At 43.5% G+C, this 288,358-nt stretch overlaps 2 protein-coding genes across 5 annotated transcripts; both read left to right on the forward strand.

Annotated features, from left to right (window-relative positions):
- Positions 1–23,574: 23,574 nt before the first annotated feature.
- TEAD1 (TEA domain transcription factor 1) lies at positions 23,575–176,803 on the forward strand. 4 transcript variants are annotated; one of them, XM_066320591.1, is made up of 13 exons: positions 74,190–74,371; positions 76,157–76,410; positions 133,619–133,683; positions 136,414–136,476; positions 144,864–144,875; positions 146,092–146,226; positions 146,420–146,466; positions 146,915–146,976; positions 148,903–149,027; positions 158,314–158,487; positions 169,011–169,151; positions 170,069–170,221; positions 170,864–176,803. In XM_066320591.1, the coding sequence occupies exons 2-13, from the start codon at positions 76,263–76,265 to the stop codon at positions 170,975–170,977; spliced, it is 1,239 nt and encodes a 412-aa protein (XP_066176688.1). In that variant the 5' UTR covers positions 74,190–74,371; positions 76,157–76,262; the 3' UTR covers positions 170,978–176,803. The 4 variants fall into 4 exon arrangements, with proteins under 4 accessions (XP_066176687.1, XP_066176688.1, XP_066176686.1 ...); XM_066320590.1 differs by lacking the exons at positions 74,190–74,371; positions 136,414–136,476; positions 144,864–144,875 and adding exons at positions 23,575–23,679; positions 136,565–136,627; XM_066320589.1 differs by lacking the exons at positions 136,414–136,476; positions 144,864–144,875 and adding an exon at positions 136,565–136,627.
- Positions 176,804–215,550: 38,747 nt separating this feature from the next.
- Positions 215,551–216,899, forward strand: RASSF10 (Ras association domain family member 10). The gene has a single exon (XM_066322237.1). The coding sequence runs from the start codon at positions 215,555–215,557 to the stop codon at positions 216,890–216,892; it is 1,338 nt and encodes a 445-aa protein (XP_066178334.1). The 5' UTR covers positions 215,551–215,554; the 3' UTR covers positions 216,893–216,899.
- Positions 216,900–288,358: the final 71,459 nt, after the last annotated feature.

The following is a 288,358-nucleotide window of genomic DNA, read 5'->3' on the forward strand; positions in this document are numbered from 1 at the left end:
TTTAGCATGTCATGTGTGCTTTGAAAGCTTTGCAGACTTTCCAAGATTCTTCCTCCTTACTGCAAAGCCAGCAATTGTCTTTTCTCAACACCACTGGGCAGGGGTCAGACGAGATTTCTGGAAAACAGAAATGATATTTTCTGTTAAATTATCCTTTGAAGTAAGTAGATTATATGGTATGATCTGAATTATTCAAAGAAGTCAGAGAGATTTGTGTAATGTAATGAACTAAAACTGTATCTAAATATGTACTTTGCTAAGTTTCAGTTAGATCTTAACATTTGAGAGTGATTTGGCATCTAGGATAGCATGAAAATTAATTCCAGAAACGAGATGTAATCAGTTCACCTTTCTTGGCACTGTATCTTGCTAAACGTAAAAAACCCTCTTTTCATTTACTCTATAATTATCCTCGTGTATTCTTGAATGAAAGCATAGCAAAGATCACATTTCTGGCACATTTGGGAGCAAAACAGTTAAATTGCTAACAAATAATGTTTTGTAGTTTGTATGAGAGCCAAGAAGATTAATGAAATGTTCATGAGAGAGTCTGGCAAGTGGCCACATTCCTATGGGAACATTGCTGTAGTGAGGTTTAACGGAGCATGAGGGACATTAAGAAACAAATGTGTGGGAGTTCTAGGGTGAACTGTAAATGATAAGAATCTAGTAAAACTAGATATCATGTATTTTCCCTCTGAGGCTTTCCAGCGGGGTCTGTGTAACATTTCTCATCCTTATCTAAAGGCTGGGAGGAAGATGAGCAAAGTGCACCCTCCGTGGGTTTTTTAGCAGCAGCTGTCAAGCACTTGAGCTCTGCTGACTTCTTTGAATGTTACAGCAGATGTAAACTCATTAAACAAATGGCTACAAGAAATAAGTCCTCCAGCCTGACTGGAGTTTTTGTATAGAAGCTCCTCAATTTACTGCTTAAGCTGCCAGCCTTCCCAAAACTTCCGTACGCTTTTAATGGCAAAAAAAGCGGCGTTAATTTCATTCTTTTAGACAAGCCAAGGAGAAACTGCATTACTGCAGTGTTATTTCTATTTCTGCTGCTCCACCCCCTCCCTTGTCATAGCAGTTGTCTCTGAAATACATCCTCATCGACCCTGGGTATCCACTATCATGCTGTATTTCTGTTATTTAATGTCACTTTTAATCAAAGGTAAGAAAACAAGCTAAGTTTCCTGTGTTTTAGGAAAAAAAAAAAAAAAAAAAAAAAAAAAAAAAAAACAAAAAAAAAAAAAAAAACAAAAAACCCAACCAAAACTAAACCCTCTTTTCAGTAGATTGCTAACAGCAATCCAACACTTCTCTTTATCATACCAAAAGATAAGAAAAATGGGAAGGTATCGATTTCCCTGGGAGCAGGGCAGGCACTGGGCCATGTGTGGACTCCAACAATACACTTCCTAGAGGTTTTCCAAATTAGCTAAAATAATCCTGGGAGAGATCATCACGGAGAGCTGTTCAAGAAAACCTGTGTCCTTACTTACCTTTCCACTAGATGGCAATGGTACATGGTAGTTACGTGTACTTTAGGAGAGGAAACCTTTAAAAAGGAACATTTTATTAGAGGTCCGAATGCCTCTTTAAACGAGGGCAGTTGGACTGTTAACATATGCTGGAACTCAGCTGTCTCAGCACTCCCCGTTTCGAGCAGTTAAACTAATTCTCTTTTTTTTTTGCGTAACAAATGCAATATCCAGATTTAGAAGTAACGGATGTGAATAATAAAACCCATTCAAAAGCAAATAGAGAGCTGTGGTGACCAAGCTAGTGTCTAACACACCGAAATTGCTGTCAAGTTTCTACTTTCTTGCCGGATGAGGCACTTTTCTGGTATTAAAATCAACAGCCCAACCAGTTCTTGAAGTCATTTCACTCACTTCAGAAGAGCTGTATTAGGGATGTATGTGGATTGGGAATTTTGTATTGCAAAATTAAGAGTGCACACTACTGTGTGAGGAGGAGAAAAGATTTTTTTTTTTTTTTAAATTTTTTTTTACTGTGGTGAGTCAGAACAGCATCCAAAGTGGGACTCCTTTGCAAAAGCTGCTCCCAAAGCAGCTTGGAGGCTTAACATGCTAAAGGAGGTGATGTTGGAGGAGGGCGAGAAGGAAAAGAGAGGCACCAAAAAAAAAAGCTTTTTTTCATGTGCCCAAATTTCTGAAGAAATGCAATAGGCATCGGGACAGATGGGATATCTGAACTGGTGACTTGGCATCTGGAGACCATTTGAGGGCTGCCTGTAATTCAGAACACACCATGGCAGAGCTGCTTCTTCCTAAAGCGTGACAGTTTGTTGTGATGCACATTTACCATTTTCCTAAGAAAACTGCCCAGAGTGCTCTACCTGACCACAGGACCTGCTTCCCAATGGGCAGATAGAGAATGTGTGCTTATTAAAGTGTTCTGATTTAAGGAAAATCTTTCAAGGAAAATCTTTCACGCATATCAATGTAGAACATTTGTCCTATGCTAACCATGTGCTTCAGACTGGAAGTTTTTTAATAGATACCACCTACAGAATTTTCAAATTCATTTCATGACAACACAAGATTGAATTCAAAATACAAAAGCTGCCTCCTAGCCAGAATGTTCTCCCAGCAAGATTAATAATCAAATGTACATTGCTATATAGAGATTTGGGTTTAATTACTGTTTTAGCTTCATTTTGTGCTAACAACTCATCATATTACTCTTCTTATTTACATCTGTTTCTGGTTGTAGCAAGGAACCAGACAGTTACATTGTTATCAGTGAAACATTTTGAAAAGGTTTTGATTGGTTTAGTTCTTCTGTTATGACTGCTTATGACTTCTGAAATGAAGTACATACTGAAGTTTAGGCATTGCAGAGTGTCTCTAGCAGTAAAATGATTTCTTTCATTACTCTGCCACCATGTTTCCATCCAGGCCATGGCTAATTTACTTGGACTTTTGAGATATGCCCACTTCACTGCCAGTGTCAAGCATTCCTTAATGTCTGGCTTCAATGCAGAGTCCAGCAAGAGCTTGAAGCACTTGGGCTGTGGTGGTCACTGGTCTAACTAAATATCAACTACTGTCCTACATCCTTAAAGGCCTAATGCCTGCCTATACAGATAGGAATTAGGTGCCGAAATATAACTGAAGAACGAGGCTTTTGTTTGTTCCCAGCCCTCTAGATTGGTACTCCAGCATGTTTGGAGGCCAAGGCCTATGAGCTTCCACATCTAACATTTAACTCCTCATGTGAGTTTCACAGGATGTTCAGCTAAAATCTTTCCTCCTGTTAGCCTGGTTCACCCACACACAGAGACCCAGGGGCTGCCAGCAGCCTGCAAAACACCCCAGCAGCCTGTGACAATGGGGTGTTTGCCAGGAGAAGGGGCTGCCCCCTTCCTTGGTACAGAGCTCAGCAGAGGCTCCAGATGCCAGCTGTGATTCCACAGCAGCCAACCTGTAGCCACCCGCATGGCCCATGGTGAGAGTGCCACCAGGCAGAGCCAAAGGGGCCAATTCCCACTGCTGGTGGCTCCTGTAGGGACATCACACATCCTGAGCTGTGGCATTTCCTGCACTGGCCCTGGTGGGTGTCCGTTTGCTTTGTGCAGTTGTGTCTGTGAAGGGTTTTCACAGCACCCTCTTCAGACTCCCTCTGATATCTTGGGAGGAGGTGAAATGCCATACAGCAATCCTCCAGCTCTTCACAGATTCTTTGCTTCCTGATGCTGTGGTTTTAGTCCTGAGTGAGCAATGTGGCCATAGAGCCCCTCTCTGGAAGTGTCAGGGAGGCTTGCAGTGTCCCAGAGGTCCTGTTGTGCTTCCCAGAAGCTTCATGGTTCCAGCAGTATTACATCAATCCCTGGAGCTGCTGAAAAACAGGTCTGCAGTTGGTGGACATGGCAACACATCACGTTCTGCTACATTTAGAAAAAAAGAGGATTTTTTTACAGCTCAGTTCTAATTGAGGGGTCTTTGCAAAAGTCCCAAAATACTGTCAGAAGGAATTAACATTACCAATGTTGTCAAGCTCAGAGACCATTTTTTTAGAACAGAACCTCAAGAAAGAGAAACCAAGCAGTTAAATCCTATGCTCAGGTCCCATTTTGTCAAGTGAAGAGAAATGGATTTCATCATCTGCTGTAATAGACCCAACTGCTCTTGTCTAGGTGGAAGCTCTGACAGTACTTTAAGAATGAGGTTCCTGGATTCTTTTAGTTTCTGTTGTTGTTGGTTGCTTGGGGTGGGGTTTTTTTGGGTTTTGGGGGTTTTTTTTGTATCTATTGACCTCTGCCAGCAAGTGAAAAATGCTTTTGGGCATGAGGCAGTGACAATTCCCAGTATGTTATCCCGTCATTACCCAGACTTTGTGTAGTGCATATGGCTCTACACAAGAAAGACCACTTGTCAGTGTGTTTCTATTGACCAGACACGTAAGGCAAAGGAAGAAATCCTTTCTTCAGAAATTCAGAGTGAAAGTGTGCCACAAAGTGTGGGAATTTTGTTCTAGAATACTTTTCTCTCTCATAAAAAAAAAAAGAAAGAAAGAAAAAAAAGAAAAAAAGAAGGAAGAATAATGCCTCTTGCTGGATCTGTGTTGTATTCTTCATTCTGAGCATCTGGCATGCACAGTTTCCACAGTTAAACCAGAGAGCCAGAGAATATATTTTAGAGCTACAGCCTTCTAAAGAAGTCAAGGGACCTTCTGCAGTCCTGTGGCTCCACCAAACATCTGAGGTGGCTGTTTGTAGGGAGGCTGTCCCAGCTCAGCTGGTGGGCTGTGGTGCTGAGGAACAGGAAAATCCCCTTTCTCCTCGTGCAGGGAAGTTTATTTCAGCTTTGTCTCATGCTTTTTTCCTAAAGCCTGTTTTTCTGCCTCACACCCTGACAGTTTTATCCACTGGATTAAAAAAAACACTCCAACAAATCAACTGTAGGAAATGCAGTGCCCGGGTCTTATTCTTGTATAGAGCTCTAAATACAGTTGGCTATATAAAATAAAAAAGTCACAAATGTAAGTCAACATCATAGATTTTTAAGGTCTGAGTCATTATTTAGCATAAATGTCAACCACAATCCTGCTTTTGATTTAATGAGAACTGTAGACTCAGATGCCTGGGCCTGACTTTTTCTTTTCTCGGCTTTATCAGAAATGATTTCAAGTGTCAATACCTTGATGTGTTGATGGTGTAATACACAGTGAAAACCCGGCACCACACAAATGGAGAGTCCTTGTTTGCTTCTTAGACTTCATACTGAACTAACTCAGGCACATTCTTTTTATTTACTTTGTGTGTGTATGTGTGTGTACAAATCCACTGAGTTTCAGGAAAAACACTTGGTTAAGGAAGGAAACTTGGAGGAATATAATTAATTCTCACAAACGAGGCATGTCCAGCCATAGCAGAGAGAAGAAAGGACGTGGAACTGATTCTGTTTCCAGCTCATCTTCCTGTCACTTTACTTCCAGAGCTGTGGTCACAGGGATATTCCCTACCCTCAGCTGGTGCATGAGATGAGAATTCACTCAGCTCTCCCTGAAGACTGGTTGGAGGCAGGACTCCAGAGGGGTTATGCTTGGTTTGCCCCCCTTTGTGGTTGCCACGGGGAGACTGCAGACACAGCACTGCTCCACCAGGCTCTGGTGTCACAGCACTGCCTGCCACTGCTCTTGGGCAAGAACCCACCGCTTGCTAATCCCCACTGTGAAGAGGAGGTGAGTGATACATCCACAGCTAAGGTTTCCCAAAGTAATCTTTACTAATTAGTCAAGAAAATGAATAAGAAATATGTTCTTTTCCTCAGAAGGCTCTAATCCCACTTGACTGAGCAGTATTAAGCAATCCTATCAAAGAGTATGTATTTTTGAAGCAGTCCTTGGGGCAAAATTAGACCTTCAAGAATAAGAAATAATGAGAGTTGTAAGGGGGAGAGGCTTTTTTATTTTTAGAACCAATATTAAAGAAGAGCCTTTGCTTCTGAGTCAAGTTCCCATGCTTTTTCATTATGTTCTTTGGCTGAAGTGGTCTTTAGATAACAAATGTGTCAAGCTGTTCTGTCTCACTGAGTTAGAATTAGGTTATGTCTGTGCAGAAGAAAGTTTTGGAATAGCTGCAAAAACAATTACAACGCTGCTTGATTCACTGATGATGTTAATTGTAAATCCATATTAATCTAGGGCTGGGCAGGAGTTGCCAGAAGGATTCATTTTCCATGTAGCATGACAGATGCTTGTCTCCTTTTCCTTTTTTCTGGTGCCTTAGACCTTGGATATCTCCAGTATTTTCTGAAAGCATAAACAGTAGCCTTAAGCAAAGTTGCAGTTGATAGGGAGGTTGCAATAGCCTGTATAAATCTCCTTACATGACTTCAGCTCTCATAAAAGCAGCTCATAATATTTTAATCATAATCTGGAAGTACTTGAATACTAACACATAGGAAATACTGTACCAACAGCTAAGTTTCTTACTTAGGAAACTTTAGGATGAATTTTTTTTTTTTGGTGTGATCCTTAATAAGGAACAGATAAAAATGGAAGACTTTTTTTTTTTAATCCCATTTTAAATCCAAGATAGAAAGTTGTTCTTTCCAGTCAGATGCCACGTCTCTTTCTGTTTGCAGGAGCTTTCAAACTCTGTGTGTGCTGCTGAGCTGTGGCAGGCTATTTGTGTGGGAATTATTTCTGTTTGGAGCTGTGTGTTTGCAAAAGCTTGTCGATGCTTGTGTTTCACTGTGCAACTGTTAAAAGCTGCTTGGATTCTGACAAGCTGTTCTGGGGATGAGGAGAGCATGGAAAAAATACAGCTTACTGGCTGGTTTTGCCTCCTGCAGAGAGATGGGCTGGCAGGTTGTCACAGGGGAATACCCATTTATAAGCAGTCTTGGGGGTCCAGAGACATGGTGTCATACAGCCAGGAGCTGTAACTTTGGTGTGGGCCCCTGGTGTCACCTCGGTGTGGCCACACCACCAGCGGCTGAGCCAGAGGTGAGTTCTGCAGCTGCCTGACTGAATGGAGGGAGTGGGAGTGATGGATCACAATCCCACAGAATCCTGCTTCCAGGAAAACCACGGAAACAGGAACTGCTGCTGGGAGATTGCAGCAGGGTACAGAAACAACGTGTAAAGTCCTGTGTCTCTGGCAAAGCCCACATGAAAAATTCAATCAGTTGCTGAGAAATCAGCAATTCTGTGGTTGTGAGACCAGTGAAGGTACTGATCAATGTGAACAGGGCAGTTTATATTCACAAGCATCTTGTTAGGCTCTCTGCAGACTCAGGGAGATCTTGCTGTTCCAAAATATCTTTGAGTCACATTTTCTCCCCAGGCATAAGAGCTAAAAAGTCGCGGGGAGGGGAGGGAAGTGGTTAATGAATAGCAAAGATGGGTGCAAATTCATGTCAGAGAAGCTGAATAGAGATCACAGATCCTCCAAGCCCTTCTGTGGCTGGCACAGACAAAGGAACCACTAAATTGTTCCTGTGACAGAGACTGCACAGCCCGTGAAAGGGTCCCTATTAAGTGTGCTTTTACCCAGAACATTTAGGACTCTAATTGCTGATGCAAGCTCCTTGGCACAGCAACTGACAGTTCATTCATAACTCGGTGGTTTCTCCGTTAATAACTTACCCCCTAATTAGTTCCTGTGAAGGTACTTTATGAAATCATGAAGTCATATTCTTGTAACTTCTCCAGTATCACATCTGCCCCGTGCTAGCCACAACGGACTGGAGCTCACCAGTCTGCTGAGCTGGGCTTGGGGAGCTGTCTGGGGATCGGAGAAGAAGATGTCAACTGCTCTGTGTTCCTCTCAGTCCTAAAATGAAAGGTTGGGCCAGGAACTGCATCAGCCAGGGCACTCAGCCCCCTCGAGCACACAGGTGGTTGCTGGGGAAGTGGAATGCATCCCTGCAATGAAACACAGCGTGGAGAGTATTCATTATGGTGATGCTGTGTCCTCTGTGGTTCCCCACACCCAGGTGAGGTCTGCACCTGTCAGTCCAAGGATCTGACCAGGATTTCTTTTGGTGGCTTATGATTCCCTCGAGCTCTTATTAAGGAAGTCAAATACATTTTCTGCAGCTAATCTAAGGATAAACTGGCTTTCATTTTCTGCTGTGCTTCCTCAACCCGCTTTTCAACATTCAGAGATAATAATGGACTGTCGCTACCATTGCCTTGCTTTTGTTTTGGATTGTTTAAATGAATTTCCAAGTCTCTGACCTTCTGCATCAGCAGCACCATCTGCTTGAGAGTGACATTTTCCTTATCCTGGCAACCAAAGACCTGAAGTTACAGCTCTTTACACTTCTTTTTACCGTGCAGCAAAAAGAGCCTTTTGAAGCAGAAACAAACCCAAACCACACTTTTACTTTATAGTTTCATGCTTACCTGTGCGAGGTTACCCACTGCAACCACCCAGAGCTAGCTCACCTTTCAGAACAAATTTAGAGCTGACTGAGACCACTTCAGCAGGATATTGTCCTGCAGGGGCTGCATCATTTGAGATTAATTTAATGGTGCTCTTTAACTCATATATTTTGCAAAGGCTTTTTTTCTTTCTCTAGAGTTAGAGCCTGAACTCCAAATCCAGCTGGGTCTGAAGTTTGCCTAAGAGTCATCTCTGGCCCACCAAGATCATAGGAGAAGTTTATGGAGCTTGGGTGAGTAAATGGTTACTAAATATCTCTCATCTCTCTCAAATATATCCAAGTGTCAACACAAACCTGAAAATCTTTTTGCCAGGTCTTTTTTTTTAATGTCTCAGTCACAAGCTTCCAGGAAATGCAGTTTTTTAATGCTCTTTAGTTAATGTCCCATTTGGCCAAGTACTTTGTACCTAAATATTTCTGTAATGAGTAACTCAAACAGATGCACTACTACTACAGCTAGGTCTCCATCAGTTAACCCAAGTTTCTTGCTGTTACGTTATTTATTAAAATGTTTATTTCTTGAATTGAAATTTGAGATACTATTAACACATCTTATGAGCTGAACAGATGGCTATATATTTCTAACACTTAAAAATACCTTATGCAGCCAATACAGCTGTCCTGCCATCCAGAGGAGTCATAAAAATAAAATAAACTAAACATTACCTTTTTTTTCATAAATATTCATCATAGATTTTCTGAAAGGTAGATCTTATTGCCCTAAAAAAATGCTAACTTTCATAATCCTTCACATGCTGTGACGGAACATTCCAAGATGAGACATAACTGCAGATCAAATTTAATGATGACCTGCAGAGCAGCAGTTTAAAAAGTAGGAGCTTGGCTTCCATGAAATGATCAGATATGGTCATTACAAGGGCAGAGGGTGCAGAGCAGGAGGTGTTGACAAAGTCTCTTTTGCCTCATCAAGTGCAATTTCTGAACTGGAGTTGAGCAGCACAGCCCCTTGCCCAGCTGCTGAAGCAGCGTGATTTGGGTGGAGGAAGGGTTGGTTGGGGAATTCTCTGGGAAAAGGGGTGAGCTCAGGGGTCTGTGCAGAGTGACCCAAGCTGCTCCATGAGTGCAGGGAGCAGGAGCAGTGTTGGTGTTTGTGATGGGTCACTTCTGGCTGTGCCAACTCGGCACTCAGCATCCAAGCAACTTTTTTGCGACTTTTTTTGAAACGTTTTTATGGGTTTTTACAACCTCGGGCTTTATGGGATTTCTGTCAACCAGCTGCAGCCATAACAACACTAAAAATCCGTGCTCATTTGGTGGATCAGGGTGCTGGTAAAGGTCTTGTCCTGGCTGCCACTGGAGCTGAAGCTGCCCAGCTCTCCAGGGAACAGCGTGGGAGGCCACAGCAGGCTTGGCCAGCCTTGCTCCCAGCAGGAGCTCAGCCCATGATGGCATGGAAGTAGCACAGGGCAGGTGAATGTCCCTCTGCTACAGCCCAGGGGAACTGGAGCACAAATGGGTTAAAAGATTCCTTTGCATTTAACCCTCCACCTGGTCCCACAGCCAGGAACAAAACCCACATTTCTGCAGGTTCCACCAGAGCATTTCACAGTTATCTGAGGGCTTTTTTTTTTTTTTTTTTTTTTTTTTTTTTTTTTTTTTTTTTTTTTTTTTTTTTTTTCCCTCTAATATCTACCGCCAAGAAATGCACTGAGACCTATTTGTGTGTGATTTCAATAAACCAGCCTGTGACTCCTTGGGGAGGAAATGCACAGTGAAAAGTTATAGACTGCAGAACCTCATTACTCCAGTCACCCAGAGTGCAACTCTGACCAAGGGCTGCTCCACTTCCCTTCCAGGGCAGGGAAATGCCAGCTCTAGTCTGATTCCCTTGGGACTGATGCCTCTAGCATGAATAAGACACCACAAAAGGCCAGCAGTAATGTCTACACAAGCTGAAGTTTCTTTCTCATCGTGGAAATTTGGCAGCTGGGCTACACTGGCACTGAAGAGGTCCCTGATATTGCAACCCAGACCACAGCATGGGCTAGTTACCCTGCAGAACAGCTCTGTGGGATGACAGTGAAGGAGATCCTAGGCCAGATTGCTCCCCTGGCTCTCTACTGCTCTGTAGCTTCCAGCAAGGGTATTCTCATGGCTCTTCCATGGGGCAGCATGAGGACACTTGAAGAGCTTTGGTTTAAAACTGGCCACTCCCATGGGCAAGGGACAGGAGAGCTGTGGGTTAACACTCAACCTGAACACTGATTTTGGTTCTAGATGTTAAAGCTGTTACATCTGGGGTTTCACTAAGAAGCTTTGTGAAGGTGCCTTCCCAACAGATGTTACTGTGAAACAAATAGGGGCTACTGCGCTCAGAACCAAAAGTGTCAGCCTCCTTTTAAATATCTTCTGAGACAAAAAACAGCCTGCCATGTAGACAGAACAGGACTTCAAACAGTTTTGGGGGATCTATAGATGAAAGGAGGAATCTTTAATTACATTTTTTAAAAGCACAATAGTGGGGTGTCTTTAGGATCACAGCTCACAATTCAGCTGGGCTGGACAGTTTGGAGGAGCAACACAAAAGGCCCACTAATGCAAGTGAAAGCAGGGTTCTGGTTTCTGCAGACATTTCTACGGCTATAGACTGGAAAAACTCACAAGTATAACAATGTTATTGTCTGCATAAAGAGAAGTAGATCATATACTTCATCTTTTCTCTGAGAGTGTTGTACAATGGCTACATTTGTATAGTCTGGAAATAATAAAAAAGAACTGCCTTGATAACAAGAGAGGGTACAATATTCTGAAACCATCTGACATATTTTAACACATATACAAGAGACTTCTGATGTAATTTAATTTTCTGTCCCCATGCTCTGTATGTTGCATTTTCCTCAGTTTAACCCTGAAGGGGTTCAGGGTTTCAGGCACACCAACTGTGCAGTACATCCCACATCCAGTGAAGCTGTACTGCTAAAAACAGCCTGACAACTCTCACCTCCTGCCCTTCTGCCTGCCCTCTCAACAAGAACAGAACCCCGCAGGAGACAACAGGCTGCAGTCCTTCCCAGATTTTGCTAGAGAAAGGAGGACTCTTCTCCATTTCTTTCTCCACCTGGATCATTACCTGTGGGTCTCTGGAGGCATTAGCAGTGTGGATGCTCTCCCTTGGAGAGAGAACAATTCTTGGATTTCAAATCTGTGGTGGCTCTCTCACAGAACTACCACAGGGAGAAACCTTGGGAGATGCTGTCGCCGTCAGGGTGAGTGAATGTGTTCCCCCCATGAGGCTTTGTGGTTGATATGTCCATCAGTTATACCTCATTGGTTCTTTCCCTACTTACTCCTTTTTACTCTACCTGATTGGTCTGGTTTTGTTCCTTCCCTGATTGGTCCATTTCTCCTTTTTACCCTACCTGGTTGGTCTGTTTTTGTTCCTTCCCTGATTGGTCCATTTCTCCTTTTTACCCTACCTGGTTGGTCTGTTTTTGTTCCTTCCCTGATTGGTCCATTTCTCCTTTTTACCCTACCTGATTGGTCCATTTTCAATCCTTCCCCTGATTGGTTCATTTCTCAATCCTCCACCCATTGGCCAAGCTGTGTAACCCCGCCCCCTCACTTCCCTATATAACTCCCTGCTCTCACAGGTTCTTTGACCGTAGACTCTTTGGAAGAAGCAGCGGAGCAAAGGCTCTGAAGAACCTGCAGATGAAGACCCATTTCTCGTTTCACATTGCACTGAAGGCTCAGCTCACAACTGAGCTGCAATCACGGGGCTGAGCTGAAATCACTCAGGCAGCTGCAGACATGCCTGTGTGACCAGGTGTGTCCTTTTCAGGACACTCCTCTGGGGACGTCATGGCACTGACCACCACGGCAGGTCTCAGGTAGCTCCAGACCCACACCCCACACTCCCCTGCTCCGTGTGCGGGGCAGTGGCCGGGGTGATGTGATGGGAGATTGATGTGTGATGTATTAACCAGCTGCCCTGGCAGGGGAGGCTGCAGGTGAGGGTGTGCCCTAGCACAGGGCCGCAGGCAGGGCAGCTCTGCAGCTGCAGAGGTGCAGGCAGCGCCTCCACCAGCAAAGCGCCCAGCCTGAGGGGGCCTCAGAATCTGTTTCCTTGCATGACATGCCGTAATTGACAGCGAGGTATCTGCTCTTCTAGAATGCCTATTTTTAAGGATGTTTTCTCGCTCTGTGGATCGAATAAACCAGTTTTGCAATCTGCCGCAGGCCCCACCCTGCCGAACCCCGGCTAGTTAACCTGTAACTGATTGCAAAACTGGTTTGAGTCACACGCTGAAGAAAGAGGCATAAGTTAGGTTTTTAACAGCTCAACTCTCCTCCTCACCAAAAACATAAGCCATCAGTTGTCAATGGCGGTGCCATAGAGGAGCACTGCACGTGTCGTCCATTTGCCACAATTTAATGGATCTTTTCATGCTTTTAGAGATTAAAAATTAGGCAGAAATAGAAGTCCCTCCCCAGTGCTGCAGCCTGGGTGCCAGATTCATTCCTTGTTTGCAGGATTCACATGGATGCCATGGAAAGCTCTGACATAACTGAGCAGCTGATGTGCACTGCCTTGCTAAGCCACTGCTACTGGCTCACATTTCTGAGCCAGTGCTCATGAGATGTTGGTAAAATGAGCCCATGTCTCAAACAAACTGTTCTTACTTACTGGTTTCCACTGGCCTGAGTTAATGAGGCAGGTTAGACAACAGTCACCCAGGGAAGAGAAAACAGAACAAGGAGGTATGGGCAAGGTATGTAAACATGTAGGATGTTAATGTGGATGTGTTACTAAAATAACTCGATCCCATGCAAGTTTCTTTTCCCCATTGTTTTGCCATAACGCCTGGTCAGAAGGAGCCCAGCCCAGGGACTAAAAATGTCAAGTCAGTGAGTGCTCCTTGTGAGCATTTGTTCTTTCCAACTGGCTTTAGATTTCCCATTACCCTTTTTCAACCTTTAATTCTTTTATTGCAAAAGGGAGCAGAGTGAGCAGGAGTTAGAATGCAGAGTTACATCAATGCTTAATTCCAGTGCAGATGAAGCCAACAGGTACATTTTTTCCAGGCTACATTGAGGCCACACAACTGATGGAGCCCCCTTACCTCTCTGAAAGTCCACTGGTGGCCATGCTCCTGGTCTCATGGAAAGGAAGGGAAATATATCCCATTTCAGTTCCCAGTCTGGAGGGGAATATCCACTGGTGGATATAATACCCACTGATCTTGCCCAGAAATGCTGGGAGAAACCCACTGCTTTCTTCTGCCAGGAGCACAGTAAAATGCAATTAATATCTCTGAAGGAGAAGCTGCTATTCTGCCCCAGAGCAGCCTCCTGCTAGGCAGAGCTCCCTCCATGGGGCTTCGAGGAGTGCACTTCTCTCAGGCAAAGGAGCACATCAAACTTGAGTTTCCTTCACAGCTGAGTGGACTGAAGCTTAACTACCTTGCTGCAAGGGAGTGGATGGCAATGTCCCCTTCTTCTTCTCTGTAAAGCACAGAGACCATCTATCACTTTAAAAAACAGAGCAGAGACACCCACCCTCAGCAGAGGCCACTGGGGCCCAAGTCACAGCAGGAGAACACTTCCTATTGTTGTGAGGTGCCAAACAATGTCTTTATGCCGACAGAAGGCAGGCTTCCAGCTGTTTTCCTTGGGATTTCCCTTTCAACTGGCAGCCTGCACCTCTGATTTACCTGTGCTGAGTCTCAGTGTGGGGCAGCTGCCTTTCCCCAAGCACTGCCAAACACAAAGCAAAGGTGGAGTCAGGCAGGGTTGTAACACCCAGGGCCAGGGACGTTTATCCCTAAGGGCATCATCTCTGGGGTCATCCAGGCCAGTGCAGGGAAAGCATTTTAAAAAGGAATGAAGGAAAAGATATTCTAAAAAAAAAAAAAAAAAAAAAAAAAAAAAAAGGGTGCTGTTGTCAAGGTCTTATTCAGGTAATTTTTTGTGCGAATGACTCACATGAGCAGAGGGGTCACAGACCTTTTTGTGCTGTGGGGTGGCAGGGGGTGATGTTCTGGCAGAGTTCAGCCAGGTGCCACTGCCCTCTGCTAGTATGGACAAAATCAGAGGAGGAAACACTGCCCAAGGAAGGGGTTACAGACTTCAAATTATGTCTGACTACTACCCAGGGTTTCTTCTTTACTTGCCTTTGGCTGCTAGAAGTGACTCAAAAGCCTTCACCTGCCTACAACTGTGTATGTAAGGCCATTATTATTAATAAATCAAACTAGTCCCCATTGCATGTGCTTGGAAGGAGTTCCACATTGCTGAACGCTCTACTGCAGCTGAGAACACAGCCCCTCTGAGTTTCAGCTCTTTCCAAGAGTAACTGATGTCAGCTTGGAAATACCTCTCTTTTACAAGCCATTTAATTGCTTACTTTAAAAATTCACCAAAGCTCAGCTGGGGCCTGATTTTCACTGAACCTCACCTTCTGTGCCCACAAGGAATTTAGATGACTCTGTGACCTCGTAGTAAGCAAATAAATTAGAAAGATGACTTTTTAAAACTATTGATTGTACCTGGAATACATTTGGGATAAAATATCTTAAGGCACAAAAAGGTTGTACTCAATTAGAGCATTTTGGAAGCTGACTTGTGGACAAGCTGGGAGCTTGGCTCTTCAACTCTACCAGAGACCAGAAAGTTGGAAGAACTACCAGAGTTGAGGAGGGGATTTTTATATGCAAATAAGAAAGAAAAACTACTTGAGGGCAATTTGGTGTGTGTGCTTGCATTAGGAGAATCTCATGTGCTACGGGTGTATTTAGATGGTACTGAATTTTGCTGTTACTTTAGCTACTGTTAGGATTGCTCTGACTTCCCATTACAATTTCCAGTTGATAAAAAGGAAATACTAATGCTTGGGGCACAGGGGTGGTGTGAGGAGGAACTGCTTTGTGTGTATAAAGTGCTTTGAAAATGATAAATGTTAAGCAATTGGAAAATGCTGACAGTTATCATCTATCAACGGCTGATTATGAAGGAAACCCAAATTAACTAATTTCCCCAGGATCTCGAGGGTAAAAGAAGCATAAAACAGACAAGGCTGTGGAGGTGGTGGAGTAACTGGGCTTGTGAGGTCACCTCAGATGAAATCACATGTGAAATGAGGTCAGGATTCTCTATGTTTGTGATAAACACTTGTCCATTACATCATCTTATTGTTTGACACTCTTCTGCCCAGCTCTTTAATGACCACTTGGAGAGCCTGTGACTCCCAGGTGTGAGTGTGACCCACTTCCCTGTGGGCAGAGCACACAGCCCTGGGCTGGGAGTGTCCCACTCTGCCCACGGGGACTCGTGCCTGTCCCTGTCCCCTGCTTGACAGAGCCTGGCCATTCCCACTGGACAGCTCTTTCCCCACTTTTGGGAGGCATTGCTCTTCCTGCAGGACACTGGTTTGGGGTGGTCCTGCACTTCCATGGACCACTCCAAGCCCTGGCAGAGTGTCCTGCCTGGCTCCCAATGGGATGTAACACATCATGAGCATAGGAGCAGAAAAGCCAGAACAAAGAGAGCATTTGCAATCAGGATTGAACTTCATAGCAGCCACTCCATCCACTGGAGCTCACAAAGCTGCAAACCCCTGCATTTTAAATGCATTAAACAGTCGTTTTAATTTCAAGTAGCGCTGTCAGTGCAGTTACTGTTTGCCATTTCTGGGACACGACAGAAAAAGCAGTGAGAGAAGAGACAGCCTGAGGCTGAGATGAAAAGTGGGGATCCTGTTCTGATGGGATAGAGCACCAGCCAGCCCCAGTGGCTTCTACATCTTCAGCTGACTCTTTTTTCACCCTTGTTTCTAAACTGTCTTCCTAAATACCGGCTAGATGAAAAGCATTTGTGGTTCCCCCCTGGGAGGGATGAGGAAAGGTCGGGATTTACATGGTGATATTTACTACTACAGATTCTGTAATAGCCATTCCAGAAACTTGCTTCAGAGGTTCTCATCCCCATGAACTGAGCCCATGGAACTGCATACCCATGCACCATTAGGATTTCCCAGCAGCTTTAGGTAATTTTTTCTTCTTTCATTACCAATCAACTGCAAATTACTCTTTGTAATTTTCCAACCAAAAAGCCATGTAAAACCTGGCCTTCAAGGATTAGTTGCAGTAGGGAATGGATTACCTCTCTTTAGATTTCCTTTTATTCTCATTTGAACATCTAAAAAGTCGAGTTCAACAGGAAATGGGAACATATTCCTGTGAGAGTCCCTTTCCTTTGCCTCTTCTCTCCCTCTTTCCCCCTTCAAAAGTGGAAAGACTGAATGCTGCTAGTTTTGTACTGCCCGAGGATCAGTGCCGTGCTCTCTGAGCTCCCCTGCTCTGTTCTGAACAAACCCTGAGCTTTGCAGGGGTCTGGAACAGGTTTGTATTTCATTAGAGCAGAAGAAAACACACTGAGAAAATAATGAAGCATGAGGAGCTCGGGTACTTTTTGCAAGTCTCATTATGCAGGTGGCACAGAAGACTGTGTGACAAGAGGACAGATATCTTCTGGCTTCTTACTTCATAACAACACTGCCCTTAACACCTCTGCAGTGTTCAGACCTTCTCACTTCAGTGTTCTCTAAATTTTATTTACCGTGTGTGATTTTACCTGCATCATGAGTGGAGAAATGGAAAAATCAGTGTAAAATAAGGATGACAGTATTCTAGTTGTGCCTTCAGTGTGCAGTTGATCATAAATTGGATACCCCTGCCACCCACATGAACTTTGGGTTTGTATTTATCAGAACTAGCAGTGATACTTTGGGGTTTGTATGGATAAGGACTGTTAAACAATTCTTTCATGTCTGGGACAGTCTGTTTCCACTTTGGACACTGTCACTTGTGGCCCACTGGTTTTGGTAGCATTTCTAAACATATGGCAACTTCTCCCTTAGCACATGTGGCTTTCCAGGGATTAGGTGAAGCAGCAGCCAGGGGAGTCTGTGTCTGCTGCCCTTGGTGTGATCACAGCATGTCCCTGGTGAAGCTGCCTGGCACTTTCTCTAGTGAAATATCCTCTGTTTCTCACGTTGAGATGGCAGAATGCCCCTGCCTGCAGAAGTCACCTGTGGAGTCATTTTGGTGAGATAAGTGGATGCTTGGGAACAACCTCGTGCAACAGATCTTGCAGCAGATGGTGCTTTTAAGTGCTCAGAAATATTCCTTGGATGTAGATTTCAACCATGAGCCAAAGGAAGCCTTCAGTGGTTATGATCAGCATTAAGGTATCTTTCATTATTATTGTTACTGTTATTGTTATTATTATTGTTATTGTTACTATTAATGTGTCTAGATAAGCATCAAGAATTCCCAGAATAGAATTTCCACCTAAAACCCTTTGAAACGAGAATAAATTAAGTATTTACATACTGAAGAGGATTAAAAATACCTCTACCTAACATCAAACATCTGAACACCATTCGAACTCTGGGCAAAAGTGAAGGGAGAGGACAAAATAAGCCATTTGCATATTAAGCAGGCTGAGAAATGCTCAGGAACCTGGAATTTTTATGAATCAAAGAGATACTTTGGGAATTTGAATGGGAGTTCTTTTCTCCTTTTTTTTTTTTTTTTTTTTTTTTTTTTTTTTTTTTTTTTTTTCCCCTCTCCCAGCACAAAAGGACAGTAACACCACGAAATTTGTAGTGCAAAATATATTTTTAAAAGCCCAACCACACAAGTGGTTTTGACAGCAATTCATTGCAATCAGTGGCACTGGGAATTATTGCTATCAGGAGAAGGAACGGGCTGCTGTGCCTACATTGTTTGCTCTAAAGCAGGACAAGAGCCTCACCATTTTGGTGTTAGTGATTTCATCAGTGGGAGAAACAAACAGCCCTGCACTCTGGTCGTGTCATTTTAAAAAGCTCTCAGTTCACCTTTGGAAATAAGCACCCAGGATTGTCTGAAATTATATATTTCCATTCTCTGTACTATTTGAACTCAGTTGGGCTCTGAGGCTGTGGTTCATGTCCTGGCTTCCTCTCGACTCAATTATTGTAATTCATTATTAAATTGTTATTTGTTTTCATTCTTTACGCTGTCTGCTGCTTTGCAAAGCTCAGCAGCTAGATTTGTAATATAGAGAGCTCTGTTCCATCACATTACAGCCTCCCCACAGCATTTTTTTGTTGGCATGTTCAGCAGCACATCGATTTGGATATTTAATTCTTTGCACACTACAGATTAACCCTAATCTATGCAGTGCTTTAAGCAGTTCCTGGGATTTGCAGTTTTCCTAATCTGAACTGCAATCCAAACACAAAGTTTTAAAATTCTTTCAGTGTTTGTAACCGAAACACTGAGTCCAAGTGTTGTTGAGCTTTGAGGTTCATTCCAAGTCCAAAATGGGCTCTGGATCTAGAATTTGCAAAGTCCATCTTGTTTTCATCTGCCAGTGCTCTCTAGGCAGATGAGGGTTTGCTCATTCCTAGAGCAAGAAGGAATTCTGTTAACCCTGTGTGTTTGGGTGCTGTTCCACCTCTCAGAGAATTAGAAGCACCATCTGTTTTTGGGTGGCTGGGCTGAAATGTGTCAGTCGTGTTCCCTGTACCCAGTGCCCCCCACTATCAGCAGTCTCATTCATAGAGACAGAAGTGGTTCCTGTATGTAAAGCCAGTCCAGCCCCCACCTTATCTCTAAGCATGTTCACACTTGCCTCTGCCCCAGACTCAATAGGACTTGCACTCAAAACAGTAATTCACTGACAAATGCAAGACTTGATAGTGCTGCAGACCTTTATTCCCTAATTTTTTTTTGCTTGCTCTTTCTGTCCTTCCTTTCCTTACGCCTTTCATAGTGAAGCTAATTCCCTTTCCTCACTGTTGTCTCCTGTTTCTACCACTTCCTATTTTTTCTTCTCCTAAACTACAGTCTCCCTTGCTCTCCCAGCTGGTTTCCTTTCAGCTGTTCTTTCTGCCCCATCAATTCCCTTTCATTTTCAGCTTTTCCTTTCTCCACTTTTATCACCCTTTTAAAACTTCTTTTCATTTTTCCTGTCTTCTGTCTTAGTCTCAAAAACTTCTCTCACTTTCTCCTCTCTTTTCTCTGTCTTTTCTCTTTCCCCTGTCTCTCTCCCAGAAGTCCTTTTATTGGCAGTCTGTCTCTTGAAGCTCATTCTTTCCCTTTCTTACCACATTTTCACATATTCCCCACTTGTACGCTCCTTTCTAGCTGAGATAAGCATTTGTCCCCAGGAAATGCCCCTGCCTGGGCTTGTCCCAATGTCCCTTTGTTTTCTCCAGCTTTTGTAATTCTCAGCGCACCTGTGTGCCTGGAGAAGCCATTCATCAATAAACAGAGGGCAGGCGATTCATCAAAGTTCTGTCTATGAATGTGTTGCCAGTGTACTTTGGTTTTTTATCCATCAGGCCTCCAAAGCCTCCCCTGGCACGGAGAGTGGCTGGACTAACAGGCTGGCTGATCCTGATCTTGTTTTACCTCATCTTTACCATCTGTCAAAAGGGACAGACCTCTCTCTCCCCTTTTCTCCCTGTCAGAGAGTCCTGGCCATTCCAGGTATGTGTTTTTTGAGGTGACAGCCAGTGTGGTGTGGCATGACAGGACAGTCTCCAGGGTCTATGAGCCAGGAGGCAAGAGGCATCCATACTTGACAGAGTTTTCCTCCCTCAGTGCTCAGAGGACATTGGCTTTGTCAGGAGCTTGCTGGCTGTCCTTGGCAAAGGCCGTGGTTTGGTCACCACACTTGCTTTGCTCTTCATCCTGCCCTCAGGTTTGGCGGCTTCATTGGCATGCACAGTTGCCTGGGAGCAAGATATTGCCAGGACCCAGCCTTGAGCTGAAAACTGTGGATTGTGAATGAACCTCTACATTATGCCAGTGGAAGGCATCCAGACTTCCCCAAGCATTTGGTTTTGCCTTTCTTCCACAGGAGCATTTCTTCCTCTGAAAGGTGCTAACAGAAAACTTCAGAACCTGGGAAATGGATAGAATTGCACAAGCCTTCCCTGCTCCTTGCAGGTAATGGGAAAATATGCAGGTAAATTTGATTATTCTTCCACAATTCTTCTGAATTCTGAATTGCAAAAGAGCTAGTGAACTGTGTCTGCAGATACAGCAAACAGCTACAGCCTTGTTTGCGTCTGATCTGTGTTCATCCACAATGATGGCTGCAGAAACAATCTTATTTTTATTTTTGCTTTTCCAAGGAGAGCATGATCCTGCAAAATCTGCATCACTTTCATTTATGAGCACTGCTATAGGTAAGAAGTTTCCAAACTCTACTTATCCATTGTCCAATGATTTGCTGTTCTCCCTCCACATGAACCGAGCTGTGATACCTTTTGGGCCCTGCACATACATAGAATTTAAGAGTCAGTATTCTTGGTGCTTCTTCTGCAAGCCTTATGGGGAAAAAATCTCTTTTATTTAAAGACATGTCACATTTCTGTGCATGCAGCAAGGATAGCAGGGGGACTTTAAAGCCTAGTGGCTAAAAAAAAATCTGTTATAGGTGTTAGGGGGCAATGTTTTGTCCCATTTTTCTGTTCCAGCTTTGGAAAAGAGTTGGTAATCTTTAAGTGCACTCAGGAGACTATGGCTTTTGTGCAGACATCTGCAAAGTGATTGAATTTTACCAATTGTGCAGGCACTCAGACACTTATTAGACTATATTACCAGAGCTATTTGGAAAGAAGGAATTGGAGAGAAAAGAAATTCTGTAATGTGTGGAGGGGTTTCTTGTAGCCTGTTTTGGGGAAGAAATTTTTCAGCCACTGTGGAATGGTGTGGGGTAAAAAAATATCCTAAAATACGTTTGTTTTTGCATTCTCACAGTCCTTTGACCAAGACCTGCTCAGACTTTGGCTTGGCTTGATACTGTTACTTGTTGCACACTCTTCTGCAGGGCTCTTTCAGCAGGTTTCAGTCAGTGTCATGTGTGTGAGCAGTGGGAACCCTGCACCTCCTGCCTGTCACACACACTCCGTGCCTGCTCTGCAAAGGTAAAAAACAGCTGCAGCCTCCTTGTAAACTGCAACATGAGCTTCAAGTGGCTCCTTCTCAAGAGGCTCTGGGGTCAGCCACAGGCTGCAAGGATGTCTGTTAACAGCATGGCTGTCTCACAGGATGGGCACCGGGAAGAGCCTGCTCCTGGTATTCCCAGAATGACACATCAAGGTTCCAAAAAATTAATATGCAGGGCATTTACTGGAGATTCCACTAGCATGTCATGAACTTAGGTGTGATGTGAGCATGTAAGTGCTGCCTGCTGACGCCGACACATTGTTCTTCGGAGGCTCTAACGTGATTTTTGTGATCGCTCCAAGCGCGATGGCCCTGCTGGGCAAACTTTCAAAGGTGGGTAGAAATGTGTGTTTGCACATCAAAGTAGGCAATTTATTTCACAAACACCAAGGTGTCCAGTTATCCGTTTTGCTTATGCAAATACAAATTTTCACGAGCACAACAGCTGTGCCTTCCCTGCAATTATTTCCATAAGGTAGCGGATTGTTAACTGAAGGAGACGTGCCTGTGATGCTGCTTGGGGAGCGTTTCTGGGGCTTGGGTTGCACAAGACAAGAAGGGTACAGATAGTCCAGTGGCACTCAGGCTCAGTGGTGCAAAACTGGCATTGTGAAATCTGGATCTGGGGTCAGTTTTGTGAGAAAGGTCAGGATCCGGACTGAGGGTGAAGACTGGACCCCTGGGCCATGCTGTGTCCGTGTCGATTTGGGGTGTGATGTCTTCTCATCCCATGCTGTGTGGGTTGTTCTGTGGTGCCTTTTGGACACGGACACGCGTTTCTTAGCGATCGGTTTGCACCGGGCTTGGCAGGGCACCCAGGGGTTGGATGTGAGCGTGTGTAGCCCGAGCTTCCCCGGCGAGCCGTTCCCCAGCCGGACCCCAGGGCGGACCCCCACCCAGCGCATCCTTCGGAACTCCGGCTCACAGCACCGCACGCCGTGTCGCGGAGCCGGCCGGCGCTCCACGGCGGGGCGTGCGGGACGGCATCTCCCCGCGGTGCCCCCGAGGCCGGCGCCGCGATCCCGCCGGTGCCCCCGAGGCCGGCGCGGCGGTCCCGGTGCGGCGGAGCCCCCGCCGGCCTGCGGGCCCCCTCCCGCGGGCTCCCCTATGAGGTCAGCGCTGCGCGGAGGCTCCGCCCGCGGCCCCGCCCGCCCGCCCGCGGCCGCAGGGGGCGGCGGGCCGCGCTCCGCCCCGCGGCCGCCCCGCTCCCGCGTTCATTTCATTCCTCCCCTCATTCCGCGCATTCCTCGCATCGCTGGCGCCGCGCAGCCCGGCCGGGAGCCCGGCCCGCCCCGCCGCCGGCCGGGCAGCAACTCATCCTCCGAGGGCTCCGTCCGCCGGCCCGCGGCAACCTACGGCCGCGGTATAAATAGCCAAGCGGCGGATTAAAAATAGGCGCGGGGCCATAAATAGCCGGGGCGGCCCGGGGGCGGCGGGCGAAGTTTTGCCGTCGGAGCGCGGCGCGCTGGCGGTGCGCGGAGGGGCCCGCGGCGCGGAGGTAAGGGCGGCCGGGGCGCGCACGCCGCTTTGTGCGGCGGGGCGGGGGGCCCGTCCCGGCCGGGGGCGGCCCGGGGGAGGCCGGAGCCCCCGCAGGTGCCGGGGCAGGCGGGCCGGGGGCCGCGCCTGGGGGGAGAAGTTGCTCGGCGCGGAGTTGTGGCGCTGCGGGGCCGCGGCCGGAGCTGCAACAGGCGCTGCCGCCCGCCCCGCTCCGCTCCGCTCCGCTCCCCCGCTCGCACTCAGTGGCCTGAGTCACCGCCCGGCACCGGGCGCGCTCACACGCCGCTAGCACTCACTCACACACACACACACTCGCACAGAGGCTCTCCCCCCTCGCACACGCGCGCACCGATCCTTGGCATTTTTCACATTTTTTTGTTGGGGCTTTTTTTTTCTGTTTTGTTTTGGGTTTTTTTTTTTTTTTTTTTTTTTTTTTTTTCCGCGGGGAAGCCAGCGAGCGAGCCGGGAGCAGCCCCGGGCTGGGCGCGGAGGCTCGCAGCTCTCAGCAGCCATCCCCCGGCGGCCCGGCCTGGCGCGGAGCTCCGCTCGCCGCGCTGCCCCCAGCTTCGCCTCCCTCCCCTCGGTTGTTTTCCTCTAAAAGATGAAAGAAGGAATGTCTTTTTTCGCTGCTTCTCCTCCTTCTCCAGAGCTGCTGCTGCTGCTGCTGCCGCCGCTGCTGGTTAATTGCACATTCAAGTGGAAAATTTTCGGGAGTCAGCAGAAACATTGTATCCAAAAAAGACAAAGTCGCAGTTACAGCAACACCGAGGAGATTGTCCCTGGAAAACTTCCTTTCGGTAGGAACCGCAGGGTTTTGTTTTCGGTGGTTTTTTTCCCCCCCCGTCTCTCGGCGAGGTTTTGAAGAGCTCCATCGCACAGCTGTCCCCGGCGCTGGTGCGGAGGGCCGGTGGCAGCCTTTGTTCGCGGAGGAGCGCTTTCAAAGGAAGTACACTTCCAAGGGGGAGGGAAAACTTATACAGTGCGCCTTTTGTACCCAAATTAAAACAAAGCGGCCCCCTCCACACAACCAAACAAAAACAGCGAGGCGAAATAAAGCGAGAGGAGGGGGGAAATATCTCTGTTTTCACCAAGGAAAAAAAGTTTGCGCTCCTGCCTCTGTTGAGCACGGTCCTAGTCGTGATTTTTTTTTTTTTTTCTCCTCTTGAAATCTGTTTTAAGTTGAACGGTGTTACCAGTGTAAAAATATTTATGAAACAATGAAATACCAGCCACCCACGTTTCTCGGGAGAGTTGTTAACTTATTAGAAACAAGTGCCTGCCTTTGATATGAAGAAATGAAAAGTGACCTCCAGAAGTGCTGGAAAGTTAGGGAGCAGTTCTGCCCTGCGCTCTCTGAATGTAAATGGCTCCCAGCATTTTTTAACTGCTCCTTTCTAGGCAAGGAAGGCCAAGAAACATCAGATTGTACTGGTATTTTCTGACTTAAAACAGCGTTTATAAGAGATGTAAGTCGAAATGGCAGAGCCTCAGGGAGAAAAAAAGTACATATGCAGCTGTATTAGCAGGAGCATGTTTGCTTTCTCTTCGTGCTGATAAAGTTTGGAAATGCAATATTGCCAGTTAGCGGTTTCACAGAGCTGGGTAGTGGCAAAGTTGGGAGCTGTGTGGATAACGTGCTGCTCTGCCTGGCTGCATGCTCAGTTATTCTGCAGCACATCCAGTATGGAAATCTCTGTGGGAATGCCTCGAAGAGGAAAATTCATGTAAATAACTAAGTGCTACCTGCAATTGAATATGAAAACAAAAATGATTATAATTACATTAGGACTTAATTTAAAATTATGTAGGGTTCTTCTTACAACCCTAGATTGGGAATGCGTGTCTGTAATGTATGATGTATTCTATCTCTATAAATAGTTGGGGAATACCATTACAGAATATTAGATTGTACTGATGGTAAGATGGTGCTATTAAAAATGACACAGACCTGGGTATTAAATTACTTCTTGGGGTGGGAGGGAAACTTGCATGTTTGTTTGTATGTGAACATATATATTTTTATATACACACAAACGCTTCCTTTATTTGGGAATAGAAATACAGAAATTAATACAGTGGGTGTTCTTGAAACACAAAACTGAAGATTTTATATTTGGATCACATTCTGAAGTTGCAAGTTTTTAATATCAACTTTTTGAAATTATTTTCACGAAGGGCAAATGTTTCAGAGGTGTGTTTATTTTTTGCCTTTGTGGTAAGACACGTCTTTTCACACTGCACTGGTGTTTAATTAGGTCATAAAGTGTTTTCTGTACTGGTAGGGATAATTCTGCTTTTTGTTCGCTCCAGGTTTTTATCAGCTGACCAAGCAGAAATTTTGGATGCTGTGGTAGGTTGGGCATGCAAAGGATTTCTTTCAATTTTTCTTCTTAGCAATCTAGTAATACCTTTGGCAAGTACTTTATCTCTGGACACGTTCGGTGTGCTTTGAGCATCGATCCTGCTTATTGGTAAATCCTGGTGGAGTAAATATTGTTGGCCTTTTCAGCCAGGAGAGTGGAACTACAGCTCTTGAGGCTCAAACTGTGGTTTTATGTTCTCCACAGTTCCTTAGCTGGCGCTGAGCGGGCTGTACAGGAGCACTGAAGCAAGGGAAAAATGCTGATTTGACGGGAGTCTTAGTAAAGACAGAGTGCGCTTAAAGGAGTTTTAATTAAAACAGCTAGAAAAGAACAGCAGAAACGTAATTACAAAGTGGCCCTGGCCGTGAGTGTCCAGCTGAGCAATGATAGTGTGTTGTGATGTGTGGGGATGTCAGAGCATGTGTGTAGTGTGTTTGGTGTCACTTGGAACCAGTGGGATTTTGTTGTTGCTGCTGGATGCTGTCGTGGTTTTGGATATCGTTAAAGTGGTTTCTGGGCTTTGTTTGTCCATGCCTGAAAAAGTTAAGTTCAGTTGAGTCACATGCTGAGGAAAAAAAAAAATAATTTCTTCCTTCTTTCTGTTTAAGCTGCCTTTGTGATAATATTGTAAGCGAGCTTTCAAGGTATGGTACAGGCAATACAGAATAAAAACTGGAGCTGTAGAGAAATGCTGGCATCTTTCATTTAAAAAAAAAGGGAAAGGTAAAAAACATGCAGTCATGTATCATGATACAGCTGTCAGTTTTCAGTCTGTAAAGTAGGATGGTTACACTGCTGGAAGAATTTCACCAGAAGTTATCTGATTTTATTAGAAGGTGCCTAAGACTTTTCCCAAAAGATGGAGATTTACTGTACAGTTCTGGATGTGTGTGTCTGGGAGAAGGTTACGCTCAAACCTGTTACGAGCACATGGTTTCTTACTGGATACATACCGTGTGTGTGTGTATATATATAATATATATATCTCACTCATTCTAACTGGTATTTCTTCATGTCATGGATATTAATCCTGTACCCCTCCAGAGATGGTTTAAAAGCTGTCTTTTCCGTAGTGATTCCATTTATTTAAGAAGAGAATATTGGCTGGATCCAATCCTTGCTCAGGTTAAAGTGACCAGGATGACTCATAGAAATAAACATTTGCTGGATCAAATACTAAGATATTTACAGCATGTGCTTTATGTGCATGGTTAGTGTGATATTTGATGTCTAAAGAAGGACATCTTTGATTTAAAAGAATATTGGTTTGACACACATACTTTTTCAAATTTCTGCTCAGGGCTTATGTTCTGCTTAACTTGTAATCTGCCTAAGACTTGAAGGCAAATTTCTATTAGCAGCTGATCATTCACTTCATTCAGGCTCTTATTCAGAGCACATGCAAATATGAGGTGAGGGCTGACTTTTCAGAAATCTGGTCTAAATTCAGGTTAATTCCATCAACCTCATACGGCCTGTTGCTGGATTACGTTGGCTGTAATGAGGGTGAAAACTGGCCCTTTAAAAGTTATTTTGAAGTCCCCAGCTCGTCACGGGGACCTACCTTTTCATGAGAGAAATTGTCCTTTTTTCTGGGATCTGAGGTTTAATTTCTGTCGTGTCGCCGTGTTGCACTTTGCCGTTAGCGCTTGCCACGAGCTGGGGTGTTTCATATTGCTAAACTGCAGCCCTTTACTGTTAAAAAACTGTTTGAATCTCAACAAAATTTTAGAACTTTTGGGAGGTAAATCATCTCTCTGCAAGCAAGGGCTGTTATTGGGTTTGTGGCAGTTTGTTTTAGTGCTGTACAATTTAAGTTGCATCCTGTGATATATGAACAGATTAATGGCATTATTAATTATAAAGCAAACTGACTCTAAGCTGTGCTGAAGACACAGTTTTAGAAGAAAAATCTCTGCAATTTATTCCCACTTTATGACCATATCTTGCTCTCTGTTCTTGGACAAAACTCCTTTTGACTTTTGCAAGTGGAACAAGGATGGAATAGTATTTCCTGGAATAACTTCGTGTTTGGTTTGAATGATTGCTCATTTCCAAAACAGAAGAGAGTGAAAAGTTGCAGACTTAAGTCCTTTGAGGCAGCAACTTCAAATCTGCTTCTCGGATCTGTCACATAAAATTCGGCTAAGTGTTTTCCGATTTCATACAGCAAACTTCTCATTTTTTGTGAAGTCCTGATTCCACTGCAATCACTGTGAGTTTCATCTCGTTATTGGTAAAGCCCAAATTTCTGCCTGCATTGATGCAGATCCAGCAACTTTTATAGGTTGGATCAGGTTATTAATGTTCCACCAGCATTATATTAATTTCAAACCACAGGGATTGAAGTCAAACCTGGCTCCTGTCGACTGACTGGAGTTACTGTACCCAGGAAGGCTCACAGAGGGCCCATCATGTGCTACATGCCGCCGTTTGCTGGGTGAATTTTTGCACACGCGTCCGGGACGCGATGGAAATCCGCGGAGTGTGGGAAGGGTTTGCAGTTGCTTGCCCGGTTGGCGCTGGGCTGTGACCCCATTTCCTGGTCCCTCCAGCCTGTGCCTGCCTTGTCAGAGGCAGCCTGTTTTAGTTTGGCTCCTGTCCAGTCCAAGGTATCACCTACAACTTTTTATTCTTTGTCTTCTGCTCATTGTTTACTGGAACAATGTGATTATTCCCCCTGCGTCCTGCCGGACCTTTGCAACAGCCCTCTTGGATTTCTGGCTCTCGTTAGGTTTTCCCTAAACTTTCGGGTCAGAGCCGGTCTGTGTGGCTGCAGGAGCACAGGGGCACCGAATCCAAGTTTATTTGCTAGCAGGCCAGGAGGTAGAATGTGAAATCTCCATGTGCAGGGAGGGGGAAGGGAAGGAAAGTTTGGGATTATGTGTAAAACTATTAAAATGCTATTGACTGGGAATCTAAAACAATGACGAGTGCTGTTGTTTTTACAGATACATGAACTGAAAACTGCTGCTAATGATGGGAAATGTTAATTATGTGAGAACATATTGAACTTATATTCTCTGGCATGAACTTTTTTAAATGCATCAACTGTGCTGCCTTTTATGCGCACAGCTTTCTAATTATCATAATTCAGTACAGCTCTGGCTTTTGGAAGGAGTTCAAGTGCAATCTCAACTTAACATGAAAGGAGGTTGCTTTTTTTTTTAAGCTGAGAATGTTCAAGAACAATTTGAAAAGATAATCTAAAAATGCTACATACTTAGCTGGGTATAAATCAGAAAATAAATATGTTCCCATAACTGCCTATCAAAGCAGAACAGAATATTAGAACAGAAACTTATCTATTTTTCTCATTATGTCTTTCACACTCCTACAGAACACAGCTAAAAGCACATTTTCATAATTGAATATCATAGACAGACCTACTATATATTGATTGACAGTCGTTTTTATTTTGTCAATTTTTGAAATGATTGAGTAGATCACTGTGTCGTTTCAAGATTTTTTTTTCCTCCTCAAATAGTAAGAATTATTTGTTTAAAAAAAGCAGGAAGACAACTTTCATGCTACTTTCGGTATTAATGTGTTCCTGTAACATATTCAAGTCCCCTTGGAAATGGCCTTTACTGGTCAGTTTTGCTTGTCTTTGTGGAGCTTGAGGGGGTTGTAAATATCAGGTCTTTCTAAAGCGCTCAGAAGTGGTTTGGGTTTTATTTTTTGTTGTTAGTTTTGTTTTGGTTGTGTTCATTTGTTTGTGTTCTTTTTTTTTTTAAGCGGGAAAAGTAAATTTCATGTAACGTGCACTTGAGTCGTCCGTTCAAAGATTTTTTTTTGTGTGTGTGTGTGATCAAATTGCTGGTTTCCACATCACACACTCCCCCCCCTATTTTTTTGTCTCTTCCGTTACTACGGTACATGCTACATTTCTGAAATGCAAAGAAAGCCCCAGTGAAACAAAATGACTTCATTTGAGCTGGCACTTAAGAGTAGAATTCACTTCCATAGTGCTGAAATAAAAGAAGCCAAGTGTTTTAAATAGCCACTCCCCTAGGCCAGAGTGTTTTTAGAAAAGCTCATTGTCTAGATTTGAGCTGTAGCAGTATGCCTGCCTCTGTTAAATCTCCTGATCCAGACAGCTCGATTTCTAAAGTCGACATCTGGTTTACTCTTTGTTCACCTGTTTTAAAAAAAAAATGCAAATAGGCGAGTGTGCCATTGCCCTAGAGCTCTGCAAAAAAAAAAAAAAAAAAAAATGCTGTTGACAGTTTGTCAAATAGTGCTTCCAGTCTAAGACTGCAGTAGCCTATTGTTATGCCAGCAACAGGCAACAGAAGTTGTGGCACCATATGGCCAGTATATGCTTCAGATAAGCTATCTGTTAATTTAGCTTATCAGTAGTGTTTTGATATGCTTCGTGTTTGAATCGCCAACCAATATGGCCTTGGGTACTTCTGGTGCCAAATTATTCCTCAACATTATAGACATCACAATTATTCCCTTGGTGGAATCTCTCACCATTCATTCACCTCATGGTGCTTTGAACAGTGGTGCTTATTTTTGGAATTAGCTAGCATGGTTTGTTTGGTGGTTTGTTTTTTTTTCTTTCTTTTTACGTGGTTGTCTTTCTGTTGGGAGATTATAATTCAGGAATGACATTTTGGTTTTGAGGGGAGAAAATGTCAGAACAGACTTTGGAAGAAAAGGTAAATTCATAGAGGTTTAGGGGATTAAAGCTTCTGTTATGTCTATCTCAATTAAAAAAAAAAAAAAAAGGTGATCTGGGACAATAATTAATGGGAGAAAAGAAATTTTAGTCACACTTAATCTATCACCAGTATCAGACTTTTTTTTCCCTAAAGCTGGTTTACAGTTTAAAATAAAAAGGCAAAACTCTATAAACAGTTTCATTTTCCACATCCCTGGGTTTACCTTCATTATTTCAAAAAAATTAACCTTTAAAACCCGTCATGTCCCTATATCTGCTGTCAGCCGATCTTTTTTTCCCCCCCTGCTTTTGCCACGAAAGCTTTGGAGAAGACTGGGAGAGTCAATGGAAGTTCCTTCATCTTCCCCGTGGCCCTGTCTTCCTTTGGGAGTCATTATTTTGTTGCAGGAGAAGTTTCCAGCCATAAATACAGCCTTCCATTCAGTGCCTCCGTGGTGTCCTTAGGGCTGGATGTGCCTGTGCTGCTCTCTGACCTTGCAGCACATTCCTGTGTCTCCTGCCCCACAGGCTGGGGCTGGCTCTTCTCGCAGGCCACCACAGCTGTCCCTGCCTGCCTGGACCCTCCTCTTTCCTTGGGAATACCCAGACTTGCTCTTGGGGCACCACTGCTCCTGCCTTTGGATCCCTGTCATTTTTGGTTTCTTTGTTTCCCTCCTTTTGCAATCCATCCTGCCGGGTTCTCCTCACCCGTGTCCTCTGCTGCTGCTCAGGGACGTGGTGGCACTGTGGGGTCCCTTTCCTGCTGCTCCCAGCCCTTCCTTGCCCTGGATAGTAAAAAGAAAGGGCCACTTGTGCTTGCAGTGCCTTTCATGTCCAGATCCTCAATGACCAAGAAAAAAGGACTTGGGTTCTCTCTCAAAGAAATTTACAATCATCTTCTGAATCTGTTTGCCGACACCACTTTTTATTTTTTTCTTTTTAGTAATGACAAGGGGTCAAAGAGAAGTAAGTTTTCCTCCTGGCCATTTGAAGCAGAGAAATGTGAGCGATTTGAGCAGTGGCATTCTTCATCATTTCACTGAAGTCCACCCAGATGAAGTGCCTGGAAAAAGGCAGGAGCTGACAAAGCAGCCAGGGGCCAACTGGGTGTGCACTGAAGTGAGAGGTGGTGTTCTCACCCTACTGCTCTGCCTCAGCTGATGTTGGCACCTGCAGAAAATGAGGAAGGTTCCCTGCCCTTGGCTTGGCATCTGAGGCTGCTAGAGGGATTCTGGTTTCTCTGCAGGGACATGAAAGCTGTGTGCCTGTCCACTTCGAGCAGGTTTGGGGCTTGCCCCCGAATTTTAAATCTGTTTTAAATTCAGATTTAGAGTTCAGGTCCATGGTGTGACTCATGCAGTTGGGTGCCAGTAGCGTTTTTTGGCTGCTGGCCCATTGCACGTTAGACCTGTGATCTCTCACCGTGGTGTGATTTAGGGGCAAGGTGAGCAAAGACCCTGGGAAAGGAGGGATAGGGAGTCTTTCCGCTCTTCCCTGTGAGTTATTCCTAAGTGCTTAACTGTGAGAGGCAATTTTCACTTCACTAATGTATCTGGTTACCACCCATAATGAGCAGGGCTGTCTTCGGATTGATGGGTCTGCTAAAACATAACGAATCTCTATTTATTTGGTGCCCTAAGACACATTTCTCGTCTGGCTGTGGGGGTTATTTTGATTCAACTTCGGAGCCTGTGAAGTTTTGGTTTATTCGGTGTCTCCTCGACTTGGCTTTACTGGTATTCCATTGCTTTCAGCCACTGCTTTGTGAATGGAAATGCACAGCTCCAAATAATGTGCATTTTGCTCACTAAATTGACTATTACTTATGCACAGTAATTTCTTGCTCTGCTTCTTGGCATACTTACTATATGCTTACTGAGCAGCTGTAGATAAGCAGCTGAAGGGGCACAATTTGGAAGAGAGTTTTAAATATGCAGCTTCCTATACAGATTCTCTTTAGCCTCCAGCACTAGTAATAATTTTTGCTGGTAAAACAGTGACCCATAAATAACTTTATCGTCCGAAATCTCTAAAAACAATACGAAGAAGTCCAAAGGGTAGTAGAATTATTATAGTTCTTGGTTGCTTGGAAAATTAACTAATATTCTGGCTTCAGAGATTTTGAAACAAATTAAAGGACCCTTTTTTAGGTAGCAGGCTGCTTTTAATGGTCCTTCTGTATTAAGGAGAGTACAGTATTGTAGGTTATTTATTTCTGGGCATGCAGTACAGGGTGAAGAGCCTGCAATTCAGCTCGCAATGCCTCTGTGCCCTGAGGTAAACTCTATTTCACAAAGGGAATTTTGATTATGGTCTACTGCTCTGTAGCATAGTGGAGGCTTCAAGAGGCAAGTGGTAAATGCTACCAAAGAAAAGCTGGATTGGAGCCACTGACGTCATCTAAGTAAATCTGCTGTAGGACTATAGCCATAAAATGACTGCCAGCCACGGAGCGCACTTTGGCCTTTTCTTGTCAAGTGTTTTAACTGCTGGTTTTTTCTTTGCTTTGCTTTTTTTTCTTTTCCGCCGAGCAAGATGCATTTTGTTTTCTATTTATTTATTTTATTTTTTCCCCCCTGTGCTGGTTGAGCACAGGGGGAAATACAGAAATGGAAATGTCCCCCTCTGTCCCCACCGTGCTGCACCGAGGGTGTGAGTGGCTGCAGCTTTGCAGTTCAGAAATTAAAAAGTAAACCAGTACTTTTCCATACATGAGCCTGGCAGAATTCAGCTTCCATCACCAGCTATTTTTTAGGTGCAAGAGCCTGGCAGTTCAAGTTACAGCATACTGATGAGATTTGTGTTGTGGGCAAAAAGGGTTTTGATGCTCTGGAAGGCGTGTTTTCCTCTGGAAGAATTCAATGCATAAAAACGGCTGGGCTTGAATTCTGAATTCGCACAAAATGCAGGGGGGCGTGTGCGTGTGAGAGCACTGAAAATCCAGCGTTAGTCATTGCTTTACGATTGACCTCGGCAGTTTCAGTCACTCCTGAAACAAAACTTCCCTGAGTGTTTGTGAGCAGCCAGTCTTCGCTGGTGCTTGCTGTCCACAGCTGAAGAAACCCGGGTTCTTTCACAGTGGTAGCTCTAGGGTTCATTGATTAGGGTGTAGCAGTCAAACCTGTACCTAAGGGTATCTTTAAAAATGCACTGATATCCCAGCTGCTCTCCACTTGAATTTCAGCTCAGTCAGGACTGCAATGAAAGTACTCAAGTTTTTGACAGTGGATTTTTAATTCAATGTCAACATTCTCTTGAAATGAATTTCCAGGATGTTTAACACACCATTTTTTTTTAAACAGAGTTCACTGTAAAACACATTAATAATTATTAGCCCGTTTGTCCCATGACAACGTTCGCTCAGATTTATGTGCTTCTTTTTTGTTTTACTTTAAAATAAAAACTCAGCATCACTGTTTTTTGAAGTTCGAGTCTCATGATCAGAAATATATTAAAACCAGTATCTTATCCATGAATCATTAGATGAGTCAGTTCCTGAAACCACTACAAGCCTCACAGTTCTTGGCTTGGGCTGAAAGCAGGAAATCCAGGCTTCAATAACTTCCTTTCCCAGTACTGGCTATAGCAGCCTTCGTGGTTAGTATATGCTGCTTTTGTAAGCAATAGGAAGATGTATGTCTGAGGAACAAAGGCACTCGAGTCAATTTGCTGAAACTGTTTATAATTTGTGGTCTTGATTTGAATGTCAGGACGCATTGGCATATACTGCGTTCTGTGCTGCAGTACATTTTCCAGCAGTCATATTCAGCATGTGGAATAAAAGGGAACACGTTATGGCACAGTTCTTGGACAAAACCCATCTAATCAGTTTTCCAGAAAACAGGAAGAAATGAAATTATCCAACTCCTGAAGACTAATGGGAGTGAGAACTGAGCACATAGGAGTAAATTTAAAATGTTTATTTAGCAGTTACTTTGTTATATGCTTGTGCAACAAGCTATTTTTATTCTGTTTCAATGCTCCAAAAGGGCTTGAAAAAAAAAAAAAAAAAAAAAAAAACCAACAAAAAAAACCCAACCCAAACTTGGAACTCAGAAAATAAGAACACATGATTTGTTTTTCAGTCTCCTTTTTTTTTTTCCTTCTTTTATTTTTTTTTCTCAGTGAAAACTGTTTGCCTCCTCATAATCAAGGACACATTGATTGTCTCTGTGTCAGTGGAGCATTGTTGGCTGCAGAATCTCTCCTTTAAACTTGGAGTGCCTGTATGCTCTGACATCTGTGCAAGGGGGTGAAACTGTTTACCTTTTGGAGCTAATGGGGCCGGATTCAGGCTTGGTACAGTGTTGATCTTAATGTGTTTACACCTGGAAAGTGTTCAACCCTTTATGCTTTTCTTAAATATTGTGAAAGATAGTTTGGTATCTTGTACTAATCATTTGGTTAATTTCACTCTAATTCATTAGCAGCACATCAAGGCCAAGCTCACCTTCTTTAATTATTCTTTGTATTCTTCTCTCCAAAACATCGTTTGTTTTTAACAAACCAGGAAGAATAAGAGTATTGAGATCAACAGATTAGTAGATACTACATTAAAAAAAAAAAAAAAAAGTCTACTTTTGACAGGGTTAGCTAAACTGTGTATGTAGTAATGGTCAAAAACAAATACAGAGCTCTTCATTTAAACGGGCAGAACTGGGACTTCGGGCGTGACAGTGAGCATCCAGGCAAGCTGCTTTGTTGAATCTGAGGGATCAGGATTTCTCTCAGAATATTTAAAGGGATGCTAATGGGCCAAAAAGGCGCAGAGTGCTTTTAAAGAAATCAACACCAGTGTAAGTGCTCCGTGATTGCAATTCTCAGCACTAGCTTCTGTGGTACAGGTAGTTTATAGTGATCTCCAAGTGTCTCCTGCTCTGCCTCTGCGGGCAAAGGTTTAATGTGAGGCTGAGGAGTGAGTGCAGAGGTGTGTGCCACGAGGCTGTGCAGTGCAGAGGGTGCTCTGGGCTTGGCACAGTGTGGCTGCACAAACACGAGGCTGTTCTGGGGGCAAGCTGGCCTGTCTCACCCCTCCTGCCCCACCACGTTCCGACAAGGAGCATCTCTTCCTCTGGAAGATGCTTGCATCCCTGCAGGAGGATCCTGGGGAGGCGTGCACCATTCCTGCCTTTCTCTGGGCTGGTTCAAGTGGCGCTGGAGTCCCAGATGCTGTGCTGGAGCCCCAGCTGTTTGTGCACACAGGAGCAGAATCCTCCCCCAGGTGTGTCCCCTGTGCCACAGGGAGCCAGATGCTGACGCTCCAGGGATTGCAGTGTCGGGCATCACACCGCCCGTGGTGGATTGAACTCGCTGCATTGTAATTAACTCCTTGTAATAACAATAATTATAATAATTAACTTACGACAATAACAAGGATGTTCTTCCCGCTGCTTCTGCTTGCTGATTTTGGGGCAGAAATCTCGCTTCTTTCCTGTTTTCTGTTGAAGGGGAAACTGTGTGCACTCGAGCGCTGGAGAATAGCAGCGGCATCAAAGCAAAAGTAGAAAGCATTGTTCCTGTTTGTGATCATAATAAATGCAATTCTCTGTTAATGAATGTTAAACAACAGATTGTCTAAGAACAAAGGGAAAAAAACCTTCAAGTGGAATAAGCATCTGAAGTTTAGAAACAGGTTATAGTTGTGCTTGATTTAATTTTTTCCTCTTGCAAAGAAATGTAAATGAATTAATATTGCTTTTCTAGTTGAACGGTCCTGAATTTCAGAATTGTAATGCATAAGATCTGGAGATACATTTTGATCAAGTTCATACACTAAATGTGTATGAACTGAACATCTTTGAGTTGTTATCGATCAGGGAGATGTCCTGTTGCTCTAATGTGGATTTTGGTTTTGGATTAGAAGCCTGGGGCTTTGAATTGCTTGCTTTCTGTAGACCAAGTCATCAGTGGCTAGTGATTGATTCATTAATTAAAATCAATTTAAATGGATTTGTAAGCCTCATGTAACAGATTATCTTATTAACAGCATGAGAAAGGCACTGTGATCTGCAAGGAATGTGTCGCTTTAGACAAAATATAGCACGATTTTATGGGAGAATTTAATGAATTGCTGTTGCTGTAAGTGATCTATGCAAATGGAAGAGCCTTGCTTAAATCCTGTATTAAACAGACTTCCTGTTGAACATGCTTTATTTTTTCAAACCTCCTCTAAAATACTCGACTTTAATTGTGTGTGTGCTTCTGTACATATTCATGGCCACAATGACATGTTAAAGTACTGTCAAGTTTCTGGTATCTTCTCATCTTGCAGATCTTTAATTTTTTTCTCTGTGAGTAACATCTCCCTTACCTTATTTAAAAATATCCACAATGAGAAAAATGATTTTCTAAATTACTGGAAGCAGAATGACAGAAAGAACACGTAATGCTGTTTAATCCATGCTCTGCCTGCTCAGCAGTGCTGTCTGGAGGAGACACTTTGGACAGCTGGAGGGGCCAGGCGGGCAGAGGGGACTTCTGGCAGGAGTGAAAGTGTTGAAGAGGTGGCAATAAAAGCTTTCCTGGCTGGGAGAAAGGAGGCTTGTCTGTCATCTTTGCATTCGTTTTGTAACTTCTTTTTTACACCAGGCTGTGTAGGAAGTCATTGCAGGCACCTCTCTGTGTATTAATATGTTCTATGACCAGGCCTCAAGAATATCTAAGCCAAGGTGTCAGCAAAATCAATGGGGATTTTGGCTTTAGTCTCAAACAGAGCAGGGTTGTTGCCTCTAGACCATAGCCTTGCCCACAACTTCTCAGTAATCTCAATACCATGTGTGCTCCATTCTGGTTTGCCAGCCAGATTCCTCCAGGAAAGGAGATTTTTAATTGTGGATGATAGGTTGCAGCATCACTTTACACCTTCCTTCCCTAGCTCGTGCTCTCTGAGCATTTGTGATTAGGGAGCAAAGTGAATTAAATTATGAAGTGACTTTTCCATTACAATGAAGCTAGTTTCACTTCATTTCCTCGGCTGTACTGTAGAGATGGAAGAATCTATTATATCAACTGAAAAATTTTAATGAACTTTTTAGGATAAAAAACCCCAAACCCTCACAACAAAATCTCAACCATCACAAAACTCTGAATTGCCTTGCAGATATCATCTATTCCATGTGTAGGTGATTCTTCAAAGCAAAGCATTACTGATGAGCTTTGTTTGCTGGGTAATCTTGCTGGCAGAAGAGATTACAAATCTTTAACCAAAAAAAGATGTGAAACTGGACTGGCGTGGTGAACCCAGCTGGAACTGCCTTTTGGTGAAATTAAACGCATTGCCTGAGATGTGAGGAATTTGTCATGGTGGGAAGCATTTTTCATTGCTTGTGGGAAATCACACAAGGCGTTCAGGAGATGCAAATTCAGGAAGATGTCACACTTGCATTAAAATACTGCACGATGCCTTGGCAGCGACCTCCAGTTTGCTCTGTGGTTTCCTCTTGGTGCCCTTTGGGTTTTGACTTTAGGGGTTGAGTGTTTTGCCTCATCATGCACATGGGCATGTGGCCAGCCTGCTGCCTATCAATCACTCCAGTAGGAAATTTGGGAAATGCTTTGGAAGTGCACAAAGATGGTGCCAACTATAAAGCCTTCAACAAAGCCCAAGACACATCCTGCACCATCCCTTTCCCTCCCCGAGTCTGCAGCAGGTGCAGATCTGTGAGCGTGGAGGTTTGTGGCTGTGTCCTGCTGGGTCACTCGAGCCTGGGAACTTGGAAGCTGGCATTGGAATTCTGGGCGTGACGAGTTATTTCATCCTGGATGTAGCCCTTGAAACCAGGGAGAAAGTCTTCTTGCCCTGGCTTCCGTAAGCTCTTACATTAGCATGCCAGTTTGAAATTTGAGTAGTCATGCAACAGTTGTTTATTTTGTGAACCCTTTGGTTTGGAAAGGAGCAAGGAGACTCTTGAACTTAGAAGAAATGTGCTGAGTTGCAGCTTTTTTCTAGAAGAGAATAAGGCAGATGTGCTGCTCTTGGCTGGGATGGAGTTAATTTTCTTCATCATATCGGTGTGGGGCTCTGTTTTGGTTTTGTCAGCTGGGGTTAAGTGGGATGTAACCCCCTCAAAGCAGCAAAGTTGCAGAGAGGTAACTCCAAGGTGGCAAACCTGGGCCTGGTACTGAGTCAGGTGTGCAAGTGCAGTCCTTTCCTTCCACTGCTTCATCTTACACATCCAATCCCTCTGTTGTGGAACCACAATTTCGATTAATTGACTTCCTCCAATTGAATTTCTACCATAGAGTTCTGGCTAATAGGATGAAGACATTGGTGGATAGCTTTTAAATAGCATACTGCATAACCCTGCCATTATGACTTCAGGGAATATTTTCCATTCCACTTTTGTCTATAAGATGAATCTCGGTAACATTTGTCTTGTATTAAGGCTGCAAATATTTTTTTGTGTATGTATGTTGCAAACCTTGTGAGATGTTTTTTATTCTCACAAATTATAAATAGCTGAGTTGGCTCAACTATCCTTTTTGTAAGCACATGATTTTTTTTGTAATAAGACATAGTTCTGGGGCACTGTTGTACGACTGCAATTGAGTTGTACAGTAATAAAATTTCCATGGTGTTCTGTGAAGGTCAGTGGTATGCAATTAATTGCTGGACCCATGACAGGTGCTGAGTAGGAAGTGTTGCTGCCCTAGACACTAAATATAATAATTAAGCTCAGGGGTTAGTATTAAAAGCATGGAAGAGACATGATTCTCATTACCATGGAATTTGTGCTGATATTTGTTTTAACAATTCAGTTTGTATCTTGCATATTCGAGGGAAGTGTCTGTTCCGAAGCTTGGAAGATGGGAGCCAAATTAAGAGGGCTGTGTGCTGAAATTATTGCAGGATTTTTGGTCCATGGTAAGCCAGTCGCAGCCATGAAAGTTTCTAGTTGTCAGTATGTTCAGAGGAGAGAGCTGTGTGCCTTTGAAGGCTTCCAGAGGGAGATCCTGGCCCCCACCCTCTGTGCCTGAGTGAAGGTTGGTGGGCCTGAGGAGATGTAGTAGTTTACTTGGGAGAGGGTAAAGCTGTCATCAGGTGAGGATTTGAACATCTCAGTCTTTTGAGTGCCCAAGTTATCTCTGATTGTTTTACACCGTAGCTGCCCTTTGCTGGCCCAGGGGAAATGTCACTGGGCAAAGAAGGGAGAAAGCTTTGCTGGGCAAAGGAAGAATGTATATTTGAAAACTGCCTAATTTGACTGCAGCTGCAAATCCTTTGGTTTTTCAGGCTCAGCAAAGTATTTTCTGTTTTGCTTCAGAAAATTTAGAAAAACTACAAGGAACAGTCGAAATGCTAATGTTTATTTTGCCTGTTTTTTACAACACAGTCCTGTGAATGCAGCCTGCCAGATCCCATTGTATTTCATTCTGCTGCCATGCCATGAGGCTCACTGGGGGAACTGGAGAGCATTTAAAATAAACCGTGGTACGCTGCGGCGTGTGAAACTCTAGTGGCACGCGTGTCGTGTGGTGTGATGCAAACAAGGCATAATTGCCACGAGCACAGACTGAGTGTTCTGCTGGAATAGGCCAGACTGAGCACAAAAATGTCACAACTGTGAAGACTGGGTGAAATCTTGGCTCCAGAGAAGTCAAAGTCGTAAATGCATGGAGTCTCCTCCGCTTGCATTTATGCTTTTATTCACAAAGTCTTTTATAGAAGACTTTGCTCACTGGCAGACAGAGTAAAAAAAATTAGGGAAAAATCCAGTCTGTTCAATATCTCTGCCCAGTTTTAATAAAGTAGACTTGAACTCAGCGCTCTTTAGACAAACTGCAAGAGATAATTGCTCTTGTTTCTCCTCTGATTTTTAAATGTGCACATTTTATGGGAGGATCAGTTGGTACTAATATAAAAAGGCCGGTTTGCCTTGGCTTAGTCCATCTTTGTAAGAGCCATGAGTTGGAAATTGGAGAATGGTTCCCTGTGGAATGCTGCTGCTGTTGAAGGCATTGAAATGTGTTGTGAGTCCCTGTGGCTGTGGGAAAGAGTGAATTAGTGTTTCAGCAGAGGGTGTTCATAGATACTCCAATGTAAGAAAAACTTTTAAAGTGATGCTTTACCATTCCCCTTGTGGGAAAAACCTCAGTGAATAAAATTGCTGTAGATTGAAAATAAATGAAAGCTATAAACAGTTTGCAACATCCATCCATCCATCCATCTATCTATCTATCTATCTATCTATCTATCTATCTATCTATCTATCCATCTCATATACCAATTTTGACCAACCCTTAAACCATTCGATTAGAGCTCTTCTAATCTGGTGATTTTAACATGCCTGGAGATTTTATTTTATTGCTTCTGGGAAGGAAGGTGATCATGTGATTAAGGCACAAGTCAGGGAGCAGAGATTTGCATTTGGTTTCTGGGGCAGAGTGGAGAGAGGAAGCTGCAAGAAGTGATCATAGCTCAGATTACTGGTGTAGGGACAGTTGGGAAGAATCAGAGAAAAAAAACATCCTCTTGCTTTCCAGGGGGCAAGTTAATATTTGCAAAGTCATCTTACATACCTATGTGGAAAGTGTCAGTGTAAGTGATTGCCTCCATGACAGATTTCCCTGCTTCTTTACCCAATTTTCTGTAATTGGTTTGGAGTGGTGAGATTGAGTGTAATTAAGTCTCATAATTAATTAATATGAGAAAGCCTACGCAAAAGCAGAATAAGTATTTCGGATTCCATGATTTGTTCCCTTCTGTGAAATTGGAGTAATAATACCTTGTTACTTAATGCTCTAAGCAATAATTAGGCAACAGTTATAAAGTGCTTTATTGTGAAAATGTATGTGAAGAACCATTTTTAAGTGCAGAAATGACTGCATAGGTCTCAGTCCTTGCAGAAATAACATGCTGACACTGGTGTGTCACAGGACCAGAAGATATATCAAGTTCATATTTAAGGCTGCTCAAAGAATGACCACAGCTTTTTTGAAGTTTGTTTTTTTTTTTTTTCTGAGAACTTGTCTTCCCTCCTCCCCTCTTTTTTAAATTAATATAATTGTTTAAAAATCCTTAGTTAGAGGTGTAACAGCAGTGATTTAGATTTCCCACCACACTAAGTCACCAAACAGGCCAAGCAATCATATACATAATTTAGGACATAAAATCTCAGAGAATGTTTTATGATGGACTGTTAATAGGCTGCTTTCATCATAGGCAGTGATTCCAGATCCATGAGAAGGCAGCAGCTTACAGAGCCCTGGATCCCTTCCGAGAATGACCCACACCGGCAGCTTTTCTTTTTTTATTTTGGGAAATTGAGTGCAGGTGTTGACCTGGGAATTCACTCCGCTGGTCGGACACTGCAAGTAAACCAAGGGCTGCTTGCACAAGTCTGTCCAGCAGCCTGTGTGCAGCAAAACCCACTTGTGCTGCCTGTTTGGCAGACTTGTCCACAGGTGAACAAAGTGAGGAGCAAGGCAAAATCAGCTGTCCAGGTGGGACTGGGGAAACCAAACAAAGGTCAGCGGGTCTGTGCTGACCCTGGTGTGTTTCTGGGGATGCTTGGGCCATGAAAAAGCTCATTCTGGTTGCTCTCTGGAGAGGTACAAAAAGCCATGAAACTTGGCCAGGATAGTCAGAGCTGGAGCCTTTCAGTGAAACTGCAGATGATATGGTCACTGAGCCAGGAAAAGGCAAGCTGTTCAAAGCCATGCCCAGACCATACTTTTGTCAGCTCCTTGGCTTTCCTGTTCCAGCTGTGCTGAACTTGAAGAAGTGCAGGGGACTCCAGAGCAGGAAGGACAAACTTTAAGTAATTTTTCTTCCTATTGCACAGCAAAAGGTCTTCGTGCCCAACGTGATGGTTTGTGCCCATCAGCACAGGGGTGAGGACCTGGGGAAGGGAGCTTGCTTCAGGCAGTCCCTGACAGCCCTGTGGCTCCTGGAGGTGCTGCCTGAGGGATCACTCATGGCACTGGTCAGACAGTGGTGGAGCTGCCAGCACTCTGGGGAGAGTTACACTCCCCTTACCCACCGTGGGAGGGTCCTGTGCTGATCCATGTGCCCGTGGCTGACCTCAAAAGGAAACCTCCAGAACTGACTGACCGTGGGCAGTCACTTTGGAATGTGCCTCCTGTGGATGTGGCAGGACTGACACTTAAGTGGTATAAATGTAAGTTTTGGAAATGCATAATCTTGTACGATGAAGTTTGGCAGAGAAGCGCGTGGTTCTCTTTATTGTTAGCTACATCCTTTTCCTGTGAGAGCTTAGGAGAATGTTTTCATACTTAACATGTTTCCTCTCTTCGGTGGAGTTCATCTGCCAATCTGACCCTCCCAAGGAAAGTAAGCTGGCTCTGATTGTCAGATAGATGAAGGGAGTGTCATCAGGAAAAGAGCAGGCAAATTTAAAGCCTAGCCCTTTCTGTGGGACGGGGTTTGGCTGGGTGTGATGCAGAAGGTGAGAGTCAAAGGCCATCTGTGTATCTGCCCAGCACTGTAACAGACGTCAGATAAATACACTGTCCCTTTTGTAAACTTCTTAAGAGAACTTCAGAGCGAGCTGTTGTTTATAATGGAGCGGCGGCAGCTGCTGCATAGCTCAATCTGCAAGTGAATTGCCAGAGTATATGAGCCTCTTGCTGTGCCCCTCATAAAACTGCCCTGAAAGAAAGTCATATTTATCTCAAAAGTGGCAGCCTTGGCAGGATGCCCTGGTAACTTTTTGCCAAGGAAACCTGAAGTGAAACTGTCTCACCCTGACTCCGCTAGGTTTGGGTTCACCTAAACTCCTTTCGGGAGAGGCTGGAAGAAAGGAGGGGTGAGGACAGAGGATTGCATCCAGTTCTTTTAGATTTCCCTGGCACATTTCCACTACCCCACATGAAAGTGCTTTTTAAAATCACAGTGAAGCTTGAAATATATTTAATAATTCAATTAAGATTGTTCCTATTCAGTTTTGGCTTTGCTGAGTTTAATGCAGGAGTCAAATAACTACTGCAGACAGAAGAAAAACAAATGCTTGGCACTTTTCCCTACAAGGCTGAAAGTGAGTCAGTATCTAAGAAGGCTTCTCAATGGAAAATGAGAAAATAATCTTAATAAAAAATTCAAATTATTCAGATGAGCTGCTTGTAAATTATGCCCATAAATACAGTAGTTGCCACAATGAGAAACTTCTCTAACATTTTTGGCAGACATTAACTTGAAAATAAAGACTGAGAGATAATTATTATTATTATTATTACTAGTGCTGTCATTTTGGTTTGTGCTGCATTAGCATTAAGAAGCCCAAATGAGCATCCAAAATCCACTGTTCCAGACTCTGCTCTTCTGCAAAGAGATATTCCCAGCTCAGGAAAACTTAGTTTTTAAAGACCAAGACCAGGATCAAGATAGAATGTCAGGCAAGGGAATTTAGGAGTCTTGCTCAAAGCCCCACAGGACCTTGTGGCAAAATCAGGGTTTAATCCTGATCTGCTAAATTCCAGTCCAGCCTTCTAACCAAAAGCTGCATCCCTGCTGTAAGCCTTTCGAATTCCTTAACAGGATGAGGCTTTTCACTGCTGTAACATCAGGACAAGGTATTAACATCTTCTTAGGAAGGTTATACCAGACTCCAATTAAATAGATCTTCAGGAGGAGGTCATGTGACATCAGGACACTTCATGATTTTTTCCTTCCCCCATCCCTTTTTTTTTTTTTTTTTAAAGAAAAAACTAACATCCACCAGTTTACTTTTATTTTTTTTCCCTGAGTGACTACACCTCCCGCTCACGACTTGTCACACACTGTGGAGTGTGGAAGTGCAGCATCCAGAACCAAAAGAGGAAATGTGCTGATTTTGGCAGGTGACCAAAATGACCTCATTTCTTCGCTATTGGAAGTTTGTGCACTTTTCTGGCAGGCAGCACAGTTAAAAATATGATTGCCTAGCTCTCTTAGCATGTCTTCATTGAAGAAAATGCTTGCCAGATACTTAAATGCTTTATCCAAATCCCTCCTAGTAGCAGAATATACCTGACAGGCACGGGCAGCTGGACAGCCTGGTCGGAGGGAGCACGGTTGGGATGATTGGATTTGGAGGGCAGAGGAAATGGCACGAGCTTCCCCTGCTCTGTGGGTGAGCTCTGGTGCTTTTAGGGCTCTGCAGGTGCAGGAGAGGAGCAGCCAAATGGAACACCTGCGACCTGGGCACCTGGGGCTGCCTGTGCCATCCCATTCCTGCCAGCTTTGGGGAATGCTCCCTGCGTCCCTGTGGAGCATCCCAGCAGCTGGCCCCACGCAAAACTCTGTGAGGAACTGGCTTTCAGTGGAGCACTGCTGCCTTCCTCAATCCAAATGAAGCCTGAGACTGGGGAACATCCTGGTGAGCGATGCAGGTGGATCACTAAATGAGATTGTTGTAGGCTTGTGCTCTGCCCAGAGGCTCTGCTGTGAACAAAACCTACCAGTGCAAAAGGCACAGCGGCCCAACAGTCTGCAAGGAGAATGGGAAATGTTCAGAGTTGTAATTGAAGAGTCAGGTGAAAATTAAGTCTTCTCCTATGTTAAAAAAAATAAATCTAGAAGTGGTTAATTAGTCCAGGAAGAGAAAGTAATAAAAATCTGCATGGAAAAATAGCTATTTAGATCTGAATGGTGATTATGTGATGGTATCGGAGGTACAGATGCATGTGTACATTGTGGCCTCCTAGAAATATGTAATCTTCCCAGAAGAACCTGACTGCAAATCACAGAAATCTTCTTTTACTACTTTCCACCCCTCCTGAAAATGTCTTGGGTGTGTCTCGTGCATCAGAAGGGGATGAGATTGTTGTTTGAAGGTTTGGCCTTGGAGAACGTAAGGGCCACTGAAATAGTTTGGCAGAGGAGTTGAGCAACAGCAAATGGCCTATTTCCCTTCACCAGGTTGGTTGTGTAAGAGCTTTCTTCTGCCCAGCATGATTGATTCTCTTTTTTTTGATTTATTTTGCGAGGATTCATCTTTTGGCAGCTCACTTAGCTATTTTGGAGACTGAAAATAAAGTGACAAAAGCAAACCTGCAGATGTATTGATGGACAATTACCTTGCAAGGAGCTTTTTCTGGGTAGACTCCCAGAATCTGTGGAAATACTTGAGAACTCTTGCATTAGACTGAGTAGTCTGGAATTAAATTATATCAGGCTCTTCCTGTGAAAAGACATTACTGCTTTTGGGACATGGAACAGCTTTGTCGTGATGTTTGCTCCATCACAGATGCAAAACTTTCAATTCCAATAAAAGCTTCTTAAAGGTTGGTTAGATGATAGCTGCTTAATCATACAATTTTAGGTGTAACTGTAAACAGGTAAAAACCCCTCAGTTAAGGATTCAGATATTTGAAATAACAATCAATAAAAACCCTGTTCAAAGCTGCTTTCGTGTTAGCTGAGAGTGACCATGAAATTGTAAACTGTACAGAAATAGCACACTTAAATAAGTCATTTATCATATTGCATGCAGCATATGATACAACTATGCGATGTTTTTAAAAGACAAGGACCAGATTATCTTTGACTGTGTCACCAGATGGTGTGTAATGGGCAACAGAATTATGGATTATGAGACATAACTTTCCCTCCTAGGTAACCTGACTGACAAAACCTTTCTGCCTTGTAAAAACAAGACACTCAAGGACTGACTGGAAGGCAGAATTATTTTTTTCTACCTGCAAAAATTCCCCTTGACTAGGAAACAAGTTCATACATACAGCCAGAGAAAAAAACAGGCAATCAAATGAATATATTTCTACCTCCTCTTATTACTGCATTTTTTTAACAATAAAACCAAAATTGTTGTTTAAAAGGCTCTCTCCCTATTAATGTAGTTAAATTTCATTAATTGCTGTAACTTGAACCTTGTGGTAGTCTTTGTACAAATATAAACCTGGGGGAAAAAAGAATTGCAATCTTAAAATGGAAGGCCAAGCTGTAAGTGATTGAGGAAAGTGTCTGGTTACCTGCATGGCCTGGTGTAAATTTTGATTGAGCAGCAGCTCTTGCAAGAACCAGGGAAGCAGAGTGTGGGCAGGCCAGGGGCTTCTCTTCCTTTTCTGGATCCACTCACGGAGTGTCCAGGTGCTCTTCTGGAGTCAGCAGAGCTGCCACCACCCCGGGACTGGGATGCCAGTGTGTTGGATTTCAGTGTCTGCAGCAGGTCAGAGGGGCTCAGCCCCCACCTGCCTGGCACCTAGGTACAGCAAATCTGCCACCTGGCCTTCCCTGGGAGCAGTGGGAATGGCAGGGTCCTGCCCGTGCTCCCTGCCAGCCAGGAGGCCTGACAATAGGCACATTTCTGACATGGATGCAAATTTACATTCTGGACAGACACATTGGTCGCCAGAGAAGAACTGCCTGCCCGGAGCGCTGGCAGCACTGTGCCTTTAAATTGATGCATTCACATTAAAGAGAGACATTTAAATAATGCAAAGGGGTAAACTAGCTTGAGTTATGTGTGGTTTGAGCTGGGTGACTCTTACTGCCTTTTATGGGAATCTCTCATCTAAAGTCCTGCACAATTATCCCCAAGGGCAAGTATTAACCCCGTAAGAAAGAGGATATCACCAGTTATACATCAGGCATTGTGTATCTGTGTGATGGCTGTGGTTGGCTTTGGCTGAGGATGGAGCTTCATTAGAGCCCATGCTGGTAGCTGGATAACGGGAACCTGGGTTGGCTCCCTTTATTCCTGGAGCAGAGGGAAACTCCTTGGGCAGGATGATTAACCCATAGCGCTAATTAAGTGCTCGTATCATTCTGCAATAATGAGGTGTTGTTCACCAAGGAACAGGGGAAGAAAAGCACTTACAGGGGCCTCATTTTTGAGGGCCACGAGCCTGGCTGTGCTGCGGGGGTGGAAGGTGCTTGGCTGTGGTGCTGGGGCAGGCTCTGGGCTCTGCTCAGAGTCGCAGTCTCTTTGTCACCGCCCTGTTGTGGCACTGCCATTGCTGCGTGAGGATGACATCCTCAGCACTTTGTGTGTCCCACTGGCCGGGGTCAGGAGTGGGAGCTCTGACAGCAAGGCTTGGTGTCCACTTTGGGAGGCCCTTGGGGCTTGCAGGAGAGGCCCCATAAAGAGCTGGTTAGTTCAGGGGGCTGGTGAGAAAGCTGTCTGTTGGCTGAAGCAGCACACGAGGCCATGAGTTAGCACTGCACTATCTGATGCGTGGCCGCCGCTCTCCCACGGGCTGGCTGCCCGTAGCCAGAGCTGCCAAACCTTCCTTGGATTTATTAATCAGGTGATGTCACGAGTCTGGGCCAGTGTGTCTGCACTGGCCTTGGTGCCTGTCGAAACTGCTCTCTGGAAAAAACCAAAGTGCATGTGCAGCGGGAGCAGGGAGCCACAGCCCGCTCCAAGGTGCACATCCGTGTCTCTGGGCACACCTCAGGAAAAACACTGCCCTCTGCAAATGGAGTCTGGGGATTGTCTGGGAGCCACTGGGGCTGTGTCCACGTGGGCAACACCACCTTAGAGCTACTAACATCAGATAGGAGCAGCGTGCTTCCCTTAGCCAGGAGAAGGGGAACACTCTCTGGTTGAAATGGAAGTCAAGGAGGGATGGAGCTGGAAGCAGCCTGCAGTGGTTTTGCACTTGCCAATTTCTGTTTTCTAAATTTGGTGTAGTTAAACCACCACACTGCCCTGTTATGTTAGGGGTCGTTGGCTGGAGACAGAAACTACAGAAACTCACCAAGCATCCTCAACAAACAGCCAAGAGTTTATTACTGCAGCTCCTTTCATAGGGGTTTGAACCTCTTGGGTCTAGAGAGTTGATAATTGGGATCTCTCTCCACCCAGATCTCTGGCCAGTGTTGTTTCTGCATCTAGGCTTGAACAGGGTTGGCTGAGGGTCCCTGTTTGAGTTCAAATCTGTCCTATCACTGTTCACCCAGAGACTTGTTCTACCTCTTTTCTAGAGTGAGCCAAGTCAGCCAAATGAGATTTGTTATGGCCGGATGGATCTTGTCCAGCTGCAGACGAGCTCTGCTGTGACACTGAGAGCTGAGAGCTGTCCAAAATGTCACAGCCATGGACCCTGCTGGACCCTGGCTGGGACCTTAACAAGTGCCTGTCCAAAGCACAGGGGCTGAAATTCCCTGTGGAGGGATCACTGGGGCTTCAGGCAGGTGGGAGGTGCTGGCCTTTGGCCACCAGCTCTGCTGTGCCTTGCCTTTCTCTCCGGATTTTCCCAGCCCTGAGGGCAGAGGCCAAAGAGGTAGAGCATTAGTAGCACACACTGCAGATATCTTTGAACCCTTGTGCTTTATGTTACCTTTCTTTCTGTTCTCATTAATTAAGAAGTAGCTTTCTCTGCTAGATTGAGCTCAGCTTCTCTCACAGGGTTGTTTTTTTTTTTTTTTTTTCTGTATTCTCTCTCTACAGCTTTTCTATTTTCAGGAGGTAAAAGCAGGAATACATAATTACCAAAAAAAAAATTTCTTTGAACTTATAAAATGCAGGTTGCTTAAATTATGCAGTTAAAGGATAAAGAAAATCACAGAGCAATTTTAACAAATTGCCCTTAACTGTATTGCACAAACAAACCTCTCATAAGAAATCTTAGAAAGGTGTGTTTGAGGGTGTAATCTTAGCTTGTGGCTAAGTAGAGTTAAACTTGTTTTTCAAGTTGGTTGTGTATAACTTTCTCATGCTGAAGATTGTGAGCATTCCAGAAGGAAAACAGTTCATCTGTAGTAGGGGTTTGATGGTGAATGTTGATTATCTCCAGTAACTCTGGTCCCTGGTCCGTGTACAGTACTTTACCCAGTGGCTTCCCTTTTGATCTATATTTTCATCGTCCAAGTTGTACAATACACCCCTGTGTATATTGTTATGAAATAACCCTGATGTTTGCAGGTAGTGCAAATTTTCAAATTCTGGATTATAAACCTGAATGTAGCAGAGTGGACACAGTCCTCTCACACTTCCAAAGACACTTGCCATTCTTTGCCAGATGCAAGAAAGTTTATACATCTTGCATGTGTGCAATAATGTCATACTCAACATTCCCTTTTTAACAAACAGCACCACCTCAGTCTTGGCTTCCAAAATCCTGTGCAGCTTCTGAGTAGACCAACATCCCATAGCCTTACTCCAACTCTAAGGAGTTTTTTCCAGTGTGTACAATTTTTGTTGCTGTTTATGTAGTCTGTGCAAGCTAAAGTGAGTAGCTGAAGCATTGCCATGTACGTTTGTAAGGACTCATGATACCTGCAAAACCTTTCCATACAACAGCCAAGCTTCTGTACATAAGAGAACTGTTGATGCTCTATTAGGGTTTAATTTGTTAATGAAACAAGATGGACTGAAGCTCCTACTACACCTCTCTGGATGTTTGAGGCTAGGCACAATTAATTTATTTGTACTGTCTGTGTAGGCGTATGCCAGCTAATGTACTGTAAGAGCTTTTATCTTTATGTTCATAATGAAGAGGGGCAGGTTTTTGGCAAAGAGACAAGGATTTTTCTGATGACTCATCCTCTCTGGATTGTAAAACACTTTCTTGTAAAATCAAAGAAGAAAAGTAGTTCCTTAGAAGTAGGCTCAGCCAGAGTAGTTTGTCCTTCAAAATCGAGCTGCAGAGCAGAAAGAAGAAAGGCTTAGCTGCTTTCATTTAGTTGTAATTGGACCTCTGCTGAAAATTAAATCATATTATTTGAGAGGATGTTCTCATGTAAGTTATTAAAGCATCCTTGGAGTAAATGTGCTGCAGGTTGCATTGTCAAGTAACCTGAGTTTATGGCTCCTTTGTCATTATATTGGTGTTTTGATCACCTTGGCAATGCATTGGACATTTAGTGAAGTTGCAGCAGATCTCCCTTAGCAGTAAGTGGTACTGTGGTTTGTGCTATTCACCTCCCTGCTGTCTAGGAAGAATTGTTGAGTCCAGGGTTTGGGAGAAGCTGGAACAAGGCTTGGGTGTTGGTGTGTGAGTGCAGAGCTAACTGCTTTTCAGTGTAACATTTAGTGCTGGTTGCTGTTCAGGTGGCACACTGACTGAATGTCAGTATCAGGCAGACAGGGGAGTGTGCTTCATGTTCCTGCTCACAGACAAGTGTGAGCATGGACCATCTTGGGTCCTCAGTGCTAAAAGGAGAAAGGGTAACTGGAATGCATGAGTAATTGCTTTATTTGGTGTGAGAGAGAAATCCTGCCTTTAATGCAAAATGATCACCATTCTTTCACCTCATAGAACCTGTGCATGTTTTTATGCATGCACACTCCTGTCCACACTGCCTCCCACTCAGGCATTTGCTTTCTGTCCTTGGGGAAAATGGCAGAGCTTGGGCAGCAGAGGGATGTCCATGAATGAATTTCCTCAGTCTCCTCTGCCCTCCATCACAGTGCTCTTCCTGAATGACTTGGGTGATGAAGCTACTGCTCTCTCTTATTAAGGTGGTGTTTATGCAATCCAGAGTGGATTAATTTAAATCCCTGATTTTAATCACAATTTAAATCAACAAGCAGAGCGCTTTGATTTAAATAATTAACTGTAATCTTGTTTTGCATTTTTGCTTTCCAGTTACTTTCCTAAACAAAGGCTCAGTTTTATTGGTCAATATAATTTGCTAACCAGAGCTGTTTGTTATACACAGTTGGGTTTCTCTAAGCACACGTGCACTGCTTACAGACATTTACTCACATTTTCACACGCTCCCTTTGCTAGAAAACAGTGATTCACATTTCTTAGTGGAAATGATAGATCTTTGAGTCTCCTGTGATTCTTTCGTGTTTGAATTCATTTAAAATACTCAAGAGTGATGTCTCAAGACTGCTTTAGTGGTCTATGTTTGATGTTTCAGAATACAAGGCAAAAATTTTTATTGAAATGTGTTGTGCTTTTAAAGCTGATCTGTTACACCAAACCAATATCTGCAGTTATGGCATTGAGCCATTGGTTCTGAACACCAAGTGCCTCAAAATTGGTGAGCCATTTATATAGTCTATAGTTGCACATTCAATTTTATTCATGAATACAAAGAGGAAAAAAACCTTTCCTGCTTTTCTAATTGTTTTCCTAACTTACATTGAACTAATTATAAATGAACTACCTGAAAATTAGGAGAGCTGTTGCTGTAACGTGCAGAAAAAAAAATACTGTTGAAAAAAAAAAAAACAGGGCAAAGCTTCAGTAATCTGTTTTAGATGCCTAGGCAGTGAAAGGTGTCCACTCAATGGCTTAGCTTTCTCCAAAAAATTAAGAGTGACCAGTGACACGTGCATAAAAAATCACATGATTTTTTTTTAAAAAAAAACAAGTTTAGGATAAGATAGAAGTGGTACAGGTTATCATAACTTAATGGTTTAATTTGGAAAAAACAACAACAACAACAAAAGCTGTGGATAGGAGAGTCAGTATTTTAATTAAATACATTAAAACTTCTTTGAGACTTCTTTTAATATAGGCTTAAATATTGGTGCTGGAACACTCCTCATCCATCCCTTAGAAACCAAGATTCGTCTTGTAGGTACCTTCACACCTGTTCTTGTGGCAGCACTTTTGGCCACATTTCCTGGCTATAACTGTCCATCTCACTCTAGTGCTTAGCTCATTAGAATCATCCCAGCCTCTACTCTGAAATCAGTGCCGGGGACTTGTGGGTGGAGCCAGAGAGCGAAAGATTAAAGGATTATCTGTTCCTAGGTGCTGTAGTGGAGCACAAAAATGTTAACAGCTCCATTCACAGAACGACGAGAAGGGTGGTTTAAGGATTTGACTGCAAAATATTGAAATTGTAAATTTAGACTCATTTTGCTCTAAATGGGAGAACAACAGCCAAATCTAGATAATATGCACTCCAAAACATTATTTAAATGTTCTCTTCCACTGATTACTCATAAGAGGACTGTTAAGACAGCAAGTCTGTAATACTGCACATGGGAATTGCAGTATTTAGTATCATCAGGAAGTTGCACAGCAGAGATGGAAGCTTGCTCAGTTTAAGATGCCTGAATTCCCTTCTGTTTCTTCCCTAATTGTAGATTTTTCTCTTCTGATCGTGTAGCTAAAGAGTGGGAGGTTGGTTAAATTTAATTCCGATTTATCTGAGTTCAGTCATGTTATCTCTTAAAATGTGTCTCTAAAGGTTAACAGTCCTTTGGCATTTTCATCTTTGCTTTCCTACCCTGAAGGAAAACTTAGCGGCTTGCACGTCTAGGAAGTTGAAGATAGCTGGTTGTATTTTTCCATATCTACAAAGCCATATTATATCTGGATTCATATCTGCTCCTGGAAAAATTTTTTTAGGCTTAATGTTTAATTTCCATATGCTTAAAAAGGGAGAGTTGTTCAGTCCCAAGGGTTTCATTTCTCTTCGCCTCCAGGCAACCTTTCAGTCGAGGAAAGGTCCCAAAGTGCTGCGGGAGCCCCGGTTTTGTGTTTTGCTTCCTGCCCCACGCGGGCTGGAATAAAAGCTGGGGACAAAAGGCTTTGTGGTGGGCGCAGGGGGCCGAGGTGATGGAGGCACGTGGGATGCTGCTGCTGCTGCCCCTCTGCCTGGCCTTTGCTGGGCACCAGCCCCTTCGCTGGCTCTCCGCTGTGGCCATGGAATAATGGCAAACCTCAGCAGTCCCAGCAGCTGAGCTCTCAGTAAATGGAATTATTAACCACCGGCACTCTGCTGGGACCTGGGAGACCAGTATCTCTTATCAGAGGCCAGTCGCCCTGCAGCGGACTGTGCTCTCCCAGTTTGTGAGTTTTGCGAAAACACCAGGCATCTGCAACATATTTTGAATGTATTTTTACCTATTACAGAGGTTTTCTTTACCTAAAAATAAAGAGAAGGCAAATGAACTGATTTGGGGGGGCTTTTTTTTCCCCCCTCTCTCAGATGAGAGGATCTGGTTTCTTTCATGATGATTTTTTAAAATAGAATTCCAGCAGTCTTCTGTAAGAAGGCAAAATATTTCTGGAATGCAACACCTGTGCAAAGAAAATGAATTACCACGTGCCAAAATCCTTCAGTAGATGCTGTGTTGTGTGGGTAACCTGACAAAAGTTTTGCAGCAAACCATAAACATCTGCAAAACATTTGAAAATCTGGCCCAGACTTGGGGCTGCTTGAATTCTGTGGCATTTGTAATAATTTACTGTTCCACAATATGTAATTATTTGTGTGCACCTTAGGACTAATTTTCTTGGCAAGAGTAGAAAAAGGTCTGTTTTATTAAAGATGTAAGAATGACTGATATCCTTTACCTGTGCAACTCCAGGGTCCAGGTTTATCTTTTCCCTCTGGAATGCATGTCCCTGTGCACTTGTCTGTGCAGCGTGCTGAGGAATGGGAAAAGGCAGCAGCTTCAGTCTGAACTGCAGACACATGTTGCTTTTTTAATTTTATTTTTTCCCCTTTATTTTTTTTTTCCCTTGGAGAAGCACTGAGACGATTGAAGTCATCCAGCCAGCTTTGTTCAGCTGAGCTGAACTTTAAAAAAAAGAAAAGAAAAAAGAAAAAAAGAAAGAGCCCCACGCCATGTGTGCTTTTAGTGAACTCTGGGCAGAATGCTAAATCTTTGGAGTTCGGTGACAGGTTGGAGTGTCCAAGGAGTGAATCATCCATCGCCTGTGTGGCGGGGCATTGTCCTCCTCGGCCCACTCGTGTGAATAATTCCCCATGGGCTCACGCACGGGGCTCGGCTCGGGCCAGGTCCGGCGCTGCACGGAGCCCGGAGACCCAAAAGAGCCTTTTCTGTGTCACTTTTGTGCCGGGAGGAGCGGCCGCAGCGAGCGGTGTCACCGCGCCGCTCTCTCCCTAAGCTTCCCCAAGCGCTGCTCCAGCTCGCTGCCAGATTTCCAAAGCCCTCGGCTCCCTGGAAGGCACCTCACTAAGGGTCGGCTTGTGAAAAGCGCTTAGCAGCAGCCTTTCAGGAGCTCTGGCAGGAGTGGCACCGCACCGCCCGGCGATACAGACAGCCCGGGGGACAAAACCCCTGCAGGGAAAGGAACCCCGCACTCCGCCTTTACAGATGCCGGGGGGCAGGGCGGACGGGCTCCTTTCGCTTTTTAAACATTCAGTGCAGGCATTGTCCAAAGAAATAAACAAAGCAACGTCGTTTAAAAAGCTTTCGGAACAATAGTCTCTTCCACTTCCCTTCCTCATTGTGGAGCCCTGGGCCCGGCTTTTGTTTATTTTGTGCTGCCAGCCTCATGGTGCCGGATTGGTCGGTGTCTGATTTCATTCCTGCGGCTGATGTCAAAAGCTGACCCAGAAGTTCTCGGCGAGTTTGCTTTTAGCTTTCAGTTGTTGTTTTTTGTGCGTGTATCCGTGTGCACAAGAGTACTTTTCGGTCCTAGGAGGATTCTGTTACAGGCTGAATATTATTCAGCTGCAAAACTAATAAGGAATGATATTTGTGCCAGGAACTGCGTGGCTTGTTTCCGACAAACACTAGGAAGAGCGAGCAATTCAGGCACTGTGAAAGTATGGGAGTCGTAATTAATATTAATTACCGTGCTGGTATTACTCTAAGAAATAAAAGGAAATTCAAAATCTGTATGAGAATTTGGTAACACAGCTAAAAATTCTGATGATTAGCTAGAAGGTTGATTTCACTGATTCATATTTAACACTAATACCAATGTTCTTTTTATAGATGTATTGGAACTGTAAATGTACTTTTTTTTTACTGTTATTTTTATTGGCTGTCAAACTGACAATTTAAGTATCAGTTTCTCACAGAGGTGTGCATGCCGCTGACAACAATATTCCGTGTTTACTTTTATAGAAAAATAAGCTGTGTTTAAGGGGGTTTTCTGTGTGCTTCATCTGCAAATATTCCTATCTTTGCTAAACTTTGTTTTCCATTTCTTTGGCCTTAACACTTGGGTATTTTTCCTTCAGCAGCCTCTGACCTCTCTCCTGTGTTTCTTTTTGTTAGATAAGTAAAAGATGAGCATTACTTTATAAGGACATAGTTTCATACCCTTGTCCTCTCTTAGAGTACAGTCAAGTTGCTTGTATAAACACGAACAGTTTTGCTTACTTTTCAGTTTATTCGAATGCCAATTTAGGGTTCTTGAGCTGGGTGTCCCCACCTCTGCCCTGCTCTTGTCACCTCCTTGTCCCTTTGCCTCTTGGCTTTGTACACCGTCATACACAAATGTAGCAGTAATATGTTACCAGCTCCAGAAAATAAAATGTTATGGTCTGGGAGAATATTGTAAAGTCACCTTCTCTGTCTCTCTCCATATGGATGTGGCTTTGATAGAGGCTTGTTGTTGTGTGTCGGATTTCACAGCAAAATATGTTGATCAGGATTTGATTTGAAGAGAATAAAACACCCCTCCAGCTTTGCAAAATTGCATGCAGCAAAACATCACTTGTTTTCCTGCCCGTTGTCTTTTTTTAAATCATCAAGCCAAATAGAATTTCTTGCCCTGAGATTCCTTGGAAGCAAGACGCTTGGAGAAATTCAGATGCCTCAGCAATTGTCCAATATAAAGCAGCAATGCTAGGCTGAAGTACTTTTCACCTAAAGATAATGGATTTCACAGATTCAAGCATGTTATTTCAATTCCCTCAGCCTTGTTTATGGTGGTGAAGGATGCCAATCACTTAGGGAAGGCTGTACAAGCCCACCAAGGCATCCAGGGGCTGGGATTCCAGAGACTGTCTTCTGGATCACGTTGTGTCATTGCTCAGTCTCCTTTCCCTGGGTTGGGAGCAGTTTCCACCCAGGGTCTGGGGCTGGCCTCGGTGCCTGGCTGGCCCAGCTCCAGCTGCAGCCCAGCCTTGCCTCCCAGGTGCTCCGATGGTTTATGCTTGGCTGCTTTTCGGGACAGCCTCCCTCACCATCCCCTGTCCGAGAGCAAACCCAAACGCTGGGAAGGAAAAATGATTTTATCTGCACTCCGAGTCTGTTTTAAATACTGTGGGTTTTATGATTTCCATATGATTCTTGGGGATTTTAACATCAAAAGACCCAGATTATCCTAATTGGTGTAAGAGGTTGGAAAGGTTTTCTTCATGCTGGACTTAAATAGGGTTCCTGCTTGGATGCTTTTGCACTGGCTTAGTCCATTTGTGACATGAAAGCCAATTGCAGTTAAGTAGATTTCAGCTCCCTTTTTTTTTTTTTTTTTTTTTTTTTTTTTCTTAATAAACTGAAATAACCATACTGTTAAGTATTAAAATGCAGAAGCATCATGCATTTTTAAAGCTTCCAGAAATAGCCTACAACGCATTGCAGAAATTAGTGAAGCCATACATGTAATGAAAAACATTTGGTCATGGACTCTGGATCACTTAGCGGCTGATTTACTGCCTGTCCTGTGTTTTCCCTCCTCTTCATAAACTACCACTTACAGACTGCAGCAGCGAGGAAGCGAGGATTTCTTGGGAACTCTCTTTTTTCTTTTTTTTTTTTTTTTTTTTTTTTTTCTTTTTTTTTTTTTTTTTTTGAGGAGAGAGGAAAACCCCTTAGATGTAAAAAGGGCAGCAAATAGCTTTGCACAGGAATTGCTTCCCCCGTTGAGCAGGAGCCCACCCTTGCATGCCGAGGGCATTTTTCCTGCAGAGAAGGATCAGGGTGTGCAGCACACACATGGCTCAGCCTGGGCTGGTACCTGCTGGAGCTCAGCCCTCCCTGGGTGCCAGTGCTGAGGGATGTGCTGTGGCTGCCAAAACGTCCCTGGATCGGGACAAGGGCGAAACAGAGGGAGAAAGGTCCGGGTCTGCTGCATCTCTCCTTGTTTTGGCTCTGTGTGTTTGCACCTGGAATGATGGCTGGGTGCTCCTCACCCAAATGTCCTCTGTTAGTCGGATGTCCAGGCATAAATGTGCATTTGAGATGCCTGTTTGCTTCCTGGTGAGTTACTGGTTGAGCACTTAAGGTAAAACTGTGCTCTGCTGTTGCAGCAGTTGCTACGAGTCTCAAGACAGAGATTTTTTCCCCTTACCCCCTTTTTGCACTCTGCCACACTTGCTGAAGGCAGTTTCAGTAAACTGTGTTTAGCCTGCACACTACTGGCAACATCCTCTTGAAAAACTGGGCACCAGAACTTGTTTTGGGGCTGCAAAAAAATCTCTTTGTGGTTTTGGATAAAATCCCAAGCAAAAGAAAACCAACTAGGGGAAAAAAAAAAAGGGGGAGAAAAAAGGGGCATCTATGCACACAGGTCAGATTTTCAGCATTTAACTAAATACTTGCTTTGCCGTGCTGCAGCTTCTAAACTGTCTCTGTAAAACATTTACTTGTCTGGCTTTAATGGTACGCTTCGCTAAGTGTTTGCTTTGCACATGAAGCAAAGCCTTCCTTAAGACTGCAATGAAACCATTAGTTAGGTTTCATTTTCAAAACAGCAAAAGCCCAAATGAAGTTAAACATTCAATCATCAATCGAGAATTAAAATAATAGCAGAGTTTCTAATGTGGAGTTCTCAGTGGAAATCTTGAATACAATCTGCAATGCTCTCTGCAGGTTTTTAACTGGTTTTGGCTTCTGTGACCACAGGCCTGAGGTCACAGCAGTCTCCTGATGTGTCTAACAAGTGACAGTTTTTATTATCTACATAATTCTTGTTATTTTTATTTCTGATTTCAATCTCGTGGCATGTAGTTACTGGACTATTTCTGCAGTTATCTAGGTATTTACTTGCATATTTGAAACTTGCTTTTTCCTTCCTCCTCTTCACAGTAAAGTAAATCACTGAAAGGAAAAAACTACCAGATAGATAATTTATAGAACAGGAAAAAAACCCCCAATAATAATACTAAAAAAAATAGAATCCTGAAGACATTATGCAGCAACCATCTTCAAGAATGGAAAAAAGAATGAAGTGGAAAAGCAATTGGAATTTATGTGAAACTCTCAGAGGGCTCATAGACACAGATAACAATTCAGTGCTAAATGCCTGGAAAGAACATTTCCTAATTTTTGCCCAAAGAACTGTTGTTTGCAGAAGTTACAACATTAACATGGTGGGAGAAAGACTCTAGGAAGATGTGGAAGAAGATACAGCGATCCAGATACTCTGATTATTTTAATAGGAAAGGTTTTCACTTAATAGCAAAATACTCTGCACACAGTTTCAAGTGCCTGGGAAAGAAATCTTAAAGTTTTACTGTGAGACAGAAAAGACTGACACAATTTCAGCAGTCTGACTGAGCTTATAAAGCATGCCTGGGAAAGTCCCTCATGCAAATCATTCATAATCATGTTCGTCCAATTGTAAAAGCCAAACTCCCTGAAAATCAGAGCAACTTTGTTGGAATAGGATGTAGAAATTAAACCTTCTGTGCTTCACGACGAGTATGAAGTCACTGACAAGATCTGACACTTTCTGCCCTTTGCAAGATTAAACTCATATTTTCCAGCTGCGCGTGAATGTCTGCATGTATTTGTTCTTTCCTTTGTTTCCCATGAAATCAGACCCCGTATTAAAGAAAACTTCTGTGTGCTGCCAGGGCCGTGTGCCCCAGTAGTGATTTCCCAGGTAGGGTGAGGATGTGGAGTCCCCAGAACTGAGGCCATTCGCATGGGGCATTGTGTCTCTCTTGGGCTGCTTTTCAGAAGTGTCCTGTCGGCTGCAGAATTCACACTGGGATGAGGAGAAGCCGTGCAGGATCAGCTCTCCCTGCCTCACACCCCCAGTGACAGCCACCTCCTGGGCGGCTCCTCCATGGCAGATGCTGTGCAGCCCTTCAGGAGCTCCATCACCTGAGAGAGGAGGGAGAGGAGCCCAGGCTGCAAGCCAGGGTGCCCTTGCCCTGCTTGGAATACGCTGAAAGCCTGAGAAAGCCAGAGGGGAAGGGTTTTTGCCAGCTCCTGACTGATGTAGTGGAGGGTGCAGGGCAACAAGAAACCACTTGTGGCTTCCTTAATCTGCATCCCCCAGTGCTGCCGTGGAGCTCTGCTTTAGGGCTCTGGGGAGAAATCCCACCCAGCCCACAGCTGCTGGAGTGAAGGCTCTCTGCCTCTGGATCCCTCTGGGACTGCCACGAGGTGCTGTGGGTGTTACAGCAGAGGCAGCAGTCCCCTGAAAATCTACTTCATAATCACATTAAGTGTGGGAGATAGAAAGCACTCTTTTTGCCTTTGAGATTTCATCCTCTTTTTCTGGTGCTGATTTGCTGTGCAGACAACCTTGAACTCACCAGTGCTCACTCATTGCCTTCTCCCCTGGCCTGCTGGAATATCTGAAATAATCTGAAGAATGGAACAGAAGATTCAAGGGTGACTTAAGGATTTTTTTTCAAAATTTGCTATAAATTTCCTGTGGTAAAGGCTCAAACCATCCTCAAATCTTTTGCTTTTTACATCAGTTGTCTAGTCCTGATGCTGTCTGAGAGGAGAGACCTATAATTCAAATTATTATTCTGTTTTCCAAGAGTATTATACCTTTTTTCCCCGCCTCTGAATAATATCTGGGAAGGAGTGTTATCTGGACATGCAGCAGTCTACTCCTCAAATTTCTTCTCCTGATCCATGATGGTTTCTCTCAGGGAGAATCATCAGGATCCTCAAGAGACATCCAGAATTTCTGCAGCCCCTGTACATCATTCTTGTAGCCTGGCTGGGACAAAAGTCTTCCATCGAGGATTTTACTTATTAGGAAGGAGAAGTGTGAAATACAAAGTACTTTTCCTTGAATTACCTTCCTTTTCTTCTCACATTTCACGTGGCTGTGGCATAAAGAAGGTTGCAGAGTCTCTGTAAGACACAAAGGCTGTGTTTGACAAGACCAAATCCGAGAAGATTAATTGTCCAATTCTAAGTAAACTCTTAAATTTTTTGCAGTAGCAAAATGGTTTTCTCGCCCTTTTGTGCTGCGAAATGTATCCCGAATTTGTACTATTACTCCAGAACAATAGCTGGGCTCCCTGTTGAAGCTCCACAAGAAGAAGCCAGTGTGTGAGAGCCAACCCTGCACACAGACTGAGCCTGGGGAGCTGCTCAGTGTGTGTGGACACTGTGCTCCCCTCTGCCTGCATCTGCACCATGGGGAGCAAGGCCTCCTGGAGAGACCTGCCCAAGTTCCTGTGTTTGAGAATAGAGAACAACCAGGAAGAGTTTGGTTCTTGTGGCATCAGACCTTTGCTCCTGTTCTACAAGTTGTTTGTGAATTTACTAATGGGAACAAAATGATTTTTAAGCCCAGGACTCTTTGCTGATGCAGTCATCCCCACAGCGTGGTGCAATAAATAACCTTTCTTCTACATGGACGTGGCTGATAATCAGCAGCTTGCTAGGTACTTCTGTGTGCTTCCTAAAACAGCTGTGTGCCCTTGTGGGAATCCGAACTTTCCATGCCCATTTTCTGTCAGATCTGGGAAGTGGCGCCGTGATTCTGTACCTCGTGTTAGCAAATCCACTTCTTGTCCTGAGTGTGGGGCAGTGAGTCCCCTGTGGCACTGGGTGGCTTCAGTGGAACCTGTGATGCCTGGCCCCTCCTGCACTCCAGCGCTGCTTGTTGGTGAGCAAAGGCAGGCAGGAGGTTCTGCACAAGAGGTTCTGCATATGAGGTTCTCCATAAAATGTTCTCCACATGAGGTTCTCCACAAAATGTTCTCCACAAGAGGTTCTCCACAAGAGGTTCTGTTGCACAGGAGGTTCTGGACAAGGGGAGCTCCCAGGGTGTCCTCCCAGGGCCCCGGGAAGGGCTCACCAAGCTGCCAATTCTACATGACAGGCAGCAGAGCCAGAGTCCAAATCTTCTTGTGAAGCAGTAGGAAATGCAGCAGATGAAGTCTTGGGGTGACACGAGTCTCTCAGATCTAGAGCACAGCTGGTGGGTCTCTGGAACCCTTCAGTGTTGAGGAGTGGCCTCCGAGAGGGCTGAAAGCAAAAACATCCTGCTCAGGCCATCTCAGTGAGGGGAGAGCTGTGTTTGCCACCCAGGGCACAAGGTGCAACTATGCCCACCTTGCTCACTTGAGCCCACTCCTGATGGGGCCTCTGTACAGTATTATCTTATATCTTAACATTTGGGCTGTCCAGGGGAGCTGCTCCCCCACGTGCTGTCGGCTCAGCTCAGTCCCCAGGGCTTTCCTACAGCTGAGGGGTCCTCAAGTGTCCATCTGCACCTCAGTCCCACAGACCCTGGTGCTTCTGGTGTGGGTCTGCTACCACAGCAAGGGTTTCAAGATGTGTAAAACACATGAGGCTGCAGCTCCCTGGGGAATTGTCCTCAGGCAGACAAAATTTATCAGTTACGGCCTCAAAATCCTCTTTTTGTGGCGATCTATCAGGGTAACCTGTAGCTTTAATGACTTCACAGCTGGTTAATAGGAAGTTACACAGGCAGCTAATTTAAGGTGGACTCAGGAATGATATCTAAAATGTGAGGAAGGGCAAAGTGCCATCAGATTCATCTTCATTTTTCAAAGGACATGAAGTCCTTTGGTGACCAGATGTGGATGGAAATACGTGCTTCCCTGTTTGCTTCCTGCAAAATCTCCATAGAGGTGGTGGTCTGGGATCTCCTGGGAGCCGGTGATGTGTCCTGGGAATGGCCACTGTCACACAGTGTGTGACTGACCGCAATCTGCCTGCAGCCTGGGCTGGGGCACATGGCACAACGTGTAATTGTTTCTGTTTGGTTGTAAAGTGTTACCTGAGTTGAGTTTTCCTAAGGAAAAGCAGAGGGGCTGGCGATGTTTACCCTCCATCTGCCGCCATTCACGATTAGGCTGTGAACTCCTCAGAGCGAGAACTTGCTGCCCTTCTGTGCGCCCGCAGTGCCAAACACGCCGGGGTCTTGATATTAGCTGAAGTGCCATTAATAATAAATAGAGAGTAAAAGGAGAATGTGTAAACGCATTCAGACGTGTAGGGAGGCTTTTAGGTATAATTGTTATCGCTGCAAATCTCCGCGTGGTTGGCAGCTGGGCTGCCCTGCCAGTGCGGCGTCCCTGGAATTGCAGTCTGCACACTCCGCTGCTCCCTCCCTGGTGGGCAGTGTCCAAAAATCCCCACCGAGGAACCGGGGCACTCCTGAGCGAGGACAAGCCAGAGGGTTTCCTTCAGCCCCCTTTCTGAGAGACTTAGGAATGCCCAAGCTCATTAGGTGGGGATAAGGCTCAAGGTTAAGTAACTTTTCAGTAATTAATACATCAACACAGGGCTACGGTTCCATCCTTTGAATGCCTGGGAAACACTAGGAAAGGGGGACACAGCATCCAGCTCTCCTTCACGCCCCTGCTGCCCTGGAGAGGGGAAGGAGCTGAGGGCAGGCTCCCTCAGTTTTCATTATTATTTTACCCATTAACTTCATTCTGCTTGTCCTCGGTGTGTTCCCTTGTTCTCTGCCTCAGTCTGGTTTTCATTGTTTATTTGGATTGGTTTGCCTTTTGGATAATGGTTGCGCTACGAAGGTTTTCTGGTGCCAGTTTTAAAAGCAGCAACACCAGTTTTGAGAGGATTTGGGGCTTTATTTATGTAACTCAAGCAATTGCTGCTCATGGTGGTTAGTGCTGTAAATCCCAGAGGTGGGTAAATTTCATAGAAGGGAAGAGTTCCTGGTATGCTCTAGTGACTACTGATGGTGGAATCTAAGCTGAGAGTTTTTAAATTGTTCTTAATTTGAACCTCTAGTCTTCAAGTTGTTTCCCCTGCCCTCTGGTAAATTGTTCTCTTCAATTCTGGACATGGTATTCTTGTTCTGAGAGTTCTTTAATTTCACATTCCCATAAAATTTGTGTTTTAGTTTGGATCAGCTCCAGGAAGAGGGGGTAGGCACAGCTGTGAAACAGAAATAAATCAAGGTAGCAGAAAGGTGAGCAAGAGGGAAAAAGAAAATTGAAGAGTTTGTTACTGTAAATCCACATGGTTAGGAGACCCAGCCATCAAATTGCAGCTGCAGTGTCAGAAAATTTGAATTACATTCCATTTTAAGAAGAAAAGTGCATTAGTAAAACAGTGAGCAATACATCTTTCAAGCGCAGCAGAAATAAACCCACTTTTGAGCTCTGGCTCTAAATGTATTCATTGTAAAAGTAACACTCTTGTTGATCTAAAATCTCATACACTTATCTGCTGTCACATCTATCTGTGGTGCAGTGACATTGAGCCAGGAAATGCTGTTCAAAAAGTAATTCACATGTGAAAAATAAGTCCTTGGCTCTAGGTCGTAATGTTTCTCTACCAAGAGCCAAGCTTGCTTCCACTGTAATGTTCACTAGCATTTTTTTAATGCTTTCAAATAAAATTTAAAAAATGTCATTTGAGGAAACCAACGGCTACTCTGAGGAAGAAAGCCAAAATACTTTCTTTTCTCTGGGTCATTCGCTGGCTCATTCCCTTTCTGGGTCATTCTTTTTTTGCCTGGGTCACTCTTCCCTTCTTATTTGTATTCATTTAATATTAATAATAGCAAAATCAGTCAAATGAAATCTAATTGCCTAAGATTTAACTAGGAGTAAGGTTTGAGGGTACTAGACCACAATCTGACTGAGCTTCTCAATGAAGACGATGTGACAAATGGTAAAGCACAGAAAGGTTTAAAGAACCATATAGCATACCAATGGCTGAGCAGGAGAAGAACCAAGAGCACTCTAATGCTTTTCTTGAAGTGTTAGATTCACTAGAAACAACACTGAGTAGTTCAGGATTGATAGTCAGATCTCCCATTCTGACATCTGCTTATCCTGCAAGTCCAGAAATTGTTCTGGCTTAAAGAGAGGACTGCCCTGCAAGGACTGAAAAGCCTGCAGCCTGAAATTTAAAACGAAAAAAAGTGCAGGGTTTTAATGGTGTTTGGTGGTGGTGAATTAAATTGTGAAATTTGAAGTCTCAGCTGTCAACATGAAGCCACCTTAAACCTCTAATTCGAAACATACTGGAGAAACCATGCTACAGGTGCTCAGTTTTCACTACAATAAATGGAGTTAAAGGAACACTTGTGCATAGATTTTATGAAAAACAGAGGTAATTTTGAAGAGCTGGTGTGATTTAATGTAATTTAAACCTGTAAATAATTGAGTTGGTCTTTTTCTGAGCTTGACTAAACATTTCGAATATAAGTGTGTGCATGGATGAATATTAACTGTTCTTCCTAAACATATTTTGAAAGTAACTTTTGGATACTAAGTAATACTGTGTTAGAGGCATCCTGTTTATGCCAGAAATTTCAACTGTTGGCTGCTTTTAGCAAGGTATTTTTGACCACAGTGGGCAGAGACAACTTTTCTTTTGTCATTTGAAAACATTATTGGCATTTTGCTGTATATTCTCCTTTCCCTGGGGCACCTGTAGAATTGAACGTGCTTTCATGTTGCCACAAGGCTGTCTCCTTGGAAAGGCTCCTCTCTGCAAGGATTTGTGCTGGTGAAAATCCCCAGCACAGACATCCAGGTGGAGCTGGGTGAGCCCAGCTCTCCCTTCCCAAGACACAGCTCCAGCTGGGGAGCAGCAGCAGGGTGGCTCAGCAGGAGAAGACGTCCCAGAGTCTGCTAAACTCATGCAGATTCAGGGCAGGGTGATGGTCTCTGCCTCTCCAGAAGGCATCACAACTGAATGGGACACTCCTGAGAGGGGCAGCCAGGGCTGGAGGCAGAGCTGGGAATCAGGAGCAGGGAAGCCGTTCTTTAGGCAGGTGGTGATTGCCCAGGAAAATGTGAATGGTGAGAGCAGGGGAGGAAGGGATGCTGTGGCAGAAATGAGTGTGCTGTGAAATCGCTATTTCTGTTCAATTTGAGATTTTTTTAAAGTCCCGGAGAATTACCAGGATTAGTTCCTAGGCTTGTGCTTTTTGTTTGGGTTTTTTGATGTTCTGTTTTCTGCTGCCTGAGCCCAGCCATCTCTTCTATAGCTCCACTGGCGTCCAGTGAATTCACAGTTCTAATGGTTGCCAGCAAAGTTATTTTTGTGGAAGATTGACACCCCCTGAAGCAGGATTAAACTACCTTGAACAAGGAGTTGAAATCGACTGGAAATATAAGTCAGAGCTTAAGACAGAAATTGCTTCCTCAACAGGCAATAACTACAAGAGAAGTACAGAATAACTGCATAACTATTATATTGAGTTTTGAAAATGCTGTAGCCAGTTATTGCAGGTTTTACTTATGTGCAGCAATTAAAGGTTGCCATAGTTCGGGATTGTTTCAGGATCTCGGCAGGAAAGTGTTTTCTACTATTCCCTTGCAGAAGATGCAAGTCCCGCTATATAAAAGCATCCATGTTTCTCAGAGGAATCTTAGATGAGATGCAAGAAATAAGTTTTCTGTTATGGGCAAAGTGCAAGCCATAGATCTGTCATTATCTCTATGAAACAGTCATATGGACCTTGGTGAGCCAGTGCCTTCCCCACCTGTGGGAGGACAGGCGTTGGAAGCAAAAGTGAGATGGAAAAAAGGAGCTGTAGTGTAGAAGTGCTCTATTACCAATGCTCATTTCCTTGCAGAGAAAGGCTTCCTTTGTAATAGTCAGACGAACAGCTCAGACTTAAAATTTAATTTGGGGGGTAATTTGCCCATAACACTACTGCTAGCAGTTGGAAAACAAAATGAGTTTAAATACTTTTATTTGACAGCTACTGCATGTGCAAACAAAATAGTTGCTTTGGTTTTTCTGTGTACAAAAAGACCCACAGGTGGGTTTTCCAGTGCTGAGGTGTGTTGAAGACACGTTGTGACTGGCTGACATGGACCCCAAGTCCTATCTGATCTCACACGCTGGTTTCTGAAATATCTTTCTGCTTAGAATTAGTGAGAATAAGGCAAAAAAGTTGGGATTAAATCTCAGTCTTGAGGAGGGCTGTGGCACTGTGATTTCACCCCTTCAGTTTTTTTGTTGTTGTTGTTTGGTTGTTTGTTTTTGGTTTGGTTTTGTTTTGGTTTTGGGGGGGGGTTGGTGTGGGTGGTTGTTTTTTTTTTTTTTTTTTTTTTTTTTTTTTTTTTTTTTTTTTTTTTTTTTTTTCTCTTTTATGTCATGCAGTTCTGTGTCCCATCACAGCCTTTCCCAAAATGAGCCTCCCAGTACTATCACTCCTCTGTTTCCAGGCTCCTCCAGGGCTGATAGGCAGGGCCTTTTTGCAGCCAAAACAATTGCTAATGGAGATGTGAGGAGCTTCATTAAACTTGGAGTGATTATTCATATGTACAAAATGGCTCTGTGTTGTCAGAATCAGAGCCCGGGGCTGTAGCTCAAGTAGTAACACCAAAGCAGAATAAAATGGTTTTCTCCTGGTTTTGCCTGGTACAAAACCAGCACATTCACGTGAGCATGAGACATTCTCAGGCTCTGTGTAGCAGCTTCAGAGGGATAGAGCTCACAGTGTGTGTGCTTGGTAGAGTTTCTAAACTTGCAAAATGAATTTCAGTGGCAATTCAGCTCTTCCAGCAAATGTTTGAGAAAGTCTGTGTGTGTGTGTTTGCATTTACACAAAGGAGTGTTTGTATAACATCTGCAAAGCAGAGAACAAGTGGGCTTGAGGGATAAAAGGTGCCAGCACAGGACTCCAGGGGTGCCTTTGGCCAATTGGATGTTGCAGTTTATCCAAAATTTGATTTTCTCCTGCTCCATAAAAGAAGGGCCCTTCTTCAGCTTGGAATAGGGAAAGGGTTAATCTCGTGCCTGTTTCTTGTTTAAACAAATGCACCTGAGTAAATGAATGAACCTTTTACTTTACTGTGCCTTTTTTGGTACCTGTTTAACAGAATACTTAAATCATTATATAAAATACTTTTTATATAGGTGAAAGTTTTATGTTACATATGAACCAGTCAGATGTTGGACCACCCTTCAAATAGCATTGGTTTTCCCTTTCCTGACTGAACTTACATAAAGTTGTTCAAGCAGGTGGTTTTCTGTCCCTTTCCCTACCCTGCTCAGAGCTGTTAAGAGTGAACACTCATGTTTTTGCAGCCATTGTGGAAAAAAACCTTTCATCCTGAAAACAAATTATTAAAAAAAAAGAAGGAAGAAAGGAGAGAAATCTAAAGCTGGAGTACAAAACCAGCTAGTCAAATGCCAGAAACAGACCAAGAGAGCTATGAATGTGAAGGATTCCATCTGGTTTTGCAAATGTTTGTGTGACATGGGAACTCCAATAAAACTAGTGAGGCTCAGGGAGTCGGGGGAAAAAGTTTGGTTTTAGAGCTACATCTAGACAGAACGACTTGCTGCCAAGTCCATCATTTGTGTGAGCACTGGATCATATGTGGTCCCTACAGGAAGCTTGTAACACACCAGAGATCAAGGATGTACCTCATTCTGGTATTTGCAACACTTGGTAGGTGGTATTAATAGTTCCAGTTTGGCTTTTGGGGTACAAAATGAAAATAATTGCTCAGTGCTCCTGTGGGAAGGCAGTTACAGCAAACTACAAAGAAGAGATCCTCTGTTTGCCTATGTGAAAGCCATTTACTGCATTTGCATCATTCACCTACTCCCAGGGAGATGGGACGGATGGGAAAAGCACCAGCAGATGCAGAGGATGGATAGTTCCAATGGTACTGAGTGTGTTTGTGCCTGGATTCATGGCTGGACCCCAAAGCTATGTGTATGGAGAGGTGGACAGCACTGGAGCTGAAAGAGGGACAGTGCCTCTCTTCTTCGGGCTTTATGCTGTAACTGGTAATTTGTGGAGTCACTGGGAAGGCACAGAGCCTCTGCACACTGAACCCTGCCTCAGCCTCCACAGGGTGACTGAGCTTAAGGCCTTCAAGAAATAGATTTATTGCACATAAACAAGAACTGCACCTATGTGATTGCCCTTGACAGTCACACATACTAGTTTTTATCTCCTGCTCACGTGTGCTGGCAGCAGAATGGGTTACAGTGACCTGCCAAACACACACTCCATGAACATGCCCCAAGCAAAACAGTGGCTGCAGACCTTGCCCTAAGGGACCTTCTGTGACCTCTATGTAGGGATCTTGGGGCTGGGAATGTTTCTTACAGACCATTTTTCAGTGCCAAGGTGTAGGAGAAGGGAATACAGGTGACCTTGCTGCTGAGAAGTAACAGCTGTGTTAATTATGCAATACAGCCTCGTCCCTGATGGGTCACAGCTATATCCAATAAAGATAAGTGTGGTAAAAGGGAGTGGGTGAGCTGGTGAAGAGGATCATGAAGGAGGAGGAGTCTTGAGGAAGAGGGAACCAGAGGATCATGGAGAAGAAGAATCCTGGGGAGAGAGAATCACTGCTGTGAGATCAGTGTGGGGCTGCAGTCACACTCTAGCCAGGTAAAAGCCTGCAGTCAGAGGCTGAAAGGGAAACTCCAGTAGGAGCTTGCTGCAGGCAGAGTCAGGGAATGGTTGGAGTCAGGATGGCTGAGCTGTAAAGAGGAACAAACTAGGACCTTTTTAATGCTGTGATAAACAGGAGTCTGTGTCTTGGCTCACTTCTGCCCTCTTAACAAGACCAAAGGACAGTCCTTGTGCCAGCCCAAGCTATTTAGCTTGCTCTGGGAGCAAAGTCCCCTGCCCCAAATGGACAGAACCACCTCGGCCACAGACCATTCTTCTCAAAGCTGAATAACTGGCCAACAAGTGAAATATTAGTAATCCCCACTGCACAGTCTAGCAGCTTTTGCCATGAAGAAGTCCCAGCTGGAGCACAGCTAGGCTGAGCAGGGCATGGCACTGCACTGGCAGTGGATGTTGCTGCTCTTGAGCTGGCCCCACTGGGTGACAAGGGTTGCAAAGTCAGTGCCTGCTGCACAGCACAGCAATTGGGTTAGTGCAGGAAGAACGGCTTCTCCTTCCCAGAACTTCTGAATGTTTTATCCTTTCCTTTGCTTCATGTTGGCAATTAGCAGAAGCAAGCCAGACATGGTGCTGCTCACTATTCTTCATTCCACTGAGCGCCAAGTCATGCTCAGAATAATCTTTGTTGGTCATCACCACATCACGGTGTTGGAGCTGGGGTAAATCCCAGGAACACCCTTCTGAAACCAGCTGGGTGTAAATGAGCACTAGCACCTAGGATGAGTGTGGCTGCTCCAGCATCACACGGGGAAGGAGCTGTATCTGGAGCAGCTGTGACAGTAATGAGATAGGGATTCACCAGGGGTATGCTGGGATTCGCCTCCCTGGTGATTGTGTGGTAATCAGCACAGACCATGGACCACGAGGGATGTGCAGCCATGTAGAAAGCCCTTTGGCATGCTGGTCACTAGCCTGATAACACATGGTTTGAGGCTGGAGCTGCCTGCAGAAGGCATCCTGGTGATGCAGCACAAAACCTCCTGAGCCTTGTGAGTGAGGTGTATGCACAGTCAGAATCCAGTCATTTCCCCATTGAGAAGATGAACCATTTTATTAATGGTATGAAATTAAAACTAATGGACCAGAAAACTGGGTTGGAGCTAATGACTCAACATCCTTATGACAATAATCATATCTATCAACAAAAGCAGCCTTTGGAAAAATAAATAAATGAAGCTCAGAGTGGTACCAAATAGAGTTTTCACTTGCATAAAGAGTGCAGAGATGAAAGCTGTTTCCTAAAGGAAGAATTCCCATGTATTAGCATCAAACCACTCTTTGCTGAAGAAACAGAGCAATCTGTTTCTATAAGAAAAAAAAAAAAAGAGCAATTCAAGGAGCATGCATTGTTTCTCTTTTTAAATAGTTGCTATAACTCTAATTTCACATTAAGGCCTATATGCTGCCTACGCTTGCTGATCTAAGTCACCCTTTGTTCAGTAAGTTTCCTCACAGTTTGTGAAAATACGCCTGTAAATCTTCTCAGATGAGCAGGCTGTCGACTTCTGTTGGAAGAAAACCATCACTTTACTGATATTAAGTTATACATTTTTGGTCTTTTACACACTGGCATGGCACTGTCTTCCTACTACTTTTGTTTGTACCGAGTGTGGTAGTTGACGAGAAAGAAGTGCATCCAAATTCCCTGCATAATGCACTCACCTCAGGGAAAAAACATCATGTGCCTTTCACAGGTGCTCTGTGGCTGTAGTTGAACTGATCATGTTACTCCTGCACAGATCCCAAAGACAAATCTGAAACAGGTAGCTGGCAGTTAATAAATAGCTTGAATGCCAAACAAGAAATGGTAAGTTCAGTCTTAGGATGGCAAAGCTAGTTTATATGAATGATAGCAAGGACATGGAAGCACCATTGCATGCAAGTATTTGATCACCAGAAAAGCAAGGCATCAGAATTTCTTCCTGAAGTGTTCTCACAGTCAGAGAAAACCTCTTTTTTTTTTTTTAAATTTCAGTGGCAAATGCGAATGGCTGAATTAGTCTGACTGAGTTTTGAAGGAATACTTTATCCTAGAAATGAGCTGCTTCTGTGTCCTGTGCTCTTTCTTCTTAGAGGGAATAATTGCTGATAAGTGGAACTTGTAACAAAAATACAATATAAAGTCATTTTAATCTAATGATTTCACCATTGGATGCTCTGTAAATTATTTACATTTTTATTCTTTGTACTGTGCTGTATCCATTCCTCATAAAAAGAAATTATATATAAAGTGGCTTGAATAGATAAAGTGGTTTCCTGAAAGTAATGCCATTTGAACTCCTTAGAGAATCAGAAAAATCCATACACAGTTACACATCACAGCTACAAGACCCACTGCGAATTTGTTTGTAAATATAAAAGTAATTTTTTTGCGTGCTTTACTTGCATAAAGACTGCAAAGATACTTTCACTGGCAAAGGAGAAAGATAAAATCCTAGAGAAAATCAGGCTCCCCACCAATTCCACATTTACTTTAATGAGTGCAGAAGGAGCTTGAGAAATCTGGATGCGATGGGGAGGGTCAGGCAGCTCGGCAGATGTGTGGTAGAATGGGGTGTCTGGGGATGAGGCAGCCTCGTTTCCCAAAGCTCCCATGGACAGCAGCAGTAGGAGATGGAGCCTTCTCCTCCCAAGCCTGCTCTTCTTCCCACCCTGGCTGCCTTGACAGGCTGCCTCACAGGTGGCTGTAGCCTGTGGTGTTCCTGCAGCAGTGTCCAGCAGCTGTGCAGGGCAAAGAAACTCCTCAGGCATCTGCCAGAGGAAGCCTGGTTGTGCCTGGATTTCTGCCCTGCAGCTGACAAAGCTGTCTGGTCCCTGGGACGTCTGGGAAGCCTTTCAGGCAGCTGGATTCCCCCGTGCCTAGCCAAGGGTGTGCTCCCACTGCAGGCTTCCTTCTGTTGGGACCTTTTACTGCTCGGTCTCTTGGCATCGTTTGGTTCATGCCTCTGCCCCACAGAGTGTGAGCTGGTTCCTGAGAAATGCTTGTGTTATCTGCTGGGAACAACCTCTGTGCCCCAGCGGCTCCCCAGTGCCCCCAGGAGCTCATCACTTGTGATGTGGGGTCAGGACAATCCCTCAAATGCCCAAACTGTGGTTTCCTTGCTGCAGCTCAAGTTCTTCGCTTTGTATCCTATCCCTGGTAGGAATGGCCAAGAGCTGCTTCTCTGCTTTGCTCTTACCTTTTCCTTATTTGAAAGTGGTTATCTTCTCACATCAGTTCTTCTCTAAATTTAAACAAACCCAATTCCTTTCCTGGTAGGTCATGTTTTCTAGATCTGATAATTTTCTTCCTCTGGATCCTCTCCAGAGTTTTGGCGCTCCAGCTGTGGATTTGAAATGCTGAACAAAGCAGAAGGCAAATCCCATGGGCCTGCAACTTTTCCAGCCTTCAGAGAAAATCTGCCATCTGCAAAATTTAGAATTAGTTGGTTTGTACTCATCTACTCATTGCCATCTTAATGTTTATAGAAAGCTTGTTGGATTCCTCGTTCCATTGTTTTTACATAACTGAGGCTAAGTTGAGGGTGTTCATGAACTAAAAATATAATGTGTTCTTAAAAGTGTAATTTACCCCTTCAACACTCGAAATCTCTACCTCAAGAATTTAGATTTTTGTCTAAAAGACATGTTTTAGAAATATTGGTGAGGCTGTAAGAATGATTTGGTAGCAGTCTGCATCTATTCATGGTGAGAAGATGACTGTGGATAACAACACTGGTGTTCAGTCTCAGAAGTACCTGCACTTGATCCCCTCTGAGCAGACACAATTTAGAAGACTTGGGAGGCTTCATGGGCTTTTTCCTCAGACAGCTCTCGGAATCAAGGCGTGTTTTTGGTCCTTTTGTGTTCCTGCTCCAATATCTGCAGAGCATTAATCCTTTGCCAGGGGTTGTTTGATAGCACAGAGAAGGCACCATTTGGCACCAGTACACTGAAATTCAAGGAAGTAAATTAATCAGAGAAAATGGTTTCACTGTTGGAAGACACTGTAAAACGAGACCCAGCTCTGGTAACTTTTGAAAGACAGTGTTTCTGTGTTAGTTCCTTGTGCAAACATTGAAGATTATGAAACAAATCAAGGCCATGGATCTGCGCTTTTCGTACACTCCTGTGAGGAGCCACTGATCTCACTTGTTGGTCTGTGAGCAGCAGCTTTCTGGGCAAGTCCAGGTTTGCATTGCTCATAAAGTGAAAGGCATAAGAGAATGTTTTGTGTAGGTAAAGAAACCATTCCCTTGATAAGAAGTTGCAGGCTATCATTTGGTTTGAGTTAAACACATTGGTTTGATTTGCTCTGACAACAGTTTGCCTTCTCTGAGATTTTAAAGTGATTTTTCAGCTTGCTGTAATGAGTGAACATAATGACAGTAAGCCATGTCTTGTAGCTCACCAAGCTGTCTTGAATGGCCTGGCTATAAGATAAAGCATGTTTATGAAATCCTCTGTTGCCCCTAATGATTTCTGTGTTCCTAATCCTGACATTGCGCTGTTTGACCAGGGGGACATACCTCCATCACGCAGAGAAAAAGTGTCTTAATGACTGCATGAGTAAAACAGATATATTTAGAACTGACTTAACTGCACAGAGTAGAAAGCAACTGCAAGACAGATGCATTTAGTTTGCAGCTAAAAGAGTTTTGTGCACAGGGGAAGCTGTCTTGAAATGTGTAAGGCTCTGGTGATAAAAGGAAAAACTCTGAAGACAGACCACCTAAACTGCACCAATGTGCTTTAAGCACTCATAGAATGTACAAAAAGGTGAGCTAAAATCTTTTGAGTTTGTTTTATTTTGTTTTTGTGGTTGTTTTTTTATTGTTGCTCTATTTTTTTGTTGGTTTGGGGCTTTTTTTGTTGTTGTTCTTGATTAGTTGATTTTCTAGGTAGTGTTGATCTATTTTAATTTTGTTAACAGAAAGTGCAAGCAGGGAATTGGTGCTCTTAAAGTCAACCTGATAAAAAGCAAATACAGAATTCTTCAAGTTGATCTGTCATGTGTACAAGCTCTGATTTTGGCCAGGGGAGGTGAGGCTAATTGGACCCCAGGAGCTTAGCTCTTCCTCTGCTGAAAACTGGCATTGCAAGATTTGGAGTTTGCTGATATAAAGTAGGCTCACTTTTTAAAGTTTTTTATCAATTTAAATTGGATTGTAAATCCTCTTTTTTCACACGACATTTATAGCTCATTAGAAATGTGCAAAAAAGCTCATCTGTTGACAGCTTGTGTTATTTTCGATAACCATGTCGAACTCCAGCATAACAGGTCTGAAATTTTTCATCACAGTTGAGTCCTTAGAATTCAGGCTAAGGAGCTGGAATTGCCTTTTGATACAGAGAGCTGAGCTGGCAATGATTAACTGGGTTAGCTCACTCTTTTCCTGAAGTAAGAGGGAGCCATGTAGCAGTTGTAATACAAGGTTTTTTCCTCCTTGGCCCTCTGGCTTGATCTGCAGTGTCAGCATCCACTGAAATGGAAATCACTGCAAATAACCTTTAATACCAGAGGTGTTCTTCCAGCAGGCTGCTCCACGCCCCTATTTTACAGATGTTCTGCAAGGAACACTTGGTTATCTTCCATTTTAGAGGCTGGAATAGTAGCTATGAGTGCCTCAAGATGCTATCCAAGTAGGTAAAGAGGAATGGGAAGGGAGATAGCGCATTTGTGAAAATCCACCAGTAAACACAACGCAAGATATAACATGACTATCAGGCAACATTAATTACTTTAGGGCCTCACTGTGTTCCTCGTGCATTTTAATTATTAGTTCAGCATAATGTGATAACAAGGGCTGGTTTATAAGATGATGATAGGACTTGAGGCTGTGAGTGTGGCAGGTTTTGGAAGCAGAGGGTGGTTGAGCTGAGCAGAAGCTGCCCGTGGTTGGGCTGTGCGTTACAAGGCAGGGGCTCGGGAAGGATTTCCTGCCACAGTCACCTCTGGAAAACAGAGCCAGTGATGTGTCCTGCTGAGATATTCCTCATGGTTCGGTCATGTGAGGCCAATAAATCCTCCAGCAACCATTTTCCCCTGCACAACTGCCATAAAACTGGCCCCTCCCCCTAATTATCCCTATCAACATTCAATTACCTCTCATTTACCAAAGATTCCTCTTCTTTGTGAAGGCTTAAGTGGACTTGATATTGTTTTTGTCGGTAGTTTCCCAGTATCCCTGTGCTCGTGCTAAATATTACATGCAAGATTCAACTCGTCCAGGGGTTGAATCAATCCTTCAGCCTTCTGAGGATTGTGAAGGATGGGGTTGCGCTATTTTACCAAGGTTTGCATCTCTCTTTGTGTGATGACGACTTTAAAAATGTTGTGCGCCTCGGATTTCCCCAACAGTAAGTGGTGCATTTGGCCGGAGTTCTCACCCACTGACATGGCGTGTGGTTCCCTGTGAATCCATCTGCTCCCTTATTATCAGTTATTAAAAGGCGTTTGAGACAGTGATTAGCCTGCCTGTTACGGGTGGGGAAGGCACTGACATTTTCCTAAGCTGTGCTGAAATGTTCAAACCAATGCGAAGTCAAGAAATGCCTCTCTGCAGAAACAGGCAGGCGAGCAGGGAAAATCCGAGTTCACGGGAGCCTGTGTCATGCGTACCGAGCCCTCTGAGCTCCTGTTAGAGCCCGGAGAAGTGAAATACACCGTGCTTTGGATGTCAAACTGGTAATGTTGGTTTGTGAGGCTGAGCCTGCTCCCCGTTCCCCCCCACTGAAACTCTGGGTTTTTTTGCAAGACACCGTGGCCTCCGAGGGACCGGACCGTCAGGTTTTGGTTATCTCCAGCGATTGCTGGCTGGGGAGCTCGGGTGAGGGCTGCTGTAAATATTTCCTCTTGCAGGCAGTTCTCCAGCCTGAAGGTGTTTAGTCGTTGGTGTCGTGGTCTTCCATGGACACTCTCGCCTTCTTTTCTCCGTGGGCTAAATGCTGTTCTGCTGCTTTTCACCTGTGCTTTGATCATGTCCTGGGACCCCAGCGAGAGGCAGGAGGACAGAGCTCTGCACTTTCTTCTGCCTCAGCAGAATAAAAATCTTATCGTGTGGGGGTTTTGAGTGTTTAGCCAAGAAACTGGATTTTTAACTGTGTTTGCAGCTCGTGTGTGCATGTTTGAACACTCCCATCCACTTAGATCAGTTAGAGCCACCAAACTTCTTCTTTTTTTTCAAAATAAAACTGCATTATGCCTAGACATGTTGAGCCAAAATCTGTTACTGGTGTTATTTCACTGACTTCCCGAAGAATTACACCAGAGGTGAACGTGGTCTGGTAGAGCAGCTTTTTTGCCTGGAGCAAGTCTTTACAGCAGAGTTGTATTTCTCTCAAAAATATAAAAGGAACACTGACAGATCTGCAGCTCTGCTGGTGTGAGCAGGTGCAGCTATATTAAATTATTTCTTATTAAATTGATTCAGCAACTTGAAGCTTGTAATTTTTGTTCTGCTATGGTTCTGTGACAGAGACCTTTTAAATCAGGCAAAGCATATATCTTCTCTTGTAATTCCTTGCTCTGGTATTATCATTTTAAGGATTTCTTTTTGTATGTAGCTTGGGTTCTGATTGTATTATTTATTTGGGTAACATCTGAAAATTACAGCCTTTTCCAGTTAATTACATTGAGCTGTGACATCGCTGGTATAATTCCATTTAATCCACTGACATCCGGATGAATGTGAACAGTAGTTTTTTGCTTTTGTTTTTAGGTTCAAATGGTTTTAGGCTCTGGTGGTCACTGTGACATAAATTGGTGTGCTTCCCTTGCAGCCAGTGGCAGTACACTGATCTCCCCCTGCCTGAGGATCTGGCTTGTTTTTTTCAGGGTGCTAGTCTTCAGCCAGATGCAATGTGGCTGGAGAGTTTTGACTATTGGTGAAAAATAATCTGATTCTCTATGCCCTCATGTAACTGCACACAGAAAATGTAGTAGAGTTCCCCTTCTGACAGCCTTATTGCTCCACCTCTGCTCCTTTGAGGCAGAATGGTTAGGAATTTTTCACTTTTCCCGGGTGCACCCCTTGCTGGCGTTACTGCTCAGCTGCTGTTCCCTTAGCATCAGAAGTAGGCAGAAATGTTAGCCTAGAGTTCCACGCCTTTAACGCCTTTTGGGGTTGGCTGTTTGTGTTGCAGGTTCATTCCCTTGAAGACTCCAGGCTTCGGCTTGGAGACCCCAGCCATCACCATTGAGCCCAGCAGCTGGAGCGGCAGCGAGAGTCCTGCCGAGGACATTGAAAGAATGAGCGATTCTGCAGATAAACCTATTGACAACGATGCAGAAGGTGTCTGGAGCCCTGACATTGAACAGAGCTTTCAGGAGGCTCTAGCTATCTATCCACCGTGTGGGAGGAGGAAAATCATCTTATCAGATGAAGGCAAAATGTATGGTAAGTGGTACACATTTAGCCTTTGGAAAGAATTGTTCCAACACGAGAACTGTGAAAGCCCAGCTTGTTTCTACCCAGTGTTCCTGGTTCTGATTTTGCTGCTTTTGGAGTAAATAGTGAAGAAATCTGTGATGCTGAGAGAGCTCAGCTGAGCTGATATGATGGTCAGGACTGTCCAAACCAGTTCCTTCTCTGCTGGCACTAGGAAAGCGATACTGATACAGAATTGTCTTATTAGTTACCTTATATAGTGGCCTTTGTAAGTTCTGTGCTGTGACTGAATGTGAATATTTAAAGGAAGCATTTAAATGCGGCCAAAAAACCCCACATTTTAAAAAAATTGGGCATTTTTTCTTTATTTTTCACTGATTAGTGAGGACAGGGAAATGGGAAGTGCAGTCTGCGTGGTGGTGTGGCAGATCACGCAATACTGAACTGCAAAGTGATAAAGTCTTTGTTGCATTCAGGAGCCTCTCCATGAAAAAGAGGCAAGTTAGGCGTGCTTTTGTGTCTTTTCTTTTTTTCCTCACTATTTTTTCCCCCCCTTCCCTGAGTGTGACCTGCTCTCAGTCAGATGCCAACATCCCGTAAATACACGCTGCTCCTCCGCCGGGGGATGCTGACTGCTCCATGTGCTCCTCTTTTACTCCGTTCCTTTCTCTTTTCCATTCTCCAAACTCCTCCTTGGGGCCGGCAGAGCCCTTGCCTGTGTCCCCGGGGATGGAGTGGCAGTGCCCCAGGGGGATGGAGTGGCAGTGCCCCAGGGGGATGGAGTGGCAGTGCCCCAGGGGATGGAGTGGCAGTGCCCCAGGGGGATGGGGTGGCAGTGCCCCGGGGGATGGAGTGGCAGTGCCCCAGGGGATGGAGTGGCAGTGCCCCAGGGGGATGGGGTGGCAGTGCCCCGGGGGATGGAGTGGCAGTGCCCCAGGGGATGGAGTGGCAGTGCCCCAGGGATGGGTGGCAGTGCCCCGGGGGATGGAGTGGCAGTGCCCCAGGGGGATGGGGTGGCCGTGTCCCCGGGGATGGGGTAGCAGTGCCCCAGGGGATGGGGTGGCAGTGCCCCAGGGGGATGGAGTGGCAGTGCCCCAGGGGGATGGAGTGGCAGTGCCCCAGGGGGATGGAGTGGCAGTGCCCCAGGGGGATGGAGTGGCAGTGCCCATGGGGATGGAGTGGCAGTGCCCCGAGATGGATGGCAGTGCCAGGGGGTGGGTGGCAGTGCCCCAGGGATGGGGTGGCCGTGCCCGGGGATGGGGTGGCCGTGCCCGGGGATGGGGTGGCCGTGCCCCAGGGGATGGGGTGGCCGTGCCCCAGGGGATGGGGTGGCCGTGCCCCAGGGATGGGTGGCAGTGCCCCAGGGGATGGGGTGGCAGTGCCCCAGGGGGATGGAGTGGCAGTGCCCCAGGGGGATGGAGTGGCAGTGCCCCAGGGATTGGTGGCCGTGCCCGGGGATTGGTGGCCGTGCCCCGAGGATGCTCCCCCGTCCATCACAGCTACCTGGCGGGGCAGAGGGGCCCGGCCCCGAGCAGATGGTGCCGCAGCTGCCACCAGCTGTGCCCCGCCCGAGGTCACGGGCACTGCCGGGTGACCCGCTCCCTCCGCAGCTGCCGTGTCACCCCCGCGGCCACACCGAGCGTCCTGTCCGGGGAAAAAAAAAAAAAAGCTCGGGATGAAGCATCTCAGCTGCCCTGGGCAGAAAGTTCCCGGGCCGGGTTTCCTGCCTGGGTGTTTGCTTTTCCCCCCTCCTCCTCCTCCCGCACGCCCCTTCGCCCCCTGCCCAAGGGGATTTAATCTCTCCTGTCCTCTCCTGCTCGCCCCTTTCCGCCCGTGTTGATTGCTTTTCGGTGCTGCTATTCTCCTTTGGTAAAGGACAGACGATTTGCCTAATTAGGAGGTTTTGCTCCTTCTAGCAGTATGTAAGCATGTATATACAAACAGGCTTATTGTGTATTTATGCTCTAAAGCCTTACTTAGGCTTGAACGGCCCATCAGCCAAAATGAGGGTGGCTGCACTTTTTATTTTTTATTCAGGATCCCTACAAGCGCACTAGTCACCCCTGAAATCTGCTTTTTTTGGTATTTGAGGCATTTTTTATGCCATTGTGTAAACTAAAGAAATTAACATGTTTATCGATTCACTATGACAATCACTGATTTTGTTTAATGGTTCCTAATCCTGAATGTTAACATTTGTTAAGTTATATATGTATAAAACTATTTGTGCATATCTAATTGCTGATTAATAGTGGTAGCTAGTGACACCATAAGCATAGGCCCATCTCATATTTATGCAAATCCTGAATCAAATATAGTTAATTTTCAAGCAAAAAAGGAGCTGTGTACTTGATGTGTACTTGATGCTGAAAACTTCACTTAAAGTGTTGCCTTGATTGGGCAGAAAGAAATGTGTTAGGAAGTGCAGGGTGCTGTATGAGCAGAATTTACATCCTGACTTTGCAGTGGATGAACTCATGTTTTCATTCTTCAAACTGAGTGACTGCTTTGTAGTGTTTGAGGATTTATTGAAACCATGCTAGGTTTCTGAGGACTTTCTAATAGAGTCTTATGGCCCTAAGAGCATAATTGTTCTCCAAGGATTTTGAAATCAAAACAGTGTAAGTGTTTTACATTCTGTGTGGCATAATGAAAATAATTTAATGCCTTTTAGTGGCATACCAAGTTTATTTCACTTACAAGAGACACGTTGCAATATGGCCAAGCCTCCATAGTGTTGGGGGATATTGTAATGTGTCAGTAATTCATGGGCCACGTAAGACAAAAAGTCAAGAGAGCACCATTCCACTTTCTGACTGGAATTACCCTTAGATATGGGCACCAGAACAAATCTGATCTTTATGGAAGCAAATGTAATGATCACTCTGCGTGGATTAAGTTAAGCAATTGTCGTTTTTGATCTTTGGAGGGAGAGTTTGAGAAGAGCAGAGATTTTGCTGGAAGAAATATTTTAAGTCTCTGCCTTTGATTTAATGAGAGCTTTGCGACATTCATGTAAGCAGGCAGCCAGAGTTTCTTCACTGTTCTTTGTGGTGGTCTGAAAACCATCCTGAAATTGGCATTTCTAAGAGGTTTGTGTTCAGCTGGCTCCGGGGACCCGGAGGGTTGCTCAAGGAGCACTGAAGGCCCCTGGCTTCTGTGGGTGAGGGGTGGCCAGGGGGCTCCTGCCCACGGTGCCACCCGGGCAAGAGCGGGGTGCCTCGTGATGGGAGAGCTGCCCCAGTGGCACTGAGGGACATTTGTGACTTCTCTGGACAGCCTGGATCACTTCAGCTGTTCCCCTACAGCTGAGACCTCGGAGAAAGGGGGGAAGGAAAGGGGGAGGGCATTTTCCTCTTCCCTTGCCTTCCCAAAAATGTAACTTAAGGCGTAAGAGGATGATGAGAACAAAAGACTTTTGATCCTATCCCCAGCAGAAAAGGGTTGCAGGGGCCCCTCTCTGGGGAGAGAAAAGGGAATGTCCTAACATTTTTATTCTTGCCTCGGGGCATCCTCAGGCTGCAAAGGCAAAACTGTGACGGGTGCAAGACCAGGAGCATTTCATGCTGCTGACCCAGGGTTATGGCTCCTTGAAGAAACCGTCAGAAAACAAAACGAAAGTTTAATGAAACTCTTGTTTTTAAATTTATAGGAAATGATTGGGTAAGAACCTTGTAAAGACACTTGTTTTGGTTTGAATGGGCAAATTCCAGAAACTAGTTTTGAAATTCTTGAGAGAGAAAGGGAATACACAGTAAAGCCAAGGGACATGTGATAAGCTTCCTGAAGGAAAGCTCTGTCCACCACGCCTTTTTTCTTTCCTTTGTGAGTAAGGTTGTGAAGGTCTTACAGTGCTGGTTTTGCTCCTAGCATAGTATTGACTAAAAGTAAATAAAATTTTAAAAAGATGAGGAGGGTATAAATGTGGAGGATAGAGGAACACATTTATAAATTGATGCTCAGAGTCTTTGTGGAATCAGTCCAGTGTAGGCCATGGAGGAAACACTGAGTTCTCAGACCCGTTTTCATTTGTCTTGCCAAGGCATCGGTAGGAATTTTTTCACTGTACTGTTTCAAAGGAAGTATTGGTCAAACACAAATATCATGCTCTGGTACAAAATAGGGCAGCCTATGATTTGCCTTCTGTCTCAGAGATCCATTCCGACGAATTTCCTTGTCCTTGTTTATCCAGCTCATAGTAAAACTCCAGCCCATTAGAGGGCATTGGCTGTCCTGTGTTTGTACTTTGTTCCGATTGTTGGTCTCTTACTGCTGACAGTTTAGTGACTTGTAGCAATCCCTGTGAACTCACTTACTGGCAAGATATTTGCCTGTGCTTGTCTTTGCTCCTGGGAGAGTGTTTTGGAAAAGATTACAAGAATGAAAGCTGCTGTGAAAAGCTTTTATCCCTGGTGTAACACTGAAGTCGCTGGAGTTACCACGGGGTTGGATTTGGCTCTGTGTGTATTTTATTTTTATTTAATTTTTTATTTTATTTTTTTTATATTTTTGCTACAGCAAGATGTGGCTTTAGTGCACCTCTAGGGACAATGCCAAAGTGCCACAAGAGCTAGCAATTGGAATATGCCTGCAGACATTTTGTTATCACCACTGCTAAATTAGCCTCAATGTAGGAAGGGTGCCTTCTGCCTTTAAGACAAGAAAAAAAATTTGATATTAGTTTTTGAGGCCTGTAAACAGCTCTTCAGTTGCGAGTTTGCATTGGAGGTATTCATCTCCGCAAGAAAAGTGCTTGTGAGTGTGTAGTAATTATTAAAAGGAAGTTTTTAGCATGTTTAGTGATTTTACAGGGAAGAGTGAGTACTAATTAATGTGGGAAATTGCACAGCAGCCTTTCAGAACTGTGTATGTTTATGACGTTATACATAAAATCTCTTGGCATGTACTGTTAAGGGAAAAGGATACTTTCATTAAAAATTTCTGCTCTGATAATAGAGTTTTTGTACCGTGAGTAATAATAGTCTTCATTTCCAAGGCACCTTGTGTAAATTGGGTATTAAAATTGAACTTTGAACTAGAAGCTTGACAAAAGAAATCCTATTCTGTGGGCTTGCCTGATTCTGTAGCTAGCTGCCATTATTTGGTGTTTTTCTCTCTTTCTATTAGGAAACTGTGAAGTAAATAGCTTTATGAAGAGCGCATTAACATGTTGCAAATTATTTTTACTTTTGCTTTTAATTTTAAAAGTTCCATGCAAGTTGCTGCCTCCATAAAGACATTGTTACCTTATAAAGTTTCCACAGTATTAAATATATTTGAATGTGAATAAGGTATTTGGAGTGATGAAATACCAGATGTGAAGTATCAGGTTTCATGTTTATTCATCTGTTCCTGCAATCATTGTACAAAGATATGCTCTTGTGTTTTGTTGGTTTTTTCCCCCCTTTTTTGTTCTCTCAGCAACGTGCCCCAAATGAATGCAGCGGAGATGGGACTCCTATTCTGAAAGCCACTTCAGAATAGGAGTTTTTTTGGGGTTTTGGGGTTTTTTAGGTTGTAAACAAATGTGCCCAGGAACACTCTGGCAGCTGGGCTTGCTCGGTGTGAGCCCTCAGCCAGCAGGGAAGGGCAGCAAGGGCCAGAGAGATGGTGTCTGCTGGAGAAGTTACAGCTGAAATTGCTTGGGTGATGAGCAAATCTGCCTGAGATCCTTTCTGCAACATGGTGATGTTCTTGCAACATCAGCAGGCCGTGCTTGCAGGAGGGCAAGATCTGGTTTTGTGAGCCCAGCCTGTGGAAAGGAGGGGTTGTTGGGCTTGCTTGTCCTCGAGGATTTCTGAAATGTGGGGGAACAGGGTTTAATCTTTCTCCTTGGGCTTTCAAGAGTAAATTGTCAGTGCTTTAAGATAAAGTGACAGAGTCATCATAAGACAGAGAATTTTTGTCTTTTTTTTTTTTTTAATAATCTCCTATTCTATAGAGAAAATCTAAGTGGGACAGTGAGAGCTGTGTGTGGTAAGGGGAAATCAACTCCTCCTTCAGAGGTGCTGGTAAGCACCACAGCAGAAAGTGTCAGTAATGTTGTGGAAGGTACATGGATCAAGCCGTGGATTGAGTATTCCATTGGCTGGGTTGGGTTGGGAGGATGATGTATTCCAAAGGAAATGGGAATGGATACTGGGAACTTTTGCTGAAAAATTATGCATCAGAAAGAATGAGAGGTGTCCTTTAAACGTGATTTTTAGCACTTGGGCTTTGTCCTCTTTCTGCTAAACGTGTTCTTTTCAGTCACCCCTATAAAGGGGATCTGGCAGAAAGTTGTGTATAGCCTGTTCATGGGAATGACAGCAGTGTGGCTGCTGGCCCAGGCTCCCAGAGCTCAGTGGGCACTGCATGTGGAGGAGCTACTGGACACATCAGTTCTTGCCTGAAAATTAAGTGGAAACTACCAGGGCAGGTTCAGATCAGGCATTTGTCCACTTCAGAGTGTGGCTAATCCTATTTTAACAGCCATACTAAACAGAGTAAGACTGTCTTTTTTTTTTTTAATGCTTTGTTCCTCTGGTAATACCCTTGTTTAGGATTGACACACATTAACATGAGAGCACTGAAGTGATGCAACCTCACTGGAACATCCAGGATACATTCAGGTGGTTGTCCAGTGTCATTTGTATTAGCTTGTTTTTCTCCCAGCACTGGTTTCTCAAGATGAACTTGTGATCCTGCAGTTGCAGAAGGCAGAGTTTTGCAGCTTTAAGAAATAGCTGTCGTGCTAGGAGGTAGTTAAAACAGTCCTGATCAGGCTGATGTAGTGTGTTAGCTGGCTGCGCAGTACTGAGAGATCAAGATAATTCAAAGCCCTGCATGTAGAGATAGCATGGAAGAAAACTGCCTTGTCTATTTGATCTCATTCCTTGAAGAACTGGGGTCGCTCCTAGGGCAAACACCTTCTCGTTCAGGCAACCTGGGGATACCTGGAGTTGGACAAGTGAGGCCCACTTGGGGGTTATGATGGGCTGTAAGGTTTGAATTCCTCTTCATGGGGCCAGTATGGCACTGTGGTAGAAGTGTCTGCCCTTCAGACACCAGCTGAGTTATGTCACACAGTGGTGGCAGCAGAGCAGTGACTCACATCCCCAGCCAAGCCAGATGAGAGGGTGGGGAGGGTAAGTTAGAACCATGTTGACACTCTTGTTCTGGGCACCCTTATGGAAGCAGAAGAGGTGAGAAAATGTAGAAATTGTTGTTTGGTGAAGAGAGCGACTTGGGCAGTGCAGGGAGCATCTTACACAACCAGCAACAGAAAAAAATATTGATCAAAAATTGATCCAGCACCATCACCTGAGAGTGCTGGGTTTGGGAAGTCCTGGATGGCCGTTCAAGATGGACTAGGGGACAGTGAGATGAGTGCTAAAAACCAGGCATCTGAACCGTGCTGGAGGGGAGATTTCATCCTAATGTTCCCACTGTCCCCGTAGGGGATTTGCTCCATGTGGGTGTGATGGCAAATAACACTGCGGGGAACAGGGAGCAGTGGGAACACAAGGAAATTTTACAGCACCTTTGGATTTCTGGGGGCATGCAGCCTCCTGAGAAGTAGGCTTATGTTGTACCCCACACCTCACAGGGGTGATCCTGGGCTAAATGTTGGAGAGCAAATGTTGTGGTGGTTGTGACATGAGTCTTACACAATTCCCTGAGGGCCTGCTATTCAAAATTAATATGCATCTTATCTGAGTCTTATGGGGATTTCCTAACAGATGCATGAAGAATTTTTTTCTATTTTTTTTTCCTGTGGTGCCCTTGAGAAGTTGCATTTAATACCATTGTATGAATATTTTCCTACCCTACAAACAATTTCATGTGGGGCACTTGGTCTGGAACATCAGACAGAAACACTTCAGGCTCTGGGCTTCCAGATGATTCAAGTCTGGAATTTCAGCTTAAGAAATTAGACACTAATGGATTAACAATTTACAGACTTTCAGTAGAAGTAATGGTTTAGATAGTAGAAAAAGGCTCCTCTGCAAGTTTTCTTCTAGGCACACGAAGTGTTTACACTGTTTGACTAAGGAACATGGTTTTGTAAGCAAAAATAATACAAACTGGGGATATGAATGTGCTAATTCCATTTCATTAATGTTCTTTTAAACACACAGAAGTGGCATGGCTTGTTAAACCTAATGTAAAAGGGACAGCAGTACATCCCAAATTCAGGAGGGAATTGGAGCCCTGAGGAGGTGCTGTGGGAGTTGCTGGGACATCAGTCAAACACCATCAGAGTTTTACCTACAGGGTATTCAGGCACTGTTAATGGAAACTGTGGTCACCATGCACCTTGTCTGGGGTGAGAAGTCAGTGTCACTATTGCAACTGCCTAATTACAGCCTTCTCCAGCTGGGTCAGGCCTCCTGAGGATTTCCTGGATTTCATGCTTGTATTGAGATCTCCTTTCTGTCTTGAAAGGGGGCAGTCAGCTTGCCAGAGGTCACCAGGTGTTTAGGCCTTCAAAAAAGATCAGGTCATCAACCCAACTCTTTGTTTGGCTGCCCTCCTTGGAGGAGGGGGTACCCAGGGAGCCCAGCAGGGATGGATTCGGCTTGGGCTGAATCTTGGATGGTCTGTAGGCACCCATGACACCCTTGATGCCTGGCAGTTTTGGGGACAACAGCACAGAAAACATGCCTGGAGGCGTTAGGGAGCATATTCCAGTAATCTGTGTGGAAGTAGGTGAGGCAGAGAATGCCAAGTTTGCATATAATAAAGAAAATGCTTTTTCAGTTTGCCTAATTTGTCATCATTACAGCAGAGCTCCATCATTGCAGCATAGCTGAAATATCTGAAGCTTATTTGCCTGAAGCTTCTTCACTATTTTTACTTCTACCTTAACATCAACTGGTGTTTGGTTAGCATGGAAAAGGATTAATTTAAAAAAAAAATCACAGTTTAAATTGTGATTTTTTTTGTCATGCCAGCAATGCAAGTGAGTAAGGAACACAGTTGAGAAATGCATCTTCAGCTGCTTGGATTCAGCACCAGTTTTACCCCTAAACTAGCAGGTAACACTGCTGTCTTAGACACTGAAAAGTGGAAAATGTTAGCCCAGCTGGGTCCCAGTTTCAGGGGCTTGGGGATGGCAGGCTGAGTACGGTTGACAGCTAATATTTTCCATAGTGCAAGTAGTCTTTGGATCATTTTAGCAGGTGCCTTCATGTGGCCTGGTAACTTCAGCATTTAATTCTTTGAACAAGAACAGTGTTTTCATTTGTTTAGTTCTTCCTTGGATGGACTGGCAGCAATAAACCTTTCGGTACAATTTATGGTGAAAGAAGTGTTTACTAATAGCCGTATATAAATATATACACATATATGTGCATATATTGTGTGTGTGAATAAAATGTGCTCCAGCCAATTAAAATGTACTTAGGAGTCCTCAACCAGGTGGTTTACACACAAGGAATTGGCTACCACTTGGCTGGGACCTTCCTTTGCTTTGGCAACTGAAAGCAACCTCCCGTGAGAGCGCTCTGCGGAGAAATAGTGTGATTCATATTTGTAGCTGTTATTAGGGAGGCATGCAGGCATATATTTAGGTAGGTGAGGTATGCAGGCATACATTGTGTGCCTCATATTTAGGCTGCACGGGGTATTTTTAGCCGCAGGAGGCCCAATCACCAGCGTGCTGAGGAGAATTGCTGTAAGGGATAGCGCACGGAGGAGCCGCCCGCAGAATTTTCCATCCTGCCAGGCAGCGGGAAAAGGCCACTGGAGCTGCATAGCTGGGTGGCCAGAGGAGTGCCATTAACAGGTGGGACAGCTCAGAAAGCCCTCTGGCCTGGCTGCCCCCAAGGCTCTTGATCTCTCTCAGCCCCCATTTGGGAGCAGTTGTCCCAGGTTCCAGCCTCCCACTGACCCCTGTGAGCGTGACACCCGCAGAGCTGGTGGGGAGTCTGGCACGTGAGCTTAGCAGAGTGCTCAGTAACAGGGAAGATGCATTAGGGCTGGAAATACTGAGCAAAAATTTGAAATGAGGTAAAATAGCCATTAAAACCCCACTTCTATTAAAATTACGAGACAGGAAATTTTACAAGCTGCCCTTGACCAATGAGGAAAAGCAGCCTAGAGGGACTAAATAACTTGTCTGATGTCATCAGGGGTTTTACAGCAGAGCTGGGAATTGAGCCCTCTACCCCCCAGTGCCATCTAAGCTTTAATGCTGAAGGGGGTCCTTTCACAGCTTATCCAGTGACCCTTGGGGAGTTCAGGGCAACTGTGGGCAAATCCATGTTCCTGCACCACGTCCTGAGTGCAGGGAGAGCAGGCTGCATCTTCTGGAGAGTACAATCCCTGCAGAATGTGACCACAGGATGCCTTGCTTCTCTAATAAGGGAGTTGACAAAATGCCATTTTATTATTACTATTAGACATTTTCATAGAATATACTAGTTCCTTGAAACCAAGCAAGAAAAGGTCCTTGAGGTGCTGTATGCCGTGTACAAATAATAAAGAACCACAAGGAGTCTGAGATTTAGATGGAGAAGAGAGAGAGAGAAAGTGGATGGGAAACTGAGACAATATTTAGCCCCATATTGATGCTCCATATTGATGATGTGGTCTTTCTACAGAATAAGAGAGAGGCTGCTGAAAATAGGTTGATTTAATTTGTCATTATTCAAGGAACAACGTCATTATTCAAGGAACAAAAAAAGTATGTGGCCTTATCCAAAGAAGTAATCTAAGAAGTCTTTACTCTGTGCCAAACTAAAATTCTCCTATTTAATTACCGATTTAGAAAATATCTTGGGCTCAATTTCCTCCTCAGTTACAGTATTATAAATCTAATGGAATTGTTAAAGATTTATGGCAGTATAACTGAAGGCAGAATTGGGTCCCTTATGTTTAAAACTTAGTTTGCCACAGAAGTAATAATTCCTGTTTTCTAGGCAAGAGTTTAAGAATTTTGCAGACCTCTGTTTCTGTAAAAGAAATATGAACTACAGTAGTGTGGGTGAGTGATTAATGCTGGAGGGGATGTCTAGGGGCAATCAGAATTGGCTGGTGTGGAAAATCCATGTGCAGTTCAGATTTAGGATCTGTTTGCAAATGCCTCATAATTTAAAATGTCAAAAAACCCCCCAAACCTTCAGCCTTCATGTAGTAAATTAATATACTGTGTGTTCAGTGTGCAGCAGGCTTTGCTGAAGTAATACCCTCATATGAGGTGTGAACTCATCCCATTCCCCTTAGTAAGGACTTAAATTCAAAATTGATTGTGACTCTTTACATCCTGACAGCATCTAAACCACTTTAAAAAACTTCCCAGTTTTGTTTTTATTTAAATCGTGTGCATAATGACTTGAAAAGGAAAAATACTGCCTTATTTATTCAGACCTAAAGAAATCATGTGTCTGTGCAGATCTGTTTTATCCACTGGCTTGTCATCTCTAAAGGAAGGGTCTTTCTAATGGGCTCTTCATTGTTTTTCTCAGCTTCCACTTAGGAAAAGAGCTCTCAGAGGTGAGTTAGGATGTGCCTGTATCCTTTGGTGCAAGCCCTCACCCACCAGACAGGCTGAGCAGGTCTGGGGGAGCCCTGGCCCTTGCTTGGGGCTGCAGGGGGGATGCTGTGAGCAGGGGCAGTTTCTCCAGGAACACACTCAGTGAGCTGGAAATGTGCTGCTCTGGGGTTTAGGGCACTTCTGACAAGTTTATGCTTTTTCTAGAGTGCTGTAGGCCTACAGTGCGTTGTAGGTATTGAAAGGAGTTATAATGCAAAACTAAAAAATATATGATCGCTTTAAAATGATGGAATTCTGTATCTGTTCAGAACAGCCAATTTTAATTTAAATACAGTATTTAAGTCTAAGGTACATTTTTATGAGTTTTATTTAGGAATGGAATGAAGAGTTAATTATTCTAACTTTGCCCCCAGTTTCTCTACTTCCTTACTGGTGCAGGGGGATGAGGCATGAGGGTTGTAGTCAGTTCTTCACACACCTTTGCTTCTGCTCCTTCCTCCTTATGGGGAGGGCTGCTCACACTCTTCCCCTGCTCCAGTGGGGGGGTCTCTCCCATGGGATGCAATTCTCCATGAACTTCTCCAAAGTTCCCAGGGACAGCGGTTCTTCCTGAACTTCTCCAGCGTGTCCCTTCCACAGGGTTCAGTCCTTCAGAAACAGGCTGCTCCAGCATGGGGGTCACAAGTCCTGTCCACAAACCTGCTCCAGCAGGGGCTTCTCCTGGGGTGACAGCCTCCTTCAGGCATCCACCTGCTCGACACCCATCCTCATGGTGGATTTCAGCATCCCTGTGCTCAGGGCTCAGCTGCCTCACCAAGGGCTGTCCTGGGGGCTGCAGGGGAATCTCAGCCCCAGCGCCCTGAGCACCTCCTGCACTGACCTGGGTGTCTGCAGGGCTGTTCCTCTCACACATCTCACTCCTCTCTTTGGCTGCAGCTGCCCGAGGTTTTTCCTTCCCTCCCAAATCCTTCACCTCAGGAGCAGTACCCCTGTCACTGATGGACCTTGGGTCTGTCTCAGAGGTGGCTGGCATTGGCTCTGTCAGATGTGAGGGCAGCTGCTGGCAGCTTCTCACAGCAGCCACCCCTGTAGCCCCTCCTGCCAAAACCCGGCCATGCAAACCCAGTAGTCTGTGAAAACAGTAGCTCTGAAGGAACATAAACCAGTTCAATTTTTAGTACAGTCCTGACGTGATGCATTGATTCGTGATACCTGCAACTTTTATGTATGCGTTTTGTTTGTTTCTAAAATAGTGATAAGTCATTAACTATCTAAAAATTAGTTGAAATTTGAAGGAATAAACCCCCCCTGTTGTCACTGAGGTATTTTGCAACCTAAGCAAAGGCTCAGGTATTCCAGATATGATAGATGTGCAGATTGCATAAGACATTATGCATTGCTCGCTCTAAGATACAGAGTCCTGTCTGCCCTTAAACCCTTTGTTCTCTTGGCTGAATGCAGTTAATTAGCAACGGTCTCCATAGCAACTGCCTCATAGTACAAAAACATTGTCTCGTTTTTGCAGTTTAGCTTATCACACTGTTTACCTGAAGGGCTTTTCACTGCGTTGAGTCTCATTTGAGTTGGCTACATGCCTGCTCACGGAAGTGAATTGTCAAGGCAGAAAAGCACCATGGCAGCAAGATGCTGAGCAGGGCCCTGTGTGTGGAACCAAAAACACTGAAAAAGTTCTGGGGAAACTAAAGTTGAAGTCTGCAATGATTTATGTCCAGTTTTAAGGCACGTGACCTGCCAGGGATATAGTGCATTTTAAAATACTGCTTGCTGTACTTCTGGGCCTGTTTTACAGATTGCCCTTCGTGGTGTTCCCTTGCCTGTAACATCCTCTCAAAATCATGACCCTCACAGGCACAGACCTTCATCCAGAGCCATCAGGAAACTTGCCTCCTTCCAAACCTGGGCTCTTTCAGGCAGCTTCAGCTTGTTCTTTAAGAGAATGCTGTTATACCCTGGTCAGCTGTGTCCATCACTGTAGTTCTATCCATTTTCCTTTATATTAGTAAGATTTTAAGAGAAATCTGTGAGCAGTAGTTCTGTATGATAAATAAATTAGGAGGGGAAGTGGAGAATCTATTGTGGTCATATAATACACTGGAGATTTAGATTTATTCACGTCAGCCATCACAGTGGTGTTAAAATACCTGCTGTGTACTCATATGACTCAGGCAGTTACAACAGGCTCAGATTTGTACTAATATGACTTTGTTGGTGTAGGATGACATATTTAAATCACGTTTGGACTTTAGACAGAGGTGTGTCCACATATCCACACACCTCTGTTCAGGCTTACTGGGAGGTGTGAGTGTGTCATTGAAATGACAGTGAAATTTAACTGGTGTCTCAATCCAGTGTTTGTGTCTGGCCTGACACCAGGATGATACTGCATGAGAGGCCATGAAGAAGAACTGTGAGAAGAACTGTTTTCTTGCTCATTAATGCTTGATTTGTTGTGGTTTGTTTGTTGCCTTTTTTTTTTTTTTTTTCTTAGTTGGGAGTAGAGTGGATGAGAGGCTGATCTACACTGGGGTGATTCTCATTTTATCCTAGGCAGAGCAGAAAGCAGAACTAGTCATTCAGCCACAGCACCGTGCATGGCCTCCCTTCCCTTTCCCAGGGACAGTTTCAGCTGGCAGAGATCATTTTCCCTTTCAGCCCTGGATGGCATGTGGGGCTGCTGCATCTTGATAAAATGGCTTCATTCAATATGGCCAGTCTCTCCACAGATATGAAGAGGGTGTTTTGGGCTCTCCCAGGATAAAAAGCAGGAAGCCTGCAAAGGCTGCCAGTACTGCTGGTGTAGTCCATGATTCCTGTGGAGCTTCTGGTTGATAGAGGGTTATTCCCTGCTCGTGTTCACGTCCCGCTCACACTATTCCGTGTTCACCATCCTTATTAGTGGTATTTGAATTGCAGCAGTGCTGGAAGTCTGCAGGCAGCATAAAGGCTCCATTGTAGTGGGTCTTGTGCTCACAAGATGAGACAATCTCTGCTCCAGCTGTTGACGGTCTGTTTGAAGACCAGTAGCGGACGTGGGTTTATCACAGGGAGAGAAAATGCTACAAATGATAGGACACATTTGCTTACATGGGGTAACTGCTCCTTTATGTATCTCAGGGACTTTGGATGATGTTTGTTACACTTGTAGCTGTGGAGTTGAAGGCAAAGGAAATACTTTTATTTTTTGCTGCTCATCCCCACAGCCAGCACCGTGGCCACGGGGCTTGGGAAGGGGAGGAGAGGTGGGCAGAGCAGCTCCAGGAGGTGCCAGACCAAAGGGTGGGTGAGGCTGGCGACAAAAGGGCTGCTGAAGTGGGGGAAAAAATTCAGCGTGATAAATGGCCTCAGTGTTTGTCCAGAGCAAGCTGCCTGCACCTTCAGGCTGCCGCACAGGCTGTGCTAACCCTCTTGGTCACTGACGTGGTTGGAGCAACAGATGCTTGAAGTCAATCCCCCACTTCCTCCGAGTGTGTAAGGTTGTTTGCTCACATTCACAGACCCTCTACAAACTCTGGTTGTGTGGAAACCACAGAGAGTGTCCAAACTGTCAGGGTGTTTTCCAGCTTTCATTGGCACTTAGCATTGTCAGCACCTTTGAATCTGCTTCTCGGTTCTCCTGAAGCCAGACTTGCTAGGTACCCTTAGGGGTCCAGAAATGGAAAACTCTAATGGCCTGAAAAAGCCTGCTAGAACTTGATGTTATTTAATTAGCCTAAAGTAGAGCTTGGCAGATGGCAAAACAGTGGAAAGGACCTCCCTTTATAAAAATATGGGCCACATCCTCAGCTTGTATAAACTGGCAGAGCTCCACTGAAAGAGATGTTCAGCTTCTGTCAATTAGCAGGGGAGAGAGAAACTGAAAACAGGAAAAACAGCTATAAGACCACAGAAATATCAGTGGGGTTCAGGTACAGAAGTTGTTTTTAATACTTAAGACAGATCCACTTCCACAGCAACTGTATCTTTTACAGTCTTGTTTTTGTTGATGTGCAATTCAGAGAAAGAGTTTGGCTTGCTTTGCCAAAGCTGCATTAAGTCTGCACATCTTGCAGCAGTGGGACGTACTCTGTGCTGGTTTCTGCAAGTCATTCACTTATGAAAGTGAGACATCAATAATTCATTCTAGTAAAGCCAGTCTCTAGAGTTGTGTAAATTCATCTATTACGTGACAACCCTAACCAACTTCAACTTTTTTTTGAATCACAGAACTTTGATTGAAAGTTGTGAGCTCACCTCAATCTTTTCCAGTGAAAATTCTTGCCCAGATGAAATCTCCCATATGCTTAAAAGCTGTTGCATTCTTACATGTTAATATTTCCCAGTAATTACTTGGATTCTTTTTGTTGTTGTTGTTGTTTTTAATTGGAAACGTGAAAACAAAGCCTGAACAACAAAGCTGACTGCTCACTTGCCCCATTTCATGGTATCAACCTGACAGATTCATTAAATCTATGAAAGAATCGGGTCAGAATTGGAAGTGAACTGAACTTGCTGAAAGAATGCACTGTTCACAATCTGCTTTCAGACTGGCTTTTCTGTACCTGCTCATTTTTCTTTGTATTAAACCATCTGTGTAATTTAAGGAGCTACTGCAGGTTAACCCCTTACTATAGAATATTGTGAGGCTTCAGAGTTCTCTGGCTCCAGGCTGCAGATTAGGTGCAGAAATAAAAACAAGAAGAAGGAAAGCCAACTTTAAATTCAGCAGTGAGGGGGATTTGTGGTATTGTTACAGGTTGCTAAACTTGTGCCGTGCAAACAGTTGTGAAGTCACGTTTCTGGAGCGGGTGCTGAGCCAGCCTGTCCCTGCTCCCACCCAGCGGGGCACGTGGTGATTCAGGCAGGGGGTGAAGGAGGAGGAAGTGGGAGAGAAATTGTGTCTGGTGGTGCGGCACAGCCGGCCCTCCCCGCGTGGGTGCAGCCAGGCCGGCCGGGTGGCTGCCTGCCCGATTGTCTTCTGTTTATTTATGATTGATTTCATGATTTCGCGTGACCGCGTGACATTTCACGAGTTCTTCGCATTCCGCCGCTCACGTGGCTTAGGGCCGGTTACCATTTCTGTCACCTTCGATGCTGCCCTGCAGTGGTGAGCCAGGCCCCAGCCATTCCTGCCACTGCTGCCCTCTCCCGCCTCCTGCACAAGGGGTTCAGTGCTTGAGGGGAATGGCAGTGGCAGAGATTGCCTTCTCACATGACCTCAACACTAGGAACCCACACTTGGGACCACGTACACCCGTGATGAAGCGAAAACTTGTACGACTTGGGCCACAAGGATACTCCTCTGCTTTAGCAATAATGAAGCAGGATGGTACAGTGGAGACCATGCTGGATACGGTGAAAAAGCTCTGAGCACGTGCAGATGCCATGCAAGAGTTGCAGCTGTGGAAACACGTCCGCAGAAACTGGAAGACAAGCTAGAGGAGGACAACCACAAGAGAGTCAGGGAGGAGATGAAAGAGGGCTTTCTCCAAATCTCTGCGTTACAGATCAGAGGTTCTGGCACCAAACACAGACGTCCCCCAGATGGAGAGAGAAGGTACACCCCACGAGCTCAGATGTGGCCCCTCCTGCGTGATTGTGGAGAAAACACGAGGAGATGGGATGGAAAATCCACTGCTGCTTTGGCACAATGAGTGTGTGAATTGTTGGAAGGCGAGACTCAGAGAGGAAGTTCCACCAAAAAGGAAGCAGCTCCAGTTACCCAGGGAAAGAAGGATTGCCAGGCTTAGAGAGGCCCTGCCTCTAGGCAGATAGAGGCAAGGGAAAACCATGGTTTTTGGACTGTGTGGATTTTTTGGCCTAGCACATCAGAATCACAAAAATATAAAGCCTTGGTAGACACTGGTGCACAGTGCACACTAATCCCATCAAGAAGTGGGGGCAGAATCTGTTCCTGTTGCTGACATGACAGGGGGAATCACAGGATTTTACTTTGGTGGAAGCTGATGTGAGCCTGACTGGAAGTGAATTTGGAGTTATTTTCTCAGCAGTGGATGTGCACAAGGTGTGCTGTGGCCACTCTGATGGTCAGCAGCTGTGGCAAGTGTCCAAACCTCGGGCAAAAGGTTGACATGGATGGCCATGGATGGTAACTTTCCAGCCTGTGTGGGCATTTGACCCCAGCACAGCCTAGCAAGGGGCCTTGAGAGGGAAAGGTGGAGTACCCCTCTTCTCACCTGCTGGAGGCAGAAGCCACCAGGAACAGAATCCAGCTCTGTGCCTCCAGCAGGCTAAGTTGGCTTCTTCCATTTTTTCCCCTCAAGGAAGATTCATATATCCCTATTAATAAATTACAAACCATAGTAAATGACTTGAGAGCACTATTTAGTGGCTCTAGGGCTCTGCTGTTTATGAAACCATCCATTAAAATAATGTATTTTGCTTGTGTATCCTTGGAGCTAGGGAAGGTTTGATGGGAGTCTGAGAGCTGCTATGTGTGCAAGCCAGAGAACAGGCACGTGACATCTTTGTGATAAGAGTTATATGACAGCTTGGCCTATAGCATGCCTGTTATTGAAACAGCTAAATGACCTGAGAATTCACCATTAAATGGGTAGACTTCCAGTGCTGTGTGTAACTCCAGGTCTTATTATTTTTGCGGCGCTAGACTTCATAATATGCAGTGCAGAATACTCGCAATTGTCAAATTGCTTGTGAGAATTGAAAGTTGTACTGGACAATCAAATGAATTGTTGGGCTGGCTACCACAGGCGAAGCTTGATTTCTGAGGTTGTGTAGATTAAACTGTAAAAGATAACCTAAGGTCATAGATATAAAGCCTAATAAGAGCTTTCCTTGTAGAAAATTGTCCTTACGGGCTGTTAAGAAGAATGGCGCTGAAATACAGAACAAAACTCTCTGGACAAAAATGTAATAGCAGGTTACACATGAAAAGCCAGATTCACCTGTGCAGCCCCCCCTGGAGTTTCTTCAGCACAGACAAGGTGAGGCTCTGGCCAGGAAAGCAGATTCTCCTTTGGGGAATTGCATCATGAAAAATCTGGCCTGTAGCCACTGCAGTCGGGAGAGTGCTGACAAGGATTTTTTTGCATATATTCTTATTGTTCTGGTTTGGCAAGCCACAGGCCAGGATTTTCATGTTGCCCTGAAGACTGTGAGGGTGGCTTATTTAGTTTCACTTAAAGAATGTTAAAAAAACACCACTCTCAGGCAAAGACTGCATGGCCATGGAAGGCTGAGCTGAGATGATGGGTTATTTGCAACAGCATTCCATCCAAATGAGGTTTGTGGGTACGAGGGTGCTCGTGAGCCCACTCTGCACAATTCAAATCAGAATTTGAGTTTGATTTTTGACACAGTGATCCTGTGTCTGGGTAGCTGCTGCTCTGCTGGAGGTCCCTTCAGGCAGCTGGGACTGAACACCTGTGCCACGCATGTTTGAGCTGGAATACCCCTGGAGAACCCACAGGAAATCAGCAACTTGTTGAAAAGGGAGGCTCAAATTAATTTTTCTTGCCAAAGAAGCAACTGTTTGATTCAGGAGTTCAGAATTCCCTGCAAGGCTCTGACGTGCTGCCTTAAAAACAAAGCCACTGTGCCTAATAAAGAGGGGTGTGTGCCTGAGCACTCTGTGTGTGTTTGAACATAATGGGGTTTATTAGGAGCTCTGGGAGGGATCAGCCAGGAAGAGGCACGTGACTGGTGAGTTTATTTTACAGCATCGCCCTCCTGGCTCAGAAACCTTAGATACCAAGGCTGTGGTGGAGGCTGAAGTGCTGTGGTGTGGTGGGGCAAAAGATGGGCTGAGCTTGGGAGAAGAGGAGCTGGTACCCAGGAGAAAAAAAATGAAAACCCAGGGAGGGGTACATCTTTTTGTCTGAGTTTCCTGCACTGATGTCTCACTTAGAAGCAAATCTGTGTGTAGAAACAGAGAAATAAAGAAATAGGTGACTGGAGGAGGAAATGACATGGATTTTGACTTCATTTTTGTGCTGTAAGTGGAAGATGTGGCGTGAAATGGTCATGAGAGAAATGTAAAGCATTTGGAGCTTAAGCAATGGAAATCTGGTGTTAGGGTTCTTGACTCCAGGCTGATACTAAACAGACAGAGGGAAGATGTCCATAACACACAGGGTTGCTAGGTAAGGAAACATGAGTACTTACAGGCTGTGGAGTTCTTAATATATAAAAACTAAGGTAATAATTAGATTTTTCATGTGCTGTATTCCTTAACACTTTAAATCACAGCGAATATTTGCAGTAACAGCTATATTCAGACCCAGAAGGCAAAATATATATACAAAAATTGCTTAAATCTAGACCTCTAAATCCATTAGCAGGCAAGACATAGGAAGGACCTGCCTGACAAAGATGCTCACAGCGACCTGCTGTGCCACCTCAGTAACCTGAGCTTTACAAACAGCTGCTGCACACAAGGTTGTAGCTGAGGTCATTTCACATCCCAAAAGCCAGCCAGAAAACCTCCAAGCAACTAATGCTAGACAGGTTCTTGCATACTTTGCTGAGCTGCAGTTTATCAAAACTACTGTTGGTGAGCTCCTGGTTTCATTGAAATCTGCAGGTTTTGGAGGGGATTTCTTGTGTGTGTGAGGAAACTGAGTGATGCTTGGAGGGCGGCTCAAGATGGGGGCTTCTTTCTGTAGCTGAGTTTAGAGGAAACTTGTCAGTGTCTTTGGTGGCACCTGCATTTCTGCAGCTCCTCCTGACCCCGCTCAAATCCGTGCAAAAACTCTGCACTGCAGAGGGGGTGAAGGGTGGTCTTTGTAGCAAGCTTTTGAAAGCATATAGTAATGTATTCTTTACAGTAATGTATTTGTGCTGAGGTATCAGGTAAGAAGCACTGAGTAAAGCTGAAAGCTCCACAGAGTTTGCCCAGCCTGATTTACCAAGCCTGGATGGTAAATCCAGAGGAATTGTCCTGCTCCAGCCCCTGCTCAGGCCAGGCTCCCCCTTCCTGCACAAGGACTGACACAAAGCGAACGTGCCCAAATTGGGAAAGGAAAGCAGGCAACTTTATTAAAGCTGGAACGTTGGCTTTAAGGATAAACTAGTTTACGTGATTATTTTGTTGCACAGTTGGCTTTTTCTTTGAATCCCTCCACTTTCTGTAATTATGACTCTGGAGTTCAAGTTACTTCTGAGTAGCTGCTCCGTGAGGGAAGTCTGCCAGTGATGTGGATGAGGTAAAGTGTTCTATCACTTCGCACATTTTCATTAAGCAGTGGGTTGAGAGGCAGCATAATTGGGAAGCCCTGTCATCTCTTTGATGAGTGCTTTCTAACATTGCTGTGTTTTGCCCAGCTATGACAGAACCCATTAGAATGACACATACTTCAGCTGTCTCCCATTTGGATCTGTACACTCCAGGAAAAAGGAGTGTTTCCTCTGCTCCAGGAAAAGGCTGCAGGAGGGCAACACCCTCCACTATGGGGTTTGGGTGCTGCTCCACACATGGCAGATGCTGACAGGATTTTTTTTGCCTTGTTTTCACTGTGGGCTTTTCTATTCTATAGCTGTGGCAGGAGTAGGAGGCCCTGACAATTGGTGTATTTATTCTTTTTTTTTTTTTTTTTTTTTTTTTTTTATCTAGCACAGCGAGGTTCTGCTCTTGGGTTTGAAATGGGAGTGCTGCTTAAAATAAATAATAATCAGATAGGTATGTAACTGGTTTATTAATGCTAACATTCACCTTAATGCAGCATTTTACATGAATTATTTCTGCAGCTCCTCTACCTATAATTCTCTCATAAAGGAGAATTTATGTAGCAGGTTTCTTTTGGCAAATATAGGGGCTGACTGAATTTAAATATAGGCATTATTTGAAAGTATAGTGCCAGCTGCAAGTATGTGTAAAAAGTATAATGGGTAGTTAAAAGAACATTATTTTAATCTCAAAACTATTAATTCTATAACTCCTAATAGTATTTATTTGTCACTTTTGGGGGAAGTCAGAGAGAAACCCTACAGTTTGTCCCCTGCAAAGTCAATTTCTTATGGTAAAGAGCTTTTCACATAAGAAGAAACAAATCTGAATACACTTACAAACGAAACCGTGGTGAGTCTGAAGTCTAAAAATACTAGTCATCAGAAACTGGGTTTAATAAATGAAAACAGTTAGTTAAAAATTAAAATGGATTTTGTCCCTTTAAAAATAAGCAAAATGCACAGTGTGAAATGCCATTTAACTGGAGTTGACTGCAAATTCAGCTCTGGATCAGACCTCACATGGCTTGAAGTAAAACAGAGATATTACTCTGACTAATTTTGCATTGTAATAATTATTTGATGCTTACAATGAGGCCTTGTCCTTAGGGTTTTATGCTTTAGCTGTTTCGTACCCACGCCTTGTAGTTATTAAGTACAGACAAAGCTGCCATTTTTTCAAATGGCATAATGTATATCAGTGTGTGTCAATGAAAAACATCAGAAATAGACATTTTCTGGTAGAATACATCAACTGTATGAAATCTGGAACAGTTTAACCAGCTTTGGAAGTTTCTTAAAGCAGTGCATAAGCCATAAGTAGATTTCTATTAGTACCAATGGCTGTCATTTCCAAAATTTACAGATCTTAACTTTTACAGAAGTAGAATTTGCTCCATTGGTATTCCGTCGTATGCTTTCAGTTAATTCCAAGCTTCTTCTTATATTAACAGCCTGATTTCACCCTGTTGGTCAGGAAGTACTTTGTAAGGATTGTCTTGCTTTTATTAAACTACTGAAAATGCATTTGTTTTGCATTTCTGTCCAAAAGAGTTTTATGGATTCTGTGATGTTTGGTTTTAGCCACCGTTTACAAGTCTGTAATGAATGGCTAAATGCAGTGTTGAAATGGAATTTGGGGTGCTTGTGGTGGGTTTTTGTATGCCGGGACTGCAGCATTAGACCTAAGCCATGTATCCTGGTGCTTGTGTAACAGGATAAGGAGCAAGCCTGGCCACAATAAATGTGTGAAAATTCAGAAGTCTTAATGCTCAAGGGCAGGCATTGATGGTACAACTGGAGTTCTCTGGGCCCTAAGTGGGGGTGTGAACATTTAATGGACAAGCTCATTTTGATCTGAATAATCCCATTTGAAGTTGAGGTCAGAATCATTCCTTCCTGAGGGTGGGAGAAGGCACGAGGGAGCTACACAGTAATAACGCAGGGGAAATCATCTGCCCATGTGAAATAATGCCACGGACTGTTCCTTGCCCTTGGGCAGTAAGTCCTTACCCTTGGAAGAGAGCCAGATGCTCACATCATGTAAATCAGCATGATTTTCACTGGCATGCATGAGTGCCTGCCCATTTACACCACAGGAGCGTGGAAGTTGTTGAGTTGTTGGTTTTTGTTTTTTGTTTTTCCCCTTTCTGAAGCTCCCTCTGGTTGTGTTTCTTGACACGTGTACTTGGGTATCATCTGAGTGCTGGCCCTGTCAAATATTGTATTGGATATCAAAAGGCTGCTCCATCTCAGATGGCAGCTGGGAGAGGGAACAAGGGTAGCTAGGCTGTTGTGAGACCCACGTGTGCATGTGATTTGTACGTGCAGAACAAATACTTCTGACCTTCCCTGTACTAACTTCTTGCAATTAGGAAAGCTCTCACTCAGGAAGTTTAGCAGTGTGTTTGGCCAATGTTTAATCATCATGAATGAATTACAGATGGTCAAGCCACAGTAGAATTAATTTGAGGAAAATTTTCTCTTCATAAATATATGTAAGGTGGCACTAATATGAAAAAAACCCCAAACAAACCCAACTCACAGCCTGTCAGTGATTTAATTGTTTTTCTAGAATTAGTATTAAAACTAACTTAGTGAACAGGGTTGAAAGACAAAAATCCCCAGACGTTATTTAAAAACACCAGTTCTAAGATCATACATGCTGCACATTTTTATGAAGTTCACAAAAGAAATTCATGCATTGACCTCTTCCCCGGGGGTTACCCATCTGTATGTTCTGTTTAAAATATTCCTGTGTATTCATCCCACACTCACAATTTTATTAGCATGGAGGTGAGTCCTTAATTTTAACTGTTCAATTTTTGGATCAGTTTAGGTATCCGTAGCTAATTATAAGGGCCCCTGTAATACTTTTGTGCTCAACAAACTCCTAATAGGAGCGATTGCCCTGACAGATTGCCTTTAATCTGTCAATAACGAGATTTTTTTTCGGTGTTACGCTTAGTTGTAAGCTCTTTGGGGAAAGGATCATCTCTGTGCTCAGCACAGTGGGGCTCCATGACGGGGCTGCTGCTCCCTCTCCCACCCCATCTGATAAATAATCATGATGATGTGAAGTAAGGTGAGGAGAGTTCTTTGTGCGAGGAAGATCATTCTTTAAAGCCCAGGCAGCCAGCTGAAATGCTGGATATTTTCCTCCTGGAGGGGGCTGGCCATTTTCCCTGCTGGCGTACAGCAGGCCAGCGGCACGGAGGGGCATGAACAGCAGCATCAGGAGCGGGGCAATTTCCAGGGCCAGGGAGGCTTTGGTTGACTCTTCTCCTCTCCCCAGCACGGTAGCCAGGCTGGGAACAAGGCAGATTTTTCTGGCTGCCCCAAAAGGTGATGGCTGCAAGCAGGCAGCTGTTCCCCCGTGCCCCTGACGCCCCCAGCGCGGATCCGCTCCCGCAGCCACACGCTGGAAAGCTGAGAGTGGTGTGGCCTCCCACAGCCCTAGGAACTCAAGATGCTCATGGAAGAGCAGCCAGCCTGGAGCTCTGAAACCAGGTAGAGCCCCATTCCTAAGCCCAGGAACACACAGGCTTTAAAAAGAGGGTATTGGAAAAGGGGTAATGGCTTTACACTGAAGGAGGGTTGATTTAGGTTAACTATAAAGTAAAAGTTCTTCTCAATGAGGTGGTAAAACTCTGGGACAGATTGCCTAGAGAGGCTGTAGATGCCCTGCTCCTGCACGCATTTAAGGCCAGGTTGGACAGGGCTCTGAACAATGTAATCTAGTTTAAGACATCCCTTAGTGCCGAGGCGTTGGACTAGATGGGCTTTAAAGGTCCCCTCCAGTCTAAACTGTTGTGTGATTCTTACACAGAGCTGGGACTTGGGCCCAGCACAGGAGCACAGTGAGTCTGGGAGGCACGAGAGGCTCCAAGAGCACTCACTTACTGGGAGAGCTGACAGCCAGGGTTAGGAAGCCATTAACAGCCAGCATTATGTCATGTCTGCCTTACTGCTGCCAGGCCAGGTTGCTGTTAGAAAATAACATAAAAGTTCAGAAAAGTTTAAAAAAAAAACCCGCAAAAAAACCCCAAAACAAAAACAAAAGCCACAAAGAAAACCCCCAATAGTTGGGCTTGTTTGCATTCACAAAGAAAGATGTATTTGCTTTAAATTACACAAAGATTGAAAGTGCTGATAGTGGGGGGAAAAAAAAATCTTACCTATGGCACTTTCAGTTAACTGAGAAAGTTCAGCCAGCGATTAAACTGCTGAGAGGGAGGAGAGCACAGATTGCATTTCAAAGGAAAATTCAAGCAATGCATTAACGATTATTAATGTGTGTTATTGTTAAAGTAATCATATTTATTATGGTCTAGCCTAGGGAGAAGCAGCAAAAATGGAAGTCTTGTTCCGGAGACTGTAGAAACATGCACGCAGTAGGTGGTCCCTGGCCCTGCAGTCTAAATAGTCGGAGATGGAGTGGATAAAGCCCCAGCCCAGCTAAGGGCAGAGCAGCAAGAAATGCTGTGGGTTTGCATCTGCCCTGCCAGGGCCTGGATAATATCTCTTGCCCTGTTCTCTTTCCAGTGTTTGCTGTAGATACGGGAGGGCTCCTGTATGATCCTGACTGGGAAACAAACAAACAAACACCCAGATGTGAGGGGTAGGGAGTTATTGATGTGTGTCTGGTCTTGGCTCTCACAGATGGAGCAGAGGCCAAGGGCTGGGAGACAGGATAACGTGAGCCACAGGCTTGGTTCCTCACTGCTTTGCCTTAATAACAGAAGAATTTTACACCCACTTGCACAGATAGAAACATCACCATTGATTGAAAGCAGCAGTTGTTTGTTTGCCACTCAAATATTTTTAGTTGTGCCTATTTTGATCAGCCTGCTGAGCTTGGAGGCTGGTGTCCACGAGTCCTTGGTGTAGTAAAGGGTTACAGATGCCATCAGGAAGCGATAGCAGTTTCCTAGGTGGAAACTGTTTGGAAAAGCAAGCAGACAAAACCAATCCAAACTGGAATTAGGGCCTTCTTCCTTGTGCATCCAGCCATGCTATGACAAGCAGCTGGTTTTGCCTCCTCTTACAAACTGATGTTTCTAAATGTGTATTCCCCCTGTGCTCTTTGTTGTGCAGTCAGGATCACTGACCCCTAACAGAGAATAAATGTGGTGGAAGAGGTGTTGAACAGCCTGGCTGGAGGTGTATCCCCTCTCTCAGTCCATGCACACCAGGAGAGGTTTGGGACAGCTGTGCTGGCGAGCCCTCCACAGGGAATGCAGGGTGTTCTGCCAAGAGGGCATTTGCCACCGCCTGATGCTTGTATTTCAGGCAAGATATATCTGCTGTAGGGCTTTTTTTAAATTCACCTCTTGCCAGTATTTGTGGCCTCATTAGATCCCATTTTGAGTCTAGTTCAGTTATGCCAAGCTGAGATTTCTCCCTCTCCCCCCATGGTCCCTTCCCCAGTCACCCCTGACCCACGGCCAGGGCTTCCCAGTGGCTGACCTGGAAGCTGAGCGGATGTGTCAGCACGGCACAAAAAGCATGAAATGTGCAAGCAGGGAGCTCCTTGCTGCGGGGTGTGCTCCTGTGGCAGCCCCGTTCCAGCTGACTGTCACAGCAGCTCTGTGAGCACCAGGCCAAGAACATCCCTGGTGACAGTGCCTGGCACAGCAGCGCGGGAAGCGTGCAGCAGGCAGCTCTGGTGGCTCCTGTGTCAGGGATAAATACCAGTCCCACGCACTCTGAGAGGGATGTGGCTCAGAAAATCCTGGTTTTCATCGTGCTTTGGTGATGGGGGGCTGCTGTACCTGCACAGGGATGTAGCTGTGCTGGCTGGGGCATTGTGCGAGGAACTTGGGAGGCTCTTGCAGCCTCCCCAGCTGGGGAGGAGGGGAGGAAAACCAGCCCTGTGCCTCCTGCCTCCTCTTTTGTGCAGCAATTGCACTATAGAGAGCAGAGGCCCCCTTATCCTGCCTGTCCTCTTTGACTTACAATTCAGCCAGCTCTAATTATTAAAAAATAAACAAGCCTGTAACTGCTTAAGAGCCTTAAATCCCCTAAATGACAGGGAAATAGCCCCTGAACACCACCGAAATAGTCTCTTCTATGTCTGCCTACCCTGGCAGCAGATACAAATCATCATTAGTGGGTCACTCTGACACAGATCCCTTAATGTAAGTGCTACATTACATTAACAAGCGAGTCAACAATAATATTAGCAATAAATGAGAAATTAAATTCCTAGTAATTCATCCCTTTGGGTTTCCCAGTGTGTCTCTTGTGTTTTTCTTGTTTTGATCCTGAGCATTTCGAAACAAGAAGTGTCTTTATTTTGTGTCTTGTGGCGTGATCCCAGCCCATTAAAATGGATGACAGTACTGCTGTTGACTTCAGTTAGCAATTACTGTAGGAAAGAGCACATGGTGTGATTCAGAAATTAATAATAAACATATACACTAATGTTAAGGAGGGGATATAAAATTGAACTCTCCTGCTGAACTGATTTTAATTCAAACTGGGTTTTTTTCCAGCAGTTTTTCCAGGAAAACAGATTAAAAAAAACAATTTGCTTTAAATTGGAATACTTTTACTTTTCTGAACCAAGAATCGTAACGAGGGAGTCACCACTGCTAAGCAACAATAAAAGATAATGTTTGTACACACTAAGAAAACTCTAAATGAGGAAGACTCCCAAGCAGAACTGGAGTTTTTGGCTGCTAATTTTAATGGAAGATGTGGCTAGGCCCTCAAATGGCTCCACAGCCGAAATATCTAAATTGCTTTGTCTGTGTTTCCTGTTGCTAGATGTAGACTGGAGCATTGTTTTGTTTGTTTTGTTCAGATGGCAGCAGTAGCTGAGTTCCAGTATGTGATGAAAGATTGCTCATTGGACTCTCCTGATCAGAAAGCACTGATTATGGGATATTAACTGTAGTGCTTTTGTGATGAAGACTATTAAAGACTGAACCAAAAACCACAGCCTCATTACTTTCAGAATTAATGCTCAGAGTAAACCTGCCCTGTTCCTGAAAGGTTAGTCTCCAGTGCATTAATTCTTTGATTCCTTCTTGGCAGACGTTTTCACTGAATTGCACTGGTGGTCTGAGCGTTTCTAATTTCACTGCCTCTTCACCCAAAGTGGACCTGCAGAACCTTGTAGCTACAGCTGGGACAAATTGCATCTAATCAATTATGGAACATTAAGTCCTGCAAAATATAACAAGGCAAGGAAGGGGAGGACTCAGTGCTGAGCTGTCCCCTGGCACGTGCCTGTGATTAAATGGGTATGAGCCTTTCTGAAAGGGCAGCGGGGTGCTCAGCCCTGCGCTGGGGGCTGGGGACAGGGGTGCCACTGGGGACTCACAGCACTGCTGGGGTGTAGCTGGGTGCTCCCTCTCCCTGCACTGCCAGGGTTTGGTTTGCTGGGAGCCAGTGGGACGCAGCTCCCTTCCCGCCCTCCTCCGTGCACATCCAGGAGCTCCTGAGGATGGGTCTGTCCCCCGCTCCCCAAACACAGGTCTGCCTAATGATTTGCCATTTGGGATGGCTGCTTTGTTACAGGGTGCATCCGTGCTCTCGCTGATTGGAAGTATCACCCTTATTTATGGCTTGGGTGAGTGTTGGTGTGCACTCGGAATGAAGTGCCTGCAGTGGTTTCCTGGGCTGGGCAGCCTTGAGATCTCCTTCCCTGTCCCTGCAGTAAAACTCACCCATAACTGACAGAAACAGGGTATTAAACATGGGGAGCTGCTGACTGAGGGAAAACAGGAATTCTATTAGGGAAGTTTTCAGGGGACTACGTGAAATCACATGCTGAAAGTCTTACCATGTTCCTCCATTGTAGAATCTGGGGATTTTGTTTGGATTGTTTTCTTCCACCCAAGTTTCTCTCAGTTTACATTTTTTTTGCAGCTTCCTTAGATCTACTAGCAGTCTAAATAATACAAAATTAGTATTTATAAACTCTACATACGTATATTGTATCTTATTTATCCTCTGCAGCCTCTCTCCCGAGGAGCTGTTATCCTGTGTATTTGTCAGTATAGGGAGACTCAAGCCTAATTTTTTTATATTTTCAATAACCCCAGCATTTACTTATGAGTATCATACTAGCTTTTCAACCAGTAGAATCCATCTAAAAGCCTTTGCTAAAATGCTGATAACTCTGTGTCTTCTTTTAAGACTTTGTCTCAGTTTTAGCACTGCTGTTGCAGTGAGGTCAGCATAATATTTTCTCTCTGGGTCATAGTTTGCTGACCAGTGGGGAAATTTATGAATTGCTGAAATTGTGATGTCAGTTAGTAATAAATTCAAGCAAATGTGAAATGTTCATTCTTTCAATCATGAAGAAAATCCAGCTGAACCTGTTGCAGTTTATGATACAGAAAGTTAGGCAGGGCTAGTTAGAAGCAGTAAAATGGTTAAATCCATAGGAATATATTGGCTTTGTCTCTTGTCCAGTGGTTCTGTCTTCATGGGTGATCCTTTGCAACAGCAGCCTGAAGCCTTCCATTATGGGCATGTCACGCAATTTATCACTCAGGTTTGTAGCTTTTTGTTTCAGTACAATTGCTGACCTACTCCGGTCTTGCTTAAATTTACTGACTGTTCCTTACAGCTGTTCCAAGTTTTCCGTGAGTCATAAAATATTGCGCATAGGTCAGCTACTGTGAGAAAATAGTTGATGTTTGTTAGTGTTTGCCCTAAAAGCACAGGCACCGTGTCTCTCAGGGGTTTGGCCATATCCTTCATGCTGTGTCTGGGGGGTCAGAGCCAGTTCAGCCACAAACCCTGCGGTTCTTGGGTTTGCCTCCCATCCTCTGCAAAGGTCTAAAACACTGCACCCCCTCTTGGGCACACACGTGTGAGCTGTGGCATGGGAAATGAGCGTCAGATTGTGTGCGAGTGGTTTTGGATATATGCAGGGAATTCCTGAGCAGTTACTCGTACTGAGGAGGGCACTTTGAGTCAAACTTGTTTTGTCCCCTCGACTCCTGTTTGGCTGTTTGTTGAAGCACTGAACAGCAGTGTTACTCAGCATGTGGTCTGTGCATGTCTGGCAGTCCATAAAACTTCAAAAGATGCTGTGAGAGGACTTCACATTTCAAAACCTGGAATGCTCCACTCCATGCTAGTGTTCCCATACTTGCAAGTAAACAAACTAAAAAGCAAAGAAATTAAAGTGGCAAGTGATTATTTGATATTTTTTTTTTTTAGCCTTATATTTGATTAGGCAGTAGAAATCAGAATCTTTGTGGCAGCACTGCAGCATTTTGTTTGAAGAAGCCTGGCTTTTCCTTGGTGCTGCAGGAGTGAGGGTGGGCTGTGTGTGGAAGCCAGGGCAGCCCTGCGTACTCTGTGCACTTCATTTCCTTCACTCAAAAAAAGGAGAGCAGCAGACCTGGATAAGATTCAAAGAGTGTAACAAGGAGGATCAAAGAGTTTTCCTGAGAACAGCTTCAGCACAAGCAGTGACTCAGTAGACTGCACCTCTGTGGTCCAGGAGGGGTGGATTCACGGGAGGCAGGGCTGAAATCTGTAGAGATGAGTTGCACAGAGAAGGTGAATGAGGAGCAGCTGCTCACTGCTTCTTCTGCAGCAAGTTTAAGGTTTAGGTGAGAGGCTCAAAACAAACAAAATCTGTGTCTGCGACCACTTTGCTCTTCAGTGCCCTGGTACAACGGGGGTCTCCTTGCTGTTCTATTCCTCATCACCCACCTGTTTGTCTTCCCTCAGGATCCTCTCCCTTCTCAGATCCTTTCTCCCAGCCCATACATCCTCAGGTTTTTCGAGATGAGGGAGGGTGGTGGCAGGGCACGTTCCCTGTCCTTGGAGGCTTTGGAGTGTTTTAGAGGAAATTAATTTTTTCCAGAGAGAAGCAGCACACTGTATAGATGTCAATAGGGCTCTGGCAGTGTTTGAATTGCTTTGATTTGCCTGCCCCTACGTGTGCCAAAATTCATTTGAAAAGAGGGAAGTGCTGGTTACTTTATGTGGCACAGCTGCTGGGTTTCTCTTACCTCTCTGCTGTGCCTTTCACCAGCCCATTACACCTACCTGTAGTCTCTGATTTTCTCTGCTAAGCAAGCTCTTTGAGAAACTGTGTTTTTAAACAGCCTGTACCGTGGAACTGACACTTCAAAGTAATTGCAAATGTTGCAAATAATAAATAATATTACAGCTATGTAATTATAATATGATACTTAGTTCCTTCTAAGGGTGAGCCTGACAATGTGCTGTGCTGTGATTCGAGCAGTTCAGTTTGCAGCTGCTGTGTCATCAGGAGCTTTTGTGATTATGTTTACAGCAAAAGGAAACACAACCATAGAACAAACTGGTGATTATTGTATATACTAATTTATGCCTTCTATTTCCAGTAAGCTGACTGCAGTATTGATCTGAGCCTTTCCAAACCAGTTGTTTTGGGCTCAGTTTTGCCTTTATTTTTATTTTTTTTATTTTTGCTTGGAATACCTTCAAGACCATTCACATGGATGATAGTATGTGCAACCAAAGTGGAATACCTCAGGCCTCTGAAGAGAGGGGTGCTGTATATCCCATGTTCTGGTGGCTCTTTAGGTATCTGAGGCACTGGAAATGTGACTGCCTTGCTGTACTCTAAGCTCTGTTTTCCATCATACTGATGGCTGGAGATGGTGCTTGTCTGAAAGAACTCACCACTGCAGAAAGGAGAAGAGTGGGTCTGTATGACAGAAAAAATAAGGGAAGCCAGAAGGGTTTGATGGTCCAGAGCCACAACACGTGAAGCCAGCAGAGATCCCACAGAGCTGGGCTGGCAGCACAGCCTCACTCAGCACCACGAGGAGAACAAGGGAAAAGTCAGGGTGCTGGAGCAAGTCCCTGAGGAAGGACTTGACTTCAGCCTCTGCTGCAGGTCTGTCAGAGTAAGTGCAGCAATTGTGGCTGGAGCAGGGCCTTTTAGGGATTGAACCTATGCTTCTCTATGTAGAAGTTCCGTTTTCATCCCCATAAATTCATAAAAGAGGCTTTTGAGGGCTGGCCTGTTGCATTTGTGGGGCCAGAAAGGATAATGGGACCTGTCAAAAAAGGCATTGTTGCCTCCTTGAAATGGTGGTTGCTGCTCAGCAGAGGCTCAGCAAGATAAAAGCAGCCTTAGCAAATCAAAGATCTGCAGGGAGCATGTCTGCAAACACAGTCATAAAATTTGCTGTAATGGTTCTTGGAAAACATGCTTGTCTGTTTTCTTCTGCTTTTCACCTGACACTGGCTCTCGCAGCAGCTGAGAGGTGGCAAAATTTCATCTGTCCTGAAAATTAGAATGTGCTTTGCTGTGACTTGCAATTGATCCGATTAGCTAAGTAGGTTTGGGGTTTATAATTAAATTTGAAAAGCCATGTTGTTCAGCGAATAGTATTGCACCTGTAATTGTGGATTATGGAAGTCATCTCTTCTGCATAAAATCTGCATGAGTGCAAAAGTGGTCGGACTCATTTTTCCATAAATAACCCAGGCAGATGATTTCCTTGCCTTAGATAAAATAGGTTTCATTGATGTACTCCTATCTAACATAAGAATATAATATTTATTATGCTAAACCTAAATCACTCAAGGTATACACAAGTGTCTTGCAGTACATCATAAACACGATGCAGCAATTCAACATCCTCATCAAAATAATTTGCAACTCATCTGTTTAAATCTGGCACTGCCTTGTGAATAAAATAAGAATTAAGCAGCATTTGTATACTGAGTGCATGAGCTAAAGTATATAGGGTTCAGGGTCAGTTATATAGGAGCATGAAAACTTCTCAGCTGATTTCAAAGCTACAGCATTTTGGATGCAGTGCACTTTGACCTTGCATGCTAGATTTTAATTGTTAAAAATCAGATACATTTTTATGACTATTCTAATTAAATGTTAGAGGTAAAATTGATCACAAGATGGTTGTGTTTAGTTTTTTCATTGTTATGTAGCTGCAATGGTTTTCTTGGTTCTGGTGTCTTTTCTGAGAGCAGATCAGGATTAGTGAGGTGCTTCATTTTAACTAACAGCAGCACCACATCCAACAAAAATTAAAAGATCATGGTAAAATGCCAGTTTCCACTTTACAGCACTGTGGGAGGGAAATTCTAGTTGAAGAAGAGTTGGGAGAGTTGAGAGTCTGCTTTTCAAGCAAGTAATGTTATAAACAAAATATTTAAATATTTTTACTTGAGTATATTTCTTTATGTGGCAGAAATAGATTGGTAACACAATGAAAACAATGGTAGTAATAACAGTAAATATGAGAAATAATAGATTATGTGCAGCAGCAAGCTTGAGAACATTTCCTTTATTTTCTTTGCAGATGTTCTTTTGGGTGTGAATGTGGAAACTTATTTGCTAGTTGTTATGAGGAGACCCTTTTGTTACTGTAGGGCTTGAGCAAAGAGGCAAGGGAAGGAAAAACACAGGTTCCCCATTTTGTGATCAAACTGTCACCAAGTCCTTCAAATTCAGCGAACTCAAACCAATGTGAAATCAGGTACAACATGTAAATATTTCTGCCTGTGATGTGATCCTCAAACCCTGCCTCAAAAAGACAGAATTTGTCTGATTTTAACTCTGTGCAAGAACTTCAGTGAGTTGGATTGTGACATTGCTGGAGACTTTAAGGACAAGTCACTCATTGCTGGGGCAGGGATAACTGAGAGACAGAAATAGAATCCTGTCTTGAAGTCCATGGGGACTTCTGGCAATATACTGCTTCTTGTTGAGTGTGACATTCATGGGCTACTAGTTTGTTACTGTCTTTAGTATTTGCTCAGTGTATCCAGCCAAGACCTAAAAATTCAATTCTAGCTTGACCAAAACCATAGCTCCTGTTTATCTGCTAGAGAACTGCTGGTTCCTTACTAAATTGTAATAATGAGGATTATAAACTGTGTGTTCCAAAATCTGTGAAATCTGATCATACTGTGAGATCTGATAAATACTGATAGATTAATACAAACAGACTGCAGTTTTACATCAATATAACTTCGTTACAGTGTTTGGTGAAATTACTCCATATTTAAACTGGAAAAACTTGTATGAGAAGCTCAATGACTGTGTGTAAAGTGGCTTGGAAATATTTATATGCTTTTCCTTAGATTTTCAGAATTTTAAATATGGTTTTTCATACACAAAATAAATATGCTAAATATTTTTTCATGTTATTATTGTTGGAGAAAAAAATAACATTTCAAAGATATCACGAGCCTTGTGGGTTTAGGCTTATTTAGTATATAGCTTTGTATGGTTTATTCTTAATTAACAGTGAGTTCTGATGTGTTTGAGATCCAAGAGCAGTGTTTGAATTCCATGTTTGCAGAATGAGCACTGACATAAAATTTCTCCCTTTAATCATTAGTGGAATTGATTGATGTCTTTGCTTAGCAGAAAGATTGCCACGTGGGTACAAAGATAGCACGCTTCTTGCTCTGCTGGAAGTGCATGTCATGCCATTTTGCTTTTAAGCACGTGGCTCAGAAGAGATGGAATGGGAAAGCCCCTGCATGTGTTACTGCTCGGGCTGAGCACTGCAGAGGTGTTCTCCTTGTGTTCCTCTGGCAAAGGCCTCACCAGGGACTTTCATATAGACCTGGAGTCAGAGTTCCCTCCAGCCTGGTGAGATTGACTGGGTCAGAACCAGCAAGACTCTGAGACAACTCAGGCTGTGAAAGAAATCAAATGGACGCACTGAGTGGCGTATCAGTTTCGGTCTGCAAAGATTGACTTTGTTTACTCTGGTTCTGTGGAAACCTCAACTCAGGGGCTGTTACAGAGGAAGTTAATGAAGATAATTCCTAGATGGAGGGGGCGGGGGAATAAAAAAAAAGCCACTTTGTGAAGAGGAAGAATCTGTTTCAGTGTGCAGGGAGAGGAGACGTTCCGGCAGGTGTGCGAGCCATTGGCAGAGATGAACCAGCTCCGCTTCCGTGATGTCTCAGCAGCTCCACGGATGGCAGAGAGAAATGTTAACAATAACTAAAAGCCAGTTTGCTGCCCTGCTGCCAGTACATCCTGCAGTTGGACATGCAGGCACTGGAATTATGCACCGTGGGTCCCGTGGCGTCTGGCGCGAACAATCGCGGCGCTTGTTCCGCGCCCAGCGCGCCGTCAGACAGCAGGCTCTGTCAGCACGGTCAGCTGGGCCCTGGGTCCCTCTGTCCTCTGTGCACTTCAGTCTGTGCCTGCCGTCAGACAGCAGGCTCTGTCAGCACGGTCAGCTGGGCCCTGGGTCCCTCTGTCCTCTGTGCACTTCAGTCTGTGCCTGCCGTCAGACAGCAGGCTCTGTCAGCACGGTCAGCTGGGCCCTGGGTCCCTCTGTCCTCTGTGCGCTTCAGTTTATCCATGCGCACGCAGAAGACGATGGAATCAATTAGCTCCTTGTCTGGCAAACAGGGCCCAGCTTTCCAGAAGAGCTGCAAGGGTGTGTCTGAGAGCCAGACAAGCTGGAGGTTTCTCTTGGGCAGCTCGTGGGCTGGTTTCAAGTTACTCCATATTTCATTGTCTCCTGTTTGCTGAAGCTTGGTTTCAAATTATTGCGCTGGTTCTCCGTGCTTCTTAAAGGCACCGGTTCCTCTGCTCCCCAGGGAAGTGTACAGGTTCTCTGTGTCCTCCAGAAAGCCTGGGAAGTGTGTGTACAGGGAGCCAAAACCCTGTTGTTATGACACACAGTGCACAGGTAGAGGGGCTGGGCAAGGGAAAATTTATTGGTCATGTGTATTGAATGAAAAGGTTTATCTTCCTTGGGTTAGTGTTCAAAAAATCACCGTATCGTTACTCTAATGAGTTCTCTCTCTCTCCCTGTTTTTTTTTTTTGTTTTTTTTTTTTTTTTTTAAATTAATGTGGGCCAATTCACTAGGAAGCAGTGTGGTGTTTTGTGTTCCCTCTGTTTTATGGGCTGACACTGACGGTGTGTCTGCCTGCTCTGGACCTGCTGTCCTGTGGTGTGGAGCAGATCCCCCATGTTGTGCTAAATGCATTTCAAGTGAAAGGTCTTCTTGGCAAATGTATTGCACAAATCAGACGAAGCTGCAGTGAGTTAGACACTGACAATAGATTATCTGGGACAACCCTGAAACAGGGAAATCTATTTTGAATTTTTTTTTTCATTATTTCATTTGACTCAGCACCATTCTTTTCCTGTGAAAAGCCTGAGAAATGAGAAATATCTCCTGCTTCACCTGCAGCCGCTAATGTAAAGATTTAAGAGGGTTTGCAGTTTCTTGAAGTTCAAGTGCTCTTTATTTTGGCTTGTATCAATGAAGGCTGCTACTGTTATTTAAAAACAGCAGCTAGAGAGTTGCTGGTAGTAACTTTCTGTCACTGTGAATCCATAGGCTGACCATATGCTGGGCAAGGAGTCATTTCCCTGCTCTGTGTTTAGAGTGCTTGGAGGTCCTTTGGATGAAAATGCTTCAGACAGATGAACCATTTTTGCTATGTTGTAAATATTGTTATCTTATTCACGGTTTAAGAATAAAGTATATTAAAAAGAATGTCTCTTTGCCAAGCTATTGTGAAAGAGGAGCTTCACCTACCTCTTCACTTGTCTGTGCCCGATAGCTAGAGTCCAAACACTGAAGACAATTCAAAGAATTCCTATGCCAGCCCAACACAGAGAGGAATGTATTCATGTTTGAAACATAGGTGCCTTCTTCAGGCATTTTTCAGAACTGTTTTGTTGAGTTTCTTCTTTTTAATTAACCATCGGGGCTTTCCTTTTGTTTTCCTCATGAATATTGCTGTAGCTGTGTAGAATGAAAAATAGTTCACGCTTTTGATCTGGTTGAGATAATGGACTTAAAGCTTTGGGTGAGCACCATGGAAATAGCTTTTCCTGAACCAAGTGTTTTTTCCCCACGTACAATAGCATTACTTGCCAATTTTCTGCTTCCAGATCCTGGAGATTTTCTCTGCCCTGTCTAAGGTGTTGCTTTAAGGGTATGCCTCCCTCACTCAAAATAAGGTGTATGTTCCAAACCCTGTTTGTCAGGGTGGCTGGAGGCACCTTTTTGTAAACCAATACTGAGATGTAACAGTTCATTTTTACACCTCTGTGTTATAAGTGAAGAATACAATGCCAGTGCTTTAGGTCCTGCTACAGGCATCCTTAAACTCAGCAGTGATAAATGAAATCAATTTGTGTAAGGTGGCTTTTTCTTTTTTTTTTTGTTTAATTGGTAAAGGATCACTTGATGATCCAAATGTTGTCCTGCATGAAACAGAATGAATGTGAAGTTGTACAAAGGATGTCAAGCTGCATTCCTGGTGAGACTTTTCTAAAGCAATCAAGGTTTCTTCTGCTCCTTGCACTAATCGTTAATAACTATGCTGTTGTCACAGCTCAAAAACTTTCCTATTGACACTTCAATCATTTTTAAAGATCCTGAATGTTCGGCATGTATTAAAGTAACCTTTTGCACTCTATTAAAATTTAAGAACTGCTAGGTTTTTAGTGAATGCCCAAGCAACTGGATCATGAAAGCATTACCTTGTGCCAAGGGCATGATGCAGAGCACTGATTCCTTTTTAACAAATAATAAGAAGTTTGGCTTTTCATTTACACATTCTGCCAATTGCTAACAAGTTTCCATCTTGTTCAAACACTGAATTGATCCCAAGAAATTGAAAATATTGATTTAACCCTCTGCCTGGTTTGTGCTGTGGGCACCTGCTAGTACAGTCTTAGCACATTACAATTGCTTGGCCGTAATTCCTCAGGGGACCACTAATAACTACCACATTTGTCTTTTCATCTTCTGAAATTATGCTAGCAGTTGTCCAAGTCAATTGTGATTCATTTGATACTGCTCTCCTTCAAGACATATTGCAACCAAATAGACTTGCTCACCAGTAATATATCTGATGACATAGTTAGTTCTAGTTAATTGACAGAATGATTCAGGCTTTTATGGATGGCATTAATTGGTCCCTGGTGTCCATGCAATAATTGACCAGACAGTGTAGGCTACATTAGCTTCTCATCCAGTCAGAACAGTGGTAAGATGAGGTAAATGTGGTACAAATGATAAAATGGCTATATTTTAAATCAAACATTTATAAACTATAGAAGTGGGAGATTGTGGCATCAGGAGGGTCTGAATAATGAGAATACATAAATGTCCACATTCGAGGGTTGTGTTTCCATTTTCTTTTTTTCCCCCACCCAATTAACACATGTGGTAAGTCACATTTTTAGATGCCTTGCCGTAATGGACTCTGCTTGAATTGTGGTTTAATGTGTAAAGCAAAGTAGATGGGAAGGGCTGTTCGTGGTATTTCAGCTTCTCTGTGTTGATATGGTACAATTTTAAGCCTGGTGTTAAGTGTTAGAAGGAAGTTAAATGTAGGGCAGCACCACACATTTACAGAAAGTTCTTATTTTATTTTATTTTTCCCTCCCAGAAAAGGAGATAACTTGTGGGATTATTTTTACATATTCCAGGTGTCCAAGAAATGCAAAGCCTGTGCTCAAGTAAAAAGTGTAATTTAGAAAAAGTGAGATAAACAAGAAAAGTGACTAGCCACAGCTTCTCTTGAAGAGTAATCATTCAGTGATTTATCACCTACTTTTCCAACTCTCTGTTTCGTGTAAGAAAACCATAAAGATAAGCGAGGAGGGTCTGCTGGGCGTGGCTCAGGTTTAGAGGAATGTAACTGAAAAGAGACCCAAAATCAGGAAATATTTTGAGTTGAAAGGGACCCATGAAGATCATGGAGTTGATCTCCCTGCTCATCATGGGACTACCCAAAAGTAAACCACATGAGCTGAAGCAAAGAACAGCACTGGTGTCGTAGGGGGGTCTGTTTGGGCTGGTTCAAGGCTATTAGTCCTGCAGGCCTGTCACCCAGTTCATGGTGTACCTGTCACCTGAGGCTGTTTTTACAGGTAAAGGTTTTTTAGGTCATACCAACAGAAAATATCAAACACACATCTAGTGGTGGGGGAAAAAGGAATTGGTCACAGGTTCCTACTCTCAGTATATTTTCTAGTGCATTGCCAATTTTGTTCTTCATGCCTCCACATGAGACATTCTTTGGAGCTTGTTTTAAATCTGGAAGGCATTCTCTTGCTTAAAATTTAAACTTTGTTTTGTTAAGATCATTCTTCTGTGTATACTCTCAGGAAAAAATGCAATTAAGAATCAATTCCTCTTCTGGCTTTACGCAACTCAGGTATCTCCCCTGCCCCTGCAGACTGCAGCATTTTGCCTGTGCCCACGAGGCAGCCCCTGGCCCCCTGTGCTGCTCTCCCACCCCATTTATCAGCCCCTTTTATTCCACCTGCAGTGGGTACGTGAGTGCAGTGCCATGCCAGAGCTGCCCCACAAACCTCCCCACATCCCAGGGCCCTCTGAAGCACGGGAGAGGCACTTCTGTGGGGATTTGTAGGGAATGAGGATGTCAGTAACAGGTAGGCTGAGCTGCTCTGCCAATAGTCCCTCCCTGAAATGCAGAGTTTGCTGCATTAATAAAGAATGCTAGCCACCATCAGCTTTGATCACTTTATTCACTGCTACACCCCTTTTCACTGCCCTATCCCTTTTGCTTCAATCTTTCCAAATTGCAAAGTTGTCACAACATCGATCATGCATTCCTTCAGCGTCGCGCTCTTGGCGGGTACTGCCAAGAACAAACAATAAAACCAGTCGTTGCCCTGCTTTAATTTTTATGAATTGTTGAATGTCCCGAGCTCCCACTGATTTCAGTCTTCTAGTGGGAATTGAGGGCATTCAGGGATTGCTGGGAAACTCAGCCTTTACACCATGTACATGCTGATTGCAATGTCTCCACTTCCTTGTAACTTCTTCACAAATCAATCTTTCCAATCTGCTAGTAATTTACTGCTCTCCCAGATGCCTTCAGCATGCTGGTATGGGTGGGGTTTTTTTTGGAATTGATACCTGCATTTGTGTTGCAGGTTGAGTGGGTTGATACAGGAAAAATGGGAAAATCTTGACTGAAGAAAGTCTCCTGGGAATGGATCCTTTTTCTTGTGAAATGGGTCCATTTCTCTGTTTTTACAGACTGAACTACATCCAGATGAGGCTGTTCCTAGATGAAGTGGTGTAGTTTCTTTGTTCCTGAAAACAGCCTTGGGTGTTTGTACATGAGGCCAGTCCTGCATGGCTCAGTGGGTGTGTCTGCCTTGTTGGATGTGAGTGTCCTTTGGAAGTGTGATCTTCCCAGGCAAACAGAGGAGGTGGTGTATTTCCCACAGGTCACATTAAGATTATGCTCCTTCAAAACACTGATTCTGTGCAAAGGGATGTTATTTCTGGGTAAAGAACTGCCCACAAGTTAGGTCAAATTTAATGTGATCTGCTATCGGAGATATTGGATTTCATGTTGTAGAAAGCAATGCTGAACTTTCAGGCCAATGATTTCTACTGAGCCGAGTATTGAATGCTAGCTGGTTCTATTTCCCACATTTTAGAAAAAAGACAAGACATTTATATGAAAGAAAACAGAACTTTTAAAAAGTGTATTTTATTTTATGACAGCAATGAAAATTAACCTACATTCAAAGTCAAGGTTTTCATTTTACATACACCTTAAGATGTCACCGATGACAACTTCAATTTAACCTTTCAAATACTAAGGAATGCAATTGACTTTAAGGAAGCTAAGAACAGGGATTAAGTTTGCCTAATTTATATAATTTGCACTGCTTTAAAGCTTCTCAACTTGGAATAAATTATAATAGTTGCTATAACTTAATGCAATTTACTAATTCCTATAGCCAGGTAAATATTTATTTAAGCTCATAAGTCAACAGTTTTATCAACTCTAATGTTTTCCCCCATAAACATTTTGACATGGTAAAATATTAATAATTTCTACTTAATCCCAAACTATTTTAAACTCTAGTTTAATGTATGGATTCGGTTTAACCATTCGCTATATAAAACTTCAGAGGTAGGAAGTGGGACTGAAGTTTTTATTTTTGCCCACCAATGTCTCCAGCATAAAGAGCTATGTTGCAAGTTTCTGTTATCTCCTCTGTTCAAGCACAGCCATGAAACTCAAGCTTAAAAGAGGAAAACTTCTTGATCCGTGATGGTCTCTCTTATTCTTTTCCTATGATCTTTACTGCTTACCACAGGAGTAGAGGATCTAGATGGCTGAGATGAATTCTCTGAGCCCACTGTTTGCATTCATGTTCAAATGCCATGAGCAGCTGGGCTTTAGATTCAAATTTGAATGCAGCAGTGAAACAAGACTCCGTTGCTTGGATTTTCCTTTTGCCCACAGCTCCAGAGTGGTCTACAAGTGTCTGCCTGCCCGTTTCCCCCAATCACTTCTGCAAATCCCTTGCTTAACGTTACCTGGAGAGGTGATGCTCCTTAGGAAACATCTTTAGAGACTTCTTGAAAACAAGGAAGGTGGCCAGATGGCAGAGAAACCAAACAAGTAGTTGACTCAGATGACTTCTTTTGAGAGTCTTGCTTTAGAATATACAGAAAGAAAACTGACTGAGATCTGATTTCAGTGGAGATTCACTTTCTCAGATGCACAAGTCAAAGTATTTCCAGTGCTTGGAGAATCGGCAAATAATTCAAACATAAAAGTCTCTGGTCTAATTTTTATAGCTGCTAAATATATTTAGATCACGTTCTTGAATGACTTGACTTCAACTCTTGAATGACCTTACTCATGCACACAGAAATGTCTGTCATCCTCACTTTTTTTTTTTTTTAATCTGGAGAATAAAGAAGAGCCTTTTGTCCAGGTAAGGATGGGACAGGAAGCAAGCAAAAGCCTGCTGGAATGGCAGATGTTACAATAGAAAATAAATGCTAGGATGGAAGGATCTGACTTACTGAATTTTGAAGTCTTTTATACATTTGCTTACATTTTAATTGAAGTCTTTCATTAATCTAGTGGAACTTAAAAAAGGTGAAGGAGAAGCCCAGATGATTGTTTTAAAAGCCCTGTGATAACACTATTGTTTTCAATCTATGAACTTTTCTTTTTAACAAGGTTGGAGTATCATGCACTGACAGGTGCAGAATACACTCTGGATGGGTTTCTTTTTCTGTGAGTGAATGCCATGAAGTCTCAGGCAAATCAGCAAGGCAATGATTCACCCTGTGGAGGTTTGAAAAGGGATTTGTTCATATTGACTTGTCCCAAGTTTCTGGAAATAAGTGTGCTGTTTGTTTCTGTTCCATCAAAATGCACACTCTGCACTGGAACCTTCAGCTATTTGCAGCAGTTGCTGTAACAGAAATTCAGTTTTTCTGAAGTGTTACTGTGAAGCGTGAGAGTTTCTGAGGGACCCTTTTTGTTACTGAGATCTATTTTTCTTTCAGAAAATGCTGTGTTACAATTTCAAGCCAAGGGTCTGATGTGATCCGTGTGGCTTCAGGGACTTGCTTTAGTGTTTCTAAGAGTGCCTTTGGATAGCTGAGGCTTATGTTGTAAATACCCTCTTTGGGAGGACCATTAGAGAGGACTGTGAAGGCATGGGAAATGTTTCTGGAAGTGATGGACAAAAGGTTGTGTGGTAAAACAGGCTTGTGATCAGTTTGGTTGGCACTGGCATGGGGCTGCTCTGCTGAGCCTACGTCAGAAACAGGTGCCTGTGGCCCTGTAGGAGAGGGGAAGTTCTCCAGCTGGAGTGAGGGATTTCAGCAAACCTTCTTTCCTTAGTTTTTTTCATTCTGGGTTTGCAGCAAAACCATTCTTCCTGCTCCCACTCAGGATCTTTTTGCTAGTGTTCCCAGATGTGAGATGGAAGGGTCAGCTGTGCTTTGGACTCAACATCTCCCATTTAGTTTTCATTTTCAGCAAAAATTCAAGTTAACATCATGTAACAAAACACATACTTTGAGGAGAAAATCAGTGGGGACTATATGACATCAGCCTTCTGATATTTCCACCTCTGTCCTCTTTTCAGCACCATCATGCTGGACCTTTGCATAAATTCCATGGTTCCTTTTTTAAAACAATTCCAATTGTTCCAAATCTTCACTGGTAAGATTTTCTAGGTTTAATTCTCCTAACATTCTGCTAATAAGGGGTGGAAAGGTGATTGATTGTAAGGCGTTTGTTTCTGCCTTGAAAGCCTCATGCTTGCATGCAGCAGTGCCAGACAGCCCTGAGAGAGGTCATTCTGTTCAGGCTTGCAGAAGCCTTCCAAAGTCCTTTTGGCATGGTTTCCCTACTCTGTAGGTATGAGGGTGGTCTCCTGTGCAGGCAGCTGTCCCAGCTGCGCACTGATGCCCATACAATGGGACAGGTCCCTCAGTTGCCCACCAGTGTGGCAAGTTTAGTTTATAGGTACAGGAGAAACTTGAACATGTTTTCTCTTTACCTTCTTGTGGTGGGTTGTCCCTGGCTGGGTTCCAGGCACCCATCAAAGTCTGTCATCCACCTCTGCGGCTGGACAGGAGAGAGAAAATATAACAAAGGGTTCATGAGTTGACATCAGGACTGGGAGGGATTGCTCACCAATTTCTGTCATGGGCAAAACAGGCTCTGGTTAGAGATATTACTTGAATTTATTGATAATGAACCCAGAGCAGAATACTGAGAAGTAAAATAAGATCTTAAAACTGCTTTCCCCACGCCCTGCCATCCTTCCCAGCTCTACCTCCTCCCCCAGTGGGGCAGGGAGATAAGGAATGGGAGTTGTGGTCATTTCATCCCAGACTGTTTCTTGCAGCTGCTCAGAGAGAAGAGTCATTCCCCTGCTCAGCACGGGCTCCTTCCCACAGGAGACAGCCCTCCAGAAACTTCTCCAGTGTGAGTGCATCTCACAGCCAGCAGTTCTCCCCAAACTGATCCAACGTGGGCTGCAGGGGCTCAGCTGCCTCACCATGGGCTGCCCCACGGGCTGCAGGGGAACCTCAGCCCCAGCGCCTGGAGCACCTCCTGCCCCTCCTGCACTGACCTGGGTGTCTGCAGGGCTGCTCCTCTCACATGTTCTCACTCTGCTCTTGTCTGACTGCAATTACATCAGTGCAATAACTTTCTTTTTTCTTTTTTTTTTTTTCCCTCTTCTTAAATCTGTTATCACAGAGGCGTTGCCACCGTTTCTGCTTGGCCCAGCCGTGGCCAGAGGCGTGTCTGTCTGGCAGCCCGCTGTCATTGGCACTGCTGGACATCAGGAACCTGCTGGCAGCTCCTCACAGCAGCCACCCCTGTAGCCCCCAGGCTGCCAAAACCTGGCCATGAGAACCCTGTGCGCTTCTGCGTTCCTCTTAAATCTGTTTTCACGTTCATAGCTGCTCTGAGAAATGTTGTGGCAGCATTTCTTCCCCTCCTTTGCCTGACTTTCAGCCAGTGCAATGTTGCTGTTTGGCAGAGCCAGGTTTCTCTCTGACAGGGTGCAGCATGTACCTCTCACTCTGGGTGCAGCCCAAAGTGTTGCTGTCAACATCAGTGTGATCAGCGCTGGGCCCCTGGGAGTGCTGCACTGCCCTCTCCCATCTGGCATAAAAAGAAAGGAAAAGAGAAGAAAAAAAACCTCAAATCTCTGAAGTCCAGGAAAGGGGGCCACACATGTTTTAGTGACAGACACTTTTTAAAGCTTGTTTGCGTTTGGGTGATAATGTACTTTAGTATGGTAGGGGAAATGAGAAACTTCACACATGGCATCTGGAAATCCTTGTTGCTCACTACCCTCCTTGACAGCAATAATGTGGCTGTAAATTTCCCCCAACAGAAAACATATAACTGCATCGGCCGTACCAGAAACAACCTTTCATTTTCTTTTAAATGCATGTGTTGTTTTAAATCTCAGCTTTTTAATAGCTTCATATAAACATTTGTGAGTCTCTGAGGTAAGTAAGTATATTTTTTCTTCTTGTTCTTATGTCATAGACTCACAGAATCATTTAGGTTAGAAAAGGTGCCTAAGGTCATCGAGTCCAACTGTTTAACCTAACATTACCATGTCCACCAGTCCTTATGGAAAATCAGTCTATGGCTCAATTTACTGTCTGGAGTGGTGAGTCCTGACATATTCATATGCATCTCACAAAGATGAAAGGGGTGTCACTCTTGCAACCACTCTTGATACATCTCTGCAGCACTAATTTATTCTCTTTGTGCACATGTTATAGCTAAGCCTGATGGAGTCAGATAGAGTTCCTTTGACTGACCCAGTGACCGTTTCTTTGTTAGTAGCAAGAACCTTGCGTGTGCTAAAATATTGGTGCTGATGTGATGGCCCAGTTTCAGATGGATTTGCCAGCTGCCTCAGGGAAAATGCCTTTACTACCAAAACATATAAAGTTTAAAATATAATGCAGTGCTTCAAAGTTTGTAAAACTAAGAAATTGGGTGCCCTGTGGAGTTGGCATAAGTTTAGGTACAGCGTAGTAATCTGTACACTGCCTATGTTTTGGCAACATTTGGTTGAATCCAAATATAGAGTGTTTAACGTTTTAAAACCCTTTTTCATTTGTTGGTCTCAGCTGTAATGAAGCTCAGGCCCTCTTCCTCACTTGAAACTCTTCTCCATGTGTCATGATGCATCCAGCCAACCTCTGGCCAAGGTAAAGGTCAGATACAGGAGTCTTGGTCAGGACTTGGCCCAGTGGGCAGTAACACCCCTAAAACTTGCTGTGGAGACTGCACACTGTGAGCCAGGCAGAAGGGAAGTGCCCTTCCAGGATGAACCCATATGGATTGGAGGGTTATTGTGGAAACAGCCAGGAAAGGGGAAGGATTGGTGTTACTTGTCCTTACCATTGAAGAAGGGCAGGGGGAGAAGGAAGGGAAGGAGATAGTAGGAGAGGCAGCACACAGAGAGGTGAGAGAAGAATGCATAAAGTGCCAGCCATTTGGAGAAAAATGAAATCATTTTATGCACCAGAGATGACTGATTACCATATCAGCAGGTTAGACTAAACAGATGATAAAGTCTGATGAGCAAACTGGGAGCTTGGTAGGGGCAGAAATCTCTAAGCTACATTAATAGCTGTTGACTGCAGTTCCAGATGTGTGTATATATTTAAACATTGCTCCTCTGCTGCATAGGACTGCCCTGCTCACAGCTCCTGCCACTGGGGCTGGTGATGCCAGCAGTGGGGGCTGTGCTGGGACATGTGCCCCCATCCTGGTCCTAATGCCAGCCCTCAGCTCCTGGAAGTGGTCAAAAGGCATGTAGATGTGGCACTTGGGGACAAGGCTGGGTGGGGAACATGGCAGGCTTAATGGACTCAGTGGTCTCAGGGGTGTTTTCTAACCTCAATGAATCCATGAGTTGGTGATGGAAGTGAGGAGGAAAGTCCTTCTGCTCCTTGTGAAATGTCCATTGTTGCTGTCAGGATTGGTAGCCATTGGTGTCTGGGGCTGCTCCGTGGGATAACCATGGATGTGGGTGGAGGGCAGGCATCCTTCATGAATCTTTTTCACCACGATGTGCAGAGAACTGACATCTGTAACAGGCAGAACTGTGAGGGGAGCACAGGGGCTCAACAGGGCTGCAGCTGGAAGCCCAGTCTCCTCTTCCAGCCATGGTACTGAGGCACAAAACAACCTGTAAAGTTTCTCTCCTACTGCATCAGGCCTAAAGAAAGTGGGATTAAGAATTATGTGTGAAACTGTGTTTGCACTTCATTACTCATTTATCCAAAACAAACAAAGAAAAGGTTTCCAAATTTCCAAATGTACACTTTCTGAACAAATGTTATGTAAAGTAAAGCCATGAGCTGGGGAAAAAAAAAAAAAAAAAAAAAAAAAAAGCATAGAAAAAAAAGTGGTAAAAAGATTACAAATAACTGATTTTCTTTCAGCTCTCTGGCACGTCCTAACCCGTACATTATCTTACTTTAAAGAGCCCTCCCAACAACCAAAGCAGCCACTTTAACTAAAAAAAAAACTAAATAAGGTAGCAAAGATTACAAATATTAGGGTTGTAGAACATTTGGTGGCTACACAGACCAAAATTTCCTATGGTTCTCCAAGATAACCCTACAGATTTTGGAAAGCATGAATGGGGGTTTTCAGAGAGAATGAAATCAGTAGTGTGGTATTTACCCTGCTTGAGATGTACAGTGGAATGCTGGAGCCAGGGGCAGAGGGGCAGGGAGAGCCAGACAGGCCTTTTTCTCTCTGACAAATGAGTAGGTTATGAGGAACACTTCCAAATCTAAACAAAATGCGATATGGTGCAGTATTATTTGATTACTCAGCTTTTCATTGTTGTGTCTCTTAGCTGGACTTCAAAATGAGCAGTGTTGTCTGCTGTTCTTCAGCAGCTGGGTTTATGATGGCATCAAGGTTTCTTTTTCTCCCCTTGGACTGGTGTCTTGGGAATCCTTTAGAAGCACAGCAGCCTCGTTCTCCTCCATTTTAGCTCAAACATCAGTGACCCAGTTGGGTTCTGCAGGAAGGCAGGAATGGGCAGCTGGTCTAATGGGAAGGAACTATGGATAGGTCTTCCTCTAGGCTGAAAAAAAAGAGTTGAAAGTGTCTCAATTTTAAACTATGTTTTCAGCCTGAGTTTGCAAGAAATGACTTACCCTGTAACTCAAGTATGTTGTAGGTCTCTCTTGTGGGTTCGTAATTGGTGCAAACTATTTATTGTACTGTAGCTAGAATGACACTGTTAGCTATAAAATCTCCGCAAAATGCTACTTTGTGCCTGTGAAATAACTTGGAAACCAAGGTTGGTGTTGGATGTGTCCCAAACTCTTTCATATGCCGGTCAAACGTTTCTCCACTTGGCCCATCTGGTGTCAGAAGCTGTCATCTAACACAAACCAAGGCCAAATACCCTGGACATAATGAAAATTTAAATACCTCTTTGCACCTGCTGTGCAAATAAAGCATCTGAACTGCATGGGACACAGACACCACGCAAGTCGTAAGCTAAACAAACAGTTTTTGAAGAGAGTTGCATGAAATCCCAGTGCAGAGCTGAAAATGAAGGCAGCTCACCAGGTATTGGCTTGCCTGGGGATGCACAGAACTATGTGGCTGCAGGCTCTGGCACTGCCCTGCTTTAGCAACCTCTGGATGTGGCCAGAAGCCCATCACTGAGCAGGAGAAAAGAGACATGCTCTCTTACAATCTCATTCCAGTGAATGCTGAGTTGAGAAACTGTGTCACAGCTTTTCCTGTTGGTTAATGCTGTCTCTGGAAGAAACGTGCCTTCTTGATGCCTCCGCTTTGCTTTCTGCTGGTGCTGCTGTAGGGCACGGTGCAGTGTGTCACTGCTCTGGCTGCAGTTCACTGGTACAACAGGCAGAGCTCAGCAACGTGTTTGGCAGTGTTTTTTAAAAAGGGCTGGAACTTCTGGAGGCTCCTGGCTGCGTGAGCCTCTGAGGTGATCAGCACTGTCAGCTTCAGCATGATCAGCACTGGGAGTGCTCCAGTCTAGCTTAAAAAGAAAGGAAAGGAGAAGAAAAAACCCCAAACACTCCGGCAAGGTGCAGGACCTCCGTAGCTCTGGCCAGACAGACAGACAGATCTTGGTTGCTCTCAGTTGGTCCGTGGATGTTTCTGCAGCTCCTACATCCGTTTGCTTGCCTGACATTTGTCCATATGGATTTCTCTCATGGATATGCTGTATAAACAATATAATGCTGTTGTCAGGCCAGCCTTTCATTAGGTCACTTTGTGCAGCCATCTCTGAGTCTTTTAAGTACCATCACTGTGTGCAATATGAATCTGGTCAAAAGGAACCTGCAGTGATTCAAGTATCTGTCTTTTACAGTTCCTGAGTCACAGGCTCGTACCCAGGACCTCACTGAAGCATCAATGCACAATTTAATGTAATTTTTTTTGGTCTTTTTGATCGTCTCTCCCTGAACTCAAACCACTTTTTGGGGGGGTATATGCAGCTTAGAAACATGTAAGCATTAAGGTATACATAGAACTTAAATTGGTTAGAACACTGCGGTTGTGTAATGCTCTAATTATAAACATGGGAAGAAAAGGATACTTTTGTGATAGCTAAAGTGTATTTCTTAAGGAATAAACCAATACCCAGAATTTCTTCTCTGCAAATAAGCATTACTTAAACAATCATAATTCCTTTAAAAATGAGCTTCATTTTGCCTACGAGAACAAACAGGACTGAAGCCACCTACTGGGAAATTCTATTTGCTAATTTTTATCTATTCGAATGCAAATAGTGGTTTTAATCCCCTTAACTCATCCATCATGCATGACAGGTCAGCCAGCCCATTGTCTGTGTGTTTGAAGGATTCCTGTCCAAATCAGACTTTCTGTCAGCAGCGTTGGGCAAGAGTCTGCTCCTTTCTTGAACTGCTCCTGTCCCTGAGAAACTGCAACCACCTCGGAAAACAACCCGGCAATTGCACGTGGAATTTGCATGGGGTTTTTGCAGAGAGGTTACTGACAGTTCCTATCAGAGCAGGGGGGAAAAAAACCCCACAGTGTCAGATTAAGGGCATCTAGGATTTTATATAATCTACTAAACATCTGTAGTTGATCCAGAGATATGGCAAAGGTCAAAGTTTGAGGATTTTTTTTTCTCCTGTAGGGATTTCTTTCTATATTCTGAAGCCTAAAAATTGCTGTTTGTTTTGAAATGCATTTTTGGTTTTGCAGTAAAATACATTTTATTGCAAGTAGAAAATGATTACTAGGGGAAAGAAAAAAAAAAGCCATGTATTTTTGTAACATTTAAATTTTAATTAAATGGGGCTTAGAGTAAATTGTAAAACCTTCTTTTGTTGAGACAACTGACACTGACAAAATATTAATTAATGAATATTCAGAGAGCTCTCTGGATTGCTCCTCTCTTTTTGAAATATATTCTGCCTCTGCTTTTAAAAAAATCAGAAGAAAATTATTAGACATTGCTTATGTGGAATATTTCCCAGTATGAAGACCTGCCAAACAGAATCCAATGCATTGCATTAATGTCAATGAACACTTCTGAACCAGATGTGTCTATGGGTCTTTTTCATTGTTTTCTCTAAAACTGAAGCTGGGATAAAACCCAAAGATCAAGACTTGTCATGAGTAGAATATCTCTCTGTGCTACTATTAGGTCATTTCCCTTTTGCTGTGTAAATTAAATTGTGGTCTTGATTCAATCTGGGATCATTTTATTGTTGTTGGTTTTAATACAATACACAAAAAGTTCTTTTCTTTGGAAGTATCATTATGATATAACTTAAATGAGTCATTGTAATTGTTCACTCATTAGCATCTGAAGGGATTATTTCGGTTATTTTGTCTCTGGGATCTTTTCTTTCCCCTCTCCTCTCGGGCAGCCCAGTTAGGGTGCGCCTTGCAAGCAGTTAATTTGTGTATAATAATATTTAAGTGGCTTATTGTAGTTTCGTGTGTGTGTGTACATGCACACACCCCCACTGGGGTAGCCCTTAAAACCTGTTTTAGGAGCCCTTAGTTCTTTGTCTGCTCCACTCTCTGGCCACTTCTGTGCATGGTCCTTACCTAAATTCTGAGCCAGACCCTTGGCTCCCAAGGGATTCAGGGCACCAACAAGTTCCAACAAGTCAATAATTTTTTATTTATTTTTTTTTTTCCCCATCCCATTCCCAGGGGACTGTGAGACCTGCCTGGGCTGCAGCCCTCCAACACATACTGCTGCTTAAAGAGGGGAAAAAGAGGAAAAAAAAGCCAACAAACCCACCCCCCAAAAATAGCAAAATGAAAAATAAAAGAAAAGATGTAGCGGGGATCAAAGGAGTGTTTGCCTTGGCTCACTTGGCAATTAAAAATACATAAGTGAGAGAATTGCCGTGAACTTGCCCAAAGGGCTATAATAAATAACATCCTGCACGACTGGTGCATAAAGTGTGCTCTATGGTTTTGAGTAAAATGACTGTGTTTGTTTTTAGGTTTGTTGGCTGGGGATTTTTTCAGAATTATAACAGTTAGAATTCAGATAGGCTTATGTTTCTGTAATTGTGGTAAACATATTTTTAAAAATCGCTGTTTGATCGACTGTAAATATTCCCAGTTCAGAGGATAAATGCTGCTGTTGAAGTCACTCAGGGAAATCCAGCAGAAGTGTAAATATGGCAGAAAAAGCTAAACAATATGGCAAAGGAATATTTGCTGACTTAAGAGTGCAGGATCAACACCAATATTTTTCCAGTGATGCTAAACCTCTTGTAACTGCTAAATTGGATTTGTAGTTGAATGAAGTATCAGCTGCTGTTGGACAAGCCCATAAAGGTCGGACGGCTGGCCTTTTGTAGGCAGGGCTTAGAGGACGATTGATATGTTTTAGCACTTTTGGGATTATTGTGATTAGGAGGAAGCCATTCTGAATGATAGAGAAAAGGATGTAAAAAACACAGCCCACAGCTGGTAAGCAGCATGTGTTTGCTATAAGGAGAGGTCATGACTAGTTGATCCTGCTGGTTCAGGCACTGATTGACAGTCAAGAAAACTTGATATTATGAAGCAGACTCTTCTTTTTTTCTCCCCCCCCTTTTTTTTTTTTTTTTTTTTTTTTTTTTTTTTTTTTTTTTTTTTTTTTTTTTTTTTAATCTCCTAAAGAAATGCTGGTTCTGTTGTGTTAAGTCAAAGTATTACAAAACCTGGAACGCTCTCACTTGTTGCAAGCTAAATGTTCAGAGACACAGCTGCAAGTTTGGAGTTGTTAAAATATCATGTAGGAATTAGTATTCAACCCATATCGCCGAGAACAGTAAATAGGAGTTACAGAATTAGCTCTGGTGTTTCTGTGTTTGCCTTTTTCATATGTGTTAGTCTTAACAAAAACCCTCTTTGCCATCTAGTCGAAAATTTATGCTAAGCATGAGGAAATTTCAAGTCTGCTGAACTTGTTGACTGTTATGCGCCTGGTCTATCCAAGATTTTTAGCCAGGAATAATATGTGTAAAAAATATTTTACCAGCCAGAAAACAGCTTTATCACTTTATTTCTATTAACCATCTGCCTCAGAGGACATGTAGGTTATTCCCTCTTATCTCCGTTATCCACTTGGAAACGTAGGGCTGCCTTTTTCTCCTTTTTTTTTTTTTTTTTTTCCCCCTGCGAGCAGCCATCCGAAAGCTCGCAAATGCACATTTAAATAGTTGTATCTCTGACTCTTTTTTAGTGGGCTGTACCTCTTTCAAAATTTGAGTTTAGCATACCACACAGGAAAGAACACAAGCTTGCCAACTCCCGCTGAGCGTTTTTTCAAGCCTGTGAAAAGAATGAATTATTCAGCAGTAAGCATGCTTACAGCTGGCCATTTGGGAGCTTTGATGTGCGAATCAGGCGGTTGCATGAATGCCCTTATTGTCATGTTATGTGTACACAGTGTGTGAATTATTGAAAATAGTGAGGCCTGAGCCTCATCTGGTAGAGATTACAGTGCAGGCATGCTGGGTGAAGGTCTGTAATTGAAAATCCCCAGATGCTGTTTATTTGGCCTCCGTCACGTGGGCCTTGTGCAGAAAAGCCTGGCTGAACAAAATGCTGCCCGCCTGGGAAGCGGCGCCCAGCCCCCTCCGGCCCAGCAAGGCCCAGTGTGCCCGCCACTTAAACACCTGCCCGTAATATTTTTAAAAGCTTAAATTAGATTTGCCTGCGACGTTTAAATAGGGGGATGCCTTGCTTGGAGGTTTAAACTGCTTAGCCAGTTTGTTGACTCGCAGAACCCCTTTATGGACGAGGGGCTTTTTGTCGGCTGGTTTCTCGCTGTGAGGCGCCTTCGGGAAGCGGCGCCGCCGAATTGGAGGAGAGATCTCCCAAAGCCGGATATTCTGCTGGCAAAACAGAACGGAGAAGTGCTGGGGCTGAGCTCCACGACAGAGCAGCTTTTCCCTCACCCTGCTGCCCAAAGGCCCCGTGCCCATCTTCTGGTTCAAAGCAGCACATCCCTGCTGACGGTGTCCGTGCCTGGGACACATGGTGGATCTGCATCCAGCCCCATGCCAGACAAAGAGCGGGGTGCTGCTCACAGGAGAGCACTCACAGCTGCTTCCTCATCGAGCAAAAGCCCCACTATCTCTCCAAATCTGGCACCCAGACACGTGGGCAGCAGTGTGTGAGCACCAGGCCTAGCAGAAGTGGAATTTACCTAAACTGGCCGAACAAACCTTTGCTGTGCTGTAAGTGTGGCTGTGAGAACGATTTGGAAGGTGAAATTGTGCAGGTCTGTCCCTAGGCTGCTCAGTCAGGATGGGAAGTACCTGTTCCAAGCCACATTCTTGTAGAATTTGAAGAAATTCATGCTGTTTCATTATCTGAAAAAAAAAACCCAGGCTTTTCTACTTGATCGTTACTTGAATTGTGTGGCTGAATATGAAAGCTCTTTAAAATTAGCTGTTCATTTTCAAGTCGCTAGCCAGCTTTATTTCCCACACTTGCCTATTTTTATCCCATTTGGGTAGTGCCTGCTGCTGGGAGCTGCGAGGGCAGAGGTTTGATTTGTGTCATTAATGTTCTAAATAAAGACACCCGCCAGCCTCACGGCTGCTCGGGGACGCGATGCACCAGTCCCCGGGTTTGAGCACTGGTGCCTGTGGCCAGGACACAGGGAAAGGGACACGGTGTGGCCAGGAGCATGTCCACAGCTCACACAGGTGCTGGTAGAGCTGCCCGTGGTGGCTGCCCCGCAGAGATGGTGATGCTGTTTCTGCCCCCTGAAGGGGCTGCCAGTGACGCCTTCCTCGGTCAGGGGTGGATTGTCACCTTTGAGGACCTTGCTGGCACTCACTGGTGAGTGGGGACAAACACATCCTCAGCGTCGAGGGAGCCTCACACAGACCTTTGTGGGGGCTGCTTTAGGCTGTTCTTGGAAAAAGAGTTGGTGGAGGAGGCTCCCTGCACAAGGGCCCTCTGTTAGAGCAACAACTGCCTCCTCCGGGGAGAGGCGGTGGGAGCTGCCCCACTTTGCAGCTGCTCTTGCTTGTTTTGAACAAGAGGAGCAGAAGTGTCAGCTCCCTGCTGCCTGAGAGGTGTCCAGGATCACCACACACTCCCCTGTCGAGGTGCTCAGGGATGGGGCAGTGGATTGGGAAGGTGGAGGGAGCCTGTGTGCCAAGGGTTGGCTGGAGCAGGGCTGCCCTGAGGACTCAGCTGTGCCCTTGGAGGGGCCACAGTGGAGCTTTGAGAGCTTTGGCTGTCCACAAAGCCTCACAGGTTTTCAGCATCTGCGTTGTTTTCTAGCTGAACTCCCTTTTTACTGCATGCCATGATTATAAAAGATGTTCCTTTGCACAAAATGCCTCTTCCTCAGCAGGGAGAATTATAGTTTGCAGTTGCCCTGATGACACCGAAGGACACAACAGATAAAGTTTGAATTAATGGGGAAAAAAGCAAACTCCAAGAAGCACCCTGTGTAAAATATTTGTTGTGGTTCTCTCCTGGACTTTTCAAGATCCTTAGAAAAGCTTCCTGTGCTGTGAAGATGTTTTATCTAACCAGGCACCTCCCCGTGCCTCTCTTTGATACCTGAACCAAAACATTCAAAGTAGGAGACTGTCACAGCGAATGACAGGAAGAAAGAGCTGAAAATTTACAGTTCATAAATCTGACCTCTTTTCTTCTGCCAGGCAATTTCCCAGATATATATGACAAGGAGACGGAGGGTGTGTATGGAAAGAATTTCCACAGCTGAGTTCTTCTAGAGAAAACAGATCTATTTATTAATGAACATTTTTCACCCTAAGGTTTCTGATGGCCAGTTAAAGAAGTTCCTTGAGCCGCCTTTTGTTTCAGACTCTTCTCATTCCCAAGAACAGAAAAGGGTGTTTTTAGGATTATTAAGCTCTCCTTTTAAAGTAAAATCCTCTTTGGGCTTTAGTTGATCCAGAGATAAGATAATTTCTGTCCCTATCTGTCAGAGTTGGTAAAGAAGAGCACCAGTGCTTGGTAGATAACATTAAGGCTGTAAGCTTTTAGTTGGGGGCATCTATCTTGTTTACATCAGGCAGTGCTTCTGTTTGTGTTTATGGCTTTTGGTAGCCCAAGAAAGAATTTATGTCTTTTCAGATCGTTGTGGCCAGGGAGAAGGTATTTAGTGAGCCTTCAGTGTCTCCTGCTCTGGCTAAACCTGGTGCATGTGTCTTTGCTGTGTTGAAAACATGATGGTAAGGAAAACATGTGTGAGGCTCTTACCTCGGCCACTTTTTATGGTTCCTTGTGGACTTCCTCCTCCCTGCAAGTTAAGGCAAATTATTCCACCCTGTTGACTCTTCTGAAGTTAGGCTCTGGGTATCCTTCAGCTTAAGGGAAGCAGTCACTTGCCAAAACTGCAATCCTGTTAGTGATAGCCCCGGCCAGCTAGATAATGGCTGCAAAAACCTCCCTTGGGTGAAGCCATAGTATTTCATGGGTGGACTGGAGCTCAACCAGAGACAGCACTCAAATAATACAGTCTAGACTTTCAGTGCTCAGTGTTTTTAATAAAGATGCTTTTTCTGTCAAGTGGCTGCCTGGGAACCTGAGCTTTCCTTTAAAAATAGCTTTTTAGCTCTCTTGTCTGGGAGGAGAATTGTGAAACCTCAGCTGTGGCTGGGGGCTGCACAGGGCTGCCTTAATGGGCAAGGGGTGGCTGCAGTGATCTCTGCTGTGCCCAGGTATTAGAAACATCTGCAGCACAGACAGAGGGACAAGAGATGGCATCACATCCTTTACATCACTTTATAGCATCACTGACCTTGTACAGTCACCAGCTGCTGATCTTTTTGCAGCAAAAAGACCCATTCTGGGTATTAATTTGTGCACATACAACATATGTCAAGAAGGTCCTTGGCAGGGGTGGGGGGCATTCCCCAATTAAATCAAAATGTGCAATTAGAAATATGAAAATGTCCATACCTCCTGTCACACTGGTGATTGCAGGAGTGTGGTGATCTCTGCACCTCAGCAGGCTGCAGAGGGCTGCCCTTGCAGGCTTCTGTTTGGGTTATGAGAAAGAACACAAAAACAGGGAGATACAGAGGTGGAGCATTCCCTGGTTTCACCCCATGTACACAAAGGCACTTGTTCACTGCAAGTGGCAAGTATTTTGGGAGCACTACAGGCTGCAGAACTCGTGTTCAGCCTAAAGACAAGGTCTTTGCATGAAATTAGGTAACTACCTGCTCCTCTGTTTGCATACGGAAATCCCTCATTTGTGTGCAGAAATGTGGCTGGTTTGTGTAACTGTTTGCTCACGCAAAATTTACCTCTTGAAGTTTGTCCTGAAGAGACCTGCAGGAGAGTTACAAACCAGCGGCATGTTGCGGGAAACGTGGCGCACAGTCCAGACCAAAACAAAACTGCAGCTCTGAAACACCTTGATATTTTATGTTCTGGTACCCATTTAGCAAAATGAAAGACACAGGAACCATGAGGCATTTGGTACAAAGGGTGCAAAATAAGGCTGAGAGGGGGAGACAGAGGAAAAAATGTCTAGTTTGACTAAATGTGTTCAGTCTCTCAGTCAATAAAATGCACTTCAAGCATATGCAGGCTACTTCAAAACTTCCTCATCTCTCCCCCACAACATGAAAGCTGTAAGGGTTTGAAGCCCTGGCCGATAAAATAATTTTCTGCATTCCCCAGCTATGTACTCATCCACTTCAAAATAGCTTGGTGGGTGACGTTATTTTCTTAACCTCCCCGTTTTCAGCTCACTGCTACATCAGTTTTCTCATTTTCTGCACACAGGCTGCTTTTCCCCTGTGCTCAATGCAAATAGCTCTGTAACTTAGGACTTGTTGGACAAGTATATTTAAGTTACTACAACTCACAGAGAAGAAACGTAATATGCAGTGAAAATAAACAGGACACCACATAAAACTTGTGTTATCTTCCATGTCAGCAATCCTGAGGAAGGAAATTATTTGGATAGAAAATGTTAGTTTGCATTAGGTAGCATAATGTGTGACTGAAGAAGAGTCAAATGGCCGTATTAGAGACTGGGAAGTATTTCACATTTCCAAGAGAAACAGAGCTCTGAATAACAAACCACCGTGTTGATCGGCCCCGCTCCCACAGGAACATCAGCACTACAGGGCAGCCACTCCTACGAGTAGAGTTAGGGGTGTGATTGATAACCTGCTGGACTGGGACACTGATTTCCATCTCTGGGGGAGGCTTCCTGGCAGGAAGGACAGATTTTGCTGTCCTCCTTGCAGAATGAAAACTTGGAGAGAAGCTGGCACAATCTGGGTGATTGGCGCTTAGGCTCAGGCAGCACACGACCTTCTCAAGAGCAGCCACTCCTCCCCCTAGGAGTCCAGGGGGACAAACAGCACCTGGAGCAGCTGGAACCAAAACCAGAGGAGCCCAGACCTTGTGTCAGCTCCAGCATGGGAGGTTCTCCTGTGAGAGATCATACTGGGCACTGCTGCTGGCCAAGGAGGTGCCTCTCTTCCTGTAAACTGCTGCAGGACTTTGGTGGGCAAACGCTGAACTCCTGGTGCTCTGCATAGTTCCTGTGGCACATGCCGTGCCTGTGCTGGAGGTGGAAGAGAAATATTGGTGAACAATGAGAAATACTGCCAATTTGTTTGCAAAGAAAAGTGGAGTATGTGTGAGAAAACAAACCTGATAGGCAAGGAGCTCGTGTGTTCAAATGTGGGGGGTTTGATGGTGTTTCTGGGTGTGATGCTGCTTGTCCCTTACCATGAATTTTTCTTTGTTTCAGGTAGGAATGAATTGATAGCAAGATACATCAAACTTAGAACAGGGAAGACACGGACCAGGAAGCAGGTAAAATAATCCAGTGGGGAAGTATGCATGTCAATGACTGACAAAACTTGGCATTTTTGGCTGCAGTGGCTGTCTGTGCTTCAGCTCTGATGGGATGATGTATTGACTTCACTACTCAGATTAAAGACATGCTGTTTAGAGAATATTTTAAACTCTGGGGTTTATGTTGTGGTGGTGTGAGGATTCATTTTTTATTAATGTGTCTGTAAATGAAGCTACTATCCTCCCATATTTCATAAAAAAATTCAAAAGTTGAAGCGTAACCATCAAGCATTGTTCCTTACTTCTCTCTATCATATCAATCTATAATTATTATTTTGAGATGGTAAATAATGGAAATTCTTAAAAGTTAAGAGAATTTGGCTATATAATAGAGGTTATGATTCTTGGATATGAGAGATAAATATATAAAAATGAATTGATCATAACCATCCTCTCAGCTTATGGCCAGTAGTTGCTACCAGATATAAAAATAATTTTAAAATTTCCCTAAGAGCCTGCAGGCTCCTGGTCTTTGACCATGGTAAAATTTCATTCATCCAAGAGTCAGAATAAACCTTAAAACCACCTTAAGTTTTTTTTTAGAGGATTACCACATAATCAATAATTTATCTCATAGTGCTCAATCCTTTAATTCATAATATTCCCAGCAATCAGCAGCCTTGCAGAAAAGCACAGTCTGTGTGTAGTTTATGCAGTTGAAAAACTGCACTGTTGAAAAACGCCCCACAAATGGCAGAGGTCCCTTGCTTTACTGTCAGGTGTGAGATTCCCCTTCTCCCCCTGCCACGTGTGTGACCAAGGGCAGGCTCTGCATGTCCTGCAGTGCAGGGGAAGGTGGCACTGGGTCACACAGAGCTGCCAGCACTTGGATTTGAAGCATTTTGGGTCCTGTTTTGCCCTGGGTGGTGTCCCTTGTCAGTCAGGAAGAAAGCATGTGTGCGAGGGATGAGAAAAGGCAGCAGAGAGGAGGAGAACTGCAGCATGGTGAAAAGGAACAAACCAAAGACTGGCAAAGAAATCACAAACTCAAGACAAAGCCCCCACTTCTGCCCTGCCTTGCCCATAACTTCAGGAGCTGGAAGTTCTGCTGAGGTAGTAAAGTTGCCTCAGGGGTAAAAATGCAGAGTTTGGGGTCAGATCCTTGGCCAGCATGTGCCAAGAAAACAGGAGGGCTGTGACGGCTTACACGTGGCAGTGTCTGCCTCTGTGCCTGTACATCCCTCTGCAGTGATGCAAAAGTTACTTAAAACTGAGTGCTTAAAAATGTTGGTTTGTCACTACTCTGGAGTTTTAACCGAGTGATTAAATGTTACCATTGTTCTTCTTGTGTAACCCTTAACACCACTAACATTCCACTGAAAGCAAAACAAGTGAACACGTGTGAAAACTCGGTCTAGGTGTTTGACTGCAAAATCACTCAGTAAGCAGCAGTATAACTCTGAATTACTGCAAACTGGTTCCTGAGCTGCTTCTCAAAGGTGGCCTTCAGGGACTGTGCTCATTGATGCATCACTGTTTGCTTCTCTACTAAAATCCAGGCTTTTTGGTACTATTGACACAGAATAGTCTTACAGAGGAGGAAATCGTTGTTTCTCCTTTTCTTTTGCTTTGTTCTTTCCCAGACAGGAATTTTAACTAATGTAGGAAAAATGCGCACCACCTGATATGGTATGTCCTGGGTCAGATGAGAATCAGATTTTTCCCTTTAGTGGTTTTTGCCATCACAGCAGGTTTTAAGCCTTCACACAGAAGGCTGAAGGATGCTGAGTGCTACCAGGTGATGCTGGGCACCATCATTAAACCCTCATCAGCAACAGCATGGATTTCAGTCTGTCCCTGGGTAAACAGGAATGTGAATTTGGGCCCAGACCCTTCACTGCACAGGCAGCAACTTCTGACCAATAACTAGTGTAGTGAAGGGCTGGGTTTGCACAAATTTCTGAGCAAAACAGCCAAGGGGCAGACCTGGGCATCACTCAAGCTGATGTCAAGTTGCTGGTCCCCAGTTACACAAATGTTTTGTGGGCAGACTTGATGCTGAAATTACCAAGGAAACCAGCAGGGGTACAGGGACCTTTGTTGTGCCAGTATTTTATCATTTGTGCCAGAATTTAAAGCATTTCACTGGACTCAAAATGCAGCCCGAATCTCCTCGTTGGAGCTGCAGAGCACAATAAATAATGGATAAAATTTCATGGTGCCAAGTTATGTCTCAAGCCTAGTGGCAAATGGTCAGAGTGGGCATCTGCATCCCCAACAGATGGGGTAGAAATCCTTTGGGGTTCCCCACATGAGAGCTCAGGGCCTGGGCACGGATGGGATTGGTACCAAAGCATGTGGGCTGCGTCCAGCTGTGAGCTGTGTCTTCTGTCTTGTAGCTGAGTGTACAACCTGGTGGGTTACACTTTTTTTTTATTTTTTCCTTTCTCTTTCTTTTTTTTTTTTTTTTTTTTTTTTTTTAATTTCCTTAATCAAATCACTGCAGTGATGACCTGTATTTTTAAGCCTTGGTGCTAAGAGCTTGGTATCTGGCTGGGAATGTGGTATCTTTAACAGCAGAGCTTACTGAAGATGCAAATAACTTCCTCCCCTCAGAAAAGTTTCTTTTTTTTTTTTTCTTTTTTTTTTTTTTTCAAGAAAAAAATAGACATTTAAAATTTGATTTGCTTTTTGTTTTTCTTTTGTTTGTTGTTTTTTTTCCCCCCCCGTTAAACCTGAACAATGTAGGTGTCTAGTCACATACAGGTCTTAGCAAGAAAGAAAGTTCGAGAAATTCAAGCCGCCATTAAGGTACGTTTGGCTTGCCCAGTTGTAGGGGGCTTTTCATCTCCATGGTTACAGGCTTTTCCTTTGTTTCCTCCCTTCCCCTACCCTGCAGGTGTCTAGTCACATTCAGGTTCTTGCCAGAAGGAAATCTCGTGATTTTCATTCCAAGCTGAAGGTATGCGCTTTTCTGCTTTTGGGCTTGTGGTTGCTATGCCTGTCCCTTCCTCCTCCCCGCGGTGATGGGCGAGCGCTGGGGCTGCTGTGCCTGTAACCTCCTTTTCCTGCATGTGGGAGCTGTCTGTGTCTCTTTGTGTTTAATCCCCGGGTTCTGCACTAGCATCCACATTAAAAACGTTGTTTTAACACTGTCCAAATGCCAAGTGAACTCCTCTTTGTAACAGCTCAGCACCTAAATCTGATTTTTAACCTGTTAGTCCATTTTTTTTATTTTACTTTTTAACAGTTGAGTGCTAGGAGTGTATTTAAATACACAGGGGTTTTGCACAGTTGTGTAGATGCTTTTTATGTTTTTTCTTTTTTTTTTTTTTTTTTTTTTTGCTTTCTCCAAAGGGGTAATTGTGATAATTGTTTTCCATCATTCCCAAATGTTTTTGTCTGTGCTTCTGAACTGCTGTCAAGAATACTTAAACCAGATCATTTATTCCAAGTGCCAGAGAGCACAGTTTATCCAGATTGCTATATGGTGTTTCTAGACTACAGTCTAGTATCACCTCAAGTTGCACACTATTTACAAGATTCCCTGAAATTTAATTTTTTTTTAAAGTAAATTATTGATGTTTAATCTTTGGAGAGCCTCAGTCAGAGTCCTGTTCAGGGAATATTAAGTATGTTTGCTTAATCTGACATGATGGATTGTACATGTCCCCGTTTTCTCTGCCTTCCATAAAATATATTCTAAGGCTGAAATGAACCTCTTGGAAATGCTTCATAGGGGTTTCTTGGATTGCTTGTTTTTTCAAGCTTTCCAGCAGAGATCTTGAGGTTTTGGGGGTTTTTTTCCACACTATTTAAAAGTGGAAGAGGGAATTTTGCAGTTTTTGCTGTAGGTTTTTTTTTTTTTTAATAAAAAGTGAAGAAACTTGTAAACCTTATACTTCCCTCCTTTTTTTTCTTTTTTTTTCCTCTTTTAATGTGAGTGGATTTTTTTTTTTTTTTTTTTTTTTTTTTTTTACTTTTTCATCACTCAGATGCGAGAACAAATCATGTTTTTGTTCTAGCTGGAAAGCAAAACATTTCGGGCAGTGCCTTCCCGGTCCTGAGCGGTGAGCGCTGCGGATGCTCACCCCCATCCTGGAACTGCAGTGTAGGAATAACAGCCTGGCTTTGTAACAGGCCTCCCTGACAGAAGCACTGGGTTTTTCAAGGGCAGCATGCTGGCAAGCTTGTCTGGCTGTTGGTGGCTGGCTTTTTAGCTGCACTGGCTGAGCAGTTGGGGTTCGTAGAGAACGGCTAAGACGACTTAAACGTACTGCTTTAATAACCGAGGGTGCAATAATACAGAGACATGTAGCATTTTAAGCTCAATTTGTCAAGCCTTGATGCCTAAAATTAAGTATGTAAGTAGGTGGCCTTACTTTCAGAGGTGCTCAGCACCAGCAGCTCCTGGAGTTTTAGAGGACTGATGAGAGCTCAGGGCTGCAAAAGTCAGGAAGACCACGTAGGTACAAAATACAGGCTAGGAGCTGAACACAATTATTGGATTTACTGTTCTAAAACATTTCACTTTCTTATTGACCAAAATACCTTAAAATGTTACACCACTTACAAAGCAAAAAAACATTTCAAACTATACTGCACCTGCTGTCTGATTTATGTTGAAGCTTTCCAAAGAACAGAAGTAGCCAGACCCTAAGAATATTTCATCTAGTCTAGATGACATTTGCAGTAAACAGAGATCTGGAAGGAATTTTCGTTTTGAGGAGTCGCCTGAAGAAGGGAAGATCTGCTTGGACAACAAAATATTTTGTAAGGGCTTCATACCCTGTTGTCCTTTCTCACCTGCCCGTGGGCTGCAGCTCCCCCAGTGCTGACTGGGAAGTGGAGCAGCTGCCATTTCCCTGTAGGAACTGATGGCCTCAGGAAGATTCCCCAGCTCCAGCCTCCAACACTCTGCAGAGGTGTTTGCTTCACCTCTCTGCCACACCACGGTGGGGACAGGAGGCATGCAGGTGGCAGAGCTTTGCTGACCCCTGGCCTCGCTGGCAGAAGTTGCTCCCTCAGTGGATCCTCCCTCAGTGAGTCTTGTCCTTGCTCCTGAGTGCCCGTGCTGCTGTGGGATGAGCTCCTTCCGGAGCCCTGGCACTGCCCCAGTTCCTCCTGCACAGCCCCCAGCCTCAGGAGTGCCCAGGAAGGGTGAAGGAGCCAGGCTCTCCCCACCTCTCTCTTTTTTTCATTGCCAGTGCTGGTCTCAGTGAAGCAGGAGCCGTGGGATGGACCTGCCCCAGCACTGGTCCCTGCTGGAGAAGGGGCAGCCTCCCACTGGCCTTTTCCTCCCCACACTGAGGAGGTGAAACTTTGATGGAAGAAGGTGCCATAAAGGAGCTCCTTTGTGAAGAAGAGAGCTCTCATTCCTCTTGCTGCAATTGCTCCCTGGAGGTGGTAGAAGCTGCTGGCTTTGAACCCAAGATGGAATTTTGCTTCTCCAGACATTTTATTAGTGCTACTGCCCGTTTTTCTTACTATTCCTATGTTGAACCATCTGTATGGCCCACTGTCCCCTAGGATCACCCAGAATCATGACCTAGTTGGGACTGAAAGATACCTCTGGAGATCATTTAGTCCAATTCCCACCTGCCAAAGCAGTTTGCAGAGGACTTCAAAAGCTGCCTGAGAAGGACATTACTGGTGCAAAAGGAGGACAGATGGATACATTCCAGCACCTCTGAGTTCTCCTTGTTTCAACGGGGACCAATTTTGGCAGCAGCCTGAAAAGCCCCATCAATATCCTTGGAAAGATGATGGGCTCTTGCTGTCCTGGAGTGAGTGCTGTGTGCATTCCCTGGTGAAGGGCTGACCAAGGAGAAGATAAAATGCACATTTTTTTACACCTATGATTGTTTGCATTTTTTACTGACGGGGCAAAGAGGAACGACTTCAAACAGAAAGAGAATAGGTTTAGATTAGATATTAGGAGAAAAAAAAATACAGTGAGGGTGGTGAGGCTCTAGGAAAGGTTGCCCGGAGAAGCTGTGGATGCCTCAGCCCTGGCAGTGTTCAGGGCCAGGCTGGATGGTGTTTGGAGCAACCTGGTCTAGTGAGAGGTGACCTTTGAAAACAGTCCCACTAGCAGTGGGCTTGGAGCCAGATGATTTTTAAGGTCCCTTCCAACCAAACCATTCTATGATTCTGTGCTTCCCACCCAGGCCAACTCACCCTTTTAACAGTGAGCTTCCACTTGTAAAACCTGTGATTGGTGTCACCCAGGGAAGCAGTTACTGCTCTAAAAAAAATCCCATATGCATCTGGTGTCAATTTTCTTTTGAGATGTGTCTGATCTATCTGTCCCATTGGCCCCAGCTCCTGGCCCCCTAGTTTGACACAATGTTTGCAGAAATCACCCTTTTCCCCCAAGTAGCTGCTGAATTTATTTTGTACCAAGAGATCTTACTGTCCTGCCTTGATCTGCAACCTGCTCATGGCGAGGAGAGGACTTGGGCAAATCTTCTTGTGTTAGTGTTCTGCAAAAGTCCACAAGGATGGAAGGATCTCAAAACTACCTGCACACAGGGCACTGGAAGCTTTCCTAAGAGGCAGAAAACTCACCTGCATGCCATGAAGTCTGCTTGGTCCAGCAAAGTCCCTTCTCTTCAATGAAAAGTGCCTGCAGTCACTGGATGTATGGATCCTTAGCGTGCAAGGAAGTGAAGTTTCACCTGTAAATGCTATTGCTGCTCTTGAAGACCACCAGTAAAAAGGATGTCCCCTCAGCCCTTCCAGGGATGTCATACATTTTCATTCTCTTTGCAGCAGGAAAACACACCTATTTTAGAGGTTTTAATCTTAATATACTGAGGTTATTAAAATCTTCCTGAAGTTAGAGAAGTTTAATCTCATGGAAACGGGAAGAGAGGCTGAGATAAAGTTGTCCTTGGAGACAGATCTGAAAGGCGGCTCCTCTTTGTGGCATTTCCTCTCACACAGAGGCTGGAGGAGGCAAAGCAGAGTTTTTACACTCCAGTGTTGTGTCTCTGTGTCAAATACACCAGTCCACAGTGTCAGGTCACAGCCTTTCCCACCTTTGCACTGACAGGGAGCCAAAGTCACCTCTGTCCATTCAGGACAAAAGATGGATTGGAAGTTGTACATAAACAGAGAGTAAAGGTGTTCACAGCAGGATGTACATCTATCTTAGGCTTTCATATCAGATTTTTTTCATAGTGCAAGATTAATTAGAGACAAAAAAACCCCACATTAAAATGCCTACAGTTCACATCTATTACATGTTTTTAAATCCATTATTCTACATTCCGCATTTAGGGATAGAAAGAAAATATTGTTGTCAATTATAAAATGCTAAAGATAGCTCTATACTTTTTTAAATGAACAATGATAAAAGCCTTGAAAAATTCCCTTTGATGTGAATGGAGTCTTCAGCATTTTGAAATACAATAAGATGGATTAATTGCTACTCATTAGGCAGCAAGTTGGGACAGCTTTGAATGCGCATTCTCTTCTTGGCATTAGCTATTGCCTGGCTGAAATAGCCAGCTTTTGTATTTACTCCTGTCTTCTCTAATAATAAGCAAATTGGAGATCAGGGCTAGAAACACTGAAGTGCTCTCTATCTTTTGTCCAGAACAATTGTATATTGTCATGATTTGTTTATCTTTTTTGAGCTACAGCTAATTATTGTAAAGGTTATTTGAATCAATGCGAGATCTGAGCAGAAATAACATCTGCAAAATTGCTTATTAGGAAGCTATTTTATGCTAGTGTTACTGTAACATCCATTTTGTGAACAACTTGTTGTTTCTTATGTCTTTTTTTTTTTTTTTTTTTTTTTTCTTAACTGAAAAGTTTTGCATTTTAAATATTGGTACAGGTTTTAGGACTTCTTGATTAATACTGTTTTGTCATGCTTACTTTTCCTCATGCTGTCTTAGATTTTTTTTTTTCCTCCCAAAGTCATAGATAACATGGTGTTCAAAGCCCCGTTTATCATTCTGGGATAACAGTTTTTATTTTTTTGCTTAAGAACTTGTTTGAACTGATTGATTGAATTATTCTTCTGTTTATGTTGGATTAAAAGAAAGTCAAGCACAAATCCTTTTGTGCTTGTCATGTAGAACTCTTGTTTCATGTGGGGCTTTTATAGATATTAAGATTTATAATTGGATGATACTGGGGAATTATTATTATCTAATTTATCTATGTATTTTGCATTCCAAAACAAATTTTGAAAAGCAAACCTCAAGGGCCTGATTCATTAAAAGTTGCGTTCTCCTTGCATTAGATGCTTAGAGCTTACATCTTCCAAAAACAAAAGTGTGTGCAACTGCAGCCAGAAGCAGTCAGCTAAAACATGAGACACATCTTGATCTCCACTACAGAGATGATATTTTAGGGATTTAGTGGAACTAGACCAGTTTTCCACTGACTATACCATAAATCCACCCTGGTAACATTCATTACTAATTATGTGCCACTGTGCAGAAGACTTTTATAAGGGGAGGGGAAGGCAGGGGTGTGAGTGCAGCCCACTCCAGTGTCATTCCTGGGCAGCAGCAATCCCATCTGAGCTCATCAATTAAGTAGGGTCAAACCAGGTCAGGGCCAGATGGGACCTATCCAAGGAATACCTTGAGCTCCAGCAGGATTTAATGATTCAGTAGGAGATGCTGTCCCCCTAAGCCTCTGCTGAACCTCAGCACAGGACTGCAGCACGCTGGGCCAAACTTCTGTTTTACTACATCAGTGTAAACCACACTGAGCTGAAAGAAATTATTCCAGCTTTACAAACCAATAAGAGTGAGAGCAAAACCAAACCCCTTCTGTCTTGGACAAGATAGGAAATCAAAATCTTAACTATTTTGCAGTCATTAAAAATCCCACAACGTTCCTGTCTTAGAGTAGGGGTGTTAACCCATTTGTCCTGGCCAAATTCCAACTTGGGTAATTACTGTAATCTGCCTGTGTAAATTACCCCTGCCGTTTTAATTGGATATATTACTTCTCTTGCTGCCTAAACTGTGATGTAATACCATTGTGTGTTATTAATCTGTTACCAAGTTTCATCCCAGAAGCGGCCGCCTTGCAGTGATAGGTAGAGCCTCATTCCCTCCTGGTTACCAGTGCTCTCTATTACAGCATGAAAAAACCCCAACATATACTTGTTTTTAAGTGGCAGAGAAGCTGATATTGCAATCTAAATAAGGAGCTTTAAAATGAGGTTATCCCATTTATTTTTGAAGACCATGAAGTCTGCTTGATTTTAAGAGCACAGGCAACCACCTTGCAGCTCTCCAAAAATACCTGCAGCTGAAGGTGTTCTTTTGCCAATGCAGCTCAGGAGCTCAGAAGTATCTGTATCTGACTTTGAATTTGATTTCTGTCATGTTTGAATGCAAAGCTGCTTTGAGAAAAGCTGATCTTCCCACTGTCTAAAGATCCCTAAGCCTACCGAAGATGAAACTTCCCACTGGAGTGTATTGGCCTGATGTCCCAGAGCAGATTTTGTCATCAGTGGGAGACTCTGTGGGGGTTGTTGAAACAGCTCCAAACTAGCCCTGTTGCAAGGATTGCCTCTCTGAGCTGTCATTCTAAAAGGTTTTTTCCTTTCTCCCCATCCTCCTGAAAATGTAATCAGTCAAAGAGGATGAGATGAATGGCCCCACAAAACACAGATCATTCTAGGGTGAAAAGCAGCAATTGGCAAGAAGGAAGGCACATACTATTATGTGTCACAAAAGAAGTTTTCTCCCTCCAGAAATCCCTGTCACTGTCCCTAAAATTCAGGATCATCAGATTCACTGTAATAGTGACTAAGAGCTCCCCAGAAGATTTTGAAGGAAGTGTAAATCTTCAAAAATTTTTCTTAGTTCATCTGTTAGGGTAGGATTTGCCTGCTGTAACTGTTGCTGGATGTCCAGGCTCCTATTCTAGTCCTTGGATGGCAATAACATTACAGAAACTAATGCACTTTATTGGTTTCAGTGCCTCACAAGGCAGAAAGAAATGCTCCAGCTCCTCCTGGAGCTGCACTAACCCTAGCAGGGAATTGGCCAGACTTTAGAGGGATAAAGCAAGGCAAGATGAACAATTTCATAGACATAAACCTACCTCGGGCTCGTCTGACTAGCAGGAAAGGACTTTAATAGCTCTGACAAAGTTTTTACTTTTAAATTCTCCCTTAGTTTAGTTCCATCTAATAGTGGATCCAGAAGAGTTGGGCACACAGTTTTGGAGGTTACTAGGACCCAGAGGCACATGTCTCTTCTATCATTTATTTCACACACAGGATAGGGATCCCCTGAATGTTGGTGTTTGGTAGGATTCAGCAGGCTGTGTGAAATTCTCATGGTTTGGCATTTCCAAGCCAGCTCTGCTTACAAAAAAAAGGGTGAAACAGAGAAATCTGGTAGGGCTAGATCTCCATATTGCTTCAGGACATCTCACTTTCATCTTTTCATGATGGGGGCTTCCTCCTTGCTGTGTGAGAGTGTAGTGATGTAGGAGCTGCATGAACCTTAGAATTCTGCCACTTCTTAGCACCCAGCAAAACATCTTTTTAGCCTGGTGGTCTGCAGACCCCCAAAGGCAGCCAGTAAAACGTGCCATGCACAAACCTCCTGTGCACACCCTCCCACCCTGAGGCAGGCAGGGCTGAGAGCCAGGGCTGACCTCCAGCTCTTAACCAGAGAACTGGTTGTGGTTACTTTGCAAAGCTACAAGTTTTGAGAAAGGGCTGAGTTTGTCCCTGCACTGAGGGATGTGTCCCCCCAGCACAGGGTGTTAGAGCTGCTCAGGCAGCTGGGTACAGAGCTGTTCTTCAGGCTCACACCCTGCAGGGTGCAGAGGGAATGATGCTGGAGCAGCTCCTGCCCTGCTCCACCTGCTGCTCTCCAGGCTGTGTCCCACAGGGGCTCCTTGCACAGCTCAGGGAAACACACTCAGCAACAATCCCTCTCCTTCTGTATCCGCAGCTTTCACACAGGGCGCCGAAGGTTGTTTCTCCCCAGGGTCTTGTTGTTGTTGTGGTTGGTTTTTTTAATCCTTTTTTCTCCCCCTTTTAATGAATCAGACCCTGGGTGAAAATAACGCATTTGTTTAAAGCTGATATTTAATGTTGAGCAAACTGCTCTTCCTTTGTCTCTTACTATTTTGTTCATATTTTGCTAAGAGTCTGCTATTCTACACAAGCATTTTAATAAACTGTTTGTTGTTGTATCCAGGTAACAAGCATGGTAAGTATTTTGACTAAACCAAGTATTATGTACCTTAGCTGTGCTTGGCAGAATTTTTTGGCTAGCTTTTCCTGTACTTTCAGCCTGTGCTGTTTCTAAAGGAGCTATTCAAAGGAAGAAACTGCTCACCTATAGTACTACTACATACAAGCTTAAGAGGGAGCATATGTGCAAAGTCATATGTCATACATAAGAGCATGCACCTCTTGCCAGCATGCTTGCTACTTTGCTTGTAAAATAAAACCAGAAAAAAAACAAACAAACCAATCCAAAAACATCCTTGCCTAATACTACTTGTGTTCCTTCATTCTAAGTGACACACCTAAATATTGGTACTGATTAATCCAGTACTTCTGGATGAGGAACCCTGCTTTACCAGCGTGTAACAGTCTGTGTTTACTCGTTTTTCCTGACCTAAGACATCCCCCTGATTAACTCTGTTGCATTAAGAGGCCTTCCATTTCTGTCCTGTGACCATACCTGACTGGCAGTGGCTGGGACTCCAAGTGCTGCTCTAATACAAGTAACCAATAACAACCCACCTTTTCCTAAACTCATTCCTGTGTGCTGAAAAAAAACGCAGGAATTTTGTGGCTGATGCCTTTCTTTGAGAACACTAAACCAGTAAAATACCACAACTGAAAATTTAAAGATGTTATTATTTCCATCTTAGTGACCTAACTTTCGAAATGCTTGTCACAAAGCTGAATCCAAAATGTCTCTAAGCCCCATAAGCATGAGGAAAACTGTCCCTGTTTGCTCCTCAGTTCTGTGTTCTCATTTTACAGTGCAGTACAAAAGGCAAGCTTCTCTTAGATGGAAATGATAGAGCTCAAATCTCAGTGCTCCCTGTCCTGCAGGCAGAGCTGAGCCTCGGGAGCACACCCTGTTTAGCCCAGCCTGATTTAAAATCAGGATTTGCCCAGATAAACAAGTGGGCAGTAGTTTGCTCTCCCGGAGCTTTCCTGTGTGTTGGCAGAGCAGACTGTGAGAATTCAGGTCTACCATGCATGTCTGAGAGGAGGTTTTGCCTTGAGGTAGTTGGAGTGTTAGCCTCCGTGCTGTATTTTTTTTTTTTTTCCCTGCATGGTTTGCTATTTTTTGCATTTTCTGTGTGGCTTTTTAAGTTTTTAGTTGTGTGCTTGTAGCTGCAGTTTATTTAACGTCGTTTGTTGTGCCAAATGTTTTAAGACTCCGTGTAATTGTCATATTAAAGGATCAGACAGCAAAGGACAAAGCACTCCAGCACATGGCAGCAATGTCATCAGCTCAGATAGTCTCAGCTACTGCTATTCACAACAAGCTGGGCCTGCCAGGAATTCCCCGTCCTACATTTCCTGGGGCACCTGGGGTAAGTCATTAGCCGAGTCCCAAAAAAATCCCTGTATTCCCTAACAATGCTCAGTCAAAAACTGAGATGGGATGAATGGATTAATGCTTTGACTTGAGTTTGCAAAAGGAATCATGCTTGTTCAAAAATACCCAAAGTTACTTCCAACAAAGAGAACAACTGTGGGCCTGTGTGTTTGTTTTTCCTCTTTCAGTTTTGGCCGGGCATGATTCAAACGGGGCAGCCTGGATCCTCACAAGAGTAAGTCTGAAAATTCAAATGTGTTTCTCTATGCAGTGTGAAGGGTGGCTTGTGCACTCTGTGAGAAGCAAGAACTTGCAAATTTTTCCCAAAAGGAGGTGAAGATAGTTTTAGAGAAAGAAAGAGTCTTTATAGTGATGTGAACTCACATTCAAACAGTTATAAGGGATCCCAAAGCTCAAAACTGAGGCTGGATGCTGGATGGGTACCCTCCTTTGTGTCTCTGTAGTTCAGTGTCCTCTGGGAGTCCCAGCAATGCCCATCCCTAGGTGTAATTCTCATCCCCTCTCTTCCCTCTGTGCTGTCTGCCCGTTAAATATGCTCTGCAGGGAAGAGATATGTTTGTGGGTAAAGGTCATCAGCCACCTATTTTCCTATACTGTGTGAGTCTGATGGAATTTCCTGTGGATGGCACAGTGGGTGATTTTTGTGTACCTCTTTCTTCCAGCGTCAAGCCATTCGTTCAGCAGGCCTATCCTATACAGCCATCAGTCACAGCTCCCATTTCAGGTAATTCTCCCATTTATCCTCTGCCTCAAAAATACTTGAATTTTGTACTGAATGTGATGTATTAACTTCTGACCTGGGCAGAGCCGCTACTCAGGATCTCATGTTCTCTCCAGCCAAAGGAAACACCAATCCCAGTGTCCTATTATTGCTTGTATCTTAGGGAAAATCATTGTGTTTGGAGTTTTTTTAGGTAGAAAGCACTAATGTGTATGCAAGGAGTTGTGATGTGTGATTTCCAGTCAGCGCTCCATATTGTAGGAATGACTGTAAAAAATGAGTAATAGGATGAAGGTTTCTTTTAGAATAGCTGTGTACCAAGAATACACCTTAATTTATTTTAAACTGAGACTAAACCCTCTTCCAAAATCATATATGTTTAGTCTTAAGTATCAAACTTCTCTGTGTATCAGGTTGTTTGTAACTCGTCCCCTCCTGGAGGTCCTGCTTTGTCTGGTACCACTTTGATAAGTACCTAATTTTATTCTGAATTCCATGATCAAGCCCTTCCCATGGCTACTTCCCTGCTCCTTTTCCCAGGTTCCTTCCATGCCTGATTTCAGGAAAGGTCATTATTCCTTTGCAGATGATTTCTCATGTTACATCTCAGTTGCCAAATGACCCAAATGCTTCTAACTCTGTGCTGCAGGTTTTTGACTCTTACCCAATTCTTTATGATTTTCTAACTTGCTGCTATTTAATGCTCTGAACTAAAGCTATTTTTCTGCAGTCATGAGAATGCCTTTTTCTTGACATCCCTAATTTATAACATTATGTTCTGAGACAGGTATTTTCTATCACCTTCTTTTATCCTTCCATGTTTTCTCTCAGAATAGGAATATTGGTATTTCCACGTCAGACAAAACTCGTGCATGAGTTTTTGCCTTCATTAGAATTCCCGTTCATGTCTAGCCAGTGACATTTGTAATTCCCTGTTTTGCACAAGCCTCACACCTTCATTGCCTAAATTTGAGGGTTGGGAGTCAGGTACCACATTCCCATTATGGGATATGGACACACTGCCTCTGACCTGTCCCTGCTTCTCGGGATATATTTCAGGACAATCTTTGTTCTCGTACCTTTGGTGCCTCTCCCCTGCTTTTCTTGGTCCTGTGTCTCTCCCAAGATGAGCTTTGCCTTGAAGCTACTGCCTTTTCCTCTTCCTTTACAGTTTTCTTTCCTTCTCCTCCAATTTTCTGCAATGAGGACCAAAAGATAGCATTTATTCCTTCTCTTGAGGTGAATTAGAGAGGGTGGTTAACATCCCTTCTCATGTCATTCTCTCTTTATTATCAATTTAAAACTTTTTTTTTTTTCTTTCTAGGGTATGATTCAGCTCTCTACAGTAATTATTTATTATTAGCTGTAGCATAATGATGCCTAAAAGCTCCAAAAGAAGTCAAGACCCAATGTGCAAATACATAGTAAGAGACAGTCCCTGCCTTGGAAAGCTTGTACTCTAAATAGGAGAGGGGAATTGTGAGTGGCAGAAGAAATAGGCAAAAAGAGGGGTGATTTACTTGAAACGTGTGGCACATTAGGAGCCAGAAGTAGAAACCAGTTCTCTTGACTCCCAAGGCAGTAATGTCAGTTTCTAAGGAAGGGTGCAGCTGTAGGTCTAGGTGAAGTCTCTATAAATCTGTGTAATCTAGTATATAATTTAAACAAAAATTCTACAGCGAGTTACAGCCCCAAGGAAACAAAGTAGTAGATCTTTTCTTTCTGCCATTATTAGATTGCTGGGCTGGCACCTCTTTTTCTACATATTGGCCTGAGTTTTTCCAATTTTAACTCATTCTGAATTAATTACAGGCTAAAATTAATATAAATATCCAAGGGCTACATGCATAATTCCCAATTATATTTAATTGAGAAAATATAAACTGAGGAAATGTCAGCTTCTTCACGAAGATGTTTCCTCTGTTCCAGGCTTTGAGCCCACATCAGCTCCAGCTCCCTCAGTCCCTGCGTGGCAGGGCCGATCGATTGGTACGACCAAGCTCAGGCTGGTGGAATTTTCAGCTTTCCTTGAGCAGCAGAGGGATCCTGAATCAGTAAGTATTTATTGCCCTTGTGCCCGCTGATCTTCAGCTTTGCTCCTTTACTCCTGATCTTCAGCTTTTCTCCTGTGCTCCCCACCCTGTGGGCATGCCTTCCATCCTGTCTGATGGAATACACCCAGTGTCTCTGTGCTCACTGCTGCTCTGTGCAATATTCCTTACACCCTAGGACTGTGTTTTCCTTTCTTGCCCTCTTTCTCCCCATTTGCAGAGCGAGAGGCCTCTGTGAAAGCAGGCAGGGTTTGCTCTGGCGCCTGCCTCGCTGCTGACCTAGTTTAGCAGGTGTACCAAATTGCATTGTGTACTTGGCAAGAATTCAGTGCTTGAACTCGAAGTTAAAGCCTAATCTGTTTCCTAACCAAAACAAAATTAAGGGCTTGCACAGAAAGTGTGCATATTGCGTACTGGATTTATTTTTTTTTTCTTATGAAGTTTTTAATTTACTTTTAATTTTTAGTCTGCATACTATACCTGCGAGGGTAGTTTCTGAAGCTGGCTGTAATATTTCATTTACTCCAGTAAGCCTTGAACCGTGACATTAATCACCATATATTTACCTAGAGCATTTCTTGGTAGCCTAGCACTGATTCTACGGCATCACAAATAAATTGAAAGAACTTCTTTCAGCTTGAACCTGAGAATTTTTTTCCGAGATAATTTCTGAAAAGCAAATACTGTCCTGAATGGGTGATATGGACAGGCCATTCTTGTTCAGATTCCTGGTAAAATACAGTAGCCTGGAGAAGAGAGAAGCTATCATTTTCTTTCTATAATCCAGCACTGGAAACCATAGCATTTATGGGCTCTGGCCAGGGGTGTTATCCGAGGAGTGTTTACCCTGCACAATGGGGATTGGAGATGTAGCCCAGAAGCCTTACAACAGAGGAATGCTCCTGGCAGAGATACATCCCTGTGAAAGTGCACCATATCTCAGCTATTCATGCACCAAACACGTGGCAGCGTGCTGATTTGCCAAATGTCACACTTTGCCAGGCTGAATTAGCTTTGAGGTGTAGGGAATGTTTGGCAGCAGGTGCGGATCTCTCAGCACTCACCTGACTGTTGGGCATTCACGGTTTCCCTGGAAGCCCTTTGCCTTCCCGTGGTGTCATGGCAATCCTGGCTCTGGTGGCTTCACCTTAGTGTCCTCCAGACCACTCTGGAACACCTCCTCCACCCCCAGCCCCGAGTCCATCCAGGCAGCAGTTTGGATTTCTGCTCCCAAAGCGCGGCATCCAGGTTTTCCCATCGGTCACCCTCAGCCATGCACAGGTTTCCCAGCCCCTGCTGACCCCATGTAACATGTCCTGCTGGTTTCTGCCATCCCCAGCCTGCCCCACGCCAGGATATGTGTGTGTGTGGGCTCCAGGTTACTGGGAAAACAGGATGTGGCCCCGTGATGCTCAGCCTTGCTGTCTGTGTGCGAATGAAATCTCATTTCTGTGCCCTCCATTGGCTGTTTTGCCACCTAATTATCCCTCTTCCATAGGTTTTTAGAACATAAATCTAGATGTTGTGGGCTGATGGAGTGTGGTTCCTCTGTCTCTAAGGGGTTTTGTGTAAAAGGGAGCAAACAGGGGCTGAACAGAAGCATGGCTACCCAGGATGGCCCCACAAATAGTGTCAAGCCTTCTTTGGAGGAAACTAATATTATTTGGAATTCCTGAGGGTGCAGAGGCCCACTGGGTCTTGTCCCAGCTTGCAAGAGGATTGCTGAGAAACCCACCTTTCAAGTGCATTTGTGCAGGAGGGTTTACAGGACGAGCAAGAGCATCAAACTACCCAGACTTGTTTTAAAAGAAGCAGTTACAGCAGTGTGCTGTAACTCTGGAAAAATGAGCCTCTAGGAAAAGGCAGTTTCCAATTTAGTTCATTCTTGCATCCAAGTAGGGCGGTGCTCTGCATGGGGACAGCCTGCAGCACCCAGACAGGTGCCATGGGGACCCACAGGATGAGCCCCTATGGCACTGTGGGCATCACTGCCTGGGAAAGGGGAGTCAGGAGAAGGATAAGTGTTGCTTACATTGAATTAAGGAAATTTGATTATTTGGCATTGAAATGGCATTGGGAAAAAAAACAAAAAAACCCTCGAGGCAGTGTGGCCAGTTCCCAGGGCAAAGGGAGAAGGATTTTTGCTGTAGAGCAAAAATCTCCTGCCAGCCTGCCCTGTCTCTGATGCACAGACCTCTCCAAGAAGCACCAAGAGCTCTCCTCAGAGGTGAGAGCAAACCCTCTAGTGGTTTACTGCAGTGCCTCCTGTAGTGCCATTGCAGGAAATGTGAGTTCTGCTGCCTGTAGCTTTGCACACCTTTCTTTGTGTGGCTGAGATGTTTTATTGCAGATATGGTTTGCACAGCAGAGAAAGGATGGGGTTTTATTACTTCTCAAATAAAATCAGCGAGGCAGGTGATGTGTGCGTGTTTGCACAATGTGCACATGAGGTCATGTAGGCACGTGCTGTGTGATTGCAGCATCTTCTTTGTGCCTTTGCTGACCTCAGAAATGAATGTGTTTGTGTGCTGCTACAGGAGTTCTCCTGGATCTTCTGAAATAGGACAGTTATATATTCATTACATTGCTGACTTCTCACAGAAAATTACATAAAATATTATCTTCATCAAATGTGCTTCCAAGGTTTCATTAAAAAAAAAAGGTGACTCTTCCTCCCTCTCTCTCTCCCAACACAAAACCAGGCCACAAAGCTTCATAGTAGTAGAGGCAAGTAGACCAATTCCACCTTAAAATGTAACCTGGAAGTTATTGAAATACCTTTATTGAAAAAGGTGTACAGGATGATCCTGACAGGCCCCTTGAAGTCCCTATTCCTGCAGAAATTAAAAATTTAGGTTTGTCAGCCATGGTGGCTCCCATGGCCTGTAGTGGGACTGTGCATGGGCACAAAGGTCCACCCACAGGGAATTCCTGATAGGAGTGGGGCATTCAGCATTTCTGTGCTTCCTCCAATGGCAATTGGTGTTTAAAAGTAAAAAAAAAAACCAAACCCAACAAAACACTCAGTGCCAAGCAATTTAGTAGTTTGGTTTAGAGTGGGCATTCTGGAAGGCTGGAAATCTGCTCCATAGTCCTCTCCCTTGTGGACAGCTGTTGGTCTTTTCCCTTGTCTAGACACAAAATTGTTCCATTTACAAATGAGAAAAATATAGGAAAGAAACAATAACTGTAACTCTGCATGGCAGAAGATAGTCTGGGGAACAACAGTTGCAAAATACTGGAATACTGACTGCAGCTGAGGATGGGTAAAATTGCTCCTCCTCTTACATGAAAATCAATTCAGCTTACAAATGTCAAGCTGTGTTTTCCGTTTGTGGCATTTTGTGCTTAGGTAAAATTCCTAAGTGGTGCGTAGAAGTTTCCCTTGCAGGTCCATGCAGCAGCATTTCAGTCACCTTTGATTATTGCCTGCCCTACATAACTCTGTTCTCAGCAGATGGAGCAGTTTTTGTGCCCATCTGTTGCTTCCAAGACAGGTTTTCCTTAATGGGAGCTTTCCATTTTTATTGTAGTGGTTCTGTGAAAGTTCAGGACAAATGCTTAAACCAAACAATCCCATGTTCTCTAACAAATATGAACTGAGCATGCAAGCAGGTTAGAAAGAATCTAAGCAACTGGCTGCTACACAAGTAGATATAAAATTCAAAGGCTATAACTGAAATAAGAATAATTCATAATATTTTATAATATATATATATGTATGTATGTATATATATACACTCAATATACTGATTTTCAATCAGAGAAAAAAACCCTATCATCACTCAACAAAAAAAAGCCCTTTCTTCCTTTTTGAGGTTTCTGGCTCTTGCTGTCACATTTATTTAAATTGTGAGCCCTTCAGACAGCTTTACATTTAAAATATCTATATAGAGCTATAAAGAACATGACTGATGGACATTTTCAGTATTAGTCCACCCATCCAGAGTGTCAGATTGTGTTAGGTCCAAATTTCAAAATGTATTTTAAAAAGTGGTGAAGAAATAATAACATTCTTTATGTTTTAATTCAGGTTTTATTGTTGTTGTAAAAGGACTTTGTGAGCCCGGAGAGAATTGTGCCTGAGAACCAGAAAGGGAAAGCAATTGCTCAAGGGCCATAAAAACAGCCTGCCATCATTAGCCAAATGCAGTAAAATTCACCAAAGTTAATCAAACCACCTAAGTGATGAAAAATAAATGAGATCTTTTCAAAAGAAGCCTTCCATCCTTGAACAATATCCATTGTTGCAAGGATTGTTTATCCTTTCATACTCCTTGTACACAGTATAAAACTCAGTCCAGCATTTCACTCACAAGGAAGTCTTTGGTTTAGTGTCTTTGTGATGTGAAAGGACAAGAAAGCAAATTGCATTAGAATGAATGTCTCAGAGCCACAGACTCAGGATTTGAGGTCATTTTAATCTGGAATCAGAGAAAGTTTTACTAAACACAAGTCTCATTTGTCTTGCTGTGCTGGAGAGCTGCATGTTAGCCCTGGGATACAAATGTCATACTCTGTGAAGTGTTCCTTTTCGAGTGTCTGTAGTTAGAAGTCCCAAGAAAGCACTTTAAAGAGGTCCAGTATTGACACAGGCTCCTGTGGTGGAACTGTGGCATGGCAGCAGACTTCCCATCCAGCAGGATCCCTGGGGGACCCATGGAGATGTGCTGGAAATGCCAGGCCAGCTTCCCCAGCCCAGCTGTAGCCAGACATGGACTTTGCAGGGAGAGTGCTGGGGCCAGAACGTGGTTGGGTGTGTTGGGAGACCAGCACCAGTTATCCCCCAAAGCCAGCCCAGGGTGGAAATCCTGCTGGGGGCTCCTGTGCTCTCACTGCTGCCCTCACGGACCTCTCGTCCTTTCCCCAAATCCGCTGCCAGGGAAATTTCCCGGAAAAATTGGAAGTGCAGGGGACACAGGGGTTGGGTTGGCGCTGGAGCGGGGTGGGCTGTGGCTGTGAATTCCCCACTCTGCCTGCCCCAAGGGCTTTGCACCTGGCTGTGCCTCTGCCCTGCATCTCCCCAACTCGTCCAACAGCTTCCCCCGCCCCTACACCCACCCCAAACCCGCTTGTCCCGGCTGCAGAGCCGGGCTCTCAGGGGTTGGGAAATATCCCCGTGCTCTGCTCTGCAGAGAGCAGATAATGACATGCCTCACGTGTTTATTTGTTCCTCTGCCGCATTCAGTGGAGATGTAGATGGCCCTTCTTTGATAAGCAACTATTCAGTAGTTTGTTTTCTTCTGCTGTTGAAATGCGTGGCCCCGTGCCCTGCTCGCTGTGCACTGTCTAACCTCCCTTCCAAATGGAATTATTAATTCCCTCCATTTGCATTTCACAGATGTGCTAGCGCAGTCTTTTTGGATGAAGGAGCATTATTACTCACGATTGACAAAACCAAGAAGTTCAGGTGCAAAAGAATGAATGGGCCGCTGATTTTGAGGGTCCCCTTTGATTTGTCATGAGCTTGATTTTGCAGAATACTTAATGTTATCGAGAGCTTCCTATAGTCAGGCATAATTTTCCCATTTGAGCACTCAGCACTTCTGGAACTGGGACTGCAGGGATCAGTCAGGGCAGAACTGAACGATGCCTGGTCACTGTTGCAGAAAAGCTGATGGAAACGTTGTGTAAGCACCTTGCCCAACCAGCAAGTCCCAGTTTCATGCTGGGACTGCTGTGGCAGTAGCTGGGAGCAACATTAAGGTGTCAGGGAACTGCCTTCCCTCATCCCCTACCTCTCCACTTCTGCAGCCATAAAGTCACCCCAAATCCCCTTTTAGTTTGCATTTCTGATTCAATCCCTGAGCAGATCCAGGCAAGGAGGTCCCTGAGAGACCAGGTTGCCCATGCAGCTGTACCATAGCATACAGCACAGAAAGTTCAGTTAACATTTCACAGGAACATGTTAAAAAACCTTAACAACAGGATTTGGTACAGACTCCAGTTATAGCATTAAAATGTCATGTTTATAACTCCCAATCTGCTTCACTGGAGGACAACAGCAGCAGGAGTTAAATATTCAGTTACTAGTGTTTTGGTAGAAATAAGAAAACTTGTTGGCAGACTGAGTGATTTTCTTACATCAGCAGGAAATTAAAGAGTTTCAGATTTACGAGATACGGCGAGACAGCGGGGCTGAGGCTGGGCAGGGTTGGGGTTAGAGCTGCACACAGACTGCTGGTACACCAGTGCCTGGGTTCCAGGCTGCCCACCCCACCTGGCTCCTGTCCCCCCCAGAAGTACAATCGCTGCTGGGGCAGGTGACTGCCAGCCCTGCCAGTGGGATTTGGGAGGGTTAAATCAGGCTGTGCCCCTGGGGGCAGCAGGAGGGTGCAGCACCCTTGCACTCAGGGTGCTGTGCCCATGGGCAAGGTCATTCCCACAGGAATAGCTGCCCCCTCTCAGGCCACCTGCCTTCCATGCTTCCACCTACATCACCCTGTGGATGGGGAGCCGTTCACCCCCCACGTGCTGATCTGTATGGTTGTGTCAGCATATAAGTGCAAAACTGGTGAGGAGCTCCTACAAATGTATGTGCTGGCTGATAAAGCAGATATAGGTGGTTTGTCTTTGTTCTGCACCAGCTTTAATGCTTGCATCCCCTGCCATTGGCAATTTGTCTTGGTTCTTTTAAATTCCTAAGTGGATTATAATTTTTCTCGTGGTATTATTTGACAACAGTCATATTTCATGGCTTTACTGCATTCTTTGGATAGTTAGAATTTTTCTAGGGGAAGGAGCTCAGCTTTAAGAGGCAGCCATCTCCAGGGCATGTCGTGTAGTGCAGACACAGGAGACGGAGCTGAAAATGTTCTTCCTGGTTTTTGTGTACTCGTGTACTTAGAAAACACAGGATTTGACTTGTGATGGTTTATGGCATCTAAAGCACGTTATTGCCCTGATGCCAGATGCAAATCCTTTAAATGCTGCAGAGTGAGTAAATTCCTCAGCAACTAATGTACTTCAGTGACTCTGGAATAACTCAGTCTAAATCAACAGTGAATTCTCAATGTAATGAGGATGTTTTCAAGCTTTCCAGGCACTAATGGGCTCAAAAATACAGGCAGAAAACTTTGCTCCTCTGCCTTTATCTGTGTATCAGTTCCTGTCGTGGCGCGTGTTTGTCTGAAAACGATAGGGATCATTTCAGTATCCATTTCCCCTGCTCCAGTATTGCATTTTCGTTTGTTAGTTCGCAGAAATATGCCATGTCTAATTAGCTTAGTAATGATTGTACTTAGCATAGGAATTGCAGCAACATAAGGAGAAAATAATCACACATTGCAATATCAAAATAAACATTTCTGTCCTAAGAATGTTGTCAGGTGATGTCATACCATCTGTCCTACTGTACCCGCTCAGAAATTTTGCTGCAGCAGCATCTGGTGCTTTGGCGAGCTCAGCAGACAACTGTGGCAGCTTTGCAGCTGCCTCCAGCTCTGCTTTTATATTTAAAGAGTATTAAGACTTCATGTGCCAAGCCCCTATAAATGTGTTTGCTTTTACTGAAGTTGGGATACTGGGCAATTTGTGTATTTGCCTGGCTTGCAGAATAAGGTACAGTGTGTGGATTGTCTTGGGAGTTTGCAGTGGCCAAACTGTAAAATACAGCTCTCCCTTCCCCCTTCCCTCCACAGCCATCTTCGGGCTGGGAGAGAGACACGCTTTTGGGGAGGAGGACAATTTACAGGAGAATCTGAGCCTTTGATCCTGTTTCCATAAAAATGTGGTTGTTTGTACAACCTGGAGCAACTCCAGCAGACAAGACTGAGAAGCAGCGATCCCCAAATTTTTTTGTTTGTGGAAATGATTTAATGAGATGTTATGTTTTCCTTTTTTCTTCCAGAAAATTTAGAGAGAAATACAACCCTGCAAAAAAATACAGGCTGTATCTCAGTTTTGGTCCCGTACCCAGATGAGCGTTCTCTGGTTCTAAATTCAGATTTCACTGTGCTAGATGATTTTTTAATAGATTTCAATTTCATTTCCTAAGTGCAGAAATCTAGCCAGTCCATTTCCTTTTCCCCAGAGTTTTGGACATCTGCTAGGGAAGACTCTGCTCACACCGAAGGAAGGCTCTGAGTGGTTGCCCAATTCATTTAGATTTGTCACTTCAATTTGTTCATTCAGCAGGTACATTGTAAACAAAATAGCTTAAATGAGGTTTGCTTTGGGGTTTTAAATATTTTATTTGTGGCTAGCTTTTGGGAATTGCCCCTTATATACAGCATCTGTTCAATGTGACAGGGTTCTCTAGTGTTCATTGACTGCATATCAGCTTTCTCTTAACTGAGTTAGCAAAATGTTTTGTGAGCTGCGTGGTGAAAAGCCCTCAGTGGTTAATCCTGCCGCCGTGGAGCTCCTTCACTCTGCTGTCATGACCCTGGGAGGTGCTGATTGACTGGTGGAGGCTCTTTGGTGTTCATCCTTCCACTTTTGCTTTGGGCGCTGAAAGGTTCTCTTGGAGGAATGGCAGCCCCTAAAAGATCATGTTGGACTCCTTTGGAGTGGACTTCACTGGGCCAAGGATTTCCCCCAGGCAGGAGTGGCACTGCCCAGGGGATTCCTGTGATTATAGTGAGGTGTGCTGGGATGAAGTTAAGGAATAGGAAATTGAAGCTGAATGTGTTTGGGGAGGGATGCGCATCTACGGAGCTGGCTCCCAAGGGAAGGGGGAAAAGTTGGGCTCTTTAATATTACATGGGGCAAAATACAGGAGAACAATGTCTATAGGAACAGCAACACAGAGTAACTGGCTTTCTTGTTACTGTCACCCTGCAGTTAAAAGGAAATCCCTTCCGTCTCTTTTAGTTGAGATGTGCTGCAGATGGAGGTTTGGGGCTTTTTAGTAGACAAGCAGGCGGCGTGCGTGAGTGGGCTCTGTGGCACGAGCAGAAATTCAGGCTCTGAGGACACAGGACATTAAAAGGCACTGTTTAAAGGAGCAAAAACAGGCTTTCCTCCTGAGCGCATTCATCTTTTTATGCTCAGTGGAGGGCTTTTTATCACTGTGCTGCCACTGGGTCTTGCAGTGTAAATTACCCCCTTGCAGAGGCCCGTGCTTTGGGGTTTGCAGTGGGGACACAGGGGTTTTTTTTGATGTTAACCCTTGTTCACAAGGGTCTGTGACACAATCAGTGGAGCTGTTCGTGGAAACCATAACTGCAGAAAATCCCAGTCCCGGGAGCGCCGTGCGAGTCGTTTAATCCATCAAAGCCCAGCCCCCTGCCCTAACAACCCCCTGCTCTCCTCCCACAGCGCTGATTTTCCCCTTTCTCCTTTGCAGTACAATAAACACCTCTTCGTGCACATTGGACACGCCAACCATTCTTACAGCGACCCCTTGCTCGAGTCGGTGGACATTCGTCAGATTTATGACAAATTCCCTGAAAAGAAGGGCGGCCTGAAGGAGCTCTTTGGGAAGGGGCCTCAAAACGCTTTCTTCCTCGTAAAATTCTGGGTGAGTAAGGCGTGGTAGGGGGGACCTCTGGTGTCCAGGAGGGCTGTGTGGGGTGCCTGTGGAAATCCCCTCTGTTACCGTGCACGGGTGCAGAGCTGTTTGCCCTTCAGGTGGCCCCTTTGCTGGCAGCTCCCCAGGAGCCAGGGCAGCAGAGGCAGATGTGCCCCAGCTCTGCCTGGCTCTGCAGCCGCTGGGCAGCAGCCAGCAGGTACCCAGAGCCCCCTTTGGAGATGGGGAACTGCCATCTAGTGGTCCAAGGAAAAGCACGGGAATGGAGCCTGCCTTTGAGTGTTTCCCAGGTGCAGCTTCTGCCAAGTGCAAGTAGTGCAAGATCAGTCCACGCTCATGCAGAGGGGACCAAGCAGGATGGGAACTGAGAGAGCTGTGAGCCTGGGAGGGTCTTCTTGAAGCACATCTGCTTTTTCCTTCTCTTTTTGTTAGTCAGCCACAGGACTCTGCTCCATAACTTAGCATGTTCAGAACAAGGGTGAAAAAAATAATTTGGATGGAGGGCTGGGATGCTGCGTATTGATCTAGTCGAGACACATGTTGATAAGCCAGGTTTTTCTTATTCTATATGCAAAATCTTGTGTTAGCAATATAATCACAAAATAGTAAAATAATTTAGGTTGGAAAAGGCCTCTAAGATCATTTAGTCCAACCATCTGCCAAGTCCAATTTCTAAAAGATTCACAAAAAAGGATCAGCAAATCTGCAGGTAGAGCCTCATGCTTATGACGAAGCTTTTTATACTCACTAATTTGTTGGGGAACTTTTTTGTGGCATACTCCTTTATATAGCAGCAGTTATCATCTAAGCATTTAATTTTTTTCTTTTAAAGCTTCAATAAAAGGGGGATATTAAGGGTTTAATTACAGAGTGGACATGTTGAGGCTGAAACCAGAAAAGGTTGATCTGGAACCACTGCCTATGACCAGATTTCCTGGCATTTATCTGTGGGATTAGAAATACTCTGCAGCTTATAAATTCCCCAGACTTCCTATCTTTCCAAGAGCTTCTGTGGCACCAGATTTAGGAGTGGAAACTGGAATGAGGGAAACTTTTTTTCTCAAATCTGGATGGTGAAGAACTAAGCCACTGAGCAGAAGCTTGTGCTGGACTGCAGAAGAAACCCGTTGAGAAATTCATGGGGCTTAAAACTGGGTCTGGGAGTTGTAGACCAAGTATTTGAGGGCTGGCTGAGCAAAGAGACCAGAAGGAGGAGACAGCAGAGGAGTGGGAGCTGAAACACAGTGAGCATCAGTGGCCTGGTGAAAATGTGGGGTCTAAAAGAGGGAGGCAGTGGGAAGAGGGAGCATTTGGGATAAGGAGCCTGCAGGGAAGCAGAGGGATGAGGTACAGCAAAAAAGGTTTTTCAGAGGTGGGACCAGGACAAATGTAACAGCAAGATAAATCTGGCAGCAGAGGAACAGAGCTTGGGGTTAAGGGACTGTGACCACTAAATATCTTTCCTTGTGAAATTTGTTTTGAGCTGAAGACCATCATCTCGTCAACCCACTCTGCATAATAAATATTTGCAAAACACACTGGCAAAAATGAATGTCACCTCACATGCCTGTTCTCATTTCCCACAGAGGATGATAAGCCTCAGGCTTTATACTAGACGTGGACGCAGCAGAGATTTGTGATATGGTAATTGATGTATTGTATGTTCTGCTTTTTCTCCATGTGGAAATTGATTTTCAGGCATGCTGGATGCTCAAAGGCATACCTAAAGCCAGTAGAGACCTGCTTTGGACCCTTGAGGTCTGTGTTGTTCTCCTGTTGTTCTTGGATTTGAAAATTCGAGTGCCAGCCTTCTCTGCTTTGTCTCCTACAGGCAGTGCACACCTTTAACACTCCTGTCACATCTGTGACATGGGGGTGATTCCACCCCTTCACCTCAAGTGCTCACTGACAAATCAGACAAAAAAAAGGTCTCAAGGTGATGAGAAAAGCTTCAATGAAATGTATAATTCTGTGCTCAGTGCAGGTTCTGAGCAGTGTTCAGGAAACAGGGCCCGGGCCACGGTGAGCAGCAAAGATAAAGAAACACTGTGTAGATGTTCAGAGGGTGAGTGTGCAGTTGTGTAGCTAAAGCCTGTGACATGATACAGTTCAGCAGTCAGGACGTGCAGGCAACTTTAATCCAACATTTCCTAACCTCACCATGCCTTCCAACATAATGGCTTTTTAATACAATTTTGTGCTGTATTAACTTAGAGATTAAAAAACATACAGTGCTAACATCCTTCTGAGTTATACGTTAAAAATGTGGTGAGAACACTTTCCTGAGCCGTGATCTTAAAATAGACCAGTGGATTTTCTCTCTCATCAAGTGAGCAAGGCATAGAGAAGGTGCCTGGGGTAGTGTTTGAGTGTTGCAAGAGTCACAATGAGTGCTCTTCTAGGAATAAACTTCACACCAGTGGCCCCCAGTCCTAAACATGTGTAGAAATATGTATAGGAAAAACAGAAGATAGCTATCTAATTGGGGATGAGAATTAGGTCCTAAACTGTCAGCTCACTGTCTTATTTCTTCCATCCCAGTGGGGCTTTTCTTCAGAAAAAAATGATGCCGTTCCCATTTTTATAGGGAGTGTTGAAAAACTGTTTTAAACAGGCACAGTATCACCAGGGAAAAGCTGGCACAGGTTGCTGACAGTGGTTTTGGCCCTATAAGTTACCTCAGATTTATTCATATGAAAATAGATTAATTTTGGCTGAATTAAGTATCTGGGTCTGAATAAGCATCTACTCTCTCATCATCTGCTACCTCCTCCTACTCTGTAAGTTCACCTCCCCCCGGGTTCTGTTCATGCTGTGTGGTTATTGCTTAATCCCAATACTCTCTCTCACCATTTATTTTCCCATTTCCCCTTTCCTATCCTTTCTGTTGTCTTTCTCCTTCATTACCATGTAGCCATCACTCATTTGCTCAGCACTGTGAGCTGCTGCATCCTTGGTGATCGTGGCAGTTTTTTGTTTTTGTGGGTAAAAGAGGAAAGTGAATTTTTGTTGGGCAAATAAGTACAGGAGTGAAAGCACTCTGAGGAGAACCAGTGAAGCAAAGGCAGGGTCTGAGAGAAAGAAGTCAAGGCAAACCAGAGAAGGGAAGGAGGAGAATGTCATGATGTAAGAAGCTTGAGGGTGAAGGTGAGGATTTGGTGCTAGAAGGGATGATCACCCTGCAAATGGGTTTAAGGGGAGTCAGCATGCCACTGGAGGCAGCACAAAGGGTATTTTGTTTAGTCATTAATCGTGCTGTGGAGTGGGTATATGGGAAACAGGAAGACCACAGATGAGTACTTGTGCTGAGGATGACTAAGGCAGAAAGCAGCTGAGCTCTGGTAGCTGGAAAGAATACTCCTCTGGCTTTTTCCCATTTAATTCTGCTTCAGGCTGCTCACCAGCACAGTTTTCTCTCTTGTCCTGGTTTCGGTAATAAGGTTTGATTACAAAAAAAGTGGGAGGGAAAGGTCTGAGATCTTGCAAGAAGACACTTGCCAGTTGTGGAGTTGACTTAGCAAGGCAACACTGGGATGGAGTACAAAGCAAAGTTTGCTTTGCTTTGCAGAGCTTTATTGGTTCATGCAGATTGTATCTCATGGGAAACACAACCTGATGCTGGGAATGGATGAGCTTCTGGCCCTGGTCCTGGTGACACATCTGGATGTCACACTTTTGGGCCCCTTCCTACCTACCAGTGCAGGAGGTACAAAAGGAAGAGACTCCTCCTTCTACACCACCTCAAACAACCAACCCTGTGCCCTGCAATGCAACACCCTGGTCCTTGTCTTGCACCTGCAATGCAATGACTGTTTCTCTCCTTTATCCCAGGTAGTCACTGGGAGCCACAGAGCTCAGGGAAATTGCCACAGAGACAGACTTTTACAATAATAGAGGGAGTTTACTTGGTATGTTGTAAATAAGGAACAACGTCCTGATGGTGTGGCACAGGAAGTTTGTGTGACAGGGATACGAGACTCAAGATTACAGGGTTATAGAATGAAAGCAAAAATAAAGGTTCCTAAATAAATGTAGAAGCTGTCCTAGAACACTGATGCAGAATTCAGGAAGGGCTGGAGAATATCTGCAGAGAAAACCTTTCCCCGGCTGCAGGTTGATTGTGCAATCCTGCTTCCCTCACCTTATGGGTCTAAGCCAAATCTCTGCAAAACAACCAGGAATGATTTGTGCCACCTAACCTTAATCTGAGTATGGTCAATGTTGCTGGTGATTAGTTTGTACTTAAACTGTTTGTGACTTGGGAATAGCCCCAAAGTTTTCTGCTCTTTGAAGTTCCAATTAGCCTGTCTAAAAGCTAAGTCAACACCAGGTGCCTGTGCTGGTTTCTTTTATTGGTTCTATCCATGTTCATACATAGTGCTGGCCCCACTGATTGCTCACTACTATTCTTAATTTCTCTAATTCTAACCAATACACTTAGGCCTCCTAGATTAAATTCTGCTGCTGTTACTTTGTTATTTCTCTCTCAGGTTTTACCTCAACCCCCCAGCTGCAAATTTTGGGGCAAATTTTGCAGGATTTTTCCATGTAACCTACAGCACTGTGCAGTGGGTCCTGCCTCCACTGGGATCCTTAATGCTGGTGTAAGCACACCTTGCAATAACACGCCGGGATTTTGTGTCTCTCACACTGCCAAATGCTCTGTGCCAACCTGAACTCTGATTTCTGCAGCTACAGGGACAGGTTTGGGAGCCAAATAGATCTGAAAGGAGGATGGATGTTGTCTCACTGGTGACAACAGTGAGAAAACACAATTGATATAAATTAATGTTGGCCTGTCAGGCTTTCTATTGCTCTGATCTCCTGGCTTAATTTTTAAGTGTTTGTAGTAGCTTGAACTATTCTTCTAACTGAGGAAAGCTTAGCCAGAGCTCGCTGCAACTCCAAAACAAAGACCCAAACTCATCTGAAGATGCGTGGATGATATTAATTGATGTTTAAAATGAATGCCTCTATTTGCAGGAATCTGCAATGCAAACTAGGAGTTTTAGAAAGTAATGCATATTATAATTAGGGCAAGCTTTTAAAGATGCTTTGAAGTCCTAAACATTTTTGAAATTCAAATGTGGGATGGAAATAAAGGAATCTACACAATAAAGGGGCATTAAATTATGTCTCCCAAAATTTCACTGTTTTATAGATGTAAATATATGCCATAATTAGTGGTAAGTAACATGAGGAGGATAGTTAAGTTTATTCCTATTCTTATTCAAAACAGCTGTGGCATGAAAAATAATGCTCCTTCTCTTTGTGATACACTGGAACAAACAATTTACCCATGTAATCAGTGTTCAGAAATGGCTTGTGCCTGTGGTCTCCTCCCACCCCCTCCTGAATTTATCCCCATGTGCCTCCAGCCGTCTTAAAAAGGTGCAGAGATTCTTTGTGCCCTTCATTCACACACACACAATTGTGGCTACTGCCTTTTTTTTTGTTTTGTTTTACCCTCTTTCTTTCTTTCTTTCTATTTTTACGTGTAATTTATATTGCATAATCCAGAATCTTGAAGTTCCCTCCACTCACACACACACAGACACACACACACAGAGCTTGACTGGCAAATGATCTGCAGCTCACAAATGGGGCCCAGAACGTGAATGGCTCCATGGCCAGCATGCAAATGTATGCAAAACAAATTAGATATGGAAGAAAGCAGACATCCATTTGCTTCTCCCCATCTCAGCCCTCTGGCACAGGGAGCTGGCGTGGTGCTGAGGAGGACCCCTGTGCAGACTGATGCTGGATTATGAGTGGAAAGGGCTGGGAGGCTGGAGCAGCTTGGCCTGTCCATCACCAGCCCAACCATGTGGCAGACCTGGACACAATTCCTGAGCTGCACAGCAACGTGCCAACGGCCCAGATGCTCCCGCTGGAAAAAATTGCTTCACAGTTTGGAATCCCTGCTCTTTGGTGGAGCTCTGGAGAGGAGGTGGAGGAGGGGAGGCACATGAGGCACACCTCCCCACAGCCAGCTCAGACCTATATGTTGTTAATAAGTGACCTTATGTGCTTATTGTTAACTACTGGATGCCAGTGCAAACTGCTCTGGTGCTCCTCACATCCCACTCTTTCCAGGAGGTGCTGTTTTCCTTCTACTCAGCAGGATGGATTTAGACTCTTCTCAGCAAGTTTTGCTGGAGTTGCTTTTCTGTTAGCCAAAGCTGTTATTATTAGACAAGTGCTCTACCCTCTGCCCCTGCCTCTAGCACAGAGCCTGAGAGCTCTTGGAGAAGGAATGGGAAGATGGTTTTTTTAATTTATTTTGCTCTTTAGTTTGGTTGCAGCCATCTCTCTTTAGGTGCAAGCTCCAGCACAGTGGCAGAGACTTCTCCATTCAGTGTGTTGAACACTGGGTGCTGTTAATATGTCATATTTCCAGTGCTACCCATTGACGAGCTGTGCTTTATTAATGAATTAATCACGCTCTTGCACTGGAGATAGGGCACCAGAAATCTGAGTGCTTCTTCCACCTCCAAGTGCATTCAGCTACTATAAAACTCAGTGCTCAGAAATAAATGTAAATTAGAGTTTTACTCTTGAAAGTAAAGAAAAAAAAATATAAAATTCCATTTGTGCTTTTGAGTTTTTCCCCCCTAAATTGTATCAATCTTTAAAACTCAATGAGTAAACGGACTCCTGCTCATCACACATGATCATCCCATAATGTTTGAAATGCCATAATATTTGAACTCACGCCAATATATTTGAAGTCACCATTCAAGAAGTTATTTATCTGTGTAATCAGCAACAGTGCTCCCCAGTGCCTGGAGCCCAGAGCCTGAGAAGCTGTGCAGGAGGGAAAGCTGTTTCACAGCCCAGGAAAGCTTGCAACCTGTGTCTGAAATGCAGGAGAACAGCTGGAGACACAGCACCATGGAAATGATGCACCAGAGCTGGTAGCAGCACTCCAGAGGCTTGGCTGTTGTCACCTTTTTCACCAGGATCATTGAAATTACAATGATTGAATGAAATTACAAGGAGAAGACTAATAAGATAAACTCCTGTATTTCAGATCTGTTGTTATTATATTTAGGTAGTCGTGCCTGTCACGTAGCTCAGGGAGTGAACCTCACTAAGTAACATTTGCCTCTGGACAACACCAAGGCTACTCAAACTACAGCATCCCTGTCAGATACTCAGTTGAGTAAAAAAAGACCCCAAGGAACAGGGATTTCTTCTCATCTGAGAGTTATGTCAGCTTTCCATGGCCATCAGGGTTACCAGCCCCTGCCTTGTTTCTCATTTTGCTTTTGCTTAGCTTTAGCTTTCTGCCTTTTAATGCCCTTTTCTGCAAGATTTAATCTAGGAGAAGGCTCTTCCCCATGTAGCAACTTGTAGGCTATGACAAGGTTGTGGAAAAACTTCCCTTGGAAAAAGTAAGTAGATGGAGTTTCATTAGTCACTCAGTACAAAGGATGTTTTCCAGACCTGAAATCATTCTTGTAACTCTTTGCTGAACACTTTCCAATTTTCCAACATCCCTTCTAAAATGCAGACACGAGCCCTGGAATCAATATTGCAGTAAGGAGCTAAAGCTGAATGCCAGGGCATTCATTTATAACACATCACTTTATTACTTTATTCCCACATCTACAAGTCTCACAGACAAAAAGGTACTTTTTTTTTTCTTTTTTTTTTTTTTTTTTTTTTTTTGTCATAACCTTTTGGAGAAGGAAAAAACCAGCAGCAAAAAATTTCTTTTAATTTCATCAGTTTGAAAAATGTAACTCAGCTTTCAGATGTATATGTTTAGACAAATCCCTTACTGTTTAAGCCATAATAGTATTCGTAAGTCCTTAAGACAAAATTGTTATAGTACTAAAAGAGGCTTGGGTGAAGCCTTCATTTAGGAGCATGTGCTTGCCAACTCCTATGATTTTTTAATGCTGGTGTTAGGCTTTTATGAGGAGTCTTCATCTCTCAGCAATCTCAGCAATTAGTTGAATGTGAGAACTGTTTACAAAGAGAATTCTGTCCTTCCTTGAAAACACCTTTACTGTGTGCTAGACTAAAAAAAAAATCAAAAAGCAAACAAGTACCTAAAGATAATTCTCATCTATATAATGATCATCATGGGACTTTTGCAACCATGTTGTGATTGCATAGGAGTAAATCACGACAATTGAGTGATAGTTTCAAGTGTTCCCCACTGAAACATCAGGCCCCAGCCAGGATGTGTTGTGTACACAGACCTCCCAGCGATTTCAGCAAGGGCTGGAAGAGCTGTGGGAGTGAACAACAGGGTGACAGATGGCCACATGTGTTAACTTTTCCAGGTTAAATGTCAGCATGTAAATAGAACAATTAGAATTATTTTTTTTCAATGGGCTTCAAAATCAGAAGGTAGCAGATAAAAAGTTATCCTTTTTTAGCTCTCTAAACATTTGCTACTGCAGCTCAAAGTGCAAGGTCTGTGCGGTCGATTTTTGACAGCGTGAAATTGTGAAATTAGTTATGATTTCTTAAATATTTTGTTCCTATCTGAAAGGGAAAAAATTGCTTTGCTAAAATTTTTAAGGGATTACTTCTATTATTATTATCATTAATTGCAGCAATGCAATTGTTTTAGCATAAATCCCTCTTCTTCAGAAATTCCAGCGGAGCAGCGGTGGCGTGGCCATTGGTGCTGCACTTTACCGTGTTCAAATGTTTGCCATGCTTCGATTGCAGGCCAGCTGTGATGGAAAATGGCATATTTACTATCAGCTCTGACCAATTCCTCACAGCTCCCTGTGACAGCCCTGCTTTAGATGCACATTAAACATTAACTGCTGACCTGGCGATAGGCAGGTGCAAGAAACAAGGTGGAACAGCGATAGGATTTCTTCCTCTTATGCAAAATACGGGAGTGTGGGGCTGTTTGTGTCACTGTGTGCAAACCTCAGGAGGCTGCTCCACTGATTAATTCACAAAGCCAGCCCCAAGTAATCTTAGACCTGTGTCTTCTCTGTGCCACAGACCAGCTCAGTGTGTGCTGTTATTGAAATATTGCCTCACAAGGCCATACCACAAATAAGGGCTGCAGACACTAAGGAGGATTAATGAGTTGTTGCCGAGTTAAAGATTAAGTAGCAGTTACAAATGACCTGAACAGTGAGTAGTGCTCCACAGTAGACTCATAGAATGGTTTGGTCATAAGGAACCTTAGAGATCACCTAAAGCCAACACCTTCAGCCAGACCTGCTCACTCAAAGCCCCAATCACTCTGGCCCTGAACACTTCTAGGGATGGGGCATAAGTAAGCATACCTGTAAGTAGGGTTTTCAAAAAGTCTGACAGTAAACATGAAAGCACCTGTCAAGCACTTTGTGTTCCGTTTCTATATTAGGAATAGAACCAAGCAGAGCTAGACTTGCAAGTGAAACAGCTGCAGAAGTGCATTTCCCTGCTGAAATGCTCACCTCGGCGTAACTTTTAAGTTCAGGTGATTCTTCGCTGTCATGCTGCAGTAGCTGATCAGCTATTTCCACATAAAAGGAAAACCCTGCCCACTCTCTCCCTGGGCATCAAAGATGTCAGCAGAGCTAATGCCTGAATCAACAAATCCAGCTGTGCATGTCCTTAGAGCCTGCCTGTGTCCATATTAGCGTGCTTTTAAGTGGAGGGCTTTTGAAAATGGGTCCATGATGTCAAAGAGCAGAGTGGCAGAACAGCCCCAGCACTGCTGCAGGCCCGGGGAGGCCGGATTCAGCAGGTGACCCGTGTGGTTGCTTTGTAGCCAAATTAATCCTGCTGTGCACGGGGCTTGGATTCAGACATGAATAATTGAAGGTAGCGCTGTTCCTCGCTTGCTCCTGCGGGTCTTGGTCTCTGATGCTGCCTATCAAAGGCAGCTGGGTGGTTACTGAGGCTGCAGGGAAATGCTGGAAGCCAGCAAATCCTTCCAGCAGCGTTTGCTGGTGGTGGGCACGGCGCTGTGCACACGGGAAGCCTGGGGGCTGTGTCAGGCTGCTCCGTGGAGTCGAGTGTTTTGCTGAATCAATGCCATATGGCCCGGCACAGGCTTATCAGAGACTGATCCTGTGGTGCCCAGCTGTCTCCCTCTGCCGTGAGGATTGCATTGCTTTAAGACAGGAAAAGGAGAAAGTGGGCTGTGGCTCCTCCAGAGTGAGGTGGCTCGGCTGAGTTTGGGATGGCAAGGCAGGTTCACTTCAGAGGGGTTGGCTCTGGAGCCAGGCTCCTCGCAGGTGATCATTCCTTTGCTCCAGGGAGTTCATCAGCTATCTCCTGGACAAGAATGTCACCTGTAGCCCACAGAAGTATTGGGGCATCTTTTATTGTCTAAAGTTTTAATAAATTGTTGATTTCCTAAGGTTTTTTACTGCAACAATTAGGCAGCTACTTCCTGACAGACTTTTTCCACTGTCACTGTCATCACCATTAAGCTCCCCCTCTTTATTTCTGAAAAGAATGGTGAGCTAGTGACAGCTTATGCTGTTCACCCTGTCAAATGAAAAATTCACTCTTCACCATGCATTCCTTTTTCCCCACAGGCTGACTTAAACTGCAACATCCAAGATGATACAGGAGCATTTTACGGAGTCACCAGTCAGTACGAGAGCTCAGAAAACATGACAATCACCTGTTCCACCAAAGTCTGCTCATTTGGAAAGCAAGTAGTAGAAAAAGTAGAGGTGGGTGTTGTGATGGGATATGTGCCTTTTATAATTTTTTTACTTTTCCTATGCACAGGCCTGTGTGGTGTGGTCAGGTCTCTGGTTGGTTTGCTGTACAGTGATACTGCAGATGGGGACTAAGCCCCACACTCACATCTGTCACATGCAAAACAGTTTTTATGGGGGAATTTTAGCCTAGAGCTGAAGGTTGAGCCTTCACAGATGTGCTGGTCACTGTTCATGTCCTTCTTAAACTAAGTATGTTTTCTAACCATTGTGAGCATAAAAAACAATAATAAAAAAAAATTAAAAAAAGAAGGTTTTAATAATTTCCATTATTCCAAGCTTAGAGAAAGCCAAAAATCCTCATAAACCACCATCTGAGCGATTGGTAGCTGGAGAGAAGAAGTCCAAGAGTCTCAGCCTTACCCTCCCTCAGCAATCTAAGTCAGTCTGGTTTTCTTGAAGTTTTCTTGCAGTCTTACATCTTTCTGTAGTTCATAAATTGCCTATTAGGTCATGAAATAATATACCTATGTTTGTATGTGTGCACTTAAGTGTAAATACATAAGCATATTTTTGCTGTTCCCTTTGGAGACAGGTGCCTCAAAACTGTAAAACCATCTCACCACTGTTCTTGGCTTAATTCATTTTTACTTAGTTTGGGACTTTATAATCCTTATCTATTTAGTTTGTTAACTTGCAGGTTAGAGAACTATTAGTGATATTGTATTTTTTGATAGTTAAGATCCCTTCCATTTTTAGCAAGGCATTGCACAGGTCAGGCAGGGAGTCAGCAAACAGGCGTGTCTGTGTGTCTGAGCCACTTTCTCCTTTTCCTGTCTACACAGAAAAAGGGCACAAACAGATTTACCAGTCACTTTTTTTCCTGTCTCTGAATTATCACGTTCTAAATGGCTTTTATCTTTTTCTAGACTGAATATGCAAGGTTTGAGAATGGCCGGTTTGTGTACAGGATAAACCGCTCTCCGATGTGTGAATACATGATCAACTTCATACACAAGCTGAAGCATTTACCAGAGAAATACATGATGAACAGCGTCTTGGAAAACTTCACAATTTTATTGGTATGGACTGGCTTTTTATTTTTCCACTTCTAAGATCCTCTCAGGTTTTGTATGGCTTGCTCAGCTTGTAATGTTGGGAACCAGTTTCCAAACCCCTTAGTCACTGTTGCTTACCAAACAAACCATCCCACTGACTTCAGGATAATTCTCCTGGAATTGGGTGCTATAGACGCTCAGGATGAAAAGGCTCAGCTGGCTGTGAGTGTGAACAAACATCTTTGTTATTTTCCACAAACTTCAGCTTACTTCTCCGTTTTGTTCCCATTCGAGTCTGGGGTTTGTAGAGAGCCTGAGGCAGTAACTTTGAACCATCGCGTTCATCTGATGTGTCCTTACCGGGGCTGGGTTACAGTGCTGCAGAGCTTAGTGGTGTTAATTAGTTCTTGGGCGGGGAAAACAGGCAGCAAACGCCCACCAGGTGACCTAAAGCACAGAGAGTGGCCCACGTGGTGGCCTTTGAGCCAGTTTCATCCCGTGACCCAGCTTGCTTTCCCTGCTGCTCTGTGGTGGCACCTCAGCCAGCTCTCAGAGCTGCTGCCCGGGGACTGGGGCAGGACCGAGGTGACACAAGCCCCTTCTTGTTTCAGCCCTGCTGTTTCCAGGTGTGTGATGTTCTGTCTGCCTCTTCCTTCCCCCACACAGGTGGTAACAAACAGGGATACACAAGAAACCCTGCTCTGCATGGCTTGTGTATTCGAAGTGTCGAACAGCGAGCATGGAGCACAGCATCACATCTACAGGCTTGTAAAGGACTGAGCAGTTATTTATATATACACTTCATTTCACTTCTTTATCAAAACACAGACTGTAAACCTCAACACTAAGTGGCAGTGCCTCTGGCCCAACTTTCACCCACATTTTTCTAAATCCTGTTTTAGTGAAGTCATTTTTAATGTGTTCATATATAATTGTAGCTGTGAAATTCTGGTACAGTTGTAAAAATTATTTCTAAAACTAAGTGTTCTTCAAATTTGTAAACCGCAGTTCTTTGGGAAGACTGTATTTAAGAACCTAACGCCTCTGTCTGTGGAGGCCTATTTTTAATTCTGATAGAAAAATGTATGACAGAGCATTTGCCATGGGGAAAAACTGACAGCATTTATAAGAATTTATTTTGGGTTTTTTTCCAACATGAAATACTTGTTTTACAATGCAAGTGGAATTGAAATGAATCTTTAGCTATAACTGTAAATGAGTACACAAAGTTAATAATCTCTATAGAATTATCTTTGTAACTAATTAGGGTGGAAGATATGGACGAATGTAATTCACTAAATTATTTTTTAAAATGAAACATTTTTCTGTTTGAAACCAAATGAAAAATATAGCCTTAAGAAATGCCTGATAGAAACAGACAGGTCCTAAAATTAGGCAAATTTTGTATTTTTTTCTCAACGCTAAAACTAATCTTCTAATCCATTAAACTTTCAAACAGGTATTGCAGAGAAAGAAAACATCACCCCTTACCCCTAACATATCTAGTGTATTTTAAAAGAGTATAAAGTTGTATTGTACTAATATGAAAAATTGATTATTTAATGATAAAGATGGCTCATTTTGCAATAAGTAGGTAAATACTGAAGATTTAGACTTGCATTATATGTAGTCTTGTGTGTGCGGTTATATTTTATATGGACAACTATGTTTTCTAATAAGTTGAGCAAAAAACTTGCAGCTCTGAAATCAAGAGATGAATGGAAACAACTGACATTGCATCGAGTCGTTCACAAAGAGCAGAACACTGATGTGTTTGAAAGAAGTGTGTAACACCTCTGAAAGGATCAGCAGCTTTAATATCTGTGAGACGCTAGAAAATCGCAACCAACATCAGGCAAAGAAGATTGGAAAGTGGAGAATTGGGTTTTATTTCCTCTTTTTCCTCTTAATCATGGTGCTTTTACACCTCTCCCAGCTGTCTCCCCAGGTCTGGCAAAGACCTTATCCAAAACAAACACACACCTACCACGTGGGGTCTGCTGTCCTCTTGGAAGTGGTAGTGTTGATCCTTCTGATAAATTCAGGGAAGGCTCCAGGAAGTGAAGCACAGCTGGAGATATTTTCATGCTGTAAGGCTCCTCATCACAGCCGTGGGTATTGCCTGGGGTCTGCACTAGTGAGAGCAGCAGTCTCACCCCTCCCGTTCAGGACAGAGGGTGGTGCTCAGCTCCTCTCCTCCTGCTGCCCCTCATCGCCCAAGCAGAAGTTGTTTGGGCAGGTGCTGGGCCAGCAGAGGCTTCTCAGGCGGAACATTTGTCTGAAAGGCTGACCAAGCACAAGCCACCTTAGGGATCAACGATGAGTTATCAGCAAAGAGGGTTCTTAGGAGCGTCTTTTGCAGTCCTGACTCTAAGTTCACATCTAGCAGGCCCCACCTCCCTACCCCTTATGATACGTTCCTGTGGTATCATACTTTTTCCTCGTTACCAAAAGCCAATTTAAGGCAAAACCAGCACAGTTCCCATGCACAGTTTAAGTGTGGAATTTACTCTCAGGCCCAGTGCTGTAGTCTTCAAACAAGCAAGTCTTATTATTTTCTTTAATTTATACTCCTGCATAGTACTTTCTGGTAGAATTGCCCACTGTTGAAATGTCTGGACTAGACTGTAGCCTAGGCAAGGTCATGGGACAGACCAGGATCATCTGCAATGCTGGTGAGGTCTTGGGTTCGAGGAGGGTGCAAACATCACCAAGGGGAAGGGAGACTGCTTTAATCCCTCAGCCTGATCCCTGTCCATGAGGTGGATGGTTTGGATGGTTGCTGTGATGTCTAGCTGTTACCTGCTCGTGGATATTAGGGCTGATGACCTTTCAGTTGATGCTCTGCGAAGTGAACAGAGAAACATGTCCATGGCAAGGTCTCTTTTAACACTCATTTTTGACACTAACGATCACGTCAGGAAAAGCACTGCATTGTAACAGCCTAACGGTAGCCCTTTATTCTAAGCACTTGGTGTTACAAGTCAAAAACTACTTTTTGGTTTTTGTTCTAAAGTTGTCTTTTATTTAGGGTTTGAATTGTGGGTTTGGTGATTTTTTTTTTAATTTTTTTTTAATAACAAGCAAACTCTTTGAGGCATATAAACTATGTAATTCAATTTGCAAAACCAGGTACAGTTCTTTTTTTTTTAGTAGGATCTGACACACTACATATGCCATAACTATAGGGTATAAACAGTCACAATGTTTATTGGTGTTCACATATGTAATGTTAGGGAAACTACTTCCATCGTCTTTTCTTTACACTTCTGTAAATGATCCATACCCTGTATATGTTAATTCTTAAAAGCCTTAATCCTTCAACTGTTGAGTGTGGGGTGTGTAGTCCAACAGGCTGCCTGTAAACTGTGAGCTCTTTTGTAAGCTGGAAGTACTTATCTTGTTACTGTTACTTTTTTGTAGGAACCTTTTAATTGAGAGCTGCCAAAGCATTACAATATGCAGTGCCTTAGCATTATATTAGAAGTACCTTTTAGCCTCTTAACGTTAAATTTTATACATTGTTTTATTAATTGGTTCCATTTTTAAAATAATCCGTATTTTTCCCCCCGCAGAAACGCTCTTTGACTGCTTGGTCTAAACCAGCTGTCTGTACAAGTCAGTCCCATTGCAGTGAGATGCCTATACCAAAAGGAAAGGTTACAGACCCCCTAGTTCTCCGTGAAAAGTGAATTGTATTAATGAATGCTGCCTTTTTAAATTTCATGACCAAATAATTAATTGTGACTCTTCTGCACTCTAGCATGAAAGTGCCTTTGGTTTGAAATTCCAGCTTAGAAAAGTGCTGCCATAATAATGACAATTTGTAGAGAGACCAAAAATATTTAGTTATCACCGTAATGCCTTTGGTTTATTGGAATAAGTTGAATCTACAGGCCTCCATTCACAAAAGAGCACCATTCATAGCAAAGGGATTTTGCTAATGATCAGCCTGCTGAAGAAAAACCTACTGTTTGCCATTTCTAACAGCATTGCAAACCAGCAACTGATTCGTCTGTGACGTAAAAATGAAAATATTCCCATTTATATTCTCTTCATCCAGTCACGCATCTGCATAACGAGAGATCCTCATCCTACAGAATTTCAGTGGACAAACACGGCTTCATCGATCTCCTCTAATAACATTTTGGTATCTGTGAAGATTCTTTGCTTAGACAGAAGATTTTGTTTACAGAGTTGTGCATGCTGAAGGTCAGATGCATAAAACAAGAGGAACGTGGAGAACTGAGCGTGGCGAGGGTAAATGCAATCGTGTGGGTTTAAGCATTGAAATGCTGAGTGTGAGCGTTGTGGATGAAGGTGCTGGTGGGGAAACTCTGGCCAGCACGACTCAAAACACGGGGTTGTTTTGTTTTCCTCCCAGATGACGTCTTTATCATCAAAAGGGGATAAATAATAAAACAACAACAACAACAACAAAACCCCAACAAAATTAGCTCCTTTTAATAATGTGTCTGTATTTGATACCTTCTGTGAACGGGGGCCATACTCTCCACCACAACTGAAACTGATGGGAAGAGGAGCAACATTTTAACAGTTTTAGAAAGAACAAATATCAGCAAAACCAAAAGCTGTCAGAGGGATTATATAGTTGTGAATACAATGTTAACTTGATTTTTAAAGTATTTGATGAAAACTAAGATTAACTTTTTATATAGAGAAATATTGTGACACTGTGTGGTAAATATTGTGATAATTCAAATTCCCTTTCTCCAAAATATTATTTTTGTTATTCCTTCAAGGTCTAAATCTCACTTACCTCTATAAGACAAGTAATCCTGTTGAACTCGATGAGACTGAGGTAGGGCAAAGACACTTCTGGCCCACAAGCAGAACATACTTTTTTAGTTATTGCCAAACATTTTGGCTGTACCAGTCGATGTTTGTGATAAACGACACCTCTGTCTCGTTCAAACAAGCATAATGGTACCATTTGGGGCTGTTAAAAATTACTACTAACAAACGTAGTTTTACTTACTTGAATTCCAGACTGATTTTGTTTAGGTACTGCACCACTATTTTGAAGGAATCGCAGATCCAATGCCTGTTTTTCACTTTCCCTCTCCACCACAGCTACAGCTCAGCTTGGCAGTAGCTTGTCCCGTGGAGCCCCCACGGGATGGGCTATTGGGAATAATGAAGGGTGTACATTAACGTTGAATGTAAGTAACTGGCCAGTCCGAGGCGGATACGACATTTGACTATGTGCTAATCCATATCTATTTATTTTTCCACTGCGAGTCCCAGGGGCACCCCTGCTGCCTGAAGCAGAGCCCCGGGGAGTTTCCTGGAGCCCTCAGTCAGTGACACTGAGAGCCCTGATGTTGTCCCCCCCTTTCCTTTTCCCGTGAGGATACACGTGCCTGGGCACAGGCGGATGTGAGGAGTAGAGCCCGGCTTTGTCCTTTGCTCAGGATGATCTCCTTTCCCCCTCTTATCTTTCATAACCAGATGTTTAGCCCCCCCCCCCCCCGAGGAAAGATTGAGGCTGGATAAGTCAAAGTACAAGAAACACTCTGGACATCTTCATCTTTTAACTTTTCAGGTCATTCTTGCTGAGATCATGTAATTAGTTTTAGTGTGTAAATTAAATCTTAAATGCACTCAGTTGACTAAAAGGAGATGGATCCCTGTTACCTCCTTACAGAATATGTGTTTTTGTTTTTGTTTTGTTTTGTTTTATGGGCCTCTTGATTCAGGCTCATGACTGCAGACAAAAAATACAATATGTGCCTGAAAAAAAAAAAAAAAAAAAAAAGACAAAAGAATTTTATAACATTGAAAACCTGAATAGCCTTTAATTCTTCAGTACATTTTATGTAAAACAGGTTGGGTTTTTGTTTTGTTTTGGGGTTTTTTTGCCATGTGCATTTGTTCACATTTGTAAATGACTTAATGGAATTCTCACTTTATGTTTATTTGTGTAATGTGTATAAAATGGGTTTGTGACTTAAGCATATTCATATATGGTCAGTGGTTACTTTAATATTGTACTGCTGCTGGTAACTTTTGATGTAGAACTTGCCTTTTGATGATAAAGTACCTCTAGGTTAGACAGTGAGGGAAGGCTCTTGGAAAAAACTGAATGTTCTCCAATGTTTTCTTAACATATTTGCAGAAGCTTTCAAAAGGAGTTTCAGTCAAACCTCTTGGCAGTACAGTATTCTTGTATTTGTTATTGTCTGTGTGTAGGTACTGGTACCTTTTTTTTTTTTTTTTGTTTAAAATGTTTTAAGTGTTGGCTTTAAAGTGAATTTATCTTTAGTATGATAGTAATATGAAAATTATAGGTTTTGTGTGCAGAGAATTTTTTTATAAAGTGCTTTGTAAAAAAAAAAAATGTATTCTAGCTTTCGCGGTACATATGTGTGATAACTTTAATATCCATGACAGTTAAGTGCAATTATTTCATCACTCTAAAAATGCTATTTTTGTGTCGGTTACTGCAGGTGTTTTCATGTCTTTGCAAAGTGACACATTTTGATGCCTTCTTGATAAAGTGGTAGAATTTTTGTAGCTTTCTAGAAACTTTGTATTCATACAGTATCAATTGAAAATAAAGAAAATGAAAGTGTTTTGTGCATTGGTTGTCATCTCTTACATCAATCTCTTCTTAATGTTGCATATATCTTTCAAAACCCTCCTCCAAAACAGCACAAGGCCAGACTTGCAGCAATGCCTGTGTACCTTCCTAAAGGTGCAAGGGAGATCCAGCAGGATTTACAGAAGCCTGGAGGGATGGCACTCAAGGCTGGCACATCTGGAAGCTGTGTTCAATGAAGAATCCATCATCCCAGTTCTTGTCTGTGTGTCTTCCTAAAGAAACGGTGGTGGATCCTGGTGAAGCATCTTTTAAACCACACCATTGCAATGGGAAAAGCCACACATCTCTCTTAATTCTAGAAGCAGGAATGACCTGTTCAAAATCACTACAGGATAAATGGTACAAATACATCCTTGAGTGAGCAGCTAGAACTGACTGAGGAGCACAGGAGTTATCTGAGGTTGTTTCTTCCAGGACACTGGAAGAAATGAGCACTGAGGTCCTAAAAATGGGCCATGTTTTCAAGAGACTCATTTCTTGTTTTCCTTAAACCACCTGCCCCTCAGCTGACAGCTGTACCTAGTATGATGAGAGGCAGGATCAGTTTGCCTCCTGCATTCATGAAGTAAAACCGCCTAGCTAGGGGAAAAAAAAGCAAAAAAAAAAAAAAAAAAAGCAACAAAAAAAAAAAAAAAAAAAAAAAAAAAAAAAAAAAAGGGATATCCTGGATCAAATTAACTCAATGGGAAAAAGACCAGGACTTGGTAGAGGGGAAAAAAAAAAAGTACATCTGGCTCATCCTCTGCTTCCATGGGGGAGCAGTGGCTTTTGAATAAACCACGTGCCCCTCCCACACTCCCCAATTCTCCTTTAGGTGGCAGATGTTCCACTACTATTTTTAAAATGCCAGCAGAGCACCCCCTCTGCGTGCAGGATGAATGGGGTGAGAACAAGGCACAAATATGGTCTGTTTTGACCCTGTTTTCCCTTCTTTGTTCCCATTAAGTATATGGCTTCAGCCCTTTGAAGTGTGTTCGCTGTTACAGAAGCAACCTGCTTCTTAATTAAGGTTCTGCTTCTTAATTAATGTAGGTTAAACCCGTAAATCTTCCACCTTTGGGAAAACATGGTGCAGCATTTTGGGCTGGGAGTCCCCATGTGGTGTCACGGGAGTTTATTGGGGAGCTGGTTTCGGTGGGAGCCACAGCCCCTCCCTGCTGGAGCATGGGACCAGGCTGGTTGGCAGGGACAGGGAACAAAGGAGCCAGACCTGGCTCCTGTATGGGGCACAGAATCCATAGGTGATCCACAGATTTTTCTATGGGGTTTAATTATTCTTCTAAGGTACAGCTTGTGAATCCAGGAGGCGTTTCATGCTCACACAACCCGCGGGTAACAGGAGGGCTCAGAGCTCAGCAATGTGTTAGCAGATGTCTGCAGTCCCCACACACAGCTCTGGCTGTTCATTCCATCCCTGACCTTTTGCAGCCTCGCTATTGTTGTGAGGGGCCCCTTGAGCAGGAGCAGCTGAACAATCTGTTACCCCAAACAGAGGCAGCTTCGAAATGCTCATAAATAATTACCTGCCTTGTAGGGAGGTGTGACACTTCACTGGTTAATGGCTGTGAATTGTCCCTGGGTGGCTGATGTTCCCTCAGAGCTAGAGCTGGGCTGGGGACACTAAGAGGTGGTAGGGGCAGGAGGGAGTGGGGAGAGGCACTGTACTGGGAGTGAAGGGAAAAGGAAAAGTGTACAAACCCAGAGTGCAAGTGACTGTGAGAAAACAACTATATCAGGGCGTTGCTTTTCAAAGCAAAGGCAAAGCTGAAGGCAGGACAGAATGGGGAAAAAGGGAGGAAAAGGATCATTTAAAGACAACCACCATCAAAACACTGTCCATCAGAAGGAGGCAGGAGATTCAGAGTAAAATAAAAGCTACAACAAAACAGACAAACATTCACTTAGGTAAATATAAAGTGTTGCTTTTTTGTTTGGGGTTTTTTTTTCTCCTGTATTACTTTTTATTAGCTCTTTCTAGTTAGGGACATATCCTCTTTAAGCTTAAGGGAAAGGACTGCTGGAGACTATTCTTGTGGGCTTCACTGGGGAGGCTCAATAAAGCCCAGAAAAGCTCAGCAAGGCACCCTCTATCCTCTCTGACAGATAAACAGCTGTCAGCTCCATTTTGGAGAGAAACACAGAGCAATATGAGCAATGGCCAGAAGGGTATCTGAAGCAACATGTGAGCAAAGACACTTGAGTGCAAGTGACTACTTCTAGTTTACCCATCACTGGGAACTCCTCACCTTATTTCCACAGATGTGTGGCTTTGGCTGCATGCACAGAGTCTATTATAGGTTTAGGCTGATGAATTTCGAAAATACTGATTTCCATGCGCCTCAGTCCCTGGAGCTAAGAGCATAAATGTGTAACCTTGATTTTATCAAATGGGAGCAGAAAGCCAAGAACCAAATGGGTTTTTCATAAACCTGCTTTTAGACCTCTTTATCAGCTTCAAGAGATGTCCACACACGCAGTTTTGGAACCCTTGGCATCACAGCTGTCTCCTAGCTCTGTTCAAGGCAGAGTCCCACTATGGATGCTGGTTGGGGCCATCAGAGAAAAGGGTTCAGGAGCTGTGATTAGTATGTCTAAGTCCCTTTTCATGCCCCTTACTCGTGCAGGTCAATGGGACGATCAGGCCTTGCCTTGCAATGCACCTTAGTGCTGCTCTGCCCTCTGGAGCTCCAGCAGACAGGGTATAGCAGCAGCTTTCACACTTACCCTCTCTTTGAACAGAGCATTGAGCTGCATGAGCAGCTGACTTTGCCAGGGGCTTGACAAACTACAAATTGATTTCTTTTCCTGCCCCAAGCAGGTAAGTTTATTAGCCATATTTAAAAGTACTTCTCCAATTTTTTTTTCTATTGGCAGAGACCAAAGAATAAGGTTTTTTTTTTTTTCCAAGACTTCTAAAAATTCCTTTCAGCTTAACTCATATGTTCTCTGCAGTGTTATCAGAGATTTAATTTTTTGTCCAAGATACTTATCTTTTCTTATCCTTTTGCCTGTGATGTTGAAGTTCTTAGTGAGCAAATGTTCCTGCTTGGCAAAATGGACAAGAACAGCATCCAGGTTATAACCACTTCCTTTTTGACACAGATTAATGTTATTTGGAGGAGATGAAGGGGGGAATGAGGTCTTCTTATTGTTTGGCCCCTCCATTAGGTTTAACATGAACCCAGGTGAAAAACTCAGGCAGTGAAGTACTAGATTCAACCACACTGCACACACATGACAGACAATCTGATGGCTTCTTTGTGAAATATCTGTATTGGTTTTAGTATGATTATACGGTACTTTTGATTATCATCAAAAAGGTTTAAGCTAAGCTTTATCGCCAGAACACCACGAAGGGTGGAAACTTGACGGAGCAGCTCACCTCCAGAGTTAAGGAGACAGAACACCGGTCTCAGCAGGGTTCACGCTGCCTATCTCCTGCAGTGATCTCCTGCTTGGAGGGAGGAGGTGGTGAGTAATGCCTGGGAGGTGCCCCGAGACTCGCCAGGGACAGGCTCTGGGGAAGCATGAAGGAACGGGGAGATGTGAGGCAGGAACAAGCAAACCCCAAACTTCCTCCGGACTCGTTTTCCTTGCCTGCTTTCACACATTTCTCAGATGACAAAGGACACAGCGTCCCGTGAGCAGTAATTACATGGAAGGGGTGTCTTGAGACCTTGGACAGCCCCCCCCCTCATTTTTGCAGAATCTTTCTCTGCAAGTGGGCCCTCCTCTGGAAGGCTATTCCTTGATCCCCAGGCTCCACAATTCCTCTTCATTGCAGTGCATGCAGAGCGCTCAGACACAGCTATGGCATCAGCTGAGCATTCTTTCTCATCTCACGCAAAGGAAACATCTTCCCATTGAGAACATCAGTGCTGGAAGGGGTACAAAGGTAACAGGAACTCTAAGAGAGCGAGGCCAAGGGTTCAAGAGCCACTGAGGGGACCCACACAGGTGGTCAGGAAGGCTCTCCATGTGTTCTGCTCCAGGCCAGTGTGGATTCTCAGCTGGGGAGGAGGTGGGAGGAGAACCCTCTACCCCTGCAACCTGTAGCACCCAGGGAATAAGTACAAACACAGTGGAGGAAATTAGCTTGAAAGTACTGGGATAGTAATGGAAAGGAAGAGTTACCCATGATCTGAAGATGAAGCTGATGAAGCAGGAGATAGGGTAAAGGCTGTTCCAGAGAGCTGCAGAGAAGGATTTTCCACCACTTCTGGTCAGATGCATAAAAAGGCAGAGCCAAAGCCACTCGTTGGTCAGCTAGAGGCAGCTGGAAATGCCTCTGAGAAAGAGCAATGAACCCAGAGGACCTGCCTGAGGAAAGAGTACAGGGTGCTCATTTTCATGAATGAATATGTATATGGCAAATAAGTTGGTAGGGAACCACTGAGTGGTGGAAGGGGAGGAGAACATCAGATAATACCTGAAATACTTAGAGAATGGGTGCAGAGCTCTCTGTGTTTGAGTAGAGGGATCGTTGCAGGTGACAACTGCCAACATCAGAAGTTTCTGCACAAATTAGGCTTCCTTGGGTATGCCTCTGCATGGGAAAGCTGTGGATGAAGCAGCAGACAGATTTACAGATAAGAAAGATCTGGGAGGGGGTGGAAAATTCAAGATCAGGGCTGCCCAAAGGCTTCCTGTGAAGTGAGGTGGAAGGGAGGAGAGCAAAGAAATAAAAGCCATGCAGATATCTCTGCCCAGTTTGGACCTGTGAAGTACGTGTCATCTCCAGCCACCAGCCCCTCCTGACTGGGAGAGCGTGTGGTGGCTGCTGCTGTCTGCAGGACAGGGGGACAGGGGGCTGGTGAGGCCCTCCAGACACGCACTCAGGGCTGAGGAAACAGGACGTCACCTGCAGCTCATGCTCAGCTGCCCATCAGCAGGACAGAGGAGTGTTTCTGCAGAAGGATGGTCTTATGTAGAGCGGATCTCTGGGTTTTTCTCACCCTCAGAGTGCCCAAATTACAGGCATGCAACCAGGCAGTGGGGGAGCGGGGGGGCCCAGTTTCTTTAACAAGTAGAACTAGAGGAATTCTGTATAAGATTTAAGCTTTTTTGTTCAAAGGTGAAACATGAAGATGCTGCTCACCCGTTAAAGAAGTACCCAAGGAGAAGCTGGAACTCTGGACTCAGAGCACATGCTGCTCAGCTCTGCTGAAAACTAGGAGACAGCCCTGATGCTGAGAGAGTGCACAGCCCCACACAAGGGAAAATATAGGAAATAGGTGGGAAAATATAGCATAGGAAATGCTAAGCATAGAGAGGTCTTGGCAAGAGCCAAAGGAGTAGAAACGTCTCTGTCAGCAAGTGAATGAAAAAGCTTGAAAGTCAGACCAAGAAACAAGCCAAAATGTCTTTAAAAGAAGCATCCATTCTTGCATCCTTCGAGTTCAAGTTTGTATCAATCCCTGTAACAACTGGATTTATCTCTCCACATGATAACCAAGTCAAATCCTTATATGAAGTACCAGTTTGTAATCCGAACATCTGACAAAAGTTCCTCAGCCAGGAGCCCCCACATTTTCTCCTCAGCCCTTCCACTGAAGAGCTCCAGATATTTGGGGATGCTCAAGGGTTGGAACCCTGGAGGCTGAAAATTTCAGGCTTTCTGACCCTCAAGCAAACACTACATTTGACTGGAGATGTGGAACAGGCTTCCAAAACTGAGTGGTAGCGCTGGGATTATGGGTGTGTGGTTTGAATAGTATTGTGTGATCTCACAGGGTGAAAAACTTAGAGTTTAAGGTTTTAGTATATAGTATTATACATGTGGCAATATGGAGGATTTAAGGCATTGTCTAAGTCCTTCTTCTTCACCTTCTTCTTCATGGTTTTGGGTGTTTTTTTCTAATCAGATTAAAAAATCTGCATTGCGGGCCTTATATTCAATTACTGGGTTAAAAGTATAAATGATAAAGGTGTCATCTCAATATTGGATAGTTCATGCTTAAAAGTCCTTGGAAAGAGTTAGAGGCACCTCCATTTTCTACCTTGTTAGAGTCCATGACTTGTGAGGCTGTATTATAGATAAGAATTAATAAACAACGAGTCCGAACATGAAAACTGCGACTCTCTTGTATTAATCCTGTTTCTAATATGAAGAAGATAAAACCCTCACACCCAAGGAAAGGATGTGGCCCCGGAGAGCAGCTGTACCCTGAAGGATTCTGGTGTGTGCTGCTGCCCCGCAGTGTCAGGCAGAGCACGGGGTGGCAGTGAGGCTCATCAGCCCTCCCTGCTGTGCTCGTTTCACGACTGCAGAATGGCTCCATCTGTTTACCTGCAAACACCAGGTATAACCAGGTTAGATAAGAGCATTACCAGCATGTGCAACCTTTGGACTTTGGCTTGAGGCTTCTACTTTCCCTTCTGGAGAGAACACGTCATATTTCACTGTCTGCTTTATTTCTTTCTCCTTTATTGCAGCTGTGCTCAGTACCCCGCACAGATTGATTTTCCTGGAGGCACAAACAAGCAGATAGAATCCAGAGGAGGTTTAAATAAAGGGAATCATTGTAAATGGTCTTCGAATTAATAAATATATATAAAGATAAAGAAGAAGCATAGAGATATATAGGACTATAGAGAGAGATATATGGAGATTGTAAAAACAAATCATGACCCATGTGTTCAGTGTGCCCTCAATGCTAGGATATCCTGGAAAGCAATAGGCTTTACTGGACACATTTGTGATCCCACCTGGGATACAGGAAATGTGCCACAAAATCGAGTCATTGAAGGATGGATCCCAGGATAACAAAGCATGCCCAATAGGAAGAGTTTACCTTAAAAAGATCACCTAAAAGGCACAGTCTGCCTTCTCAGCTTACTAAATTCAGGCTGACAGAATATGCACTTCCACTGTAGCCACTACTAATTAGCAGAAGAGAAAAGAACTACCAATTTAGGGATGCTTGTGACCTGTAGGCAGAGACTACTGATTTTTAAGTCACTGATTTTTCAGAGATTCTGAAGTTCTCACCTTTCTTCCCCCCTCCCATATTCCTGCCAGCCACTGACCCTCCTTTGATCTGCTGTAAGCCTGGAAGTTTGTCTCCCTTCTGCTCTCTGGATCTGTGTTCAGAAAGAAGAGCTGCAGCATTCATCATGAATAACTATGCACAGCAACTCCTTCTGAGTCTCCTTTGGAGGGGGACTTATTCCTTCCTGCCTAATTAAGAGACTATCAAGCCGGACTCTCAACAAAAGGGATTTGGTAAGATTTTTTGTAAGGTTTTTTGACTTCTCAGTCTTCTCTGGCGCACAGTCTCAATACATAAAGTAGAAATTCATCCATCAACATAAATTAGGCCCCAAGATTGAATTGATTTGATTCACCTGAACAAAAAATACAAAAATGCCTGTTTGTGCTTCCCTTTCTTGCTGTCATCTGGCTCAGAAACACTTTGTACTTGGGAAGAGCTTGTATCTGCTACCCCAGTCTATATGTGTTTTTAGGAGGCTGCCAATATAAGTAAAATGCAATACACTGTCTTTCCCATTCTCTTGCAAAGCTCTCCTCTGCACCATCAGCATCCTCCCTTTCAGTCACTTTTCAGTTGCTAAATGAATTAAACATTCAGCTCTGCTAAAAAAAAAGGGAAAACTGTACCAGTTACCATAACCTCTTGACTTCTTGACTTCTGCTAATTCTATTTCAGGCCAATTGCTCATTTCTCTGTATTTCTCCACTGCCAGTACAGTAAGCCATGTGCTCTCCTGGCTTCAATCTGAATTTTCTGTCACCTGGCCTGTGTGATACCCTATGCACACACAGTGACAGAGGCTCTGCCTCTCCTGGACACCTCCACGAATAAAAAGAAATTTAAAGTACCAGTTTACTCCAGCTTTACTCCAGCTACTGGTGAAGGTAGGTCACTGGAGGAGACTGACTTCAGTTTGAGTCAGACTACCCTTGTATCCCTCTAGACCAAGGCCAAATGCCACAGACACTGGCCCTGCCAGAGATGCTCAGTGGCTTTGCCAGCCTGGGAATGCAGCTGGACATGGGATGGTTTAAAAGCTGAACTAGACACCTCAATTGAATTACACAGTTCAAGGGAAACTAGCACTACTAAGCATATAGAAACCATCTGACTCTCCACAGAGAAGTTATTACTCAAAAGGTTTCTGTGCTTGCCGAATAATCTGATCTCTGCTCAGTGCAAAAGGGTTTTTCCTTTCTCTTTGAACTGGATTTCAATGTGTCCTTGCATGAAGAGCATAATGAATTACATGCCTACGGCAAGGGCTGTTTGAAGCACTGTCCTTTATTCCTAGAGCCACTTCTAGGGAAGGTGAAGCTGCTGAAGGTAGAGCACCTCTGGTTTTGTCACAGATCCCCTCTGTGGTGTCACTCTGTGCTCAGGGGATGACACTTGGGTGGACAGCATTTAGCACAAACACAGCCTGGGGGATGTCCCCTCTCTCAGCCAGGGCAGGTGGGAGCTGTGCCTCACTGGAACACAGAGCCTGTCATGATAGAGCCTGTCACCTGACAGCAGAGCACAGCATTTTAGGGACAACTGTGAGGCAAAAATCCAAAGATCTAGTTCTTCACCTCCCAAAGGTTTGCCAAGACAAACACCGCAGAGACAGGTCCTGCTGTTGGTGTCCACGCTGCAGAAATATACCTGTCCAAGTTAAACCACAGAAGCTTATGGGGACTTATGAAAACAGTCCCACCCTGGGGAAAGTGGGGCACTTAAAAGTGATTATCAGGCACGTGTTTTCAGTGGCTGGCCACTCACCCTGGGCTTACCTCGTGCAGCTCAAAGATGGCCTCACAAGCAAAATATAAAGTGACATTTTGGCTCTTTTTGGGGTGCCCTCATGTGCACACCTTCCAGATTCCTGACTGATAGATGCAGGAGGCTTTCCAGGCCAAGGGCTACCAGGCCACTCACAACAGGGTGGCAGCAGCATGGGCAAGGGGTCGGGCTCCTACCAGCATTTCTCAGTCACCAGTGGGAGATCTCCCTCTGCCACTCCACCCTGAGGCCCAGGGAAGCATCATTACTTTTACAGCTCTACCTTTACTGAATAACCCAGCTAATAGCATTAGATGAAGCAGTGATTTTCTGATGTTTGGCCAAGCTGTTAACATTGTCATTCTAGCACATTTTAACAAGTACAGGCAGGTCCGGGCATTAGTCATATTTCTATAAACATGGTGGTGGTTTTTTTCCTCTTTTTCTTTTCTAACTTAGCCATGTTACTGGGCTTCAAAGCCATCAGTGGAAACAGATGTGTGAGTGTCATAAAATTATGCTGCTACATCAGGGGTTTTTTTATGGCTTTGTACAAGCTGCATGTCAAAAGACACCTCAGTCCAGAGGGCCAAGTCAGAGAAGTTAGCATAAGTTTAAGTAATTACAATCTGTGAAATGAGCACCCAGTCTTACCTAAATTTAAAAAAATAAAGACAGAATAAAATAAATAGTAAAATAAAACTCTCTTCCCTGACTTAATTTGGGTTCCATGTATACACACACTGTTCTACAGTCTCCAAATGGATGCTAGTGGGGCTGGTGGCACATCTGAAGGCACAGAACTTCAATACTTTGTCACATCCTCACTGCTCAACAGGTGGCCCTGGTACCATTAACTGTGTCCTGAGGAAGACGTCTGTGGGCTGTGAATCCTTCGGGAGCAGGTGTTTATTTCCCTGGGCTCCTCTGAGCAGCAGCTCAGCCTGCAGTCCCCAACAACCCTGTGCCACTCAAAGGTTTGTTGGAGAGAACTTCACAGTGCAGACACTTTTTATGCCGCCTAGGCGTGAACTGAAGGGTTTCTGAAAGTCTTGCAGCGAGCCCTATTTTTGGGCAAAATATTGCACCACGACTTCACCTCACCTATATCAGGTGTTTGTGTAGGATGGGCTTCAGGTAACTTAAGGAAGTATCCTATTTCTTCCCGTTGTGGGAGTCCGAGTGACTCGGTGATGCATGAAGCAAACACGAACGTGAAGCAAACACGAACGTGAAGCAAACACGAACGTGAAGCAAACACGAGCAGAACTCCTCGGGGCAGTGGCAGGATTAGCTCGGGGCGCGGTTCGGGCTCTCTGAGCGCGGTGCCGAGCATCGCAGCCCCGCCGCGTCCAGCCCGCTCCTCCCGGGGCTGCGGCGACGGCGACAGCCGGGCCCCGGAGCGGGCTCCCGGGGTGACAGATTGCCGAGCATCGGCCGGCCCGGGGCTGCTCCTGTGCCCAGAGCCGGAGACGCGGCGAGCGCGGCTGCTCGGCGGGCGAGCAGATTGCGGAGCCCCGGACCCTTTGTGCGGGCCAGCGCCGGTGGCTGGGCCCCGCGAACATATGCAGAGCAGGGTGACATATGGCAATTGGTGACTTCCCGGCGCAGATGCCGAGGGGCTTTGTTCGGCAGCGGGGCGCTGGTGCCAGCAGCGCTGCCGCGGCTCTCCTCCCCGAGAGCTGCGGCTGTGCTGAGCGCCTTTGGTGCTCCCGGAGCTCTGGCCACCGCCCAGAGACCAGGGCACGCCGAGAAATGGGCTTCATCTAACAGCGAGACCGAGCTGCACTCCTGCTTCAACTCCTTTGCGTTCGGGTTTCTATTCACACATACGTACAACACCACAGCCTGAAACAAACCACTCCTAAAACTGTTTGCTTTTGCATCAAAAGCTTTGGTTTCAATAGTTTCTCGCTATTAATGATATAAACAGAAAACTATATAGTGATAAGTAGCGACATGTGTATTATTTTTTTAACCCTTTTAAGCAAAATTTTAAGTTGAGGTTAAAAAGGGCAAAACAAAATGATGATTTCCTCGCCCTGGGACTGAGAGAAAACGGAAAAAGATTCCATCAGCTTCCCCGTGCTGGAAAAACCTGCGGGAAGGTTTTGAAATCCCAGCACGGGTCGCAGCTGTGCTCACCTGTGCAAAGCCATGAGACAGGCACACACTGGGAAGTACAGCACCGGGCTGGGGCTGAGATACAGAGATCTGCTCTCACCTCTGACCACCTGTGTGACCAACAGGAACCCCTCCAGCCCAACATGCCTCAGAAACTCCTCCCAGTGCACTGTTTGCAAAGGCCTGCTGGCTGTGGGGCAGACCACGACCTTACAGCACCGAGTCCTTCCACGTGGGCCACAGGAGCCTCATCCAACAGGAACTGCATCCTCCTAGCCCAGGACAAAATATTTGCGTCTTATTCCCTATTGCTGGCACCATCAGCCTTTGCTCACTTATTTTATGTGTTTCCATGGTGAAGAGGAATCTAAGCCCACGTAGATTTAAAACCTTTGCATACAGACACACAGTCAGGAGCCAGAGGAGAGCCAAGTGCTGCCGTGTGCCGTGGGTTGGGAACTGATACAGGCTCTTGCCCTCCACAGCTTTCTGCTTGAGCAGAGCCCAAGATGCAGAACAGAGACATGGAGCTGGCAGCCACCACCACCCCTGAGAGAGCAGCTTGAGAGCTGCCCAGCCGAGAGCAGTTTTCTCTGCTTTCTGCTCCTTTTGCTTTTCAAGAGCTAGTGAAGCAAACACGCTGCTCTGAACTGGGGCTGTAGGAGCAGCCAGGCTCTAAGTCAAGGGACACAAAGCAAGTTGCTACCACCACGTTGTAGAAAGAAGCAAAGAAACCGTGAGGCTGCCCAGAGGGCTGAGCTGTGCTGACTCTGGGATCCCCAATGTGCCCCTGTGGCCCTCAGTGGGTCTCCAAGTTGCTGCATTTGCCCGCAGAGGTTGGAGTACATGAGGTGGGTCTGGCTAAGCTCTGACAGCATCACATGTGCTGGGCAAGCTCCAGCCACCTGTGCAGCAAGTGTCCAACCCAGCCAAGGCTGCTCCAGACCCTCTGGACGTGCGCTCTGTGCTGGTGCTCACATTTGCAGTGCTCAGCCAATCCCTCTGGCTGACTGGCTCATCACTCTAAACTGCTGTCTCAGTCTCATCCCCTCCTTTGTAGCAAAATCCCAAACAAACAGCCTCACTCCTCCAACCCGGCCTGGAAAACGGTCGTGTAGGGATCAAGACAGGATGTATTAGGGAAAAACTAGATTGTCAGTAGTCCTGTCTCTGTGACATTGAGAATCTGACAGGGAAATAGTGCACGGAAGAAGAGCTTTACCTGGAGACTGGCTCCCTCTGCAGCCGGATCGTCAGCATCCCGAACGTGGCATGTCATTTTAGACATTTGTTTCACTGCTACTCAGAGCCAGAAAACCTCCTGGGAATGAACGGGCTAAGCATGTGCTCCCCATCAGGTTATTATCTCGTCTTATGCTTTACGACATCACAGGGATGATGGATAAACTACCCCAGTGAAAAAGCAGACGGACTTCCAAGTTAAAATCCCGTCACTGGCAAAAACGTCACATCAAAATCTCCAGACCAGGTGGTAGAAAAAGCGGCAATTTCTGAGTTTCCTGGAATAACGGAGAGCAGAGCACGGATCTAACAAACGGACCGTGCAAACCCTCAGCAGCTCTTCCCAGTCGCTCAAAACCTTCCCGCTGGGCGCTGCTCCTGAGTGGGAATGGCAGAGCGGAGCGAGGCCGAGCACAGTTCCCGCATCTCCCGCAGCTCCTGCATGTCCCACAGCTCTCGCATCTCCCGCATCTCCCACATTTCCCGCAGCTCCCGCAGCTCCCGCATCTCCCACATTTCCCGCAGCTCCCGCATCTCTTGCATCTCCCACAGCTCCCGCATCTCCCGCAGCTCCGCGGCCCCGCAGTGACACCGCGCTGCCCACGACCGACGAGGTCCACGGGGAAATGTGGAAATTGCCACTAGCCACGTCTCTAATGGGCGTATTCTCGCTGGCATCAAGGGAGAACACGAGGCAGGAGTTAAGCCAGGGAAATTCCACATGTTACGCGGGAAATCAGTTTAGGTTATGGCTGAGGACGCTACAGGGCTTAAAGCTGTGAATCAGCTGGCAGGTTAATAGCCCCTGCATCTCCCCTCACGGGAGTGAAACCCTCGCTGCGTGGCCCACAGACCCGTTTGGGGGTGCTCACTCTCTCTATTCCAGTACACCCCGTGCCCTCTGGCCGCCTGCTCAGTCCTCATCCAGCCGGCACTGGACTGCAGGCTGAGGAGTTAACAATTCCCTCCGTGAGTGGCACTGCTTCCTCCACCAGGTCAGCAGGCCTTGTCCTCCCTCTCCCCGGGTCCTTTCTGCCCCCAAAGCCATCACATCCTGCAGCCTCGTTCGTGCTGAGCAGAAGCTGCAGCCCCCGTGGGAAGGGGCCAGTGCAAGCCCTTTGCCAAGGCAGCGAGTGCAGAGCACCACGGAGGAGCACCGTGCTGCTAAACCTGTGCTGCATCAGTGCACAGCGGAGCTCAGAGCTGCAGGCACTGCCAGGGAGGGCTCTGCCTTTACCAGTTTCACTGGAGACAGATGAGTGAAGTGTTGTCAGCTTCACCCTGCCAGAAACCATCTCGTGCACCCCAAAAAACGTGTGGTAAAAATTTCAATGAAAACTCTGCTGTTACCTTTTGGTGCTTCCAAGCCACTGTATTCCAGAATGGAAACCATTCCATTTTACGTTTATAACCATGTGGCCTCTACACATCCCACACAACGTCCCTAAGGCCTGGCTTTTAGGCCAGTGCTAAATATTGAGCCATATCATGAAACTGTGGGAATTGTCAGCACTGAATAGAGCGCACATTTATGGAGACAAATAACCCCATGCAGGCAGACACAAATAACCCCCTTTCTTTGCTGGGCAGCAGCCAGTTCATTGGCAAGTGCCTCTTCCAGGCTCTAGACTGGGTGTTGAGAGCCCAAAAAACCATCAGCCCAGAGCAATAGTCAGAGTACAGTGTGTCGGTGCAAGAAGGACAGCTAGAGCACTTCAAAGGAGCTGCCACATTTACTTGGCTCTGTGAAGAGGTCAGGGCTCATCTATTCATGAAATGAAGAGCATGTTTTTCTCTGTTTACTCTCTTCAGGATTTGTGTCTGGATATTTCAACAGCCACTTGTGGCAGCTGGCTGGATGGATAGTTATTATACATAGACAACTTCAGCTAGCTAGGAGTCAGAAGAAATGGTTCTGAATGTTCAAAACACTGCTCACAATGAGAAAATGCTGTATCATATACCCACAAAAGGAAAAAAAAAAAAAAAGCCTGGCTGGTAGCATAAATTGCTCATTTGCTGTAGGAAAATAAAATCCAAACTGGTACGATACAAAGCCTTGTTCTGAACACTTCACCTCTTTATCTGCTGCCAACTATCAATACTGTAAATTTGCCTTAGCCATCACACCTCTCATCTGTGTTTCATCTGTAGACACACTTTTTAAAGCCAGGTGAAAAAAGCCAGGCCCTTTCAGTGCCTCCCACCGGAGTAAAAGCTCATTAGCAACACTGTGACAACAGCAGTTTGCACAGACCACCTTCTCCGGGTACAGAGCAAAGCTGGAGGAAGGCTGAAGAACAAGGTGAGTTTTGACACCAAGCTGCAAATTGGCACCAGCACACCCAAAGTGTCCAGTCTGAGCTCAGCAGCTGAAAACTGCAAATGGACAGTGAGAAGATTCCAGTATAGGCTTCCTTGCCAGAAGATCCCATTCTCCAACAGTCCACCTTCAAAGGACAGTTGGAAGGAGGTCTGACCATCTGGAGAAATTGTTCATAATGTTCTGTGACATCAAAAAATAAAACCAACAGCTTGGCAAAATGCAAACCTGCTATCATGCTGATTCCCACTTGTTTTCCCTTTTGTGGAGCTGCACGTGAGCTTCCAAAAAAACGTTGGGAGAAAGCAGCAGGTTTAGCTCCTCCAGCCAGGCATCCCTAGCTACAGGTGGCCAGCTGGGAATTCTCAGCCACCTGGCTTCAGGGCTTGCTTTGCTCTGGGGACAATCCCATCTGCTGGCTTTGGTGGCAGCCTCCTCCTGCCACGGTGGCTGGTGTCCAGCACACACAGAACACACACCTGGGCTGGCAGCACCTCTGTCACCCTCCAGACAGCCCCACCAAGCAACACAAACCAGGACGCTTCTGCCTCACAAATCGAAATGGTCCAGACTGAAAGGCAGAAGCTTAAACACGTATGTTTGTAAGCAATTTAAATTCTAGTGTTGGGAAAAATTGCTCCACCGCTTTAACGCTTTTGTAGGAGGTTCATGGAATGATGGTATCATCCCAGGTGAGGGTCGTGCCATGTGGATGGCAGAATTCAAACCAGCTTGTGCTAAAAGAAAGCCTTCTCTTCACTGAGCTGTAGATTTGTGTCCTTCCCTGCTCACAGGGGAGCACAGGATTACAGTTCTGTTAGCAAGGATTTGAACCTGTCAGTGCTCTGGAGTGTATCTGTGAGAGAGAATTACACCCAGAAGCTGCAGGGACCAAAGTTTTCAGATTACTTGCTCTTTTCATTTTTTCCTTCTTCTTTATTATTGCAGCCTCATTCTTTGAAGTTTATCTATCCTCTGTCACTGGTGAATCTTTTGAAGGGATCTTTCTGTTCTGCAAACACTTTATTTTCATGCAGAGAGAGCAGTGGACCACCTTCAACAGGGAATGCACTCTTACTCTTCTAAACAATCAGTAACTTGTTTACTATCTTAATACAGAGGGAGATTTAAATAAAATCATTAGGTTTGGGCTTAAAATGTGCATCACAGCTCTGCTGTTCTCAAGAGTGGGCTAAATCCAGACATGGACACAAACACCCAAATAATCTCACTTTTGAGTTTGAAGTTTGCTGTTTTAATTTCAGGTGTTTTGATTTGAACTTTGATGTGCTTCAGAATAAAATGAACTGCTGGCTGGAAAACACTCTAAGCCAAACCAGAAGACTTATCAATCCCCTGAATAAACTTAGTGAGTGAATTCTAAGTGTATTTTCAGGAAGAGTTCCACTGGTTGTAGCCATGCCCTTCAGCGTACCCCAAATAAAAATGACCACAAAGATTTTTTTCCTCCATAAGAATGTGCTACAGAATAGAGAAAAGATTCAGGAATTATTACTTCAGACTGAGACCTGAGATGCAAATTTATACTCCCAAATCAGTTTCCTGCCAGGACCTACTAAATCAAAATAGAGCTAACAGAGTGGAGCTGTGGTTAATGGGAAAGACATTCAGCACTTGAATGAAAAACGCAAAAAAAAAAAGCTTCAAAAGAAAAAGGAGGGAACAGGAGGGCATCAGTCTCGTGCCTTTCCCCAGGGCTTCTTTGCATGTCCTGATTTTATTGACACTATCATCTTCTGTATTCTAAAAGCTCAGCTGTGGTGTGAGGCAGGTTCTGCAGCAATGCCAATCCAGTGAACTAAACTAAGCACTTCTTGCAGGATTGGCCTGGGGCCACTGATTTCAAAGAGAGCTGCTGGATGCCCAGCATGACTGACAGTTAGGCTCTTTGTGGATCAAAAATCAGAATAATTCTCTTCCATCTGGCATTTTTCATGACCCCCACTGTGCCAAATATTGCAGTCACAACACCTCGCTTTTTAAAAATCAACACTCAGCCAAAGGCATAAAACGTAACAAGCACTTGAACAAGTGAAATAGTGGTAGCAACAAAATTCTTGCATATTACCATTGTAGTAATGGCACTTGGTAAGTGGTTAGAAACTCCTTAAACAAACCTGCTTTGTCAGGGAGGCAATGCTTCAACTGCTCTTTGAGGTGCTTCATTCTTAACCCCCAAATCACTGGTAACTAGAAAATGTGGACCGTTGTCAGGCTGATAAAATCTTCTCTAGGTCTTTTCCAGGTCTCACAGTAAGGATTTACTGCAGGCCAAAAAATTAATCTCTGAAGAGGACCTAAAGGAAGAAGAAAAGAGCAGAGGTAGTTAGGGTGGCAGAGAACACAGCCTGATAGATGGAAAACCCAAAGAAAGTGATAGGAAAAGCACAAGACAATGAGAAAATAAGCTGACTTGAAGGAAGTGAAGTTTTAGACTAGAAACATAAGAATTGCTGGACTTTACAGCAGAGTACAGCCCAGTGTCCTGTCTCAGCAGGGCTGAATGACTGATGGAAGGGTAAGAAAACAGAAGTTTATATGCTTCCTCCCTGACAAACTCTTTCTGTTTTAAGATACACAGGGCAATAATGTCAGAACCAGAGACAGCAACAAGTGTGTTTAATAGCTTTTGGTGGAGTTTGCTTCTGTGAATGGGTCTAGTCTGAATCCAGGTAAACTTTTGGCATTGACCACACACTCTGGCAGGAATGCTCACAAGTGTACCTACACTGCTTTTGAAAAGGTCTGTCTTAATTTCTTTCAGGTTTGCCACGTATTTAATGTAATATGAGAAATCCTAAATGATGTTTTTCTGATCACATTCATCCCCTACTTGATTCATCATTTTTATACCACTTTATCTCATTCCGTTGTTTTTTATCTAAGGTAAAAACTTCATGTAATCGCCAAGGTAGAAAGGAGGCCATATCTTTTACTACTCTATCTGCCTGTATCTTTTCTAGCCCTAGAGTCTTTCTTTGGAGGTGCAATCATATCAATAACACAGCAGTAGAGATAAAGAAACCTCAATTTATTTCCTCACATTCCTTTGATTGCTTCTGAAAAGCAAATAGAAGAAGATTCAGTAAATCACCACATTTTTATGTTTCTGGAAGTGTTTTCAGAAACACAATGACCTCCTTCCTCATCCCACATATAAAGTGGGAGCCTAGGATGAGCATCCCAGAATGTACAAACAAAAGCATGGATGTCAACCCAGAAATGGTCTTATTATGGGCTGCCTCATGGCACACGAACACTGCACAATGCAGGGAGCACTGTGTGCACAGAGTGCACATTGCACAAACCCTGCTCTCTCAGAGGTGCGAAGTTAGAGTTTTTATTAGCTCTGAATTACTGGAGGCAAGCAACAAGCCCTATCAAGGTTGTCGTGTGGCTTAAAAAAGAGCAAATTTGAAGGATTTCCAAGATGCGGGGAAAATACTGAAAATTCAAATATAGACAAAAGTGGGAAGAGTCTGGAAAAAAGAAAACGATCTCCAGATGGAGGACAGGAGAATGCCAAAAGTCTTGAAGATGTTTTATTTTAATCCCAATTCCCTAAGCATTGGATGTTGTTTATAACACAAAATTGCCTGTATTGTTTGTATGTTACTGCTTGATTTCTAAAGCGATGAAACAAGCTGTGGAAGCCACAGCAGGGTTCCCTTTTAGACATTAAATCAATGCACTACATCTGTTGAAATCCTGGAGAGCCCAAGGCAGCAGTGCCAAATTCCGGAGTCTGTCCCCAGCAGGAGCCGTGCGGTAAACGTCTGCATTTGGGTCCGAGTTTGGCCTGCTGGCTGTCATCCTCTGAAAACCCTTTGGAGGCTCTTCAGTCGAAGTGCTGGGAGGGGGAGTTCTCCCCTCCCACCTCCAGCACCTTTTGTGATACAGCTGAGGCTGTGAAGAGCCCTGAACCAAGCAGGGGAGGAGAGCGAGCGGGGCTGGACTGAACCCCGTGGTTACTTCATGGCTTGATGAAGGAACCGTCGAAGGTGGTGTCCTAATGTTTTTCCTGAGAAAAGTTTTCCCACCTTCTTCTCTGTGCTGAAAGGTGGGAAGTTCTCTGAGCTGACCAAAATGCACCAATGCAGCAGACTTCAATGGAGGCAGGAAGCCATGAGGAGCTCCCGACACCCACATACAGATACGCCTAATGTTCAAAAATTCCAAAAACAAAAAGCCAAAACCCCCAAAATTAAAAATTTACTGTACTGAGCTCTCCAAATGCCTGAGGTCTGTCTGTCTTCCCACAGTTTATGCACACAGGAGTCAATCAAGCTGGGAACAGAAACATAAAACACCATGGAAGCCCTGCAGAATGCTGTGTCCCATCCCACGTGGCTCTGAGCTGCTCCCACCACTGCCCACCCTGACCTGTCCGCAGCACACTCCAGCCTGTTCCTTCCATGAGTCTGCTTAGGTGCAATTAGATCCTCAGGTTTGGGCCTCTTTCTAAAGCACCCTGTCCCTTCTGCAAACTAACTGGGTGAGCACACAGAGAAAGGTTAAAAGTTCATTCCTGGTTCCTAACCCTGAGATGCTGCAGGTTTTCAGTGGACAGCATCCTCTAACACGCTGGAGCCTGCCTATCTCCCTCAGTGTCTTTGTTTCCAGGAGCGAAATCATTCCTGCTTGTCAAGTATGAGCGTTGAAAGAATCTATGTCCAGTCATTGCTGTGTTCTGGGAACTAATGGGAAAAAACATGTCAGAAGGAGCACTTGCTTAATGACTGTGGTGCAGTGCAGTTTTTTCCTGAGGTGGAGGTGATAGTAGCAGGCAGCAATGGACACGACATGGACACTCCTGCACTCTGAGCCCTCACTTCAAAACCACTGCATGGATTGTCAGACATCTCACTTGGCATTGCTCTCTCTTACTCCAGCATCAAATCCTAAATCTGACCCAAAACGTCAAGCAGGATTCATTCTTCTTTTTTTCACAGCAATTGCCTGCCGATTTGGATGCTCACTTTCCTGGTTTGCCAGGCACCCTGCAGAGTGGCCTCTGCAAACTCACACCTGCAGGGACAGAGAACAGTCAGACTGCTCAGGTGGATCTGTCTTTTGGGCTTTTGGCTCCTCTGCACAGCTGACCTGCTCACAAGCCATGAAAAACCTTACAGCCAGCGCGCCTGAGGTATTACAGAGAAGAACACGGCTCATAGTTAAATCTAACTTAATGTTAGGTGTTGGAACACAGCTGTACCACCCTGGAGCTTCACTGGTTGAGTCCAAGTGTTACAGACAGTAGATTTCATCCCAAGAAATAGTCAAACTGAAAATCACTTGGGCTGTGACAGGTCATTAGCTAAATACAGGCTGTTACATATTTCTTCCACACTAAAAGTATATTACAGTTTTTTTTTTTATGGAAGCGTAAACCTTTGGAAAAGCATACCAGCATTTATGACTTGACCTCATTACAAAGGATAAATAAAAAATAGGTGACTTTTTTTTAATAGAGATGCTGTAGTTAAAAGAAAAAAAAAAAAAAAAAAAAGTACTCTGCTCTGATGATCTATTTAAATTCCCTAGCAGTGGTGGTCCCACTCCCTTCCCTAACCTGCCCTATCCAGGTGTCCAGGAACAGCTACCTCATAGGCTTCCCTAGCTATGACATCCTGCTGTGGATGTCAACAGATAAAGAGAGCAGAAAACCCCAACTCCAGCTCTGATGAGGTACAATGTCAGAACAAAAACATAGGAAATATTCTTTCCTTTAGGATAATTAGGTCTTTTACAACAAATTTAACTTTTTTTTTTTTTTAAAGAAAAGATACGTTATTTTTACACAAGTTTATTTTAGCAATGCCTAATTTCTACTTTAAAGCCCCCAGCAAAGAAAAGAGAAGAGAGGTTTTATATAAACGTGCAACAGGGGCAGCCACAATGAAATTGTGTCTCTCTTAAGGTACAATCTGAGCAATTCACTCCCAATGCAAATGATGAGCCAGCCCTCAAAGGATATATTTATTAGACTTTTCTCTGGTGACACCAAACCAAAGCAACTTAAACTCAGTTTTTCACTTTTGTGCCTTGAATACCAAGAAAAGGGTGGGTGTTTTTGGCAGAGCAGATTGGTAAACCTGTCATGCAAATATTTTGCCTGCTTAGTCCCTGCAGCTCCTATTCCAGTCTTGTAACTGATCCCCGTGTCTTGGTGGGTGGAGAGAAGAAGGGGCTGGAAATAGAAAAAAGATTAGATTGGTTACCAGCAATAGGAATGAATAATGTTTATAAAGTGCTTTCAGATGAGAAGAAGTACATGAGCCTAAATAGTATGAAATAATTGAAACTCTCTAAGTGGGGCAGATGATGAGGTGACAGCAGGGATTTTTGTTGTCTGTGTGTCTGACATTTTGCTTATGTCTGACCACTTGTGAGGTGGTCATGAAAAACCACCCAACAGAATAACCAACAAAAAGGGTGAATAAGAATTGCTGTGGGCACAAGTGTGGGAATTCCACCTCATGTCCAAAGCTGTTTCAGGTGAAAAATACTGTAAAATTCACAGGAAATAAACACTTGTGCACCAGGGGGTGAAATTCTGACCTCACACTAATGTCAGCTCCTAAGAACTCCACCAGCCTAGAAGTGCATCACTGTAAATCTCGCTGGAATCTCACTACAGGAATTACCTTCACTGCAGTGTGAGCCAGGACAGCACCAGCAGTGCGCAGAGTTACTTCAGACACCTGTAAAACATCAGCCAGTACCTGGAGCCAGAATTTACAAACCCTCCAGCACAGACTGCTCTGAGCAATGAACAATGTGCGCTCGTGGAGAAATATTGTTGCACAAACTTCAGTTCTACTGGGCTGCAAATTTCGTGGGTGCAGAGAACACCGCAGCCTTGTGAGCCGGGGTTTGTACTGAGGCACTTCCTGCAGCAGCTCCCTGTGGTACTCGGTTCAAACTGTCCCGGACACAAGCAGTCAGAGGATGGAAAACTGGCAGAAGCTCTGTAAACAAAGGCTAATGATCAGCAGGGAAGTGTTAGAGGAGGTGAGAGTCTAATGCAGCACAGCAGGGGATTGCTAGTGCCTGTCTCAGTTAGAAAATGTAAATAAAATTAATAGAAGCACAAAGCAGGGAAAGGGCCAGCTAAAGGAAGGGGAACTCCCTGGCCAGGTGGAATACTACATCTGAATAGTTACCACAAAATTTGCTCAGTTTTGTGTTTCTCCACAACAACATATGGAACAGGAGAGGTTAATTTTGTGTGAAAGCGAGTCCACTGTCAGGTGTTGCACACTGCCACAAAATAGGATGGATTTGGAAGCAGATGAAAGTCTGTGTGCACAAAGGAAATTATCTACACCATAGCTGAGGACTGTGAGAGAAACATTCCACTATCTGGGAGAGGCACCAGAGTATAAATCTTTAACTGCAGACAGAAAGTCACTTGATACATCTTTGCAGATAGCAATTCCTGTCCTTTTCTGAGTTAAAATACTGAACAGAGTTTCTCAGAAAGTTGTGCTTGATTTGAAGAAAGAGTAAGAAATTGTAGGAAACCTCACCTCTTCTCTAACAAAATAAAGATTTTTTTTTCCTGATGCTTCTCCATTTAACAGTTCCAAGAAACATCCTGTCATCACTTTGCTATACCCAGTTTTACACAGAGATACTGTATGAGGGAGAAATCCTCAAAATTCTTTTGACTCTTATTATATATGCCTCCCTAGGGACACGAAGCTTGGAGCTAGGTAAAGATTATTGTCCATATACCAGAGGTCAGAGAGGCTAGAGAAGAATGAAGAAGAGATCTGATTAGGAGAGTAAAATCACTGCCTTTAACCACCATGAACTATAAGAAGCACAGAGTTCACTTTCAACACATAGAAAACACCTACGATGCTGAAAACTATAAAAATTGGCTTCCTGTCAAAACATTTGACCAAATCCTTAACTTTAAATATGTAATTCACAAATTTCAAGAGCCCACTTCGATTTACAGGTGACATATTGTAAAGTAAAAGTCAGCTTATCATCAAAGCAGTCTGCAACTGAGCTGACCAGAGCAAAACACAAGGAAAATGAAAGGAGAAATACATTTGCTTCACTTCTCTACTTCCATGAATAAATTCTCTCTTCCAATCATATTTACCAACCTTAATTTCTTTTTCCTGCTTATACATTCTATTTCATTTCACTCCATTACCAGTAAAATTCATGCCAATCCCCCTGCTGTCAGTGTGTGTCTGATGGAGCTGTGGGAACCTGCAGGTGACTTGCTGAAATGTGGGTGGATCCTGGTTCTGGGATGTGGCAGAGCTGGCTCCAGTGCCCTAACCACTGTCTTGACCTGCCCTTGTCACCTGCAGCCGGTTACCCATCTTTGCAAGGTCTCCGAATGAACTCCTTGGGTGAAAAGGTAAGGGTTTGGATCCAAATGTGCACTTCCAGTTAACCCTTGTGGTAGCTCACAGCTGTTGCCTGATGCCAGAAGATGATGTGGTTCATGCTCAAGGTTTACTTGAGGATACACTGAAGACAAAACACAGCTTTCAATTTCCATAGCTTTCTCCAGGCTGGGTTACAGGGGAAAACTCTACCATAGCAGAGATCCTCCCAAGCCAACACAAAGCTTTTGGGGCCTGTGAGGAGGGTGGGTTTGGAACTCTCCCAGCACAAGCAGGAGCCGCTCTGGTCAAGTCACCTCTTCCCTTGGCTGTCGGCTGATCCCCGGCCCTTCTCAGCCTTGAAACAGAAATCAAGGAACCAGCATTCTGAAGTTTGGGCACTCTGACAGAAAAAGCTGTTCCCGTTGCATCAGGAAACTGCTTTTCCCGCTGTTTAGTGCAGCCTGTGAGCGCTGTGAGGGCTCGGCCTGACCCGGACCGACACCTGCCGGGCAGGGCCGCCCTTGGGTCCGTCTCGGGCTGTGGGTGTGCAGGAGGAACCTGCCGGGCGCTCCCTTGGAAGGGCACTGCCCTGTTTTTACGCTCGGGGGGAAGCACGGGAGGTGGAAGCGCAGGAGGTGGAAGCACGGGAGGTGGAAGCACAGAGGTGGAAGCACAGAGGTGGAAGCACAGAGGTGGAAGCACGGGAGGTGGAAGCACGGGAGGTGGAAGCACGGGAGGTGGAAGCACGGGAGGTGGAAGCGCAGGAGGTGGAAGCACGGGAGGTGGAAGCACAGAGGTGGAAGCACGGGAGGTGGAAGCAGCAGGCAGCGGAGCCCGCGGTGCCCGGCAGGGGCCGACAGAGACCGCGCTGCCCGGGCCGCTCCGGCCGCCGCTGGTGTGCGGTGACAGCTCAGCCAGGGCATCGTCACAGCCGGCGGCAGCGCTGGCACCCGCCAGGCTCACACAGGCTGGTCGGGACATCATCCAGACCCTGTCCCCATCCGGGGACACCTTTCACTGTCCCACGTTGCTCAGAGCTACAGAGCTACATCCCACCTGGCCTTGGACACATCCAGGGATGGGGCAGCCACAGCTTTCTCTGGGCAACGTGTGCCAGGGCCTCGCCACACTCACAGGGAAGGATTTCTTCCCCAAATCCCATCGAACCCTACAGACCTCTGAGGACAGCAGTGGAATCACTGTGTGATCAGTGGGTGACTCGACAGGAGCCAGGCAAGGGGCTGCAGGCAGGAGACACAAAACTCTGTCAGGAGTCTGAAATCAGAGGTGCAGTGATCCAGCCATCAGCAGGATCAAAAGCACAGTGAGCGAGTTAAAGTTTCGTGGGGCACTGCCCCTGGGAAGGCAGCTCCCACACCCTTCTGTAAGGAATGTATTTCACCAAATTAGCAAAAATCCCTCTGAGCAGGGGGTCGGAGGAACCTGTTGGCTGATGGTGCTGGAAGGGGCTGGAGAAGAGCAGCAACCAGAGCTGCTGCCTCCTGCCCTGGGAGGGAGACATGGCAGTGCCACCCACACTGGTGTGGTGCTGGGAGTCTGCCCTACGCCTGGCTGGGACACAGCTGGAAAACTAGGGGGAGTGAGGGACACTGGAGCCGTCCCAGTGTAGTTTGTAATACACCATTAAAAGCATTTCATAACCTTTGAAACACAGACCTCAGAACAGATGTGTTAATTCCACAGCAAGAGGAGGATTGTGGATCCAACCACCTCCAGACTCACAGTGACCACACCAAGCTTTGGAGCAGGCTTGGTGAGAGGCCAGTACCCTCTGGGAGCCATGGAGTGACACCATTCTCTCCACTTCTTCTGACACCTGGAACGGAACAGATCGTGTCTATTTTCAACTCACACTGAGCCAATGTGAAAAAATGTCCAGACACAGGAGCTGCAAAGGTAGGCTATGAACAAAGAGCTAAACACCACAGAGCAAGGTGAGATGGAGGTGCCAGGTCAAACAGAGTGGAAGGGAAGATGGGAGAAATCCTCCCCCAATACCTGTTAGGAAGGAGAACCTATTACTGTGGGCCTAAATCTTGGCCCAACCAGTGCAAGCAGCTGTTCAAATTAGAAGGAGCTTTAATGATGGAAGAGACTTGCAGAAAAATTACTTTGATACGAAACAGTGGTAGCAGAGGTGCTGATGGAAAGTTGAAAGAAAGAAATCAGTTTTCCAGGACTGATGAGTTACATTGCCACATTTTGTCACCACACATATACCTGGGCAAAACTAACTGGAAAGACCAAATCACTCATGCAAAAATAGTTAAACAACAGTGTGTACACACCACTCAGCAGAAGATCATATTCCAAATTCCTAAGCAGCAATATCCCTTTCTCTCCCTTTTTCTTTTTTCCCTCTGTGGACCCTTCCCTTTTCTCTTAAGATGATACCGAAGTTGCAGGGACAGCATCACACTGTGCTGATCAGACTGTTCATTCCCTGGATGGCCATCTCTTTCACACACAGGACTCTCTCTGGCTCTTTTTCCAGAGCCAAACCTGGCCTCAGCCTGCTGCTGGAGCCTGAGACAAGCCCCGAGCAGAGCACAGGGCTGAGCACAGGCAGGTCAGGGCAGCAGAGGGAGTTCCTGAGAACAGGAGGACAAGGCTGAACAGCAAACAGCTCTGTGCCCCACTCCTGCTCCCTAGAGAGGACTCCAGCAGCTTAAGGAAATTAAAGGGGACTCAGGATCCCAGTGCTCTAAGACTGGCCACAGGTCTGCAGGTTTGCACTATCCAGGATAAATGAGACCCTGCTGAGTGCTGGGGATCAGCAAAGTCTTAGCTCAGAGCTACAACTGCCTGGATCTCTTCAGCATTCTCCAAGCCACTGGGAAAAGGGAATGTTCACCAGCCCAAACACACCAGCCCACATCCAGTGTCTGGATGTGCTCTTGATCTGCTCAGTGCATAATGCTGCAGTCATGGGTAGGATCCCTCAAAGAGCTCACCCTTCAAATCAGTGGGGATCTTCTGTCTCACAGAGTGAGACACTGTGAAGAGGAAATGACCGAGCAGGTTCCTGGCTTTGAGATTTGCTCCACTGTTTCCTTTTTTCCTTTGGTCCTATGGAAACAGTCACTAAATCTGCATCACCTTCCCAGTTCCTGTAGCCTGTAAATCAGCCAGAACTCCCCTTGACCTTGGTGGGAGGTTTACAAAATTAAAGCCAGCAGAGGAGAGACAGCAATGAAAAATCACATGCAAGAGCCATTTTTTTTTTTTTTTTTTTTTTTTTGAGAAGAAAAGTATTTCTAGTAATGAGAAATCTTTTCTGCTCCTAAGGGCAAACTTTGAAAGTGAAGTAACTGTTACACGCGTATCTCCTATTATTTGTTAGCAGATTTCACACAGGTAACTTGCTCAAATCACTTTGAAAACATTTCCTTTAATATAGGAGCACAGGAGGTGGATTAAAAGCATGCAAGTCTCATGCTGAATGCCAGAGGCTCTGGAACACTGATCTCAGCACTTTGTAAAATTATCTCCCTTCAAACAAACTTTCTACTGTACTGATTGAAAAGGAGAAGGGAGGTGGGAGCCAAATAATGCTAGAGAGAATTCGAGTCAATTTTCTGCCCACACAGCCTGACAGGACCCTGGCCTTGGCCATGACCTTCCCAGAGCTCTGCTTACCTGGAGGCCTCCAGCTCCCCATTTGGAAGCCATAATTGGCCCTATTAGCGAATAAAGAAAACTGAATCCAACAAAAAATTTAAGAATTGAGCAAATCCTTCACTCAGGTTTCACTTCAATCCTTGGATTAAAAGTTTTCATCCAAATCCACTCCAATTAAAGATGGTGGGAGATTTGTGGATATCCAGATATTACCACCACACCAGCCAGCTGCTCCAGTTCCCAGGATTTTGCTTGCTGTACTCTGAGACCCTCAGTGTCAAACATGCTGATCTAGGATTTCAGCTCCCTCGCAGCTTCCAGCCAAAAGGCTCCATGTCACTGGTTTGGGCTGCAGGAGGAGTAGGTATTCTAAAAAGGGAAAGATGAGACTGGAACCTGTCCTAGGCTATGAAGATTGGAGGATTGTGCCACGTAGCTCTGAACACCTCCAGCTTTCCTTGAAGGCTGTGGCAGCAACCCAGCATCAAGCCTTTGCTTATTCAGAATGTAATTCTCCTGGGATTTTCAATAAGGTCTATTTTTCATTGCTGACACTGCTCCTGTGCTACTAATGTCAGCTTTTCTGCCAAATATGCGTGGCTTCTCTCTTTTTATCCTCCTTTTATTTTCAAAAAACCCAAACCCCACAGTGAAGGCTTCAGTTCAGTTTTCCCTTTTTTTTTTTTTTTCTTTTTAATTCTTTCTTTTTTTTTTTTTTTTTTTTTAATTTATTTAATTGATTGGTTTGCTTTGTTGGGTTTGTGCAGCACCTTTCCCAGGCCCCAGGAGAAGAGTTTCAGTGGAGCTGGATCACGCACAGCAGGGACTGAACAGTGTGTTCTGAGACTGGACACCCAAAGCACAGAGCTCCAAAGCCATAAACAACCTGACAAGCCTGAGGTTGTGCCTCTGAGCAGAACATTGAACACTGACAAGTTCCTTAGGAAAAACAGGCCTCGAGCTGTCAAGAGTGCTAAAACTCTAAGGTGGGGAAAGATCACTTCGCTTTTCCTGCTCAAAGGTTTAGAAACACTGCCAAAACCAGTGACTGATGTTGGTACAAGAAGGATAGAAATGAAACGGAGTAATGAAAGGCTGAAAAGAATAGAGGACTTGTCATAACAATGAGGGATTTAAGTTTCGAGGTCAAGAATTGTTTTTGTCTCAGTTTATACGGTGCCTCTTACTTAAAAACAACTAGCTGACCAAGTTTTGGAGTGGAAATTGCATTTTCTCATGATAAATGAAATTAAGTTTCCTTGCTAAAATGAAGAACATGGGATTTAAAAGTTGCCATGAGTTACAACAAAAAACTGTAGGCAATACATCTTCAAAAAGATGCCTGAACCAAAGCTCAGGCTGATGTAAGCCATGACAGCTTTTAGAAGTTAATTGACTTTAAGCTACTAAAAATCTGATTTATGATGACTATTCCTAGCAGGAGTAACAGACTCATTTGTTTTCTGCATATAAAATGCACCCAAATTAACTTTATTTATTATTTTATGTACTCATTAGTGACACATAAGTCTCAAGTTCACACTGAATGTAAAATATACACGGGCCATTACAACAGCAGCCTTTACAGATGGCACATATTAAATCATTAAAAAATTATAGCTCTTCAGTTATTAATGGCCAGGAAGCACCATAAATGTGGCCTTCTGATGCTACTTTTCCCACTGAAGAGTCTGCTTTTGACAGCTGAGTTTATAAGCACTGAGGAGAGATGCATGCAAGGCATCCAGAGCAATCTGCTGCCAGCAGAACCTACACCCACCTCAGAAGCCCCACGGGACTCCCTGGGAATTGTTTGTAAAGCAAAGGCTGAGGCGGGAGGCTCTTCACAACAACAAGAGGATCACAATGCAGAGACCACCGCAGCTCAAGGTGCTGGGTGGAGCATCATTCTTTCCCCAGCGACGAGCAAATGAGGTGGACACAACCTTACTTTTGTCAGTTCTTAAGCTCAGCTGAAAAGAGCCTTCTGCAAAAGGCCCAGCGTTGTACAGAAATGCAGGCACGGTGATAATCAGCCTCTTCACTTGCTGCATGCAATGCCTGCATGGTTTTGTGAGGATTTGCCATTGCAGGCACTCAGGCTCTTGATCTGGTCCCCATTTCTGCCGAGATCATTCACTATATCCTACAGCACTGTGTCAATTCTCGTTCCCATCAATGTTGCTGTCACTTTCCTTAAAACTTTCTTCTAGAAAGTGTCAGAGCAGACTGATTTTCTTGACATCCCCTGAATTTCTCTTTTCTTATTTTCCTTGCACTGCATTTCATATCATTTCTCCCTCACTTCCATTGCAATTTGGTACTTACACCTTAGCTAGGGTTCACACTGTCTTATTAAGCTGAAGGAAAAGGAACAAGCAAAATCTTTTTTATTACAAATAGCAATGCAACAAGTTCTAAACAATTCAGGTGTCTCCTACAATCTTCTTGTTCAGGCCTGTGCTGGGCCATCCCAAAGGAAATCCATGATTTCCTGAGACCTCACCATCTTCTTGGGGCTCTCAGGAAAGCCATGCTTCAAAGAATAACACATCTTATTTTCCCTGCTGCATGCACCCAACTCCAGGACTTTTCCCATATGACTTGGGTTCCTTTCTCATGCTGCTTATTACCACTCATGTTTTTTCACCAGCTTGAGTTGCCTCACATTTTATTTTCTGCCATTCAAGACGTGTTTGCTCAAGGGAAAGAAAGGCATCATAGAAATCTTCTTGCTTTCTAAAAAGACTTCTGGCCTCTGGACCTAATTCTGTTGCCACTGTCGGTGTCACAATGGGGTCAGTGAATATTCACTGTCTGCATCCAGTTCATACTCCCTTTAAGTCCTTTTGCATTATGTTTTGTTGAAATGATTTTTAAAGCATGCTTATTTATTCACCTATAGATTCTATTAACTCATTCGAAATCCTCATAAAGGCTCGATTCAATAGTAGCACGATGATCTACCAAGAATACAAAAGAAAAGTGTTTAGAAATGGGTCAAAGATACAAATGTCTTGAAGAAATAATACAAAAGTTCAGAAGAAAGGCTTTGGGAATGTTTTCTGCAAAGAGTTAGAAGATCACACATGGAGAGGATGAGGCTGGAGAATATAATAACCACACAGTCTTAATTCAGTAAGGATTTCTTTAGAACTGAAAAGTAAATTACACCTCTTACCTATGGATTCATAGCTGGTATTTAAACCTTATCTGAATGCACCCCTGTGCTATTAAAGCTGAAATCAGCTATCAATCACAGAAACAGAACAGGTAAGGCAGATTGCCTGCGCAGTGCATTTATAGGACAGACTTCAAACAATTTTGTGGCAATATTGGAAGTTCTGTTCATTCAAACACTGAGAAGTCATTTGTCCTCATCCCAGTCTGCCAAAACATCGTGCTGCAATAATCTGTCCTGCTTGTACCATAACTCACTTCAGGATGGTTTCAGAGCTTTCAGAAAGACCCCTGTGAGAGATTTCTCTGGAGAAAAGGATGGCACTGATCTAAACACAAGAGAGGTCCCCACACGATGTAGAAATAGGGCCCCATTTGTTCACAAAGCTTTTGATTCTTACAGATTTCTGGGTGAACATGTTTGCGGGGTGACAGGATGAGCACACATATTTCACAGTCACAGACAGGAACACACGTCACTGACTGTTCTCCAGCTCAAATAATACATAATTAAACCCAAACCCTCTCTTTGTACCTGCAGGAATTGCCCCACAGGACGCAGTGCACGGAGCCTGCCTGTGAGCACACGTGAGTTGGACACGTTTGCCAGGACCCAGTGCCAAGGGTGATCTCTTCCTTCATGGCAGTGGTGTTGGGGAGCCACATTACTCACATGAAAACAGATGTTTGTTCATGCCTAACTGATGGTTCCAACCCTCAGCACTCCAGGGCCAGCTCCCAGCAAAGCCTAAAGGCAAAAGTGAAGAGTTTTGTCATTGATCCCAGCAGACAGAGCAACTCCTCTACCCAGCCTCTAGAGAAAAACAACAGGAACAGGAGAACTTTTCACTAACCATCATCCCCATTAAGGCCAGAAAGCTCCAGTCCCTTCCACAAATGTAAAAGTGATCTGAAAAAGAGTTCATCTGAGTATTTATGTGGGAAACTCTGTATCCTCTGTGCTACTGAGAACACAGTGTTTCCTTACCCAAAAAACAAAGTGTTTCCAAAGGATATTGATGTGGGGAGAAGCCGCAAGAGTTTTTGGAGTAGTTAAAAGCCTTCGTGGTAAATCTCAAGAAGGTAAGGACAGACGTAGTTCATATCTTTTGAGCTTCATGGTCAAAATTGAACAAAGAAGCGCTCAAGAAGTGAGACCCTTGAACATGTTCTCGAGAGATTAGAAAACTGTTTATTGTAAAAGCAAAGAAGCTACAAGTGCTAAATAATTAAAATTACTATATTTGTAATGAGTATTTCAGAACTGTAGAATGTTTTGGGTTGGAAAGGACCTTATAGACCATCTAATGGCAACACTTCTTCCATGAGTAGGGACACCTTCCTCCAGACCGGGTTGCTGACAACTTCATCTGACCTGGCCATGAACACTTCCAGGAATGATGCAGCCACAACTTCTCTGGGCAACCTGTGTCAGTGCCACACCAGTCTTGTAGTGCAGAACCTCTTCCATTCATCTAAATCCATTTTCTTTCAGTTTAAAGCCATTACCCCATGTCCTATCACTGCATGACCTTGTAAAAGGTCTCTCTCCAGCTCTCTCGTAGCCCTTTAGCCCTGGAAGGTTCTGTAAGGTCTTCCTGGAGTCTTCTCCAGGCTGAATAGCCCCAGCTCTCCCAGCTTGTCTCCAGAGAAGAGGTGCTCCAGCCCTCTGAGCAGCATCATCAACCTCCTCTGGGCTTGCTCCAACAGGCCCATGTCCTTATGTTGGAGACCCAGCTGGATGCAGTGTTCCAGCTGGGATCTCAGCAGAGCAGAGGGGCAGGATCCCCTCCCTGCACCTGCTGTGGATGCAGCCCAGATTGTTTGCCTTTCTGGGCTGCAAGTGCACATGGCTGGCTCATGGTGAGCTTCTCATCCACCAGCACCCCTGTCCTGGGTTGTAGTTTAGGATGTATTCTATCACCATCTTCAGTTCATGGTCCATCAATGCCTTGCCATGACTCACAGAGAACTCCCTCCGGGTGTTATCTCTCTTTAATGGGCCATCCAGGACCTCCTCTATGACTCATCATCCCATTGGGAGATGCTCCGCCCACGGGGAGGAGCCAAGCATTCTCCCCTGGATATAAACTGGGATTTGGGACAGTAGAAGCAGCCCTTACCCACTGGATTCCCAGAGGACTGGAGCTACCAGACCTTTCTATGGGATCACTGCTTCAGGAAGACCACCTCAGCTGGACTGCTTCCATCACCCTGATCAGGTTGTATTCTGACTCTCAGTGGTTTTTCTTTTTGTATTGTTGCATTCATTTTTTTTTTCCTTTTCTTCTCATTAAATTGTATTTCTGACTTAGAGCCTCTCACTTGGTTTGTTTCCAAACCGCAACAACCCCCAAGTCAGGGCTGCTCTCCTCCCAGCCTATATTTTTCTTTGTGATTGCCCTGCAGGACCCAGTACATGGCCTTGTTGAACTTCATGAGGTTCATGTGAGCCCACCCCTCAAGGCGTCAAGAGAAGGGATGAAAGGGATGCCTGAGCCCACCCCTCAAGCTGTCAAGGCCCCTTTGGATGAAATCCCTTCCCTCCAGCACTGTGACTCCACCGCACAGCCGGGTGTTGTGGGCAAACCTGCTGAGAGTGCACTCAGTCCCACCTCACACTGCCAAGGAAGATGTACAAGGATACCTGTCCCGTTACCGACCCTTGGGGAAGGCCATGAGGGTGCTGTGTGGGACAGAGTCAGATGCTTTACACAGGCCCAAGGAGAAGATGTCACTCACTCTTCTGGCACGATTTGCTCTTAGTGGCAAAGTATGTGGGTTACACTTTCCTGTTTTCTATCAGTGGCAACTTCACTGGACGAGCCATGGATTCTCAAATCTGATGGATAGTGGATTAACAGCTTCATCTGCCAGTTCCCTTGGGGCCTGTGTCTGCATCTCACCAGGTCCTGTGAACTTGTCCACCTCCAAGTTCCTTAGATGGTCATGAAACAAGTCTCCTGCAGTGGGAGGTTCTAATTATCCCAGTCCCTTTGCCTCCTGCAGCTCAGGGGTGTGGCTGGAGCCTTTGCTGGTCAACATCAAGGCAGAAGTGTCACTAGGTGCCCCAGCCTTCTCCATGTCCCAGGGAAACAGGCGTCCTTCTTCTTATGGAGATGACCCACATTTCCCCAGTCTTCCTTTTATCACCAATGTACCTATAGAAGGTACAACTTCCTCTTGTTGTCCTTGATGTCCCTGGTCATCTTTAATTCTATCAGGGCCTTGGCTTTCTTAACCTGACCCCTGGATGCTTGGGCAGTCTCTCTGCATTCCTCACAGACAACTTGTCCTTGTTTCTGCCCTTTGTAGGCTTGCCTTTGGCATTTCAGTTTGTCCAGGAGCTCCTTGTTCATCCAAGCAGGTATCCTGGTATTTTTGCTTGATTTTTAATTTGTTGGGATGCATCACACCTGAGCTTTAAGGAGGCAATCCTTAAATATTAACCAGCCTCTTCGGGCTCATCTTGCTTTCAGGGCTTTATCCCATGGGACTTTACCAAGAAGATCCCTGAAGAGGCCAAATTCTACTCTCCTGTAGTCCAGGATTTTGAACTTGCTGCACACCCTCCTTGCTGCCTTCCATCATTTCATGATGACTGCAGCCAAGGCTCTGGTATTCAAACCAAGACAATCTATTAGAGTAACAGTAAACCATTTTCAATACATTTAATACTTTTTGAAAAAATGGAGGTTATAGCCATCATTTGAGTCTGATCTTTTCTGCATTTTTCCCCAAAACTTACTGGTGCAGCTCTGCTGACTTACTTAGGATCAAAGCTTTGTGTATTTATTTGTGTATCTATTATGCACATGAGAAGGAAAAAAGTTTTCTGCTCCATTCAACTATTTCTGTCCTCTTCATTTATATCAAAAGAAAATCTGAAACAGAAGGTGTGAAAGGAGAAGGATTCCCTTCTGTCCTAAGAGCATACACAACAAAGAAAAAACCCAAATTGCTAAAGGTTCTGTTCAAAGAGGAGAAGCTGGAAATCTGTATTCTTAGCACCGACCTCTGCCGTGCCCCCACGCTGCTGCATGACATTGGCTGAGCCTCCAAGGCAGGGATAGTCTCCTCCCATGCATTCACATCACATCTAGCACATCAAGACTGCCAGGCTGCACTTGAATATGAATATATGTCCTGACAATTTTCTTTAATGGCAGTCTATAGACATAAGGTTCCTTTGAAACGCTGCAGAGGGATTTACCCATGCAGCCCCCACTGATTTCACTGGAGATGGCTTCCTCCTGACATACCTGTTTGTACTCTGGGTGTGTGCACATGAAAAAAGGAGAAGTTGCACGAAGCAGTCAAAGCAATATAACGCAGTATCGCCTGCCATTATGCAAACAGGCCACACCACAGTCTTCCCAAATGGATCTCATGAGGATGGAGGTATCACCAGCCATGTGAGGCAAGGCATGACTCCAGATTTCCAGATATGCCACCTCTACTGGTTGCACAGGTGGCGTTCAGAAGCAGGACAGCACCCATCAGCTGCTAAGAACTGAAGGAAATGGGTCAAGAGGTCACAGAACTTACTGCTTACAGAAGCTCTTCAGCAGTGCACTACACCTCTTACAAGTTATCTTTAACAAAAATGCCAGCTCCTTCCCTGTCTTCAACAGAACATCTGGAAGTATAAAGCAGTCTCCTGTCTAAAGCTGCTCAGATACAAACTGAACAGCTTTTTTCCAAGTCAAAGTCTAAGACCACAAACTGTTCGGACTGGAGTCTGCACACTGCTGTTAAGACAGGGGTAGTTTTTCAAGTGTTTCATTCTGTGCATGCTAACTAGGGATGATTTGGTTATTCACAGCATGATTTGGTTATTCAGCTTTATACCATCAGGAAAAACTGGGTACAAAAGAGAAAAGGACCCGTGGGAGAGTGACCTGTAAGTTCAAGTAGCCCCTTCCCTGTTCTTCAACCTGTAAAGGCCAGCAGCCATTGCAGAAGTTTGTAACATTCCCAGTCAGATTCTGTCCTGGGACTTCATCCACGTTTGTTGGGGCAAAATGTTAGAAAGCAAAGGGACTGAGAGGTAAACCTGACACAATGGGATTAACAGGAACAGAGGAAGAGGAGCTGGGAAAGCAGCGTTGCTGTTCAGCATCACAACAAAGAGCAGCTTCTCCAGACAGTGATGGCTCAAAAGATTACCAGTTCCAGCCTGCCTTTGCTCATCCACCTAGGCTGTATTCTTTTGAAGTGTAACCTCAGGAAAAATAAGTAAATTGTCCTGAGAATGATCTAAAAAGTAAAAGCAGCTTCACTGTGGAAAAAAAGAAAAGCACCCTGAATGTGAATCTGTACACTTTCTCCATTTAGGTGCATTTGAAAGAAATTAGTTCTGTCTCTCAAATAGAATGTTCCTCCTTCTTTCCTTCCATATGAATAATGGAAGCAGGAAACACATTTGTATTTATCTGGTTTAGTTTCAAAGAATTAAAGATAAGGTACTTAATCCTTTTGTTTCTTAAAAATATCAGGGCTGCAATTTCATTCTGATAGTTCAGCTCAAATTTTAAAAAACCCAACAAAACAGACACCTTGCTATCCAACCCCCTAATAGGAATGCTCTTCTTATTACAAAAGACTTGGTAATTTATTTGCACACGTCAATGAAAAGGAAAGAATAGAAAGAACTTCATGTGAAATGCTAAAATATATCTGATTTCTCATTACTTGGCCTTGTAATTCTCCTGTAGTGGATAAAAATAAACCAGTCTATACTTGGACTTGAACTTTTCAATACAGCCTAAAATATTAAGCTCATAAATCTCCTTTTGGGGCTTAGGCAGCTCTTAAGAGTATCATCAACTTTGAATTTTTGCAATTTATAAAACAAACCAGAAAATACAGGCCATGGAGTAAGTTCTGGATAGCATTCTGTCAAGGAAGTTTGTGCTTCTAAGAGCATGCTGTCAGCAGTGCATTGATAAGGCAGCACAGAAACAGCCTCTGCATTACAGGAGACCACAGTTACTACATTTTAAATTTTAATGATGTGATATGCTTGTTGCAGAAGTTATAGAAGACATCATGCACCACTGCTCTGTGGGGAAGGGAGTGGAGGGAGGAGCAGCTGTCCTTCCCTCCAGTTTGATATTCCAAAGGCACTGTTGAGTGCTGCTGGCTTGCAGGGACAGGGGGCCCTGCCTCCCCCAGGGAGGAGAGGTTTGAAGGAGCCCGTGTGCCACTGCCTCCCATTGCTTCCCCAGAGGTAAATACTGTCTGCTGAGCTTGCACTTTTCTTCTATCACCATCTGTAGCTGTCCCACTAATGCATTCCTCCTCATCTCCCTTTCTCGTGGGGTAATTAAAAGAAGGAGAGGAGGAGAGGATGGAGTTCAGTGACTAATGGCACCAGAGTGAAGGAACCTGATTCGCTTTGTGACACTGCCACTGCCTTGCTGTACAATCTTAGGTAAGGCACTCGATTCCTTTATGCCAGATGATCTTTAAAGATGTCATTCTTATCTTTAAAATTAGATAAGAGCACCGCCTTCCTCTGCAGGATGCTTTAAGATCCTGGGAGGAAAGGCAAAACGTTGCCTCTATCCAGTTGCCTTTTGGGATTCAGCACAGCAGGGCCCAAACTTTACTTCAGATAGAGTACTTCAAAGTTTTCAAGCTTTGCCAGCAGTTTCCTGAGCTTGCAGACAGACTAAACCCAAATTCCTGAGAGCTAAGCTTGAGATGCAGCAGTGTGAATTTTGAATGCCACCTTTTTAACCATGGATCACACACACACATCTAATAGGGATATCCTACCAAAATCGAGTGTTTGCCTTCTTAATCTTAATTATGCTCTTACTGCTTCCAACCAAACTCTCAACATCTTCATCCTCTCTCTGACAGTGCTGCCTTGGGGGCTTCAGTGGGGAGGCAGAGCCAGTTTTCCATACACAGAGATATGGCACAGGAAAGATGGAATGATCATCTTCCAATTTCATTGCACAAAGCCAGGCTGGGATACTGGATAGATACAGGCAGTCAGACAAGTTGGAGCAGCTTGACCTGTGGGGAGCATAAGATGCCTCTTCGCATCACAACCTGCTCTTCCTGTAGTGTTTCTTTGCCAAAAGAAAATAGGCACAGACATTCTCATAGGAAACACATGTAAAACAAGATCAAAATTAAATGGGAAAGGCAAGGAACCACCAGTAAAGGAGTTGGAGAGTTTCTCACTGCCTCATTAATCCCTTTGCTGCACCTGATTCTTCAGAAGACAACAAGGAATGGTCTTTTTTTCCAACTTCATACCAGCCTCATGAAAGCAACACGGCTTCTTCTACTCTCCTGAAGGTTTTTTTTTTTAAAATCTTGAACCTCACAGAGTCAAAGCTGAATCATAGTGTCCTGTTTCACATCCCCTTCCTGTTCAACACCCTATTATTCTGGGGCAGAGTCCTGACCACCCCCCTTGTTAAGATCATTTTGTTCTCTTACTGCCACTGCTGGACCCACCTTCCTCTGACCTGGGGTGGATGACGTTTTTAAGCATAACCAGCCCACTGAACACAAACCCTGCACACCTCGGGAATAACCTGCCATCAGCAAACACTTTGCACAAAGCACAGCGATGCAGCACTTCTGACACATCCTGAGAGCAAAGCTCCTTGCCCTGGGAACTGGCAGTGCCAGGCTTTGCCGTCGGACAGGAATATGCAGCTCTAACGCGAGGTGGCTGTGGTCAGGAAGCAAATCCAGCCTGTCACCATCACCCCTATCTCGCGTGCCCTTATTGCAGCAGGCAGCGGCCAGCCGGGTTTGGAATCCTTTAACCTGCAGCAATACAGGAAAGGGCCGTGGGCAGCAGGAGCACGATCCCTGTGACCTGCACTGCAGGAATGCTGGCAGCCGGTGGTCGCTCAGCCCACTTCCTCACGGGACAGGAGGCTGCACGTCACAAACCACCCCCTAATTAGTGGATTGCGCAGCCAGAGCAGGGGCAGGCTTTCTTCCCCAGGACTGGTCTTTCCATGGAAATACAGGGGAAGCTCGCACAGGCACTGCCCACACCGAGCCTGTTACTTTAGGGGGAAAGAGGACATTAGGCTACATGATTGCTCCCTCGCTGTTAGGTGTGCCTCAGCGCCGCTGTTTCTAACAGCGGAATGACAGGAGTTGGGCTACAGTGCCACGGCTCCGTTCCGTTCCGCTGATGGAACACAAACCTGATCCCGGCAAAAGCCCTCTCCACAGGGCACACCGATTTTATTGGCTCTAAAACTCCCTCGGAAGGTAGGTACAGAGCAGCCTTCAAGTTTGAGAGAGATCTCTTGCTTTGCCCATTATAGCACTTTTTTAATGGTTTAGAAAAGCCTAGGTTCGTGAACCCTGTGATGCAATCAGTGAAAATCAGTGCCACAACCTTGCGTTTTATTACCATTTTTCACATCTCGTCGTTTTAATCCGCACTCCGAGACAGATCCCGTTCCCATCAAAGTACACGGCAAGCTCCCATTAAAATCTGGCTCAGCTAGTATTTTAATAACACTTAGACATCCCCGTCCTTTGCATATTTCATCTGCGAAGTGCTTCACAAACATGAATTTCCTAATTACAGGCGGATGATTTACTAAAACTGGAAATTCCTCACTACTTCTGGCTTTCCCTTTGAAGCTCCAGGATTCGCTCTTGTCCCTCGGCACTTTGGAAGGTCCCCGACGCCGCTCGCTCGCTCCCTCGTCCGCGGCACAGCAGAAGGAGGACACGGAGACGACGGCGACCCGCCCCGAAGTGCCGGCGCCGGCGGATCTCCGCGGGCCGTGAGCCGCGGGCACAGCGAGCCCCGGCGGGGCGCGGGCAGCGGCCGGGACCGCGGCGGCTCCCGGCACACCGGGCCGGCCCCCCCGCCCCCGGCGGCCCCGCCGCACCGGGCAGGAAGGGGTGGAGCGGCCGGCGGAGCGCACGGGCGGGGTGCCGCGGGCGGGGAGGGGACGGCAAGGCATCCCGGCCGCGCTGAAGCCGGGCAGCGCCGCGCCTCCGCCGAGCGCTCCCTGCCCATGGAGCGGCTGCCCGGCCAGCCCTGAGCCCGCGGGCCCGGCCGCCCGCCAGCAGCCGCCCCCGATGGAGCCCGAGGAGCGGAAGATCTCGGTGTGGATCTGCCAGGAGGAGAAGCTGATCTCCGGGCTCTCCCGGCGGACCACCTGCTCGGACGTGGTGCGGGTGCTGCTGGAGGACAGCCACCACCGGCGGCAGCGCCCGGCGCCGCCCCAGCCCGCCGGCGGGATGCTGTCGGGGCCGCCGCACTCCTACTGCATCGTGGAGAAGTGGCGCGGCTTCGAGAGGATCCTGCCCAACAAGACGAAGATCCTGCGGCTCTGGGTGGCGTGGGGGGACGAGCAGGAGAACGTGCGCTTCGTGCTGGTGCGCAGCGAGGCTTCGCTGCCCAACGCGGGGCCGCGCAGCGCCGAGGCGCGGGTGGTGCTGAGCAAGGAGCGCCCCGGCCGCGGCCTGGGGGCGGCCCGAGCCAGCCTGGCGCTCACGCAGGAGCGGCAGCGCCGGGTGGTGCGGAAAGCCTTCCGCAAACTGGCCAAGATCAACAAGAAGCGGCAGCAGCCGCTGGCCCGGGAGGCCTCGTCGGCGGAGAGGATGGAGACGCTGGTGCACCTGGTGCTCTCGCAGGACCACACCATCCGACAGCAGATCCAGCGGCTCCGCGAGCTGGACCGCGAGATCGACAGGTACGAGGCTAAGATCCACCTGGACCGCATGAAGCGGCACGGCGTCAACTACGTGCAGGACACCTACCTGGTGGGCACGGGCGGCGAGCCCGAGCCGGGCCGGGAGCCGGGCCAGCCCGCCGCCGGCCGCCCCGAGGAGGACTACGCCAGGAAGTGCGAGGAGGTGCTGCAGCTGCAGGAGCAGCGGGCGCAGCAGGAGGAGCTGCTGGAGCACCTGGCCGCCGAGATCCAGGAGGAGCTCAACGAGCGCTGGATGAAGCGGCGGCGGGAGGAGCTGGAGCTGGCGGCGGGGCCCGGGCTGGCCGACACGGACTGCGACACCACGGAGCTGAGCGGCGGCGGCGGCGGCGAGGGCGAGCTGCACCTGGAGCACGAGCGGGTCAAGACCCAGCTGAGCACCAGCCTCTACATCGGCCTCAAGCTGAGCACGGACCTGGAGGCCGTCAAGACCGACCTGGACTGCACGCAGCGGGCGTGGGAGGACAAGGAGCGGGAGCTGCAGCGCCTGCTGGAGACGCTGGGCACCCTGGACGTGGCGGAGGCGCCGGCGGAGCCCCGCGGGGCGGCGGGCGGGGGGCGGCCGGCGGCGGGCGGCTGGGTGGAGCAGGCGCGGGCGCTGCGCAAGGACCGCGCCGACAACGACGAGGACTCGGACACGGGGCTGAGCTCCATGCACAGCCAGGACTCGGACTCGCTGCCCGTGTGCGAGTCCCTCGTGTAGCGCCCGGCCGGCCGCAGCCAGCCCGGGAGCGGGAGCGGGAGCGGGGCTGCCGGGGCGGAGGGCGGCGGAGCGCTGCGGGCAGGTGTGGGGCAGGCGAGGAAACTCCCGGCGCGGGAGGCAGTCACACAGAGGAAACATTTTAATTTGAGCTCTGGAGTTTGAACTTGTTCTGACTAGTCATCCGCGGGCAGCGTTTAGGCTGGCTCGCCGGTACTTTTATCTGGGGGAGAGAAAACCCACAGCGTGCTTGTGTTTCATTCACGTCTGGGGTTGCTCGCTCCTTAAATCCTGCCGCTTGCTTCCCTCCGAAGCTTCTGCTGCCGGCCCTTTTAACCCTCCGGCTGCGCACCATCTCCTCGCTGTAGTCTGTCTGCTCCGGGCAGGCTCTTCACGAGCAAAGGGCCAGCACGCGTTTCCGAGCGGGGATCAGTACCCCCCGAACAGGTTCTCGGCATTGCAGAGTCAGATGGTGGCTTGTGGTGGGTTACACTGGGCTCTACTGACCGTCACGCATACACCCGGCCCCTTTACAGGCAAAAAGTCGCCGCACCAAAGCTGCTGATCATTTAAACACTGCGGAGGGAAAGGGGCGTCAGTCCTACTGACACTGGGGTCTCCCAGGGCGCCAGCCTTTGGACGGCACTGCAGTTCCTTTTGGCAACGAAAAAGGGTGATAAATCACTTCTTATTTTTCCCTTTTTCTAAAGAACAAACTAAATCGAGATGTAGGTTAACACGTATTAACCCTGCTCTGCGTAGTGCTTCTCCTTATGCATAGATAAGAGTGCTTTGTTTAAAGGCATACTAAGAAATCTGTTAGTATCTGTAGTCGTTTGACAGTCGTGGAAGGCAATTAGCAGTGCCTGTATGTACACAGCCTTCAACTACGTTTTTTCACTAGGCTAGCTGATCTTTGGCTGAGCTTGGTTGTAGATAAACGAAGTACAGAATCAGCTTGAGCTACCGTTTCTAATAACATAGTTCATATCAGGCCAAGAGATGCAACGATAAAAGCATGACTCAAGCCCTACCTGCACTACAGCTTAATCTTTTCAGTTATTCCAATAAAACAAAAAAGCAGCCATCAGCTGCAACATGCATTTCACTTAACTGCCAAATCTTCCTCTGCAGCTTAACTCTTGCCCAAAATATACGATCTGCTCTTGCAACAGAGAGACACTAAGGATTCTTGTATTCCAGAATAATTGCAGAATAGTTTAAGCAGTGAGAGACCAGAGAATGTTGTCAGGTCCAACTGATGGTGTGAACTTTTTAAAACTTCTGAGATTATTATTTATGTAAGATTATTTATAAAAGTTTTCATTTAACAATAAGAAATTATATTAAAAAAGGCATACACCAATAGACCAGTTCTTTATTTTCATTAAAAACCTCGCAGCCTTTTCACCCAAAGATCGTGTTCCACTCTTGCAGTGTTCTTGTTGGTTAGAATTCTGATGGACGTCAGAAGGTTAGGTTCAGGAGCTGCTCAGTTTGAAAGCAAGCAGAGAAGTACTGTTGTGGATTTGCAGAGGCTGTACAATTTTCTATATGCTATGACTCTTGATAAATACTATTCCACTGAATGGGTCTCAGTTGTAACAAACTGTGGTTTATTTTAAACACTGATTATATAATTGTTTTTCATATTTTAGTCAACCTTGGAAAATATTTAAGAACCTATTTTTAGAGCTAATAAAACTCTTAATAAGGCTAACCAAGTATTCCCAGTTGAGTGTGATTTAAAAGTCGTGCCAGGACCGGGATTCTGTGATGTTACCTTGTGTGCAAAACAAGTAGAAAGATACACCAAGGGATGACAGTATCGTCCCTTCCCTTTCTGGTGGCACAAGGGACCCCCTCAGGTACAGGCAGCAGCGCACTGTCCTCAGCTCCGGCCAGTGCAGGGGCAGTGCAGTGGCATTTAGGATCATCAGCACAGTCCACAGTGAGGAATTTGGATGTTTGTGGAAGCAGAGCTGAAGAAGAAGCTGGGGTGTGGGGAGTCCCTCTGGTGCCCTGCCTTCAGCAGTGTGGACATAACGGGTGGGTGGTGCAGGGACCTGCTCGCAGCTTCCCCAGGGACTGATGTGAGCGAGAAACCGGAGCTGCCTTTGCCTAAGTTCTGCCACCACCACACCCAGCAAATAAAAAGCGCGCTGTGGAAATGGGCTGCAACAGGCTGCACATCGCTGTGCTGCTGACAGAGGCATCGGGCAGGCTGTGAGGCAGGGAATTCGAAGATGTAAAGCCTACTCATGATCAGCCAGGAAAATCCATAAATTCAGGACAAACCCACTTTTGCTTTAGGCTGCTGAGGGCCATGCTTGTGGGCACTGTGTGGTGCTTGCTCTTGGCTTCCCCATAGCCCGAATAAAATCATGGCCCTGGCAGAGCTGCTGGCTCCTTCCCATGGGGACAGGGATGAGAACAATGCAGGTGCCACTGTGGTCTCAAGGGTTTGATGGGAGCTAGGGTGAATTCTTGGGAGCACCTGTACGAACCTAATGTGTTCTTGTATTGTGCAGATGAAATTCAGTAAATTTATTTGATGTTTAAACAGTTACAAGTGCAATAGGCTCATAGACTGACCTCCAACACCCTCACAAATCCCTATCGCTCTCAAGCCATTATTAAAACATTCCCATAGAAGAGGAAATCACTGTTTGTATTGGAGCAGGCCCTTCTGCCTTCCCTTCTTCTGGGCTTGTGTATCCTCACTCAGATAATAGAGACAAGCCACAGGATGCCTGTCAGGGAATTTGGCTCTGGGGTTTTGCTGGGCACATAGCCAAGGGTTAGGAAAGCTGATTCAGAATCACAGGTAGAAGGGCAGGATTTTTATCTTCTTTGCAGTTCAGACAGAATGAGAGAGGGAGATAGCAGCAGAAAAAAAAAAAACCCTGACGGACACCATGATGGAAATCTACCTTCCGGCACCACCAAGAGAGAGGTGAGAGATCCAACAAACACAGGCTTTGGGGATGTTTCAATACCCTTCTCTTCTGTCTTCCAGAGTCAGTTCCAACCTAGTCTTCCTCTCTTCCTAACACAGATACAGATAGCCATGAATTAAATAAACCCCTAACAGCACTACGATTTATGTAAATGGTGTATAGTATCAGGTTGCCCTATTTATTCAGCAGCCTGCTTCTCAAAGGAATCATCATGGACTGAGGCCACCAGGCTTTTCTCAGACAATAGCTACAGAAATCAAAAGTTTTGTCCAGGAGATACAAATCAAAGTAGCAGCAGGCCTTAGTTTCAGGCATCCTTTAAACAAGCATTACAAAGCACTCCTACACAAGTTCTGTGTGTGTTTGCTGCCCTTGGCCACGTTTTTTCTGACCCTACATGGCACTTTCTGTTGTGCCTATATAGGAGTTTGTGGGACCAAGTAGTGAAAAAAAAAAAAAAAAAAAAAAGGAAGATGAACTTTAATTTAGGTGAGGCCCTGATGGGGCTCGATGCACAGTCACACAAATGTTTTTGGCAATGACAAGGTACGGTGCTAAAAATGAGAAATTGAAGGCCCTTGGAAAGGTGGAACTGATCCTTTCAGCAATGGGCACTGTTTTATGCTGACTCGAATGCTGGCAAAAACTTCCTTCAGGCTGTAAATATCCCCCACTCACAGTCTAAGTGAAGGTTTGGAGAGTGGAAAACTGAGGCTGGAGCTGAAACTTCTTTGACATCCATTACACTCACCTATATTAAACCCAAAATAAGCCAAATAGTGCAGCTCTTAGCCTTGACCTTGTTTCCAAACTCCACTATCAAGAAATATTATCAGAATGAAAACTCCGTGTCGAATTTGATATATTTCTGGTTCTCAGCCTGTGTAAGAGATCTGCCAGTTTGAATAAGCACTTTGTGGGGATATCGTTTGATTCCTTCAAGAGGGGAGGAAAATACATTTACTGTAATGAACACCACTGACATGCAAAATGAATGACCTATTAATTATTGCCATAGAGTCCAAATCAGCATGTAGGCAGCCAAATCACAGCCTGGTTGTTTCATTGTGACAGATCCTTTTCCAAAGAACCTCGGGTCCAGGTTTCAGACAAGATACAGTCAAAGGAGAGAGGCAGATAGGTGGGTGTGAGAGAAGGAAAACATGTCATTAAGCTTTGTTATTGACTCCTTGCATGAAACATATGTTCCAGCTGTGCTTTAAAATCAGTCTGTCTTCCTATGTCTGGAGACACACGTGCAGAAATCGACCTCTCTCCCAAGTTCTACACGACTTTGGGATTTTTTTCCCCCCCTTTCATTTGCACTGAGCTGGGAATGTAGCTCAATACATGAAAAGAGCAGCAGAGGCCTTGAAATAACAGGTCTGGTGAGCTGTGCTGGTTAACGAGTTGAAATACAAGCCATTGTGGATTGTTGGGAGCAGTTGTTCTTTGAAGTCACTTGATATTATTGCTCCTGAGCTGGCACACAAAGTTTAGAGAAATGAACATGGCAAAGCAGGGAGCCTACATGGATGTCACTCCTTTTCAACAAACTCTCACTTGAAAGCTTAACAGAAAGGGAAAAAAATAATAAACTCAAAGAAAATTTGGGCTCTGCACTCAAATTAGCCAACTATCTTAAAGCAGAATTGACAAATAGTATTTTGAGAAACACCACTCACATAATTTACTACATCACTTGTGTAAATTCATCAGAGCAGAACCTTCCATGCCCCAAAATACAAACGCAAATGCCTCAAAATACAGCTTCTGCACACTCCCTTCATATCAACTTGTTTACACTTCAATCTTTATTTGGAAAGTTTTAATACAATCCCTTTACCTCAGTTCCGAAAATGTTCCAGAAAGCCATTGATGTTCTATGAAAAAAGAGTTTCCACTCAGTAACTTTTTTCCTCCCTCCTGCTAACCTGCTCCTCCCCGATTCATCAGCACCTGCTCTGAGTTTCATGTATAGCTTTGTTCAAATTGCTGAGTCTCCTTGGGCTCAGACTTGGAATCCTACTTGGTAAGAAACAGAAAGGAAGGGAGAAAGAGAGAGAGAAAGACAGAGAAACAGAGAGAGAAAGACAGAGAAAGAGAGAGAGGAAGAAAGAGAGAGAGAGAGAAAATAAAGAGAAAGAGAAAGAAAGAGAGAGAGAAAAAAGAAAGAGAAAAGAGAAAAAGAGAGAAAAGAAAGAGAGAAAGGGAAGAAAGAAAGAGACAGAGAAAGAGGGAGAAAGAAAAAGAGAAAGAAAAAGAAAGAGAAAGAAAGAAAGAAAGAAAGAAAGAAAGAAAGAAAGAAAGAAAGAAAGAAAGAAAGAAAGAAAGAGAGAGAGAGAGAGAAAGAGAGAAAGGCAGAAATAAAGAAAGAAAGAAAGAAAGAAAGAAAGAAAGAAAGAAAGAAAGAAAGAAAGAAAGAAAGAAAGAAAGAAAGAAAGAAAGAAAGAAAGAAAGAAAGAAAGAAAGAAAGAAAGAAAGAAAGAAAGAAAGAAAGAAGAAAGAAAAAAAAGAGAAAGAGAAAGAAAGTTTGTCTTTCTGCGTCTCGGCAAAAACCCCTTATTTGTGCAGTACCTGGCAAGCTCAGCAGTATTTTTGTAGTTGCCATATGGATGAAGGACACACTCTCACCAGTTCTTTGGTGCTGGTCTTGCTCAACTCCTTTGTCCCCTCTCCCCCTATATATTTTTTTTTTCTTCTTTCATCATGTTTCCAAGCTACCTTTGGAATTTTCCCCCTTCTCCTACTTGGAGGCGAGCCCTTCTCACACAGGAAGGGAGCACGTCTCCTCGGGTGACACTCTGGGGTGACATTGCCGTGGAGCATTGGGGTGGGAAGATACAGTTTCTATTGAAGAATAACCTGAGCACGAAGTGGTGTCTAATTTCCCTGGCAGAGTAAAGCTTTTGAGGCAGGTATTTACTGTGTGATCGTGCACCACCTGGCAGAAGGAGGCCTGATCTGCTCAAGGCAGACTAGGTACTGCTGTCATGAAAACACTGAACAATGTCTGTCTTCTGTGCCTCAGCTCCCCTTTTCTGGGGTGTGTGCTCTCCCCTTTTCTGAAGGGTTACAAACAGCCTTTCCCATTTATTAGCTCAGTGGAACCACTGCAGAGTGATTTAGGGACACAGTTCTGCTCAGTCACGCTCAGGATTTTATAGAGTTTACTGGGGAAAAGGAATCAAAACAACAACAACAACAAAAAATGAACAAAAAAGTATCCATGACTCATGGAAGGAGCTCTTACATGTCTGAAACATACTATCATCAGCTTACTAGCGCTGCACTTCACATGGCTTAATTATGTGATTATTTAGTCTATTACCTCCAAAAGAAATTCTTTTCATCAGTCATATTGTGCTCATGAGCAAGTCATTGGAAAATGTGTTAAAAGCCTCTAGGAAAAAATATTTAATCCTTGTTTCAATTTAACATAATCCTCTTGTTTTAATCTCTTACAGTGTAGTTTTTTACATGTAATCAGGCTATTAGTTTATGCATTTGATTATCAGTGTAGCCTTATATGGTTATTTTCTGCCTTCCACTGAATCTCCCCTTGACAGACACATCTTAAGAACAGATGAATAGTGACTTTGGAAATTAAAACAGACATGGATCACTTTCTGAAAACACTGGAGCCTGTTCTTCCTACCACAAGCATAGAAGAAAATTATTTGCCTTTAACTGCAGATATGTGGCATTTCTGTTTCCCTTTCTTTCAGAGTTGCTCTTCACTTCCTCACTGAAAGGTTTCTCCATAATTCTATTACCAGTTTCCTTTTTGGAGTGACTGATGACAGGAATCATGAATCACTAGTAGGTTAAAAGTTCAAAGCCAGGTCATCATCTTTTTCTATAATTCTGTTCCTGCACATTCTCTATGTCCCCGACTTTCCATCCTTCATTTCAAAAAAGTATTACCCTGGCCAGGAAATAGAGTCAGGCACTAAAATTCTGCCATCCTTCCAAGGAAGATGCAGCACAGAGAGCTCCAGGTGTCCTGTAACACACAGAACGTCCATACAGCTCTGCCCATTGATGTCTTAAGTTTTGGCTTTCGTGTTTTCACATTCTGTGCTGCCCAGGGGTGTAGATCTGAGCCTCATATTAAGTGCTAGTAAGGTCTTTTCACAGAGCAGGGAGACAAAACAAATCCTTTTTCTGCTGAGAACCAAGGACAATTTTCAGGCCCAAAAGCACAAACAAGGGTGGGCTGGAGGGAGGAACAAGAAGGATGGGACCTCACAGCCTGAAACTGGAATTGGACAATTAAACCCCAATATGCAAATGGACCAAAACTTATAAAAGCATAAGACCTGGTGACCAGAGGCCTATTTTTGTGACCATTCTAAGCCCTAGACCAGGGCTTGGGTGTAGCCCTGGTCAAGCCCAATCCTGCCCAAGGTGTATCCTGGATGCCTTTCAATAAATCCCTACTTTATTCTCTAGCTCTGTCCAGTCTCTGTTTCAGGTCAGCTTTCCCCAGGCATCACCATCCACAGGAATGAGCTGATCAGAAATGCCTTTCCTCAGCTCCTACAGCCAAAGAAAGGTTTAAAGTCACTACATTGTGAATTGCTCATTCTTAGCCCCGGCAGCGGTGGCTAAGGCTCTTCAGCAGGTGATTCCAGTGTGAAATAAAGTAATCTAACCATCTGAGTATTTTGAATTAATTACGACAGAGTCCCTGATTTCAGAGTGTGGATTTTTAGTAACAGCATCTCGGCTCCCTACCTGTCAGGTGTACAGTTAGAAAAGAAAATGGCATTCTGGCTTAGGGGGATTTAGGAAGCAGTCAGGGTGGTAAATGAGCATGGGCCTTGCTGGTTTCTGCTCTGGTGGGGAATGAAAGCTTTCCTGCCCCTGCACTGCCTAAGTGAAGAGGGGGTGGACAGGGACAAGGGTGTGGAGAGTGAACCTGTGTCAGAGGAGAAGTGAACTGAGCCCAGACCTCACCAGCTGGAGAAGAGTTTCCTGAAGGGAACCAACAAGAGAGGACAAAAAGCCCACAAGAAGCCTGGGCAATAGGAAAGCAGCAGGAGCAGGAACAAGCTCCCACTCAGTAGCAAGGAGTCTGTCACAGCCACCACACCTTGCGGTTATCAAGTTGTCCCACTGTCACCATCTAACTGGGAGGGACAGGAGATCCAGCCACAGCATCTCCACAGCTTAACAACGCTGCATATCAACAAAATTATAAACACTGCAGCCAGGTCAACTGGGGGAAAGACATCAGTGAAACTCTTGTGTTTTCCTGAGGTTCTGTTCACCCAATTGTAAAGGCCAGTGGCTGCAGAATTTGCAACACAGAAGTGTGCTGAGAATTTGAGGATAAGATGTCATTCTCATTTTTTTTCTTTTTTCTTTTGAGTTATACTTGGTAAATATGGAGGAATGAGTGTTTCCCTAGATGATACATAGTTTATCTCATCAGTTTCTCTGCAGTACACGCCTTTCCTAGAGCTGCTGCTTTTATAACCTGGGATGTTGTCATGTTGCTCTACTTACCTACATGATCTGCTGAAAAACTGTGGCACAAAGAAAATGGGCTATTTTAGCCTAATTTAATAGGCCAGCCTAAGGAAAAAGCAAAGGCAGACCTATTTACACAAGCCAGATTAGAAAGGCCATGGCACGTGGTTTGGAAGTATGTTTTGTAAACCAGTTTGTGTAAAACAAGCCAGCTGAACGAGACTGAAATTTCAATTGTTTAAAGTCTCTCATCATGTGTCACCAGAGTGATTCACATGTACGTATTCAATCTAGTTAATGAACACAATTACCATTTTTGACAATATTAATTGGACCTCTATTTATACTCCTTTCTGTATTTTACCTTTACAACCACCTCCATAATTAGCATCTCTATAGCTTTAGTACACCTAAAGGAAGAGTTTACTTTTACAGAATGTGTATTTCATCATTAACTTCTCTTTCATTTCCCTTCCTTCCAATACCTTTCCCCACAGAACTTCCAAGCCTTTTTCTTCTCCTCCAGTCATCAGCAGTGGGGCTTCATCTTTGCAATTAACAGGGGTGAGAGACACTGCCTGTTTTGAAATCATCCGCCACACACTTTCAACTCAAGACTTATGAGTGCTGAGTCACAGTTGCTCAGTCTAAGATGCCACACCAAGTATTCCACCATTTCTTTTGCTTATGGAACAAAAGAATGGGAAGAATGCTAGTTTTCCTAGTTCAGACATGGGTGAGATAACTGGCTCATGCCAAAGGGCACAAGCTCCACTCTTTTGCCCAAGATATCAGAACCTGGGACAAATTAGAAACCCTGAAGATGTACCCAGTAATTTGTACATTTTCAGCTCGAGCTAAGCAACATTTTAATTAGCATTGACATAGCAATAGGACCACACGATCTAGAAACTTACTATACTACAGATTTTCAGAAGACACAGGGCAAGGCAGCCCTTGCTCTGATGAGACCAGAGCTGAGGCAGAGAAACCAGACATCAGTTGGGAGGATGGCACAGGAGCTTCAGCGACTTGACTTTTATCTGCAGTGGGTTAGCAACAAAGGCGGGAACAGAAACCAACTCTCCCAGTTCTCAATCCATTTTTCCTCCCTGCTGGACCCACACTTCCAGCCTGTGCTGTGATACAGGTAGTGGAGGAGGAGGCATAAATCTGTCTCCACCCCTCACTGCCACAGGAGCTGTACCCCTGTAAGGTGTGGAGATTTGAAGAATATTTGAATATTTGAAGAATACAGGAGGTCAAGGAGTGTAAGGAAAGCATTGCACTAGACTACTGCACTTCACATCCACATTTCTTGGTAGTCTCAAGTCCATAATTTTATAGCCTGAGAATTTATGATTTGAGGAAGATTTTTGATTCATTTACATGTTAGTGGCATAAATCACTGCTATATCTATAAAGGGGTTCCTTTCTCCATTTCCTGGGTATCTGCATTTCTTTCTGCAATAAACAAACCCACACATAGTGTAAAGATCTGTCCACGAGCAAAATTTTCCAACAACTTTTTTTTTCAAAATATTGTTAGGGGTATTTTAATTTTCCCATTTAACAGAAATAAAACACTTTGTGAAGAGTGGCTCTGACAAAGGTGCTTCACCTGGTGGGCAGGTACAGCTCCAAAACCTGCCTGGCTTCCTCTCAGGTGAGCTCTCCAGCCATTGCTGTCTGCCTGGGACACGGCTGCCAACATGAAAAGATTCTCCTTTTCCACATGCCATACCTGGTAATGTCAGGTGAGGAGGACAACAGCACTTTAGATTATTTCCTTCAGGAGTCTATTGCCAGTACAGTACAGCTCCGTTTTGAACTGAGCTCAGCCCTGAGGTTTTCATCTTTACTTCCAAAAAACCCACATAAACAGAGTGTTTTAGATTACTGAAGGCCAGTGCTATGGAGATCTGTATTGCCACAAAAGGCTTTATTACACAAATATTTGATGCTGAGAAAGAATGCATCTTTCATTAGGGCTCAAAAGGAAGAGCTCCAAAGATGTTTTATCATGGATTTTTTGATCTGCCTAGATGAAAGCCCTAGCTATTATGGAGTACAACTGAACATTAAGGGCTGGGTCTGTTGTCTAGAATCCCACTGTGATTAGTGCTCCACAAGTTCCAAACAGTTTGGTCCCTCACCAAAAGCTTGTCCATGGGAAGGTAGCTGTGATACAAAGTATGTAATTAACTGGAGAAATTTACATTTTATTCAAATTGCTAATGAACAAAATAATATCAGACACAAGAATGGAAAGTACCAAACCTGGTGTCTAAGTCTAAAAGTATTTTAGATATTGAATTATGAGTTTTAATAAGGGCAGGCCCTTAATAGTTCCTGACTGGATGGAAAAGCACAGATAATGGAAGTCATGAGAAAATGGTGGAACTGGAACTTGCTTTCAACATTTCACATGGCTTTATAAATATTTAGCACATGCATATGCCCTTTTCCTACTGCTTTGTGTCTCCTCTTACAGCAGAGACACTGCCTAAAAGAGATTAGAGCCTTGCAAAATCTTTATTAACAATTAGCCTCAAATACAGAAATGTAGCTGAATCTTGATTTACTGAACATGATCATTAATATAACTATTCATATTAATCATGATGTAGTCAATTATTGAGCAAAAGAACTAAAATCATGCTCAGTCATAAGATGAGATGCAATTAAAAGAAGATCTTATTTTTATTCTTTGCATTGATTTTGACATGTGGTCAAAGACTTCTCTGGAAGTAAAGAATTTCTTTGCATGGTAACATGCACTTCAAATTGCAGAAAGAGGCTTCAAAAGTACCTCACAATTCTCAACAAATGCTTTCAAGAGTGTAATGTTTGCAAAAAATCAGAACATATGTTCATAATCTACTCAGGTAAACACAAGATGACTAAGGTTAATTTGATTTTTCTTCCTGATGTCATAATTAAAGTATGAATATCATTTAGACATCAGTAGATAAAAAGTATGTCAATGAAGGACAAGTAAAAATTCAAATTACTAAGGAGCAAAATTAAGTTAATTTCAATGTGGAATGTTTGTAAGCAGTGTGTAATCAGTCTTCAGTTTAAATGACTCTTAATTAAATAATCTATTATTATGTGCACTGGCAAATCGAGCCTATACATGTACAAGAGCAAAGCCTAAAAGATCCAGCTCCAGTCTGCATTCAAATTCAAAGAATTTTTCATAAAATAACATTGGCCAAAATTTTTTTTTTTGCGGGAGATGTTTGGGGGAATTATTTCATATTTATAAAAATCCCCAGCGGCATGAAACTCAACTGAACAATCCACTGCATGTTTCACTAGGTGTAAGGAGGGCCAAATCCAAGCCTGAGGTACAAACCTTAAAATTCTGATGGCATTCATGAGTGTCACGCGTTGACATTCGAGCACGGTCTATCCATAAACAAACACAAGCCTGCAAGGAGACCTTCTCCCATGCTGTTTGAGGAGTGTGTCACTCACTTGTCAGTGGGGCACACGCCCATGCCCAATTTTCTTTTCAGCAGCCAGCATTATCCCCTGTACCCCCCAGCTCTGAGGCAATCACTCATTTCCAGCAATAACAGCGCAGCAGTCCCCGGTCCGTGGCGCTGAGCAAACACCTTCACTCGGGGGATGTGCCTAAGCATGGCCCTGCTCCTGAACAGCACCAGCACAAGCCAAGCAGCCTGGCAGGACTGACAGACGTTGCCTTCAAATCAAACATCACCTCCACCCCAGAACGGGCCCGCAGGCGCCTCCTCTGCAGGATTTGCTGAGGGGAGCGAGGGTGTGGATGAGGCACCCAAAGCCACCTCTCCCCTGGGAACTGAGTCCTGCTCACAGAAGAGGTTCAGGTTTAAGTGCCTGTGACTTCCATGAGAACTGTCCCCCAAAAGGTTGTTGCTTTTGAAAACCACACAGTGCGAAAAAAATCACTCAGACTCTTCTTGGAAATTGTAGCCCTGCTACAGAATTCAAATGCCTTTGATACTTAAAGCTGTAAACTACTAAGGAGGGAACCATATGGGTTTAGATCAGGACAAACTTTTACAATTTCATGCACTGAAACCTGCCCAGAGTTACACTGGTGACTTGCAATTCTGAAGAAGTGCATCCAGTTCTGATTAAAACAGAGACAGGTTAAATGTGGAAACCTTTAGGCTATTTCCTTAGGCCCAAATTTTCTAGGTCATAGTAATGCATGAGTAGAAAGTGAATTAACCCACTAATAATTGAACTGTTTGTTCAGTTCATAATATTGTAGCATTCTCCTGGCTGAGCATCCACATCTCATGCCAGATCTGACCTGCTCCACTGAGGAACTGAACAAGACAATCTTAAAGACTTACTGTGAAAGGCTGAATTTCCACAAACCCAGCTACCTGACCTAGCTGATGCTCAGCTGATGTGAGATTTGCAGAAAGGGAAAAACCCCAACAATTGTCACAGCTCCTGACCTCTTTCCAGGAAGTGCTCCTGCATCCAATTTACTTCCACAGAATAAAACCCAAGTGAAGAGCTGCCACAACTAACTAAGGATATCAGTTTATAACTCCACCAGGATGGACATGAGACATATCCAAAGGTGGTTGGAGGCAGCAGCACTGCACATGAACCCTCAGCTGCTGGTTCCCCAGCTTTGGAAACCTATCACTGCCTTTGATCAAGGAAGAAACCTCAGCCCTGCAATTCCTGCATTCAGGCTTGCCATGGTTTTAACCTGCTGCAATTAGCATCACTCAGTGCTGGTGTTGATAACAGAATTGCTTCTGTGGTGTAGGCAGATCCATCCTCCTCGAAGGAGTGAGATCAGGAATGGATCCCCACGACAGCCACACATTACTGCCAGAGCCATTTCACTTTGTAGAACCATGCCACTTTTATAGTGTGCCACTTTTATTTCACAATCATTTTTGTCCTGACTTTACTGCACTGCATAAAAGCTGCAAGTAGAAATGCACACGGAAATCTCTAAGATGTGCTACACTGACAGTTTTGAGATGTTCATCATGTTAAACTGCATGAAAACAGATGTTTATAATAAGCCTTGACATTGATCTTATGCTGCTAAATTATGCTAGAGGGAAGAAATCGACTTACACTCAGATGTAAGGCATTGATATCAATCTCCTTTTTTTTCTTTTTCCTCTATCACTTGGCAAAAGGAAGAGGAGAATCTGAGTCATTACTGCTGGGTGGACTTCTGACCAAAACTGATTGCTAGAAACATTAAAAAAAAAAATCCCTCTTAGCTCAGAAAAAAAATGTCACAGAAGAAAAAATACTGCCAAAAGTTTATGTCAGCAAGTTAAAAAAAGCAAGACATATCACCACTAATTCATACATAAATAACTAGTCAATTTTATGAATACTGACCATTTGTACATCCCCATCTCCAGCAAGAGCAAATATTTATAGCCTGAAAACAAACATTCAGGGAGCGTCCAACCTGGCCTTTCTAAACAGCAAACACTTAACTCAAGGTGAAAGTGCACCACAGAGATGCCCAAATCCAGGCTGTGCTTCACTCCCTTGGGCTGAGAGGAGAACTGAGGCTGAGAGAAAAAAGTCTGGGAAGCCTGAAGAAGATGCATTGTCCTAAGAAAAGCCACAAGGGAAGAAATGGATTTTCATAGCAGCACAGCAAAAAGTAGCTAGCAGGTACTGTGGCACTTGCTGCTCTCTTCCCATGCAACTACATGGGAGAATTTCTTCAAGGAAGGAAATGTGGAGAAGGAACCTTGCAGGGTAGGATTCACAGCAGCAGTTTTAACGTGTTTCCAACTATTCTTTCCTTATTAGGAATCCCATCAGCTAATTGTTCCAGTGCCTGGAAAAAGTCCTGGCTTTTCTGACAAAAGCGAGCTGCTGCTAACCAGCATCCAACACAGCGTGCCCAAGGACTTCTCCTCCTCCTTCCCAGCATGGAGCAGCCCTGTGGGCCAACTGTTTCATCATGAGCGTGTTACACTGACAGCTGCCCTCCTCTTCATCTCCTTTCAGCAGGGAAGCCAAGGCAAGACATAAAGGAGCCGCAGCATCTTGGCACGGGCCCCTATTAGGCAAACAAACTCATATTAACCTTTTTATATAAAACATCCGCTGTGTTGCAGGCAACTTTGACATGGGTTTAGGAGCTGTGATGATTTCCTACAAGATATAATCTCCACTGAACAATGGAATCTGCTCATCCAGCACCCTGCCAGCAGGGATAACATCTGCTGCCTTCACATGGCTGCATCTTCTCCTTGCAGTTGCATTCCTCTGAGTGGTCTCTCCCTCCTACATATATTCCCTTTCTTCCCCTGCTTTTCCAGGCCTTCTCCAGCTGCAGGTCTCCAGTTCCCTCAGCACGTCTCTGGCTCAAACTCCACTGGGTGCCAGTGACCTCAGGGACTGGGAGCAGGGAGAAGGAGGCAGGAAACCTGTGAGAAGGTGAGCAGTAGGAGGGGGAGCTCCTTTGACCAGAACACGGGGTTTCTTCAGGAATTCAAGGCCTTGGAACAACACAGTGCAAGTGCCATGGCAATATTTCTTCTTCTGAAGAGAGATTCTCTCCCTAGGAGATTCCACATTTATGGGAGCATGTTAATTATTCATTCAGATGCTTTTTAGCTCCACTTTGTTGCTGTAAAACCAGGAGCAGAACCACATAACTGAGCAATTTACCAGGCACTTAATTGAGCTCCAGACCCAGAGCAGTGCTGTCTGCAGCTCAGTCTCACGACTTCATTCCTGCAAGGGTTGAGAGAGAAACCACAGGAAACTACAAAGATGATATAACGTGTCTTGGTGAGCATTTTTCAAATACACCACCTTAGGAAAAGCAAGCCTTAGGAGTATTATTGAATCTTCTAATGATTCAACTTATCGTTTGAGCCAAAATTCCTTTTTCTCCTCCTGCACCAAAAAGTTATGACCTTTTCTTTCACAGGATGAACAATGGTTGCTAGCTAGAATACGATACAAATGTGCCAGCTCTTAAACCAGTCACAAAGATACACCTAAAAAAAGGAACTCAGCAGCAAAGTGCTGTCACTGGCACTACTCCAAATCAATCTCGAGGATATATCCAAGGTGGAATTTATGGTCCATAAAACCAATCCATAACTCTTACTTGGTTTGATTTCAGCACAGCAGCTTAAATCAAATTTATGTGGCTCATGGCTGGATATATCCTTCCTTCCTTCCTTCCTTCCTTCCTTCCTTCCTTCCTTCCTTCCTTCCTTCCTTCCTTCCTTCCTTCCTTCCTTCCTTCCTTCCTTCCTTCCTTCCTTCCTTCCTTCCTTCCTTCCTTCCTTCCTTCCTTCCTTCCTTCCTTCCTTCCTTCCTTCCTTCCTTCCTTCCTTCCTTCCTTCCTTCCTTCCCTCCTTCCTTCCTTCCTTCCCTCCTTCCCTCCTTCCTTCCTTCCTTCCTTCCTTCCCTCCTTCCTTCCTTCCTTCCCTCCTTCCCTCCTTCCCTCCTTCCTTCCCTCCTTCCCTCCTTCCTTCCCTCCTTCCCTCCTTCCCTCCTTCCCTCCCTCCTTCCCTCCCTCCCTCCCTCCCTCCCTCCCTCCTTCCTTCCTTCCTTCCTTCCTTCCTTCCTTCCTTCCTTCCTTCCTTCCTTCCTTCCTTCCTTCCTTCCTTCCTTCCTTCCCTCCCTCCCTCCCTCCCTCGCTCGCTCCCCTGCCACAGCTAGGATTGATAATTTTGGGGTGTGCTATTTTGCAAGCCATGAAGAGCAGAGAGCTCAAAAGAGGCAGACATGCAAGCCAGTTGTGTTGGCTTTTCACAGTAGTCTAGGCAAATGCATTTTTATCAATTAATGTCAAAAAATTTTACATTTCTTTTTGCACACTAGACACCATCAATAACCTCAACTCCAAGGGAAAAAGAGGAAGAAGCAGCCTCTCCCTACAGCTTGCTATAAAAACAAGCCCTGCCTTTCCCCTCCCTGAGCATAGGCAGGGAATCAGTCCTTGGCCATTGGGTGAGATCTTTGTGACAGGGAGTTTGCATACCAGCTCCTTTAGTTGCTCTACAGCAGACACACTTTGATCTTACGATCAAAACACATTCTCATTTTGAACATTTGCATCCCTGCCATGCACAGATGAGCTCTAGCCATGCAAACAGGCCGTCCTTGCAGGACTATGCAAAACATCCCTGAGGATCATACAGGAGTTTCTAGGACTTGAGAGAAGTAACAGCAAGAAAAGCTCAAGAAGGAACAATAACTCCTTTTATTAAGCAATTTATTGTGTTACTCTGTGCTCCCACCTGGGGAAAAGGCTGGATACCTATTCATAGACCCAGAAGTGAATTAGATACAACTTGTACAAAGGAAATATGTGGCTCTTGCCAATAGAAATCAGACAGAATGTTCCACAATTAACTGCCAACCTCTTCTGATTTTAAGAGGATGGTTGTGAAGGGAAAAAAAAATCCCTTTCCCTAACTATGTACTTCTTTGCAACATGAACAAAAATAGAACTTTGCCATGGAGTCATTAAGGTTGTATGTTTGAACTACTTGCTAGAGAAATGTATACCTTATTGCTTTTATTTCTTAAAAAGCTGCAATTCAAAGTTTTTCATTCTATAGGAAAGTTCAAATAAATTTCTGTTTGTATAGCACTCTTAGGTCTCCACATGAAAAGCCTAACATGTCTATAATACCTGCCAGAACAGCTGTACCATGAGTTAAATGTCATGGTTTAACCAATATTACTGGTGTAAGTTTTCACCTAGTGCCCCATCCAAAGCATTCAGCATTCAGACCTACATTAACTCTGTGCTCAGAACAAAGTGCTGGATGCATTTCCTTTGCCATTCTGGCATTAATAACCTGAGACTGCAGGGTTCCACCTGAACAACAAAGTGCTCAAAGCCACATCTCTATATGGATACAGCATGCCAAAAAGCCAAAAGGCTTGGTTTGCGTAGATGCTTCGCAAGGAATGCTCATTCTTCTGAGACCTTGGGAAGGGGAGCAGCTCTGTTTGTTTCATATCTTTTTCCCTGCAAAGAAAAAGATGCTTGAAGGACCCCTTTAACACTGTGCTGCCAGTAAATGCTATTTTTTCCCAATTTTTCCCATGCACAGCTGCCGTGCTACAACTCCTCCCATGCTGGCATCCTGCTTGGTGAGGCCAGCTCCAACCACCTCCTCCAGGACACTGGGACAGGGTCAGCCTGCCACAAGCAGCAGAAGCACAGGGCAGCTTCTGGTCCTTGCTGAAAGCCTGGCAGGAGGGAAAGGTCAGGATGCTTCCTGGAGGACCTCGTGTGGGCACAGCTTCAGCAGGAAGGGTGGAGGGGACTGCCACCCAGGAGCACAAAGATTAAGGAGCTCCAAAAGGAGGTGGGAGCAGTGGGTTTGGATCACCTGAGGCAAAGGAGGGCCCTAAACCTGGGTAACCTGCTTTCTGGATGAGACTTCAAAGCTGGGACTGCTCCTGCTCTCCCACTCACACGCCCTGAGGTGTGGTTTTACACACACCCCTCGCGCAGGGCTTCCTGATGGCTCTTCCTAAGGGCTGTGCACAGGGCCTGATCCCTGGGGTGGGCTCTTTCCCCAGCTCACACACTCTGCTCCAGACCTCCCCATTCTGCAACTCACCCTTCTGTGCGCCTCAGGACCCTGCTAATGAAGTGGAACGGCCCTTCACTCAGCTAACATGGTTTTTTTCGAAGATAAAATCCTTTAAAGGCTGTCAGAGCATGAAACCAGACAATATTCCAGGGGCTGAGGGATGGAGAGACACCAGGTGCCTCACATGGCACCTCCAATCCACTCTGGCTCTGAGCAGAGGTGCCAGCAGGGATCTGCCCGTGTGCTGGAGGGAACCTTGGAGCTGCCATCCTCGGGGAGATCCGAGCCCACGGAGTTCATTGCATCAAGTCTTATGGGGGGAAAAGAAAAGCAGCTCTCAGGTTACCGGGAGGCTGCTGGGAGCACCTCTGAGGGCATCGAATTGCACAGGCTGGTTATTCTCTGGGCCAGTGTGCTTTGCTGAACGCAAAATTGAGACAGCTAATTAGTATAAGTTCAGCTTACATTAAACACAAGCTATCTAAGTGATATAACTGCAGTGAGGAAGCCCACAAAATGTTTAGGGCAAGGAAGTGTTCTGCTTACAACGGAAGAGTTTTCTTTTGGATGTATTTCATTTCTTTCCTCCAGTTTGTTTTGAAAAAGTCTGGTTATGGGTTAAGTACCACTAATGGACTCAGTGCTTATCCTTTAGCTCTGCTTAGCAGCCATAATAAAATACAGGTATTATGAGATATTACTTTTCTATTTTTTTAATCTTTTGAAAACTTCAGGAATATATTTCACTCACTGAACTTCTCCTAATTTAGTAACACCATCAAATCTACTTATCTGCTCTAATAGTTATTGGTACTAGTCTGTTCCTGCTGAAGTCAATAGCAAAATTGTTGTTACTGAGTACAGGTTCAGACCCCCACATGAATATAAAAAGCTACCAAAAAAAAAAAAAAAAAAGACATTTTGAATAAGATATGTCTCAATCTCAATAGAACTCAATTTTTCTCAGTAGGTTCACTGCTTTTCCTATCTAAGATTTCTATACTGGAAATCAAAAAATCAAAAGGGGGGCTTTATTCCTTTGTAGTACTCTTTTATTAGTGCCCATAAACAAATATGTTAACAGGCTCAAAAGATTTATTACTCAGTCCGAATGACACAGTCATGTAGGATGAACTCTCTAGCAAGCTTCTTTCTTACTATACTTAAAAGATTACTGACAAAGGAGAAAGCACAAAATTTGAATTGCAAGAGCTTAGTGTGTTTCTCCAGTTGACAAAGGAAAGAGGATGAATCCCTTTGCTCCCACCCAGAGAACAGATATTTCATTGTTCCTCTGCTTGGTAACTGTCCATAACTTGTCTGAATACCTTTCATTTGGTAATGGCCAGGAACTGAAATCTTACCATCTGACATGGCAGAAGGACAAGATGGTTCTGAATAGAGGAGCAAGAAAAAGGATTTTAAACAGACAACCGTCCTTTCAACTACTACAATGAGGCAGGTACAGAGGCAGAAATGTCCTGCCCAGGACACTGAGCTGACATTCAGATCCTAGAGCAATCTGCCTAATAAAGCAGTGGTGTAATGAAGATCAGCTTCCAGCAGTTAGAATTCACAAACGGAGTAGTACAGACCTGCTTGAAAGAATTACTTCTAGAAGAGATCCAAAGCGTTGGCAATTTATTCCCTCCCCCCACCTCCAGTTTAAAACCTTACGAAACTCAGAGCTTGAAATAACTCCCATTCAGAGATCAATGTTTTGCCATAGCATCCCTGATTTTATCTTGCTTTCAGGCTGCTTTGATTGATTATATCATTGGATATTAATTACAAAGCATTTGAGGTATTACACAACCAGATTTCCTGCACCTACTTTTCCAGATCAGAAAAACTCCATACGAGGGTTTCCAAAACATAGAACAAATCTTTCAAATCAGTCCTAGGCAAAACTGAAGTCTTCTACACAAAAAACTGTCTACTGAACCTGGAGGATGTATTTATTTGAATTTACATCATTCTCACAAAAATGGTTGTTTGCTGTGCTTCAGAAGCCACTGACACAAATACACTGATGTGCAGCATTTAAAATCCATTTGTATCAGGTAATTTCAAACAGTATCTTCTGCCTACAGCCGTATTTTTCATCTATTTAAGATGCTTGCACAGACAAGACAAACCTGGTAAGGAGAAGTAGTGGATACAAGAAGTTGAAGAAATGCAATCATGATGGAGTTCCTTGAATGAGCAAGGCATTGTCAAAGAGAAAAACAGGAAAAACAGAACGAAGAACAGAGATGAGTGGCTGCTGAGGCAATTCAAGAGCAGCAGTCTACTGGATTCATTACTGGATCCATACGTTTTCCCTCATTACTCACTCTTTGTATGGCTATTAAAAAAGTACAACAGAAATTACTTCTTTGCATTGAATAAACGCCTTCACACCCTAGAAGTGGATATATTCCCACAAAATCATTTCCAGGCCCTAAAAAAAAACCCCAAACAACAAAACCCCACCTTTCTTGTGACTGTTTTCATCTGCAGCACTAGCAGGTATGTGAAATCAGTGTTCACCCAATTAAAGAACTCTGTAGTAAGGGAGTTTCAAAAGGCAAGGAAAAATATCAGATGGATGGTACAATCTCAGAGAAAAAAAAGTGCCACTCTTCAGGTATGTCATTTGTCAATCCTCAAAAAAGGAAAAATGAAATGCTGGTGAGAATCCAGGAAATCCAGGAAAACATTCTCCAAGAACAAGCCCAGACTTCAGGCCAAGAGTCCTAAAATCTCCCAAGATGAATTCATTCAGTGCTGCTCAGAACTTTGATGCTGCAGCATCCAACAAAAGTCTCCTTTTCACCTTGAGTGTAACAAAAAATGAGTATATTGGAATAACTTCTTGTACACTGATGTTATGGGAAAAAGTGATTGATACCATTCTGGCCTGGAATTTCTGCAGATTCTGGAAATAAACAGGTGACAAATGGCTGTAACTGTAATGAAAGAAACTGGGAAAAAACAAAAGGGATGAATAAATAAGAATGCCAAGTAACGCGCAAAAGAAATAAAAGTCCTGTTACATGCAGAACACAACTGCAAATTTTTAAACACTAATTCTGCTAATTTTGCCAATTCTGACAAAAATATTCCATTTGAAATACAAAACACAAAAAGAACCCCAGCTTGGCAAAATGTTAAAGGTGTTTTGTGGGTTTTTTGGCGGGATTTCTTTAAAGAAATTTCTAATAATTTTTGAACAAGAAATTTCTTATTTGTTTTCGCAGCAGAGAACGGCTCCTTTTAACCCTTTCAGCCCAGTGAAACGCACAACATTACAGTCTGATGAAAGAGGTCTTTGTCAGGCCACAGTGTGGACATTGTTCTTCTGCTGCCCTGATTATTACAAAGGCTGCACTTTCCATCAAGGGAAGGAACGTGGCACTGGTGGCCTTGATGGTGGCAAGGATCACGTAGATGAAGTCTGCTCCAGCTGTTCCATTGTGACAAACCCTTGGCTGAGGTTAAATGGAAACAGCGATGGAGATGTCCCAGTCAGGGATGTTATGAGGCTCACGGCTGTGAGAAATGAAGTAGGAAATCAGTTCACTCATTTCAGTTGCTGTGAGATGTTTTCAGCAGGCTGGTCCCAAGCGTTTCGCTTAAATCCTGAAAGAATGAATGTTTCACCTAAGTATAAATATTCTTCGGATTTCAACAGCTGTAAAGATTGGTCAGTTTTCATTTGTTTATTGATCAGCTCCTGAGAAACAGTGACAAAACTAGAAATAGTGGCAGATTTTGATATTTTAATCTTACTGATTCTCTGTGAAACAAAGCCTGTGAATCTTGAGGAGCTCAGAAAAGGCCAATAAGCAAAGCCACCAAGAAACATGTAAACAACTCAAGAAGAGAAAATGGGAGAATGCAAACTGTCTTTTGTACTTTGGTCTGAAATTTTTCATCCACATTCGCTGAATTTGGTGTTCTCTTGCATATCACTCAAACACAAATAGCAATAGATGCAAGATAGAAGTCGAAAGCATCACAAACAACTGGTAACAAACAAGCTGGGAAATGTTTGGTTTCAGTGAAACGTGAACAGGCTCTGGCTGCCTCTGCTGAATGATTTGTATTGTTGGATGGTTCTGGCATTTTAATATTGCTCAATAAAGCATTAAATGGCACACATGCATACAAAGATGCAACAAAAGCTCAGCATGAAACAGGAAATTTTGAATTATAGACACGACATTGACTGTATAATTTATACATCATTTTTACACACTAAAGAACCCTCTTTAGCGCATGTAAGAGACGCTCAAGATAAGAATGGTGTTTGCAGCAACTTCACTAGCAGGTTAAGAGTTCATTAGCGCATTGAATGGCATTTTAATTGTAATATTTGCTAAAATTGGTGGAGTAGTGGTGAGTGAGTCTATAGATAATTTCCTGCAGTTGGTGCCCCATTTTTTAGCCGCTGCAGAGAAGGGATGGTCACTCAGAGAGGAGTGAAAGCCCTCCACTGTCAGAAGAACCAGGACTAACCAAAGAGAACGAATGTCATATTTGTTGTAGAGCAGTGAGCATTTAATAAAGAGCAATATGAAATACTTGTTGGCTACCTCAGGAAGGCAACTGCATTGTCACAGTTGATCATCCACAAGCAAAGATTAGTCTAAAAACATACCTCAGGCTCCACTTAACACTTCTCTAGCAGGATAGTACATTCTCTTCAGCTCTTTGGGTTTTATATTGCGTAATGTAGACAACCAAGTGCTGCAGGAAAGTTCGGCACATATTTACATGCAGATCAGAAGTGAACTGGTGCAGAAATTCTGCCCATTGTAACATAAGATTATTGCCAGTAGCCTTCATCACTTGGCAGCAGGGATTGGAAGAGATAGGAAAGAAAATCTCTGCCACAAATACTTCAAAATCAGGCAAAAATTGTGAACTAATGCTAAGATAAAGCAACAGGTCTTACAGGATTCATCTTTCCTAGTGTGGTCTGTGGAATAGACCAGAGTCAAACCCAGTAATTTTGGATGAGAGAATGATGATAAACTGATAACACTTCATGCAGCTCTTTTCAGCCTTTCACGGTTGGGAGTGTTCTCATGGTAACACTGCGAACAGCAACTGTGCAATGTCCTACAAAGGTTCCACAGTAGGCAAGTGCCTGCAGCCCTGTCACTGAGGAAGAGCCAGGAAAATGAACTGAGGAGCAGAATTTTATAATGGAAAAAAACCAGATCTGTGGTTTTTTTTGTTATGTTTCTACTTGAAACCTGCCTCTGTCCAACACTTCTAACATGTGAAGCCAATTCTACCACCACTGCATGTGCTTTGCTTGTGGGAGGAGAACTGCAGTAAAAACAGCATCAATTATTGTCAGCTCTCCTCAGCACATCCCAGCAGATTCTGCCAGTGTCAGATCCTTCCTCTCCTTTTTGTTTACTGGAAGTGTGGCACAGAGAGGTGCCCAGAGTCACTCTTTGCCCAATACCTCAGGCTGGCCACAGCTGCCCCAGAAGGGACAGAGCCCTCTTGCCTCCTGCAGAGACAGCAGCTTCCTGAGACCCAGCTGAGACTCAGAAAATGCCCAAGATGGATTTCCTTTGGTGAGCCCTCCCCCAGATGCATCTTCTCACAATATCTAAGGATCTGCAAAACAAAACACACTGCAGGCAGCACGTGGGAGTGGGGATGGGTTGAGCTTTTATCACTCTAACAGCTCATGAATGCCACAGCGGTGATGAACTAACAACCTACTGGAGGAGATTGCTTTTGGGATATCCAGAGCCTGGAGCTGACACTCCTGTGCAGCCAGCACCACCCAGCCAACAAGCTCTGCACCTTTCTCTCAAGGAGAAACAAGGAGAAACATTCGTTTGCTGGGTTGCCAGAGCTGCTGTGCCAGTACCTGCTGATCCTCCTTGCTGCTACTTTGCACTCAGGCAGTGAACAACAATCCAAGTTCAACAATATTAACACTACTAAAACCGCCAGACTTGAAACCACAGTAATAGTTTCAGTTTAAAACCTTTTATTGAGATTGAAGATTGAAGGCTGAAGGTCGGATGGTTTGGTTGGGGTTTTTCTGTGGAGTGTGCTTGGGTTTTGTCTGTTGTGATGTGTCTTGGCAGTGGTGTTTTTCTTTGTTGTTTTGGGGTTTTTTGGGGTTTTTTTGGGTTTTTTTGTTTTTTTTAAATAGTATCAAATCAGGGCTAGTGGTCTTAATACCAGAGGAGAAGCCGTGGGAACCAATTTCCAGAATTGAAAGGAACAAGTGAATTATTCGAAAATTGACTCATCCTTAGAATGTCTGACTGAAAGAGAAGGACTGTCTAATTTACAAAGTTTTTCCAGTCATATTGTGTTTTCTCTAGTATAATTTTAAAAATATCTGAAGTGGTGTCAGAGGTCATGCATCAGGTTTCTAATCAGATAAAACTCACAGCATAACAATTTGAGTATTTAACTTGATTTAACCAGGTGGAGAATGGGACTGCTGTAGAAGAGAGGACTTCATATAAAGAGATAGAGTTTTCATAGACACTCCATAATTAGTGTTGGTGTTTATTTATCTTTAAAATTAAGGCCAAGGTCTGGTTTTCCTGTCTTAATTTAAAACACTCCAGAATGATGCTGTTATGATTTTATCTTCACTAGAATTAACTCAAAACACTTGATCAGAAGAGTCACCACTTATTTTCTATGTTTTTCCATGAGTTATGTAAATGAAATATTTGCTCTTGGAGAAGTATAATGAATAATATATTAACTATCAAAGAGCTCCATTTCTGGAAAGATATTTGAACAGATGAACTACTTGGAGCAAAAACAACAAATCAATCATAAGGTTTGCATGCAAGCAGGACAATTTATATATATATAGCCATGCTTTAAACACCAATCAAAATTCTACAGTCCTTATGCAGGCAAGACTGCCTCCAAAACCTTGAACTGGAAACACAGCATCTGGCCAGAGACATATTTTCCACAGAACAATCACTACATTTATTTTTATGTGAGAAAGAACAAACTGAAGTTGGTAACTCTTCCCTAAAATAAATGGCAATTTTTTTCCAAAACACAGAAACAAGAATGGAGATGAAAATTTTGTTCCAAGTCTTCTCACTCTGAACATAATATTCTGTGAATAAAATCAAACCAGAATCTTAGTTGTATAATAATATTTTCTAATACCACTAGCATGAGTTTATTAAAACTAAAATGCTGAAAAAAACCCTCCATTTCCCATGCTCATTCATTATTTTTGTCCTTAATTCAGTTAAGACAAGGAGACAGGTGTTTTCCTGCTCCCACCTCCCAGACCTATGACACAAAGTGCCTTGAGATTTTGAGATATTTTACAGCTTTTGAGAGATATTTTACAGACACCAAAACTTTTCTGCCTTCATTAGAAACTTATGAAAAACACTACCAGCACTAGGAGGGCAAACAATAAACAAATACACTGCCTCCCAAATACACAAAATAACTTTGATTCATAGCAGTATTTTCATTATTCATTTTATTTAGGATTCTATCTTATTCTTTGGTAGTATTTTTGATACTCAAAGTTAATTAGAGGGATTCAACAACACCAAAGCCTGGCTTACAACAGGTAGGGTTGGTAGGGTCCAATGCTTCCATGTGCACACACCCACCAGCAGACAGGAGAGCAATCAGTTTTTCCAGGCTGACATTCCTGGTTTTACCTCTCCATCCTCTGCTGTGGGAGTTGGCCAAGCTGAACCAACCCTAAACCTGAAGCCATGGAAAAATCCTTTCTAGTTGTAGTGAGTAGTGGAGGTTCATGGGAGTTTGCATGTCAATGAAGTGGTTCCGTATAAGGTTATGTTGCTATGATCGGTCAGTTTTGTTGTACAAATATGGTTTTGTTCCCAGTTGGAGTTTCTGACTGGACCCTTACCCTCAGACCCACCCTATCTATTGTCATGTTTTCCTCAGTTCCAGGTCTTGGGTTGGTTTACCCCCACGGAGTTCTCCTGGATCCTATGCATGGTTTTGGGGCACTGTCCCTATTTTCTTTTATCCCTTATAAGCGCTCTTTTCCTAGCGCCAACCATTATTCCTGCTTCTAATTATTTTGTTGCCACCCTCTGCCCTGAAGTCAGGGGACAAAAAGGTTTGTCATAGCCACCCTCACTGTGACACCCTGGCTGCTGGGACTCTTCCCAGGATGGCCAGCCAGGGTTTCCTAAGAGAGCCGATGCACAAAGGTGAAAGTGGGGAAGCTCCAGCAGGTCATTAGGGACACACTGAGGAGTTTCCTTTGCCTTTTGTTGCCCTAAAAGCCGAGTAAGGAGGGGACAAAGCCCAGGAACCTGCGGGGGCAGAAGGTTGGTGACATTATTTTGTAAGTGGCCACCTAAGGAGCTTAACTAGAGGCCCAGAGGAGCACCCCACTGTGAGCTAACTGCAAAGCCCTCCTGGTCTCCATGCCACACTCCTGCTTCTACAGGCTTTAAGATCAATGGAGTGCCTGATAATCCCCCTTCAGCTTACTCCTTTCTACAAACATTCAAGCAAAAGTAAACTTTGGGCAAACAGCTTTTATTGCCTCATCCTAAGTGCTCTGTGGTAATCAAGGCATGGAAAGTATTCCTGTCCGTAAGCATGAAATGATGGCTGGGTAAGTTACGGCTCCTCTGCAAGTGGCATCCTCCAAACTTTTTCTCAAATTATTAAGAAATACAGCTCAGCTGTAATAAAATCATTTAAACAAATACCCTCAGCCACGCAGAAGGAAAATAGAGGGTTTGCTTTTAAGCTCCAACTGCTGAGACGTCCAGTCTTCTAAAATAATGCAGACAGAAGATACCTGCATTTGTAACTAGATCTGTTGAAGCAATTCATCCCTCTACTTCAGCCACAATATCTTTTTACTTGTCTTTTAAGAGTGATCTTCATGGCCTTCCAAGTCAATCTAGTCAGACTTAGAGGATTGACAGCTCTTCTTCAAGGCCTTCAACAGAGCAAATCCAACTTGTCAGATTTAAGGACATCTGAATCAGCTCTTGCAGCATCCTCAGGTGTTTCTGAGACATTTATTACCACATACCACTTCATAATCTGGATTTTCAAGCAGCTACTTAAAAGAAAAGTTGTTTTGATTCAGTTTGGTACTGCAAGCCTGGCTTTAACAGCAGAAACCAGAATCATGACAACAATAATTTATTCCTTTTCCATTAAATCAAAACTGCACAGTAAAAGCATGTGTAAAAGCCCAGTTTCAGTCAGATGGAAAACACCAACTGCTTAATTCCTTCTAAAATAGAAAGAGAATGGAAATAAACTAAGACCTCTACCAAGTTTTGTCTCCAGTCCTATTGGCTGATTTATTTACAGCAATTTAGCTCAAGATCATCATGGAGTGGGTACATCCCTGACTCAGGGTAAGGACGCAAAGGAAACATCATTTTAACTTTCTAACATTTCTGATGACAAAGAAAGAGCAGCAAAAGAGTTTTGTTCCTTGGAGGCAAAGCACCCTCTTCTTGAAGGTTAGGAAACAACTTCCACAGCTTCTTGTTGAAGTGTTTCAACCATACTGCCATGCAAGAGGGATCCCTGTACGTGGTGGAAGCAACAGGAGATGAAAGCAGTGGGTTTTCACCTAACACCAGAGCACCTGACATCCAACAGCTTTTGAAGATCGAATGTCAGATGCTGTGGAAACACAGTGAACGAAAAAACAGACAATTAGTAACCTGCAATTTTTCAGGCTGCTTCAGAATATCAGACAACTGAAGCAGCAGTGAGGCTGAACAAGTGCACTTTGCTATTTCTTTTTTGTCCAGACCACTGACATCCTTTATGGATTTCAATATTCCTGCCTTGGTCCAGACAGCTGAAGTCTGCAGACTTTCTAAGAGCACACCATGACTCCTAATGCATAAAACATTATTCCAGAACACTGAAGGAAATGTAAGCATTGCCACTTGTGTCTGCAAACATGTAGCTCCTTTCAATTAGGAGTGCTCCATCCATCTTGGCTGCAGTAATAATTGGAAAGTCACTAGCAACAATTAGAATGCCACTAGTCATGGTATCAAGTGTGAGGAAACACATCAGATCTTTAATATTCTCATTTTTCGTGGTTAGCTGTACAAGTCAGAGGACCTGAGGCCTGCTAAGTGCCTTTTTAGAAGGTTTAAGGGGACCATATTAATATATAAGCACTCCCTGTGGAATAAATCCACACAAAAGGATGTTAGTAATTTATGTGGTACTTAAGTTCTCCTCCCCTCATTGAAAACAAGCACTGACAAAGATATGATGGAGTGAGAAGCACCTCTACTAGAGCCATAGCAGCTGTATTTCACCAATCTCCCTACAAAGCCTTTAAATGCTTAGTTCTCTTTCAGATTTCTTTTTACAAAGTGATAGACTTTTCCAGATATTTTGGGCTCATCAGTGTTGAACGAAAAATCCTGATAAGAAGGGCAGTGTCGAAACCCGGAGATGTCAACACTGTAAAGTATCAAACCCCAGGGCTCCAAAAACAGTAAAATTCCTTCCCACCTAGAAGAAAACAAGTTTTGTGTCTGCCTTGCCTGTCCCCTCCCACCACTCCATCTCCACTAATGACAAAGCATAAGATTATTTACATGTAAATAGCTGGAGCAAGAACAGCTGCAGGCAACGTGGAGAATATTCAACTGGGAGCACTGGTCAGGAGAAGAAAGGGTTATTCTTTTCTATGCAGTATTCAATATCTGTCCTATAAAATATGAATTGTATGCATAACAATTTGTCACATATACTGAATACTGGTTCTCTGTACTCACAGCAGATTCATATATTCCACCTAAGCAGCAGCAATAAAACCACCACCAACTTGCAGTTGTGATGTCCTCCAAGACATAAATGAGAGTAAGTCTGATTCAAACTGCTGCCTTGGGAAGGCTGACCTGAAACAGAGACTGGACAGAGCCAGAGAATAAAGTAGGGATTTATTGAAAGGCCTCCAGGATACACCTTGGGCAGGACAAGAGCCTGAGCAGGGCTACAGCCAAGGTGGACTAAGAATGGCCACAAAATGGACAAACAGTCACCAGGTCTTACACTTTTGTAAGTTTTGGTTCATTTGCATATTGGGGTTTAATTGTCCAATTCCAGCTGCAGGTTGTGAGGTCCCATCCTTAAGGCATCACTATACACTTTTATTTGAGTTTGGGGTCAAATGACTCGGGTTTGAAAGGCTGCTGCCTCCCCCTGCTCTAGAAAACAGCAATACTAGTCACTAGATAAGAACAGACTCAGCCTTGATTTGTGGTTTCAATTCTGCTTTTGAGTAGGGCCTCAGCGAGGAGTGGATTTCCTGGTGTGGAAGAGAGAGTCAGGGGCAGAAAGCAATCCTGCTGGCTGAGCAGGGGGAGCATTCCAGCTGTGCTCCTCTGGCCCAGCTGGCCCAGGGGCTGGGGGAAGCACATACCGGCGGGAGTGATGCGCTTACGCAAGAGCCAGAGAAATTCTATTCATCTTTCCTTTTTCCCACTGCCCCACTCAAAGACATCAGCCTGTCTGCACAAGTTCAGTCCTGCTGTCTTTTTTACAGCAAGCTGAAAATCTGAAAGGGATGGTAGGGGAAATCAAATTTAGGACGCTGTTTCTCAGCTCTTTTATACTACCAGTTCTCCAGGTCATTCCACTAAAGTGGAGGTGAGTTCTGTGGTGGGTGTTTTTCTGCAGCCACAGGGATTTTTAAAATGGGGAAATAAGTTGGATTCACTACTGTGATGACTTGGGAAAGGTTAAAATGCATACTTTACAGAAATATTCCTGACAGAAAAGATGTTACATTTCCAGCCTAAAAACCAGATGCCTAACACTATGGGGTCAACAAACAGGAAAACCATGAACTAATAAAAATAGGTCTGAAAAACCAAAAGTCTATTTGTTTCATTTCTATTGGGTTTCAAAGACTTCTAAAATATATTTAATTGGAATATTTTTCAGATATTGTTAGAGTAGCCAGTACAGAAATTGATGATTCTGTAAAGCAAGATTGAAGGTTGGTTGGTTTGTTTGGGGTTTTTCCGTGGAATGCGTTTGGGTTTTTGGGTTCTGTTTGTTGTGATATATCTTGGCAGTGGTGTTTTCCTTTGGTTTTGTTCGTTTTGTTTTTGTTTTTTAAATAGGTATCAAATCAGGGCTAGTGGTTTTAATACTGGAGGAGAAGCCGTGGGAACCTAACCTTCAATTTTGTTAATAGAGTAAATTCTGAACACGGCCGTCAGCAAACCACCTGAATTGTCTACCTGGGTTTCCCTCTATTCAAAAGAGAAATAATTATAACATTTCTGAATGATACTGCAAGAATCAGTTAATGAAGCTTAATTTAGCTGATGAATTCATCAAGAACCACTAAATGAAGCATACCTGATAGTTAAGTAACACTTTGATATTCGAAAATGTATTCACTAGCATGAAGTATATTTAATTGCTAGTGATAATTTCTCTGAGGCAGTTTGGTAAAAACTAGTCATCTAAATTAACTACTACTTGTTCAAAAAAATCACCATTTCTGCAGTGCAGACCCTGTGGTGTGCTACCTCTGTGGTTATTTAAATGGGAACAGACATTCTAGTGTGGTTTAATATTGCATTTGAATGAGATTTGCCTGGAACCTCAAGGTAGATTTTGGAATTGAAAAAAGCTAGTAAATGTAGAAAAAACTTTGGCTAGGTTCTTCTGCTGCTGGGGGGATGTTGGGAAGAGACCAAATGGTGATGGATTTTATTTTGCTGCCCTTCCTCATCACGACAAAAATACCTGTCTGCCCCCATCTAGTGTTTCACTTAAAACACCAGGCAGGGAAAAGGAGCTTTGTTCGTGTCCTGGAAAACTTGTCCAAAGTTTTGCTTGGATAAGCCACCTCTAAAACCCATGACCAGCACCATCACATTGTGTACAGTAAAAAATCCCAACCTTTAAAAAAGAGACAAATAAAATACTTGCTTTGAAATTTACATTGCTTGATCTAGAAGTTTTTTTCTGATAAAATAAAAACTTAATTTAAAATAAAATTATAATAAATACATTTTAATTTAATAAATATATAATAAATTGGTATATTTATAATAAAATATTAATTTATTCTGAAAAAATAAAACAATAAAAATTTAAAAAATAAACAAAAATGCAAATCCCATAACTATCAGCTCCCATTGGGTTTTTCCCATTAGAAATCAACCAGAGAAAACATAAGGCTCAATAAAATATAAGAAATTTCTTCATTAAATTTACCCAGTTTGCGTTCCTTTGGCTTTCCATACTCGAAATCAAGGCAAACTCAGTGGAGATAAAGATGATGAAATTTGACATTTTAATTATGTATCAGATATTATAAAAGTAAAAGGATAAGAGGAATAAAAAACCCACCCAAAAGAGCTTTAAATTTTGTAGGGAAAATGAAAAGGGAAACAGTCTTGTGGTTTAGAATTATTTTGCAAATATAACTTAAGCAATTAGGTTTTATTTAATCTCTTGCCAAAGCGCTGCATACCAGCTGAATTTCCACTTTTGCTAGAGGAAATGTCTGGTCTTAAAAAGCAGCTCATTACAGTTCCAGTGCGCAAAAAAGTAAAGCTGATTGTACTGGTACAAGTATTTAATTTTACATCTCAACCCAGGCTACTAATTAATCATTTCAACCCTAGGAAATGGTGTCATCCCAAGCTTCCTAACAATTGACATAATGCAGCAAAATATTACCTCATGTAACCTGAATGAAAGCAGTCCAAAGGTCTGCTTTCTTCAGGTCATATCCCTGTGCTGTTCTCTTTTTGTTTTTTTTTTTTTTTTTTTTAGAACTCAATATGTATCAGCATGTCTGCAGGTAATTATTAGGGGATAAGGAGTCCTTTGAAACAATGGCTATAAAATAATCTATAATTCATGGGCTGGATTATGGGAAAGGTTAGGAGTATGCAGTAGGGACACAATGAGAGACTAGTTCATGCAACTCCGCCTAAAAACCTGATGCAGAGGTAGGAAAGAGTTTTTGGCTTCTTGTTAAACACAATTTCTTAGCAGTTACCCTTCCCTGGCACAAGACAGAGCTCCAGAGACCGCTCTGACAGGTCAGCCACCATCCAGCCAGCTTCTCACATCTTGGCCTTCCTTGTATCCTTTCTCTACAAGGATCTTTGCTTGAGTTTCTTGGCTGGTATTAGAGATGCGATGTGAGAACATCTCAGAAGTTCCTCCCTGTTTAATTAGCTCATTGAAATGACAGATTTTTCCCAGGATTATCCAAGGCATGACATTACAGTTTAAAGCTACAATTTATCTGCTGGTATTTCACAGAATCGCCAATGCTGGACGAGACCTTCAGTCACAGAATATTCTCAGTTGGAAGGGATCCCCAAGGATCATCAAAGTCCAACCCTTGGCCCTGCAGGACACAGGAGTCACATCATGTGCCTGACAACACTGTCTAGACCTCTCTTGAGCTCTGTCAGGCTTGATGCTGTGACCACTGCCCTGGGGAGCCTGTTCCACTGCCTGACCACCCTCTGGGTGAAGAACCTTTTCCTGATTTCCAGTCTAAACCTCCCCTGATACAACTTCAGTGCTGCTCTGTTGAAACACCTGAAAACCTACACTTGAGACTGAGCAAAAATATAAGAAAATTTCCTTTCCCTTCCCACAGGAATTAGATACAGAATCACACCCTCCTCAGAATGTAGTAAATCTTAAGTTATCTGGAATATATTGCACTATGTTAAAATAAATCCCAACTTCAGACCTGATTTTGTTTTACTTTCAGCTTTCTGCAAACTAACATCACACCCCAGAAAAAAAGTGATTGTTGGTGGATTCCCTTAGCAAGTTTCTAGGCATCACAGAACCTAAAGAAGAGCTTTGTGTACCACAACGAACTGAGCCATGAACTAAACACACCCAGCTTGTACCATGCAGAGTCAGTAAATAGCTGTGCCATCCAAGGTGTGTAGGCCTTTCATTCTTCAAAAATGTTCTCAGGCAATGTTACTGAATGGAAGTGTCAAAATATCAGTGCCTTCTGGCAATGCAGCCAGGATTCCCACTTCACATCCTGCTAAAATCACAGACCAACGGGCTAAGCACACACAGTGGATGAAAAGATAACTCTACAGCAGGGTTTTTCTTACCTGTGTACGAATGATACCCAGAACCACAGAAGACAGGGACCAAAGAGGTTTAAATTTTCAGTTGGGCTGCCGCCACCCTTTCTTTTCAGCTGCAGTCAACTCACATCTGGCTAGCAAAGATCTAACAAGTTCTGGGGATCTCCAGTGGGAGCTCCACAACCTGGCAATCATTCCAGCACCACACTGCTCTTAGCATTAACAAAAACCTTTCCCCATGTTTGACCTCCTCCTGTCTCAGCTGCTTGAGGCTAACAGCAGGAAACAGTAGCTCAGGTCAAACTGTAAGAGCACTTAACGGAGGAGAAGATTACATCTGCTAGAAATGAGACATCTACTTAAACATCCCTATTTGTAATTTTTACAAAAGACAATGTTTGCATCACAATCCACCAGAAGCCCTAGCAATTCTTAACACATTTTTTCTTCAAAAAACCATCTAGCTGTTTCTAAGGACATAACCAGACACTTTTTCTTAATTATTTTGTTTTCTTTTTCTCAATGTTATTTTACTACACAGTTTTTCCAAGCTGTTCCTGTTTTTTCCAATTGCTTGTAGCATGGTGTCACCTGTCAATTAATTAACATCCTTTCTATGTTACCATCCCTACCATCAAGGAAATCATGGAATTGTACAAGAACCAAAAGGGAAATCCTGCAGAAATGCCATTAAAACAACTTTCTCATTTGACAAAGGATCGCTGACAGAAAATTCTTGAACATGTTTTGCCAGCCCCCGAGATGTGCATCTCAGAATCATCTCAGCAAGTCCATGTAACAAATGAGATGATGCCTGGTAAGGATGCAAGGTGGTATAAATAAACCTTCCCTGGTACTGAGGAGAGCTCTGCTATCCATGCCACCCCTACATTTTCCCAGAAAATGTCAAGCTGGTTTCCAATTATTAGTTTGGATTTCGAATTATTAGTATCTGCTGGATAATCGAAGATCTCCTTCTTACCCTAATGCTGCTGTCAGATCTTTTGTGGAACTGATATTGGTCTAACCATGCAATGCAGGTCTCTGCTATCTAGGTTTGGACATCAGTGGCATCAGATCTCGTGAAATGCTTGCCCCTCCCAAAATCTGTGTTTCCTGACATCCCCATTCTCATTTTCCTCTTCTCATCCTGGTCTGGAACTCATGAGCATCAACAGAATGACCGCCCTTGTGAAAATATAACAAAAACAGAAAATAAAACATTTTTTTTTTTTCTTGCAAACGCTTCTGCATTTTGTATCAATTCCCTGTCTGCAGCCCTTTGCTGTCTTGCTGGTGGTCTGCCAGTCCATTTTCAGTTTTAGGCTCCTCGAGGCAGAGGCAGGACACTTTACCCTGTGCTTACTCCCAAAAATGCACTCCCAATAAGCCTCCCACGGTGGCCTGAGCACTAATTGAAGCTGTAGGTTCCCATTGTCACGGGGGAATGCAGCTTCAATCCTTCCAAATCCAAATTGCTTTCGATTGCTGCACAGGGCACAAAAAGAGACACTGCAAATGACAGCCCGTATTTAGAACATGGGCTTACTGGGAATCTGAAACTTTAATGATTTACAGCCCAATTTTGTAAGACAATCAGCAACTTTTCTAACTAATTAGCAAACAGGGGCAGCCATGGAGAACACCTGTTTGACTGTCCTGTTTTAATAAAATCTATCAGCAATATTCCCCGCCCCCTAAGAAAATTTGCATTTAGCAAGTAACAAGAAAATTTAATCACTCAATCACTCTCTGCAGTTGTAATGACTTCATCTTCTTTCTATTTTATGCCTTGACCAAAATAACACATTAGTGACAATTTGATTAAATGTATGTTTTCGCATTTCAGCAGAAAAATTCATGGAGGAAAAAAAAAATACCACCATACTTCATTTTTATTTTGGAGACTCCCCTCTCAAACCCCAGTTTTCCTAGCAGACCTGCTACATTGTGTTAAAACCTCCCTCTCTTAAATTATGCCTCAAGATTGATTCATTACTTCAGGAATGGTTTCAGGTGGAATTCAAATCTATCTGCCCAGAAAATCTCAAATCTATCTGCCTAAAAAGCCCCAAAAACCCCATTTTTCCACACCTCCCCACCCACAGATTTGCTGTTCTTGTGTCAGTTCATGCTCCTTCTGACAAACAAATGTCCTGATTTGTCTCTTAGTACAAGATGATGAGCAAAAAAAGTAGAAAATGACACATAATTAGGTAAAAATATTTTGCCTGTGGGGGGAAATTAATTAAACCTGCACTCATCCGCACCTTAAAGAGTGTGACAGCAATTAATTAGGCCTCTTTTGTGATGAACCATGAGCTGACAAAAAATACTCAATATTAACCTAAATATTTTTTTTTTAATAGTAACAATACACTGCGCAAAGGGGAGACTTAACGTTTAATTTCTCAAAACTGCAAATCAAACACTCCTCTGGCTTTCGAAAGCCAAACTACCTTCTCTTGATACAGCAAGAAAAATTCACTGTGGTTCACTGCACAGCTGTGCTGGGATATCAGAACATTTTATAGCCTGTATTCCATCTATAACAATACACATAACATATACATACATACAATAATAATAATAATAATAATAATAATTGTATATAATATTATACACAACAATAATATACATACATATGACATACACATATAACAATGTGTATTTTGGAGGTTTCAGCATAGCAAATGTGTGCTCAGTCAGGTGGTTGGGCCTTTCTGAATCAGCATCTGGCTCAGCTGCCATGAGCAGCGGAGGGTTTGTGGTTTGCCCAGAGCTAATGGCAGAGCTGGAGCAGAGTCAGAGCTCCTGCCATGCCTGTGCTCTCCTGCCCTGACCACAGGACCACACACCACATCACTCCACAAAGCAGCACAGCATTGGAGTGAAAATGGATTCTCAGCATAAGCTTTTGTTAAGTCTCTCCTGCACAGCCAATCCCACAGCCTAGAACAACAGCACAGCTGCGTATTTGCTCTCAGATTTAGACTGCTCTCCAGGATTTTTAGCCTCTTTGTGCCCCAGTTAAAAAAAAAAAAAAAGGTGCCACGGCTGAAAACTGACATTTCCACCTAGATTTTCCATGAACTGTATGAATATGCAATGATAAAGGCATGAAAGGGAGGAAAGGAGAATTCCTCAGTTTGTTCTTTTTACAAAAGTTACTTCTTACAGCTTTAAAAAAATTGCAGGAGAAATGCTGGAATCAATGTACTTTGTCTTTTGCTTGCAGAAATGTTTCACAAGCAGCAATAAAAAACTCCCAGGAACAAGAAAACTCCCAAAACATTATTTTAAACCAAGCTGAAACATTTTTAAATTAAATTAACGTGCAGGGAGCCACAGGGAGTAGCCAAATATTTGGAGCTGGCAATAAGCATTTTTTAAGAGCCTAAGATTGGTCATTTAATCATTGGCATTCCCTTAGGCTTTTTGTTGAGGCAGAAATTATATATTTCCTCATAAAATATGCAGTTTGGATTTCACAAAAGGTCAGTCTATTGATGGCCCTGGAATCCTGTTATATATGGCTTGATGAAACTGCAAAATATTATGTTTCTAGTAACCTGCAGGGTCACTTCTTTCCCCCTTTTACAAATGGCCTGTACTAGACATCATTTAAATCCTACTTAAGACATTAAAACAGGATTTAAGTGGGATTTTAGAGATTAATAAACCTCATGTAGGTCTTTTAAACCAGGATGAATTAAATCTGCAATTCCCAGCAGCACATCAGGACAAGCCCACTATAGTTTTTCTATACTTGCCCTGGGAGTATAGAATACAACATGCAGGGAGTGAAAGCATCTGTGATTTCCACAACTATTAATTCAGTCACTGTCCAGACAACTAGGGAATCTAGTTACTTCCAGTCTGCTTCAGCACATTCATCAAATCAAGGGGAAAAACAATGGAAAGCACCAGGAAGCCATCCTGAAGCTACAGTGCCCTAGCAGAAAAAGCTGTAACATCAACCAGTATTTTGAAATAAATTACATTAGGGATTGAATGTATTTAGACATATTGAAAGTGGGTTTGTGACCAAAAAATGTGGGAGCGCTCACAACGTGGTGACTTTCAGATTCGTTCACCCAAGCCCTGCGCTGCTGGTATCTATCAATTATTTTCTGTAAAGTTTACCAGGGACCAAAAAAAAACCTCCTGCTGGGTAAGATTTGTACACAGCCAGCAGCAAACACATTCAATTATGACAGTGTTTACTTAAGTGCACAATGAAACATGGCCATTAAGTGAGTTTCTGTCTCAAGGAAATACTTGTAGAGAATGTACCCAGCTTCTTTTTCTCCTTGTTCTAGAGAATGAAGCGCAAAAAGACAGATGCAACTGGCAGCAATTTTAGTCTTTTGGTGGCTCAGGAAATGTGGAGCCCAACTCTTACATAATGGATTGAGAATAGATTTAACTTGTCTATGTAAACCAAAGTAATCTGTAGGTATTCTTGCAGTGACTGAGGGTCAGGTTTGGTTTTTCATTTAACTACCCACCCTGGCTATATAATAAATCTTACATAAGCAAACCTAGACAGTAGGATTAAAGGATAAACATAACTAATGCTCAGTCCCAGAGACTGTGATGAATGAGAGAAAAAAAAAGCCAAACAAACCCCAAAAGATGCACCATGCACGCACATTGCCTTTAATTTTCCAGCCTGACAAAAGTGTATCTTTTATTTCCTAAAAAATTAACCTATATTTAAATACATTTCAACTGATTTTGTACTCAGTGGGTTATTTTCTGCCATTCTGCCAAACCTAATAGGAAAGGTTTTATTTTCCTGATACAGCTGTACTGAAGATTATTAACAGTAAATGCCTATGAGAATTCATGATTTTATAGCTTCATGTTCAAGACTGCTGGGAAAAACCATTCTGATGTTTGCTGAGCACGATGAAAGGGGGAACTTCATTTCAAGGCATTTGCAAAACATATATCTGGTATTTTATATTATTCCCATTTTCTCTTATTCCAATAACATCAATATAGAATATATATTTCTGATTGCATTACAGCAATTTGTGAAAAGTACTTAATATTTGGAAATACTGGACAGAGAATATAGTGAGAAAATCTAACCCCAAAAACATACACAGAGAAAGAGCATGATGTGAGCAACATGTTCTTGATTCCTTTCAAACCATCGCTACTTGCATTATCATAATAAAATCTCTCTCCTAAAGAACCCATTAAGAACTCACTCATCTCACTTTCACAACTGAAAAAACCTAAATATCACAAAGTTCTTCTGTATTTTTATCAGCTATTCATGAACCTGAATAGAAATTATTTGACTTAAGGTTATATTTTATTAATAATTTCTTTTGCAATTAATTGCATTTGGTTGTCACATTGATTATCTTATTACCAGTTTCTTTTTGCTGATGGAAGGTGCTTCTATCACTGAAGTCCCAATCCTTTAAGTCCTTGATTGATCCTTCTTCTCAAATAACTTAGGGAAAATATTTACACCACAAAACTGAGAAGTTTCTCAAGAGAAATGAAGTAATTAATTCTCCACTTTCCAAAATCAAAGCTGTGGTAAATTTTCTCAGTTATCAGCTTATGGCCCCCATGTTTTCCCATGCAATGACAAACACTAGAAAGCATGATCTGAATGTCTATACAGACACAATTTACTATCTGAGAGCTAAAATATGTGACCTCCAGGGAAAAAGATGACGGTGAACCAGCATAATTTAAAAAATGTATTAAAGAACGGATTAAAATACTTCCACATATGAGAAATAGAAAAACGTTTTTGGAAACAAGCCGAAGTTTTAGCCTAAGGAAAATCACAGGGCTCTTCCAATGAGAACAGCACCAGCTTCTACATATTGCCTTCTGATATTTCACAAAAGAAAATCTGTACATTTAAATGAAATTTTTCTATTCCCCAAATCTCCAGAACAACTTTTGAAATATCAAGTGACTTTTTACTGACTGGAAAAAAAAATTCTTGAAAATTTCAGATTTGATCCAATACATCAACTCTGGAAAAGTATTTTCTCAGGAGAGTAACAAATGGAGACACACTGTCCCACAATTCCAAATCCTGTGTCCAGTGGGAAGTCACCAGTTACCCAGAAATGTAAATTTACAGCCACACCATCCATCTCCAAGGCCAAGCCATTTGTGTGGATAGAACTTGTTTGAGTACAACTTGTTGTCCTGATGCAAGGAAACAACTTTGTTGTCAAAAATTCCCAGTTGCATCAGATATGTAAGCCATGTGTTTGCCTGTTGGGGAAGAGCTGTCTGAAGGGCAGAGCATGAGTGCAGCTGGACATACAACAAACAAAAAGGATTCAAAATCACCCTCATAATAAGAAATAAGAGTTGTATGTTGCAGTAGTTACTAGCATAGCAAAACACCCTTTCAGAGCTATAAAAATCTGTATTCTGCATCTCTGCTCAAGTGACAGTGTCCAAGTTTGCTCACGCAACTCTCAAATGGGATTATCAGATGAAAGACCACTCATATCTACTCGCTGTTAACAGCTCTGTACCTCCTCAAAACACAAGTTTCGGAAGAATTTTATAAACAGCTGATACTTTTCATTTAAATTCACTTTGTTTCTACAAATCTATTTACATGATCCCTTTTAACACAGAACTTTTAGAAATATTTAGGTTGGAAAAGACCTCCAAGATCAGTGAGTCCACCCTTTAGCATCAACAGATAGAAGTACTTTTGTCTGGGGGACGTGAACAAAAGGATAATGTAGTAGTGCTTTGTCTTGCTGCACTTGTATTTATTTTTTTTAATAGCAATTGTAGCCAGTGATTTAATCTTGCTATACCTTGTATACACCATCCTGAAAGAAAACACTTATTTTTCACTAATGTAGGAATCATGACAGAAATACCTGACTCGTGTAGCGTGGAGCTGTTGACATTTGTCTCAGATGACTGGGTACAATCACGCTTCTGTGTTCCTCCCTCTTCCCCCTCCATTTTAAAGATAATTTTCACTCTGGCCTTCAAGGCAATGCTGAAACCCAGCGAGAAGTGCAGTGAATACGTTCTTTGAGAAGCTGTGGTTTTCCCTGTGGTTCTTGTTACAAATAGTTTGAGTGATAACCAAACACTGCCCCCCTCCCCCAGGAGATTGCCTTGCATGGTTCCTTATTCAGTATATTGCTCCCAAGTGCCAGAGCCCATATTGATTTCAGCTCACCCAGCACTGGTGAGATGGCATGCACGGGGTTATTGACCTCAAACTGGGGTTCTCAGGGAGTGCCACAGCTGCTGCTCAGCACAGAGGGAGCCACACACTGCACACTTCACCCCAAACCAGGGGAAACGTGAGCAGGGTGCTCTAATTGTACTCATCTCAGTGATAAGGCAGATTTCTTTTAATTCAGTAGGTACTGAGCACACTTGGAGCTGTTCCTCCTATAATTCAGTAGGTACTGAGCACACTTGGAGTTGTTCCTCCTTTAATTCAGTAGGTACTGAGCACACTTGGAGCTGTTCCTCCTATAATTCAGTAGGTACTGAGCACACTTGGAGCTGTTTCTCCTTTTAATTCAGTAGGTACTGAGCACACTTGGAGTTGTTTCTCCTTTAATTCAGTAGGTACTGAGCACACTTGGAGCTGTTTCTCCTTTAATTCAGTAGGTACTGAGCACACTTGGAGTTGTTCCTCCTTTTAATTCAGCAGGGACTGAGCACACTTAAAGCTGTTCCTCCTTTTCCCACCCTCCTGCCAGATAAACAGGAGCAAAAAGTGAAGCTGTGTCGATGAAGTCAAACCAGAGTGTGGCATTTACCTGGCATTTACAGCCCAGAGCTCTCTGAAGCTAACACCACAGGGAGTCTACTCCACAATCCAAAAAGACATGTAGAAAAGGCAAAGCTACTTTGCTGCTAAATGTCATGGACTAAACTCTGCTATCACAATGCTTAAAAAATTAACAAGGTCAACATTTAGACATTCTCTCACTATTAATGCGTTGTGTGAAGCCAAAATTAAGTCAATTTGTTAATACTTTTGAATATATTCAGAAATCTATTAGAAAAAAATATTTCTGGTGCCTTTTTCATTTACTGAAGAATTTTTATTCCTTCAAAGTTGAATCAATACAAAATTCATCAAAATTTCTTTTAGGAATGAAGACTTTTTCATATCCAAATTCTCCATACTGTAGGAAGGAAAATCAAAAACACAGATGTAAGGAAACTTCTGAAATCCTTACAGCTTTGTGACTGGGGCTGGAGGAAGATCATCCTCTAAGATTCTGGAAAGTAAAGTGATATTTTGCCTTAAAGCTGATGGGAGTTTTTGTGTGTGAGGTGACACTTCCTCAAACAGGCCAAAGTAAAACCCCATATTTTGCACAAAATGAAACTACAACCACCCAGGGGGAAAAGAATCTCACTGAGGGATGAAGCTGAGTAGTTCTTAAAAAAAAAAAAAAAACACAAAACTACAAACAGTATGATCTCTCCAACTAATCCTAAAAAAATGCAGTAGTAAGAAAAGTCTCTGCCAAACATTTCTGATCAAAATGAATTGAAAAACTGCTCTATCCAACAGACAGGTACAAGGGGAAACCATTTCCCCATCAGTGATCACTCACACATCCTCGGCGTTTTGGAGCACATCTGAAATCTGGCATTTTTATTCATTCTAGTAGAAGAGAAAGGGGGAATAAATCATAATCTTCTACTCTAATGGCCCTCCAACACATAAGACACATTAAGAGACTAAAGGTTTGTGGGAGAAAGAGGAATAAATCGCTTTAATTAAATTTATTCGGTCACAAGTGCAAAATTATCTTTGTATCCAATTTCTCACAGACAACTCTCTCTATGTACAAACAGCCTGGAACTGAGGACAAGCTAAAACATCTGCTAATTTTCCCTCCATTTAATAGCCTTTCAGACAAGGTCTCCCCACATTTACACAATAGCCACCTGGATCTGCTTTCCTCCCAACAAGTTTCCACTTGTGGAAGTTTTACCAGTGAGCAACTTCGTCAAGGCCTTCGTCAAGGGGCTGGAAGCTTTCTCAAAAGGTCTTGGAACTGCTTGGAGGTGTTGTCCTGCATCCCTTGTGTAAGCTCTGCTGTGCAGACCAGCCAGCCTGGTATCAATATACCCATAAACCCCACAGAAAAAAATCAACATTCCTTGCAAAAAGCAAACAGCGAGGCTCTCGTAACCACATCTGTCAGCATTTGGCTTGTAAACAGCAACCAACTCAAATGCAAAATGAACACTGGCACCTTTCTGAAACCAACAGGCTGTGAGTTTATGAGAAGTGCAGAGCAAATTAAGGATGAGATCAAGCCCAATAATACTTCCAAAGAGAAATGAATCACTGACAAACCTCACAGCGGGAAGAAAAAAACAGAGGAACAATTCTTCATAAGAGTGAGTAACTGAGGGAAGTTTTGATAGTGTTACCAACTTCTGCAGGAAGAGATGCTAGGTCATGTTAGGAGAGCCCACTAAAGAAGAAATTGTATGCTGAAGCAGCTAAGGTATTCGTCTAAAAAAAAAATTATCTGTAAGAGGACGATGAGTACAATCTCCAAGAAAAATACTATTGAAAAATAAGCAACTTTGATTTATGTATCCCTGTCACATTCTCCCATGATATTCAGCAAAAACAGCAGCAGCAGTGTTTTGCATTACACAAAATGTTGGGTTATTGCTGGTTTGTTGTAAGAGTTTGGGGGATTTTTGTTTCTCAGTTTCTCATAGATCTGACTTCTTGTTCTCCTTGCACATGAAGAGATTTGTTTCCTGAAAAATCTTCAGAAAGCAGGCTAATCCAAAAGAGCTTGTATAAGTCCAAAGGCAATTACAGAAAATTGTAGCTGGTCATTCAGTCCATAACAAAACCAGATATTAAAACAGTCAGCCCAAACCACCTATTATCCCTCTTATTGAAATATCCTGCAGCAAAGTCTGTGAAATAATACCACGTGGAGATACCCCAGCAATTTATGATGCCATCTAAAGACCAAGGAGGTTGGATGTTGGATTTTTTTTTCACAGCCTGCATGCTCTGAAGGGCAAGGCACGAGGCTGCTCACTCCAACTCCTGAATTAGATGGAAAGACAAAAAACCCCTGTTCCTACACACTGACTGCATCGCCCTGGGCTCAACCACAAGCTCATGGAGCTTTGCTGCTCGCTCTTTCTGTTCCTAGAGCTCCCAGCTATTTTATTTACACAGTCCATGCCAGCTGGGAAGTGACCGCTGCCTCTAGGGAAGCAGAAAAGTCAGGAACTCGTTTCACATGAGCCTCTGAGCCAGAACACTGCAAAATCTTCTCTGTAGACACTGAGGAATGACAAGAGCTGGGAGAGAAATAATGAGGCAGCAAGATTTTGGGAGAAGATGTGAAAAATTAAGATAACAGAGTAAAAAAGCAATACAAAGGAAGGAAAAAGTTTCACAGTTCAAAGGACAGCATGAATGGAAGAACATACTGTGTTACAAGAAAGCTCAGCCCAGTCTGTGAATATACAAGTTGTTTGTGCTCACATCATCAGAATGATGAGATTGACTGACTCTAAGCTACTAAACACAGTAAACTACCATTATTCTAATTTTCTTCTCTATCTTAGCCACTTTCCATCACTCTCACAGAGATTTCTGCAGCAGCATCTTTACATCCTGTTTATGAATAGATGAAATTGTTTCTGGAGTTCAGTATGTAAATAAACTACATTGAACAGTTGGAGAGCTACTAAAACTGTATTTCCACTTACACAAGTGATGCATTTGCTGAGTTTAAATGTGGGTGTTTCCAGCCTTTCAGGATTTCAAGACGAGAGACTCAGGACTGTACACGTTTATGCTTATATTTATCATTAAAAACAATGTCCTAAGAGCCTGACAGATTTATCAGCTGTTTCTGTGTTCTTATCACAGCCAAAGGGCTTCATGACAGGCACAGAGCCTACCTGTAGGCTGGGGGGCTTTTTTTCAGGACGGTATTGAGCAGGTTAAAAGTGTTACCACTGTCTCTGTACGAACAAAACTAACCCTTGAAACCAAAGACACTTCTTTTCCTCACAAGGCCAGTATTTTAATCAACAAATGCAACCATGGGACACACCACATAAGAGCTGTCACCATTCAGACCGGCCCACAAAATAAAACTCATCACACAGCAACATTCCACAAAGTGGGACTTTCACACAGGACTCGACACAACGTTTATAACCCTCTGCCTGCCAACTGCTAAGTCACTCTGAAAACTTTTCCCTTCCCTGTGCCTAAAAGAGAATAAACCTCCCCAAAACACCAAAGCAAGGGCAAACCAAACCCTGGTCCTTTTCAGTAGCGCTCACACCGTTGTTTCCTGCATTAGTGACTGGCCCAGGGATCAGCAGGCAGCAGCTACCCGGGGATGTAACGGAAGCAAAGAGAAGCTGTGCACAAAGCAAGATTAGGGAGGGTGACTAAAAACCCGTGAGCTGTGCAATTAAAACGTTGACAGAGGCCTAAATCCCCCTAGCACCTTTCTCCTTTCCCATATCGCTCTTTCTCAACAGAAAGCATTTCATCTAATCAACGAAGAGATTTCGGCGTTAAGACTTCAGCTGTCATTTTGAAAGTTAAGCCTTTTCAACTTGCTTCATGATGTCAGTGATATTCCAAAAGAAACATGAAATGCCATAAATGCTAAGTGTAATCTCATCACAAAACACACAAAGTAATCCTTGTTCCTACAGCTGGTTTACTGCCAAATAAAAAAACCCTCTGCAAAGAGTACAAGTGAATTAAGTAATCTGAAAGATTCCCTCTGTAGTTAGTACTGGAATTCCAGATATCACCTGTCTAGTTAAGAAAAATGAATTTTTCAGCCTCAAAACTTGATTTGAAAAGTTTGAGACTCCTTTCGTAGTCAGTCAGCTTAAAAACTGTATTTTATGTAATGGACATGTTTCCTTTATCAAAAAGGCAGAAGAATGCTACTGTTATATACAACACACATCCAATTTTCACATCTCTCTTTCAGGCTGAATTTCCTCCATGCAGATTCTGCTGCAAAGGAAAGAGGAGAAAGGAAAGCTGTAGGAAACCTTTTACTACCAGCTCTAAGTCTGGCTCCTTGAGGACCTCTCAAGTACTTCACACCAAAACTTGCTGACTGATCTCCTGTTACTTCTTTTCAGTAGCCGGTGCTAAAATCCTGAGCAGTCAGATCTGCGTTCCTTCAAGTAGCTCCTGTCAAATACACACCAAGGCCAGCAAGCAGAATGTTTCCACAGAGACACTCCAGCACCAGATTGTTCCTCACAGTATTGCATCTTCATTCTAAACTTTATGGAATAACCTCTCTCTGCTACCAGACAAGTTGCACTCACTGGAAGAGCAGGTTATTGTCACCCCAAGGTTTCAGGAGCTTTGTCATGATGAGAAGGAGAGCCCTGGGAGGTGAGTGAGGCTGAGAAATATGTGTCCACTAACAAACTCTAGTATTTATAGAGTAGGAAATTGGGCTGGTTTCAGGTAGGATATATACAGGATAAAGGGGAGAAGATCAGGTTTTAAATGGAATTGTTAGCTACCAGAAAATTTCTCAGTGGTATCTGATCTTTCCAGGAAGAAGGTGCTATTTAGCAGCACATTTGCAGGATCACACTTTGGAGCACAGATAACCCAAGTAATTCTATTTGCACAGACTCTTCTTCCTAAGGGTAGCAGTATTCTACAAACCCTGCAAGAGGGTTCATGGTTTCAGCTTTTTTTGTATTAAAATCTTAGCACAAGCTTGCAAAAATGGTAATCACCTCTTTTTATAGACATAGAAACTGTGCTTCTTCTAAATTATAGCACATTGTTTTTTGCTGTCCAGTGATCTTTCAAGGCCAAAATACCTCGTTTATTGTATCATTCCCAAGAGGTATCCTACTTGGCACACGACCATACTAGAGTGGAAATTTCCCGACACACAAGATTGTATCAACACAATTTGTCATTGAGCAATAATTCTTTGCATGCAAATATCTGGAGAGATTCCAATCAAAACCGTGTAAAACGCTCAGCTACAAACATTTTTAATCTTGGAGGCTGATGTGGAATGTTTGACTCGTGGCCTAGGCCTCCCTCCTCAGCATGTGCATTGCAACCAGTTTGCCTCTCACTGTGTCACATTCATCATTAATGCTGGAAGGAGAGGAAAAAAAGAAAAAACCTCAGAAGTTTTTATTAAGATCTGCTTATCTAAAAGGAATAAGACAAAAAACAAACACCACCAACAAAACTCAAACCAAAAATACTACTTTTTGTTTGTTTGTTTTCATGGCCATAGCCCTAAAAATATGGCAAATCCATAGCTGTTGATTTATCCCTGTGTTCTCTACAGCTGAACATGTGTTTTCAATCTGACTTTTAAGCATTTCCTTTTTTTTTTTTTCAGCTGTAAAACAATCCTTTCTAATCAGAAGATGGTAGTAGACAAGATTTTCTATTTTTAAGACACTCTGGGAAAGGGAATTGGCTCAGTCATCTGCGAGGACTGCCAGTGGTGCAATCCAAGATGACAACTTCTGTGTCAAATTGTAAAGTTGCTGACAACAACATTGAGCTAAGAATCTGGTTTACAGCATGATCTCAATTTTTTTCCATCTTTTTAAGAAGCTAAAACATCAATTATGAAAACTTATTATTTAGAAAATATTGAAGTTAAAACATGCAAAACTCCATACATGTGGGAACATCATCAAGAAAAAACATATGTTCTTAGATAATATAGAACTACTTATGGGATACTACAAAAGCAAGGAGAGAAAGAAGAACACTGAAACTATTAAATGCTTCCCCAATTCATTCACTTTCTTATGTATATTTTTCATTCAGAAGTTAAAGATCAGATTCTTTAATATTCATAGTAATGGATATTTATAGTAATGAGGATGAACATTTATTGCAGCTAATTTTTAAAAATATATAAAGTGTACGTTTGAATTGGGGGGGGGGGTTCTCTCATATTTATCACATCATCTTACATGGAAGCCAAAAGCCTTTCCAGTAAGAAAGCAAAAAAAACCCCACAAAGTTAAGTCTCTTCCTTCAATTGAGAACTTCCAGGGATAAAACACATTGCCCTCTCCCCTACCACATACATGAAAATTCCTTTTTCTTCCCTCAGAAAAAGCAAGTTTCAGGTGAGCACTATTCCCTGCCAGCGTTCCTGTCCCGTCTCAGAGCTGTGCAGGCACTCCTGGCAGTGCCATGCCCAGGGGGCTGTGACAGATGGTATGGCTGGCACCTCACATGTCCCCAAGCCCGCCAGGCACAGCTCTCTGATGGGCAACAGCATCTTGTGTTCTGGGAGTATTCCTGTCCTGGATTTCCAGGGCTGGGGAGTCTCTGGAGGGCTGTGTTTGTTGGGTTTTGTGTTTGGCTTTGCTTGTTTTTATTCTTCAAACCGATCAGTATTTGTTTAGGATAAGCTCTGCATTGTTTGCTTCACTCCCTCCCCTCCTCCCCCTTTTAGTATTCCTCTAGAGGCAGCAAGCCAAAAAAGAGTGATCATTAGGTGTGCAACAATGTCATGCCTTAACATGCTTTTCAGTAATTTACAGTTTAACCAGCAGTTCTGTAGCCTATATTCTTAAATCAGCCTATCCTCTGCCAAACAAACAAACAAACAAATACATATATATATATATAGAAAAAATGAAGAATTTTTACATTTAAGTTTTTTAATTGTAAAATTTGAACTAATTTTTAACATCTGCTCAGGAATTTTATTAGATTTCACTTTATCAAAATAAAAAAAAAATACAGGAACAGAGATGTTTATAAAGACTTCCCTTACATAATTATATAGGACAAAATTTATAAAAATACTTTGTTCCTATTTTCAAGTGAACAGTCACAGGGTCAATACAGAAAAAGACATTCTAACTTCCTTGTCACTTTAGCTTAGAAGACAGAAGAGCTATTCTGAACTCAATGAGAATCTGAGCAGCAACTCCATGTGTTATTACAGCCAGACTCTGAATGAAACAGCCCAGAATTCTGTCCACAACTTTAATCTCCATTGATTCATATTTCTTGCATTAAAATAAACATGATTTCCCTGTAGGGGAGTCTAACATGTCTCATGTGGAAACTTCAGTATTTTGTCAGAGAATGAACCACAGAAGAAGAGACAACCCCTTATGGTGTAGTGCCACTTAAGTTTTACCCACCTAGCTCAAATTAATTGCATAGACTCCTTCACAGGACATCAAGCAAGCTGTCAGACAAAGAGAATGTTAAAAAAAAATAGCCCCTTTTCCTACACTGCAGCCTTGCAGGTCTCCAGGACTGGAAAGCTCCCAAAGCTGGCAGAAGACACTGCCTCCATGCTGACAAAATATGGCCTGGTAATTGAATGAGGGGACCTGCCAGCCAGCTGATGGCAAGGGACCATGTGACCCTCTTAGGCCAGCTTGGTGACAGCAAGAGCTGGGCAGAGCTGGCCAAGCAGCTTAGGAGGAAAGACCTGATTGTGCTAAAATGCTAATGCAATAAAGTCCTCAAGACACCAGAAATTTATAACCGCCCTCCGCTAAGGTTTTGTATATTAAGATTACTTTAACCGGTTCTTATTAGTCATTAATTTAATGAGTGACAGGATCCTCAAACTAAAAACACAGAAAGCTTTACCTCTTGCAGAAAACCCTCCAAAAAAACCCCCCAAAACCCCAAACAAGATGAAAATCACATTTTAGCTCCCTACACTTCTCATGGCGAGCTGCCAGCTCCGTTTAGGCATTGAGAGTCACCTCAGGACAAGGTAACTGCTCTCTCCTCAAAACTGTTCCATGACAAGAAAATTGTATTTACACACCTAATTAAGGAAGCTGAAACAAGGTTTCTCATAGTCTCAATGCACAGAAAAGCATGGCAAGATACAAATTCTTCATAGGAAAGCAGCTATTTGAACTGTTCTCTCCTTGCTGGTACATTTGAAAAAAAAAAGATAAAAAATACAAGGAAGCCTCAGACTTCAGCTATGCCAAGCAAGAACAAAAGTGCTTGTTACTTGATTCTCAAATAAGTATTTTGCTTGAAGCCTTGAATCCAAGGCTTCTTCTGGGTTTACGGGCATCACGTCATGATTTCACCAGCACAGTGTGCTCATGGTGATGTCAGTGTCTTTGCAAGTGCTTATTAAGCAGGTTTTATCAATGGATTAAGAAGCAGCTCAGCTGCCAAGAGGAGCAAAATAAATTTTAGATCAAAGCATATAATCAACAGACATAACAGGTGACTAAGTCCCATCTGTCAGCATCTCGTTCCATGACACAGAAGGGGTACGAGTATATAAAAAACAATGGTGCAGACATTCTCTACTTCCTCCCTCTTTTATTTTTTATTTTGGACTAGCATCATCAGCTAGTGTCAGAGCTGAGCATGTGCCAGATAAATTAAGCCAGGGGCTAATACACAATACAGGCCCAATATTTATTTTAAAATATTTGCATTCCTGAACTGGCGTGGCTTCTCTCAGTGCATGGGGATGCTGACTTTGCTGAAATCCCCTGGTTTAGGCTTGTGCTGAAGGAATTGCTATTCCACCCTAAGTCAGTCAGTTTGATTATTACAGATGCCAAAATGCTCTCTTTTATTTAGACTAGTGAGAGAAGAGCAATTTGGTATATTTTCCAAAATAAATAACATGAAAAATAAGTGCAGATTTTCAGGCTTTAGTGGGTAATAAAGATAAATCACTCAGCACAGAGCTGACATTAAAAAATGCTATAGTTGCATAAAATCTTCTATTTATCTCTTCTTGCAGATTAGAAAAAAAATGTATTTAAAATGAGAAAGAGTAACAACTGTGTAAGTGTGAGTTTGGACCTTCCCAAAAGCATGAAGGGTTTGCTCATTCTCTTACACCTGGGCATCCCACACAGGAGATTTCTGATGTTTCTCAGCAATATCAGCCCTTAAACTCCAGCCTGCAGCAGCAGCTCTCTAGACTGGGAGAGACTCCAAGGCAGTTTTATTCCTGAAAGCCCTCAGTTTTATCCCAAACTGAGGGAGCACAGTGCTTTTCTAGCCCAAATATGCACTGACTTAAAGCCTCCTCCTGAGCAAATCCCCCTCCCTGCTCTCCAGGCTCAGCACAACACCTGAAAATCCTGCTCAGAAGATCTTGCCTTAGGGGATTCTGGAGTATGTTATGGCATAGATCTAATGGGAAGTCTGGACTCAGGACACAGTAGGAAAAATCCTACTAACTTCACCCAAGGCTGTACTTTATGAGATGTTCAAGCAAGAAAATGCGAGTCTCAGCTGACCACAGCAAAATGTTAAACTCCAGAAAGGAAAATGAAACAAGGAGAAGCAATACCAGCTTGTACTCTGCAGTGATTTCCCTTTTTCCCCCAGGATCTTGTTCAGCCCGGGCTCTGAGCTGTGTAGCTCCATCTGGGAGGATTTTCCTGAGCCATCTCTGTCCTTTTGTGCAAGATGAACTCAGGTGTTTCCTCCCAAGCACTCTCCCCAATTTTCTGTTGTTATTAGAGGCTCCTGGCATTACAGATCAGCATGTAAAATTTCATATTTTTATATGAATAATGTTAACAGACCAACAGGCAAAATTTCATCAAGGCTCAGGAGACTTTTACAAAGGGATGCATGCAGGTCAAAAAAGACACCTGAATTTCATGTGGGAAGGCAAAGGTTGAGCTGCTTTTGGTCTGCAGGGGGGAGCTGTCAGAGGATTCAGTTCCCTCTGCTTAAGAGCTTCAGTTTGGGCTTCTGAGGGCAGGAAGGAAGAGGGTGGAAAGGGTGAAGATGGCAGTGGGCCTTTCACTGTTGTAAGACAAAAAAAAAACATTGTAGAAAAGGCAAAGAGCCTCTTACAAACGCTGGCAAAAATTGAGAACAGACTATTCCCATCGAAATGTAAAGCCACACCAGGAGGACTGGAGGAAGTTTCCTACTCAAATGTGAAAATCTCACTATAATTTTTGTAGCTAAGACTAGTCAATAAAAAAAATATAATCTCCCCCATATGACTGGTCATTTACTGTGGTTGATATTATAATACACATTATTATTGCAATCAACTGTTTTGGTTTTAATAATCTTATTCCAGTTTTATATCCTGAAAAAAAAATCTTCAGAAAATTGTAACGTTTTTACCAATACACCTACAGGTAAATTTCCGAGGTTTAATCTACAGTGAACAACAATATTATGCTCATTATAAATGTTTCCTCAAGGCAACGCCCAAGAATTCCTTTCAAAACAAATTAACCTATTTTTTGAGCGAAAATAGAGTGAACTCATCAAAGAATACCAAAAGAGTTTAAATTCTTCAAGCTGTTGGTCTGCTTAAGAAATCTTGACTACCAAAGGTCGAAAAACTCAAACTTCTGGATCTGGCAATAAGTACAGAAAGTCAAGTAATTTACATTTCTTATGGTCTATGCTAACCTAAGATGATCTGTGATATTTTTCACTCCATATTCACTCAGGCTACTGATCTGCTACAGAAGATTAAGATGTAAAAGTCCAGCCTGTGAATTCAAAAATAAGGTTTCACATCCTTAGCTTACAAACCAGCTCTCCACCCCGTTCATTTACACTGGTCCCTGCTCGGGCGTGGAGGATGTTTTAAACTTCAAATGAATCCTCTCCTGACCTGGATTAATTGCTGTAGGGGTTTGCAAGTCTTCCTGAACATTTCTTCCTCGGCCAGTTAGGATCCCAAGAGTTTCCTTTATTTATTCCTCGAAACTAAAAAGGCATTCCTGACGTGAATTAACCCCTTCCCTACTGAATGACAGTTTTCCCTGCTGTGTTCTTGCTGTTTGCACACTCCATGGGGGTGTTGCTGAGGGGACAAGCAGAAGTTTGCACACGTGCTGGGGGGCACACTGCATCCAAGCAACTGAAAGATGAGGTTTATGTGCATGTAAACTTGGGATTTCAGGTGGAAAGAAGCCTTAGGAACACAGAGAGCATGTGTAAAATCCAGGAAATAATCGTATTGAAACTTGTTGAAACACTGAATGAAGTCAAGGTATTTAATATTACCCATCTTCCTCTGAACAAACATCATTACACCATAGAAGAACTCAGAATTTCAGTCTCTGAAGTAGTTTTATGATTATTTGGGAATATGTGGGCTGAATATCTCAAGAGGCCCCATTTGCCCAGTTTATGAAAACCTTTGTCAGTTTCTGCCTCTATGTCTCAAGCAGATATTTTGCATTTTTAGGTATCTAATCTTACATTTTCTCTCTTTCAAAAACCATCCCAGGTAAACATCAAGTGAAAGTGGACAGCAGGATGCTCAACAAAATTAAAAGTATTACAAGGTGCTTCTGCTAAGAATTAGCATGATTCTGCTAATAATTTCACCATGATGCAATTGCAAAGTCACTCCCTTAAATTGACTAAAGTCTCAGAATTTATATTTTCATATCCTTTTCTTTCTTTGTAACCATGTGTATTTCATCTGCCTTCCTCTTACACTTACCATCTCTCTTCCTGAAGTGTCCTGGCTCCTGGCCAACACCATGAAACTTATCACTGTTCGATATTAGAGCACTGGAATTTTATTTTCAGAGCAGGCAGCAATGCAAACATTTGCAAAGCAAACCAAGAACAGCTACAAATAAAATCAGAAAAATTCAAAGAGCTGTGCTTGCCTGTTCCGTTCTAATCACAGAGAAGGCAGTAGAAACAAACACCTTTTCCCCACCAAAGCAGTAACTGTTCAGAAAATCAGAGATCCTTGCTATAATTTGAATTTTCTGGAGGCACTGTGGGAATCCCTCTGCTCTTAAGCAATCCTTTTGTACCAGGTGCCAGCTATAAGAAAACATGCAGTTCTCAGGCTGGTCGGGGTGAAGACACACAAGTGCTCTTGTCACCATTTTCCCATTTTTTACTCTTTTCTACAATAATCAAAGTAACACAAAAGTACTGAGGGTATCTAGTTTTTCAGTGAGAATCTTATTTTTAATTCTCAGGACATTTTCTACTTCCAAGTACAAAAATAAAAAGATAATCTTGTACAATAAAAACTGCAATTAACCTCATATGAATAAGTATACTAAAAAGGAACACTTTAAACCAAAACCATGTTGCTGCAATATAATTTTTAAAACATTAAAACATACCACATCTATTAAAAAACACCCCAGCCAGCACACAGAATAATTAAAATGTTTCTGGATGATGTAAATATAACTTAAAAAAATAAAAATAAATCACACTTTAAAAAAAATCAATAATATTATTATGGAAATGAACAATTTCCAAATGGCAACATTTTAAGCAAATGCTCATCTCTGTTGGATTTTCAGAGCTTGTATTGCAAACAGGCACTTTGAAACCAGAGTGTCTTTGTAAGGTTTCTCTGCCTGCATGGTAACAGTGCCTCCAGCTCCTGTGTTGCTTTAAATGAAAAAGATGCAAGATCTCACATGGCCTTTTTGATCTTGCAAATGTCAGACTTCAGGGCTGTTTGTTTTATGGCCCTGCAACTATAATTTATTTGAGGTTTTAATATTACTTATCAGTTAAGCAGCGGAAACCCGATGATAATGATGTTCTCAGCAGCACTATCTCGACATTGTGTGCTCTAACAACTGCTTTCATTGTCTGCAAAACCACAATTCTTCCAAAATTTGTAACATCACCTGCCAGCTCCCCTGGCTGGGTAACAACAAACACACCAGCTCCGAGTGCTTCAAATTCCTGTTTCCATTAAAGCCATGCAGTGTTCTAAGTGTGTCTGCATGCTCTTAGCCTGGCCCAGAAATGGGCAGGAACTACAAAAATGCAATGTTTAAAGTGAAATTTTAAGCAGACATCTTTATTTTAAAAGGGATCAAAAAGATTTTTCGAAGGTTTTTTTTGTTTTGTTTTGTTTTGTTTTTTAAACTAAGTCATTGCACTTGGCTTTTTAGCATGTAAGTTGAACTTCATGTATTCCCATTTCAGAATACTTTAACATTCCATTCTGACTCAGTCTTAGAAGTGAACATTAGTCCATAAATCAGAAAACACTGTCCAAAAGAAGCACAGCAGAGAAGAGTGTGTCCAGGGTTCTGGGCAGTGCTGACCCTGAGGACACTCACTGCAGACTTACCCCAGGATCCAATTTGGCTGCTGCCCTTTCTCACTCACAAATACAAAATTTCTTCCTTTCATGTTTAGAAGGACTAAAAACCTAAGGCTAAACATTGTTGTTACTTGACCTCTCATAAAATTTTCCCCAATGGACTCACAAGGAAACAAACTCTCCCCACAATCCAGTGTTAAAAGCAGCATAAGGAAGCTTTGATTTTTTTTTTTTCTGTGCAAAAGAAAGAGTTACATTTCCAGAAGCACTAATGTCACACAGGGGATCACTGCTGAAGACACAGTAAGTCAAATAAATCTCTGTAACATGATGATTAAGACATAGGATTGGGCTATACTGACTGAGACATTGCTCCCTGCTGGCAACAGTTAAGGGAAAGGGCTGGGTTCAAATCCTGTGGTCTAGAATTTGTGCTTTCTTTCTTTCATAAACGATGGGTTTCATTCCTTTTCTCTCATTCACACTGAGCACTACTCTTATTCTTCCAGAGATTATTTATAAACCAAGAAGGACAGAGGAATTACAGTCACTAGATGGCATAGACACAAAAGACATTTCAAAATGTGAGTTTTCTATGAGTACCTAAACTCAAACACAAGGATTTTTGCCTCAAAGACAGTCCAGACAATAGCTTTGGTAATTATTAATTGTGTCTTTCATGTGGAAGTGATCTCTGAAAACTAAACAGCAATTTAAATGTAAAAATTAAGTATTCCACTCTAGATAAGATCTTACTAGAGGGGGACTGGTTGACTTCTTGCTGTAATCTTTTTCCTGTTTAACAAAGGCAGCCAAACTCTCTTAAGTGCTCCCTTCTGCTTTTTATAAAAACAAACCAGCCTTGTTATCAGCATAGCAATGCTCCCAAGACAAATTACACCACTAATCATCTTATGCCAGGAAAACTTCCTGCTGCAGATGTACAATTAATCAGAGCAGTTCTACCCAGCCTGTGAGAAAAAATATTTTACGTGTGCTTACCCTGTGCAGAGCAGCTCTGGCACATACATACGGGGCTGGTTAGCACCAAAACCAGGAGAATCTGGGAGCTCTGTCCCAGATATTTAGCCCAGCTGGAGTTGCCTCCTTCTGTGGGACATTCACTACAAAACCCTTTTCAGAAAGGAGTAGGAACAAGGGAATTAAGAGGGTTTAAATCCCTGATAGGAAACAGGTCTCTCACACACACAGCAAGACCAGGGGAATAAACAAAAAGGGAAAACAAAATCTTATTCTCCTTTATATCTTGTTAAAAATTACTTCTTTTCACAATAAATATTTTCTAACAATACAAACAACTGAGTTATTTGTGGTTTGGGGTGGGGTTTTTTTGTTTTATTTCTTAGTAACTTCTACTTGGAATAATACTCAGCATACACCTCAAAATTCACAGATTTCCAAAGAATGCCCAAGGACATCAAGGAGATTTCATTTTGTTCACTGAGTGATCTCAAACTGTAAAAAAATACAGAGTTTCCTCAAAGCAGATCTGCTCTCCAGCACTTAGAAAGAAGTAAGGACTCAGGCTCTTCAATTCCAGCCAAATCACTAAGAATGCAGAAAGCCCAAAACAAACACACACTCTGAGAGCTGAGTACACACACTGACTGCTCAGCATACCTTGCAAGCACCCTAACAATTCTTGTTCTCTGGCCTTGGCAGAATACACGGTGATGTTTCTGTGTGACTGTTGTAACTTGCTCTGCAATTCTGTGCCAAAACCAGAAACGTGGTAATGACATTGAATAGGTAATTAGTAACTATTAGAGCAGTATACAAACCAGGGCGTAGCCGAGGTGCGAGCATCTGTCTAAGCCACCTGGAGGGATTTGGCTCCCTAACAAAGCACCAGAGATGGTGGTGCCTCTGTAAAAGTTTGTGTAAATCACTCGGACGGGCTATCAAAGGGTGAAACAAACCAGAATTTCATGTTAAATCCTATCACAACAAAAAAAGAGAACTAGGAGAAAAATTTTATAGCTTTCCTGCGCCTTAAAAAAAAACCACTGACAAAGCCACACACAACAAAACGTAACACCACTGTGGATGGAGTGTCAAGGAACATGGGCTTAGCACCCTCTTTTGGTTTTTTAATGTCAGGGAATTGAGGTACTCCAGAGACTTCTCCAGTTCCAACTGACACGGGAGGAATGGGTAAAGTGGGATTTCTGTGTCCCCATGAAACACACAGCTTTGCTTCTCCAGGCAGCAGAGACAGCCCAGCCCCAGAGCCACCAACTTTTGTTTCACTCCTTGCTACCAGCAGCTGCTGCAAAAGCAGGAATTCCACTTTCTTCCTCCTCCTCAAAAGTAGTGGAATTTTCTTTGCTTCTCCCCAGCTCAAGCCAGGAACAGGGAGAGATGACAAACTTTTGTGAACATAAGACAGTATTGATGTGATAGTAGAAGTGATTAATTGTTGCGTTCCAAGAGGATTAGTAGAGGACTGGTAACTGATGAATTCACCACTGGTAAAGTGTTGTATCAAACATTCCCAGAAAAGAAATTTCCAGAGCTTGGCCATATTGGAGAATCTTTCTGTGCTTGAATTAAGATTGAGCACACAATATTGCTGGAGGAGTAATAACAAACCAAAATACATTCATCGTTTCAATGAGATGAAGGCAAACCCAGACAACCCTCGGAGCCTGAACTTTCCCTCTGGATGCTAATTATAGATCCCAGAGCCTCCCCTTGATCCACAGGCACATCCCTGCACATCAGAGAAAGATCAAGTAAACCAGCCAGTCAGGCCTTCCCAGTTGTAAGTAGGTCTCTGGATCCAAAAGATGCCAAACGACAACCAAGCAGAGAGCTGTATCTGTTCGGGGCACAAAGGAAGGAGCCCTGCAGAAGGCAGGACTGCACAAAGCCTGGCAGGGAGGTCCCAGCTTACAGAGCAAAGCTGTGCCACCAACACAGAGATTTCCCCAGGCTGTAGCTGCCACTGGAAAAGAGAAACATGAAAAATGCTAATGCTGAGTTATCACACGTGCGGAAAGCTGAGGAGGTTGAAAGGGTACAACGATCTGAGCAAGTAAAGCATTCAGAAATTTATTTTGCCATGACTCATGGACAAACACTGGAGAATTCTCCAACACAGAGTCAGGGCTCATTAGCCCATATAAAATTTTTAGCAGTGCTATTTCCTGCACAACACATTTTAGAATTTGTTTTGACCTCCTAACGGCTCAGAAGTTGTTCTAAAGTGTACCTGAGCAATCACAGCTCTGCTACAGATCAACTACGGGTTTCTCACCAGCTGTTTAACTTTCCTGCCCATTCCTTATTTTAATAGAGTGCAAGCAATTATTCCAAGGAGGATCCATCAGTGAACACAAGAACATGTCCATGCTTGAACCTGAGCTACCCCAGGCTACAGCCCTGGGAAGGCCATTTCAGTGGAGCCAAGGGAAATACACCAACACAGTCACGGAGGGCTGGCTCTGAAACACCTCAGCACTCTCAGAGATCTCAGATGCCTTTGGGTCTTCTCCAGGGCAGGCAGCACTAAGAACATTAAACAGACCTGAGGAACTGAATAAATGTATTAAAGATACCAAAAGTATCACACAGGAAAAGTAAAATCCTACTGCTTGCAGTTTTTTCCAGCTCTCTTCTTGATGTTCCAGCTACAGAAAAGGGCAAGAGCACAAACTGCCCTTACCTGAAGAGACCTGCTGTGATGCTGTCTCTGCAAAGTCCAGCCCAAATCTATATTTCTGACACAGCTGTGACACACACAGTGACACTGTGTGGTCACTGCACAGACAGACACCACCCCAAATTCCCACCTGGCTGAAGGAGAAATTCCCTCTGGCTGCCCACCTGTGTAATTCTTGGTCCCAGCTGTAAGAGCAAGGCAGAGGCTTTACCTGACCTCTGCTGGGGAGTTCTGGGGGCCCAGGGCTGGGCAGAACAGTAGAAATGGAGCTTTTGGGTTGTCTGGTTACTGCTTGCACTAAAAAGCCTTTGGTAATAGCAGTGTTAAAGCTTGCACAGTGCCTGTTCTAGGCAGGAATTCCACTTCCTATTCAACCTGCTTGCTCCAGGTGTTCTTGCCCCTCTCTATCATTTAAATAGTTATGCCAGAATTATCAAAGGCAGTTATCAAAGCTTTAATGCATGATGAAGCCGTGAAAATGTATTGGCAGTACAGCCAAAACTAAAGTCGCTGTAAATCTGCTGTGGTTGTTAAATGGTTAGTGAATATCTCTTACACCAGGTTTTCTAGTTTAAAAAAAGGTTCATAATTAGTGGCAGTAAAATTATCAGTTGTTGAAAAGTAAATAAGGCAGGTCTTAGGTACTGGCAGGATTTTATACTGAAGAAATATTCTGCTGTATCAGAACTTAAAACAGGGCAAAAATAGATCCAAACATTTTTCAGATAAGTAAGTTATAGAAATCAACTCTTCATTTTTAAATAACAGTACCCCCTTTGTGTACAGATGATGTACTTACTAAACTAAACTTACTAAACTTAAGTACAGATGATGTACTTACTAAACACAAAACATGGAAAAGAGGCAGAACATTGTTAGGTTGACAAGAAAGTTTCAGCAATGCTTAGAATGAAATTAGTAGCTGAAGTCTAAGTCTATCAGAAGCTGATGGCTTCTGAAGATCAGTCTTCATGGGGTACTACAGTGCTGGATAACCACTTAAGCTGCTTGTGGCACCAGTTCTAAAGTGTTAGTAACTTTTTATGGCTGGAGAGATTTTTACAGAAATATCTCTAGTAGAATGTCAGGAAAAAGGGACTCTCAGAATACTAAGGATTTCCAGTTCACTGTGCCTTGTGAGAGTTCCTTCTCTGGTCCAGCTGAGGGAAAAACAGGCAGCACAACCCAATTCTGGGTGTGCAGGAAGGTGAAGGGATAGTCTGTATATCTGGGGAATACAGCACATTGCGTTGATTCTGTGCTAAATCCTCAAGGGCTTGATTCAAATTCACCAGCAGAGAGCTCCAAAAAGGAGGGGGAGATGAATTGTCACCAAAAAGCCCTCCTCTCTGCTGTCCCCACAGAGGGCTTTTCTCTCTGGCAAATGCACTATCAGCCAAGATAACCATGCTTCAAGGCTTGAAGGGCACCACAACACCACAGCAAGAAGCAAGGTGTGTGTTTGCTCCATAGACAGCTCCTCTGGCACATTTTGCTTGGGTGTGGAGCTGGAGCTTCAGAGAGACACCATCAGTGCCAGGTGAAGAATCCCAGAGCCTTGAACTGCAGTCCAAATACCAGTTGCTATGAAGCAGTTCCCTGCTCTCAGCAGGTTTCTGTGGGAAAGCAGTGTTGTTTGAGGGAAGGGATGGTTAAAAATGGTTTTTGGAGAGCCCACACAGAGGCCAGTGACCTTTATTTCACTCTCTTCTAGCACAGAGCTCAGCAACACTGACTGACCACAAAAGCAGGCAGAGGATCACAGTCAACTTTGCTGTTAGTGATGATAGGAGCTAAAGGATAAGCAGGAATGTCATCAAGACTCCCTCTCCCTTGTGAGGCTCATTTTAGATTCAAGTTTTGAAGACTCAATTGAATTTTTCTACAAGGACGTTAATTATTTATGTTAATAAGTTCATAGGCAGCTTTCCATCACAGCATGTTTTACACAGACACACAGCCTTTTTTCTTCCCCCCACCAGAAGATGACAAGACAGTACAAAATTATTCTGATTACACAATGTAAAAAGTCAGTAGGCCAGACAGCTTAAGCCAATTTCTCAGGGCTGCACAAAACACCAGCAGTCAGGATCAGACCAGGAGTCCTATTTCTGTTTCCTGCCCTATCTGCAAGGTTTGCTCCCTACAATATTAATAAGAAATGCCAGTTACAAAACACATTATCCTCTTTGGCAGATGGCAGATGTAGAGGGATCCTTCTCTTACCAGCTGTGATGCAAACAGTAGGTCTATTGGAAACATTTTCAATGTTGCTTCAAACAGGCATTATACTTCTTCAACAGCCCACAAATGTTTGGGAAAACAGACTTGATTTCTGAGCACACTGACAGGTATAAAATGCAATGTATCAATGGTATGTTGCTGTGTAAGGCTCGGGGGCATTTTCCAAAGCCAGGGTAGCTGGGATCCCATATGGCACAGCCTTTTTAAGACACAAAACTTCTGCCAACACAACCTGGTCTAATGAACCGCCGGCAGATAGGCTCCAGTACCTATTAAAAACCTGTGAGAAAAATAAACTGTGATCCTGTTTCTCCCTAAGTGCTTTTAGCCCATGGAGCGATGCCCTCTGCTAGGAAAAGAAACCCGTGCCAGTTCAGCTAATAGCCAGAAACTCCCCTCACACATTAGGGCTGCAGTGCCAGTCCTTGTGTTGTTTCCCATGCTGCAGGGCCATGACGCATGGAAAACAAATGGTTTAGCACACACAGGGGATAACGTGCTTAGACAGTGACAAGTAACATCACGAAGGAGCAGGCTCTCCTCCTTTTCATGTGGCTCTGAGTAAAGCCCAGCAGATTTTCCCTCTTCTTCAACACCAAATGTCTCCCTACTTGCTGCTGCCCACACACTTAAGGGGTGGAATTAGCAGGAGTGAAGGGATTCAGGAGACTTAAGGCCCCTGATGGCTTTGACTCATGCTGTGTGCACAAAAATCCATCCACTGTCTTGCTCTGCCTTTATCCCGCACTCTCCTCTGAGCTTCTTCCCACCCCTGCTTGTTTTCTGCCAGGCAAGCTCAAAAATGGAAAAATTGTCATTGCTAATTAAACTAATAAGACTAAAATGGAAATGCAGTTGGAGAAGTGTTTCTTATGGAAGAAGAGCCACAAACTCCTGCTCTCTGTGCATTTAGTCTCATCTATTTACCTGGCTGCTTGGTCTCATGTATCATTAACAGAGCTGTTAATTAGTGTCCTAGGTCGGTGAGCAGTGTGAAGCAATTTTTGTGACTGGCACCTACATCCTGTCTGCTGTGTCTTTACTGCCCAACCTTGACTTCAACTCACCAGAGCAAGTTTGCAGAGTTGGTAGATAAAGAACTTTTATGTGAAAATTGTAATCTGAAAGCAACACCCTGCATTGACAGAGGGCCTTGCAAAAAGTCACTTTTCTAAAATGGAATGTAGCCTACCACTCATGTTCAAAGTGAAAAGGAATGGTTCAGTGGGAACTTCTCTAAGAACAAGACCGTGGGTCACAGAAGTACCAAAAATTTATGCACAACAAGTAAGCCACAACATATCAGCTGTCTGCTGTTTCTACTGCATGGGCAACATAAAAATAATTACACCCAAGGGCACAAATAGAGGGTGTTTTTTTGCAGGTGTTCAAGGAACTACTCTATCTGCTATCTCTTCTGGAGTATTTCAAACAGAATATAAAGCATTATGACCAGAATTACAAATTTTGCCTTATCCTGTAATCCATTCATATCTCCTTGAAAAGATAATTGATTCATGTTTTGGAAAACATTTACAGACTGTAAACTATATTACAGTTGGAAGTTGTTAAACACCAGAGCAAAGACTGCAAATGAGATCTCTCTTGCTTCCCTGTGTCTAACACAGAGCTAAAAAGTCCTTTTGGAGTAAAACACAACATACAGCTGCTCCTATGCACAACAGCAGATGACTTGTCATCAAATAAAATACAGTTGTCATCAAAAACAATGCTTCATATTGGCTTCAAATTTCTCAACTTTCAACTCAACTCAGCTCAACTCAACTCAACAATTTAAGATGCAGCATAAGTCAATGAAATAAGGGAAAAAATGAGGTGTGGCATATTGACCAGAAATTATTTAGTTGGGGGTAAAAAAGGGAGATTGGCTGAAAATGGATGAGGAGCCAGCAGCAAGAACATGCTCCTGATGATGGAGAGACAGATGGACACAGAGACGGATGAAACATTCCCAGTTATTGCAGGTTCCAGTACTGAATCATAAAAGATGACCACAATTAAGTACTTAAGGGTAGGACAACAGTACCAACTTCAGGCATGTTTCACAAACAATTTCAAATTAATACAAATTGAGGCATTTCCTCCAAGCAATGTGTACATTCATAAACAGGCATGTGTCTGCATAGTTTCTGTGCCTCTCCACAGCTACAAACAGCAGCACAGCTCAAAAACTTGCCTTTCTGGCATGCAAAAAGTTTGTGTTTCAACATGTAGAATTCCAACTTTCAGAAAATAAATTTATGATTTGTCTGAGAATACATGCACAAGATATATGTCTATCTTAAATCAACTATGTTTATATTAGAAATATTTACCTTAAAAATTTTAATTAAAATGCTGACTCTTAAGGGATTTCCCCAAAAATAGTCAATAGGAATGAAAAGCATCCAAAGGAGTATTTCCTTTAGAAGTCCCATTCACTTAGACTTCTGATATCATTACACAGAAGAATGGCTACTGACTACATCAAACTTAATTTTTCCTCCTAACTTATGGTAGAACATACCTTAGACTTGATGCTTTTCTTTTCTATGTCTGTGTAATTCACATGGGTTTTTACCTAAATTACCAAACGATCCAGGCTAATTTACTCTTTGTATATTTGTCATTTTGTTTACAAAAATTCAGAAGACCAGGATGCCTCTTCCTGGATGATTAGAAGAGGATCAAATTATGTTCTCATTTCTCTTCAAATAACTTACCTTGGCAGAAGTAAGATATGAATGTTAAACAATGAATTCATCTCTAATTCCAGAAAAAGTACTAGACCAAAATTACTTATGCATTTGACAAAAATAACATAAAATAACATTTTAAAAGGAAAATAAATTTCAATTATTTCTTTCTGTTAAAGATTACAGTTGTTAAAAGATATTTTGGGGATTTAATGAAAAATCTTCATAATGGAACAAATGAGAAAACTACTAATAAAAAGTAAATTTATATGCAGAATTATGAGGCCAAGAGTGAATATCAATAAAGAGAGAAGAGGTAAAGTGCATCAAAAGTTTGATGCTTTTGAATATATATACTCTCTCTTGATTTACATTGGGAGAAATCACCATATTTTATTTATTTAAAATATATTTTGAAAAATCAACAGAAAGAAAGAGACACCAACATTTTTCCTTGAGTTCTCTACAACACAGTAGAATTAGTTAGAAATTGAGTTAGAAAAAGCAACCAAAATTAAAATTTTGGTGATAGCTTTTCTTAAATGTGTGCCCTGTTTTGGCAAGAATCATTTCGGTGTTTAAAGTACTTCTTTTCAGTTTTAAAATTAGATCCAGCCCCTCCTACTACAAACTTGCTATAGAAGTTCCAGCTGAAATAAACAATAATTAAGTGGAATTAGCTTTAAAACTGCAGGAGCATGAAGAAAGAACTAGTTGTGAATACTTTAGATTGCAAAAAAAAGTTTCAAGGAAGTTATTAATGTATTTTATTTGAAACAAGGTACAATTCAATGCCCTTTTATGTGCTGTAATATGACCACACATTTGGTAGATACAGCATAAGATTTCCTGAATTAATTTAACATTTCCAGCTCCTGATAGCCAGGATAATGCTATTATTCTGTTGGTTCAACCTGTTGTGTGTCCAAAAATGCTGCTGGTTATTCCTGGTCTAATTCAGCTTTGAGGTGCTCAGAAAGGCAGGATGGCAAACAGCGTCATTAAAAAATGTTTTAATATTACAAATATGGCACACTTGTTTCCAGGACACTTGGAATTACCCTGGAGCCCAACAAAGGGACAAACTACTGGGGCTAAAAGACACAAAAACTTTGCAGCTTCACACTTTCTTAAACTTCTTCTTAGCTGACTAATGTTAATAAAAATGAAGACATCCATACCCTTATCTTCTATTCCCCTTTCCAAAACAATTATGTTTTCTTTATATGCAGTTCTAAAACATTTTTTTTCTCCAAATGGACAAGATTTTCTGCTGGCTTCTGTTTAACTTTAATTTTGTCCAATATTCACTCTTAATATCCACTGCACAAAGTGCATTTTTATCATTACATGTGTTGAGCACAGTAGCTTGACAAATATACAAAGAATAGATTAAGAACTTACTGAGCTTTGTAACAAGGCTTGGGTTTGGTTTTTTTTTTTTTTTTTAAAAAAAGCAGATTATACTGAAAGCCTCTCACCAGGGAACCCAGAAGAGGCCCTGTGGTGTTTCCACACCCAGTCAATTAAAGGATTACTACTATTAAAAAAACAAGTCTTTCTTTGGGACTATAGATTTAAGCACATTATCTGAAATTGGTAGGGATCATCTTTGCTTGTAAAATGCCAGTAGGCTTACTGACAGCAAATTTTGAGTTAGGCATCTCAGAGATCAACACAAAAAGCCTGAGTAGCTTTCTATAATAAAACAAACCAGATCTCATACCAGCTTCTACTAGAGCAGAAATGTAATTCCTCTATTTTGAGCTGTCTTTTGATAGGATCATTTATCAGCCAAAAAACCCCTTCCATTTTCTCTTCAATAACTAAGGACTTGGGTCCAGACTGGAAAATAGGTCTCATTTGTTGTGTCTAAGGCAATTGTTCCCTAAAAAAGAAGCATTTATTTGACTGGGTGAAATACTGGGGTTTTTATTTTTTGCAGTTTTGATTTTACATAGACCCAATACTGACACTAATTAAAAAACCAGCAAGGTGTCCACTGTTTTTATATTACAGCATGATGTAAGTGCTCTGGTAGCTAGAGGTCAATAGGTTGGTAAAAACCAGTCAGGCATGTTAAGAACAGAACAAATAATGTGTTTATTGCACAGTGTGATTTAAGGGCTGCATGGCTGTTACCATCACTGAGGACTGGAAGAGGCAGAAAAGAGGGGAACACACTAGGACAGATTTTTATATAGCAAACATGTTAGAGATAACAGAGATGCATGCACATGCACAATTCAGGCCCAGCCTCTGCCCTCAGGGACATTAACCTAAGCCACAACAACACTTTTGGGCTCAGTTTGACTACTGTGGCTCACGGATTGGCCAGCCACAAACCAAAATTGCCATGAAAGATGGTGCAATTTCTGTCTACAGCCACTTCTGGATTAAGTACTGTTTTAGGGCTCTCACAGCCTTAATTTACTTAAGCACTATTGCAAAAGGTAACAAATATGGTTGGCATTTGGCCTCTAACTGTTCACCATTCATTATTTCCTCACAAAGGTCAGAACTGAGGCTCTATACCTAAAAACAGCTGCAAGCAAAACATTTTTTGGAGGGGGAGGACGTTTCAGAGACAGGTTCTACAAGCTTTATGTCAGTGAATGGGTCCTGCACTGCCTCTTGATTTCACCAACTTGAGCAGAGATATTTAGCAATAGGTTGTCCTGAAGATACTCCCGAGATATCAAGAAGGTAACAGGAAAGCAAAACTAAACATACTACAACAAAGATATGCACTTTGGCCAAGGAAATCAAGGGGCAAGAATTATTCATGAACATACCTCTCCCTCTGTTAAATGTGGCTCAGTAGCTGACAGGATCAAAAGTAGCTATAATCTGGATGTGCCTGCATTTTGAAAAGAAAAGAAAAGAAAAAAAAGAGCAGATGGATGAAACAAAGTATTTAAGCAGCTTACTTTACAGTAATACTAAATTTTTTCACTTGATGAGCACATACTGGATTAGTTATCAGTTCTGCCATGGCAGGTGGCACCTACAGTTTTGACTAGAAGAGAAAACATATTTAACTATACCTGAAAAGCTTAGATAAAATTTAAAAAGTCAGTTTCAAAGGCTGGGACATATTTTGAGCCACCTTTGAAATAATACAACTACAGAAAACAGTTAAAGCAAATGGGATGCATGTAGGCTTAATAGTATTAAAAATTAGAATTCTTTTTATCAGAAAGGTATTGATTTTATATACAGATATGAAATATCTCAATGTTTATTATAATACATAAGTTCTTTGTAGAATATATTTATCGTCCTTTATTCCATAGCAAGTTCTTCTACTTGTGCTTTTTGAAGTCCTTTTATCTTGGTTACAGAATATAGAATCACTGAGCAAGCCCTTTGCTCCAGAAATGCAGAATTTTCGTGTGAACTAAAGCAGTAAAGCTCTTCAGTAAAGCTCACCGAAGAGAAGGAGATATAAAGCAAGAGGTGGGATGCAAAATTCTTCAATGCACACATAGTTCTAACACTTTAATTTTCCTGATCAGCTTCAGACAGACCAGATCTAAATACCATTCAGGAGAGTTCCTGGTCCTCATCATGCTGAACACAGCTGCTCATGCAAAAGACACGGGATCAAAGATTTCTGTGATGAGAAAATCTCACACCTTTACTAATGGGGCAATTTTGGAACCTTTTCCTCTGAAAATCCGAGAGTCACTCACATGACTCGCCAGTCTGCACGGGCAAAGCTCAGCATTTAAGAGAGCACTACAACACCACATTGTTATCTTCACCAAACCTGAGTTGGAAATAGATGTCTTTAGTTTTATCAGCAGACACATGAGGATATCCTGGGTACTGCCCTTGACCAGGCCAATCTGAAGCACCCTAATCACCACTCAACCTTGCTCCTCATTAGTTTTCTCTGAAGTTACAGACACAACCTTGGCTAAGGGATTTTTTACAAGAATCTGAAAACCTCCCTGTAAAAAAAAAAAAAAAATCAATGAAATAAACCATATCTTCCTCTGCTAGTGCAAAATTAACCCAGAAGGTTTTACTGGAAAGCAGTTAAGCAATGCAAGAGATGCCTGTGCTCCACCACATGAAGCTTTATGCCATGCACACTAACATAATCTCTGGGACAAAATGGTTTAGTGCATATGGTCATTCTGGCTGTCAGAAATCAGGTAAAATGCCTCAGGGTAACAAATTAATTTCCCACGACATCCCTTCAGGCACTGTCAGAAACAAGGAAAAATTCAATGTCACTATCCAGAAAGAAAGAATGAGTTTATGACCTTGTGTTTAACTGACCTGCAAACATTGTTTCTGCTGCTTTTTATCCGATTTGCTCATGTTCCTGGCAAAAATACAATCTAAAATATTTTCTAACTTCTCTACTCCACCCCCTGCAAAGCACAGTACTCACTTTATCTGAAAAATTAGCTTATCATTAGATCTGTGGCAAATTCCCTCACAGATGGTCTTTCTTTATCTTTTCAATGCCTTAATTGGATCTTTATTTTGTGGTGATCAAGCTCAATAAAGGTCCATTTCACAAGACATCCTTTTACTGTTATCACATTGTCCACAAATTTTGTTTCCCATTCCAAATATTCTTTCAGGAGTGTTTCTTTAAATATGCTAAATTTCTATCCAAACGCTTTTTAACGCAGTTTTGCATACTCTCAGAATACAATTAAATCTTTGCAGACTATTAACAGCCTGCATTTGTTAGTGATTCAACACCTGGGAACGTTTATAGACAGCCTTTATCCCACCATTTTTATTGCCACGGTTTCCTTAATTTCTGCTTTTCATACTAACTCTTCAGCCAGCACTCACCTGAGCGTTTAAATTTCAAATTAAATTTTCTCTAGGCTTTTTCACAATTAAAAGTTATTAGAAATCACTGACGCATAGAAGTTTTACACTTGTAAATTCAATGCATCAAAATTTGCTTTGCCCAAATCAGTTTCTATGATTATTTTGTCCAGATTAAACAGAAATCTCAACTAAATTGCTTAAGAGAAGTTCAGTGCAATTGCCTCTTCAATATTAAATCAGAAAGGAAAGGTTAGGTTTACTGCATCTGGGAATTAATTTCTCAGATTATGCTGTCAATGGTTGGAAAAATACATGTGTACTTAGGAATCACAGAATCACAGGATGGGTAAGGTTGGAAGGATCCACCATGGGGCATCTGGTTCAATCTCCCTGCTCAAGCAGGGTAAAAACTGAACCAAACATAATCTAGGAAGTTGCCTTCACCCTGCTTGGGAAATTTACTTCAATGCATTGCTATTTTGTGGTAGTACGGGGGATTCTAACAAAAATACTGCTGTTTTCTGTAATCATGTGATCTCCTTATGATCCCAAGGACAACATGGTTTCCTTCTCCCAGCTTGCAATGAAGATGGTAAGAAATCTTCCACAGCAATGTAGGGCTACAAACTATTCCTTCCAGAAGCCTCCCTCATTATCACTTCCAAAGCTGTGTAACATGCTAAATTCTAATAGGATTGACTGGGTATCAACTGTAACATGAACTAATGAACATCTAATGAAGTAGCCCAAAGCCCTTGTGATACGTAAGTAGATAATTAGTTAAGTTTCCCTTCCACTTGCTCATCACCCAAATATTTTGCCTCTTAGAAAAATTGGGGATTTCACAAGCAAGCAGAAACTGAGGAGAGGGACCTGGAAATAAGTGAAAACTGCATTTTATATAAAAACAAAATAGGCTGCTTATACTTCTTTGGAAATACTATCAGTTGCCTGTCTTAATCATTGGACACTTGTAGATCCTTGAAAATAGAACCCTTATTTTCCTTCTCAGATGAGATTTGTGCCAGAATCCTCTAAAGGGCTTCAATATTGTTCAGTTTAATGCTGCAATGCCTGATTTTAGGTGTCCTGCAGTGTAATGAAACTGCATGAGATGGACTGAAATGGATGAGACACTCAATTGCAGCACTCTCCTGGCGAGTTTTAGTACACAACACTGTAATGGGTAAGTTTTACTTAAGGCACACAACTGCAGTGTATTTAATAAAAGCCATGTTGAGTTTAGTGTTGGTTGAATTCAGTGCTGTTTGGCAGCAGCCAGGAATTCTCCTATGTTTTGTAAAGTGTTATGTCAGGTTAGCACTGCTGTTACACAGCCAAACTGCAGCAGAATCCAGAGGTCCCAATTAAGGAGGAATGAATGAGAGGACAATGAAACAGCACTGGGGATTTTCAGTTAATGCCACGCATTAAATACCACAGGGGGAAATGTAAAGCTGCATGCTGGAGACACTTAAAAGGGCAATAAAGATTGGCATTGCAGATGCCATACAGTCAGCACTGCAAGCAAATAAGCAAATAAGGTGCGGCCTAGAAAGTTAAAGAAAATAATCCCACAGCAAAAGAAGGGGAACAATGGAACATCAGCATCACAAGATGAAAAATGTTTTCAAAGATACACATGTTGCAAGCCAGAATTTGTTGAGACTAGAAGGAAGATGACTGGAGCTGTCAAGACATGAAATGATAAGGGCCTGAGTGAGAGTTCTGGTCATGTGAATGGAAAACAAAGGCTGAATCAGACTGAGACTGAGCAGGAAGGAGTAAATGTAGCATGCTAGCAAGAGCAGAAAGAGAAAGAAGAATTAACAGGCAAAGAAGCCTGGTGTGGAATAACGTGTATGATCATGTATATGCTGCCCTGATATTGTGGCATTTAAGGTAACAGCATTTTAGATCCAGTTCTCATTGGTCTGGTAGCTTCAGCTTCCTAACCAGATGCCTTTGACAGAGCCAGGCTAAGAATAAAAATGAGGTGCTGGAAGGAGGCTGTGCAGCTGGTGCTGCAGGCACAAGATATCTCCTGAAGAGTTTCCTAAGAAAGTCTTTGATGCCACAGTCCTGCTAGAAATATACTCTTCATATTTCCCTTTTCTTTCTCTAAGTCCTTCCTGTGTTGCTGACTAAAGTACATCCACCACTATGCTGATGGAGACTTCCAGTGCTTTATTGCAATCTTCCTCTACAACATTCCTGGAATGGTGTGCTTTAAATCTTTTCAATCTCTTAACAAACAAACAAACAATTTTTTTCAGGTGGTTCTTTTTTTCCTCCAGTAAATAATTTCATATTTTATACAATTAAACAAATATTAATAATTTTATTTTAAAAAGAATTATTAATAGAAGGCAATTAGCCTGCATTTAATGTTCAGAGTTTTCCTTTCTGACTAGAAACTGTGTGCAGTTCAAAACAGTACTTTAATTCTTGACTCGGTCTTAAATGACTCAGTGTTGTCCCATCAATTCATAAGAATATGTTAAAACTTGGAAGAATGAAAACCTTAACGCTAAAAAACAGTCACTCCAAAGGCTGTACACCTTTAAAGACAACACCATTCTTCTGAAAGAAGAGATCTTTGGCATATTTCATTTTAAAAACCCCAAACATAAAATCAGTTCAGGGTCATCCGTAAATTCTGCCTGTAGCTGAATGCCTTAGGATCAACTTTTCCCCAGACTCTCCTGATTAAGAAATGTGAAGGTACATCCCTGTTTTCTTTGCATCTTTACTGCTGATGACCCTAAACTCTTGTTTTGAGTATATAACATCCCTACAGAAACTGTGCAAGGATTACATTGACTTATGTGACAGTGTCCTGGTGTTTGAAAGATTGGTGGGATAAGTTGGGCAACCATGAAGCTTGCTGTTAATGAGAAATTAGAGGTTGTGAAATTTTAAAAGGGATGGTGAGCCCCAAAGTGTTATTCATCAGCCACACCAGCTGGACAGGCCGTGGTGAGATGAATCTTTTAAGCAAAAAAGCAGGTTGCAGCACATTCTGAGTCAAGAATTTACAGAACACTTGCACAATTAGGTTATACAGTAAAGAGTCAAGAGAAAATAAAAATAGAAGAAATAAATACATAAATCTACTCCAGCAGAAACTGCCTGGCTTTTTAATTTTGTCATGCTTAAAAGTTTTCTTCCTGAAACTAATAGCTTTATACTCCCCACTTGTAAAAATACAATGCACAAAAGTGAAAGGAGAAAGGCATAACTAAAACTAGCCAGGATTATTTGACACAAATGTATCTAACTAAAAAAAGAAGAAGAAATCTCAGCTTTGTTGATTGCTCAAAATCCTGAACGAAAACAAAATCAAAATTTCAACCTGCCAAACAGCACGACAAAGGGAATTGAGCGGTCACAGCACAAAATTGAGCTCCTGGCAGTCGCAGCCACCACCACCGAGACACTTTGGTGCTTTACTGGCGGACTAAGTGTCCTGGGTTAGGTCAAAGTTGGGAGGAAACCTCTGAAGGGGGTTCCTCTGGGGAGCAAACCCAAACGGGCCCACCCTCAGCAGGTCCAGGGAAAAGAGAGAAAAAACAGTCCAGGAAGCTTCTTTGCCTCAGCTAGCTAAACTAAGTAAAAAAAGGAAAAACAAAAAAAAAAAAAAAAAAAAAAAAAAAAAAAAAAAAAAAACAAAACAAAACAAAAAAACCCACAAAATCTCTCCGAAGTATCCGACGAACACACCGTCCCGAGGAAGGAAAAAAAGGAAAGTGGAGGAGAGAACACTTTTCAAAACCAAACTGCGCGCGTCTTCTTCCCTGATCACTCTCAGAACCACTCTTAAGGGTACAGAACACACAGAACAGAC

The sequence above is a fragment of the Sylvia atricapilla genome, chromosome 6 (genome assembly GCF_009819655.1).
Source record: "Sylvia atricapilla isolate bSylAtr1 chromosome 6, bSylAtr1.pri, whole genome shotgun sequence".
NCBI lineage: Eukaryota > Metazoa > Chordata > Aves > Passeriformes > Sylviidae > Sylvia > Sylvia atricapilla.

Excerpts from the sequence above, each read along its gene's own strand:
- TEAD1 (XM_066320592.1), top strand. The coding sequence starts at position 76,263 with ATGAGCGATTCTGCAGATAAACCTATTGACAACGATGCAGAAGGTGTC. Across the intron at positions 158,488-169,010 it reads TCTTCCTCGTAAAATTCTGG|GCTGACTTAAACTGCAACAT; the intron begins GTGAGTAAGGCG and ends TTTTCCCCACAG. Across the intron at positions 170,222-170,863 it reads AAAACTTCACAATTTTATTG|GTGGTAACAAACAGGGATAC; the intron begins GTATGGACTGGC and ends TCCCCCACACAG.
- RASSF10 (XM_066322237.1), top strand. The coding sequence starts at position 215,555 with ATGGAGCCCGAGGAGCGGAAGATCTCGGTGTGGATCTGCCAGGAGGAG.